General features: G+C 43.3%; 1 protein-coding gene and 1 pseudogene across 2 annotated transcripts; both read right to left on the reverse strand.

Annotated features, from left to right (window-relative positions):
* Window positions 1-35800: 35800 nt before the first annotated feature.
* Window positions 35801-37500, reverse strand: LOC147452469 (uncharacterized; annotated as a pseudogene).
* A 24811-nt stretch (window positions 37501-62311) lies between these two features.
* Window positions 62312-206756, reverse strand: LOC147452470 (spatacsin carboxy-terminus protein). 2 transcript variants are annotated; one of them, XM_086518150.1, is made up of 24 exons: window positions 204328-206755; window positions 184186-184261; window positions 183953-184075; window positions 141234-141459; window positions 140768-141160; window positions 140256-140441; window positions 139862-140164; window positions 139143-139760; window positions 138646-139045; window positions 138409-138551; window positions 138084-138230; window positions 137774-137989; window positions 124649-125194; window positions 87929-87988; window positions 87110-87429; window positions 66424-66883; window positions 65853-66317; window positions 65614-65730; window positions 65387-65508; window positions 64522-65311; window positions 64191-64445; window positions 63919-64104; window positions 63457-63795; window positions 62312-63373 (listed from the first exon to the last, which is right to left on the reverse strand). In XM_086518150.1, exons 1-24 carry the CDS (start codon window positions 206486-206488, stop codon window positions 62624-62626), a joined length of 9402 nt encoding a protein of 3133 aa, XP_086374276.1. In that variant the 5' UTR covers window positions 206489-206755; the 3' UTR covers window positions 62312-62623. The 2 variants fall into 2 exon arrangements, with proteins under 2 accessions (XP_086374276.1, XP_086374278.1); XM_086518152.1 differs by lacking the exon at window positions 87929-87988 and having other exon boundaries at window positions 204328-206756.
* Window positions 206757-288358: the final 81602 nt, after the last annotated feature.

Below are 288358 nucleotides of genomic sequence, written 5' to 3' on the forward strand. Positions count from 1 at the left end.
TGACAGCTTGCCAATGCTTAGACCCTGGGCTATGCATAAATCTGCTGACCTGTGAGACTGCAAACTGAATATCCGGCCTCGTGTTGCATACATAAATGAGGCAGCCAATAGGAGTTTGGTAAAGAGTGACATCAGCAGGATCACCAGCATCATGTAGGCTAGACACAATCAAAGCATAACAATCTGATGCATAAGATGCATGGCAAGAACCTGAACGAGTACGACTAGACAAAGGTGCATCCAACTTACTGTCACGCAATGTATGCACCAACCATTTTGCCATACCTCTAGCATCCTCATTTTCAGCCCTTTCCTCATCAAGTACATCATGTACATATACATCAGTAATAGGCTGATCTATAACATTTTTTGAAACCCCCAAAGGCTATACATTTGCCTCTCATTGGAATTTACATTCGTACTTCCACCACTAAAAAGTGGCAATAAAGTGTCATGAATGTCCTGTGAGTTTACATTACTGTCTCTAGTACATGACAACAAGGGCTGAAGAGAATCTTCCACAAATACAACATCCCGTAAAATTAGAATACACTTTTTTTTGTGGATGATACAACTTGTAACCTTTGCTTTCAGCACTATAACCAACAAAAATACATTTGATAGCCTTGTCATCCAATTTTCTACGTTGTGTTTGTGGCACCAAAGCATATGCCAAACAATGAAAAACAAGCATGTGCTCAATAGAAGGCTTTCTATCATGCCATGCTTCATATGGAGTAATAGACTGCAAAGCTTTTGTAGGACACCTGTTAAGGAAATAAGTGGCACACATGATGGCCTCAAGCCAAAACAAATGCGACAAAGCTTGACTTTTGACCATATATCGTGGCATTTCTGGAAGTGACCTAGTTTTTCTCTCAGCAACACCATTTTGTTGAGGCGTGTAAGGCACTATACATTGGTGTTTTATCCCACGACTAGCCAGAAATGCATTAAATTTATGAGACATATACTCCCTCCTCGATCTGAATGGAGGGTGCCCATAGTACATTTCCAGATATTTTCAGCCATAGCCAAAAATTGTTTGAAGCACATAAATACTTCGAACTTCTCTTTAAGTGGAAATACCTGTGAATGCCTGGAGTAATCATCAATGAAAGTCACAAAGTAAAGGTAATTGCCCAAGGACGGAGTTTGCATGGGCCCACAAACATCACTATGCACAAGTTGCAATCTGCATGTAGCACAAACTGACCCATCCTTTGGAAACTTAGCACGCTGCATTTTGCCCTAAATATAGCCTTCACAAACATGTTTGACAAGTGTTTCAAGCGGCGGCAAAGAAGCAACCATATCAGATTTCTGCAAAAACTGCAACAAACGGGAAAAATTTAGATGCCCAAAAAGTGCATGCCACAGTTTTGCATCTGATACAACCCTAGAATCTGCAACTACATTTGCAAAATTTTATCCACACTTGTCATACAAAGTGAGCTTATACAGCCCACGGCACAAAAGGCCAGATGCAACAATTTCATCACCAAAAGTGAGATCATGAACTGTACATCTCTCATCCACAAATTCAACTACAAGTCCAAGTCTAGCAAGTGCATATACAAACAAAAGATTCTTCTTGATCCCAGGTACATAAAGTGCATCAACAAGTGTGAATGAACTGCCATTTGTAGCGCTCAGCACAATCTTTCCAACTCCCTGAACCGGATTGTTAGGAAATAAGACGTAGCTAAATAGATAATTGAGTAGATTATTTAATGGAGAGAGACAAATTTACATACACGAGATTATAGAGTAGAGAGAGAGAGAGAGAGAGAGAGAGAGAGAGTACACACGATATACGTGGTTCACCCAATGTGGGCTACGTCCACGGGAAAGCAGCCACTCAATGGCTTTAGTACTTCAAAACAAGAATTAGTTTACAAAGGGATTATACCCTTAATGGAGCTCCCGCCGTGCTTCACTCTCACCACCTCACACTCACCTTGTTGCATCAACTTCACACTCTGAAATGTGTGTAGAAATGGCCTCCTTTTATAGGCCAAAAGGGCTGCCCTCTCTCATGAGAGGCAGCCATGTGTAGCCGCCCTTGTAGATAAGTCCAAATCGGACCCTCCAATCCGCCCATGTGTGGATGCCCTTGAGAAGACAAGTCCGCTTTTGAATTCGGCCATCGGCCACCAGCCATTGACCTCCGACCACCGGCCACCGGCCAACCGATGGTTGTTTTCTGACCACTTTCCGGCCGCCGGCCGGCCATAATATTTCGGCGAAAAGGAATATTCCAGCGAGGGAAAAAAAAAGTCTTGGGGGATTCCGCCCCCGAGGCCCCTAAAGTTGCCCCTGATTTTTGGCCGTGAAAACTTTGGTTTCCAGCGAGTGATTTTCCTTCACGCACGATGGCTTCTCCTCATAATGGGGGCCTTAAAAATGTGCGCTTTTACCACAGAAAATTACAAGGGTAAATCAGGCTCCATACTTAACAATCTCCCACTTGGAGACTGATCTCCAAACCAAACCTGTGACTGCTTTCCATTCTGGTTTCTTATCCTTGAATGCCGATTGAAGATGAGCAAAAGCTCAATTTCTCCTTGTTGACCACCTTTGTAAACATGTCTGCAGGATTTTCACTTGTATGCACCTTTCCTAGCTTTAGCTGTCCCTCTTCCAAAAGAGTGCGTATGAAGTGATATCTCACCTCAATGTGTTTTGTCCTTGAATGAAAGGCTGAGTTCTTTGCAAGATGGATAGCGCTTTGGCTATCACTGTACAAGACACAATTGTCTTGTTTGAATCCAAGCTCTTCTAAGAATTTGTGAAGCCACATAATTTCTTTGCTTGCCTCCGTCATTGCTACATACTCTGCTTCCGTGGTAGAAAGTGAAACCACTTTTTGTAGCTTTGAAGCCCAGCTTACTGATGTGCCTCCAACCGTGAACACATAGCCAGTAGTGCTCCTTCGAGTATCTTTGTCACCTGCCATATTTGCATCAGCATACCCTTCTAGAAAAATATCAGTTCCTCCAAAATACAAAGCATTTGTTGTTGTCTCTTTTAGATACCTAAGTATCCACTTCACATCTTGCCAATGCTCTTTACCTGGGTTGTCTATTAACCTACTCACAACTCCCATTGCATGTGCAATGTCTCGCCTTGTCCAAACCATAGCATACATTCGAGAACCTACCACTGCAGCATATGGAACTTTAGACATATAGGCTATCTCCTCTTGTGTCTTTGGACACATATCCTTCGTTAGTTTAAAATGACTAGCCAAAGGTGTAGAAATTGGTTTTGCATTTTGCATTGCAAACCTTTCTAGTACCTTCTTGATGTAATCTTCTTGAGATAGCTTTATTGTCTTGTTTGTCCTGTCCCTTGATATTTTCATACCAAGTATCCTCTTTGCAGCACCTAAATCTTTCATTGAAAAAGATTTAGACAGATCCTCTTTTAGGTCTTTGATGTCCTACATGTTAGCACTTGCAATCAACATGTCATCAACATACAACATTAGGATGATGAATTTCCCATCTCCCAAATTCTTCGTGTAGACGCAGTGATCTGAGTTGCATCTTGTGAATCCATGATCCAACATCCATCGATCAAACTTCAAGTACCATTGTCTTGATGCTTGCTTTAAACCATACAAGCTCTTCTTTAATATGCAAACCATTTTCTCCTTACCTTTTACTTCATACCCCTTTGGTTGAAGCATGTAGATTTCCTCCTCTAAGTCACCGTGAGGGAATGCCATATTTACATCCATTTGCTCGAGATTTAGATCATGAGCAACCACAAGGCTTAAGACAAGCCTACTTGAGTTCATTTTTACAACAGGAGAAAATATTTCATTGAAGTCAATACCTTTCTTTTGAGAAAAACCTTTTACCACAAGCCTAGACTTGTACCCTTTCTTCCCACCTTCTTCTTCCTTCACCTTGTACACCCATTTGTTTTGAAGTGCCCGCTTACCTTTAGGAAACTCGACCAATTCCCATGTTTGGTTGCGATATAGTGAGTCCATCTCCACTTGCATGCTCTTCGTCCATTCTTCTTTGGATTCATGTTGTATAGCTTCTTCGTATGATTCCGGCTCTCCAGAATCTGAGATCAAGAGATGGTTGAAGGAAGGAACAAACCTTTCTGGAGGTCTACTTGCTCTTGTAGATCTTCGGGGAATAGGTTGAGGCTCCTCATTTGGTTGACGTTGTTGCACATTGTCACCGTTTGCAGTCCTTGAGTCTTCACCGTCCTCAAGCTCCATGTACTCATCACCTGTTTCTTTTGTTTGATTTCTTTCCAAGTAATCTTTGTACATATTTTGTTCGTTAAAAATTACATCCCTACTCCTTAAGATTTTACCATCTTCAGGATTCCATAGGCGATACCCAAAGTTACCTTCTCCATAGCCAATGAAGAAACACTTTTTGGACTTTGCATCTAGCTTTGATCTTAGGCTTCTATCTATGTGCATGAAAGCCTCACACCCAAACACTTTGAGAAATGCATAATTCACCGGTTTACCTGTCCATGCCTCTTCTGGAACTCCCCCATCCAATGCCGTTGAGGGTGACCGGTTGATTAAGTACACAGGCGTACTTACAGCTTCCGCCCAAAGCTCAAGCGGTAGGCCTGCATGTAGCCGCATGCTTCGTGCTCGCTCCATGGTTGTCATGTTCATCCTTTCTGAAATACCATTTTGTTGAGGTGTCCTTGGGGTTGTCCTTTGCCTCCGAATGCCATTGCTAGCACAAAAGCTTTCAAAAGTTTGGCTGCAATATTCACCTCCATTGTCGGATATGAGGCATTTAACCTTGGTACCTGTTTCATTCTCCACAAAGGCTTTCCACCTTTGAAATATGGAAAATACATCGGATTTATTCTTCATGACATAAACCCATGTTTTTCTAGTCGCATCGTCTATGAATGTTACATAGTACAATGAGCCACCAAGTGATGGTGTACTTGCATGACCCCAAACATCATAATGAACCAACTCAAGTTTTTTATTTTTTCTTTCATTTCCTGAATTTTGAAATTTTACCCTCTTTTGTTTACCATAAAAACAATCTTCACAGAACTCTAAGTCCACTTCTTTCAAACCTGGTAGAAGCTTCTTTGTTTGAAGGATTTGCATTCCTTTGGCACTCATATGCCCAAGCCGGTAGTGCCACACCGCACTGTCAATTTTTGTAGTTGCTGCACAAGCTGAAGGTTGCGTGCTAATAGTACACAAGTAAAGTGTACCAACCTTTTCTCCTTTGGAAACCACCAAAGATCCCTTTGAGATCTTCCACCGTTTGTTTCCGAATGCAATGTTGTGACCTTCATCGTCCAATTGTCCTGTAGAGATCAAATTTTTGCGAAGAGAAGGAACATGCCTAACATCTTTAAGCTTCCATTCATTTCCGTTAGCAGTTTTGACAGAAACTGTACCTTTGCCGACAATCTCACAAGCTTCATCATCTCCCAAGTATACATACCCAAAATTACCTTTGGTGTAGTCTTGGAAATGTTGCTTGTGTGGTGTCGCATGGAATGAAGCCCCGGAATCTACTATCCAGGAATTAGACACATTGTCTAATGAGAGAATTAGAGCATCTTGCTCTACTTTACCTGCCACATTGGCCTCCGATGTTGGCTTGTTGTCTTGAGACTCTGTCTCCTTCTTCTTCTTGGACCAGCAATCCTTCTTGACATGGACCTTCTTGCCGCAGTTCCAACATTCAAGAACTGACTTTGTGCATGACTTGCTCCTCCTTGAGCGATCATGACCCTTTTGGTTTTTGAACCTTTCCTTAGGCCTTCCTCTTGTTTCCACTGATAGTGCAACACTTGATGATTCTCCTGTACTTCTCCTTTGAATTTCCTCACTTAGGAGAACACCCACAACATCATCAAACTTAAGAGTATTTGTACCAGAGATAGAATTACTTACAGCCATCACAAGCCTATCCCAACTATCTGGTAGAGATGATAGTATAAGGAGAGCTCGCACTTCATCATCAAAATTGATTTTCACCGATCGAAGTTGACTTATGTTTGTGTTAAATTTATTTAGGTGTTCTGCAACTGAACCATTCTCTGCCACCTTTAGAGTGAACGAGCGCTTCATAAGAAATACCTTATTGGATGCCGATGGTTTCTCGTAGAAGTCGTCAAGTGACTTCATTAAGTCCTCCGTGGTCTTCATCTCCAAAACATTGAAGGCCACCGTTGACGCCAAGCTTAACCGGATTGTTCCCAGTGCCTTTCGATCAAGGACAACAATCCATGCTTCATTTGCCATTGTTGCGGGCTTCTTCGCAAGACTGCCTAGTGGCAAATAGAGATCCTTCTGGTAGAGATAGTCTTCAATCTGCATCTTCCAATGTTGGTAGTTTTTTTCGTTGAACTTCTCAATCTTGAGCTTCCCTTCCTCCGCCATAACTCCCACTCAATTCAAGGAATCCTTTCCTTGAGATAATTTAGCTACGAGCAAACCTTGCTCTAATACCAGTTGTTAGGAAATAAGACGTAGCTAAATAGATAATTGAGTAGATTATTTAATGGAGAGAGACAGATTTACATACACGAGATTATAGAGTAGAGAGAGAGAGAGAGAGAGACAGAGAGAGAGAGAGTACACGCGATATACGTGGTTCACCCAATGTGGGCTACGTCCACGGGAAAGTAGCCACTCAATGCTTTAGTACTTCAAAACAAGAAGTAGTTTACAAAGGGATTATACCCTTAATGGAGCTCCCGCCTTGCTTCACTCTCACCACCTCACACTCACCTTGTTGCATCAACTTAACACTTTGAAATGTGTGTAGAAATGGCCTCCTTTTATAGGCCAAAAGGGCTGCCCTCTCTCATGAGAGACAGCCATGTGTAGCCGCCCTTGTAGATAAGTCCAAATCGGACCCTCCAATCCACCCATGTGTGGCCGCCCTTGAGAAGACAAGTCCGCTTTTGAATTCGGCCACCGGCCACCAACCATTGACTTCCGACCACCGGCCACCGGCCAACCGACCGTTGTTTTCCGACCACTTTTCGGCCGCCGTCCGGCCATAATATTTCGGCGAAAAGGAATATTCCAGCGAGGGAAAAAAAAAGTCTCGGGGGCTTCCGCCCCCGAGGCCCCTAAAGTTGCCCCTGATTTTTGGCCGTGAAAATTTTGGTTTCCGGCGAGTGATTTTCCTTCACGCACGATGTCTTCTCCTCATAATGGGGGCCTTACAAATGTGCGCTTTTACCACAAAAAATTACAAGGTTAAATCACGCTCCATACTTAACAAGGATAAGAGGCATTGTTGGCACAAGTGACTGAATTCCCGTGAGGGATAGACTTGAGAGAGGTGAACAAATCATGATGTGAAGTAATGTGCTTTGTAGCACCACTTTCAAAATACCACACATGTGAATCTGCAGCAACTGACATCCACAAAACAATGCAATGTTTGCCTCAGATTGCTGCTTGCATAAAGACCAGACACAATATCCGAAGCTTGCTTTGCAAATTTAGTTGAACAAATGTGAGGAGTAATGGTGCATTTCACAGACAACACAATCAATGCATGAGCTTGTGCATCCTTTACATCCCACAATGAGCTTCTTCTGTCGTAAGCAAAACAACTCTAACAACAGCAATCCTTGCAGCAAGACGTGCAACATCCTCAACATTGCCTACATCCTTAGAACCAGGATGTACATCAATGCCCTGCACAATATTCCAAACGCCCTTTGACACAAGAACATGTTGCATCATGTAAGCCCACATAGGATAATTGTCCCCATCCAATTTTTCCTTAGCAACAAACATCTTGAACACATCTGTGTTGTTGTCAGCCATGGTAAATGCTGCACCTAATGTGAAACTGCCTGAAAAGAAGAGAAACGAAGCAGGAACAACACGTGATATATAGCACAAATCGTAGAAGACTGTAAGGGACCTGTTATGCAAAAAAATGACACTGACAAAAATTTTGCACAAAATGACAAAATAGCTTGCGCAATACTACCTATAATGAAAACGGAGGCCGAAATGAGCTTGAATCAAAGATCCGAGAAGACTAAGCTCAACGAGCTTGCCCAAAATCTTTGTCGACTTGCGAATGCTTGCCAAAGCTCACAGAAATCGGAGAAAATGAGCACACATGTGCTGGAGCTTATGTGGCTACTAAGCCCGCGAGGACGTAACCTACTCTGATACCAATTGTTGAAATTAGGGTTGCAAGAAAACACACACAACTCGGAGAAAAACACCTCCTAAAGAGGGGAAAAATGCCCCGTGGTCCTAAGAGTGTTCACACACATCACTACCACATGTATATGGTAACATGGTTTACCATCCATTTTTAGTAAGTGTTTCTTGTTGTGATGAAGGCCATATATCAACGTGTTTCTTTGATGAAAAGAAAGTAGTGGGGCAAAAAGCTCAAAAAATTAGTTTCAATTGCAAAAGCATGAAAATAAAATCTCACAGATAAAATGCACTCCTTGACTGCCGGCATGCAAACCTGACTATTTACAATGTGTACATGTTGTATCATATTTGAAACCCAAAATCACATTGTGAAGCTTCCAAATGCATGTTTACTTTTTTATGGACGTACATAGTAGTGCATATATGTTCGTGCATATACGCACTACTATGTGTGTACATACAAAAAGATGTTTATTAGCATCAGTATATATGGTCTTGGTCTTGCCACCCAAAAATTTTGTACCTACAAGTGTCAATATACACATCAATATATATGGTAATGCAACATCAATATCATAGTCGATATAGGCGTTGATATCTATGTTGATATACGTACATAGTGATGCATATATCGATGCTTATATTTACGTTTTGTTTGCAATGTTGGTATTATGCCCATATCGACGTCTTGAAAGGAAAAAATTGGAAGAAAACCAAGTCCATCTACGTCAATACGGGCGTCACAAATGTGAAGAACACCTTGTAGTGGAAAACAAATTTAGAGACAAGTCACTAAACGACTTGAAAAAGGATGCAACCCTCTAGTTCCCCATTTGGAGCTATTGTCTACACTAGTCTTGTAAAAAAAATAGCCACTTTTGTGGCTTTTAGACAATTTTGTAAAATATTGTGCAACACTATGTAAGTTATCTAAATAGAAAATGCTTTCAAAGAATTATTCCCAACACTCAATATGACTTTGTAAAAAATAATACAAAGCTCAATGAAGGTCTAAAGTTGTAATTGTCTTTGGAAGTGGCCTTGTAAAAATTCATGTACAAAGGTGTGATTTTGTCAGGCTTGGGTGCTGATGTTTTGGATTGTTTGAGTCCCCAAAACATGGTTTATAATAAATGTCTTTATCCGTGCTTTATAGCTCAGAAATCGAACATGTACATCATGAGTTATGAGCATCCGAAGTGAGCGGTCTCAACTTAGAAAGTGATTGCAAGTGCATGCGACAAGGGCAACTGGGCTAACTTGATAATTGGAATTAGAAATGATGAGGTTTAAGAATTCTAGATGTAGCCGAGATGATGAGCTTTAAGCCATGTGTTACGGTGTGTCATTCGATGACCGGAGCAGCAAGTTATGCTTGATGAAAGTTTGTCCGAGAAGCTCTCTTGCTTGGGGGAGAAGCTGAAATTTTTTGGGCATGAGGGAGTTGGAAGGAGTGAGGAGGAAGTTGCCAAGTGTCATGGGGATTATCCCACATGATAAGGGAAAAGTGGGGAGTGGGGGGTATATAGCTTAAAGGGGGAGTACCCATTAGGTGTATCAATAGGAGAGAAGCTTGGCTTGATGGGCTTGTGGAGGCTAAGGGAGAGAGATGGTGCGGTCAAAGGGACACCGACACCTCATTTTTCACCCAAAAAAGGCAAAAAATGAGCCAAATGAAACAAGAGAGCCTTGTCCCCTACAGAGAGATAAAAATATTTGGGGAATAAAAGATAAGAGAGACACCATTTTAATAGCTGCACCACCTGTACAACTTCCAGAGAGCTCATTTTTTAGTAATAAAGAGGACACCTGCATGTTCAAGTGGCCATAACTTCATCATTTCTCATCTGTTTTTTGCCTATGGATACTCTATGGACATCTCCAAAAGACGAGCTTTGTCATGATGTACTCAGTTTATCCTAATTTTGAGTGTGTTCCATGATTGAAGGGTTTTTTCATAAATCTCTACAGATGTTTATCATAGGTGTTTTCAACGGTGCAATAGTTCTTCCTTCCAACGGTGTGACTTTGGAAGCACTCATTTTTCTTGTCTTTTGCACGCTAAGAATGATATCTTGGTTTTTAGTCAATCACAAAAAAAATAGAAGAAGCATCTGTATCTTAGTTTTAACGATTTGCGTGAAAAGCAAATGTATGCAAACAATTAGAAAAGTTCTTTTTTCCAATAAAAATTTGAATACCTTGGTCAGATTATTTTGCTGATGGCATTAAAGTTGGTCCCAAAAGGAAATTTAGAGATTGAGCTATATCTCATTTAAATTGTCATGAAGTTCTCATTTCATGACCATTAAATGGTCATTTCTATTGTTAGAGATTGAGCTGTTTCTCATTTAAATGGTCATGAAAATTCAATCTTTATTAGGTTTTGCTAATGTTTATGATAAATTCATTAAAAAACTCATCGATTGCACTTTCTCTCACGTTTCTTGTGGAAAAGAAAACTACTTTTTACTGGGGTGAATATCAATCAAAGGATTTTGACAAACTTAAACACATCCTCACAAAGCATGTGTTCTTTGATTGCATGATTTATCTAGACCCTTCTTTCTAGCTGTTCTTGATTCTATTGTGTTGTGGACTGGTTATGGTTTCATGCAAGGTTATCATTTTCCAATCTACACCCATACCTAATCACCCTCTTCAATAGGCTTTGGTCTAAGCCTATGAGTTTTATCAACTTTGTTCTTATTTTATCCTTCCATCAAACTTTCGCAAGCTCAATTTCTTCATGCCTTTTTTCCACTTTCCTTCTGCGAAATGCAAGAAGGTCTTCCAAATATATTCCATATTTCCATAGCAATACATTCCATGTAAAAACCACATCTTTGATTGGAATCATAGTTTTTGACCATAGATATATTCAACAGTTATTAAACTGATGGCTAATCTATGTGTCATATGATCAATCGATAATATGTAAGGCAAAAATCTCAATTGTTCACAAAAGTTTCCCCTACAAGCCTTAACAAAACCTTTAATGATTGGAAGATGCCCTCTTTCCATCTTTCCATTGCCCTCTAGATCGATGCCCATCCTAGAAAAGAAATCCCTTGCTTCTTCAACATCCAATTCTCCTTTATCTACATTTATCGTTCCCTCACATCCATAGCAAGAAATCACATCTTCAAGGAGGTATTGACATACTCCTTTGGTATTGTTTGTCCTCAATGCATCACCTTCAACTTGGATAGACAAACCTTCTCTTTCAACAAGCATCAATTACCTCATTTTCCAAAGTCCCAAAGGCATTGGATAAGTGGAATGAAACCCATATTGATGTCGTTGATGTAGCTAAAGTGGGTTTGTGCTAAAAGAAAAAGGAATCAGGGCCAACAACATCTACAAGTGCATGCCAGGGTGATGAAGTAGGTGTGAAGGTCAAGTGCAACCAAGGGTATCCAAAAACGTATGTCTTTGGTGGTTTTCTAGGCCAAAAATCTCTTAGTTGGGAATAATCAAGAGGGATGCTCAAGGTGTACAGATTGTAGAGATTTTGTAGCAAAAGGTGATTCCCAAGGTACTTTCTAGGTTGGTCTAGATGGCTCGTCAATCAAAGCTATAGGCTATGAGATATTGCAGTATAAAGGAAAGGGTGCTTTGCAGATCCTTACGAGATTGGACAGATGCAACATGATGATCAGAGTGAATGTGAGATGTTGGGACTGAAGTATTTGATTTTTGGTGCTTGATGATCTTTTCAGATCATCAATCAAAATTAGATATGAGCAAGTGAAGTTTTTTCGGGGGCCGATTTTGCACCCTTTTGACTGTCTCAGTAAATGTGCCATCGGATGTTTCCTCAAGCTTGTTAGGATTTACAAAGGTATTGAGGGGTATGTGGATCCACCCCAAAGAAACAGCTCATCAATCAAAGTTGTAGGCACCAAAATATTACAATTGGAAGTTGGCAGTTGATGGGAGCAGAATGGTCACAAATGGTTTTTCCCCATTTTGGGGCCTTCCGTTCATAGTCCTCACATTGCCAAAATGCGGTGGGGTTTTTAAAGCTCAAAGTTGACAAAGTGGACTTTCATTGGGGCTTTGGAAGGTGGTCATTTTGACACTGGAGCAAAAAGTTATGGTAGTTCAAAATGGCATGGGAAAGGAGTTTTTTTTAAAACATTTCATGGTTTTTGTGATCCTATGAGGGTGCTATGTTTGTGGATGTGCAAATCTCACTTGTGTAGTGGGGGCAATGAGACAAATGGTATATATAACGAGCTATGGCCCATTGTGGGTGAGAGAGAGAGAGAGAGAGAGAGAGAGAGAGAGAGAGAGAGAGAGAGAGAGAGAGAGAGAGAGAGAGAGAGAGAGAGAGAGAGAGAGAGAGAGAGAGAGAGAGAGAGAGAGAGAGAGAGCTAGATGGGAAGCCAGCAATGGCGTCGCCTCCTCCCTCCTCACACAAGTAGGCATGGTATTGTGCATGGAAAAGGTGCTGGTTTGAAGGTGCTCGAGGGGGCGATCAAGGTTGGTTCTCATGGTGCTTGGTTAGGGATTGTTCAAAAGGGGGGGCCCACGTGGCCCTCCTCTTTTGGTAGAGGAAAGGGAGTGTTCCCTCATCCCACTAGTGCTTGTACTAGTGTTAAGGGGGATGGGGGGTATCACCCAACTCTATAAAGACCCGAATAGGTCCCATTTTGGGAAGATTTTTGGCTAGATAACTGAAGGAGAAGTTATCAAGGTTGTAGCAGATTTTTGTATGGTGTTTCTTGGAGGCGATCAAGCTCCATATGCATTTAGAGTGTTGTCTTTCCCTCACCCCCCTTCTCTTTCCTTTCCTTCTCTTTTGTGTTTTGGTGTTGGTGTTTGTGGGTGTGTCCCCTAGGCCATTTGCGGTGTGTAGAGATAGATAAATAAATAGAGAGAGAGAGAGAGAGAGAGAGAGAGAGAGAGAGAGAGAGAGAGAGAGAGAGAGAGAGAGAGAGAGAGAGAGAGAGAGAGAGAGAGAGAGAGAGAGGTTGTGTGCAGCAATGATCTGAGAGATAAGTGCATTATGGATTGCGTATGGGTGTTGATCTCGATAGAGGTGTGTGTGTTTGACGTTGTGCAACCAAGTTGGTGTTAGTAGGGAAGTTTATTGTTTTGAAGGTGTTTTTGAGAGGATTGGAGTGTTGTGGATGCCTTGGGCTATAGGTGGCATTTTTTAGCATTCCTAGGTGTGTCTTGTTTCCCCTATCCATCTTTTGGTGCCCACTGAGGATCAATTTGGTTTCTCATTGGTCGAATAAAAAAGGTGTCTTTTTCTATAAGAAGAGATGGCAGCATGAAGTTGCGAGCGGATCTTTACCAGCAAGTAGAATCCAGAGGAGTTCATGGTATATTTTGAGTGCATACCAAACGAACATGGTAAGAAGTAGACAATTCCATGCGTGATACGTAGAAAATCAAAGGTATGGTTTTATGCATTAGAGGGTGAACCATGCAGGAATGGTCGGCATCGTGGACTTGCTTCTTGCAGGATTTCCACAAGGAGGTATCTTTTGTCAACACAAATGCAAAATTAAAGGCTCTAAGATAGGATGTAAGTGAAGATTTTGGAGTTTTCTGTAACCATTTTGAAGAGTGTTGGGTAGAGATAGCAGCCACTATGCAATTGGTCAGTGGGGAGTACTTCAAGTTGGAAAAATTCATGGTGTGTCCTAAGGTACAAGAAAAGGTGGATTTTGAGAGTTTGGAGAACTATAATGTGTGATCGCAATTGCACGTGCCAAGAGTAGGAAAATTAGGAAGAAGAAGTTTTTGTTGCTTCATCGCCTGCTTCCCTGCCAAGCTCCAATGGTGCTCTCCAATCCTCAAGCTCTTATACCAGTTGAAGTACACAAGTGAGAGCATGTGTATATGTGTGCAGTAATAGAGAAGAGAGAAGAAGAGGAGACTTGTGTTTGTAGGGGCTAAAACTCACTATGAATATGTGAGCCCCTTATTCTATTATGTACATAATGAGTACGTATAGTGGGTGGATGCCTAGCCTAATCAGCCACATGGGGCTTTACCTCAACACTTTGAGAAGTGCAAAACTTAGCGCATTTGCCTAAATGGTGAGAAATGTGTTTTCATGGTAAGACAAGGAAAAATTTTGGGACACATTGTGTCTAAAAATGGCATTTCCACATATCTTGAGAAGATACAAGTGATTGTTGCTCTTCCAAGACCCACCAAAGTTAGAGAGGTACAAGCCTGTAGGGGCCATTGCGGCTATTATCAAAGGTGTATCTATATGTATGTAGTTGTTGCAAAACCTCTCTATGCTCTCACCATGAAATTCAAGTGGAATGAAGAATGTGAGAAAGCGTTTCAATAGTTAAAGTAGGGATTAATTTTTGCTCCAATTTTGAAAGATCGTGATTAGAACAAGATCTTCCATGTCCACATAGATGTGTTCGCCTACGCAATTGGATGCATCTTAGCAAACCTGGAGTGAGAAAAATATGGTTTTTCTCATCAGTTACTCCAGTAGACAACTCAATAGTACGGAGCAAAATTACACGACCATGAAAAGAGAAGGATTGGGAATGATCTATGCAGACAATAAGTTTAAACATAAGCTTCACGCAAATAAATTTGTATCTTTAGTGGATCACCAGGCACTATTGTATTTAGTGAACAAACCATGAAATACTGGACGTATAGTTTGATGGTTCATAATATTGCTAGAGTTTGATTTCATGTTAGTCAAGAAAGGATCTATGCATCAGAGGGCAAACCATTTATTACAACTGATACATGGGAAGCACCTCTCAGAGTTGTCAAATGACCTATCAGATTTGTATCTCTTCAACATCCAAATGGTGCATAGGTGGAGCGAACATGTCATACCATTGCTCACCATTAGTTCTTTGTAAATTGATAGGTAGCCATCAGTCATTGAGCAAACATGCTCGCTTGTGCTTGTAGAAAGATGGCTATACAAGCAAGGAAAGGATGAAACATCGAGGCTATGTGTAGTGCCATTCAAGAGAGAATCGTACTTGAGACAAGATCACGTACAAATGACGGGGTTTTGAAACACAAAAACAAAAAGATATCAAAGATTTATGAGACTTGGGGTGTATTGGCCTCAAATGTAGAAAAGTGTTCATGACTACATTGGTTCATGTGAAACTTTTGCCATCTAGAAGCCAAGCGAACATGCTACACTATTCAAGAGGGGAAAATACATAGTGGATTACATAGAATAAGGAGTCTTGCCAATAAAACTGAGCAGATCTAGATGACGTTCAATCCAAAGAGAAGCGAAAAACTATGTAATCATTGAAAATAACCTTTACTGGAGAGGGATCGACAACAACTTGAGAATCTGTGCCATGGAGAATGAATACTTATTGATTCTTGAGCAAGCACATGCCAAAACAGTACAAGGTCACTTTTTGACCAACAAAAGTGCAAAAGCAATACTCCTTGCAGGAATTTGGTGGCCTAATCTATACATGGATGCAGAGCAATATGTCAAACGATGTGATGATTGCCAACGAACAAAAGTACCGATGTGGCACAATGAAATGATGATAAGACCAATGATGGATGCAAGGAATTTTGTCAAATGGGGGATAGATATTGTTGGACCTATCTTGCCACGTATCTTGCCATAGATTATTTGATCAAATGGATAGAAGCCAAAGCAAGACAAAATAATGATGCCAGAACAATAACACAGTTTTTGTATGAGCACATTTTCACTAGATATGGGCTTCCAATTGAGATAGTGAGTGATCAAGGGACTCATTTCATCAATGATATGGTTACCTACCTATTGCAAGAATTTATGGCGCTTCATTCAAAATGAGGGCCATATCACCCTCAAGCAAACAGGCAAGCCAAGAGCACACACAAACATTCTATGCATGGTGCTCACAAAAATTCTAAATGAATCAAGAGCTGATTGGGATTAAAAACTATGCTCAACTCTATGGGCAGATAGGGTAGCATAAAAAACGCCACTAGATACGACACCCTTTAATTTGGTGTTTGAGATAAATGCCATACTGTCCATGGAATTCTTGATTCCTGTGCTACGATTTGCACAAAAATAAGGATGGGCTTGACACAAGTTGTCTAGAAGGCTTGACACAAGTTGTCTAGAAGACTTGAAAAGATAACCAAGTTAGATGAAACATGACTCAATTCTGTTGCAGCCATTTATGTGCAAAAATGATAAATGAAAGAATTTCATGACCAACACGTGATCAATAAGGAGAAAAGGGAGACTATTTCTTAGTCTACACCTTGAAACAATACTCCAAGAAACTGAAAAATCATGGTAATGGCCCATGATTTGTGATCAATGACATATCATCGAGTGGCATCGTACAACTTGTGACATTAGAGGGAGAGGAGATGCCTAACTAGATCAATGGTTGTAGACTAAAGAAATACCATCAACCTCTCACCGCGAAAATGTTGGAGAAGATCCACAAAGAAGGTCAAGAAAATTTGGGTAAAGAAGTCCATCATGGGAACCCAACCGCAATGGATATGGATACCCAAAGCGATACTTTCCAATTTGATTTTTGATTCATCCAAGCCATGCTTCCAAGGAGCCAAAACCACTCCAAACAAGCCTCCTCGATCGATGAAATTCACAAAGCAAACCAATGCTTCAACAAGGTCCCCAAATATAAATGGATTCCTAAATCCCCGCAGAACAGTCCACCTCTGCCAAAGAACCATCCTGGCAATGGAGACCTATACAATCCAATCGCCAACAATCCTCATAGTCTCCAAAACCAATCTTCAAGTGGACACCAAAATCCAAGCCAAGTCACATCATCAATGTCTTTCTTGTGCCCAATGCAGATGAGGGACCTCCTAACGCTCGGATTGTATGCTTAGCCTTGTGCAAAAGGTCAAGTTAAGAATAGATCGGCGATAGTCTATCAATCATTCCTAGGGCTTTGTATGCTATTATTGTCAGTACCAACCCCGCGTTCATGTAGGTCTTGTTTTTGTCAATGCTCTTGAGATTGGATTTGAATAAATTATCCAAGATGTAGTTGCCCAAATCACAGGGGACAACCCTTTGTTTAGCAAGCCCCATAGCCATGACAACTACAATGTGCAGGTTGGGCTTGGTGTACCTTGGTGGCTTTTGTACTCTCAGGTGCTGTGAAATCAGTCACAATGGTAGCTCCGTCTCTGAGTAGACAAGATCTTTGTAAGTAAATTTGTGTTCTTGCTGCTTGATGAATGCTTTATCATTATCGATTGCTTTCGTCTTTAGAAATAGGTTGTGGTTGCCTAGAGGTAGATGGAAGGCCCAATTTATCAAGTCAATGGTGATTCTAACCTTGATTGTTTCTCCATCCTTATTAGTCAGGCTTGCTTCTTCGTTAACTGTATGGACACATGAGCTCATGAGCCCTCTAGAAATATCTGCCCCATGGAGGTAAACTGAAGAAAGTATCCATATAAAGGTACCTTGACCCCTCTATGACTTCCCTTTCTTGATGTAGGGTCCACAACTCTTTTGGAAAAATTGTTGTCTTGACTTGGTACCATTGGCCGCTTAGAACTTTCCAATAAAGATGTTGGCAAGTGATGGACCAAAAGACGTCGTGCACACACTCACACACCCAGAAACCTTGACACAAAACAAGATATTTCTCTAATTTTCTCACCTTACTCACCACCACTCAAAATCTCAATGCAAATACTACCCACAAGCTCAATTCATACTCCATAAACCCAGACCTAAAAGCCCTTGCCTGCCCGTAGACACTACAAGGTAAGTCGAGTTGATCAACACTTGAAATCACACTTGATGCTGACCAAAATATACAAGAAAACCATCAAAAACTCAAAGACTCAGCCACAAAAGACCTCTCTCAAGCCATTGCCAAGGCTTCACCAAACTTGACTCTATTGGACTCTTTGGAGTAGCCTCAACCCTAATGGCACCGATACGGTCCTACAGAAAGCGCACCTTCTTCCCTCAATTCCTCGCACACACACATCCATGGAAACTTTAAAAATTCTATAGACTCTCCCAAGTGAAAAATTAAAGAGAAAAAGCTCTCATTCACTCCTCCACACACTTGAAAATAGGATGCGAACACAACGGGACTGTAGTAGACCACCTGTAGGAACACTCAAGGCACCGTGAGTGATGTGGCAATTTACCCACTTTTACACCTTTTTTGACCATTTTTGGCCCAATTTTGTTCAATTTTGACCCCCGGCAGGCATGTTTCGCGCGACAAACCCCAAATGGACTCCAAAATTCACCAAATTTTTTAGGCTTGGTCTTTGATACCCAAATTCCTTTACCACACCCCCACATTTCATTTTTGACCACTTCTAGGGCTGTGCACACATCACCGCAGATCAAGCACCGTACATACATAGTTATCGCACTAGGCCGGTTGAGGGTGCCCACACCTCCCACTTGCATTATTTACATTCTAGAAATCGCAAACACATTCCCTAGAGCCAAGAGAATCCACCAAGAACCATATTAAAGGCCTCGATACCCTATCCAGGCATGTACATGTGCCTGACTATTGGCACGCGAACTTGACTGTTCACATTGTGTACACATTGCATCATCTTTAAAACTTGAAACCACTTTGCAAAGCTCTCAAATGCATCTATTTACATCTTTTTGTACATATGACCATGCATATACACACTACTTTGTACACCCTGTGAGTGGGATGGAAACACACACAACGCCTCTATAATGACCTGACACACACTCTTGGGATGATACACACACACACACACACACACACACACTATGGGACACCACTCGGCTTACACAACCCGCCTGGCCGAGATAGGAAAACACACAGATGGAGTAAGAAGAGAGAGATTTCCTACTTGCCCACTCAACACAGAGACACGCACACACACACACCCAAAAAACTCAGCTCAAAAGAGGATAATTTCTGATGTTTAGATACAATTGAGCTTGGGCCAACACTAATGGGACAAATAGAGTCACACAATATGGGTAAACTATGCCAGATACAATCACAAATTGGAGCAGAAGCTTCACTCATAAGAGAAACTTCCACATCAGAAAAATTGTGAGGGATTTGGCAAAATGGACAGCGCCATCGCGTCCAGAACGGCCCAAAACCTCAGTCTACAATGTCAAAGTGCTCAAATCCGACCTCGAATGAGCAGTTTATGACCAAAACAGGGTCCAAAAATAGCAAAAACACAGTTGTGGTTGTTCCTCCTCTTCTCTCCATGTTTTTTATGGTCTTCTCTTTGGTTTTTCAGTTCCCACACTTAGATTTATTACTTGGGTACCTTTGGCCTTTTAGTTGACCTCAAACGAACCCCGAACAGGCCAAAAAGTGGCCTCGCAGTGCATAGTTGTCACCCTGCTGCATCCATCCGCACACCTAGCACTCAACTTTTTCCAATAATGCATCCCGTAATCACGTGAAGTGGCCCCAAAAAATGGTCCTCATGATGACATTTTTGCATAATTAGCACAAGAAAACACCCACGTTGTGTCCGTACTTATCCACATGCAAGTCTTGACCCCATTCGACCTCCTGACGCCACTAGATGCCATCTGACGCACCTGCTTACCTCATGTCGTCGGCCCGCGAATAGCTTCCTCAAGAATTTTTATGCACTACCAACTCCTCATTATTATAGAAGAAACACACTGGTACTAGTGATAGTGAAAATCGATGCACTATGTACATGTTGTCCTATCTGTACACATGTGGGCCCCACGTAACCACCTGGCTCTGGAAAATGGGCAATTCTTTATTTGATGCACCATACATGTGTATGTACATATGCGCAATCACTTCTTCCGAAAAACTCCTTACATAATTTTCCCATCCCCTAGCCTGCTAGATCATTCATGATCAGCAGCAGCAAAAAGAGATATGAGACTCGCCGCGTCACAAGTTTCCTCATCCCTCATCAACATTACTTGTTCTATAGACAGCTCATCTTGCTCCACTATCACTAACCTAGCATGATATAATTTAAGACGCAATACATTTACCCTTGACTTATGTAAAATCCCATCCAGGTTAGCCAGCTGATATGTACCATTTGGAAAACACTCCACTACCTTGAAAGGGCATTCCCACTTAATTTGAAACTTCTTTTGGAAGGTGTTGTCCATCTTACTGTTGTAGCGCAAAACCAAGTCATGATTCTTGATACCCTTACTTTTGATCTTTTCATTTATCTTTGTCAAAGCCTTATCATGCATCTGCCCATAATGTTCCAACGCACTCATCCTATCCAGTTGAACCTCTTGTAACTGTAAGAGCCTCTCTTTGAATGCATCACTAGGTGGCCCAAGCAACTTTTCTAACATCTTTACTACAGGTAACTCTACTTCCAGAGGCAATAGTGCTTCGTTCCATATACCAAATGAAATGGAGTAAACCCTGAGCCTGTCTTCACCGAAGTACGATAAGCCCATAATGCACTAGGCAATTCCAAATCCCAATTCTTTCCTTGGTGCTCTGTCACTTTTGAAAGAATTTGTACCAACTCACCATTGAATCTTTCATTTAAGCCATTACACTGCGGATAATAAGGAGTGGTATGCTAGTGCCTAATCTTCATCTTCGTGCATAAGAAATCTAACAGTTTAGCTCTAAATCCTGGCCCCTTATCTGAAAGTAACTCTAGTGGCACCCCAAACTTGCAACATATTTCATCGTATACAAATTTTGCCACATCCTTTGCAGTGATTTGTTTTACTGCTATAGCCTCTGCCCATCTAGAGAGATAGTCCACTGCAGTCAAAATATAGCTTTTGCCCCTGCTTGTGATAGGTAACGGGCCTATTGCATCAATCCCCCACTTTTCAAACACATCAAATGCCATAATGGTTTTTCGTAGCTCTGGCTTCAACACTCTCTTCCCAAATGCTTGACACCTATTTTAAGACATACACCAATGGTGAACATCCTTTTGCAAACTAGGCCATACATACCCCTCTTGCAAGATCTTATGCAAGGTGATCTTTAGAGCAAAATGTCCGCCACATGCGCCTTTATGATTCTCTTCCAACACTCTATAAAGCTCCTCCCGCCAAGGTACACGTCTCAACACGAGATCAGCCCCTTTCATGTATAAGACATCACCAATCAATTTGTACATGTACGCTCTACGCACAAATCCATACTTCTTAGACTTCTGAATGTCCTTTGGAATGATTCCTGTTAGCAAAAACTCCTCTTCTTGAGACAAACTTTCTCGGCCATGATAAAGAGGTAAATTGGTCCTCAACACAAATAGCTCTCCAATCATGCTTTGAGCTGCTTCATGTGCCTCTCCATTTAGAGCACATTCAATGTGTTTGATGCTCCATTGTTTGAACTTTTTTAATAGGCCTTTAATTCTGAAACACATTTCCTTCAATGAGGTGTTCTTGCTCTTCCACACACCCAACACCTGCTTCACAACTAACAAGGAATCACTTTTTATGCTCAACCTTCTAATCCCATGCTTCAAACAAATGTGTAATCCGGCTTCCAAAGTAGCATATTCAGCCTCATTGTTACTATGAGCATCCAATTTGAACCCTCTCTTGCATACTAGCTTCCCCTCTGGATCATAAAGTGTTATACCCCCTGAAGCTGCATCATGGCTCTTTCTGTATGAGCCATCAAAGACGCAACACATGTGCATTGCTGATCTATGGCACTTCTTCAACTACCCTTCTCACCACCTCTTCCTTAACAAGAAGGGGATTCTCCTTGTAAGTCAACAAATCAGCTAGGGTAGCTCTTGTACTGTCTTCCACTAAAAACGAGAACTCAAACTCTTGCAGCTCAATTACCCATTTCTTGACCACATTTGACATGTTAGTGCCATTAATTAATTGTGGCAAAAAAGTGTAACTCATCAAGAAAACAAAAGTTCATGGTAGCAAGTAATGACGAAATCGTCGACAAGCAAATATTACACTAGCCATCACTAGCTCTACTTCTGAGAATTTTCTCTCTACTACCACCTTCACTCGGGTTGCACAATACATTGGCCTCATATAATGGCTGTCCTTCCCCTTTTGCACTAACATGGCTCCAATGGCATCATCCCCTACTGATGGATTTACATAAAACACTTGCTCCCAATCAGGAGCCTACATGGCTGACAACCCCCCCTAACACCTCTTTCACCTCTTGAAACACTTCTTCACACTTGTCATCCCATTGCAATGGATCATGCTTTGCCACTTGTTGTAATGGATAAAGGAGCTGTGAAGACAATGGAATAAACCACGCCATGTACTTTACTCTGTGTATAAAGGTTGCCAATTGCTTCGTACTCGTAGGTGATGGAAGAAGAATAATAGACTTGACCTTGTCTGGATCAGCCTCAATGCCATTTTCTGACACCATATGGCCCAATAACTTCACCCTTGGCTGTGCTAGATGACATTTCTTTGGATTTTGTTGTCCTCCACATTAATCATATTGAGCCAATACCATCTGCAACTTCTCATGGTGTTCAGCCCTACTGCTGTAGACACAGAAGTCATCCATAAAAGCTTTAATAGAAGTCATCCATAAAAGCTTTAAATCTACCACTTGCCTCATGTCTTGCCTTAGGCCATCATCTTGCACTGCTGTAGTGACCACTGCTGGCATAACCTAAGGAGTAACAGAAACCACTGGTTCATGATGAACCCTTGGCATGCGACCTTGCAAAGAATCCATAGGCTGAAATTCAGACCTCATGGGCAAAGACTCTACTCCTAGCTGGCTCATTTTCCTCAGCTTCCACTCTTTGTTCCTTGCCACCTCCAATGCATCTTCATATGTTCTAGGCTTCTTTAGCTCCACTCTCCAACCTATATTCTCCCAAAGACCAGACAAGAATCTATCCTTCTTCATCATGCCAGGTGGGGGTACCTGTGGTGCTAAGGCCTTGCACATCTGCTCCCATGCCAATGAGAACTTACGTATGTACACATCTACTGGCTCACCTTCCTCGTGGCCTCGCAGTGCATAGTTGTTACCCTGCTGCATCCATCCGCACACCTGGCACTCAACTTTTTCCAATAATACATCCCGTAATCACGTGAAGTGGCCCCAAAATATGGTCCTCATGATGATATTTTTGCATAATTAGCACAAGAAAACACCCACGTTGTGTCCGTACTTATCCACGTGCAAGTCTTGTCCGTACTTATCAACGTTGTGTCCGTACTTATCCACGTGCAAGTCTTGACCCCATTCGACCTCTTGATGCCACTAGATGCCATCTGATGCACCTGCTTACCTCATGTCGTCGGCCCGCGGATAGCTTCCTCAAGAATTTTTATGCACTATCAACTCCTCATTATTATAGAAAAAACACACGGGTACTGGTGATAGTGAAAATTGATGCACTATGTACATGCTGTCCTACTTGTACACATGGGGCCCCACGTAACCACCTGGATCTGGAAAATGGGCAATTCTTTATTTGATGCACCATGCATGTGTATGTACATATGCACAATCACTTCTTCCAAAAACTCTTGACAACGCCAAAAGAAGTCTATCATCATTGCCCACCCTCTAGGTAGAGCATTTATGCTCAACCAAGAGACTATTTGCATCTTGGAACCACATCCCTTGGAAAATATCTCTTCAATCTATAACCATTTATTCTATAGCACAAACGTTCACCAGACAATTTTTCCAACTCGTATATGCCATGAGAAAATACATGCTTCACTCTGTATGGACCCAACCATTTGTCCCTCAACTTCTTCTGAAAAGTGAAATCAAAGCAAGAGTCATACTTCATCACCAGATCTCCCTCTTTAATATCTTTCTCTAGCAGCCTCTTATTCATTTTCTCCATCCTTGTCTTTGCTTGTTGAAGATAATAATCACTCGTTTTCTCTCTATTCATTTGCAACAAGAGCAAGAATTCTTTCCTGCAACTTGTCATTATGTGCACCTTGCATTCTGCACAACAACTTTAAGGCAACCAACTGCACCTCTATGGGCATAAGAGCTTCCTTTCCATAAACAAGCTTGTATGGCGTGAACTGTATTGACACTCTGTACGCATTTCTATAAGCCCTCAAACACTTTCTCAAATTTGTCCAATTTCCCTAGTTATGGCCCAATTTGGTCCAAATTTGCCATATTTGGTTTTGGTTGGTATCTTTGATCCCTGTTGGTGATCAAAATGTTAAACATTTTGACTATCTGATGGTTTGGAGTTGAAGAAGTACCCAAATCCCACCTGTCTGTTGAATTTCATCCCAATTAGACTTTGTTTGGATCTTATAGGCCCTTTCGCACGTTTGATTCAATTCTTAGGCATTTTTTTGGCCTTCCTTGAGTTAGCACAAGTTCACAACCCTTTTCCATGCCAAAACTATGTCCAAAACCACAATTGTTGCACTTGACACTTTGAATCTGCCAAACTTGACAATTGACTGCACTTGACATGACCATATACTAAAATTTTTCCACATTTCACCTTCATTGACTTGTACACACAATCAACATCCACTTTCTCGCATTTTTGCTTGAGGGGGTCATGGATCGTTGGACCAAACTTTGGGGTTGGCTTCTAGGAATGTTCCCTAAGCTAATGGTACACTTTTTCCTTAATTTGGGTCAAATTTTCCAATTGTGGGTGAAACTGACCATTTGGTAAACTAAAATTCCAATTTTGCTTTATTTTTCATGACTTCAATGTCCATTTTATCCCAAATTTGCAGGGCATCTTCCCCAAAGTAAGATCAAACTGTTGGCACTGAATTTTCCATATATTGACAGGTTGAGGGTCATGGATCGCGATCCATGTCCAAAAACATTTTACATACGTGATTGCTACATTGTGCAGGGGCTTTCAAGAGAAATCTTTAAACAGTTCCACCCCATCTTTAAACTGTGGTAATATGGCCTGATTTTGCCCAGTGAGGGGCGTCTTTTGGTGAAAAAGTTATTGAATTTGGATTTCATTTGCCTTCCCAAAAGTCCTTTGACAATTTAGGGATTTCTCTCTTTTGATTTAATTGATTCAATTTCATATACACATGGTTTTTCCTCATCTTGCCTCTTAATATCTTGCAAACTGTTGCTTCAGCTATGGTTACTCCCCCCTTCCCATTCTAAGTACTCTGGGACAAAAAAATGTGCCTGGGCATGAACAACGTGTCTATGCAAGACCATGAAATGTGGCCCTATCATGATTATGGAAGAGATGTAAAAATGTAGACAAATTTTCCCAATGTAAAAAGAGATGCATTGGGGAACACTGTGTTGTGCAAGAGGGGGTAGTACTGAATGGACTGTTCAGTGGTTTTTGTGGGAGAGGTTTCATCTAAACTATGTTTTCCAAACAAAAGACTTTGAAGAAAAATCGCCCGTACTTTAACACTAGTCTGGTAACCTAACTGGACATAAAAGTGTCCTTTCAAGGTTTTGGCAAAAAATTCCAAAACCATAGTAGATCCACTCATTTTTAAAAATACTTTCATGAGCTTATAGTTCAAAGACTACTACATATGGAAAAAATGAGAAACTTGTCATCTCTTGGTCACTACAAGCCTCCAATGTTGATGGACCAGTGCATTTTGCCCAAAACAACCATTTCTTAAGGTTGATTGCATATAAATAAGAGTGGTTATTAATGAACTGGACGCTCGCTACTACTGAACCACCCCCGCTGCTGCACCATCGCTGCCCCCCGCCTTCCCTTGTGCGTGGCAACCCAGCCCACCTACCCCCTGTTGCGCCCAGCCCGCCAGTTGCCCCCCAGCCTTCTAGTTGCCCCCTCCCCCTCTCGCGCTGCCTTTCAATCCCCCACCCCGCCCGCCCGCTGGCTACCTCTTGAGGCCCCGCACTCCGCCCGCCTTATCCATTCTTCCCCCCCGCCTTCTTCTCGCCGAAGCATCCTGCACTTGGGTCTGGTAGCATTGTGTCCTTGGACAATGCTCGGCATGCTCGGCTGCAGAGTCGCTTCACCGCCCGCTTCTTTGACACAACAGTAGACACAGATGGAGGCTCCAGCTCTGCCACAGAGGGACTCGTCCAAAGCCCCCTCGCCCGACCCCACTGAGCCCACCATTCAATTTGCTCTTTCACCCCAGAGCAAGCGAGCCTAGCCGCAAAGGTAGAGCGCTTGCAGGCAACTTCTGTCATCTACAAGATTCTCTGCACCCAACCTAGCAAAGGAAAGCTGTGTGACCTTCTCCAGGCCCGCCTTCTCGCAGAGGTGGGCAAGGTCTTGGACGTGCAGATACTCGGACGAGGTTATTATCAGACGAGGTTATTATCAAATCGTGTTTGAGACCTCCAAGATGGCGTCCAAGGTCATCGCCATGAGTCCATTGACCATCCGAGCAGATACTCAGACAAGGTTATTATCAGATCGTGTTTGAGACCTCCAAGATGGCGTCCAAGGTCATCGCCATGAGTCCATTGACCATCCGAGCAGCATGAGTCCACTTTCAACAGTGGAGACATGGTTTCGACCCTACTTCAGATGTTCTGGTAGAGGAGGCAGACATCCCCATCTCCGTCTGCTTTCCGGGTTTGCGGAGGGAGTACTTACCACTTTTGTCCAAGATGGGATCAGCCATTGGGACTGTCCTGGAGACACCTCGCACGGCAGCCTCAGTAGCTACCAAGGCGGCTGGCATTCCCTCAGTTTGCATTTTGGTCAAAGACACTCACACGCTCCTGAATATTATTCTTCTGCCTCGGGTGAGTGGGGGTTGGTTTAGACAGAGTGTGGAGTATTCGGGCCTCCCAAACCAATGCTTCATTTGTCAACAGATGGGCCATCTAGCAAAGTCCTGTCCACGGAGGAGTCCTGGCTCTACACCATAGCCTCAGCCCCAGCTTGCAAGGGCTGGCCAGCAGACACAGATAGAGACACAACGCACACATGCAGAGCCACCCTCTGAGCTTGGGGCTCCAGCGGAGGAGGGATGGTAGTAGGTCCGTGGTCGACAACGCCAGGGGCCACAACGATAGCCTGGCACTCAGAGTGGTCCTCAGGGGCCTACTCGGTAGCATTGGGTTCCCACGGGGAACCGGTTTGGCCCTCTTGAGCAGGATGAGGTCCCTGCTCCAACCCCACCCTAGCTTCACCCTCGATAGCCCCTCCCCCTTCAGAGTCCCCCCCCCCCCCCCCCCCCTCTTCCTCATCCTCCCCCCGCCTCTTGCAAGGGCTGGCCAGCAGACACAGATAGAGACATAGCGCACACATGCAGAGCCACCCTCTGAGCTTGGGGCTCCAGCGGAGGAGGGATGGTAGTAGGTCCGTGGTCGACAACGCCAGGGGCCACAATGATAGCCTGGCACTTAGAGTGGTCCTCAGGCGCCTACTCGGTAGCACTGGGTTCCCACGGGGAACCGGTTTGGCCCTCTTGAGCAGGATGAGGTCCCTGCTCCAGCCCCACCCTAGCTTCACCCTCGATAGCGCCTCCCCCTTCAGAGTTCCCAAACCCCTCTTCCTCATCCCCCCCCCCCCCCCCCCCCTCCCTCTTCCTCATCCTCCCCCCCGCCTCTTGCTCCCGTCGCCTCTTATTCTCACCTGTCTACCTCTACCGCTCTCCCTCGCCCCTCTTCTCCACCGCTCCCCATTGCTCCTTCTTCCCCCCCTCCCACTTCAGTTCCACAGTCCTCCCAGGGGGCAGGGCCTTCTCCGGCTGCTAGGAGATCTCTTGGTAGCGCCTTTGCCACGAGTCGCTTGGCGAGAGAGGGACAACCTTTCTTGCGGCCCCCTCTACAGGTGCAGACGTCCCTCCTTGCAAATATCCCTCAAGGTCTGACGAGCATTGACATCTGACGCTAATGGGATTTCTTCGACTACAACTTCACTCGTTTTCTCAGCAACCCCTCAGTAGACCATGAGGCAGCCTGCTTTAGGGTCCATGTTCTATTCCTTGCAGCTAGGGGAATAGAGGCCTTGGACTCAGCAGTTGGCTTCCCCTTTCCCCTCTGTGTGTCTGGCAGGGACCAGACAAAGTGGACTCTCGACTCAGTGTTGGGATGGTTGCACACACAGGTCCTAGAGTTCTCACCACATGGGAGAACTAGGAGTTACAGACTTGCTTCAGACTCTGTGGCCATTGGCCAAGTTTGCGGTGACACCTCCAGATTCAGCAGGATGTAGACACATTGTGGTTTACTTCTTTACCGATACTCGGTCCTTGCCATGCTATGTATACATTCATGAGGACTCTTGGACAGAGGAAGTTGCTTTACATACGGCTTGCTCTGCTTGGGCTTGGGCCAGCAGGCACTCGTTGTAGTCACGCATATCTAGAGGACGCTCGGATGCAAATTACTCCCCATCTAAGCCAACCTCGAAGATAGCCCGTCTAGCTGCTGCAACAACATATGTTCTCTCTCACTCCCCATGAGGATCGTCTCATGGAACGTGCAGTGACTAGGTGGGCCCCAGTTTCAGCGTCAGCAGGGCCGACTGCGTCACGAGCTTCACTGTTGCCTTGTGGGAGGAGAGATTGATCTCCCTATGCTTCAGGAGCACCATCTGTGTGAGAGCCGCATTAGATGTTGTGGTCAGCTCTTGCGTGGATGATATGACACTTTTTGGTCAGCTGCTTTTTGGACCTAGAGGCATCCAGAGTGGATATGTATGACTATTGCGGACTCTTTGCAGCAGGCCATTGTGGGCAGAGGGATTATTGTGCCAGGCACGGCTCAGTGGATTACTATGCAGGTTCAGGGTTGCCTAGTGGGCTTCCTGAACATCTATGCGCCCAATGTGGCGAGTGCTCGAGCAGAGTTTTGGTCACAAATAGTCGAGTCTTTGCCGTAGGCAGAACACTGGTGAATAGGAGGGGACTTCAACATGTTGGAGGACCCTTCTTACAGGATTGGTGGTAGCCACGCTACTGTGCTTGGGAGAGGTTTTGTATGACTCTGAGGGTGTCGGATGTTTTGCAGCACCCTAGTTTTGTGAAGCCCCCAGACAGCCTTGCCTTCTCTCGTTCGGACCCCGCAGAGTGGGAGGAGTGAATCTATCGTAGATAGATCGCTTCTACACTAGTGACCATTTCAGTGACTTGGGAGGGACAGTGGGCATTGTGGTAGGGACTTCCTTCTCAGACCATGCACCAGTGATCCTCACAGTGGGAGACAAGCAGAGGAGTGGGAGCATGATGCTTCGCATCCCAGAGAGGGTCTTGTTGGACTCAGCACTCAGAGAGCGGGTAGAGGCTCTCTGGATAGAGAGCTTGGACAGGCAGGATTCTCTTGCTGACAGAGTGGCCTCAGGCCTAGCTCAGATTAGCCATTTTTTTCTCCAGGAGTCTCTGGCTCGCCGGGCTGCAACGAGAGAGGAGGAGCAGCATCTCAGACGGGGCATTGCTTCGCTACAGAGGATGCAAGAGCAACATCCAGACAGTCCTTGGTTGGAGGAGCAGCTACAGCAGGCTCGTCAGGAGCTTGTTAGCATAGAGGAGAGGGGACATGAGTTTGCTTTCCACCGAGAGGCAGCTCAGTGGACCCAGGTGGGCGATAGAGTGACAAGTGCTTTCTTTGAGGCAGTGAGACCTTGGCATTCGCATGCCAAGGTGAGTCGGTTGAGGAGGCCCGACGGGTCAGTTGCTTCTGAGCCCAAGGATATGCGTGCAGTTGCTACTGACTTTTACCATGAGTTACTGTCTACAGAGCCCCAGTCAAGAGCCCCAGTCAAAGCGTCAGGATGCATGCAAGGAGCAGGTTTGGGTACAGATGACTTGTCTTGTGACTGAGGAGATGCGTCAGGGGCTTGAGCTACCACTTCGGCTTGAGGAGTTGCACACGGCTCTTAGGCCCTCCCCCGTGGTAGTTTTCCAGGTGAGGATGGGCCGACTCCCAGTTTTTTCTTGGAGTACTAGGACCTGCTTGGCCCAGATCTCTGTAGTGCTTTTCAGTACATTTTGCACACAGGAGTGATGCCTGATAGCATGAATGAGGGCCTGATCTACCTCATTCCCAAGGAGGGTGGCTCCTTGGATGAGATTCGACAGTGGCGCCCCATCACCATCCTCAACTCAGCCTACAAAAGTCTTGCCAAGGCTTTGAGTTTGAGGATTCAGCCACTTCTAGAGAGCCTTATACATCGGACTCAGACAGGTTTTGTCAAGGAACGTAGTATCCTTGACAACATCTTCACTTTTTGGGAGGCTTCTGCCCTGACACAGCTCCGTGGTGAGGACCTGGTGATTCTTCTTCTCAATTTTGAGAAGGCATACGACAGAGTTGACTGGGACTTTCTAGAGGGCACTCTATGCAGGATGGGCTTCTTAGTTGCTTGGATCAGAGGGGTGTCAACTTTGTACAGACAGGCTCATAGTCAGGTACTTTTGGCAGGAGGTAGAGGTGATCGCTTCATGCTCACACGTTCGGTCAGACAAGGCTGTCCTCTTGCCCCCTTCCTCTTTCTGTTCTATGTGGAGGCGATGAGCAGGTTTTTGGTGTCGCAGTAGGTAGGTCTACGGGGCTTAGCACTCCCTATTCGGGGAGATAAGCTTTTGGAAACTGAGTTTTTCAATGACTCAGCCTTGTACTTAGATGGCTAGGAGGCCAGCCTTCACAGGTGTGAGCAGGCTTTGGAGAACTTCTGTTGTGCATCAAGCGCACTGATCAACTGGAGAAAGAAAGTGACTTTCTCGATTGGTAGTGCTCCTATTTCCCGATTGGATGTCAGGAGAGGGTTTTAGGTGGATTCCCCCCAAGGACTGCAGTTCGGTACTTGGGCTGTCAGGTTAGTTTGGACTTGTCTCCCGAGCAGCAGATTGCTCCCCTTCTCCTGTTGATCAGGAGAAAGTTGTTACATTGGAGCTCAGAACGACTTTCTTTGGCTGGCAGAGTAGTAGTGGCCAACGAGATGTTGTTGGCGACTATGTGGTACATCACTTATTGTTGGATCTGCTCGAGTTCTTGTATCAGTCAAGTAGAGAGACTAATCAGGAACTCCCTTTGGTCAGGACGTGACACTCAGATAGCCCGAGCTAAAGTGGCTTGGTAGGTCATCACTCTTTCTTGTTCACAGGGAGGGCTTGGGATCATTGACCCAAGATAGCATAGCAGAGCCCTTCTTGGGAAGTTCATCGTCAGAGGACTTCTTCCAGGTGAGGAGCCCTGGAAGGAGTCCTTGCTACAGCGGCTTCGTGCTAGGCTGCCTCAGGCAGGATGCCCCTGGCAACCTTCGACCAAATGGATCTTCACAGAGATGCGCAGAGTTGGTTTGAGCAGGAGATTGGAGGACCGCTTCGCTGTGAGTCTGCTTCGATCTTGAGAGCTCTTGCGGCGAGGCCTGGAGCAGAGAGCCTACTTGCACGGAGGAGCGCCTATGGCAGCCCCTTGTCTAGAACCCCATGGTTAGCACTCAGAGAGGCCACTTGGTTGGTAGTCGGCCTCATGTTTCTTGGGGTCCCATGGCAGCGGGTCTAGCGCGCTCTTTAGGTGACTGGTTAGAGTTCACAAGCTTGTCAGAGGAGGTGCAGGGTTTCCATCTATCTACAGGGCATGAGAGGGGTACAGAGCATGTGCCAGGACATCTCAGAGGCACTTCCGGCTGAGTGGCTCATGCCTCTCGAGCCATTAGCACCCAGGTGGGTGGGAGCCTTCAGCGACGACTGGAGGTTCTCATCTCCGTCAGGGATTGCTCAAAGATTGTTCCATCCCTATTCTTGGAGGTTCAAGGAGGGGGACGCCTACAACAAGTTTCAGTAGAGGCCCCAGAGGTGGCAGAGTGCTGTTTTCAGAGGATTTGAGTAGTGGACATCTGTGGGAAGACGTGTGTCATAGATCCCGACCCAGCAGCTCTTGAGACTGGACACTAGAGGCTGTGGGCTTGGGAGTGTTGTCCACTGGTACGAGTTCAGTGGGATCTTGGTGAATGGTTGTGGAGGGACACCCCTTCTCTTCTGCAGACCACCCAGGAGTCACTTTCTTTCACTACACTGTTCGTCTGGGACGTCATATACTCGCAGCACAGAGAGAGGCCCGCCCCACTTCTGCAACACATCATTGGCAGGAGGAGGGTCTCACAGCTGAGTTCTTGGCAGCCTTCTCGGAGAGGTTGTGGGACTCCAGAAATCCAAGGCGAGTCACCTTGTTTCAGTGGCTGGTCGCACACAGAGCTACAGTAGTTGGGAGCTGGCTAGTGCACAGTGGTCTCTCGACCGCATGTGTAGCTTGTGAACATCTTGTGGAGAGTCAGCATCACTGTCTTTGGGACTGTCCCTCGGCCTAGCAGGTGTGGCTATGAGTTCTTCGTCTAATGCCTGCTCTCTCCATGGCTTGATAGTACACTTGGGGAGCAGCGGCTTGGTCCACCCTCAGGGGCCCGTCACTTCAGTTTGAGCTATCATCCACCAGTAGGATGATAGTGATGCAGGAGGGGTGACCTACACTCTAGCCAGAGCTTACTCCACAAGAGTGGTGCAGTGAGAGAGAGGAGTGTTGGGAGCTCATCAGTGGCCTGACACTGTGGTTCATCTGGCGGGCCCGTTGCTTCCGCACCTTTGAGGCTCGCCCTGTGCCACCAGCAGAGATTGTTCGCGATTTTTGGCTAGAGCTAATCCATACTCTCAAAGGAAAGCTTGAGGGACTACAGGGCAGCTCTGACTGCATGCGGGAGTGCAGAGAGGCTTTCCTTCGACTCTGGCGTCCTGGGCCTTTTTACACCATGGTCCAGGGAGTACTCCGATGGCATTATTGACCACGTGTGTGGCTTTTCCCTCCTCCCATTTCTTAATTTAGCCCCATTGTACATATGCTGGTTTTTTCATTGGGAGAGTCTCCCATCATGGTTGTTTAGCCCTCTCTTGAAGAGGTGGTTGTAGCCCTATGGGCAGTTTCAGTAACTAATAGAATGATCTTTTTCTCGGAAAAAAATAAATAAGAGTGGGTATTTTTGTAGTACATGAGATAAAATGCCCCGTTAACTTCAATGGGTTGGTGATCAAAACATATGGTTGCTTTTACCTCACTAATTTTTTTTTGGGCAAAAAAATAGGTACAAAAAGTTGCATTTTTTCCATTCTATGGCGGACCTATCATCAAAGTTCTATAGTCACTCTCAATACAGATACTATATACATGTTTTCTTAGTTCCCTTTGGGCCTTTGGATTCAAAAGGAGCCATGAAGCATGTCAAAAGGATAATGGATCTCTTACTAAGTGGAACCTTGGGGACAATGATAAAGTGCTTAATACAACAAACATGAAAAAATTGGGTTTAGCATTATGACCTCTAGAAACCCATAGAAACTACTCAATATCTAGCCAAGTTTGTAGTTTATTATTAGATATGAATACTACCTACAAAATACACACAATTGACCTAAGAAACTAGCAATATTGATAAAGTTATACTTGCTACTCTAAAATGTCTCGTATTCTTCAGCAATCAAAAACCTCAACCATCATATACTATGCTATATAGCGTATTAGGTCCCCCAAAACTCAAGGAAGATTATCTTTATGTTATACATTCCACTTTCACAATCACAATTGAATTTGGATATCAAGAAAGCCACCAAAAAAATCATAAAAGTGCTAATTTTGGCCAAAAAACAGGATTATGCAATTCTTGTAAGTTGGTCATAACTTTCAATTTTAACACTTAGTTCTCCCTAGAAGCATCAAAACATGTTGATAACTATGAAGGCTTATCCTCTAGTGGTATAGTTGCAAAACTTTGAAAAAAAGTCAAAAAGAGGACCCGTTTTTTCACACTGTTTAGGTTCAAAAATGTTGTGCAAGAGTAAGGTTAATGGTGAGATCAATATTCCAAAAAAATGTCAATTTTTTTCAGCTCATAAGGCAACTTTGTGGATATATAGCACCTAGAAATTCATTTTCATACTCTTCAAATAATTCAAGAAAAATTTAAGAGGACACAAAAGTGTCCAAGGACATAAAAGTGTCATGTTACCATTCTAGTGTGTTAATGGTTGGTTTGGTGAGTACGATTGATAGAAAGCTTCAAGAAGAAGGTATCAGACATCGAAGCAACAGAGTCAGATGTGGAGCTCAATGGTGAAGTTAAGCAGAGAAACAGGGACACACCATCCAAATTCCAATCTATTGCGGAAGAAGAATAAGAGGAAGACGACCTCACCATTCCCTTGGTGAGACAAAGAAAAAAACCAGAAGATCAAATTTCTATCACACAGACATAGAGGTCAATGGAAGAAGCCCAATGACTAAGGGAAGAAAGAAGCAAGAAACTGGTAGAAGAAAAGAAGAAATTTGAGGAGAAAGGGGCTGATGAAGATGACAAGGAGAAGGATGATTTTGACAAGCCCCTTGAACAATGCAAAGCCAAACAGCTTGAGAAAATCAAGTAATACAATAGGAGAACAACGGTGGATGTAGTGGAGCTTGTCGTCACTATACAGAGCTTGTCGTCACTATGCAACAACATATCCATAATGTATTGGAGACAAAATTTGGACAAAGAGCTTAAGAGGATTCTAAGAAGCAGAAGCCAGATGATTTGGAATCATCTAAAGACTCCGCGACGGGCAAAGATAAAGATATTGAAGAACGGCCAAGGGAGGAGACATTTGCAGAACCTTTAGAGATCCACACAAGACAACACCACCTCTCTCTCCCAAGCCAACCACACCACCACCTAATGTAGAGACCACAAATTCTCTTGAAAAGACCGATAAACAGAGTTGGAACAGTAGAAGCAAGCTGATAAAGTGGATAAAAAGATTGAAGAGCCACCTGAAGATAAAGAGAAGGAGGTGTCTCGAGAAAAAGAGACCGATCAAGGGTGGATTCCTCTGAAACACAAAGAGTCTGACAAGCTACAAGAATATCAAGAGGACATAGAACCTGCAAAGACGGATCAGACTCCACCTAAAGAGAAAGAGCAAGTTGAAGAAAAGGAGTTACTAGAGAAGAAAGAGTCAGAAGCTGATACCTCTCAACATGCCATCAAAAAGAGGACCAGTATCACCCCGCTCTAGAGCTATGGTTGAAGATTGTGATAAGCTAATCCAAGAGTTCAACCTAAACAAACATCTAGAGCATATAAAGTTGTAGATCTAATGTCAAAGAGCCATATCCAACCTGTGGGAGTTGGATGTGAGAGATGCCAAAGCAGGAGTTCATGCACTCAAAGAAGCACATCAAAGGCTCCAGCAAACAAGTTGAATATCTACAAGAGAGCTAGATCAAGCTAAAAGAGGACCTACAAGAAGAAAGAAAGGAGACTGCAAGTATTCATCAGATCCTGCAAGAGCATATTGTGACAAATAGCCAAATGTAGTTAGAACAACAAAGGCTAGAAGAGGAGCTAGAGAAGGATCTGTATATTGGGGTTGGCAGACAGAGACCCTGATTTGTCTTTGTAGGGCCTTCGATATATCCCTGATAACCTCTAACCCCAATTATATGAAGGAAATACATGTGCTGACACTTAGCCTCGCTCCATCACAACATTCAACATCCATCTTGTATAATTACAATGAATACAGATAGGAACTCATCAAGAAGAACACACAAAACATTGTACACAAGTTGATAGATAATTTTCTCTTGTCTTAGTGAGTTTTGTCCATTCCTCATACAACACCTCTCAAGGCACCAAAAGATACATACGCTTTGCCAAAAAAACACACCCCTCAAAATATGTCCTCTCCTAACTTATGACTAACTATCACATGATAGCTCACTGACTGACTCCTGACTAACAACTTACTAATTGTTGACTAACTACTTCTTGATTACATACTAAAAATATAATATAGACCCTTTTTCCCTTGGCACATGTGATGGACCTAAAAAGGAACTTTTTGGAGACCTGGACCCACTTATTGCTTGATCAATACTCTTTAGTGTCATCAAGGATATCAAACCTGCATCATACTCTTTCTGCAAATCTTCCTAGTGGCCATCCTTAATAAATACTTCATGTGTCAGGTTGTCCAATGACTCCCCAACTTCATTATTTGAAATCACTTGAAGGTTTCATCCCTGATTATAGCCCATTTGTTGTTCATCGGGAACATCTCCAGCCATGTACTCTTCCTTTTCAGTGCCAAGCAGTCTCCCTTCACCAAAATCACCTCCAGCCACAAATTTAGCAATACCTTCAACCAGCAAAGCAAGAGTTGAACCTTTTGGAGTCTTGTCTAGATCTTCATCTTCATTAGGGAAATTGAAAAGATCCATAGAGCTCTTCTTTGCTTTCAAGAAGAAATCCTCATAGTCAAGAGAACCAAAAGACTCCTTATACTTTTTTGGACTACTTCTCAAGAAGAAATCCATACTTCTACTTCAATTCCTCATGCTGCATTTTTAATAATTCATACTCTTCCTTATTCTCCTCTTTTGCAAACACTTTATAGGGCTTAGAGAGAACAACTATCATTCTCTTAGCTAACTCTGCCCAATTCTGGTCCCCCTACTTTATGAGCTCCATCTTCATTTGCTCCACATCCTCAGTAGGAATATACCATCCATCAATTTCCAATTCATCATATGTGCATTGCCTAATCTTGTTCTCGACATCCTTGAATGCAATTACCCAATTAAGGAGAACACGATTATCCACTTCCAACCTAGCATTGGTGGATGCCAACAAATTGAGCTCTGTTTTTAACACATTAGTCCATTCTTATTGCCACTCCTTATACAATTTTGCATTACTCTCCCTTCTGCTCAGCTGACTACATTAAAACTGTTTTCTTTCTTCCTGCTATTGTAGCTTCTCTCCTGTTTTCTTAAGATTTTCCTGCAACTTCTCCAACTCAATACTACTGACAGTCTTGTTGCTTAACACATGCTTTAGTTCTTCAACTTCCACAGTTAACTTCTCATTTGCCTTCAGAAAAATTGGAGTATTAACATTGTGATGATCTATAAACTCCTTCAACACATTTGATGCTTCAAGCACTTTAGAGTACGAGATATCATTGAAAACTGGTTCCACTGCCACATTTTCTTCTACTTCAACATTTTCTACATGTGATTCTTTCACTAGCTTTGATACATCTTCCAATCTTCTCTTCTTAGTCCTTATTGATTTCTTGAGAGAACTTGGAGTAAATATAGCTACCTCTATTGAAGACACTAGATTTGCCTCCCAAAGATTTGGGAGACCCATATCCTTATCCAAGCCATGCTTTCCAAACATTCTTCATGAGAATAACCTACAAAAATCAAATCCTTATATGTCTTTAGAGTAGAACCCTTCCCAACATGTTCTTTAAGTTTCGTGGTACTTTTCCCCTTGTTGTCTGTTGCTTTCTCTGTTATAACCTGATCATCTCCTTCATGCCTCCCGCTTTCCTTTTGAATAGGTTGAGGCTTTTGAATAGTTTGAGGCATCAAACTTCTCAGTATGACTTTAACCATCCGAGGTTCCTTATCTGATCCCAGGTTCATATCTTCCAAATCATCTTGCTTCAATCTTGATGATTAGGTCAGGTACTCTTCAAAATCTTACTCTGCCTTGATTTCTTCCCATTTGTGTTCCTCCTCCACACCAAGTTCCTCCGGTAACAGCTTCTTCTTTCTCAACTTTTTGCTTAAAGTTGACCTGTTTTAGAGTATCTAACACATACCTATCTGCAATATGTTGTACAACTACCTCAAATAATTGGGATCACATAAGAATTTAATCGCAAAAAATTCTTCCTCTTCATCCTCCTCAAGCTCTGGAGCCATATTTATACTATCTGCATGCAAAGGCCTACAATTGGATGAAAGAACCTCACTGGGCACCATCCTCATATTGACTTTTTTGTTTCCCTGCCTCAACACCACACTGTCAGCTCCCCAATGTTGTTTAACCTTTGTTGCTCTAAGCCAAGGCCTTCCCAATATCATTGGATATGTTTGTGAAGACTTCTCCAGCTTCAAGACAACAAAATTCACTTTAAACTTAAGTCCCCCATTCTCAATCTGCTGGTTCCTGACAATCCCCAAGGGGTGAATTCCTCTCCAGTCATCCATCTTTACTTGGAAGGGGGCAGAATCCCATTGGGTGATATTCAGTTCCTTGCAAGTATCTTCTGGCAACACATTCACCCCAGATCCTCCATCAATTAATGCTCTTGGTATATATTGCTGCCCCATTTTCACACCGATAATAACAGGAACCTTGTAATCCGCATCAGCAGGTTCTAATTTTGCAACATCAGGTTCCTGACATGTGACTTCTCCTTGCTTTGGGCCCTTTGATGGCCTCCTGCATACTGTTAAGCAAAACTTTGAAGAAATTGATCAACAATTTTGGGACCAAATCCAATATCTATTTTAGGCTAATTTGAGTAGGAGCATCCATCTAAGCCTCAAAAAATGCTTTAGACATCTTATCCACTTCCTTACTGGGTACTATCAAAAGCTATTCAGGAGCCTTACAACTGACTTCTTAATGACCACATTTGGATACTCCAGGAACATACTTTGGTGTTAGCATTGGATTGGTGATTTGTACCCCTTGCTTCTTCTGCACCTTATTAATCTCCTTAACCACTCCTCTCTTAATTTGATCCTCACTTTCCCAATCAATAGGTGGTATTGTCCCACTCTTCAAAACTTTCTCCTTATCCATCTTATTACCTACCCTAGTCACGACCATGGCTCCAAGGATCTGCTCTTCCTCCAAGACTTCCTCAATCTGAATACATTTGGTACAATCACAATGGAAATGATTCACAAATATTTCTGTGCTGCAATAGTCCACAGCTTGTGTCAGGATTGCATCAAGTATGTTCCAAAGGTCTTCAAAGAGTCTTCAGGCTTCTCGTGAAAAATTTATTCCAAAATCACAACATTCAATTGTTTTGGGAGTTGTTGTTGAGATTTATCTAATTTGTTGTTATACCGGATTATAGGGATGCCTCTTTTCATGCATTGTTTACACCACAAGGAGCAGTCAGGACCCTGCCAATGTCCTACTATCCCACAATAAGTACACAATTGACTACTACTAGCTCCCTGTTAATTCCTTTTGTTATTCCAACCTCTCGGATTTTGAAATCTTTGATTAGGCACAGGGTTATCCCAAATCTAAAAATTCGGTGATCGGTCTTGATTTGCCCCTACAACCATTACATTAACTACATGTGTATTCATACTCTACTATACCCTTTCAGGGACCTCAAAAATTCGGATTATACCAACATTTATCAAAACGATGTCCAAACACTTGACATGTGTGGTAGTAGGGCCTTTCTGGCATTCCTAGCTTTGTAAGTCTCATTGTCTTCAAATGCTCAAAGATCATCTTACTGATCCCTTCCTGATCCTTGCTATCTTGGTTCCCTTTTCTTTTCTCTTTTGTCTTTAGCCTTCTCCTTCTTGGAAAACTTTTTCTTCTTCTTACTCTTGCTTGTCTTCTTCTTTTTCTCAGACCACCCACTGTTTTCATCATCAGATTCCATGTCAGATTCTGAGTCTTCCTTATTTGAGGTACTATCAGCCTCCTCATCCTCTGCATCACTTTTTGATTCTGAATCTTCCTTCTTGGAAGATCTTCTCCTTTTCTCAAGGCTTACATACCTCCTTTTAGCTCTCATGACAGACTCCACTAACTCTTTAAAGTGGTCTTCATTCACAATCACACCTCTTCCTTATTTAATCCTCGACAGAAATAATCCCCCAAATGTTCAAAGGATGGCCTTTGGTCTGCCAACAGCCTATTGTTGAGGTTCTTGAATTTCTCGCATAATCTTCCACCAATAATTTCTTTTGTTTCATACTCCTCATCTTGATCAAGATATCCTCAGGGATCTTCTCCTCCCTGAACCTTGCGAAGAATCTTATCTTGAAAACTTCATATGCTGGAAAAGTTGTAATACCATACTATGTAAACTATACCATAGCCTTCCCTTGCAACATGGCGAGAAAATGCTCCTTTTTGGTGCGTCCATTGTGGGTCATATTGTACCCACTTTCCATCCACCTAGTCTTGAACTACCCCACGTGGTTGTCAGCATCCTCCTTTGACTTTTTTTTTAACTTAGCTGCTACCAATCTAGAATTGGGTGCAGGTTGAGACATTGCAAAGGTTAACTGTGTAGGTGGCTATTGTATTGGTAAAGGTATTGGTACACAGTTGGTTTCCTTGAGAGGATCAAATCGTAAGGGTGCCGGTTGTTCTGCAAACTGAAGTCTTCTCCGTGGTCAAAATGTTTTGTTGAGTGCCCAAGCCCCAACAAATCAATGTAAATTTAGATTCAAGACCTCCTTTGTTGCTCAAAATTCTTTGTTTCTTTCGAAGGTGTGTTGACTAAACTTTTAGGAGTGAATTGGTTTCCTTGTTCATCTTCCTCTATTGCTACCGATGTCTCATTAAATTTTCTATTCCTCAAAGGAAACCTTGTCCAATATGGATGTCCTATAGGTGGTCGACTTTTATCATCTCCACTTATACATTAAAGCCTATCTTCATGACGCCAATCACCTGAGTGCGTGCCGCCTTTGGATTTCAAGATACCTCCACACCAATCTTGAATTCAAGAAGGCTTTCCTCGCATGAAGATTGGAGATACCAAATGGGACCATAGATCCAAAGAGAAGCTTCACTTTTTTCTTGATCACCGCCTGCACATCTCTAGGAAACCATGGATAATACTCTTGCAGGACAATATATTGTATTCCTCCCTTTCTTCTTCCTTTGAAACCCAATGTCGAAATTCGTAAAGTAACTCAATACTTTCACCCTCTAGCATCAAACTACCCCTTCAATCACGCAATAGGCAAGGACCTTCTTTGATACATTTGCAGGATCACCAAAGTGTAATGGGGTTGGTAGAAAGGGACCCTAATTTGTCTCTGTAGTGACTCTGATATATCCTTGATAACATCTAACCCCAATAGCATGAAGGAAATACATGGACAAATGCTTATCCTCTCTCCATCATAGCATTCAACATCCATTTCGTACAATTACAACAATGAAAACCAAGTTTAAATATAGATAGGAACTCATTATGAAGAACACAGGAAATAGAACATTGTACACAGGTTGCTAGATAACTGCCACCTCTCTTAGTTAGTTTTGTCCATTCCTCATACATCCCCTCTCAGGGCGCCAAAAGATACATACTCTTTGCCAAAAAGGCACACCCCTCACAATATGTCATTTCCTAACTTATGACTAACTATCGCTTGACATCTTACTGACTAACTCTTGCCTAACAACTTACTAATTGCTGACTAACTACTTCTTGATTACATACTAATAATATAAGATAGGCCCTTTTCTAGGAGCAGCAAAATAATTTGAAGCTCGTTGAGTCCTATGGTGTTGTCATCAAGAACACTTTGTCAAATCTACTAGAAATTCAAGACACACCAACTCCAGCTTCCACATGACAAGCTCTAGCTGCACTATCATCAAGAACACTTTGTCAAAGCTACTAGAAATTCAAGACACACCAACTCCAGCTTCCACATGACAAGCTCTAGCTGCACTGTTAGAAGAACTAAAGGTAGTAAAAGATGAGCTAGGCCAGGAAACATATGAATGATAGATCATGACTATAGGGCATTGGGCTATCCAAGATAAAAAAGATCAATAAACTTAGAAGCTCAAGGACCACCTAGCAAGAGCACAGGCATATCTAGCTGCCCAATCTGAAAAAAATTCTTTGGAGTTACAGCAGAAAGAGCTAGCATTCAGTGCCCTCCAACTCAAAGCTATTGCACCTGTACCACAAACACCAACAATAGAACCAGTAACCACAAGGGTACACCTACCCCCATTAGATTTTCCAAGTACATCTATTGAGGGAGGCCTCCATGATTTTGAAGCTACAAAGGAGACTCCTCATGCAAGAGAGGAGATCAAGAAATGGATCTTGGAAGTGTAGGATCCTTCGGAAACTATTGCTCACTCTTGAGCCAAACACAAAGGGGGCCAATAACGATGTTCCTGTGATAGCTGAGCAGGTGCTAACTATCTTACAGAATCAACCCCTATGGTGCAAGAAGTGGTTTGAAAAGGGACCATTAAATGAGACCATGTACAAGAGTGCAGTGCAACATATCAAGATCGACCCAACATATTTCCCGATTCCAAGACAACTATCCTAGGACAACTACTTAACTTGGCAAAGCAAAAGGTCGTCGGTTCTAAACTACCATGTTCTATTAAAGCCGACCAACAATTTCCAGCCCACAGAGAACTACATGGTTCATACCTTCAAGAAGTGATAAAACAGATGTGCAATGTCACGGATCTCACATGTCAAATGTTGGTAAAGATAGCAAAGATGATTATCACTTGCATCACCGCATTCGAGGACATCAAAGCAGCCGAGCATCCATGGCATGTTTTCCTTGAGGGGACCAAAGGCATAGAATGGAATCTAGAGACAAAAGTCCCCAACAGGAACATAATCGTCGGAATGCTCACCATAGACACTGTTCTTGCCCTTGCACCACATGCAAACACTTGAGGAGGCATTCATGACGGGATTCTTTGAGATGGATTCAACCATCTTTAATCCACTTACAAAGGATATGTCCGGTACGCCATATTGCCTGCCAGAGCACAATCATGAACAACCCTTTCAAGGAGTTGGCAATCCAAGCAGATATGGTGGTCCATGCACAAAGACTCTGGAGAAAATAACATTCGACTGCTAACCCGGGGGATTCACCATGGAAAACTTATCGCACCCCGTAAGTGCAGGGGAGGGGGGTTTTTCTGCAAGTTACATAAGCGTATAAGTTAGGGGTAGGTCCTCAATAATTTATCTCCTAAGCTTAAAAATAAGGGAGGGGGTATCATATTTAGGGGGCGGGAGGGGGGGGGGGGGGGGTGGAGTGAGAAAACAAAAAAATGAGAGGAAGTTTTTGTGTTTCAAAATCATTGCTTCCCAAAAGAGTCTTCCCTCAAACTTGTGAGTCAATAGCGACCAAGATACATGCAAGAACCAATAGTACTTTGTATCAATTACTTGTTTTGTTATTATAGTTCATTTGTTGAGGGATGAAAGCTATAAAGAGTTTGTATAGATGCAAATTTACACGGAGAACCTAGCACAACTTTATAACCATGTTTTTTTAGTAATTTAGATTGATCAAAATTGGACGAGTAGCTAGAGTGCAGGCTCGACGGGCACATAGTTTGAAAGTCAAACTAAGACACATTGAGGGTACATCTAGTTATCAACAAAAGTGGATCCTTAGTACATTGCCAGTCACTATGCTACACGCTCTTTGACTAGTTTTACTTAGTTAGATCATGTGAGACCTAAATTTTATATGTAAGATAGGGGTATGATAGTTTTTTGCATTGACTTTCGTATAAGCGTAGAAAGGGGGGTCATATTCCCTAATATGATTCGTATATAGGGGTTTTATCAAAGTTGTCTGCTCGCAGGTGGCATCGTGTTTTGTATATAGAGTGAATCCCCCGGGACTGCTAAAGACTCAAGCACATCTACATGAAGACCAGCTGCTGACAAAGACAAAGAAAAAGGTTGCACGAGGGTGTGCAACGACTAGGAAGGGGGGAATTGTAAGGTTTCCACCTTTCTAGAAGTAGAAAAATGCACACTAAGTTTTATTTAAGAGCACTAGATATCCAAAATACTAAACCATTATCTTGATCGTAGTCAAAATTGGTATTTTTAATTTCTTAAGCACAATTTTACTTCAGCTGGAAATTTTCAAAATCAAATTCGGATCAGAATTGACCCCTAAATCCTTGTCGAAAGTTTTCACAATCACTTTAACTAAATAAAATAATTGAAAATATTATAATTATTGAATCACATGGACTTTTCACATAGCATAGTAGATAATTTAAGCACATGGGCCAGATATTTCCAGTTAAATCATTAAAGTGAATTGCAGTTAGCAGTTTTGACCAACCAAGCTGGGCATGTTGTGGGGTGATATGATGAACCTGCCAAGGAAAGATTTAGCAGCAGGGGGTGCTAGGGGGAGATGAAAGGCTGCTTGAGAAGCTGGAAAACTGCTAATTTCAGCCCTGCATGTCAAAAAAATCTATAAATAGACCCTTACGCGAGCCCTAGGCTTCACGTTTTCAGACAAACTCGGAGACCTTGGCAAAATATCTCGTGCTTAGAGAGATTTTTCTCAAAGATCAGTAAGAGAGAAAACCACTAACTTATTAATCAAGGTAATTAATTAGATTAGTGAAAGGTATATTAATTTATATCTATTTTTTCTAATTATCTTATTAATTAGGAAATATTTAATCTCTCTACTATTAATTACACTCTTCTATGTTATTATACTTTTGAATACTTAATCTCTAATTATGATTAGTAATCTTATTAATTATTAACCTATATTAGGATTGAAATTGCTTAATTTTGGTCTTAAGTAAGGGGAAATATATCAATTAAACTTAGATATTTATGAGTTAATTTTCAAAGCTTGTACACACTATTAGGAAGCTATGAAAATTACATTAAAAATTCTAATTAATCTTAGTATTTAATGAGACAAAAATTCTATGTTTTTAGCCTAAAATTGATGGAAATTTTAGGAATATAATTAAATCATGAGTCAATTTTCAAGGATAGATAATAGTGTCAAAAAATTGTTATAATTATCTCATAATTTATTACCTAGTTTTACTAATTACTTTTGCTTAAATTCTCTATTTTTAGCTAAAACTTAAGCAAGATAATTAGTAAATGAGTTTAGAAGCAAGTGAGATACTTTTCAAAGGAAGATTAGAGTGTTAAAAACCCATGATAATTATCCCATAATTAGTAAATTAGTTTTACTTATTACTTTTACTTAATTTTTTTTATTCTTAGCTAAAAATTAAGCAAGATAGTTAGTAAAGAAGTATAAAAGATGGTGAGATAATTTTTAAAGAATTATTATAGTAATAGAAATCCATGATGATTATCTCATCATTAGTTAACTAGTTTTGTTTATTACTTTTGCTTAAATAATATATCTTCAATTAAAAATTAAGCATAATAATTAATAAATTTAAAATTTAGTGAGATAATTTTGAGAAAAATATTATAGTGTCAAAAACCCATGATAATTATCTCATAGCTATTTAATTAGTTTTGCTAATTACTTTTTCTTAAATTGTTTATTTTATCTAAAAGCTAGGATAATTTTGAGAGGTATATTATAGTGATAAAAAGTGGTAAAAATTATCCCATTATTATTAAATATGTTTTTTATATAATACTGAAATACTCTTTTTTAGCTAAAACAATAATGTGAATAATTAATAAACTTACTTAGAAATTTTCAAGATAATTTTTTGAGATATATTACTATGTTAGAAAGCTGAGATAAATATATCTTCATTAGATAATTATTTTAAATAATTATTAAGTAAAAAACAAACTATTTTTGACCTTGTTTAAACGGACAAAATTAGGATGATTACTCAAAAATTATAAGATAATTATTAGACCTTAGAAAGCTTATAAAAAATCTATAATAAAACATCTTATGCATATAAGTAGCTAGAAAATTAACAAATCAAAAAGTTACTAATTTTGACTGCAAACTAAAGGAAAAAGCTAGAAAATTAGTTTTTCAAAAAGTAGGCATGGATTCATATTGCTAAATTAAGATATATATAATTTTTGAGAATGAAATTACCCACAAGAATCTATTTATAATACTATAATCCAATGAATTGCCCTACGTTTTTAGTAAAAAGGAATAAAGATAATTGATAAAAGTACATTATAAAAATTCTAGGTAAGTTTGAGTTTTGATAAATTACCTAATGGTTAGACATCATTTTATAAGGATAAAGATCATGGCTCCCAAGAAGACCCGGGCAAATCAGCCAAATAAAGAGGATGATAGAAACACAAAGAGAGCCAGGGCCACACATGATCACGAAGCCGATCCAAGCAGAAGGCAAACGGACGAGAGTATTCTTGCCTTCAAGCCTCAGCAGATTACTAATCAGACACAGGTGGGTCTTGGTTATAAATTAATTTCATAAGTAGATCAAAATTCTTTTTTAAGTTATAACACTACATCCGTTAAAAGGTAGAAAGGTAAGTAGGAGCTATTAAACTGGCCAAAAATGGAAGGGTAACTTCTAAGAAACATCGTGTATTTGTTTATTAAACTAAGAAAGAAATGTTTTGGTTATTCTGGTTGAGCTAGGAAAGACATCCCCAACTCCTTGGTATATTTTAATAAATAAGGATGGCTATAAAGACACTTTTAAGTCAGCCACCTCCTTGAACCATGAGTCTCTACTCCGACATGTCTTGATGTTTCTACATAAGTTAGGTTACTGTTTTCTTATCCTATGGGAGCCGCCCGGTTGTATGGGCATCTAGTTTGGTGTATGGGTGCCCAAAAATTTTAGGTGATATTTTCACCCCAAATTATGAATAAGAAATGGGTGATCTTGAGTTGTCAATGTTTTGGTTGATCGTATCCTGTTTTAAGTTTACAGGTATTTGTTTGATAAAGAATGTTTTCAATATTGTTTTCAATACTTGTTTTAACGAATCACTGAGATGGGAAATTTAAAGGAACTATTAGTTTAAATATTCAAGGAATGTGCTAGTAATTAAAAAAATAAAGAATCGTGTGTGAGTGTGGGGTGGTATGTGGGGATTGACTAAGGTTGTGGATTATAGACAGGTGGACCCAATTAGTCGGATAACTATCCATTCCCGTGCACTAATGTTAGAAGACTTCTTCAGTGGAAGAGGAGTCCACCAACGGCTCTGCCTTCAGTCACATAGAGGGAAAAAGTGTTGTGCATGGATATCTTAACCCATTTGCAAAAGTTATAGGGCCAAAAAGTTTTTGGAGCTTTTAGATTTTGTTCCATTTCTGCTCGCGAGACAGGACTAGGTTTTTTTCTAGGGCTATAGTCCAAACCATTGCCAATGCAAAAGGTCTATTTCTTGAATTTTTCTTACTTAAGGACTTTTTTTTACTAGACCTAGAGACCTATCAAGGATCCCATCTTGACTTAGTGACGGCAGGTCGGGAACCTTAGAGCATGTGTTAAATGAGATTCTGAACCTAAGAAAAGTTTAAGGTATAGGGTTGAAATAGGTGGTTTTTGAAAATTTCAATTGTGAGATGTATTGAAAATAAAAGAAAAAGAAAGAGAGATAATTTCCCTATCAATGCAGGAAGACTTCCATCAAACAAAGCGCAGGTTCATGGTTCATGTGATGAAGTTACTAGACACAATGTTTTCTCCTCCCACTTGGGGGATCAGTTGGTCAGGGTCTTGTGGAATCTTCCTTAATTGTGTGGGAGAGCTATGAGGTTTTGCATTGGATATGAAGAGACTCAAGTGAGCTAAAGCACTTTGGGTTATTGAAGTCTACTTCTTCATTGGAACAAAGAGTCCATATGAAACCATTATAATAGATGGTGTTCAAGTATCACAAAATCATTGGGTGTTTGATCAAGTGTCTAAGGTAGTCTACCTAGGTAGGATTAGACCCCTGGGTATAGACCCTAGTTTTAGGGGGCCAAAAGATGTTGTATATTTTGATCATATATCTGAACTGCCCATAGTCCACATGATTCTAGTATAAGGTTGTTGTCACTCTTGTACATAGTAGGATCTTCATGGATTGTATTAGCTCTTGTACATACTATGGTTCTCATGGGTATCTTGTAAGCTATTTTAATTATGATTTGTCCATTATCTTCATCTAGTGTGCAAATTTTTTTAGTATGAGATAAGTTTGAAAGCATAAACAGGTAGATCTTCATTTAATATTAAACCTCACTATTCACTCCCAAGGGTAATACTCGCATGAATAGCCTTTACACAATTACACAAGAAAAGAAACTATTACTAAAGCAAGTCCAACTCCCCATCTTCAAGGGAGAAGAACCCAACCTCGAGTGTGATGTTGAAGCATGGCTTGACGCTACATGAGAATCAAGCGATGTTAGGTATGTTCTGCCTCAGTGGCAATGCCAAACTTTGGTGGAAATACCATTGCAGACACAATACCACCAGTAGTCCATCCATGGAGAAGATGAAGCAAGCAGTTAAAGAACTCTATCTCCCTCCTGTACATTAGGCTATTAAGATAAATGAGTTTTTTCAATCTACACCAACTAGGGATTTTGCTGGAGGAGTACTACACCAAATATGTGTATTTACGACGCTATGCTTCCCATATGACAATGGAGCAATAGATTGCCCGTCTTTGTCAAGGCCTTAATAAATCATTGAGCACGCATCTTGAATCTATGAGGCCTATATCAATTCACGATGCCCTTCTTAGAGCCAAACCTCTTGCATTCAAAGGAATCACCCCTACAAGGAACTATAATAGTTTTAATAACTTTAGGGGAAGAGCTAGGGGAACTTTCAACCAAGGATATCAACAATGTGGAGCAGTTGTGGTAGTAAACTTGGAGCAGACCTTCCCAAACGTTAGGTTGTTCTATAGTTGCAATCAAATGCGGCACTATGGAAATAATTATCCAAAAGAGTAAAATCCAGGATTTACCATCAAAACCGTTCCTCAACCTCCAATAAACCAAGGGGACAATCTAAGAGGAGGTAGAAATGGAGGACATGGCAGAGGAAGAGGAAGAGGAGTAAGAGCTTACACAACCCCAACCTTAATGAATGAGGAAGATGAAAGAGCCGCTCATTTGGCCACAATTAGCAATCCTAGAGCTCAGCAACATTAGGTAGTTATCTGAACCACTGTAAGATAATAAAATTTTGAGTTACTTGTTATCTGAACCATTGTAAGATAATAAAACTTTGAGTTACTTGTATATTGAAATAGTACATATTATTTTCATTTTCCAAAATGCTTAAAGAATCTAAAGTTGAGTTGGTATTCAATCATGAAATTAAGTGTAGAACTAGAAAATGGAAGAGAGGTTTTCTTTTAATTCTCAGCCAGGAAGGTAGAATTCAAACTCAAAAGAATCCTCGCCTCGTCCCTCTTCGCACCTTGCCAGTAGAAATTCATGGTGACACCTTAGGAATGAGCTAATTACCCAAAAATAACCTCACATTCGTTGTGCACAAGATAGCCTTCCTTGAAAAATAACCTAGATATGAAAGTATTAATGCACAAGACTAATAGGAACCAAAAAATTATTGGTATGATACCTCTTAAAACCCTTTTTTTTTTTTTTTTTGGTCAACCAGGTTAGGGCACGGAGGGGGTACCTCTAGTGCAAAGATTGTAGCTTATTTTGAATGTAGATTGCTCATAATGGCAAGAACATGCCAAGTGCATTCAATTTGACAAACTTGGGATATATAATACTTGTCAAACGCCTTTTGCTCTGAATGGTTAGTTAGACAGATCACGTTCATGTAAACAAGTTGGATATATAGATCTTTTTGTTTATATGGAAGAGTTTTGATCTAGGTTTTAAGTAGATACACTTGATTTGTAAAGGCTTTTATGATGGGCTCAACACTAAGACTTTTTTAGATAAATAGGATAGTGAATAGCTAGTACAATTAAAAGTAAGGAATTGTGGAGTTTCAAACCAGATGGTATTCTTGAAGAGAGGTAAAGAAATATTAGAAATTAAGCAATTAAGAAGCATCTAGTCAAATGGAAAGATGATCCCACTCAAGATGCTACATGAAAACCTAAAGTTTTTGTTGTAAAGAATTCCCTAACTTCGGTTGAGATGAGAACATCTCAGATTCTTAAGTTGGGGTCATTGTAATGTTTTCACCTTTTTGGCAGTACGAAAATGACACTAAGTTATTTTTGAGAGCTCTAGAATTCCAAACTAGTAAATCATTATCCTTATCATAATCAAAATTGGTATTGTTGGATTCTTAAGCACATCAAAAAACTTCAAAATCGAATTTGGATCAAAACTAACCCCCAAATCCTTGCATGAAGTTTTCACAATCACTTTAATGAAATAAAAGAATTGAAAATCTTATAATTATTGAATCACATGGGCTTTCAAATGGCCTAGTAGATAATTTAAGCACATGGACCATATATTTTTAGTTAAATCATGAAAGCAAATTGCAGTTAGCAGTTTTGACCAACCAAGCTGAGCAAGTGTTGTGGGGTGATATGATGAACCTACCAAGGAAAGATTTAACAGTATGGGGTGCTAGGGGGAGCTAAAAGGCTGCTTGAGGAGCTGAGAAACTGCTAATTTCAACCCTGCTTGGGAGAAAAATCTATAAATGTCTAGACCCCTAGGCTTCACATTTTTAGACAAACTTGGAGACCTTGGCAAAATCTCTCGTGCTTAGAGAGATTCTTCCCAAAGATCACTAAGAGAGAAAAACTCTAAGTAATTAATCCAGGTAATTAGTGCTAATTCTGATAAATTAATGAAAGTTATATTAATTTATGTCTACTTTTTCTAATTATCTTATTAATTAAGAAAGATTAAACCTCTCTGTACAATTAATTACACTCTTTTATGTTATTATACTGGTGAATACTTAATCTCTTATTATGATTAGTAATCTAATTAATTATTACTCTATATTAGGATTAAAATTGCTTAATTTTGGCCTTAATCAAAGAGAAATATATCAATTAAACTTAGACAATTGTGATTTAATTTTAAAGCTTGTATACATTAAGAAGTTGTGGAAATTATATCAAAATTTTCTAGTTAATTTTAGTATTTCATTAGTAAAAAAAAATTCAGTCTAAAATTGATGGAAAATTTAGGAATATAATTGTGAGATAGGTTAGAAAAGGAGACCACGGCTTCTTTGGTCTTTATGTTTGATTGATTGTGGTGAATTTATTGCTACAAAAGTGTTACACAAGTTAGGATCAGTTTTTTAGATATGGTCGGAGCTTAGTGCAAGACTTCATCTATTGGTAGAGTGGTAAAGCTTGCACTAGGCGAGAAAAACATAAGAAAATAGGAAGAACTTCTAGAGTTCAATTAGGGAATGTAGGTTAACCACTCCAAGTTCATTTTTGGTTGATTTATTTTGTTTTAGGAGTAGAGTAAGTAAGCAAGTCTGACAAGTAATCTCTGCATCTCACGGGATGTGCATGTCACTGAAGGGATCTTGTTGCCAAAGATAGGGAAATCTTGAAGAATGATAGTGCATCCAAGGAAGTGAAAGTTTTTGGGCATAATTTGTGTCAAAAATAGTGAGTGATTGCACAACGATTCTCAAAAAACTCTTAGTCAGCATATGTGGAAAAAAATCGTGATTTTCTCGTACAGGTGAGGCTAGAGGACAAGATTGTGCATGATGCTTCATTTGTGTCTAGTTTAAATATGTGAAAAAAAGATAAGATTTATATTTGATTTCAAAGGACCCAAAAGAAGGACGTCTTCAAAAAATAGAAGTTATGAACTAAGTTGTAAGTCAGGGTTGAACATAAATAAGAATTGAATTCCATCAATTGTTACTGAGACATTGTAGAAGCTTTACAACTCCACTACATACCTAAAAATGAATTTAGAGCCAACTTAAAAAATATATGACCTACATTTATGATTTAGTGAAAATTTCTACGATTTGACACTTTGTCCCCTTTTAGATGGACATGGAAATATGTTAAATATGGAGCGTGCTTTACCCTTGTAATTCTTATTCTACAAAAGGACGATTGTAAGACCCTTGTTATGAGGAAGAACCATTGTGCAAGAGAAAAATTACTCACCAGAAAACCAAAATCAATACTAAGTCTCAAACTTTGACAAATGGGAAGCTAAGAAAAAACCTAGGTCAGTAGGGCCTCTTCGGGATACATGGGTGAAAAATTGAACATAGAGACTCGATCCGTACACCAAATCGAACCAAAATTGGAAAGGGCCATAGCATAGACATATAGAGCACTTCCACAAGCTCATATGACCATTTGACTTAGGGTCCAAGGGGATCTATAGATAATAATCTCTTTTTTGGCAAAGTGTTAAAATTGAGTTTTGACCACTACACATGAAGCTTTTAGATTGGAGGTTATAGACAATGTACCTTATTTAGATCATTGAGAAACATCAACTGATGCCCATGGCATTAGAAAAGGGCATGGTGGTGTGCAAAGCATCAATTTTGACTTATGGCCATAAACTGACTTGAGATTGATCCAAAACTAACAAAACAAAGTCCGTACAACCCATGGGACAAGCTCATAAACTTTGAATTGGAAAACATGGTTGCCATCAAGAGTTCTTAAGCATGGAGCCTGATTTTTCCTTATAATTTTTATCCTAGAAACGCACATGTCCCCCATCACAAGGAGAAACCATCATGCATGAGAAAAATCACTCGTCGAAAAACCAAAAATTCATACCCGTTCTTGAGCTTTGCTTGAGAACGGGCTCGCCAGAATATTTACTTTCACCCGGAATATCTTGGCCGTATGGTTGTTGAAAAATGATTGGAAAGGGGAATTTTCCATGCGAGGCCATGTTTTAGGGGCACATTTGGCAAAATTGGATGAGAAGTGCGTCCAAAAACCATGCCACGGGGGGGGGGGGGGGGGGGGTGTACAGGTCTCGAGGACCCCAAAGCGTGGCATGTACACCATGGTGCAAATGTCATTTTTTTATTTTGCCAAATGTGCCCTGGAAACATGGCCTCACATGGAAAATTCCCTTTTTCGATCCCAAAAATACATCCAATAGGCCAAATGCGTGCCATGGTGCACTAACTACCCTAGGTTCTCCACAATACTTAACAAACTCGTCACACATGAATTTTTGGTACATATCCTGCCACCACCTATCTTTTTCTAATTGACCGTATTTTTCTAGATAAGTAGGCTTATTGTAGAGAGGGCATGCAAGACTAGATCATCGGTGAATAGGACAAGGAAAGAAGAAGAATATAGCTAAAAGCATAGAGGAATAGATAGCCCCAGAAGAGTAGAAAAAAGTACATGAGCTTGCATGGAAACGGAAAATCCTTCCTCCCCCACCACTAATGACTAAGAAGAATAGGAAATGGAAAGCCAAGAAAGTGTCCTTGCATGATATACAAAAATATTAAAAGAGCACGAGGTCCACAATTCCCTAAGCTCCATTCTCAATGAATTAGCACACATGAAGTAATTTAAATTTTTTCATTCTCTCGAAGTCCCACAATGTTTGAAATGTTGTTGAGGAAAAGAAATTGATCACCCTCTATCACCATTGCATGCAAAGTGAGTAGATGGAAATATCCTTCATCACCTGATCTCCATCTAGTACTCAATCTTTGTCGGCTAAGGCCAACAGAGTCCTATAGGATCACAAGTGCCATTGAGGCCACAAAATGCTCACTTATCTCTTCAACCCCCTATCTTTTTTGTCAACAAGGATTACGAGAGCTTCTTGCTTGTGTTTTACTCTTTTCTTAGCCGTCTTTGTGTCCTCAAGATCCAACAAAGCTAGAACCATGTCCCAATTAAGGAATTGGGTGCCCATACACCCCATGTCCAAGTCAAAGAGGTCATCCTCATCCTCTATCTTGTAGTCCCTCTTAGCAAGCCCTTACAGAAAACTCAATAGAAAATATCAAAAAAGCTAATCAGATTTGTACATATGCTTTAGACAATCAATCAAGAACCACATGGAGTGAGTCCCTTAAAACAATTTCATATTTGGACATGTGTGCCTCCATGTAGAAAAATATTTCAGGCATTAATACGAATGGCTGATGTTGCCTCCATGTCAATTGTGCCCTCAAACATGGGGGAACTAGTGTATCGATGTGATCACTAAAGGCCCATCAATGTCACTAAGATACATAAGGAGTGCCTCATGGGGTGTTGCCATGGAGGCAGATGGGAGAAACTAGCATAGAAAGCAGGAGAGCTAGTGTTTTATGACAAGGAGAAATGAAATTTAAAACTTCACAAATGACTTTCAAAATTGACACATTCACAACTCAAAAATTAATGAACTACCAAAAGCACCACCTACATTGAATCGAAAACTAAAAGAACTTAAATTAAACTTTACAATCCACAGTTATGCACAGAGATGGGATATAAAATAATTTTTTCATTAATTAGGGCTCTGTGGTTGAGCTAGTATAATGATACATCATGGGAATGAGATGCCCTTACAAGTCAAAACCTTCTCTTCTCCAAATGATACAACTGTGCTATTTACATAAAAGGAATAAAAAAAACCATGTGTAGAGAAATAGGGTAGCTTTGTGGTACACTTCATTGTTGTAGCATGCAGATCCACCTCCATCCTTCTTTTGGTTACTGGTCCCAATGCATTGTTTAGTCTCTGCCATTTCAAACTATCCAAGCTTATTAAGTTAATGGGAGACATATTACCGCATCCATTTTGCCTTGATGTGACATAAGGATGACTATAGAAGATTCCTTCTATGAGACAAGCTCTCAAGGTAAATACTTTGCAATAACAGCTTCCCAAGGTCCACATGTATAGCTTAAAAGTTTCTTGTAAAAGATTCCACCGACTCCCACTTGACAAAGTTAGATGGAAACATATATATAAAAAATACCCCACATCATGTACACATTTGAAATAGCCTAAGAGGTAAAAGCATAAATGGGACAATCCAAAACATGTAAGCAAAAGTAGGGCATTGTACAGCTTGCAAAAAACTCAGGTTGAGAGAAGGATGTGTCAAGCTGCAATTGAGAAGCTATATACAGAGGTTTTACCTTTGCTAGCAACTTTCCATCTTGAGTATTCTTGTTGAAATCCATGATTCTCCCCTTCCAATGGTGCACTTGAAAGCCATATGTCTCCTTGACGTCTTCAGTATACCTCTTGAGTTTGGTTGTATTGTGAAGGCCTGCATAAATCATTTGCAGTCGATAGCAATCCCCACTATCATCTTGCACATTGTTGCATCTTAATGACTCAATACGCTCTTGGGTTGACAAGCACCTAAAGAAGCCTTGAAAGAAATGCAGCACATCCTGCAAAAAGAAATCAAGATTCGTTTATATACACGGTTATTCTTAATGCAGCATAATGAACAATGCTAAGATGTATACAATGATAGACAATGAAACTGCTACAAATCTGTACCTGGAAGATGGAAATAGAAACTAATATAGTGCGCAAAGTTATGAGAACATTAGAAATACGTACCAAGCTCACTATTCTTATCAATATATTTGGTGAAAGAAGCCTACTGATCTTACCAAACAACTCTCATGTGCCTGATATTCAAAACAATGTTGATATATAAGGGTAGACCATTTTTTATCTAGATAATAATGAAGGACCAAGGAAGGTGTTTAGGAAGATACTCTAGAAGCATCCGGTGCTTCAGATCTAGAGATTTATGTAGAGATGTGAAGGTGAGGTTGGGTCATCTATGGGGAAGGGAGGTTGGGTCATCTATGGAGAAGGGAGGTTTCAAACATCTGCTACGACAATTATTTGGAGGAAAAAGTGGAATTGAAGAAGGAGATGCAGGTTTCATAGCTAGAGAGGAGAGAGGATAGAGGTAAAAAAGAGAGAGAGGATTGAAGAAGGAGATGCAGATCTCAGTTGGAGGAAAGAGAGGATAGAGATAGTAGCCTTGCAGAGAGTAAAGAAGAGAGAGAGGCTTCAAGAAGGAGATGCATATCTCATAGTTGGAGGGGAGAGAGGATAGAGATAGCATACTTGGAGAGAGTAAAGAGGAGAGAGAGAATGTTAGCATGTTTTTTGAAAGACCCTTTTTGGGAGGGAGGGGGGAGGAGTCAGTAGCCTCTAGGGAGAGAAAGAGTAGAGTTTTACCCCAACTTTTTGGAAAAAGGTTCAATTGTTTTTTATTTTCTCCTTTTATTATTAAAGAAAAGACCCCTTCACCTCTAGGCCTATAAGTTTGACCAATCACTTTTAGGACCTGCCACATCCACCATTTCAGTCTACATGGCAATTCCCCATTTGCTTATTCTTTAATCTCATTTTTAATCCCATGGCAAATAAAGAGGCCCTTCTACACCCCAGTCCCTTCCTAATGTAGAGATTGAATTATAGATAGGGTGGGAAGGTGAAGGAAATTGGCACCGAATCAGGGCTTGAGAAATTTTTTTGGAGCCAACCTTGGGATCATTTTCTCCCCTTTATGAGAACGCATAAACCTTATTTGAGAAGGCATTTTTAACACAAATTTGAGCATTTAAAAAAACACTTGTAGTTTGAGTCGATCTCAAATACTTCTCTCGCAAAAATTTAAGGCGACCATTCTTTGTTATTTGAACACATTTTGGATAAGGCAAACCTACCTTTTTTTTATTTTTTCTCCGAATGCACACGTGCAAGTAGAAAAGGCAAGCACATGCAAGCAAATATAGGCATGCTATTTTTGCTAGAGAGAGCCAAATTGTTAACCCATATCAAGGAGTAGGAGATCAGTATTAGATGCTTTCGTATCTTTGAAGACCTAGGGCTACCATATGTAAATGTAAATAGAGTTTAATCATTCATCTGCACTTTGGTGAGTGATGCTAAAAATGGCGAGAAAACAAGGTCAACCAAATGTCTTTCATCATCCTGCCAACATAAGAACTTATCATCCTCTATGATGGTCCCCAGACGTGACGGGTCACTGCATCTCTAATTTGCTCGCGTCAGTGGCATCACGCGGCTCACAGCTATGGCCCCTCAGTAGTGCCACACAATGGGGTGATTATGGCCATGGTGTTCACTCTGTTTGTAGCTCTAGCTCTCTCTCTGGCCCAGGTGGAGCGAGACTTGTATCAGTTGTTCTTGAGTAGAGACTCACGCGAGGCATGGCGACTCTTCCATGAGCACTCCCCTCCCCCAGTGATTACTTCTCCTGATGTGTGGGGCCAGTATGCGACATCGTTATATACGGTTCCTGGGCAGGATCCCCTTCCAGATCCTACAGAGCCATGTCCACCTACGAGCACCTTCTTTACCACTGAGATGGTAAAGAGAGCCATTGACAGGATGAGGACCAGGAGGGCTTACGATCATGACGGTCTAGTAGCGGAGCACTTTATACATGCTAGGGATATGCTGATGGAGGTTCTTGCAGTGTTGTTCAATCGTGCCATGTGTGAGGGATTACCTGAGACTTGGAGGTTGTCTACTATTGTACCTATATTCAAGGCAGGTGATCCTACAGAGCCTGGAAATTACCGCACTATTATGGTTGGACACACACTGGCACGATTGTATGCATCCATTATTGAGCAGCAGTTGAGTAACTGGGCAGAGGGTGAGGGTGTACGGGCAAAGGGACAGGCAGGTTTCAAGAGGGGTTTCTCCACTTTTGACCATATTCTGAACCTCAGAGCTATCATTGAGGAGGGCAGGTCACATGGGAGACGGATTTATTGAAGCTTTGTGGATTTCCGCAAAGCATTTGACATGGTACCGAGAGCTCGACTGATGCGCAGACTGCAGGAGATGGGGGTGCCCACAGTGTTGATTTGGGGGATTATGGCTTTATACAGATCAGTGATGGGACATGTACGCACCCCAGAGGGGATATCTGACTTAGTTCACTCCACTATCGGGGTGAAACAGGGTTGCCCATTGTCTCCTACTCTATTTGGTATGTATGTTGATGAGGTGTCTGATTACATTGACAGAGAGGGTGATAGAGGTGCCCAGCTGGCAGGGACGTGGATCCCATTGTTGTTATATGCTGATGATATTGTCTTGATCTCTGACTCACCAGAGGGTATGCAGCGACAGTTAGATGCATTACACAGTTTTGCAGAGGATAGTGGATTGTCTGTAAACCTTGGTAAAACCAAGGTCATGGTGTTTAACACCACACCGCAGTGGATCAGGAGATCGGCACCGACCTTCACGTATGGTCAAGAGATTGTGGAGTATACAGATGCATACACTTACCTTGGGATAGTCTTCACTGGGCCGAGGTTTTCTTTGGGGAGAGCAGTAGAGACTAGACTGACCAGAGCTTATGCGGCCTTGGGAGGCTTGGAGAGGATGTGTTCGCAGGTTCAGTTCCAGGAACCTCGGACAAAGTTATGGCTCTTTGATACTTTAGTAGCCTCAGCTATGATGTATGGGGTACAGGTATGGGGACCTTCTGTAGGCCAGGATGGTTGGAGACGTATGGAGAGGCCCTTGGTATCTATGATCTCCCGATTGATTAGAGCCAAGGCCTCCGTACCTCACGCGATCATTCGAGCAGAGCTAGCTGTCCCCCCCATGGAGATTGAGGCGCTTACCAGATCAGTGTCCTTTGTGCACAACCTATGGGATACTACTAGAGACAGATATGCTAGACTGGCCCTTGAGTCTTCCAGACAGTTAGCTCTACAGGGGGACACTTCATGCTGGTATGCACAGATGACTTCATGGTTTCAGACGCATGGCTTCACCATGGACAGGTTGCCCCCTTTCCAGTATTCTCTTCAGGCACCCTCGCTGTCTCTTACACGGGTGGAGATCACTAGACTCATTCGTCAGGACCTGATCCAGCTCGACACCAGGAGGACATGGATAGAGCCGCCTCAGGAGTTGAGCACGAAGATGGCTTTCTATAGAGAGCATCTTCTCCACCTCACAGGAGATGGGTTTGTGATTAGACCCAGCTACATGGACACACATATGTCTCATGGTTTGCGTTGTGCCATTGGTCAGATACGCACATCCTCACATCAGCTCGAGATTGAGACTGGTAGATTCAGAGGGATACCAGCAGACAGCAGGATATGCCGATTATGCCAGAGAGAGCCAGAGACAGAGTTGCACTACATATGTCATTGCACAGTGTTCTATGAGATACGGGGGCGTTTCCACTGCTTATTCAGAGAGGGTTTTGGTCCTCTATCTAGGGTCATGAGTTATGAGGATCAGAGATGTCTTGGACTATATCTACTTGAGTTACACAGGTATAGAGACACTTTACTGGGGAGAGCTAGAGAGAGGCAGTCCCAGAGACACATTACAGATTTCTTTTCACTAGATATGGGACAGCCAGAGGAGCAGCCACCACTGCAGAGCTCGTCCCACACTCATTCGACCACTACTGGCACTCTCATCGACCGAGCATTGGAGCTACAGAGATACAGACGACCGCGGCTGAGGAGAGGAGCTACACAGCATCGACGGAGACTACAACAGAAGATTCGAGCCATACTCTCTCGACATCCAGAGTGCAGATGAGGATGGATCCTCACCATTTCTTCCATCTTTGTTTCACACATTGTTACATCCAGTTTACCGGGTACCTATTGTATCAGCTGCTACACCCACGTAGTTTTAGATTGTAGTAGTAGTAGTAGTATTTTGTTCCACTTCTAGTTCTTTTCTAGTTCTTTTGTACCCAGACATGGTATTAGATTCACTATTTTGTAACTGATTGGTCTCATAGGTCATTTTGGCCTTTTGAAGACGTTAATATAACATTTCATTTCATTTCATCTCTCTCTCTCTCTCTCTCTCTCTCTCTCTCTCTCTTTAACTCGATGATTCGAGTTCTAGTTGGAGGATACTTTTTTTTTCAACATTAGAAGTTTGATGGTAGCAATACCTCTATGGAAAGAGATAATAACATATTCTAATTTAAACGAAGTAGCTAAAGTTGTTGTTTGGCTTGGTATTTAAGCCTAACCTTTTTTCATCTTCGAATCTTGAGCTTTTACATAAGGTAAAAGTTATTTTTAGTATCAATTATACACAAATTTTCCACAAGGCCTCATGGTCATCTCATTAATCATTTTGAAGTGAACAGATTTTGCCAATGCATCAAGTAATTACAGGCTCAAAAATTTGAAGTTGGATGTGAAGCTTAAAGCTATATATCTCTTATGCTCATCACCTTAATCTTGAGATACATATGCTACTATTGCTTGTAATATGTCACCCATTAATGATATTCCAAAGTTTGATGACACGGCCAACATATTTGAGGCGTCCACTTTTTTTTTAGTTCTAAAAAATTAACTGGCCGAGTTACGTGGCCAATGCTTGATCGCCATGTAACTCGTCGAGTTTCATGTCGCGATCATGCGAGCATCATGCTCGAGTAACTCGGCGAGTTACGTGAAGATCCACCTCTATCACCGTGGACTGGCCACGTAACTCGATGAGTTACATGGTGGTTTGACTAGGTGGTTATGATGTGCCATGTTATTCATGAAGGACCCTCCACGATGGTGTACACGTAACTCGATGAATTACGTGTACATCTCACATGGCGAACCACGTGGCACATTGCTACTGCCGAGTCATGCCTTACGTGGTTGGTCCATGATGGTTGGGACGTGGAATTCTCTGTCTACTATTTGATAGCTCGACAAGTTTGGTGCAGTGCCACACAACACATGTCGATGTTTCGAGAGCGAGGGTATCTTAACGAGTTAGATAGATGACGGATGTCACGAGACTACGAGAAGTGGGTAGGCTTCATCTTGCATGCATCTTGTAATGTCTTGAATATTCACAATAATGCACCCATTCACATCTTTATGAGTATAAAACTTTTTTTGTCTCTATATGACATAGTCTGAGATAAAGGTTATTTCTCTTGGAAAAACATCTTCAAAGGTTTATACTCCTAAATGTCTCAATATGAAAAGGCACCTATAGTGAATGGGCACACATTGACAAAACGTTGATCCATGAGAACTGTTAAAAATGCATGGTTTTCTATAGAACTTATGAGTATATGTTCCTTATACCCCAATCTCTTGGGATTGGGGTATAAGAACTTATGAGTATATGTTCTTAATCTCTTGGGATTGTGTGGCTAAAAGAGGTAGTGTGAACAATATATGAAATACACATTGTTCAAAGTCATTGTATTGCAACAACTACTTAGAATGACTTGAGTGATAACTGAGTTTGCATAACTCTATTTGTCGAATAGGTATGGATCCAACATTTGACTGTGTTTGGGGACTTAAGTTTAGAAAGGTTGATCCCCCATAATGATAGTAGGCTTGCCCCGAGATCATGTCTAAAATTTTAAGGGTGATAGGCTCCCAAGCAATTTGGCTGGAGTGGGTAGGCCACCAAAAGATAGCCCAACCATGGCCCAAAATGGATGCTCAAATTGAGCTTCCAAGAGGGGAAGTGGGCATGCACACAAGCCAAAAATTAGAGGATTTATTTTTATTAAATCTGTGTCGTTAAATATCGATCAAGAAATCCTCCCGAGGATCACCCCCCTCCGTAAAGGTCTTATTGACAATGGAAAGGGCCAATGGTAGAGATTTTGTCATCATTGACATTCCATCACTTCATGGTATTCTCCAATTTTCTCTACAATTGGGTTTTGAGTGCCAACTTCCCACCTCCTAAGCTCTATTGGAGTATGTCGTGATCACTAGCTGATGTAGGCAATCCCAATCTTCTTGTGACATTTTCCTCTTGCTTGCTTTTGCAGCTTGTGTATGACATTGGATCCTTTTTTGTTCATGTCAAATATGTTATATAGCAATCTACATTAAACACATCCTCATCAAAGCTTAGTGCCATGAATAAATTAAGGTACTGTACACAAGGTAGCCCATGATTGAGAAGCTCATCATAATATGTTTATAAACGTGGGATTGCACTTACATGGAATCTTGTTGTGATAATCATGAACCTTAAACTAAGAGATCACATTGATTGATAACAAAACCTCCACATCTACGGTGACGTTACATATCCATTTTAAGCAACGTGAAGCTTTAGTTGAAGCTTTTTAGACATCAATCTTGTCTGTGGTACTTGATATGTTAACACATTGCTCTTGATGCTCTTGATTTTTTTGGGGACTATTAGAAAACTTTTATTTCTGTGCAAAAAACTTTAATTTGCTGAACATATACAGCTTGGGTGTCCAATTGTTTTTAAGCCTGGATATGTAGCACAACTTCGGAACCACGGTGTGTTATCACCTCTCCATTATCCACAGATAAAACACGGATTCTTTACACACTCCAATGCGATCTCCAAGTGATTATCCTTGGGAAGAGGATTTCCTCAGTTAAAACATGAGACATGCGAGTAGGATGCCCTTTACCTTACTTCTCCACCCATTTGTGACATCATTAAGAGCTAATTCCACCTTCCATTAGCTCAACACGTCTCACACATATACTAAGCTTTGGGGATGCCTGGTGCTATTGAGTCCCTTTTCTCTAATGAAAGCTCTGCAGAGACACCTGATGGTGATATACCGATAAGTCAATCAACTACAGTGACATGTTTTGCGAAATGGGTTGACGGTGGTGTGTACCTTACACACCTCTATCACAGTGATAGTCGAGAGGATTTATGCTCTCTTCGTTGTGTACGTGCATGCTTGCAAGAGCTGTTGGAATTCCCACTTATGTTAAGTAGACATTATCATCATTTTGAGCAGCTTTCAGCTTCCGGACTCTTTTTGTAGAAACGATGTTCATGCTGAAAAAAAAACTTCATTACCAAATTGTGATATATTACACAAAAAATGTATTACATAAAGGGACTGGTGGAACAACCCACTTATTCAAATAATTTCTGCAGGAAATTTACACCAATACAGCAGAATGTATGTTACAATATACAAATAAATTTTCTGGGTAAACCTGTGGTTTTCTTGATATGGGACTGAAGAAAACGTCCTCTCTTTTATATCGCCTATGATACACTCATCTGAAGCTCAAAAATTGAAGCCACAAAACTCTTTACCTATAGCACACTCCATTATACAGACAGAATATCGCCTTTACATAAGAGGAAGGTAGCCTCCACCATGCCCCTTCCGAAGAATAAGCGGCCCAGCAGTCTCAGGGACCTTGTCAAGTATGCGCATGCATACGTCCAGCACATCCGGAAAACCCGTTGCTAGGGTGGCAAGCTGTACTCTTAACCTCATATCCCGGACATACTTAAGAAGACATCTGAATGATTTTCCTAGGTATTTTGCCCAATCAAGGGGCAATCCACCAGGAGAAAGCCATGAAGAAAAATCTATCTGGTCTCCTCTGGCCGTCACTTCAGCACGATAAAACCGTGCCAGTTCCATGAGCATGCTAGGAGGAAGCGGTAAGGCGGCAACAAACTCACTCAAAAACTGATCTACCCATCCAGGATTAGGCATTTGATTCCACAGAACTGGCACCCATTCACCTGGCTGGTTTAAGTTATAAGCCTCTGCAACAACAAGAGCCTCTTGGAATCGGGACTGCTCCACAAACAGCCTTCGAGCATTTGTCTCATTCAAGTTCAGCCACGTTAATTCAGGAATACGTAGCTGAAGAGAGATTAAAGATGCTTGTGCACAGTTCCACCTCGCCTTATTTCCCGCATCGACACTTGCCCAAACTTCTGCCGCCTCTACATTGTAACGCATCATCTCTAGAAGGTCATCACTTAGTTCAGGATCACGGTGACGTAACCATTGTTCTAGGCCTTTTCGAGCTCGTGATTCCACCAGAGCTGCCATTTCATGTTTCATGTCGAACTGGTCATACACCTGCAACAAAAATTCCCTTAGTCATACAAACTAGCACCCAGAAAAGGGAATGAAAAAAAGAAACAAAGTTAATGTTAACTAACCATAGCAAAAGCATCCAGATCTTGGGGATTGAAATGTTTTAATGTAGATAAAACTGCCATTCGAAACCCACGAACAGAGGCTGATGACTCCATGGCAGCTTCTACTCCTGCCCGTTTCTGGAGTAGCAGCTCTAGCTGCCCATTTTCTATCAAGATGTCGAGCATGAAATGTAAAGATTGGAAATTGTTGATGCCTGTGACCAGCCGTGCAAGAGATGTGAAATCCCCTTCCGCAATGTATGATTCCACACGTGTCGCTGCCAAGGCTAAAAGAACATCTATGCCATCAAGGCAGGCAGATGACATATAAAAATGATGGGCACGAACAAGGAGCTCAACCTGAAAAAATATTTTGAGTGCACTATTAATCAACCAGAGTTACGGATAACATCATATTTGCATCATTCATCCACTAAGTAATATAGTTTATAGTCCATACTAGAAGCTTGGTACTTGCTTTACCTCACAGGCATGAGGCACTTCATGGCCACTGATCACAATGCGCATTAGAGCATGTCCCATTTCGGGTTCCGACTGGCAAAGCTCTGCCCACTTCAGGAAATCTGAGGGTCTCCAAAGCAAAGGTGATGGTCCTTCTTCCCGAACAGAAGATTCCATGTACCCACCTCGATGAGCAGCTAACAATCCCTACACATAGATGGAAAACTTGGGAATGCTTATGGTTAAAGAAGAAAGAGAGACGCGATTAAAGCAGCTTCTGATGCTTCTTTTACCTTCAGGTATGACTCAGCAAGAATCTTAGCTATACTTGCAGCTGGCATTGCATGGGTCTCAACAAGTAGCCTAGCCTCTGAAAGGGAATCCTGTCCCTTTAGAGAGAGGAGCTGGAGGAGTTGGGTAGGTTCCTTTTCAAAGGCTTCTGAAAATGGTAAATCCAAGAAGTCTGAAACATGGGCAACTGCTGTAATCCTTTTACAGCTTCCACGGCCACAGCCTTCTCGACAAGCTTTGGTTAGTGCGTCCAAAACCTGAAATGTTATTGCTTATGTTTACAAGTTCAAATGAGAAAGTGACAAAATGACAGACAGGTAACAAACTAATCACCTCAAAAGGAGTAGCTGATGAAAAGTTATTTATCAACCTTGCCAATCCAAGATGCTCATGGACAGAGGGATGAAGATTTGAAGGATCGACACACCCTTCTACAGTAGGTGTTGACAAATTGGCAACATTTAGAGCAGTTTCCACGAGAAGTAGTTCAAGGGGTATGTGAACCGGTGCCAACTTCTGCTGTAATTGACGGGCAGCAGACACTTGCCCTACTTCCAAAAGAGAGAGGACAGCCCGTTCTAGCTCTTGTTCACCAACACGCTCCTCCCAGTAAACTTGATCTTCAGTTGCAACCGTCTCATCTTTCACTTCTTCCTGGAAATCGTTGTTTACTTTTGGATCAGGTTTCTTATTAGGACTTTTTACACTTAATTGAGCATTCCCTTCCAACTCTGCCTGAGGCTTGGGAGGCTTGTCAGCATGAGCTCTTCGGTGCTGTGCGTAATTCCTTGGCTTCCGCTTGATTTTTAAGTTGTTCTGGTCCTGCATGTTAGGCTGGCGTGCTTGTGTAGCACCTTCTCGCTCATTAGCACTAGCTTCAAGTATCTTTGCTCGAGTGGTCTTTATATGACTATCTACAACGGAAACTGACTTTGCTGTAAGGCTGATTGAGTCGAGGCTTACTGGACCGCTGCCAATGACCTCTTGGTTCAATTTTGGAGCTCCCACCACAAGTCTTGGACGTATTGTCTGGCCCTGGTCCTCTTGAAGCTCCACCTGTGACTCCACAGCCAGCAGCCATATCCTTGTCTCTAATTCTCGCAGCTGTTGAATGGGATAAGATCTACAAAAATAGGGATTAATTACATCAAATGGTTGGTAACTCAACCAAGAAAGCAGCTAGCAATCAAACCCATACGGAGGTGTGTTTGTGATTGAACCACTCAGCCATTGAAGTGCTAGTAAAAAGATCCCATGTAGCTCGGATGGAGACAATTCTTGCTCAAGTGATTCTGCATGCTTAAGAAAGAACATTCCAGCCTGCTCAACCAAAAAACCTTCTATATCAAAACAAAGTCATGGTTTTCTTAAACACAAGTGCAAAGCCTAAAAAACACCAAGTTCGACAACTTCTAAAAACTTTACCTGCTGTGAAGGAAGGGAATGCCTCAAAAAGAGTGATTGACAGTGATTCCATAAGGCAATACGCTCCTCTTTCAAGTCCCAGAGAAATTCTCTCCATTCCGCTACCATGGACTCAGCCTATAGGTATTGATGTATCAGACAGGCCACCTACTCTATTTCACAGGGCAGAAAAGCATGCACTTAAATGCACTAAAAATATAAAACATGCATGCTGAGGAAAACAAGATGACAATATCCACCTGAGTCTCAGTCACATGATTCACAGCCTTTTGGTTTTGCCCGCTAAGTTCCAGCTGGCGCGCCCAGGTGCGAGCTTCTTCCCATTTCCCCTGCGTCTCTAGAGCCAATAGCAATGCATCGTCCTCCAAATCCATGCCCACAACTGCTGTATCTGATTTCTGCTGAAAAGCAGGTTCAGCCAGTTTAACCTTCCAATAGAGGCGACGAAATCGTAGAGCAGCTACACCTCCGTCACCAAAATCTGCTCCTGCAAGAAGCTGCAGAAGGCAACGTCTTTCATATGCAGAAGGACAAGCTGTTAGCATGGTATCGGCTGCTGTCACTGCAGCTGCCGTAATCCAAGCTGCTGAAATCCTTCCACTTCTATTCTGTGAGTGTTGCGATTGTTGCAGTTCTTCTTTCAATCGATTAGAGAAAAGTGCTAGATGAGCAGAAGCTTCAGAGGTCCTCATTAGAGAAAATGCCTGGTTTGAGCAGTAATATCAGATGTCATAAGAACAGACATACAGGGGTACAACAAAGACTAACATGTTTTTCGTGTCATATAAAACTTTTGAGCAGAGACTTTACCTGAAGAAAGCGGATAAAAGGAAGGAGTGAAGATGAAAGCATGAAGAGCTCAAAGGCCTTCAACAGAGGAAAGAAACGTTGCTGTTCACAAAGTATAGCTATCATCTTAGACAAAGATTCCTGTTCCTCGGTGCCACCATATGATGAAGCTTCACCCAGAAGACTTTGCAGCTTCTGTTTGCTCTGAAAGCTGGCCCTCTCACCTAATGCTATATCTTTTGCACCACTTTGACTGCTGGACAGATTCTCTTTAAGTTCAGCTGGTGTGCTGAATATGCTACCTACCTCTGGCTCAGGCTTTTCAGGTAGCAATAGGCGCCTCCTTTTACAATTTTTCCTGTTGTACTGAAAATCTACAATATGACTGCTTTCTGGCAGTGCATTGGTCGCTTCAACTGCAGCCCCCACACAAGCAGCAATATGAGCAGCAGCATCATTTACTTTGATTGAAGATGTTTCCCTGTCCATGAAAAATTCAGTAAAGACAAGCTCTTTACCCTAGCATACACAAAATTTCCCTGGAAATTATAAACAAAATTATTTGAAAATACCACACGACACCCCAGGTTCTGATTTGCTGAACTCAGGATGCTCAACCTAATTAAAAGATCACAGATGACATCCCTTGTGACATACTCACAAATTGGAGGATCAGACAGGGAGGAAGGGGTTTAACTCTTGAACACACTGACTAGAGGAGTGGTGGAGGCCTCCCAAGCTCAATTTGTGACCTGAGGTGGCGCTATCTCCCTGACCCAATACACGCAATGATATCATGTTCCTGATTCCATCCCATCTTATTCGAGATTGTTGTTCCTGTTCCAAAGAACTACCCTGGTTCTATACAAACAAATCACTTGTTTACACGTACAATAAGAAACCACTCGAAGATAGGGGTAGAAGTTCACTCTAGACTTCAGAACGAGTCAGTCCCTCTTGTATTGACTATGGCCATTCCTATATTAAAAAGAAACGTCGTTCTCCTGGCATAATCTATGTGAAAGTAAAGGAAGAGAAGGAATCCTCTACCTTACATGATCTAGAAAAGGAGATATAAACTTTTCTACAGAAATATGCAGAATCTTTCTACCGTGGGAGTTGCCTCCTGGACACCCTCAGAACCAAGTACTCATCTTATTCCTGGAAGTTTGGCTCCTAGCAAGCCAGTTTATAGAGTCAGTACAGCACAACAGGACCAGATCATGCACAGGTGCTTGTCCGATAACTTAGCTTGAGATTGGAAATATCTTGATAGGGATACACGATCAAGAAGATCCTCACGTCATGCATGTTCTTCAAATGTGGCCGATTCAGAACAATACAAAATAACCTCAACCTTGGCTTGATCCATACACACACCTGGAGATATGACATGTCTTAAAGAGTGTATCTCTTAGAGATGTGATGTGTATTAAAGAGTGTATCTCCTGGAGATATGATGTGTCTCCTTGGCTTGATCCATATACACACATTGGAGATATGATGTGTCTCAAGGAGTGTACCTTTCCCGTTAATAGCTAGCTTGTGATGTCTCAATGCTCGGAATACCTGTGCTAAATGCTCTCGATGCTTGTCTTCAGACTTGGAGAAAACAATAATGTCGTCAAAGAGCGTACCCACCAACTTCCTATGCTCTCCAAAAATTCTGTCCAACATCCTATTCAGATTGCAGGAGCATTGGTAAGACCAAAAGGCACAATCATAAACTCATACAACTTGAAGGATGTCCCGAAAGCGGTCTTGTGACATCTCTAGGTGCAATCTTGATATGATGGTATCCAATCTTGAGATTGATTCTTCTGAAATAAGTACAGCGCTGCAACCTGTCAAGTGTAGCATTGATCCTAGGTATCATAACTGTTCTTGATGGTGTTCTTATTGAGAGCTCTAGAATCTATGCACATTCTCCAAAACCATTGTTCTTCTAGACAAGAAGCACTCAGTTGGATCAAACCCTTGGCCCAAAGCTCTTTCACTTGGCTCATTGTTCTTCTAGACGAAGAAGCACTCAGTTGGATCAAACCCTTGGCCCAAAGCTCTTTCACTTGGCTCATTATTTCTTCCTGCTTTCCTAGGTCAACTCTCTATGGGGGATTATAAACACGTGAAATCCTAAGTACAAGGCCTACAGTGGTCTTCAAGTCTTTCAAGTGAAAGCTGAGTTCTAATAACTTCTGAATACCTTTATGAGAAAGATCCTCCAAGTAAGACCTTCAGACATCCAATCGTGAGCTCAAAAGTTGGAGACTCTCCACTACTAAATAAATAGTGTTTGCCAGAATGAAGCCCCCTTGCAAAGACTTAGTTTGTGCTTGAAAAAAAGCACAAAATTCCATAGAGGTCAGCTGAAGAGGCAATGGCCATTTCCCATGATTGTGCTCAAGGGTTTTCCATATAACGCCCAATATGTACACAAGATTTCAGTTTAGCATTTTGTTTAACTTGCTAATCTCTCTATCATGGCATGCAATTATGTTCTTACCTAGTGAACTTTCAATCTCTCTATTATCTCTATCAAGATATGCAGTTATGTTCCTACTTAGCAGTCTTATTCTAATATGAAATTAAAGGTCGTCTCTCCAAGCTATGTGTCAAGCACCAAGAGGGACAACCAAAGAGATTCATCTTTTTTACCGATTTGAGTCTCAAAAACCAATGACTAGACTTTACCTTATTTATACTGTTCATGTTCTATTTGTTGACATTTGGCTGGCTCGAGCAGGGAGGCCTGGGGATTACTTCTACACACTCTTTGGGCATGCGAGAATGCCCAGCTAATAACCTGAAGAAGAGCTAGATCGTCCTCGACCACTTGCAGAGCCTTTTGCTGGTTTTTACAAGGACCAGGCATGCTCTACCCGAAGATGGATGTTTAGATGTAGGGCAGAACCTATTTGTTAAAGAAAGGTGGTAGAATTCTTATAGCAGCCTTATAAACAAAGAGTAATATCAAGGTCCTTAAACGGCCAATGTCTTTAACAGCTCCAATTTCCTGTCTGTACACCCTCCCATCTACTGGTCTCTATGCTTAACTGATCTGATGAGGTACCCATTCTGTCTAGTAGCTGGACATGATCCATATGATAGCTGGGTACAACCCCATATGTACATTTCACCGAGCTAGTAAAGTGCTTCAAACAAAACCAAAATTTCGGTAGGTAGGCAAGACCTATTAAAACATATGTGTGGTCTCAAAACTCCCAAACCAAAACATGGACAAAAAAACCACTTATTAACATCAGGCCTAACTTTAGCAAGTCAATTTCACGCCATTGGATCAAGCTTGTAGTAAGAATATGTACCTAATACTGCTGCTTTGTGGATTTCTGCAAGGCTTTTGGCATGATACCCCAAGCACGCATCAAGCAAAGATTGCAGGACATAGGAGTAATGGAGCGCCTGCTATGGGACATATATACTTTGTAAGAGACTGACAGGCCGTGTAAGGGAACCTGGGGGACTATCCTGCAGAATTGATAACACATAGGGGGTGAAACAGGGATGCCCCCTCTCCCTCACTCTGTTTGGGCTATACATAGATGAGATTTCTAAATAACCGCGGAGACCAGATCAAAGCTACTTTGGCCAAGGAAGGAAGGGGAAATTACTGAAGTTGACATACATATCAAAGAAGAATTGACTAGGGTCCCTTATTGCAAGCATCAAAGAGAAGATGGAAGCCAAGAAGGACAGATAGTTAGAGTGGTTTAAAAAAAAACCACCCCGCAAAGATGTACCAATGGAGTCACAAAAAGGAGAGGTGCAAATTGTTCACGCGACCTTGAAAGAAGAGAAGATGAGGCATGCATGTCTCCTCAACATATGTGTCAGTGGAATCCCCAAACGAGTAGATTCAAGCCCCAAAGCGGAACAGAAGGTGTTATGCAAGAAGCTTGGCTATAGGAAGCGCCCCCAACCCCCAAAAAAAGAAAAATCAGATTGGCTTATGTGCCAACACAAGGCAACCTTGCAGGTCTGTTCACAAAGGCATACCTTGGGCGTTGGTTAAAAATCGGCTTGCTTGCATTCGTGGCAACGCAAGGTGAGCCGGTTACCAGTCAAAATCAACCGCCTACCAAGGGTTGACCAAAATGGTAAACACGTTCATCACACGGAATGCTCGAACCCATGACCCACTGCCTCGCACTCGAGAGCTCTACCACTACGTAGTGCGCATGCGCTTGTGAGCACCACGCAGCCCATGCAAGATACCATATAAAAAACCGATGCCCCCCCAAAAAGTGCCGTGACCGGCTGTGCCTGTAACCGGCACAGCCGGTCATGCCCACCTACACATATGGAAGCAGGCTGATATTTATCCATTTCCCCTTGAGAAGTTTGAAGCTTTCCCCAAAGCTTTGGGCTTACTCCCCTTTGTGGATTGATCATGCACTCAAGGCATGACACTTCCCTATACACTATGTGCCAGCTCTCGTTCATCGCATCACTCCCATGAGGGATTTGTTACCATACATATGTGGTAGTGACCACCGGGGCATTTTTCCCTCACTAGGAGGTCTTTTCCCCTATGCATTGTATATACGCCCATCGCTCTAGGGCTAACTCATCTTTTCCATTGTGCAATAAGCAATACTACTCTCTGTTGTGTGCCTTAAGCTTCTCCAAGCTGTGTGTGTTTCCTTGCAACCTCACTTCCAACAAACTCAATCTTCCAATTGGCGAGTACAAGGACCGAGAATCATTTTTGATGGCACCCATCGAAGGATGTGACATCATCCTGGGTATGCGATGGCATTTCCACATCTAGCCGGCGGTCCTAGATTATATGGTCCCTCACCTTCAAATTTGAGGGCCAGAAAGTTAAAATTTTTGTTGATGTTGGGGATTGGATATTCCCTATTGTAAGCCATATCTCTATTAGGAAGGAAATAAAGAAGTGCGTTTCTGCTTGCTTAGTTTTCGCACGAGAAAAGGATCCGTGCGAAAAGGATAAGTCTAAAGAGAGTTTGCTCTCAAGTCTTGAAATTTAACGCTTTCAATTTATTGAAAGATACAAAGAATGTTTTACTGAAACTCTTCTTAATAAGCTACCTCCAGAACGTCCGAAAGCTCATTGCATTGATCTCATACCGGCTAGCTCTCTTCCTAACCAACCCCCCTACTGGGCAAGTCTTGCCAACGAGAAGCAAGTCGACGAGCTTCTAGAAAAAGGGTAGTACGGCCAAATATTTCACCTTATTGCTCCCAGTTCTACTTGTGCAGAAGAAAGATGGCCCGTTTTGAATGTGCATCGGTTACTGATCTCTAAACAAGATCACAATAAGAATCGCTATCCAATTCCTCGGATTGAGGATATTCTCGATAAGCTATAGGGTGCAAGCATCTTTAGTTGCATAGATTTAAAGAGTGGGTTATCATCAGATACGCATCGCCCCTGAAGATGTCCACAAGACTGCTTTTCAAACGACTTTGTTCACACCACTTTTGGACTTTATGAATTTTGGGTGAGCCTTTTGGCTTAACCAATGCTCATCACATTCAATCGAATGACTGTATCTTCAGTTCATACCGAGCCTTTATGGGAGTATTCTTTGAAGAGGAACGTCGGAAGCACTTGGATATAGTGTTTCTAGAATTGCAAAAGCATGAGTTGTATATCAATGCAGAGAAAAGTGAGTTATTTCTCAGGAAGATATCTATTTAGGCCATATAGTCTCTCACAATCGAGTATGGATCCAACAAAGATCCAGGTTGTACAAGATTGGTCAACTCCCACTATTTTACATGATGTAAATAGCTTTTTTAAATTGTGTTCATATTATCGGCCAAGGCTCTGCTCATGTAGCAGGACCACTCCATGACCTAACCAAAAAGAAGATCCCTTTTAAATGGGGTACGCGACAACAAGCTACCTTGACAGACTAAAGTACTTATTGAGTAAGGGGTTTATTTTGATAGTGTCAGACTTGAGGAAACCATTAGAGGTTCACTAAATGCTTCAAGAGATTGCATCGATGCAGTGCTTGCCTCCGTTCCAGTACTCCTTGGACACACCCTCCCTATCTCTCACACGGACAGAGATCACTAGAATAATATGTCAGGGTTCGATTCAGCTAGATACCAAAAGCACATGGATACTACAGACACACGAATTGAGTTGGGCACGAAGATGGCCTTCTATAGAGAGCATCTTCTCCAACTAACAGAAGTTGATGTGATAAGACCGGCCTATATGGACACTCATTTATCCTATGGGATACGATGTGCTATTGGGAAGATGCGCACATCATTGCACCGGCTAGAGATTTGAGACTCGCAGATTTAGGAGAGTACCAACAGAGGCCACGATATGCCAGTTGTGTCGTATAGAGCCAGAGACAGAGTTACATCACATTTGTCATCCTCCAGTATACTATGAGATACGAGGCCGCTTTCATTGTCTATTCAGAGAGGGCTTTGGACCATTGGCTAGAGTCATGAGATATCAGGATCACAGATGCCTGGGGTTGTTTTTGCTAGAGCTGCGCAAAGTTCAAACACAAGGAGAGTCTCTTGAGGAGATCAAGCAATGGGAGACATTTACAAAGGGAGATCACTGACTTCTTTAGAGTAAGGGCTTAGTAACCAGATGAGCATGCTCGACAGGAGCTTCAGAGCCCACTTATACTAGAGGTATATTAGTTGACAGAGCTATTGAGCTCGGGAGAGCTAGTGTAACAAACTTGGACACCCCAAGTCAAGATTCTACCGTGACACAGCAGAGATTCACGTTAAAACAGTTCACAAAAGCCGATTCGGTAGGGCGTAGTTCCGTGCCCAGAGGAATTGGCCCCAAAGACTGGCGCCCCTTTCGGTATTTATTTTTATATTAATCTTTGAGCAAAGTACAATGAGCCCGCGGGTGCGGGGTGCTCACTCTCAGACTCTACATCCAGATGACTTGAGAAGTGAGGCCCTTGGACGTATTTATTCTTACCAAGGATGCCCAAAAGCAGAACCCCAAAAGCTTTCAAACTCAAAAGCAATTGATCTCGAAAAGCATTAAACTTAAAAGCAAAAGTTCCAAAAGCAACTGGTTTCCAAAATCTGCCAAAAGCAGTCAGCGCACATTACGGAAGTTCCGTACAACTGCCACGTCAGCATGTCAGCACAAATTGCAGAAATCTGCCAGGTCAGCAGCCTAGCGCGTTTTTTGGAAATTTGCCATGTCAGCCTGTGGACATGTTTTTCGGGCATGCCAGCAATGTAAATGTGTCAGAGGGCCAACCATGTCATCAGTTTGTGACATACCCTCCTCTTGAAAGAATTGTAATCGCGCTCGATTACGCCTGCAAAACAAACAGAGGCCATAAACTGTCTTAGTAGACACAAACTATTAGTATCGACGCACTAGACTAGACACATCTAGCACTTGTACAAGACGACAGTCACATCACCGGACATCACATGACAAATCATATACAAATTCATTCCAAATCTCATACTATGATCAATCGGCAACGTATTTAGTAATCGCATCCAGATTCATTCCGAACCTCACGGATGCCCGATTAACTAATCCTTATTGCAATCATGTCTATAGAGATTTATGAGACCGAAATGCTGCAGTCATTTCGTCTTTCAATTCCTACACTCAAACAAGTCAAGTACAAATCAATCATTTTCATTTTCGGGAATCAAGTTCATAAAGTCGCACAGCAGAATACTGTCAGCCCATCAATATCCCCGAAACCCAAAGGGGGGCATTGGTGACTCTATTCCAAATCGGGGTAATCCGTTGACAAAGGAGCGGAGTGACTCCCCTCTTGTGCAAACCCGCTGCACTAGATTCGCCCATGCTGAAATCGGGGTTCTATAGGAGTAGACTATGCTAAACCGAATGCTCCAAGGTAAAGTTCCAAAATCTGAGAAGTATCTGTTAGGTCCTCCTCCATGCACTACGCATCCAATGCAGGATAGTTCTTGAACGTAACCAAGAACCGCCTAATCGCTTTACCTTTAATCTTTCTTTCCTTGTGTGCCAATATCTGTTCTAGAACGAGTATCTCCTCGCTTTCCTCCACTTCGGGTTGCTCATCTGGCTCCCCATCATCAGGCACATCGTCTTTAAAAGGCTTCAATAGACTCACATGAAAAGCATTGTGAATCTTCCAAGTATCGGGCAGCTTCAGTCTAAAGGAGACATCATTTATCTTTTCTTTTATCTAGAAAGGGTCATAATACCTCATGCCAAGCTTTGGAAAAAGTCACTCCTTTCCTTTTCGTGTTCTTAGGCGTGCCTTCTTAAAACGTAAGAGCACCCAATCGTCTTCCTTTAATTTCAAATAGCGACGATGTCAATCTGCTGCCTTCTTATGTCTTTCTTGAGATTTCTCTAAAGCCCCCCGAACCTTGGCAAAAGCAATGTCCAACTCCCTCGTGTACTAGTCGGCTTTAAAAATCTTATCCCTTTTTCCTTTCTTTCCTTGTGCCCTGGGACCTGCGAGTAGCGTCTTTCACTTCCCTGTCCATTGGCACGTCAGAGTCAATCATCAAAACCCTAAGACGCACTATTATCTCATTCCTCTTTCTCTAGAATCCTTTGATGAACTTGCATCTGGTTTCCTTCGTTCGTCGGAACCCTCTGACTCGCCAGAATCCTGTGATGAGCTATCATCTGGTTCCGTTGATTCATTCTCTTCACTGGCAAACTCTTGCCTTTTTGAGGTGGATACTATCCTGCCTGTCGCATAAGTCAATGAGCTGGCATGCATTCCAAAACGTTGCTTAGTCATGTCCCATAAGTCTCTGAATGGAGTCAGACTTCTGGTTTAAAGCATAGTCTTGAATCTCTTCAGCAAATCATAGCAAAACCGCTTAATCTAGTCTTTCAAAAGAATCTTGGACAAGTATCCCAAAACCTATGGGCAGTAGTCATTCAATGTATCTTTCTCAGTCATTTTCAAGTGATGCCAAGGGATGATGACATCTCTAGCATATTCATCATTCTTTTCAAGTAAGATGCCACCTTTCGCTCCCGCGAATGTTTTGAGAACCACGCTCCAAAGAAGGTAACTTCAAATTGTTGTTCAACTCAAGGGCTCAATGGGTGTCCTAGCCTGACTTCCTTCCTTGAACTCCTTAGTTTTCTTGTTGATCTGGTCATTTTCAAAAGAGGAAGACCTCTCCTCTTTTAAACGGCTAGATGGCCTTCCAAGCCTTCTAGACTTTGTTTCAAAAATTGTCTTCACAAGAATCTTGTCTTGCGTGTTTAGAAATTGAAGAAGCTTCTTAGCACCCTCGAACACTTCAAATGGTGTTTTTCCCGTGTGTCGTTGTAGGCAAACTCCACCAAGGGCAAATACTTTTCCCAAGTAAACTGTTGATCCAAAGAAGAAGACTTCAACAAATTCAAAACCATTGAATTGGCTATTTCCAAATTGCCCACCTGTCTGCAGGTGGAACGAGAACCTATTTGCGGATGGAATGAGGACGAGAACTGCAACCACGTGCCAATGTTCTCCCAGATTGCCGTCCAAAACAGCTAGTAGATCGGGGATCTTTCTCCAAAACAATGGAGTCAGACATGCCATATATTCGAACAGTTTTGCCAAAGAATCGGGCTTAACTGTCTTCTTTACTGCAGAGCAATGAGCCTGCTTACTAAATCTGTTGATGACCGTCGAAAGGCCATCATGCCCACTCTGTGTCTTCGGGAGATCGAAGATGACATCCATTGCAATACTTTCCGAGGATCGGGTGGGAATGGGTAAAGGCTGAAGTAATCCCTGTGCCTTATGCCTATGAAACTTGACCTTCTGGCATACTAAACAATTGCGAACAAAGTCGTTCACACCCTTCTTGAGTCTCGGCCAAAAGAAGTAACGCGCCACACCTTTCAAGGTGGTGTCGATGCCGCGGTGACCCGTAAAAAGTGGACAATGGCACTCAGTCAGAACCTTTTCCCTCAACGGTTGTGTAATGCACAACATCGTTTTCTTCATCAAGTAGCTATCCCGTATGGAATATCCCGCGACTACCTCCCCATTCTGTATTCGAGTGAATACATCCGAAAAATCAGGATCTGTGGCGTACTGATCAACCATGTCTTTGAAGCTTCTACGATGAATCGCGGAAATAGCCAAGACTAGGGGCTTTCAAGACAAAGCATCTGCCACCAAAGTTTTTTTGTCCCTGAACATGGACAATCTGAAAGTGAGGCCCACTGCATTTGCTTTTCCGAATGCTGCTTCTGGGACAAGAAGTAGCATAAACTCTGATGATCAGTGAAGATCGTGAAATCGGCCCCGAGTAGGTAATGTCGCCACTGAGTAAGAGCATGGATCACTGCCAATAGCTCTTTCTCATAAATCTATGCTGTCAATTCAGACCTTGAAAAAATCGGCTTTCATAGGCAATCACATGGCCTTCTTGAATTAAGGCCTTTCCCAGACTACAACCACAAGCATCAAATATACTTCGAATGGCTTTTACAAGTCAGGCAAAGCCAACATTGGTCCAGTAGTGAGTTTCTTTCTTTAAGTGTATGAAAGGCAGTCACCTCTCTGCATCCCCACGAGAAAGGGACTCCTTTTTGTGTCATAATTGCAAAGGGGAAGCTATCTCTGCAAGCTTTCCAATGAACCACCGGTAGTAAGAACAGAAGCCCAAGAAGCCCAAGAAGCTTCTAATTTCATGAAATTCTTCAAGTCAGGCCAATCGCGGACAGTGTCACTTTTGGTCAAATCCATTTGTACCCTTTCTGTTGAGACGATGTGTCCCAAGAAATGTATCTCATGCAAGAGAAACTCGCTCTTTTTCTATGTCACATGGAGCCTGAGACAAAGTTGCACTATACATGCCACTGCCCAGTTTAATATGAGATATGAGGCCGCTTTTACTGCCTATTTAGAGAGGGCTTTGAACCACTCTCTAGAGTCATGGGGTATGAGGACCATAGATGTCTGGGTCTATTTTTGCTCGAGCTGCACAGACACACAGAGAGCCTGATGAGAGGAGAGGATAGCCAGTCTCAGAGACGGATCACAGAGTTCTTTAGAGTGGACACTCGGCAGTCAGAGGTGCAGCTACCACAACAGAGCTCACATTCTCCTCACACGAGAGGCACGTTGATTGATCGAGCGACCGAGCTAGGGAGATCTATACGCCCACGACTACGGAGGACTACACAGCATTGACGGAGGCTGCATCATAGGATTTGGATCACTTTGGCCGGACATGCACCATGCCCGGTCAGATTATTGACCATGGAGGAGATTGATGAGATCCGCCAGTGACGACCGATGATGGATCTCCTATAATTTAGCTCTTTTGAGGATTGTACATCCTACTCATCTTGTATCAGCCTTTGTATCAGCTCACACCCATTATAGTCCCACACGGACACCCACATTGTGTTGTATTAGCCCCCAGTCACTACTTTCACCCCTCCCAACCCCCCCAACTCATATCCTACACAATTTCAGCTAGCTGCTTAGTTCACATCTAGCAATTAAGATTTTAGCTTTTCACTTTACTTCATTTTATTTGTGTACCTAGACATTGTATTAGATCCACCAAGATTGTATCAGTTTGGTCTCATAGGTCATTTTGGCCTTTTGAAGACGTTTAATATAACATTTCATCTCTCTCTCTCTCTCTCTCTCTCTCTCTCTCTCTCTCTCTCTCTCTCTCTCTCTCTCCCTCTCTCTCTCTCTCTCTCTCTCTCTCTCTCTCTCTCTCTCTCTCTCTCTCTCTCTCTCTCTCTCTCTCTCTCCTCTCTCTCTCTCTCTCTCTCTCTCTCTCTCTCTCTCTCTCTCTCTCGGTACACTCATACTAGAGGTACACTGCTTGACAGAGCCACTGAACTTGGCAGATCCAGACGTCCACGACCTCCGGGGGTCTCCCACTACCGACGAAGGTTGCAACAGAAGATACAGATCACTCTAGCTCGACATGCAAGACGCCCAACCAGAGTTCTGACCATGGAGGAGGTCGATAAGATTCGAAAGCGACCGATGAGAGATTTCATCTGAACCCACAACACCCCCCCCCCCCCCCCCCCCCCCCCCCCCCCCCCCCTCCTTCCCTCCCCCTTATTTCCTTTCTCCTTAGTGTTTTAGTGTCAATTCTTTGTAGCTTGGTAACTTTGTAACTTTGCAATTTCCGTACTCGGACATGGTATCAGATTCACCAATTGTAACTTTTTGGTCTCATAGGTCATTTTGGCCTTTTGAAGACGTTAATATAACATTTCATTTCTCTCTCTCTCTCTCTCTCTCTCTCTCTCTCTCTTTCTCTCTCTCTCTCTCTCTCTCTCTCTCTCTCTCTCTCTCTCTCTCTCTCTCTCTCTCTCTCTCTCTCTCCCCCCCAAAAGTCACTACTTTCCTCATATCCTACACAGTTTCAGCTACCTGCTTAGTTCACATCTAGCAATTAAAGTTTTGGTTTTTCACTTTACTTCATTTTATTTTTGTACCCAGACATTGTATCAGATCCACCAAGATTGTATCAGTTTGGTCTCATAGGTCATGTTGGCCTTTTGAAGACGTTTAATATAACTTTTCCTCTCTCTCTCTCTCTCTCTCTCTCTCTCTCTCTCTCTCTCTCTCTCTCTCTCTCTCTCTCGCAGGCATGGGGCCAGTACAGTGGATTATGTCATGACTTCACCAAGCTTTATTTCTAGTATAGAGGACTTTAAGGTGGGACCCAGACCAGTTGGGATTGCAGTGGATCATGCTCTCTTGACCTTATCAATCTCCTTCCAATACAATGCCTCTCAAGTACAAAGGAAGAAGACACACACAAGATACACTTTCACGCCAGAGACTGACTCAGTCTATGTGGAAAAGATCTATAATAGAATGTGGGCAGCTGAGCCAGTATATACTGTAGAGGAGATTACTTCTCAGCTAACAGAGATACTACATGGAGCAGCACAAGAGGCATACCCACATACTCAGACTGATCAGAAGAGAGGATATGGGAACATGCCTCAAAACAGTTGGTACGACGAGGAATGCAAAGAGACGAGAACCCAGGTCCAGAAAGAGCTTACACTTGGGATCATCACATATAAGCGGTCTCGCATTGCTCTTCGGCGTATAGTACGTCGCAAGAAAAGGGGATTTTTAGCCAAACTGGAGAAGGATTTATATCAGCTCTTCTTGAGTCAGGACTCACATGAGGCCTGGCGATTATTTCACGAGCACTCATCGCCTCCGACAATTACTTCTCCTGAGATTTGGGGTCAATATGTAACATCATTATATACGGTATCTGGACAGCCTCCATTACCAGATCCGCTAGAGCCATGCCCTACTACTAGTACTTTCTTTACTACGGAAATGGTGGAAAAAGCCATTGATAAGATGAAGACAAGAAGAGAATATGATCATGAGGGTTTAGTAGCAGAACATCTGATCCATGCAAGGGATCTACATTCATAAGTCCTTGCTCGTCTGTTTAATCGGGTCAAGTGTGAAGGATTACCTGAATCTTGGAAATTATCTACTATCGTACCTATTTTCAAGTCAGGGGATCCTATGATACCCGGGAACTACCGTACCATTATGGTGGGTCACACATTGACCCGACTGTATGCATCCATTCTGGAACAAAAATTGAGTAGATGGGCAGAGAATGAGGGCATAAGGGCAACAGGACAAGCTGGATTCAGGAGGGGTTATTCCACTTTGGATCATATTCTTACGCTCAGAGCCATTATTGAGGAAGGAAGAGCAAGCGGGAGAAGGATGTATTGTTGCTTTGTGGATTTGATACAGTACCAAGGGCCAGATTGATGCGCAGAATGCAAGAGTTAGGGGTCCCCAAAGAGGTTATCTGGGGGATCATGGCCTTATACGGGTCAGTAACTGGTTATGTACGTACTCCAGAAGGGGATTCCGACATTGTTCATTCCATTGTTGGAGTAAAGCACGGATGCCCACTGTCCCCTACTTTATTTGGTATGTATATAGATGAGGTATCAGATTACATTGATAGAGAGGGTGACAAAGGTGCTCAACTTGCAGGGTCATGGATCCCTTTGTTGTCGTAAGCAGATGATATTGTATTGATAGCAGAATCACCATATGGAATGCAAAGGCAGTTAGATGCATTACATAAATTCGCGGAAGACAGCGGACTGTCGGTAAACTTGGGTAAAACCAAAGTTATGGTGTTTAACACCACACCGCAGTGGGTTAGGAGATCAGCACCTACATTTGCATATGGCCAGGATACAATAGAGTACACAGATGCATACACATACCTTGGTGTGGTATTTACAGGACCGAAGTTTACTCTTAAGAAAGCAGCGGATGCTAGATTGTCCAGAGCCTCTGCGGCCTTGGGAGGGTTGGAGAGGATGTGTTCACAAGTGCAGTTTCAGGAACCACGAACAAAACTTTGGCTCTTTGATACTGTGGTGGCTTCGGCTATGCTTTATGGGGTCCAGATTTGGGGACCATCTGTGGATCAGGATAATTGGAAGTCAATGGAGAGACCTTTGGTATCTATGATTTCCCGAATGATTAGAGCCAAGGCCTCCGTACCACAAGCGATTACTCGAGCGGAACTAGCTGCCCCTCCGATAGAAATTGAAGCTCTTACCAGATCAGTGTCCTTTATACATGGTTTGTGGGATACAAATAATTGCCGATATACTAGATTGGCCCTCGAATCCGCTCGACAATTAGCAATGAAAGGAGATACATCATGCTGGTATGCGCAACTGTCCTCGTGGTTTCAGAGACACGGGTTCAGTATGGAAAGATTACCCCCTTCCAATACTCTCTTGAGGCTCCATCACTGGCAATCACACGAACGGAGATTAATAAAATCATCTGCTAGGATCTTATACAGTTGGACACCAAGAGGACATGGGTAGACCCTACACAAGAATTGGGCACGAAGATGGCCGACTACAAAGAAAACTTCCTACAGCTATCTGAAGATGGTTTTGTGATTCGCCCGAGCTACATGGATACCCACCTGTCTCATGGTTTGAGATGTGCTATTGGTCAGATTCGTACATCCTCACACCAGCTGGAAATTGAATTTGGCAGATTTAGGGGAATCCCACCTGAGAGCAGAATTTGCAAGTTATGTGGAATGGAGCCGGAGACAAAATTACACTACATATGTCATTGCACCGTATACTATGAAATATGTGGGCGTTTCCATTGCCTATTTAAAGAAGGCTTTGGACCTCTAGATAGAGTCATGCAATACCAAGATCAAAGGTGCTTAGGCCTGTACCTACTGGAACTACATCGGCACAGATTACCTCCGGAATGACAAGGAGAACATTTTCTTACTCTGCCGTGAAGTCAACTGGGCAACCGATTGGGAGATTTTTAGGCGACAACCCCGAAACAGGAAAATGCTTGTAAATGTGCCAAGTGGCACCTTCTGGTGCACTTTCCTCATGCAACAAGAAGTGGCGCTGAATTTAGGAGGAAGAAGGCTCAGTTTTCAGCTTCTGTCACAGGTTAAGAGCTATGGACTGCTTCCTTTCCCTCCTATGTACAGTGCGGTGCCAGGAGTGATGCCCTGCACGCTACGCACTACCCTCTCTCTCCCCTATGGCAGTATGTTATGCCCCTCTAGTGGGCTTTTCAATTGACCAATGTACAGTTGTGTGGGTTCATGCACGATTGCCGAGGCAAGAGCCTCTTGCACAGGTTCTGCATTAGCTGGCGGCTAATCCCCCGCAGGTACAGGTGAATTCGGAGAGGTTTCATGCCAGAAATCTCGTTCGATTCAAAGGGCAAGTAGCCCTACAGGTGCGGGCGAGGACTTGCTACGGATGCGACTGGCACGCGAAACGGAGCCCGAAACAATAAATTACAGCCTGATGTGTATTTTTGCAGGTTTAGGGTTTTGGCCCTAAACGGTCCCTAATACCCCCAGGAGGTTCGGGGACGCGAGGGAACCGCTGTACAGGTGATCTGGCACATTTTCGGGGCTGAAAACAGAGAATTCAGCGTGCTGCAGATTCTCGCCAGGTTTTGCAAAGTGCCCGTATGCGTCGGGAAAGTCATTCAATGCGTGGGAATACTGACTGTGAAGGGTCCTAGTGCAATTATGCTGCCGAAATCGGGCTAGAACAGTTGAAAGTCAGCCAAGCTTGTGCAGGGCAGCTTGTAGGGAACCACAGCGTTTATTCCCTCTTTTAAACAATAAAGAAACACCGAAAGGGGCGCACACAAGCACTTGTTGGCTGCCCTTAACCTCCGTATACGTTCCTTAGCCTCTACACATCCTTCGAGAGTGTAGGAGCATGAAATTGTGAAAAAGGAGAGAGAACTAAGAGAGAATCCTTCACTGTAATCTTATCCTATTTGAGAGCCCAGCAAAAGGCAGCGCTAGTAATCCTTATAGCAAAGCGTTGGATTTTCCTACCAGATGCGGCTACATGAAGGAAATCGTCGCCTCTTGTTATGTGTACAAAAATCTCATGCTAAGTTCTACTTATAAAATTTGACCCCTGAAACCAGCCCGTAGGGCGGTAGACTTTGGATTTCACCCAAAACTTTACTTTAGACTTCAGGACAGAGAGAAACTTCACAATTAAACCTATGATTGGAATTAACACTTCAAATAAACATGGCCTAGAAGCTAGAACGCTCCAAGCAGACGCCGACAACTTGTTGGCCCCAAAGACTGGAGCCCCTTTCTGTATTTCTTTATTCTTATCAAAAAGGGAATAAAACCTGCGATTTCATATGAGCTGTCTTGCATAATCCGGGCTGAAAAAGACCTTTCCTGACCCGATTTCAGCAATATAACCGTACTAGGAAACTTCACAAACAAAATCCCCACACATCGGACGACTTTCCCAACGCAAATGGGCACTTTCCGAAACCTGGCGAGAATCTGCAACACGCTGATTTCTCTGTTTTCTGCCCCGAAAATGCACCAAATCGCATGTACAGCGATTCCCTCACTTCCCCAGACCTCCTGGGGGTATTAAGGATCGATTACGTCCAAAACCCTAAACCTGCCAAAATACACAGTAGGCTGTAATTCACTGTTTAGGGCTCCATTTCACGTGCCGATTGCATCCGTAGCAAGCCCTCGAGCTCCTCACATGTACAGCTACTTGCCCTTTGAATCAAACGAGATTTCTCGTGTGAAACCTCTCCGAATTCGCATGTACTTGTGGGGGATAAGCAACTAGCTAATCCAATACCTGTGCAAGAGGCTCTTGCCTCAGCAATCGCGCATGAACCCACACAACTGTACATACAGATAAAAAGCCCTCGAGTGGGGCATCACGTTCTATATTCAAAGGGGGACTCGAGAGAGAGATGCACGAGAGCGGAATCATCGCGCTACATAAGACAAGGGAGAAGCCAAGCTTTCCATTAAAGATGTGAAACTTGCACCCACTACTCACCCACACTCTGTAGTCACTTATGGGCAAAAATCAGCCCCCTCTATCATTTGGGTGCCTTCTCTTCATGCAAACTTGGCAAAATCATATGTAGCCACCAAGTGTCCACTTTGACTCTTTTGAGTTAATTTCCTAATACCCACTGACTTATAAGTGTAGCGAGGGGGCCTAAATGACTTTGAATTGAGCCTAGACACCTTTTTACTGCTCGGATTGTAGTGCCGGTCGGCCTGATTACCTCGTGGCGACAAGGCCTTCCCATCTGCGGGTGAAACTCTCGGCCATGGACCGTTTCACACTGGCCACACAATGTCCGACCATTTGTGACTTCAAAAAGAGGATCCCAAAAATTAAATAAAAATCGTAGAAAAGAAACCAACAACTAAGGTTAGCAGTTGCCACATCCTCGTGACAGTAATTAGCAGTTTCCACGTCCTCATGACAACCCCTTTCAAATTGACTTGGCCACTTGTTTTTAAAAGGTTTTTTCAATTTTAGGCTTAAAAACAAGTAGTAAAGGGTGAGTTTCAGGCCAATTTGGAGCACGTTTGACCTTGTTGTTTCCACACCCTTTAGATTTAGTTTGCTTGCTTCCGTCGATACTATGTATACTTTGTCCAGCCAACCAGTTTCATAGGCGGCCATAATTAAAATATTAAATCACAACCTTTCTGAACAAAATTAGGGACACCATCTTATTCTTGCATGATGCATTCTGCATTGTATCCGGCTATTGTTCTACTTATCATACTACAGGCACATCGGTAGGTTTTCGAGATGATGAATCGGATCGGAAAAAAAAAATCATCTTTTATTTTATTAATATGTACCAATATATTCATAACAGTTCTTAGCGAAACTTGCTATATACCTCTGGGTTCTAAACAGTTGTCCTCAATTGTCAATTATTATCTTGATGCCCTACAGTTGTCCTCAAATGTAGGGCATCAAGATAATTATGGTAGATATGCCGATAATCTTTCATCAATTTTGATTTTGAGCATCTAAAGGGGAGTAATTCTTGAACTTCACTAACTGCATTAGATGAGTCTTTCCAAACTTTAGTTGTCGCTCTTGATGATGTATAGAAGAAGAATCTTTTCAAATTCATCTACTTCAAGCGGGTCTTCAATGACTCGTTCTATAGGAGGCTCACCAAGATAAGGCCGTTGAAGATATGTGAAAAACAAAAGCTTTATTAACAACCACTCAAATTTTCTTTTTCCGAGAGAAAGATCCTTCCACTAGTTAATAAAACTTCCCATAGGGCTAAAAACCACCTCTACAAAAGAGGGCTACATCAGAAACATGGGGACACTCTCCCAACAAGGAAACAAAGTATATACAATGAGGGCTAAATCGCGAGATGGGAGGAGGAAATAGCCACACTAGTGGCCGGTAGTGCCATCTAGGCACACCTTGGACCATGGTGAAGAAGGGCCATGGGCGCTAGAGTCGCAAGAAAGCCTCTTTGCGCTCGCGCACGCGGCTGGAGTCTCTCAAACTGACCCATGAGTGTATGGATCAACTCCAGTCAAAAGTCACGAATAATCTCTGCTGGTGGAACAGCACGAGCCTCAAAGATGCGGAAGCAATGGGCCCGCCGGATAAAACCAGTGTGTCAGGCCGCAGATGAGCTCCCAACACCACTCTCTATCACTGCGCCACTCTTGGGGGTAAGCTAGTTGGCAAGCTGGAGTGTAGGTCGAGCCCCCTCGATCACTATCATCCTGCTGGTGGAAGCCAACTCAAAATGGACCACAGGGCCCATGAGAGTGGACCAGGCTGCCATGTCCCAAGTGTATTGTCGGGCTATGGAAAGGGATGGCATCAACCGAAGAACCCGAAGCCAAACCTGCTGTGCCATGGGGCAGTCCCACAAACAATGACGTTGACTCTCCAGAGGATGGCCGCAAGTTGCACAAGCTGTCGAGAAGCCGTTGTGTACTAACCAACTCCCAACCACTGTAGCTCTGTTTGCAACTAGTCACTGAAACATAGTAACTCTCCTCGGCTGCCTGTTGTCCCACAACCGCTCCCAGTAACCTAACAAGAACTAGGCTGTGAGACCCTCCTCCTACCAGTGAAGTGCGGCAGTAGGACGAGCCTCTCGCGCCCCAAGCGAGCTGTGTACTGGAAAAAGGGAGTCCCTGGGTGATCAGCTGAAGAGAAAGAATTCCGCCAGAACCACTCTCCCGTCTCCCACTGCACTCTTGCCAGAGGGCGGCTCTCCCAAGCCCAAAGCCACTAGTGTCCTGTCTCAAGATCTGCTAGGTGAGGATCTATGACATAAGTACTCTCACAGATGCCCACAACTCTGATCCTTTGAAAACAGCACTGCAACCTACGGAGTCTCAACTGCAACTTTGTGAAGGTAACCCTCTCCCTGAACCTCAAAGAACATGTAAGGTACTGACTCGGAGCAAGCTCGCACTGCAATGAGGACCTCCAGTTGCGTGAAGGCCCCCATTTATCTAGGAGCTGCTGCCTTTTGAGAGGAAAGCCATGAAGCTGGTATAGCCTCTGTAATATCCTGACACATGCTCTACACCCCCTCATCCCTCGTAACTGTATGCTATGAACCTCCTCAGGCAAGCCTGGAAACTAAATACAATCGCCCCACGAAACGTGAGGCCTGCTACCAACCATGTGGCCTCTTTGTGCGCAGACCATGGGGTTCCAAACAAGAGAATGCCTCAAGCGCTCCTCCATGCAAGCGGGCCGATGCTCTTCCATGCCACTCCTTAGCCGCTCCCAGGACCTAAGCAAGCTCGCAGCAAAACGGTCCTCCAGACCAACTCTATGCATCTCTGTAAAAATCCATCTGGTGGACAGGCTCCAAGGGCCGCCCACATGAGCGAATCCGGTGAAGCAACATATCCTTCGAGGTCTCCTCCCCTAGAAGCAGTTCTCTGACCACAAGCTTCCCAAGGAGGGCTCATGGTCCATCCCCAGGGATTTACCTAGCCAACAGGGCCAACAACATTCATTCATAATTTATTACAAGTGTGGAACCTCCCATACATTGCCAAATGAGATTGGGTAACCTAGGAGAGAGGGTACGGCGCCAATAAATCCTTCTTACATCCCTGCTTTTCCACCCTAACAATTTCCACACTCCAAATAGATTTTAACCGAGTGCATCCCTTGTAAAGACTCAATTGACTTTGCCTTCGAGCCTGTTTTGCTCGGACGTGTTTAAGAATGATGAGTTCAAACAGAAAGTTTCTGACGAATAAGTATACCAGCAGATGGGCATACTGCTGCAGTCCACCTTGCCCATCTATGACTTCAAAACCAGATATTACCTACCTATGAGCTGAGAAGGTCTTGGAAAATGCATACCTTGCAGCTGTTATCTCCAACCATACTGTCAGGCAAGACAGTGGCGTAACATCTGCGAAACAGGATGACACCACAGCCAGAAGTGGCCATCGCAGGTCTTTTGCTTTTGTCAGAAGAGCAGTCCCAGGATTGCTTTGGTGTTCGCATTCAGCAAGAATTTCAAAAAGCTCAAATGATGGACCAGCATTGGGGACTTGGGAACTGCCAGATTGGATGACCGTAGGTGACAAAGTTGATGGCCTTTGCCAAGCGGACTGCAAACTTTTCAGAACTGTCAGGATATGACTTTGTAACCTTGGGTCTGTAAATTCTTTAGAAGCCTGATAACACAGAAACAAGTATTAACTAAAACTAAAAACACACAATTCTATCTTTGTATGTGCAGAAAAGCATGTGTAATCACTGCAATGTCTTAATATCCAAGTCATCCTAGTGTGAAGACTCATCGGAGAAACAACACTAGAAACAATGCAAAAACCTTCTTATATAGTTGCAATCTGTCATGCAACTTTGGAATACCAACTGGAAGACTTAAGAGGCCGACTCAAAACATGCAAACAGCTGTCATATTCATGTCAGGATACAGCAAGTAGCTAGCACACATGCACATACCAACACATACAAGTTGTCATGAGCGCCACAGAGGCACTTCCATCAAGTGTCAACAAATCAAGACTTTATGACTTCACTAATGTAGGACTGGTTGCAGGAAACAGAAAACTCTTTCGATGAACGTAACTTTCAGAGATGAACACTAATATATGAACACAAATGTACTTTGAGGACCATTATTTAGAGAGCTTGAAACTGGAGATTTACCACCGAAATTAAGACATCGAGAGGACATCCCTCTGATTGAGCCTCTGCCAAAAATCCAACCTGCAAGTTGTCAAACAACACTATTTTTGATAAAAAGGGTATCGAGAGCAACAAAAATTGTCGAAATCTTCTGGATGTGAGCTTCATCTACGAGTAAATGATTGACAAAGAAAGAGTCTTGAGAGTACAATCTAGATACCATTTGTGAAAAATATAGTGCGCCGTACAATGGAGGCACCATACAAAGCAAGAAGAGATCAGTGATGAATCATGAGATGAACTGCAATTTGGCATCTGCAAAATTCCTGTCCTAAGTGGAAACAATGCCATTCTCGAGTGTTAAAAGGCCCCCTTTCAGCATAGCACTCAATATTCAGCATTCAGCCATTGTATCAGCATTTGTGCAAGTATCAAAACACAGCAAGGGGGCCCATTGAGGGTGGTTGATACCCGAGATGCTGTTTACTCTGAGCTGGTGGATTATCCCCTTCTTAGCAACTTAAGTTTCTTGCATCCGTCATTATTTTGTACCTTTGTATTGACTAGAGAGTCTCTAGTCTTTCCCCCACTTTCACTTTCACTACAACATTTTGTTTAGGATGTTAAGTCTTTCTTTCAGCACACACACTTTGTATTAGATTCACCAGTTTGTAACTTGTTGGTCTCATAGGTCATTTTGGCCCTTTGTAGACGTTATTATATCATATCATTTCATTTCATCTCTCTCTCTCTCTCAAAGATGCTTGGGTTTGTTTCTACTCGAGCTGCGCCGACACAGAGAGAGAGCTTGATGAGAGGAGAGGCTAGCCAGTCTCAGAGACACATCACAGACTTCTTTAGAGCAGACACTGGACACCCGGAGGAGCCACTACCACAGCAGAGCTCGTCGCCTCACACCAGAGGCACACTGATCGACCGGGCGACCGAGCTGGGGAGATCCAGACGCCCACGACTGCGGAGGACTACAGAGTATCGACAAAGGCTGTATCAGAGGCTTCGAATCGCTTTGGCCCGACATGCACGACGCCCGGTCAGACTACTGACCATGGAGGAGATTGATGAGATCCGCCAGCGAGACATGCTGGATCTCTTGTGATTTACCTACCCCAGCTAGCTGCTCTGCCCCGTTCACACCTAGCAGTCCAGGATTCCATAGTATATTTGTTTTGTCATTTTGTCATTTTGTTACTCTGACTTTGTATCAGATCCACCACATTGTAACTTTTTGGTCTCATAGGTCACTTTGGCCTTTTGAAGACGTTAATATAACATTTCATTTCATTTCATCTCTCTCTCTCTCTCTCTCTCTCTCTCTCTCTCTCTCTCTCTCTCTCTCTCTCTCTCTCTCTCTCTCTCTCTCTCTTTGTAACTTTCTGACTCATAGGTCACTTTGGCCTTTTGAAGACGTTAATATAACATTTCATTTCATTTCTCTCTTGCGCCCGGTCAGACTACTGAGCATGGGGGAGATTGATGAGATCCGCCAACGACCGATGCTGGATCTTTTGTGATTTAGCTATCCCAACTGCTTAGTTCACACCTAGCAGTTTAGGATTCCATAGCATAGTAATTTTCTTTTGTCGTTTTGTTACTTTTGTTGTAACATTTAATGGCCTAGTAACTTGTGTGTAGCGGAAAATAACATAGACATAGTGAGCATTTCATTAGAATAAATTCCTAATGAGCATAGCAAGAGTGCTTGGATGGAGAGAGCAACAAAAAGCATAACACCTAGTTAGATAGGCATGAACAATACTTCAAAAGAGAGAGAAATTAAGCTATTGAGAACATTTGAGGACCAGATTTACATGGAGCCGGTCCCCCCTCCAAAGGGCTTTGTATTATAGGTTTCCCCCATCAAGGGAGACATTTTACAATACAATTCTTTGTGTTCCTTCAATAACTAGCTAGTGCAATGAAGATGGAAACTTCAAGCACTAAGCAAACACTTATAAAACACAACATCAATTCCCTCACGATCTCAGACCCAAGACCTCACACCTTCGAAGATGGTGAGAGCTAGCGGGGTATGAGAGTAGATTGAGAGGAAGGAGTAGTCTTACGAGAAAGAAGTATATCTCCTCACATAATCACTCATAAAAGCTTAGCATAGCTTAGTAATTAGCATGGTAGAGGAGATGAGCATGCATTGAAGCTTGGCTCTTGGTAGGATTTGCATCACAAAGCCAAGAGTAGTTGGTGTAGGCCTCCCTTCTCACAAGCTTGGAGTAGATGATCAACTTTCCAATAAAGTTGAGAAGGAGAGAGAGAGAGTCTTCTTGTAACAGACTTGGACACTCCCAAGTCAAGAATCAATCACGACAGCACCAAATAACCACTTCAAAACAATTCACAAATCACAAGAGATTTACACTGGCCCGAGAGCATTCGGGAAACCCTAGCCTTGACTGCTGCTGAAAATTCTAAATCTGCAAACCCTAACCCTAAAACCTGTAAACCCTAAATCTGCCAAAAAACCTAAAAACAGAAGAAACCCGAACCCTAAAACCCTAACCCTAAAAGTACAGCAGCGATGATTTTCCAACTGATGACGTGGGAAGAATTTCCGAAAATTGCGGCGCTAAAAATGGCAGTTGCTTTTGGGTCAGTTTTTGGCTAGGCAATTGAAGAAGAGAGAGAGAGAGAGAGAGAGAGAGAGAGAGAGAGAAATTGGTTTGCTTTAATTTAAAAACTAAACTGCGTTTGAGAGAGAAGGGAGTGTTTGCTTTTTCTTCAGCTTTGATTTGAAGCTTTTGGGGCTCTGCTTTTGGCAACCCTTGTAAACAAATAAATAAGCGGAGAGGGTTCTCACTCTGCAGAGCATCTGGACGCAGAGTCTAAGAGTGAAACCCTAACCACTCTCTTGTACTTTGATCATTGATGAATACATAAAGAAATACCGAAAGGGGCGCCAGTCTTTGGGGCCAATATCTCTAGGCACGGCACTCCGCCAGGCCAATGCAAATCTATTGTGATCTGTGCATTGTTTTGAAGTGGTTATTTGGTGTTGTCGTGATTGATTCTTGACTTGGAGTGTCCAAGTCTGTTACAGTGGTATCAAAGCACGGCCGATTTCTCTTCTACGGGAAACCCGATCCCATTTTATTTTTTTCCGTGGCACCTATGGCTTCAGGCAAAGATCAGTCGTCTCCCTCTGCATCCAGAGATGCGGGAAGGGATCACAACGAAGATTCAGGCAAGGAGTATGGCCCGCCTCGGCCTACTCAGGCAGAGGGTCGAGAGATGCAGCGTCAACTATTGATCGGCGACGCAACAAAGATGATGCGTGATTTTGCCAAGGACCCGAAAATGGCAAATAATATGAGCAAGACCTTTTTGGCGTAAGTGCACACGCAGTGGCAGAAAACCACAGAACCTCCCCGAAAACCCGCTCTCAAGAAACCTCCTGCTTCCAAGAAATATACAGAGAAAGAATTAGAAGAGGTGGTTGATGCACGAATTGCTCAGCTTTTTGACGCGCAAAACAAAGCTAAAAAGCATGGCAAAAAGCAGAACAAAGGCACTGACTTTCCGAGTTATTTGGATCCTCAGTCGACATTTGACAAGGCAAAGAAACAAAAGAAGCGTGTTCAATTTGAAAGAGTACCCAGTTCTTCTTCTTCTTCTTCTTCTTCTTCTTCTTCTTCTTCTTCTTCTTCTGACAGTTCTTCTAGCTCTTCAGATTTGAGCGAAAAAGACAGAAAAGGCAAAAAGCGAAGCAAGAAACAACGCTTTGGAAAGGGCAAGAACAAGGCAAAGAAGTCTAAATCTTGCCCATTGAGTGACAGTTCTACAGAGGACTCGTCTTGAGACAGTTCAGACTCCGATGACGGAAACTTTTATGCGAACAAGAAGAATTTTTATAAAGCCAACCAGTATGACTTTCTGAAAGATAAAAGCAAGAAAGTCCCAGAGTTTAAGGTGGACAGTCGATCAAATTTGATACTTTTTCAAGATACAAAGATGCTTCGAAGGCTTTGTCTTTTATACAGCACTTTGACATCGCTTCCGCGGGAGGACGCTACTCAGAGCACTCCAAGATTCGGAGATCTACCTCTTACTTTACGGGGAATGCTCGAACTTGGTGGTCCACGCTTCTTTTAAACAGGACTGCGCCACTTAAATGGTTGAAATTTAAGAAGCTTTTTATTTCTTCTTGGCTGATCACAAGAGTATGAACGCGATATACGAGCTGCTTGGAACCATCTTCGGATGACCAAGAGAGATACAGTGGATGCTTATTGCGAGAGATTCTAGAGCTCTTTTCTACCCGCCTCTTCATTCAAGAAAATCTCGTTCAGAGAACAAATTGAGTTGTTTACCTTGGGTCTACCTACAGAGATCCGAGATCACTCCTTGGAACAGAAGTCGGCTTCTATTCAGGAGTTGATCAGTCATGAGAAACGGAGCTTTGCCATTCACTCTGGCAGTCTGACCTACCCCACCGATGAGGCCATGACACAACGAGCCGAACAGACTTCAGCGAATGAAAGTAGAAAGAGAAAGAGCAACCCAGAAAAGAAGGATGCACGACCCAAGCTTACTCCTGAGGAGAGAGCTGGCTTCATCAGGGAGGGGAAGTGCTTTGGATGTGGGGGACATGGACATATCTCCGCGAAGTGCCCTAACAAGGCCAGAAAGTTGAAAAGCAGCTGAGAGACGTGGTAGAAAAGGCAGATAAAAAGCAGAACTGGTACCACATGGCGTGGGACCTGCACCGAATCAAATGAATGAAAGTACAAACTTTGCTGCTTTTAGGGCAAAGTGAAGGATCAAGAAGCTCTTTTGAAGGAGCCAAGGCAAACTTCTTTTCAATTGAAATTGGCGGCTCGATTTGGAATTACGCCCGACAGACTGATGCCACAGGTGGAGGTTGTTCGATTGGCACCCGGATACGGGATGTTGCCATTACACCGAGCATTAGCAAACTTCGTTTGCAATGATAGGGGTATTCAAGGCACGCGAGTGACGTTCTACTCGGAATCCCTTGGTACCACAAGAACTACGCCGTGGTTGACTACCAGGCCGAGAAAGTGACTTTGACAAATGAAGGGCTCAGAGATTGTACTTATGAACTTCAGTTTCTTTCCTCATCCTTTTGGGAGAGACCTGAACAAAGAAACGCCAAGATTTTTTTTTTTTCTCCACACTCATGCCGATTGCTTTTTAGAGGGCCTGAAGATCATACCATTGATTTGATACCTGGAAGCACACCACCAAATCGCCCACCTTACAGTGTGAGCCGAGCACAGAATGAAGAGATTATGAACCAAGTGAAAGACCTCTTGGAAAAGGGTCTTGTCCAGCCTAGTACTTCATCGTATTGCTCTCCAATGTTGTTGGTTTTCAAGAAAGACGGATCTTGGAGAATGTGCATCGATTATAGAGCTCTCAACAAAATCACCATCAAGAACAGACTTCCCATTTCTAGGATCGATGATATACTCGACAGATTACAAGGATCCTCGTGCTTTAGCAGGATTGATCTAAAGAGTGGATATCATCAGATCAGAATCGCGCCGGGAGACGTCTACTACAACTTTCCGGACGACTTTTGGGTTATTTCAAATTTTGGTGATGCCTTTTGGCTTAACCAATGTTCCTGCGACATTTAACCGGATGATGGACAAGTTTTTCAAGAGTACAGGCTATTTGTTGGCACTTTCTTTCATGATATCATTGTTTTCTCCAAGAATGAGGCAGATGTAACAGACTTGGACACTCCAAGTCAAGAATCAACCGCGACAGCACTAAATAACCACTTCAAAGCAAGTCGCAGATCACAATAGATGTACACTGGCCCGGCGGAGTTCCGTGCCTAGAGATATTGGCCCAAAGACTGACGCCCCTTTCGGTATTTCTTTTTATATTAATCGAATCAAAGTACAAGAGAGTGGCTAGGGTTTCACTCTCAGACTCTTCGTCCAAATGCTCTGAGAAGTGAAGCCCTCACCACTTATTTAAAGATAAAAGGGATGCCCAAAAGCAACGCCCCAAAAGCTTTTAAAATAAAAAGCATCAGTTCTCTCTCTCTCTTAGAGAATCTTTTCTCTTTTTTTATAAAAAAAAAAAGCAAAATTCGCGTCGCTCATCATTTTCCGGAAAAAAAAAATCAACCTCCCCGATTTCCAGAAATTAGGGTTTCTGTTGTCCGCCACGCCATCACTTTGTGACATACCCCCCTCTTGAAAGCATTGTAATCGACCGCGATTACGCCTGCAAAACCGACAAAAGCCATGAACCGTCTTAGCATACACTGATTGTTAGTACCTACGTACTAGGAACACACATCTAGCACATGTACAAAATCGACAGTCACATCACAGGACATCACATGACATTCAACATTCATTCGGATCTTAAACAATGATTTATCGAGCAATGTAGCTAGCAATCACATCTAGGTCCAATCGGGACCTCAACGATGTCCGATTGACTAACCCCTATTGCAACCATGTCTATTCGAGATCAATCAGACCAAAATGCTGCAGTCATTTCGTCTATCAGTTCCTGCACTCAAAAGAAGTCAAGAACAAATCAGTATCATTATCAGGAATTCCATTTCATAAAGTCATCCAGCAAAATACTGTCAGCTCTCAGTATCCCTGAAGCTCAAAGAGACATCAGTGACTTTAGTATCAAAATCGAGGCATCTGTTGACAAAGGAGCGGAGTGACTCCCCTCTTGTGCATCCCACTGCAGCAGATCTCCGCCCAAGCTGAATTCTAGGTTCCGTTTGGAGTAGACTATGCTAAACCAAAACATCGAGGTTAAGTTTCACAACCCGAGGAGTATCTGCTAGGTGATCCTCCTCCATCTACTTCGCATCAAATGCAAGAAAGTTCTTGAACTAAACCAAGAACCACCTTCGGACTTTACCTTTCTTTGTATCGGTATGTGTCAAAATCTGTTCAGGAACAAGGATCTCCTCGTTTTCTTCCACTTCGGGTTGCTCATCTGGCTCCCCATCATCAGGCACATCACCCTTAACAGGGTTCAAGAGACTCACATGCAATGCATTATGAATCCTCCAAGTATCTGGCAGTTTCAATCGGAAGGAGACATCATTTATCTTGTCAATGATCTCGAAAGGTCCGTATTATCGCATACTAAGCTTTGGAAAAATCCTCTACTTTCCCTTTTTCTTTCATATGCGTGCCTTCTCAAAAGTAAGAGCACCCAATCATCCTCCTTCAATTTCAAGTCGCAACGATGGTGATCCGCTGCCTTTTTCTGTCGTTCTTGAGACTCCTGCAAAGTCTCGCGAACCTTGGCAAAAGCCGTATCCAAATCTCGCGAATATTCATCCGCTTCAAATATCTAATCTTTCGTGCTCAGGAAGGATGGAACCTTCGCAGCAATTTCGACAATCTCACATGGCGTCTTCCCCGTCGAAGAGTGTATCGTGTTATTGTAGGCAAATTCGACCAAAGGTAAGTTCTTTTCCCATTGAGTCTTCTGATTCGAGATACAAGACTTCAATAAATCTAAAATCACTGAATTGGCAATCTCAAATTGCTCGTCAGTCTGCAAGTGGAACGATGACGAGAACTGCAATCGCGTGCCAATGTTCTCCCAAATCGCCTTCCAAAACAAACTCATAAATCTGGGGTCTCTGTCGGACACAATCGTCTCAGACGTGCCATGTAATCGGAAAATCATCGTGATCATTCTGTGTTCTTGGGAGATCAAAAATGAAATCCATTGCAATACTTTCCCAGGGGTGGGTGGGTATGGGTAAAGGCTGTAACAATCCATGTGCCTTATGCCTGTCAAACTTGACCTTCTGGCATACCAAGCAACTGCGCACAAACTCTTCCACATCCTTTTTGAGTCTCGGCCCAAAGAAGTATCTCTCTACCCCCTTCATGGTGATAGCAATGCCGCGGTGACCCATAAAAAGTGGACAGTGGCATTCAATCATAACCTTATCCCTCAACGGCTGTGTAACGCACAACATAGTCTTTTTCATTAAGTAGCCTTCCCGAAGGGAGTATCCAGCTACTGTCTCCCCATCCCGTATCCGTGTGAAAATATCTGCAAAATCTGTATCTGTGGCATACTGATCGACCATATCCTCGAAGCTCCTATGATGTATCACGGAAACAACCAGAACCAACGGTTTCCGAGACAAAGCAGCTGACACCACATTCTTTTGTCCCTGCACATGGACAATCTGGAAGTGGAACTGTGACAAGATGTTCGGCCACCGCATCTGCTTTTCGGAAAGCTGCTTCTGTGACAAGAAGTAGCTCAAACTCTGATGGTCTGTAAAGACAATAAAATCCACTCCGAGTAGGTAATGCCGCCACTGAGTAAGAGCATGGATAACCGCCAAAAGCTCTTTCTCATAGATCTGTGCTATCATCTCCGGCCTAGAGAACAAACGGCTCTCGTAAGCTATGACATGGCCTTCTTGCATCAAGACCGCACCCAGACTACGACCACAAGCATCACAACATACTTCAAATGACTTCTGCAAGTCCGGCAAAGTCAAAATAGGTCCCGTAGTCAATGTCTCTTTCAATGTCCGAAAGGCAGTCACCTCTGTGAGTCCCCACGAAAAAGGTACTCCTTTCTGTGTCAAGGTATGCAAAGGGGAAGCAACCTCTTCAAACTTTCGTATGAACCGCCTGTAGTACGAACACAATCCCAAGAAGCTTCTAACTTCTTGGACATTCCTCGACTCGGGCCAATCGCGGATAGTCTCTATCTTGGCCGGGTCCATTTGCACTCCTGCGCTTCTGACACAATGTGTCCCAAAAAGTGTATCGCTAGTACGAAAAATTCACTTTTCTTTGAATTAATCACTAACTTGTGATCTCGTAATGCCTGAAAGACTTGAAGCAGATGATCTCTGTGTTCTGCCTCATTCTTGGAGAAAACAATGATGTCGTCAAAGAAAGTGCCAACAAATAGCCTATACTCTCAAAAAAAATCATGTCCATCATCCGGTTAAATGTCGCAGGAGCATTGGTTAAGCCAAAAGGCATCACCAAAAACTCAAATAACCCAAAAGTCGTCCGAAAAGCTATCTTATAGACAGCTATCCTGATCTGATGATATCCACTCTTCAAGTCAATCCTGCTAAAGCACGAGGATCCCTGTAACCTGTCGAGTATATCATCGATCCTAGGAGTCGAAAATCTGTTCTTGATGGTGATTTTGTTGAGAGTGCTATAATCGATGCACATTCTCCAAGATCCGTCTTTCTTCAAAACCAACAACACTAGAGAGCAATACGGTGAAGTACTAGGCTGGACAAGACCCTTTTCCAAGAGGTCTTTCACTGGGTTCATAATCTTTTCATTCTGTACTCGGCTCACACGGTAAGGTGGCCGATTCGGTGGCGTGCTTCCGAGTATCAGCTCAACGGTCTGATCTTCAGGCCCTCTAAAAAGCAATCGGCATGAGTGTGGAGAAAAATCTTGGCGTTCTTTTGATCAGGTCAAAACATATTCAACCTTTATCCATCGTTCAGTTCTCTCCCAAAAGAATGAGTAAGAAACTGAAGTTCATCAAGTACAATCTCTAAGCCCTTCATTTATCAAAGTCGCTCTCTCGGCCCGGTAGTCAACCACGGCGTAGTTCTTGTGGTACCAAGGGATCCTGAGTAGAACGTACTCGTGTGCCCCGAACACCCCTGTCATTGCAAACGAAGTTTGCCAATGCTCGGTGTAATGGCAACATCCCATCCGGGTGCCAGTCGAACTACCTCCGCCTCTAGCGTCAGTCTGTCGGGCGTAATTCCAAATCGAGCCGCCAATTCCAAGTGAAAAGAAGTTGGCCTTGGCTCCTTCAAAAGAGCTTCATGATCCTTCACTTTGCCCCAAAAGCGGCAAAGTTTGTACTTTCATTCATTAGATTCGGTGCAGGTCCCATGCTATGTGGTACCAATTCTGCTTTTCTATCTGCCTTTTCTGCCACATTCCTCAGCTGCTCTCGAACTCTCAGGCCTGTCGTCTTCTTTATCATTCTGTTCTTTCTGTGCCTTTTTAGGGCACTTCGCGGAGATATGTCCATGTTCCCCGCATCCAAAGCACTTCCCCTCTCTGATGAAGTGAGCTCTCTCCTCAGGAGTAAGCTTGGGACGTGCATCCTTTTTCTCTGGGTTGCTCTTTTTCTTTCTACTTTCATTCCCAGAAGTCTGTTCGGCTCGTTGTCATGGCCTCATTTGTGGGCTAGGTCAGACTGCCAGAGTGAATGGCAAAGCCCCGCTTCGCATGACTCATCAACTGCTGAATAGAAGCTGACTTCTATTCCAAGCAGTGATCTCGGATCTCTGTCGGTAGACCCAAGGTAAACCGCTCAATCTGTTCTCTGAACGAGATGTTCTTGAATGAAGAGGCGGGTAGAAAAGAGCTCCAGAATCTTTCACAATAAGCATTGATTGTATCTTTCTTGTTCATCCGAAGATGGTTCCAAGCAGCTCGTACATCTCGTTCATATTCTTGCGTCAACCAAGAAGAAATAAAAAGCTTTTTAAATTTCAGCCATTTAACTGGCGCACTCTTGTTAAAAGAAGCGTGGACCACCAAGTACGAGCATTCCCCTTAAGGTAAGAGGTAGCTCTCCGAATCTTGGAGTGCTCTAAATAGCGTCCTCCCACGAAAGCGATGTCAAACCGCTGTATAAAAGACAAAGCCTTCGAAGCATCTGAGTATCCTGAAAAAGTATCAAACTTGATCGAGTGGCCACATTCCTTAAACTCTCGGACTTTCTTGCTTTTATCTTCGAGAAAATCACACTGGTTAGCTTTGTAAAAATTCTTCTTGTTCACTTAAAACTTTCCATCATCGGAATCTGAGCTGTGTGTAGATGAGTCCTCGGTAGAACTGTTAGTCTCTGGGCGAGATGTAGCCTTCTTTGCCTTTTTCTTGCCCTTTCCGAAGCTTTGTGTCTTGCTTGGGTTTTTGCTTTTTCTGTCTTCTTCGCTCGAGTTTGAAGAGCTAGAAGAACTATCAGAAGAAGAAGAAGAATTGAGTAAGCCTTCAAACTTGACACGCTTCTTCCATTTCATTGCCTTGTCAAAAGTTGACTGACGACCCAAATAACCTGGAAAGTCAGCGCTTTTCTTCTGCTTTTTGCCGTGCTTTTTGCGCGTCAAAAAGCTGAGCAATCTGTGCATCAACCACGTTCTCCAGTTCCTTCTCCGTATATTTTCTTGGAGGCAAAAGGTTTCTTGAGAGCGGGTTTCGGGAGTGGTGTTGTGGTTCTCTGCCACTATGTCTGTACCTCTTCCAAAGAGGTCTCGTTCATATATTTTGCCAACTTCGAGTCCTTGGCAAAATTGAGCATCATCTTTGTTGCATCGCCAATCAATTGACGACGCTCCATCTCTCTTTGCTCCGCCTCAGTAGGCCGAGGCAGGACATACTCTCTCTGAATCTTCGTTGTGATCCCATCCCGCATCGCCAGATGCAGAGGGAGTCGACTGATCATTGCCTGAAGCCATAGGTGCCGCGGGAAAAAAAATTCGAGGATCGGATTTCCCGTGAAAGAGAAATCGGCCGTGCTCTGATACCACTGTAACAGACTTGGACACTCCAAGTCAAGAATCAACCGCGACAACACCAAATAACCACTTCAAAAGTTGCAGATCACAATAGATGAACACTGGCCCGACAGAGTTCCGTGCCTAGAGATATTGGCCCCAAAGACTGGCGCCCCTTTCGGTATTTCTTTTTATATTAATCAAATCAAAGTACAAGAGAGTGGCTAGGGTTTCACTCTCAGACTCTGCGTCCAGATGCTCTGAGAAGTGAAGCCCTCACCACTTATTTAAAGATACAAGGGATGCCCAAAAGCATAGCCCCAAAAGCTTTTAAAATAAAAAGCATCAGTTCTCTCTCTCTTAGAGAGTCTTTTCTCTTTTTTTATAAAAAAAAAGCAAAATTCGCGTCACTCATCATTTTCCAAAAAAAAAAAAAATCAACCTCCGCAATTTCCGGAAATTAGGGTTTCTGGCAGAAATTAGGGTTTCTGTTTTCCGCCATGTCATCACTTTGTGACAGCAGAACACAGAGATCATCCGCTTCAGAGATACATTTTTTGGGACACATTGTCTCAGTAGCAGGAGTGCAAATGGATCCGGCCAAGATAGACACTATCCGTGATTGGCCCGATTTGAAGAATGTCCATGAAGTTGGAAGCTTCTTGGGACTGTGTTTGTACTACGGGCGGTTCATTCGAAAGTTTGCAGAGGTTGCTTCCCCTTTGTATATCTTGACATAGAAAGGAGTCCCTTTCTCGTGGGGATCCACAGAGGTGACTGCCTTTCAGACATTGAAAGAGAAATTGACTACGGGACCAGTTTTGACTTTGTCGGATTTGCAGAAGTCATTTGAAGTATATTGTGATGCTTGTGGTCCTAGTCTGGGTGGGTGCGGTCTTAACGCAAGAAGCCCATGTCATTGCTTACGAGAGCCGATTGTTCTCAAGGGCGGAGATGACAGCACAGATTCATGAGAAAGAGCTTTTGGCGGTTATCCATGCTCTTACTCAGTGGCGGCATTACCTACTCGGAGCGGATTTTGTTGTCTTTACAAACCATCAGAGTTTGCGCTACTTCTTGTCACAGAAGTAGCTTTCGGAAAAGCAGATGCTTTGTCTCGGAAGTCATTGGTTCTGGCTATTTCCGCGATACATCATAGGAGCTTCGAGGATATGGTCGATCAGTATACCACAGATACAGATTTTGCAGACGTTTTCACACGGATACGGGATAGGGAGACAATAGGCAGGATACTCCATTCGGGAAGGCTACGTGATGAGAAAAACCATGTTGTCCATTACACAACCGTTGAGGGAAAAGGTTATGACTGAATGCCACTGTCCACCTTTTACGGGTCAACGCGGCATTGCTACCACCATGAAAGGGGTAGAGAGATACTTCTGTTGGCCGAGACTAAAAAAAGGATGTGGAAGAGTTTGTCCGCAGTTGCTTAGTATGCCAGAAGGTCAAGTTTGACAGGCATAAAGCACACTGATTGTTACAGCCTTTACCCATACCCACCCGTCCCTAGGAAAGTATTGCAATGGATTTCATTTTTGATCTCCAGAGAACACAGAATGGTCACGATGATTTTCCGATTACATGGCATGCCTGAGACGATTGTCTCCGACAGAGACCCCAGATTTACGACTTTGTTTTGGAAGGCAATTTGGGAGAACATTGGCACGCGGTTGCAGCTCTCGTCATCGTTCCACCTGCAGACTAACGGGCAATCTGAGATTGCCAATTCAGTGGTTTTAGATTTATTGAAGTCTTGTATCTTGGATCAGAAGACTCAATGGGAAAAGTACTTACCTTTGGTGGAATTTGCCTACAATAACACGATACACTCCTCGACGGGGAAGGCGCCATCTGAGATTGTTCAAAGTGCTAAGAAGGTTCCACCCTTCCTAAGCACGAAAGATAAGATTTTTGAAGCGGATGAATATACGTGAGACTTAGATACGGCTTTTGCCAAGGTTCGCGAGACTTTGCAGAAGTCTCAAGAACGAGAGAAAAAGGCAGCGGATGGCCATCGTCGTGACTTGAAATTGAAGAAGGATAATTGGGTGCTCTTACGTTTTGAGAAGGCACGCCTGAGAAAGAAAAAGGGAAAGGAGAGGCTTTTTCCAAAGCTTAGTATGCGATACTACGGACCTTTCCAGATCGCTGAAAAGATAAATGATGTCTCCTTCCGACTGAAACTGCCTGATTCTTGGAGAATTCACAATGCATTTCATGTGAGTCTCTTGAAACCTTTTAAAGGTGATGTGCCTCATGATGGGGAGCCTGATGAGCAACCCGAAGTGGAAGAAAACGAGGAGATCCTTGTTCCTGAACAGATTTTGACACATAAGGATACGAAGAATAAAGGTAAAGTCCGAAGGCGATTCTTGGCTAAGTTCAAGAACTATCCTGCATTTGATGCGAAGTGAATGGAGGAGGAGGACCTAGCAGATACTCCTCGGATTGTGAAACTTTACCTCGATGCTTTTGGGTTAGCATAGTCTCCTCCAAATGGAACCCAGAATTCAGCTTGCCGGAGATCTGCTGTAGTGGGATGCACAAGAGGGGAGTTACTCCGCTCCTTTGTCAACAGATGCCTCGATCTTGATACTAAAGTCACTGATGTCTCTTTGAGCTTCAGGGATACTGAAAGCTAACAGTATTCTGCTGGATGACTTTATGAAATGAAATTCTTGATTATGATACTGATTTGTTCTTGACTTCTTTTGAGTGCAGGAACTGATAGACGAAATGACTGCAGCATTTTGGTCTGATTGATCTCGAATAGACATGGTTGCAATAGGGGTTAGTCAATCGGACATCGAAGAGGTCCCGTTTGGATCTACATGTGATTGCTAGCTACATTGCCGTAAATCATGGTCTAAGATCCGAATGAATGTTGAATGTCATGTGATGTCGTGTGATGTCCTGTGATGTGACTGTCGATCTGGTACATGTGCTAGATGTGTGTTCCTAGTACGTAGGTACTAACAATCAGTGTCTGCTAAGACGGTTTATGGCTTCTGTCTATTTTGAAGGCATAATCGAGGGCGATTACAATGCTTTCAAGAGGGGGGTATGTCACAAAGTGATGACGTGTTTGCCGGAGAGCATGCGGGAAACCCTAGCCTTGACTGCTGCTGAAAATTCTAAATTTGCAAACCCTAACCCTAAATCATGCAAACCCTAAAATCTGCCCCAAAAACCCTAAAACAGCATAAACCCTAACCCTAACCCTAACTCTAACCCTAAAAGTGCAACAGCGATGATTTTCCAGCTGACGACGTGGCAAGAATTTCCGGAAATTGCGGCGCTGAAAATGGCACTTGCTTTTGCGTCAGTTTTTGGCTACACAATTGAAGGGGGGAGAGAGAGAGAGAGAGAGAGAGAGAGAGAGAGAGAGAGAGAGAGAGAGAGAGAGAGAGAGATTGGTTTGCTTTAATTTAAACACTCAACTGAGTTTGAGAGAGAAGGGAGCATTTGCTTTTTCTTTAGGCTTTTGATTTGAAGCTTTTGAGGCTCTACTTTTGGCAACCCTTTAAAACAAATAAATAAACGGAGAGGGTTCTCTCTCTAGAGAGCATCTGGATGCAGAGTCTGAGAATGAAACCCTAACCGCTCTCTTGTACTTTGATCATTGATTAATATATAAATAAATACCGAGACAGGGGCGCCAATCTTTGGGGCCAATATCTCTAGGCACGGAACTCCGTCGGGCCAGTGCAAATCTATTGTGATCTGTGAATTGTTTTGAAGTGGTTATTTGGTGCTGACATGATTGATTCTTGACTTGGAGTGTCCAAGTCTGTTACACTTCTTGCTCCACACATGAGATTGTGTGAGTGTCTGTGATAATGCCTTGCCAAAATCAGCCCCCTCTCTCTCTTGGTCGACCCCTCATGGAATTTACTCTTGCTGGCACCCCATTGGACCCTGCAAAGCTTAGCCAATCATAAATGAGAAGCATAAGTGATAGCCTTGTGACATGTCACATGTGTCCCCCTTTCCCTTTTGTGAGAGCTTTAGGTATTAAATAATGCAACTAAACTCTCATTGGACTCCTTTGTCTTCTGGCCAATAGGAAGCAGGCAAGCCATTGGGCTGCTGAATGCTCATTGGACCCCTTGGGAGACTGGCCAATAATCTTCTAGAAAGCTTAATTCTTATTGGTTCTTTTATTAAGTGTTTTTAAATGAATAAAACTAGATTTACTCTAGCCTAATTCTCATTGGTCCACCTCCATGGCCATCCAATAGGATTTGAGTGCACCTTGTGGACAATTGGCCTAGGGAGCTGACATGTGTCCACTATGCCCTTTGTGTAAAGGGGCTAGCATGCGTGTGTGTGTGTGTGTGTGTGTGTGTGTGTGTGTGTGTGTGTGTGTGTGTTTCTCTCTCATCCCCTACTAAAAGGCTTGCCCCCTCCTATGTAGGAGCTTGCAAAGACTTTTTGGCACACTACAAAGCATCCAATTCCACTAAACTTGACCATTTGGACTTACCTTTGAATTTTGGAACCTTAGCATTCTAGAAGTCTTAATGGGCTGAACCTTAGGGTCTTTGAAGCCCATTGTTGCACATTGCTCCTTTGCAGATGGCCCCCCTTTTGGATCCCTATTTTCCCTCCTTTGGCTTCCTATTGTGGCCGGTCTGCCAGCTTAACCAATATTCTAGCTTTTTCTCCCCTGTTACTTCCCTATATTAAATGATCAGTTTAACATGAGAAAATCATTTAGGAGAATTAGATATTAGTTATTATGACATTTGTTATTCTGACTTTGTATCAGATCCACCACATTGTAACTTTCTGGTCTCATAGGTCACTTAGCAATGTAAAGATATATGCCTGTCTCTGCTCTCAATCTCACCCACATGTACCTAGCTTGCTCATCCATGCGGGCTATATGTATCAATGGCTGCAACTCCTCCCTGAATAACACTGCCACTCCTCCTGAGCCCCGCCCTCTGTGCTCTAATCGTGTCTCCTGTCTACAGGCTGTCTCCCATCTATATCCACTAATGTGAGGCATAGATTGCCCCGGGGCCTGATGTGTCTCAGAGTAGAAGACGATGTCTCTTCCCGTAAAACTATCCTCAAAAGCCCCCACATCAAGGCGCATAGATCCATTACAATTCTAGGTGGCAACTTTGACTGTGGTCCCATAGGTCTCGCACCGTCATGTGGAGCGCCGCTCTACAATCACCACCCGGCCATCTCTGTCGAAGGCCGTCTTTCCCTTCTCCCTTGCCGCTTGAATCTCTGGCATTACCTCCCTCATATGCGCAAGCTGTGTGAGAGTGAGGTCATCTCCAAGGAAAATGCTCGTTTTCTTTAGTGTAGGGCGCTTCTTCAAGAAATCCTTCTTTGCCTCCATGGATGGGAAACGGATGATTAGAGCTCTCCCTTTTGAAGTCTCCCCATTGCCTTGTGTCTTCTTCCCTACCCTCCATGCCTTTGTATGAGTAGTCTCACTACCCATCATGCGGAGAAGTTCTTTGACTTCCCCTTCCACATCATCTCGGTCTTTTAGACCGGTTAATCTTATATGCAAGGCTCTAGTTTTCGTTCGCTGCTCTTCTTCTAGAGTCATGTTGATGATTGTAGGAGTGGGTACGGATGTGGTTTCTTTTCCTTTCCCTTTCTTAGCGACTTCTATCCATTTTTCGGCCTCATCTGCCTTCTTCTGCGTCTTCGTGATCACATCCATCCACGAAGACGTCTATACCACCTTGTGTTTCTCCTCCTCTGTGATCATCCGTACCTGCTCCTTGATGACCTTGATCTCCTCTATCACCGAGGGCTGGAATTCCCTTCTTCCAATCCACTGCTTACTCTATCTGCAAGCTCTCGCTTGAGGGCTGTGACCTCTTCTCTAAGTGCTTGTGAATCCGTCTTAAGTGCTTGTAGCTCTACGTGCAAGTCCTCTTTCTCCTTCTTCCATTGCGCGCCTTCGTTGAGGAATATTTGAAGAAGGTTGGTCTTCTCTTTCCACCATCCCTCCGTCTCTGCTTTCCATTCTTTCATCTCCCTTTCCATTTGCGTTATCCACTTGTTTGTAAGCACAAAGGTTGCCTTCATATGGGGCTTACATACTCGCGAAACGTTCATGGCCTCCACTGGCGAAACACTCATGGCCTCCATTGGCGATGCGGGTATAGCTCGACGCTCTGGCTCGGCTAGGTCCAGCAGGCGGAGAAGTAATAACCACAGCCCGAATGCAGGTATATGCACTACCACAGCCCACTACGGGACACTCAGTCTGTTCTGCCAAATATCCACAGGCTCAGCCCCATTTTTGTTTATTCACGATACCTGCACCATGTGAATATAATTGTTGTCCTCAATTATGCATACATAATCTAGCTGAAAATCTGTTTGTCTGTTGAGAGAGGCAATTCTGGAAATTCTATGCCTTTGAGAAGATTGCAGAACCAGTAACCTTGTAGCTGACGGGCTGTGTAGAGTGCTTCGCGGCAACAACCAGCGAATGTAGAAAACAGGTGAAGTGCAGCCCCGGGTGAAAGAACAGGTCGCTGCAGCAAATTGCAGGTTCGCGCACTGAGGTGAGTTCACCCGCAGGTGACAGCAGCTCTCGCTGGTTGTCTTGCTGTTGTTGCTGCACCTGCGCGCCCCTCTGCTGTTGCACCTACACACCCCCCTGCTGCTGTGCCTGTCACAAAGTGATGACATGGCGGACAGCAAAAACCCTAATTTCTGCCAGAAACCCTAAAATTCCTGCAAACCCTAATTTCTGCCAGAAACCCTAATTTCAGGAAATTGCGGAGGCTGAAATTTAAAATTAAAAAAAAAAAAAAGGAAAATGATGAGCGACGCAAATTTCGCTTTTTCTCTACTTAAATGAGAAAGAGAGAGAGAATGCTTTTGCTTTCATGTTTTGACTCTCTGTGAGAGAGAGAGAGAGAGCAATTGCTTTTAATTTGAAGCTTTTGGGGCTTTGCTTTTGGGCATCCCTTGTAACCTTTAAATTAGTGGTGAGGGCCTCACTTCTCACAGCATCTGGACGCAGAGTCTACGAGTGAAACCCTAACCGCTCTCTTGTACTTTGATGATTGATTAATACAAATAGAAATACAGAAAGGGGCGCCAGTCTTTGGGGCTAATATCTCTAGGCACGGAACTCCGCCGGGCCAGTGCAAATCTATTGTGATCCGTGAATTGTTTTGAAGTGGTTATTTGGTGCTGTCGCGGTTGATTCTTGACTTGGAGTGTCCAAGTCTGTTACAGTGGTATCAGAGCTCTGATACCACTGTAACAGACTTGGACACTCCAAGTCAAGAATCAACCGCGACAGCACCAAATAACCACTTCAAAACAATTCACGGAACTCCGCCGGGCCAATGCAAATCTATTGTGATCTGTGAATTGTTTTGAAGTGGTTATTTGGTGCTGTCGCGGTTGATTCTTGACTTGGAGTGTCCAAGTCTGTTACAGTGCCTGCATGTTCTCCTGCAGTTGCACCTGCTGCTGCTACACATCCCCCTGCTGCTGCACCTGCACGTTTCCCTGCTGTTGCACCTGCGCGAGCCCGTCAGCTGAGAGAGAGCCCCTTGCAGTTGCACCTAACAAGGAGCGGATGTTATCAAGTTGGCCTCATCAGCGGGGGGGTTTACATGCTTTCCACACAGACATGGAGCCAGCACAGTGGATTATGTCACGGCACAGCCGAGACTCATCTCCAATATCAAGAATCTCACGGTTGGACCCAGACCTGTTGGTGTGGCACAGGACCATGCTCTTGTGTCGTTGACCATCTCTTTTCAGTTTAGTGTAGCACACAGGCTACGGGCAGCAGCCCCTACTCGCTACACCTTCACGCAGGAGGCAGACTCTGTATACATAGATGGGATCTACAGACCCTTGTGCACAGAGGAGCCAGGGCGGCCTCTGGAGGAGCTTACTACTATACTGACACAGACACTGCATGAGGCAGCAGCAGAGGCATACCCACATACACAACCTGAGCAGAGACGCCGTTCGGGGAGCATGCCCCAGAACAGCTGGTATGATGAGGAATGCCGGGACACTAGAGCTAGACTTCAGAGGGAGGTACTTTTGGGGGACATCACTCACAGACAGTCACAGATTGACTTCCGACGCCTAGTGCGGCGGAAGAAGAGGGCATTTTTGGCTCGCCTAGAACAGGATCTATACCAGCTATTCTTGAGTCAGGACTCACGTGAGGCATGGCGGCTCTTTAATGAGCACCCCCCCCCCCCCCCCCCCCCCCCCCCCCCCGCCATCACTTCTACAGAGGCCTGGGGCCAGTATGCATCATCTCTGTACACAGCACCTGAGCAGCCCCCCCTTCCCGACCCCCCCGATCCATGCCCACACACATGTGCTTTTTTCACCACTGAGATGGTGAGGAAGGCCATTGACAAGATGAGGATTGGGAGAGCATATGATCATGATGGCTTAGTGGCTGAGCATTTGACGCATGCCAGAGATTTACTAGCAGAGCTTCTAGCAGTTATGTTTAACTGTGCCATGTGTCAGGGCCTGCCTGGTACTTGGAGCCTATCTACCATTGTACCTATCTTCAAGGCGGGAGACCCTATGGAGCCTGGGAATTATCACACTATCATGATTGGACACACATTGGCACGGTTGTACGCATCTATTCTTGAGCAGCAGCTGAGTAGATGGGCAGAGAGGGAGGGGATACGCGCAGCCGGGCAGGCAGGTTTCAGGAGGGGTTTTTCTACTCTTGACCATATCTTGACACTTAGAGCCATCATTGAGGAGGGCAGATCGCGTGGGAGAAGATCTATTGTAGCTTTGAGGATTTCCGCAAAGCATTTGACACAGTGCCCAGAGCTAGATTGATGCGCAGATTACAGCAGATGGGAGTACCCACAGAGCGGTCATGGCATTATACAAGTCAGTAGTAGGGCATGTACGCACCCCATAGGGTCTATCCACACCGGTTTACTCCACTATTGGGGTGAAGCAAGGTTGTCCGCTCTCTCCTACTCTATTTGGTATGTATGTGGATGAGGTTTCTGACAACATTGAGAGAGATGGTGATAGAGGTGCACAGCTGGCAGGGACATGGATTCCACTATTGTTATATGCTGATGATATTGTGTTGATCTCTGACTCTCTGGAGGGGATGCAACGTCACTTGGATGCTTTGCATAGGTTTGCCCAAGAAAGGGGTTTGTCCGTCAACCTTGATAAAACCAAGGTCATGGTATTTAATACCACCCCACAGTGGATCAAGAGGTCAGCTCCAGCATTCACATACGGCCAGCAGAAGGTGGAGTATACAGATGCTTACACTTACCTTGGAGTGATATTTAGTGGGCCAGCATTTTCATTGAGGAGGGCAGCAGAGACTAGCTTGACCAGAGCCCATGTAGCATTAGGTAGATTGGAAAGGATGTGTTCCGAGGTTCAGTTTCAGGAGCCTCGGACGAAGCTCTGGCTCTTTGACACTTTGGTGGCTTCTGCATTGCTTTACTGAGCTGAGATTTGGGGACCTTCACTGGATCATCACGGGAGGACAGGCCATAGTGATGGATGGGAGGACATGGAGAAGACTCCGGTCTGTATGATCTCGAGGCTCATTAGAGCCAAGGATTGAGTACCACGTGCTATTGTACGAGCAGAGCTAGCTGCCCCCCCACTAGTGGTTGAGGTGCTCACCAGATCTGTCTCCTTCATACACCGCATGTGGGAACTTCCCAGAGACAGATGTGCACGCCTTGCACTTGAGTCCTCTCGACAGTTAGCCATGCAAGGAGACACAACATGTTGGTATGGGGAGATGACATCATGGTTTCAGGCACATGGGTTCAGCATAGACAGATTGCCTCCCTTCCAGTACTCACTGGATGCGCCCTTGACTCTTACACAGTCCGAGATCACCAGCCTCATTCGCCAGACTTGGCTCAGCTAGACACCAAGAGGACATGGATACAGCCAGTGCAGGAGCTGAGCACGAAGATGGCTTTCTACAAAGAGCATCTCCTCCAGCTTACGGAGGATGGTTTTGTGACGAGGCCCAGATACATGGACACCCACTTGTCTCATGGAATACGATGTGCTATTGGCCAGATACGCACATCCTCACACCAGCTGCGGATCGAGACTGGGAGATACAACGGAGTACCAGCAGAGGCCAGGACATGCCTCCTGTGTGACATCGAGCCTGAGACAGAGTTGCACTACACATGCCACTGCCCCGTCTACTATGAGATACGAGGATCAGAGATGCCTCGGTTTGTTTGCTCGAGCTGCGCAGACACAGAGAGAGCCTGATGAGAGGAGAGGCTAGCCAGTCTCAAAGACAGATCACAGAATTCTTTAGAGCTGCCACTGGACACCCGGAGGAGTTACTACCACAGCAGAGCTTGTCGCCTCACACCAGAGGCACACTGATCGACCGAGCGACTGAGCTGGGGAGATCCAGACGCCCACGACTGCGCTCACTTCATTTCCGTAAAGAAACAGTCAAGCTGAATCATTTAGCGAGACTGTTATTGCTCGGTTATTTCGGTTACATGGCATGTCTGAGACCGCATGCTCCGTTAGAGATCCCCGATTTACGAGTTTGTTTTGGAAGGCTATTTGGGAGAACATTGGCACGCGGTTGTAGTTCTCGTCATCTTTCCACCCACAGACAGATGAGCAATTTGAGATAGTCAATTCAAGGGTTTTGGATTTATTGAAGTCTTACATCTCTGATTAGAAGACTCAATGGGAAAAATATTTTCCTTTGGTGGAATTTGCTTACAATAACAGAGTTCACTCTTCGACGGGGAAGGCACCATTTGAGGTGATCGAAGGTGCTAAGAAGGTCCCTCCCTCTCTAAGCACTAAAGACAAGATTTTGAAGCCGATCAGTATACGAGGGACTTGGACACTCCTTTTGCCAAGGTTCGAGAGGCTCTAGAGAAATCTCAAGCACAACACAAGAGGGCAGCAGATCGACATCGACGCAACTTGAAGTTGAAAGGAGATGATTGGGTGATCTTACATTTTAAGAAGGCACGCCTAAAGAAACGAAAGAGAAAAGAGCGGCTTTTTCCAAAGCTTAGCATGAGATATTATGGCCCTTTCCAAATTAAAGAAAGCATAAATGATGTATCCTTCAAACTCAAATTGCGAGATACTTGGAAGATTAACAATGCATTTCACGTGAGTCTGTTAAAACCCTTTGAGGGTGAAGTGCCAGTTGATGGGAAGCCTGATGAGCAACCCGAAGTGGAAGAGAGCAAAGAGATACTTGTTCTGTTACCATATACATGTGGTAGTGATGTGTGTGAACACACTAGGACCGCCGGGGCATTTTTTCCCTCTTTAGGAGGTTTTTTCCCCCGTGCATTGTATATACGCCCATCACTCTAGGGCTATCTATCTTTCCATTGCACACTAAGTAACACACTCTCTATTGTGTGCCTTGAGCTTCCTTCGTCTTCTCCAAGCTGTGTGTGTTTCTCTGCAACCCTAATTCCAACAATTGGTATCAGAGCAGGTCACGTCCTCCCGGGCTTAGTCGCCAGCTGCTCCAGCACACGCCTGCTCACTTTCTCCGATTTCAGTGAGCTTTGGCAAGCGTTCGCAGGTCGACAAATATTTTGGGAAAGCTCGAAGAGCTTGGTCTGCTCAGAATTTTGATTTGGGCTCATTTCGGCCTCCGTTTCCACTACGGGCAGTACTGCACAGGCTATTTCGTCATTTTGTGCAGATTTTCTGTCAGTGCCGTTTTCTGCATAACAGGTGCCTTATAGTCTTCTACGGTTTGTGCTATATAGCACAAGTTGTTCCCGCTCCATTTCTCCTATTTTCGGGCAGTTTTCACATCAGGTGCAGCATTTACCATGGCTGACAACAACAACACAGATGTGTTCAAGATGTTTGCTGCTGAGGACAGGTTGGATGGGGACAACTACCCTATGTGGGCTTATATGATGCAACATGTTCTTGTGTCAAAAGGTGTCTGGAACATTGTGCAGGGCATTGATGTACGTCCTGGTTCTGAAGATGTAGGCGATGTTGAGGATGTTGCAGGTCTTGCTGCAAGGATTGCAGCTGTTAGAGTTGTTTTGCCTACAGCAGAACAAGCTCGTTGGGATGTTAAGGATGCGCAGGCTCATGCATTGATTGCGTTGTCTGTGAAGCGCACCATTATTCCTCACATCCGTTCAGCAAAATCTGCAAAACAGGCTTGGGATACTCTAGCAGGTCTTTATGCAAGCCGCAATGAGGCTAAAATTGCTTTGCTGCGTAAAGAGCTAGAGTCGAAGATTATGCATGAGGAAGATGATATGGACACTTTCCTTGCTAGTGTCAAGGATATCAATGAGCAACTCATTTCTGCAGGTGAAGTCATTTCTGACAGTTCCCTTGTGCAGACTGTTCTTGATGCCTTACCAGATTCCTACCAGACTTTTGCTAGTACTTGGAGACTGATGACCCAAGGAAATCCTGAAGTTGTCAAGTTTGATGCATTATGCACATTGCTGTTGCAAGAGTCACTTTCTAGAAAAAACAGGACTAGGCAGCGTGCAGTTGAACAGGCTTTTATTGCTTCTCAAAGAAAGGGTGGTAACAGTAATGCAGCCACTTCTTATGGTTCTGCTGCGAGTGGCAAAAATTCTGTTCCTAATGCTTCTGCTGGCAGCACTTCGTCTGGCAATTCTGGTGATAAGGGCAAAAAGAAGATGCGTTGCCATTATTGTAAAGCCAATGATCACTTGATCAAGTCGTGTCCTAAGTTGAAGGCCAAAGAGGCTAAGAAGAAAGAGGGTGGTTCCACTGCAAATGCTGGTTCCACTACAAATGCAGCCATTGTTGAGTCTTCTGTGAAAGGAGATTGTGATGCTGATGTTGATGCAGAATGGGCTTTTAGCGCAGAGTGCACTTACAATCCTGCTGTCCATGATGCATGCTTGTCAGTTGCTGCAGATTCACATGTGTGGTATTTCGACAGTGGTGCTACAAAGCACATTACCTCACATCGTGAATTGTTTACCTCTCTCGAGTCTGTCCCTCATGGGAATTCAGTCACTTGTGCCAACAACGCCTCTTATCCAGTTCAGGGAGTTGGAAAGATTGTGCTCACTGCTGCTAATGGCAGTTCCTTCACACTTGTTGATGCACTTTATGTACCTGGGATCAAGAAGAATCTATTGTCTGTATCCGCACTTGCTAGACTTGGACTTGTAGTCAAATTTGTGGATGATAGATGTACAGTTCATGATCTCAGTTTTGGTGATGAAATTGTTGCATCTGGGCTTTTGTGCCGTGGGCTGTATAAGCTCACTTTGTATGACAAGTGTGGACAAAATTTTGCAAATGCTGTTGCAGATTCAAGGGCTATTTCAGATGCAAAACTTTGGCATGCACGTTTTGGCCATCTGAATTTTGCCAGTTTGCTGCGTTTGCAGAAATCTGATATGGTTGCTTCTTTGCCGCCTCTTGAAGCACCTATCAAACATGTTTGTGAAGGCTGTATTCTGGGTAAAATGCAGCGTTCTAAGTTTCCAAAGGATGGTTCAGTTAGGGCCCACAAACGTCACTATGCACAAGCTGCAACCTTCTTTTTGGCTTGAGGCCATCATGTGTGCCACCTATGTACTTAACAGGTGTCCTACGAAAGCTTTGCAGTCTATTACTCCATATGAAGCATGGCATGATAGAAAACCTTCTATTGAGCACATGCGTGTTTTTGGCTGTTTGGCATATGCTTTGGTGCCACAAGTGCAGCGCAGAAAATTGGATGATAAGGCTGTCAAATGTATTTTTGTTGGTTATAGTGCTGAAAGCAAAGGTTACAGGTTGTATCACCCGCAAACAAAACGTATTTTGGTTTCACGGGATGTAGTGTTTGTGGAAGATTCTGTTCAACCCTTGCTGTCATGTACTAGAGACAGTAATGTAAGCTCACAGGACATTTATGACACTTTGTTGCCTCTTTTTAGTGGTGGAAATACGAATGTAAGTTCCAATGAGGCAAATGTACAGCCTATGGGGGTTTCTGAAAATGTTTTAGAACAGCCTATTACTGATGCAGATGTACATGATGTACTTGATGAGGAAAGGGCTGAAAATGAGCAGGCTAGAGGTATGCAAAAATGGCTGGTGCACACTTTGCGTGACAGTAAATTGGATGCACCTTTATCTAGTCGTACTCGTTCAGGCTCTCGCCATGCATCTTATGCATCAGATTGTTATGCTTTGGCTATGTCTAGTTTACATGATGTTGAGGAGCCTCTGTCTTTTGATGAAGCACAGAATTCAGAAAATTGGATTGCTGCCATGAAATCAGAATATGATGCACTTATAGAGAATGACACATGGACTTTATGTGATTTGCCTCCTGGCAAAAAGGCCATTGGTACGAAGTGGGTTTACAAGTTGAAACGCAAGCCGGATGGTGAGATCGATCGCCATAAGGCTCGACTTGTTGCAAAGGGTTATGCACAACAAAAAGGCATAGATTATGAAGAGACTTTTGCTCCCACTTGTCGTATGACTACTGTGCGTTTTCTATGTGCATTGGCAGCTCATTTTGGTTGGGATGTACATCAATCAGACATTGTTACTGCTTTCTTGAATGGTGACATATTTGAGGAAGTTTATGTAACGCAGCCTCGCGGTTTTGTCATAAAAGGACAAGAGGACAAAGTGTGCAAATGTAAGAAGGCTTTGTATGGGTTGAAGCAATCTCCTCGTGCTTGGTATGAGAAAGCTGACACTCATTTGGTTAAACGAGGCTTTCGTAACAGTCCAACAGAAAGCACATTGTATGTAAAGCGTGAGGATGATGTATTTCTCATTGTGGTTCTTTATGTTGATGATTTGCTGATCACTGGACCAAATGAGAGACATATTGCTGAATTTAAGGCTGATTTGAATGCTACTTTCAAGATGAAAGATTTGGGGCTGTTGCATCATTACTTGGGTATACAGTTTAAGCAGTGTGATGGTGGTATTGCCTTGTGTCAGAAAAGTTACATAGAGACATTGCTATGTAAGTTTGGACTTGAGGATTGCAAACCTATTGCCACTCCCATGGAAACAGGTTTGAAGTTGAGTCTACATGATGCTGGCGATCCTGCTGATGTCACTCTTTACCAAACTGCTGTTGGCTGCCTCATTTATGTATGCAACACGAGGCCAGATATTCAGTTTGCAGTCTCGCAGGTCAGCAGATTTATGCATAGCCCAGGGTCTAAGCATTGGCAGGCTGTCAAGAGGATTTTCCGCTACCTTAGTGGCACTTTACATCTTGGCTTGTTTTATCCCAAGGGGGGATCATTGCCGCCAGACTTACATGCTTTTTCGGACTCAGATTGGGCTGGTTGTTTTGACACGCGAGTGTCCACAAGTGGTTTTTGTTTCATGCTTGGCAGTTCATGTATATCATGGTTGAGCAAGAAGCAACCTACTGTGGCCACTTCGAGTTGTGAGGCTGAGTACAGGGCAGTCTTCACAGCTACGGTTGAGTGTGTATGGCTCAGACGCCTTATGGCTGACTTGGGTGTTGGACAGGACACTGCCAACACTATCTACACTGACAGTCAGAGCGCATTGGCAGTTGCGAGGAACCCAGTTTTTCATGCTCGCACAAAGCACATTGAGGTGCATTACCACTATGTCAGGGAGAGGCTCTCAGCAGGAGAGATCAGCTTGGCTTATGTGCCAACACAGGACAACCTTGCAGATCTTTTCACAAAGGCATTGTCTCGTGAGAAGCTTGAAGCTTTCCGCAAAGCTTTGGGCTTACTCCCCTTTGTGGACTGATCCTGTCCTCAGGGCATGGCACTTCCCTTTACTCATGTGCCAGCTCTCGTTCACCGCATCACTCCAGGGGGGATTTGTTACCATATACATGTGGTAGTGATGTGTGTGAACACACTAGGACCGCCGGGGCATTTTTTCCCTCTTTAGGAGGTTTTTTCCCCGTGCATTGTATATACGCCCATCACTCTAGGGCTATCTATCTTTCCATTGCACACTAAGTAACACACTCTCTATTGTGTGCCTTGAGCTTCCTTCGTCTTCTCCAAGCGGTGTGTGTTTCTCTGCAACCCTAATTCCAACATGTTCCAGAACAGATTTTGGGACATAAGGAAAGAAAAGTGAAAGGTAAAGTGATTCCGCGGTTCTTAGTGAAATTTAAGAACTATCCGGCATTAGACCCGAAGTGGATGGAGGAGGAGGACCTAGCAGATACTCCTCACATTCTGGAACTTTACCTTGAGGCTTTCGGTTTAGCACGTCTTCATCCCGTGGATCAAAAAGTTTGAATCCGGTGCAGACAGGACTGCACACGAGGGGAGTCACTCCGCTCCTTTGTCACAGATTACCTAGATGGAAGAGAGTCACTGATTTTCCTTTAGATTTCAGGGATACCTCTGTGCTGATAGTATTCTGTCGTATGACTTTATGGATGATGAAAATGGGAATTCCCGAAATTGAACCTGAATGATGTGTACTCTCTCATGTGATTTGTTTGAGTGCAGGAATTGAAAGACGAAATGACTGCAGCATTTCGGTCTTGAGAATCTCTATAGGCATAATCGCAATAAGGATTAGTTAATCTGACATCAATGAGGTCCGAGATGGATCTAGATGCGATTACTAAATACGTTGCTCACAGTCATGGTCTGAGATTTGGAATGAATTTTACTCTGATTGATTTGATTTGAATGTGATGTGAACATTCAATGACTGTAGTCTTTGTGCAAGTGTTGGATTTGTGTCGTCTAGTGCGTTGGTACTTAGAGTCAGTGTCTATTGAACTAGTTTATGGCCTCTGTCTGTTTTGCACGCGTAATCGGGGGCGATTACAATTCTTTCAAGAGGGGGGTATGTCACAAACTGATGATGTGGCATGATCTTTGGACAGATCTCGGACAGAGGACCCTAGGGAAAGTGGCAGAGAAAGTCTTGCCAACTTACAATACCTTTCCGACAAGACCTAAACTAAAGATTTTAAAGATTATAAGTTGTTCCAACTTATGGACACTTGGCCAAAGGGACACAAGGATTAAAAACTTGTCCAAAAATCACGTGGAGATGATGACGTGGTTGGCTGTACAGATGTCCGCAATATGCACTGCTGATGTGGCAGGTGTACGGAAATCCACGAATTGCACATGTTGTTTGGGCGGCAGCTTTTGGCACCAGATGCTTTTGGAACTCAAGCTTTTCATGTAAACTGCTTTTGCAAGGCCAAGGGCCTTTAAATAAAACCCTAAGCTCTCTCTCTGACTCATTTTTCGAAGCTGACAAGCCGGTGAGCACAGGAGAGCTAGGGCAATTGTACTTGCTCAATTGTTAATACAAAAGAAATACCCAAAGGGGCGCCAGTCTTTGGAGCCAATCTCTCTGGACGCGAAACTACGTCGAGCCGTGTCAACTCAATTAAACTATGCTTGAATTTTGGGAAGTGTTTTAAGTAAACCTCTCTATCGTATCGCGACAGATTCCAGACTAAGGGTGTCCAAGGTTTGTTACACTCAATACTTAGAGTCGGTGTCTATTGAACTCGTTTATTGCTTAGGTCTGATTTTGCACGCGTAATCGAGGGCGATTACAATCCTTTCAAGAGGGAGGTATGTCACAAATTGATGACGTGGCTTGACCACCCGGACACCTAGCAGATGAAAAATTGACCTTAGAAGTTGTTCCAACTTATTGGGGATGCCTGTTCGATGGGGCCCTTGGTGACACTTAAAGAAATAAAAGAGAGAGAGATCGCAAACCTGCTGACGTGGACAGTTGTACTGAACCCCTGCAAATTGTTGTGACATACTGACGTGGGAGCAGTATCGATTTCCGTGTTTTGCGCTGACAAGTGCTGAAGTGGCAGGGTTGTATGGATTTCCGTGATCCACATTGGCACCTTTTGGACCTGAAGATTTTGAGTTTGCAGCTTTTCATGTACTTGCTTTTGAGTTTGAAGGCCATGAGCCTTTAAAAATGGACCCAAGGCACTCTTTCTGCAAATTGTTGTGACATGCTAACGTGGCAACAGTATGGATTTCCGTGTTTTGCACTGACAGGTGCTGACGTGGCAGGTTGTATGGATTTCCGCGATCCACATTGGCACCTTTTGGACCTAAAGCTTTTGAGTTTGCAGCTTTTCATGTACTTGCTTTTGAGTTTGAAGGCCATGGGCCTTTAAAAATGAACCCAAGGCACTCTTTCCCTCAGTTTGGTGACAAGCAACTGAGCAGAGAGGGCTCGCACGAATTGTAACTTTGCTCAAGCATTAATATAAAAATAAATACCGAAAGGGGTGCCAGATTTTGGGGCCAATACTCTGGGCACGGAACTACGTCGGGCCATGTTGACTCTATTTAATTGTGATAAAGCTTGTGAAGTATTTTTTGTGATTATCTCATGTGTCGTATCAGATTTCCAACTTGGGGTGTCCAAGTCCATTTTACAGGGGCAGTACTTGAGGCGGAGCTTAGTTAATATGGAGAAACTGAGGGCCTACAGGAACCTAGCCAGGTAGAGTTCACGTGAATCTTCGGCACCATCGACCGCAACTTCGTTCTGTGCTACCTCATTGATGGGGCAAAGGTGCGGAAGAAGAAGCTTTATTGTTGCTTTGTGGACTTCCACAAAACATTTGACACAGTCCAACGTGGAAGGCTCTTTTGACGACTTCAGAGTCTGGGGGTACCATCGGAGATGATATGGGCCATCTATGCTCTCTATGAGAGAGTGACTGGGAGAGTTTGTTGTCCAGGCAACCTGCCAAAGTCCATTGCTAGCACCATTGGTGTTCAGCAAGGATGTCCCCTCTCCCCGACCCTCTTTGGATTCTACATTGATGAGATCTCCGACTACATCTTAGGAGTGGGAGGGGTTGGAGCTGACTAACAGGTACTCTAGTTCACATTATGCTATATGCCGATGACATTGTTTTGATTTCAAAGTCACCATAGGGTCTACATAGCCATTGTCAGTTCGCTTAGCAACCACATTTATGGTGGCAGGAGGTACAGTCGAGCTGGTCACCTCCTCTGTCTATCTAGGAATCCCCTTCACTAACAAACCGGGCCCCTTCTCCATGGCTCACGTTGCCACTGACAAACTCACATGTGGATATGTTAGGTGCAGCGGAATGATTGTTTACGCTTTGCTCAAGATGAGTGCTCCAAACTGTGCTCAAGGTTCCTTTTAGTTCTTATGGAAGGGAGAGCCTTCCGTTCTTAATGGAAAGTGCTATGATCACAAACAAAGTGAATGGACACTGTGTGTGCGAGTGTATGAGACTGAAAGATAGAGAGAGAAGAGAGATACGACACCAGAGACGTTGTAAAACCCTCCTCCAAAGGCCCCACTCTCGTCAGCGAGAGTGGTCTACTTATTGATTGTACAAAGTGGTACAATGGACTGATGCAACTGCGGACTATGCCAATGACAACGACGGGGATGACGACGACGACTTTAGGGCTGAAATCTGAGTCTTCTATCTGCTGAATTTCGAGGCTGTTTTCGGTGGCTAGAAATGACTGTTTTGGCTGCGTTTTTCGAGGCTGAAAATGAGGTTCTTCTGCAAGTCCTTATGGCTGAATCTGCTACTATTCTTGCATGCTGAAAACGCTGCCTATCTGCGGCCAATTGGGCTGAAAATAGAAAACGCTGGGGCTGATGGTAGCGTTAGTAAAAACGCTAGCAGGCTGGGATCATGGCGATGAAGCAAATATGCAAAACGCCAGGCTAGGGTGACTGTGGGCGATGCCAAATTGAAAACGCTAGGCTGAGTTGAGGTCTTGGCGATGAAGAAAACGCTAGGGTGAAGGAGATGCTAGCGGGAAGGTGCTTGAGGGGTTCTTGCTGAGAAGGTGCTTGTTGAGCGGGAAGCTCCTGCTGCCTCTTCTGCCATTTAGTGCTAACTTGGGTTTGCTTATATATTTTCTTAGCAAAATTGCCCTACCTACTTTTGTTGGAAAGTCACTTAAAAATAATAAGTGAAAAATGTCAAAAATAGGGAAAATAGGCTAAATGCACTGGAAAATTCCCCTAACTGATTCTAATGGATTCTGATGGGAATTCTAATGATCATGCTGTGTGCAACCAGAGGATATGCATCTATGCTAAGTGACTGGGCATGCACGGTCTACGAATAGACTCACAAAAGTGCCAGATCACTTCTAATCTAAACTGACTGGACTGACTGAACCCTGATCATGCTGTAGCTTGTCCACGGACACATAGGGCTGGATGTGTCACGTGACATCCCCTCTTTTTCAAAGTGAGGTACTGATACCGAACTATATGGCGTCGAGGGAGATCGCCAATAGCATCCGAAATCCGGGAAGGGACTCTTCGTCGGTCCACTCTGATGTGTGGGTCGTGCGGTACTTGAACTTCATAAAGGTCTGCAACGCTTGCTTCTTTGGGCCGCGCCGAAAGCGACACAAAGTCTCCTTTGGATCCTTCGATGCTTCAACTTTGTCGAGAGTCATGCTTCGTCCTTCTTCAAGAATCTCCATGGCTGAAAATTCCTGAAACCACTTCTAACACAAAACCATGAACATACCTATTCCATGTAAAGTGAGTGGAAAAAATCTTGTCTTCGCTAAAGACTGTGTATGCAATGTAGATGAACATAGAGACGGAGTGACAACCCGTTCATCAAACACATGCAAACAATGAGATCGAATCTTTCTCTTATGATCTAGAGCAATCAACTGTGGCAAAACACAACGGAAATGCCCATGGTTGGTGCTCATACTTTCATGTGCTCGTTCGGAAACTGTGTCATGCCAAGGAAGAGACATGGAATGTGACTTCCTGACATACATACTTTTCAGCTTTTCATGAAAAATCCGCATACATTCGTGCTCATCCATGAGAGAAACGTGCTCAACATACAATATGTCATGCCTAGGAAAAGGGATCACATAACGATGCTGACTAAAATACACGAAACGATCACGAATGAAGCATTCGAACAATGCGTGCGTATCAATCATGCGAACACATAATACTTCCTGTGAGGGTTCTTTGGACTTAGGCTCGAGAGCCAAGATCGGTTCTTCCTGAATGATCGAATCGTCCTGTGGGGATTCTTTGGACCTCGACTCGAAAGCCAAGATCGGTTCTTCGTGATTGATCGAATCTACAACGAGGTTAGCTTCGTTAGAAAAAGCATCCACTCACACATCATCCTTGTGAACAATCCCATCATCTTCATGCAACTCATCATGCTTGTGAGAAATCACATCGTGATCATGCAAATCATCATGCTTGTCTTTGTCATCCAAATCATCATGCAAATCCTGTGTATCATGCTTTGGAGAAGAAGAGACGGAGCGAGTCTCCTTTTCCTAATTCTCTTGCATCTGTGCCTGAACTTGAGAAAAGAGTCGCAACATCTCTTGCATTCTTGCTTTGTTCTCGCGATCAAATTCTACTTCTCTTGCTTTGGCTTCCAAGCGTGCTTGCTCGCTCTCACGTGCTATGGCTGCCATTCTTTCTTGGTACTTACGCTCGATGGCTGCGATTCTTTCTTCGCTTTCTAACTTCCTGTCCATCATCCTCTTGTCGAAAGCCTCCATAGGAGTTAGTGCAATCTTTGTCGTAGATCGGAAAGGGGGAGGGTCGGAAAAACCTCCTGGTGGGGAAAATTCTTCTTCGCCTCTCTCATGCTGATCACCTCCAAGCGAAGTAATCATTCCGCTTCGAGTGATGACCATTCTGAAGTCGTGGGTTCTTGTGGTCTTGGGTTTTTAAGTTCACGAAGAACTTGGGTTCTTGGGGGCTTGGTTCTTGGAGTTCTTGAGTTCTTGAGGTTCTTGAGGTTTTCTTTCGCTTACAAACCGTGTTTGAGAAGGATCTTCTCTTCACCCGAGTTCTACTCTTTTCCGCAGGCGCACCCCTTGGCGGCCTTGCGCTCACACCAAGGTTGCTTTTTTCCACCTCACGTCGATTGGCCAGCCGCTAAGTGCACGGTCCGCTCTCAATGAGTAAAAAGAGACACAAGGGGAGGCTGGACAAGCCCCTCTTTCCTCAGATTCCTGTCACTCTTCAAAAACACGATTAGGAATTGACACGCCCAAGCGAACTTGGATTCGTGCGACCTAAACAAGCAAAAAAATTTATGTGGTTCTTGTGGTTCTTTCCTTGAGTGATACAGAACACTGCCAATGCTCTCATACCAATGTTAGGTGCAGCGGAATGATTGTTTGCACTTTGCTCAAGATGAGTGCTCCGAACTGTGCTCAAGGTTTCTTTTAGTTCTTATGGAAGGGAGAGCCTTCCGTTCTTAATGGAAAGTGCTATGATCACAAACAAAGTGAATGGACACTGTGTGTGCGAGTGTATGAAACTGAAAGATAGAGAGAGAAGAGAGATACGACACCAGAGACGTCGTAAAACCCTCCTCCAAAGGCCCCACTCTCGTCGGCGAGAGTGGTCTACTTATTGATTGCACAAAGTGGTACAATGCGGATGCAATGGTCAGCAATCGAGGGTTGTGGTAGAAGAAGAGTATAAACCTTACAAGCTGACATAACCTTAAAGGGCTTGTCCCGGAAAATCCAATCAGACATGTGAACACCATCAAGGAAAGGTGGAATGAATAAATAGTCAACCAACATGTGTTGAAGCTCTCTCCAGAGCTGACACTAACATAGAGCGGCAAGGGGAACCTGAAAAGTGTAGGCCCCCTCATCAATCACATCACCAACTACTCGAAGGCCACAAGAATGCGTGGAGAGGAGAATGGTCGACCAAGTAAGAGAAAATGCCCGACTCCAATGAAGACTGTCCAATTGAAGCAAATTCTCTTCCCGCTGCTGTCAACCAATGCCATGATAAATTAATTGTAAAATCTTACAAGGCAAAAATCAAACTCGAAGTAGCAAGATATCCAAGAATGTGTCCTTCCAACATGACCTCCCAAAGAGATGGCTATCAATGACCAAAGGAGGAAGTAACAACATGTCGACACAAGCAGGCAACCATAAGAGCCCAAGACTAAGTTTGTTTCACAAGAGTAGGCAACAACATAGCTTTCCTAGCAAGAACATGCCGGCGCAAGTCTAAGATATTGAAACCGCCAAAGCGCTTGGAAGGGCAAAGTTTCCTCATCAACATCAAACGCATGCCTTTTTGTGAGCATGAGTTTGCCACAAATGAGACGAAATCGATGACATAAGAGAAGTGAGATAGTGGCCAGGCGAATGCAACAATGACAAATAAAACTGAACATAAGCCATCAAGATACTTTGAACGTTCGCAAGCAAACATGTAATGGCCATGCGGATACACTCCAGTGAATTTGATATTCAAGCACTGCATAATTCAATCCACTTTTAGAATGTGAGTGACATTCCATGCAATTGGATACCCCAAATGCATGGCAATCACATTCAGAGGAACGATCTCTCTGGCCACAACAGATCATGCCAATCACAAGGAATGAGCAGAAGAAGCTTCCATTTGCAGAAATTCAACTCTAAGACCAGCCGCAAGACCATACAACTCTAAAGCATCCACAATCACTTGAACATCAGCCCGCGGCAATTGTGAGGCATAAACAAAGAGTTGTCAGCATAAGCCTGCCCAATAAAACTGTGATCCGATGGTAACTGCAAGCCATGAAGACGGCCAACAAAAGTCAAATGATCGAAAACGCTTTTCAAGAGTCTCTCAAAAGGAGAGGAACAACTCCACAATAAGCCAATCCCAGCCAAGGGATCGCCAATGGCCCAATGCAAGCAACGCACAATGCAATTTAGAATCAGTGAAAGGTTTCTCGAGGCATTGTGCATCCTGAGAAGAAATGATTGGTTGTATATGAGAGAGCAACAACTGTCGTGCTTTACAAGCCGCTATAGATGACTGAGGAGGAGCAACAAACACCCGTCTATGATGTGAGGCCATGGCATCAACAAGTTCATCTTTGGATGATGTCCAAGCGCCTAAAAGAAGCTTTATACACTTCTACGTAACCGGATCCATGAGGTCCTGCAAAGGAATTGCACCTCGAGAACAAGTGCCAGACCATTCCAAGCTTTCCAAGCCTCCTCAAAATCCTCATACAAGCAGGTTTTGATTTCAAAATTAGCCTGTAAGGAAATTCCCATGGCTTTCCGACGCTTAAAAACACATTTACAAAGCCCACCCAAAGAGCAACTGCATCGAAAAAGTGCACTCCAAATTTTTGAGTTTTTTTAAAACCTCTAGCTTTGAACAGGCGCTACAGAAATATGTACATGTATCCATAGAGGATGTAGATCGGACTAACACAGCACCTTCCACAGATTTGTGCAATTTCCACACTGTCTCTTTAAGAGACCAAACTCTGCACTCAAATTTTAAGATGAAGCCAAAAAAGACCACACACACACACAAGGGATACCCTGCTGCTGTTGAAAACTGCTGCTTTGAGGAGGCACTATCCAAGGACACACACACACACACACACACACACACAGCTAAGCGAGCAACAGTGGCTGAAATCAGGTTGCAGGTCTGGCTGCGCAGAACTGGACAGCATGAAGGCATTGCAGTGTGCAGGGCAGAGCAGCGCGCAGGTGCTGCAGGGCATGGAACAGGGCAGCGTGCAGGGGGAGCAGAACGCATATGTGTGTGTGTGTGTGTGTGTGTGTGTGTGTGTGTGTGTGTGTGTGTGTGTGTGTGTGTGTGTGTGTGTGTGTGTGTGTGTGTGTGTGTGTGCGCGCGCGCGCGCGGAACAGGGCAGCGCACAGGGGGAGCAGAACGCATATGTGTGTGTGTGTGTGTGTGTGTGTGTGTGTGTGTGTGTGTGTGTGCGCGCGCGCGCGTGCGCATGCACACACACACACAGATATATCTACGAAGGCCGAGCTTAGCCTATGAGAAAAATCAATGTTTATGTATGATGTCCTCTGTCATCCAATTTAAAGTCTTCTAAAGGGGGAACTCAGCCTATGATACGAATCAATGTACATATGTGATATATCCTCTGTCGCGCGCGCACGCGCACACACACAGATATATCTACGAAGGCCAAGCTCAGCCTATGAGAAAAATCAATGTTTATGTATGATGTCCTCTGTCATCCAATTTTAAAGTCTTCTAAAGGGGGAACTCACCCTATGAGACGAATCAATATACATATGTGATATATCCTCTGTCATCCCAAAAGAGGAAAAGCTAAACTGAAAATAAAGACTATAGCTTAGTTACTGATAAACTGGTGAGAGAGAGAGAGAGAGAGAGAGAGAGAGAGTTACCCAGTCATTATCCCTCGCAAGGGCCGTAACATAAACAGTACTGACAGGCAGCTGATGTGTGTTACAAAAAGTGGTGACTAGACTCCATCTTTCACTTGCTTCTCTTTGCTGGTCCCGAAGCTGAAAACCATCACCTGCACCATTCATAAGCCAGGACCCAGGACTAGTATCTGACCTTGTCCATTCAGTGTGACTGGCCTTCTCTAATATATGCAGTACTTCAATCAGTACTCGGCTTGTTTTTCTGCTTGTTGGATGCTTTCCAGACGAATCAACCTTTTTGGGTGTTAAAATGGTCACTCCAGTTTCCATGTACTCATCTGCTAGTGCTCTTGCTAACGAGCTAGCAACATCATTTCCATACAGATTAGACCAGTCCCCCAGTAAGTCAGACTTCTCACTAGCCTTGCAAAAATCAGAAATTCGGCACAGAGCTGCAACATCAACCCGTAGCATGGTGGCAGACAATCCACAGAGTTCTAAAAAACTTGCGCAAGAAGCAACCACAACCGTATTTTCAAAGTTTGTTATGGCAAGTGGCAAAACCTGCACGCATCATCAAGGCAATATGTTAGATGCATGACAAAATTTGAGCTATTGAAAGCATGCATAATCATTAGATGCATATCTTCTTTGAACTTTCTTATAGCTGAAACAGTCTTTGAGAAGATATCTTGATATACTTCTCAGTTGCTACATGGTAGGAGAGCAGAGGTCTTGGAATACTATGATCACCTAATATCAGGGTTAGCTGCGGTGGCCTGCCTTCTATGACACCAGACACTTAGTCACAACTAGCACCAATAGGCTCTTGTGTAGTTAATAAACTGAAATTCGCTTCCATGACATGGTAAACAAGAGAACGGACAAAGAACTAGTCTAATGACTCTAATCTTACCCAGACTAACATTACCTTTTCCAAGAACCTATTTCAGAAAAATGAAAAACCAAAGATTTGCCTCACCATCACATCTCAAATGAAATGCACTGGTAGTTGCTGCACTCTTTCTCTTGTTTTATGAAAAAGGAGCTCTATGTTGAGTACAAGAGACCTCTAGGGATGCTCAATAGAGTCTATCTTCCAGGGAAGTACCAAAATGCAGTAGTGTAGTGTGGGTACCTTCTATGCATCAAAGTGGTGTATATGAGGGGAATATCCACCATTGAGGGGGTGCATAAATACATGACATGTGCCCCTGATCCATGTTGAAGAATAACAAAATGTGTGCCCATAGTCTGAGAAATGAGTGTCTACATAGCTCTCTGCCCTTGAGGAGCCTGCTGGGGTATCCCACTGGCTGCGAAGAGTATGCAGCAACTCCCCTTTTCGTTCTGTGCATCAGAGATGCCTGCTGGCTCTATTTGTTTTTCTTATTTTTTGCAGAGGTCATGTTCCTTGACTTGCGAGGCCGGGGCCGCCGTACTCCTTAGTTATGTGGTCTTTGTATGCCCTTGCAAGGGCCACCTAATTTACTAGATAAGGAGTATGCAGATTAAAGTTTTCTGTTTACTCAATATGCTCCACATATCCTGGACATTTTACAAGCAGCTCTCACTACCTTCTGCTTCGCCAGTTGTGCTATCATTGACAGGCACAAGTCCTTTTGTTTTTTCGTAGGAGCTGAAGAGAAATGCCGATGGGGTGCATGAGAGGGGTTGCCTCTATGTAGTATGCCGAAGTCTCACTCATGCACAATTCCATAGTGTACACACGGATGGCAAAGTAGATACATTGCAAGATAGTCACAGCACTTGTGATGTGTTTTAGGGTTAGGGTTTCTGCGTCGAGGTTATACACGCATCGGATCAATGCGTTCGTTTGGCTCGCCCCAGACTCACTTTCCCTAGAAAGGCGGTCCATGCCAATCTCTTGGTCAAAGCCGGAATCCTCTATGCCATGATCAACTTTCTCTATGTGAAATTTGAATCTAAGGACATCTACATGGTGCTAGGACCATCTATGTGACCTTCGAGTCTTGAACTAACTTGACTGAGTTGTGCAAGAACCGACCGAGAGGCCTAAAGACTAGAAGGAACACAGGAAACAAAAGAAATCCCAACTTAAAAGCTCCTGCCGAGTGGCCCAAAGTAGCTAAGGGGTCGGGAATTAATAACCATAACCCCGCCAAATATCAAAAGCTTGAACCCTGGAGCTGATTTCTGAAAAGCGCACTGACATGCAACATGGCATTGTTGTACGGATTTCCACGTTTTACGCTGGCAGATTTCAGCAGCTTTTGGCGCCATAGCAGATGCTTTTGGACTTGAGTTCTTTTAGAACTAATTCTTTTGGGCTCTGCTCTTGGGCATCCCTTGTTGAGTTTATAAGTGCCTAGAGGGCCACTTCTCAAGAAGCATCTGGATATAAAGTGTCAGAGAGAGTTGGACCCTCAAGAGTTGTACTTTGCAAAGCGTAATAATAAAGAAATACCGAGAGGAAACCAGTCTTTGGGGCGAATCCATCTTGGCTTAGAACTTCGTTGTGCCGTGTCAACCACTCTTTCGGCACGATCTTATTCAGCTTGATACTAGGACATGGATAGAGCCATCAAAGGAGTTGGGTACGAAGAGGGCTTTTGTAAGGACATGGGTCCTATGGGCAAGGCCACCAGCACGGCCGGACAATGTGTACGCTAGGGGGAGGCTATAAGGTTGGGTGGAGACTAGGTCACGCATTACCACCGCCCTTTCACTGGTATCCCAGCTATTTTTGGGAGGAGGCGAAAAGCAGGTTGCATGTGCGTGAGACGCTATGCTTCTCTCCCACGTTCCGCAGACAGCGACGGCTCCGCTGTGCAACAAAAAGAAGGCAGACACAATTTTCTGTGCGAGCAGCACATGGACAGACAGCGATAGCCGACCACGGCCGCCCCATCTACGCCCTCCACAGCGCACGACTAAGGCGGGTGACCAAGGCAAACTCGACGGCACCGAGGCTCCGAAGGCTTCCGTTGGCGCCGTTGGTTATGCGCGTAGGAAGGCCCGCTTAACCCTTGCATGGAGGAGGGTTGAATCCACCCCATGAGGGTAAGAGGCCAACACTTTACCATGAAGCTATTGGCCCTTGTTGTGTATAACAAGGAAAGATAGTCTATTTGTATTGAAAGGACTAGAAGGAAAGAGAAAGCTTCAAACTTCAAAGAAGTAGCTTCACCCTTCCTTTTCACTTCTTGGAGGAAGGCAAATTTTCCTCCAAAAATTCTTTTTTCCTCAAGGAGGTAGCTTCGAAGTGAAGAAAAGCCTTCACAAAATCGACAAGTTTTTGTGAAGAATCATCAAAGGTGTTCTTACAACGAACGACAAGTGAAGGCTCAAATTCTCGCAAGGCAAAAGACTTCAATTTCTCAAGGTAGAAGTTGTCGTTTTTTTTCTCTCTTTGCATTAGTGTGTGTTTACCATGGCCAGTGAGAATATCCCACCTACACACACGTTTGATTTAGAGCACGTAGATCAAAATCAAGGCACCACGGATGCTGCTGACACTAATATGCATGATGATGATGATCTAGGAGATCATGGGCTTGTAGATATGGCTTCTTTCAAGACTTTGGAATTTCGCCAAAGCGTACTTGAAAGCAACCTCTCTGCACTGAATGCAAATGTTACCAATCTTACGGAGTTACTTGTGAAATTTATGAATTCACAAACAACTCAAGGAGCCACAAGTGGCATGGTTCAAGGGAACCAAGCTCGCACGACTCAAGGAGTCCAAGAAACAAGTGTTGCAGAAGATGCACAAGGTAGAAATGCATTACTTAAGAATATTACCATTCCTGAGTTTCATGGGAAAGAGCGTGATTGCAACAAGGATGCGGTCAATACGTTCTTACACAAATGGAGTGATATTCATAGATTGAGACACACCCCGGATATAAAAACTGCTGTGGAAACAAGTCTCTCTTAAAGGCAAGGCCTATAAGTGGTGGATGACATTTCCAATAGATGCTCGTCCTCCGCCGTCTTGGGCTGCGTTTCAAGCTTCTTTCTCCAAAGAGTTTTTGGACTCCAATGAAGAAGATAAAAATTGGTGCCGCATGTCTGGCCTCTTTCTCACAGAGTACCTTTCGAAGTATCGAGAAATCATATTAAAACTAGAAGGTCTAGATGAATTTCAAAAGATACGGGGTTTTAATAAGGGTCTTGACAAAGACTATCATCTTCATGTCAAGACCCAACATCCAAAAACTTTGGAAGAAGCCATCAGTCATGCGCAAAGATATGATGATAACCAAGAGAGGAAAGGAAATGTTCTCTACTCTAAGAATACTTTTGCTAAGAGCAATGTGGCTAAGAGCCAATGGCGAGGTAGATCTCCCACACGTTCCAAGAGGAATAAGAGATCTACCTCTCCACGACCACAAGAGGCTAAGAAGCCTAAGCAATCACGAGATACTCCACGTGGGTCTCTCAGCACTGCTGATTTTGAGCGTGCAAAGAAACACAATTTGTGTTTTAGATGTCTTTCCGGTCAACATAACAAGAAAGATTATCCTCTTTTGCAAGGCAAAGAAAAGGCCATGCACATGGTGCAACGCCTCACATTAGATTCATCTCCTAAATATTGTGCTCTAGAGGTTCTTCATATGGAAGAAAAGCAAAAGTGTTGTGCGCCTGCTTCAATGTGGCAGCCCACCTTTGGCCCCCGTGATTTGATTCGCATACATGGCACTATTAACGGACAACGTGTTCGTATTTTAGTGGATGATGGTGCAACTCATAACTTCTTTAACTATAAGCTAGTCAAGAAATTGAAGCTTACACAGACTCCCTGCTCTCACAAGTATGTGGTGGAGCAGATGTCTGGGAATGATAAAGAAGTATGGGACACGGTAGTTCAAGATCATACGATGACCCTTGACTTCCGAGTTATGAACATGGACCGTGCTGATGTAGTTTTAGGACGGGAGTGGCTGCATGGTTTAGGAAACACATTGCACACTAGTTATGAACATAACTCCTTATCCTTTATGGCCAATGGTAAACATGTGCTTTTGCTTGGTGAGAAAAACATACCATCTGCACCTCTTATATGTACAGCCGAGCTTTCTATTCTGCAGAAAGCAGATTTAATAGATGAAGTCTTTTTGTGTTACTGTTTGTCACCAAGTCATGTGAATTCTCAAGAGCAAAGTGCGGTGAATTCTAGTAATGGTATGCAAAGTGCAATGAATTCTAATGGTATGCAAAGTGCAATGAATTCTACTGATAAACCAAGTGTTAACAAATCTAACGAGCAAAGTGCTCTTAATTTTAATTCTATAGAGCAACATGCAACTGTTGTAAAACAAACATTACAGGAATTACAAGATTCTCCATCCCAGCATAACTCTAGTTTACTTTCTCCTTTTGCACGGCAAAAGCTAACTCACTTACTCACAGAGTATAGTGATGTGTTCTCAAGTGATTTACCACCGGGTTTACCTCCTACACGTGATGTGCAGCATGGCATAGATGTCTTGCCAGGTACTAAACCGGTGAGTAAACCACCTTATCGTATCAGTGCTAAAGAAGCCAAGGAGGTTGAGAGTCAGTTGGCTGACTACCTCGCTCGTGGTTTCATTAGACCTAGCACTTCGCCTTGGGCATCACCAATTCTATTGGTAAAAAAGAAAGATGATACTATGCACATGTGCGTAGATTATCGCGGATTAAATGCGATAACCGTCAAGAACAAGTATCCTCTGCCTCGAGTGGATGAGTTGTTTGATCAACTCCACGGGGCAAGATACTATACAAAGATAGATCTTCGTTCAAGATACCACCAGGTACGTATCCTACTCCAAGATATCTCCAAAACTTCCTTTAGAACACGGTTCGGGCATTTTGAATTTTTGGTTATGCCTTTTGGTCATTCAATGCTCCGGCTACATTTATGACACTCATGGATAGTGTCTTACGTCCCTATCTTGGAAAATTTGTTGTGGTTTTCCTTGATGACATTCTCATTTACAGTAAGACTAAAGATGAACACATAGAACACTTACGATTAGTGTTTGAATAGCTACGAGCTCACGCGCTGTATGCTAAGCAAAGCAAGTGCGATTTCTTTAAAACAGAGATACATTACCTTCGTCATGTGATCTCTTATTCTGGCATCAAGATGGACACTAACAAGGTCGCTGCCATTCTTCGATGGCCACATCCCAACACGGGTGAGGAGCTTCAAATATTTTTAGGCGTGGCTGGATTTTATCGACAGTATATCCGTGACTATGCCGAGATCACTGTTCCTATGATGGATCAACTTAAAGCAAAAGGTAATACCTTTTCTTGGCAAGAAGCCCAAAAACACAATTTCGAACAGCTCAAGGTAGCTATAGCCACTACTCCCATCCTAGCGATCGTCGACCCACTTAAGCCCTTTGTGGTAGAGACTGATGCTAGTGATAAATCCATTGGTGCAGTACTTCTCCAGGAGCGAAGACCTATAGCCTTTGAAAGTAAAAAGTTAGATAGAGCTCAAAGAATTATTATGCTTATAAGAGAGAGCTCTATGCCATAATTCACGCTTTACGAAAGTGACGACACTATTTATATGGTGCCGAGTTTGAAGTAGTTTTTGACCATGAGAGTATCAAATGGTTTACTACTCAAACAGACTTGAAGGGCCGTAAAGCTAGATGGGCAGAAATCCTTCAAGATTATGATTGTAAGCTACGATATCACAAGGGGCGATATAATGTAGTAGCGGATGCACTAAGTCGGATGCCTCAGATTAATTCACTTGCTTTCATGGAACTAAAGAGTGGATTTTTGGAGTCATTACGTGGCAAGTGTGCACAAGATCAATCATATGCTGAAGTGTGGAGTGCAGTTTTAAAAAGGGATCCCTCACACTCACATGTCTCTGAACAGCCAGATCAACATGTCTCTGCACGCGCAGATAGAAACTCCAACACACAGATCTCAACCCCTACTCAGGAAGAGCTTAAGCGATGGAAGAATTTTTCCATTGATGATGGCTACTTACTCCACAAAGGTAGAGTATATGTGTCAAAAGACTCAGACACTGGGCGCCAAATCTTATTTGAGTGTCACGATAGTCCAAGTGCTGGTCATCCAGGTATTCGTAAGACGTATGCCTTGGTTCGACGGCAATTTTATTGGCCGGGCTTACATCATGATGTTCAAGAGTACGTACTAAACTGCCAACAGTGCCAAGTTAATAAAGCAGAGCACCTCAAGGTAGGTGGCCTTTTACATCCTTTAGAGATTCCACAAGGTAAGTGGGAGAGTATCTCTATGGATTTTGTAGTAGGACTACATACTACAAATCGTGGCCATAATGCCATTTGGGAAATTGTAAACCGTCTCACAAAGATGGGTCGATTCATTCCCACTAAGACTACAGTTAAGACACCGGAATTAGCACGGCTATTTGTAGAGCATATATATAAACTCTATGGTCTTCCAGCTAGTATCATTAGTGACAGAGATCGAAAGTTCGATAATCACTTCTAAAGAGCTGTGTTCCAAAAGTTGGAAACTAAACTTAATCTAAGTACGGCTGATCGTCCAGAAACGGATAATCAAACAGAAAGAGTTAATCAAGTGCTAGAGGATATGCTACGAGCGTACGTTAGCAAGAAGCAAACCAGTTGGGAAGACTACTTACCTATATTGGAATTTGCTTATAGTAGTTCAAAGCATGTGACTACAGGGTTTAGTCCATTTATGCTTCTGTATGGATTTCAACCTAGATCACCCGTTATGGTGGGGTTGGCTAAGGAGAAGATACAACAAGCACAGGATTTTCTCCAAGACCATTTTGACATGCTTCGAGTTGCTCGACAAAATGTTAAGCAAGCTCAAGGTCGATATAAGAAGTACGGAGATGCACATCGTCGTCTTGCTATTTTCGAAGAAGGAGACAAGGTTTTCCTTAAAGTTCCGGAGCATTCAGAAAGTCTGAAGACAGGAAAAGTTGCTAAACTTTCACCACGCTATTGTGGACCGTTTACCATTCTCAAACGTATAGGTCAAGTGGCCTATAAGTTAGCTCTCCCAGAGCACTCACGAGTTCATCCTGTTTTTCATGTTAGCCGTTTACGAAAACAACTAGGACAGAATGATAACGTCATTGACGCAGGTGTGTTAGTTGACCTTATCGAACCACCAAGCATTCCTCGTGAGCCTGAAAAAATTTTGGATTCTCATGAGCTTCGCACCAGACATCATGTCAGACGACGGGTATTGGTAAATGGCTAGATAGACTTGAAGAAGGTTCTACATGGGAGAATGTCTCCGCACTTAAGAAACGTTTTCCTACGTTTGTTTTTGAGGACGAAAACAATTCTCCAAAGGGGGGAGTAATGTAAGGACATGGGTCCTGTGGGCAAGGCCACCGGCACGGCCAGACAGTGTGTACGCTAGGGGGAGGCTATAAGATAGCACGGTTGGGTGGAGACTAGCACACGCATTACCACCGCCCTTTCAGCTTTCTATAGAGAGCATCTTCTCCAACTCATGACAGACGGATTTGTCACACGGCCCAACTACATGGACACACATCAATCTCATGGGTTATGATGTGCCATAGGCACCTCACAAAGATGACGGCTACACATGGGTTAGCCATACTTGATGGCTTACAGCGATTTCCTGGAGCAGCCGGCTTCACATGTTTTCCACACAAACATGGGGCTAGTACAGTGGACTATGTTATGACACAGTCGAGCTTTATCCCTTGCATTTAGGATTTCACAGTGGGAGCAAGGCCAGTGGGCGTAGCAATAGATCATGCTCTCTTGACACTATCTGTTTCATTCCAATATAGTACAGCCCAGACATCGGAAGGCAGGTCACACACTCGTTATACATTTACACCAAAGACTGATTTTGTTTATACAGAGGAGATCTGGGACCGTCTATGGAAAGGCACAGCTGGTACAGGCCTCTCAGGGAGGAGTGCACCACTTTACTGACTGAGACACTGCATGGTGCTGCATCAATGGCATACCCACACACCTAGCCGTGGGCAGGAGACCACATTCTAGGAGCATGCCCCAAAATAGTTGGTATGATGAGGAGTGCAGAGAGATGAGAGCCCAGCTTCAAAGGGATCTTCTTTTAGGAGTCATCACTTACAGACAGTCTCGGATTGCTTCCCGACGCCTTGTGCGACGGAAGAAGCGAGCTTACCTGGCTCAGATGGAACGAGAATTATATCAGATGTTCTTGAGTAGGGATTCAGGAAAGGCATGGCGACTCTTTCATGAGCACCACCCCCCCCCCCCCCCCCCCCCGAGTGATTACTTCATTTGATGTGTGGGGCCAGTATGCGACATCGTTATATACGGTTCTTGGACAAGAACCCCTTCCAAACCCTACAGAGCCATGCTCAGCTACGAGCACCTTCTTTACCACTGGGATGGTACAGAGGGCCATTGACAAGATGAGGACCGGGAGGGCATATGACCATGACGGTCTAGTAGCGGAGCATTTTATACATGCTAGGGATATGTTGATGGAGGTTCTTGCAGTGTTGTTCAATCGTGCCATGTGTTTGGAGTTACCTGAGACTTGGAGGTTGTCTACTATTGTGCCTATCTTCAAGGTAGGGTATCCTACAGAGCCTGGGAACTACCGCACTATTATGGTTGGACACACATTGGCACGGTTGTATGCATCCATTCTTGAGCAGCGCTTGAGTATTTGGGAAGAGGATGAGGGGGTACGGGCAAAGGGTCAAGCCGGTTTTAGGAGGGGTTTCTCCACTCTTGATCATATTTTGACACTCAGAGCCATCATTGAGGAGGGCAGGTTACATGGGAGATAGATTTATTGTATCTTTGTGGATTTCCGCAAAGGTACCAAGAGCTTGATTGATGTGCAGACTACAAGAGATGGGGGTGCCCATAGAGTTGATCTGGGGGGTTATGGCTTTGTACAGATCAATGATGGGACATGTACGCACTCCGGAAGGGGTATCTAATTTAGTTCACTCTACTATTGGAATGAAACAGGGCTGCCCATTGTCTCCTATTCTATTTGGTATGTATGTTGATGAGGTGTCTGATTACATTGACAGAGAGGGTGACAGGTGTGCCCAGCTGGCAGGGACGTGGATCCCATTGTTGTTATATTCTGATGATATTGTGTTGATATCTGACTCACCAAAGGGTATGCAGCGACATTTGGATGCACTACACAGGTTTTGAGAGGATAGTGGATTGTGTGTAAACCTTGGTAAAACCAAGGTTATGGTGTTTAACACCACACCACAGTGGATCAAGAAATCAGCACCTACTTTCACAGGAGATTGTGGAGTATACAGAGGCGTACACTTACCTGGGGGCAGTCTTCACTGGCTCTTTGAGAAGAGCAACAGAGACTAGACTAACTAGAGCTTATGCGGCTTTGGGAGGACTAGAGAGGTTGTGTTCGCAGGTTCAGTCTCAGGAACCTAGGACAAAGCTATGGCTCTTTGATACTTTGGTTGCATCTACTATGCTATATGGGGTGCAGGTTTGGGGACCTTCTGTACACCAGGATGGTTGGAAACGTATGGAGAGGCCCTTGGTATCTATGATCTCTCGGCTGATTAGAGCCAAGGCGTCCATACCACATGATATCATTCGAGCAGAGTTAGCTGCCCCCCCCTATGGAGATTGAGGCGCTTACCAAACCAGTCTCCTTTGTACACAGCCTATGGGATACTACCAGAGATAGATATCCAAGCTGGCCCTAGAGTCCTCCAAATAGCTAGCTCTACAGGGGGATACATCATGCTGGTATGCACAGATGACATCATGGTTTCAGACACATGACTTCACCATGGATAGGCTGCCTCCTTTTCAATACTCTCTACAGGCACCCTTGATGTCTCTGACACAGGTGGAGATTACTAGAGTCATTCGTCAGGATCTGATCCACTTGGACACGAGGAGGACATGAATAGAGCCGGTACAGGAGTTGGGCATGAAGATGGCTTTCTATAGAGAGCATCTTCTCCACCTCACAGGGGATGGGTTTGTGATTCAACCTAGCTATATGGACACACATCTTTCTCATGGCTTGCGTTGTGCCATTGGCCAGATACTCACATCCTCACATCAGCTCGAGATTGAGACTGGCAGATTCAGAGGGATACCAGCACATAGCAGGATATGCCACTTATGTCATCTAGAGCCAGAGACAGAGTTACATTACATATGTCATCGCACAATGTACTATGAGATACGAGGCCGCTTTCATTGTCTATTCAAAGAGGGTTTTGGGCCTCTATCTAGGGTCATGAGCTATGAGGATCAGAGATGTCTTAGACTGTATCTACTTGAGTTACACTCGCACAGAGACACTTTATTGAGGAGAGCTGGAGAGAGACGATCCCAGAGACAGATTACAAATTTCTTTACACTAGATATTGGACCCCCAGAGGAGCAACGAGAGGAGCAGACACCATTGCAAAGCTCTGCCCGCACTCATACTACCGCTACTGGCATTCTCATAGACCGAGCATTGGAGCTAGGGAGATCTAGACGCCCGCGATTGAGGAGAGGAGCTACACAACATTGACGGAGACTACAGCAGAGGATTCGAGCCATACTCTCTCGACGTCCAGAGTGCAGATGAGGATGGATCTCCACCATATCTTCCCCCCTTCTTTCATTGTACTACACATTGTATTTTGTTTCAGTTCTTTTTTATTCCGGACATGGTATCAGATTCACTACATTGTGACGGCTTGGTCTCATAGGTCATTTTGGCCTCTTGAAGACGTTAATATATGGCCAATATTGTTTATTTCTTGTATGCTTGCAACTCGTCTTCAGGGATTCTTGAAGGTGAACCGATGGAATCTTGTTCTCTTGGCTGTTCAGTTAGGCAAGACTGCCCCTTGAGTGCATTGTTGTATGCTATTGCCACAATGCATCTCGATCATTTGACTTCCGTTGGTCATCTTCATGGCTTGCAGTTACCATCGGATCACAGCTTCATTGGGCAGGCTTATGCTGACAGCTCTTTGTTTATGCCTCACAATTGCCACGCTGATGTTCAAGTCATTGTGGATGCTTTAGAGCTGTATGGTCTTGCGGTTGGTCTTAGAGTTAAATTTCTGCAAATGGAAGCTTCTGCCGCTCAATCCTCGTGATTGGCATGATCTATTGTGGCCAGGAGAGATCGTTCCTCTGAATGTGATTGCCATGCATTTGGGGTATCCAATTGGATGGATTGTCACTCACATTCAAAAAGTGGATTGAATTATGCAGCGATTGAATGTCAAATTTGCATAACTGGAGTGTATCCGCATGGCCATTACATGTTCGCTTGCGAAATGTTCAAAGTATCTTGATGGCTTATGTTCAGTTCGATTTGTCATTGTTGCATTGGCCTCGCCACTATCTCACTTCTCTTATGTCATCAATTTTGTCTCATTTGTGGCAAACTCATGCTCACAAAAAGGCCTGCGTTTAATGTTTATGAGGAAAATTTTCGTTTCCAAGTGCTTTGGCGGTCTCAATATCTTAGACTTGCGCCGCATGTTCTTGCTAGGAAAGCTATGTTGTTGCCTACTCTTGTGCAACAAACTCAGTCTTGGGCTCTTATGCTTGCCTGCTTGTGTCGGCATGTTGTTACATCCTCCTTTGTTCACTGACAGCCATGTCTTTGGGAGGTCATGTTTCGCATCCGGCGTGTCAGATGCACAAACCAGTATACGTAAGTATGCTTAAAATCCCAATGTAGCTCTGCTTAGCCAGGCAAGCTGAGGTATGCTACCAGCATTCTCAAAAATCCTATCCTTATATTTTGTCTATGAACCAAAAGAAAATGCCTATTGGCCTCCCTATGGATTGCTCAGTCAGATCATCATCAAAAAGACATGATGTATGCAGTTACTTTTACGTAACGGCACACATTTCATGAATCCACTAAGTTCATGGTAATTCAATCACAATCTTTCAAGAGAAGGTGCACACAGCCTTGCGAAATAAACTAGAAAGAAATGCAATAGACAACTTTTTTTTTTCCGAGAAAAAGATCCTTCTATTAGTTAATGAAACTGCCGATAGGGCTACAACCACCTCTACTAGAGAGGGCTACAACAAACATAAGGGGAGACTCTCCCAATGAAAAAACACCATATGTACAATGAGGGCTAAATCCATGCAATAGACAACTTACCAAAGCAAGGTATTTTTCTTCATGCAGTGCCAAAGGAGAGAGAAGCGCATGAAGCTCAGAAGACATATGCAGCTGTCCTTTTTGGAATTTTCCAACATGCTCACGAATGAGAGATCCTTGAGCATTGAGATTCTGCAGCCTAATGGCAAGGAACGCATTAAATGCTGCCATTGCACGGCCTCTTCGCAGATGGTGCTCCACCCCCACAGCTTTTTCCTAAGAATTTTCATTCAAAAGACAAAAAGTTAAAAAAAATCAATGAGGGGAATACTTTAGATACTTCACTGTACATGTCTGGCTTAGAATATACCTCAAATTTGGATGACGCATAAAGTTCATCCTCGATATTTTTTTGCAAAGCAGTTTCCCAAGCGACAGGATCCACTTCCCCCATTGGTAGTCCATGATATGGCAAGAGGCCACCCTGGACAACCTCCTGACCCCCACCAACAGGCCCCTGTCATGGATAAACTCTTATTTTTCCATCCCTCATCAGTTATAAAGCATACAAACACAATGTGGCACAGTTTTCATTTATAACCAAAGCCAAAAACTGTAGAAGCTCAGATACACTACCCAAGCCAAAACCAAATACCCTATTTCCACATGCAAACAAGTATTATTAATATAACTACCTGAACAGACAACTGAAGCAGCCGCTGGACACCTTTCGGAAGCCAGCGAGGCATCATTTGAAGTATGGAGGTATCACCACAGGCAGAAGAATATAACTGTTCACGCCATTGTAAATAACCAGCAAGTCCAGGCTTTCTCCTACCTGTGTCGCAGAATGCATGAGCATTATAAGCCCACCCTGTCATGCAAAAACATCCTACTTTTAATATGTCCAGCATATAGCGACCAGGACTTACCAGCCCTAGTGGGCGAGCTTGTTGCAAAACACCAAGTATCTGGATTAAAACAAGCTGCTACTAAAGCACGCCACAAAGTTGGATATTGTTGTAAACCAGGCCGGAGGTTTTCTAAAGTACATTGCCAAGAAGGTCCATCATATTTGTTGACACTACCAGTGCCTAGGCATTTTTCTAAGGCTATCGGTGCATACATGAGTGTACAAAGTGCCATCATCTCTCCACCAGCCATAGCCATATCATCAACTGTTGAAATAAACTCGTCATTGTCAGAAGTGACAGATAGCTGGCCCGGCCTAAAATTGTGAGCCAGAACAGTGCGAGCATTGGCAAACGAGGCATCAAACTCCCGCCCCTTTATCCGAGATAAGAGAATCCATAAAGCCCATTGGCAATCTCCCTATACAACAAAAACACTTCATTAGCGGTAGCATCATGATTTCAGAAAATAGCCCTTTGGGGCTTCAAGTTACATAAACGCAATCAATGGGCATTACCACAACAGCTTGCATAACCAGTGATGACATTGCATCAAGAGCTAAAGAGTGATAATCCAGGTAAAGTGCCATAAAATTGGGTAGAGAGAAGCGCACACAATGTCGCATGACCAATTCATGAATTGCCTGTTCAGTCTCTCTATGAAACTTGGTGTTCTTCCCCAACTCGCCAGATGACATGGACAAAAGGCCAGCCTTTGCCAGCAAAGAGATCAACTCCCTTGTGCCATACCAATAGCTGCGCATAAAAATGCCATTCTTGACCAGTTTTTCCTCCAGCATTCCTCCCATCCAACCTGTGCACATGCTCCCCAAAGATACCCCCAGAAATTTGACTTTTGGCACAATAACTTCCACAGCATCAACATCTAAATTGTCAAGTCCACTTTGGAATTTGGTTTCTTCCAACCTGAGTTCAGCTGTTACAGAAGAGTTCAGCTGTTCCAATATCTCTTGACAGTCCAAGCGCACCTGCAGTTCACCTTGTTGAAGTACTGTATCTGGAATGGAATCTAGCATCGATGAAGCCTCTTTCCAATCATGCCGGGTTATTGCAGCTTGTAAGCAGGCTTCCCACGAGGTTTTCTCAATTAGAAAGGCTTGTTGATCAGCAAATACCTTCAAAGAAACACAGAAGCCCTCTTGATACTTTCATGATTGTTTTTCTACGAAAATGTACCCAAAAACATCAACCACAGAATTGGAAAAGGCAGACTTACTCGGTTCAAAGTATATTTGTCCCATTCATTCAGCCAAACTGCTGCACCTGCCCAATACCCAGGAGAAAGTTCTTCAAGGAAGGTCTGACTTGTCGCTGAAATCTCTAAACTATTCCACTCGCCCAAAACAACTCCATCAATTTCCCCGCATGCAATCACAAGGTCTTGTGGTTTCTCTACAGAACAAAGTAGTTTCAAGTCAGGCTCAGAGGAGGGAACTTCCGTGCTACTTTCAGCTGGTTCAGGCAGGGATCTTTGTTGTGCTCCATAACTCCTCCAAAAACTGTTGTTTGGATAAGCTCTCTTTGCAAGAATCCAAAAAAAAAAACCCTCAATCATCAGAATTACTTTTTGCAAATGATGTTGAGAGGGATTTCAAGCCAAGAAATAAGACCTCAAGGATAGAGATCGTCTCAAATATGTGCAAATCTTGAGAGTTCAAGCATCCCAATCTTGCCAGCTCTTTGATAGCTTGAGACCTTAAAAATCGAGACACGCTACCAAAAGCTAGTTCGCGCAACACCATCTCCACATCTTCTCCCAATCTGCTGAGTGCAATCATAGCATTTACTGTTTCTCCCTGCAGACATTTTGAACAATAGTCAACTCTTTTCCCCAAAAATATGAGTGTAGAGACTTATTAATATGATTGCATTGGCCCTAGTGTATATTAAACAAAGGCGGTCTAGCTCTTTTGTAACTCGGGGATTTCCTAAACTGTCAATTTCATTTGATAATCCAGCACCCCAAGTTTTCTGCTGTTCCTGATTGACTATAACACAATAGAATTCTATCACATCACCACCAAAGATAATATATGAAGTGAAAGTGACCACTTTTTCCAGTCAAAGTAAAGTTTAGTAAGGCCAGTCAACGGGAATCAAATGCGCTGTAAAATGCATTTACCTTGCAAAGCAGCTCATAGACAAAAGCCCTCCCAATCCCTTGAACCTCCTTGAAGGTATTTTGAATCTGTGGCTGTTGATAAACCAAATCTTCAGACCGCAGTCGATGCAACTGAACAACAGCAAGAGGCAATCTTCCTGCTCGTAAAGCTTCCCGAACAATTACTGACAAATCTATGTTTCCTTTCTCCCACCGATTGAATATTTCACCAGAGCTCAGAAAACTCTTCTTTTCCCCACTTCTTACTAGCCACATAGATTCTTCACTACCAGAAAATCCAGCCACATTAATGAGCTGGTTTGCTTCATCTTCAACATTTGACATCTCAAAAGCCTGACCACTATGAACACTATCAGCTATTAGCTCTGCTGCATGCTCATCACCAATCTCTTTCTGCAAAAACATGATAATAATGACATCTCATTCTAGAATCAAAACCCCTAATACAGAAAGCTCTCAAAGATACCTTTCCTGGCTGCGGGCGGCTCCTCTTCTTACGTAACTGCAGTTGCAACTTTCTATTAACTTCTAGAAACCTTGACATATCCTTAAGCTCACTAACATGATTGTCGAACTTTTTCGGAGAGCAGCATGAATTTTCTGTAGCACGAACCCAGCACCTACTACGATGATGTTGCACGCCATATTTCCCTATCAACTTTGTCGCAAAGCGAGCAGCAAGAGTTAATAGCCTGAAAAAAATGTTGTTGACTATATATAGTGAGCTTGGTTAGATGGTCACAAAGATAGCCAAGGCAATCATCAGTTGCAATTAATCTTGTAGCTAGAAATAAACGAAAGAATCTGATATCACCAAAAAACAGATATGAATGCACTGTGCGGCCGTAAGACATTAGTTAACTGGGAATTGGAGGAATGTTATATAAAAGCCACCGAGATGGTGCATACTCTCACGATGGCTAAATATTCTGGTTCACCAATAAGTATTTGTGTTACCATTGACAGAGACCTGGAGTGGGGCACCTTCACACCTTGGCCACTCTGCCTATCTGGAAAATACGCATACCATCTCGATTACAAATCCTCAATTCAAAGCCTTGGCCACGAGTATTAACAGCCCATACCCACCCAAGCTCAACAAAGGGCAAAAGCATGGGATTACAAGACCCGCTAAGCATGCAACTGATGGGGTGACATCAGGACATGTCTGACACAAAGCATTGGGATGACAGCACCCCCCAAGAGACAAAACACACCCCTTCTATAAAGCTTCTCAAAAATACATTGTTCTCCCATCAGACATTCTCACCAACAGTCAGATCTTGCAGCCACTATTCAACCTAAATAATATATAAGCTTTTCTCCCTCAAACAGCACCCAATGGCTTCTCGTATCAGCCCCAAACTCCTCTCATCAAGCTAGAGCCCACATGTCACAACTCAATATAAAAGGAGCTTGTATCCTTTTTCTAGAAGTTCATATATGTCATCTGCAAATTTGTTTTCCTTTTCATAGCTAAAATAGTGTCTTTTAGAATGGCCACTAATGAGCAGTCACTGGTCATGCTGGACCAATGTAATGGGTTAGAACACAAATAATGCACACTCTCACCTAGGGCGCCGATGACTTGTAACCCTTGTATGTCCGTGTCGGACTTGCACATACTGGTAGGTAGGCCTCGTGAGTCTTCAAACCATGTACATCAAGTGGGAAAATCACATACAACTACAAGCTGCAAAAGAATTGAGAGCATCTGTAGCGGGCTAAGATGCCACAACTCGGTAAATCAGCCCCTTAAAAGTGCAAATCAGTCCCTGCCAGGAAGGGGCCCCCTTGCACAAACTTCTGCACAAGCAAAAATTACAGCAGTACAGAGACCAACGAACAGTTTAAAGGCAAATCTTTGCGAAAGATGAAATGTCTACGGAATTTTTTCTTCGTGATGTGAATCCAGAGTGACGATATTTAGTGCATCAAGACATCTGTGAGAGATCAGTGCACTCTGGATGTGATGGCTAAATAAGTAGATCTCAACGGGGTAAGGTTGTATCAAAATGTACGTCTGGATCCATAGTGTAATGTACGTCCGTACTGTATGGCAATCATTACCATATGGGCCAGGTTTTTTTCTTTTAAAATGGGCGTTTTTCAGCCGCACGCATCCGGAAGGGTTTGGGTGCTACCATATAACTTAGGCACCTTATAATATAGGCAATTTGTCCACAAAGCTTCACAGAGAGCAGTACATAAAGCAAGAGAGGGTCTCTGCAAGGAATCAAAATAGCTTCCAGGAGCGTGCAAAGGAAGTTAATGCACTTCCCTACCGTTTGGCACGCATTGCTCGCAATCCCTCACACGTACTCAAGTCTCTCGCGTAGATTTACGCATAGTCTCTCGCTGCCCAGGCGGTATGTCAGAGTCTATTGCTAGCACCATTGGTGTTAAGCAAGGATGCCCCCTCTCCCCAACCCTCTTCGGACTCTACATCGAAGAGATCTTCGACTACATCCTACGAGAGGGAGGGGCATGAGCGGACCTGGCAGGTACCACAGTCCACATTATGCTATGTGTTGGTGACATTGTACTGATTTCAGAGTCACCAGAGGGCCCACAAAGCCATCTGAGAGCTTTGGATGATTTTTGTACAAACAGGGGACTCACAATGAATCTTTGGAAAACCAATATCATGATCTTCCACACCTCCAAAGTAGCCAGACGAGCAGCCAATTTACAGCAGCAGGACCAGTAAAGGTGATCACCTCCTACATCTAACTGGGAGTCACATTCACCAACAAACAGGGACCCTTCTCCATGGCACAGGCCGCCACTAACAGACTAACCAAAGGATATGCAGCACTGGCCATGCTAGAGCGGAGATGCCATCAAGCACACTTTCAGGAGCCTCGCACGAAGGGGTGGCTATTCAACACATTAGTCACTCTAGCCCTGATGTCATAGTCACAAGGGATGCGTCAGGGGACGGGGCTCAAATGAATTTTTAGTGTAAAAAAGAGGGCGGGACGGCAAGTGGGGACAGGAAGCCCAAAAATGGGCGTCCCCTGTGACTATGCCTGATGTATGCAGCAACAGTGTGGGCACCCGGATTGATGATAGCCATTGGGCACGGATTGAGAGACCACAGATCTATATGATTTCTCGCATGTTTCGAGGCAAGCACACAGTGCCACTGGACATCATCAGGGCAGAGCTTGCCAATCCCCCATGGTAGTGGAGGCACTCTTCCAGACAGTCTGCTTCATCAAGAGAGTGAGAAAGCTCCTGACTGATAGACTCACACAGTGAGCATTTGAGTCAACTATACAGATATCAGAGGCTAGATACGACAGAGCGTGGTACACGCACTCTCATTAGAGCATGGTTTGGAGCACACGGCCTTGACTTGGAGAGTTTGCCACCTTTCCAGTGTAACGGGGACGGGCACCACGTGCCAACGGAAAAGAATAGACTAAACAACTTTAAGCACTTCAAATAACAACTAAACTGAAAGAAATGCACGACACGGGACCGGTGTCACGTGCACATCTAACCCTACGTGTACGTGGACAAGCTACTTCATGACATGGGTTTAGTTCAGTTTAGTCAGTCTAGCCTAGGAAGTGTTATGGCACTTTTGTGAGTCTGTTTGTAGACCGTGCATGTCCAGACACTTAGAGTAGATGCATATCCTCAGGTTGCACACAGCATGACCATCAGATAACAGTCATAACTCATCGGGAGCATTTTTATAGTGCATAGACCTATTTTCCCTATTTTAGCCATTTTTCACTTATTATTTTTAAGTGACTTTTGTTGGGAACTAGGTCGGGCAAACTTTTCAAGTGAGTATATAAGAAACACTAGCGCTAGCACTTTCTGGCAAAAGAGGCAGCAGGGACCAGATCTCCAACAGGCACCTTCTAAGCAAGAACCCCCCCCCCCCCCCCCCCCCCCCCCCCCCCCCCCCCCCCCCCCCCCGCATGTCAACCTAGCGTTTTCAGCCATCAACAAGAATCAGCCAGCGTCTTTTCAACAGTTGCAGATCAGCCAGCATTTTGCAACTTGCAGATCTACCTCGCGTTAGCAGAACACCTAGCGTTTTGGCATCGGATCGCAGATCAGCCCTAGCGTTAGCAGAATCAGCAAGACTCCTAGCATTTTGCAGATTCATCGCGATAGAAACCCCAGAAGCATTAGCGTTTTCAGTTTTCAGCATCAAGACACCACAATAGAAGTCCCGAACCTCGCAAATCTCACCTTCCCGCAACAAATCTCGCCGCACGGTCAAATCAGCGAGCGTTTGCAGTTTTAGCCCGAAAACACAGATTTCAGCATCTGCGTTTTCAGCGTGTCGTCGTTGCATCATCGTCATCACTGTCGTCACCGACATAGAGTCAGAATTCAGCAAATAAAGATTTGCAGATTTCAGCCCTTAGCGTTTTCAGATTTCAGCCCGTCTCATCATCATCCTCATCGTCGTCGACATCATCGGCAAGTCCAAAGCATTGTAGAGATTTGTGCAATCAATAGTACACCGCTCTCGCCATAGAGAGTGGGGCCTTCGGAGGAGGGTTTGACAACATTCTAGTGTCGTATTCTTCTCTCTCTATCTCAGTCTCATGCACCTTCAGTCACAGTGTTCACCACTTTGTTTGTGTCCATTGCACTCTCTCACTAAAGGAACGGAAGGCTCTCCCTTCTGTAAGTAAAAGGAACACTTGAGCACAGTTCAGAGCACTCATCTTGAGCAAAGTTCAACATTCACTTCCGCTGCACCTTACAATGGGAGTGGCGGAGTTCCACCCCCAAGAGAGCACTGGCCCCAAACGTTAGCACCCCTTTTTGTATCTCTTTATATTTCTTGAGCCGGTACTCCATCCTCTGCACCTTCACACTGGAACGTGCAAGAGAATGAGCCCATGGCACATGTTTAAAGGCCCTAGGCCATGAAAAGCAATTACATAAAAAGCATCAAGCTGAAAAGCATCTAGTCCCAAAAGCAGGTGCCCAAAAGCTGCCAGCGCAAATTGCGGAAATCCATACAGCTGCCACGTCATCAGTCAACGCAAAACACAGAACATCCGTACAGTTGCCACATCATCAATATATACGCAAGAAAGATTGTGAGCGTGTGTGTTCTGCTTTATTTAATGATTGTTGAGTCACTTGGGCCCGCATCGGATGGGATTCCATAAGTTGGTGGGAACTCGTCTTTAATAATAGGCCACTCGGCAAGACTTTACAAGTTGGTAAAACTTCTCTTGCTGCTGCTTCTTCACTTAGGGTTTAGGCCCCTTGGCCAGGCTCTGTGGGCTGGCTCCGTTCTTCAATGGCTTGATATGTCAGCAGTGTGTGACATCCCCCCTTCTTGAAAGAAAGTAATCGCTCGCGATTACTGTATATCTACAAAACAACTCAAGTTAGCTCAAAAATTTCTGAGGGTCATTCCGAGGACATTCCGAGGGACAATTCGAGGACAATCAGTTTTCTCATTCCAAATCGGAGCTCTTCATTTCCTAGGTCGTTACCTTCCCGGAAAATCTCATCCAATAAGGAGTCTCATTCCAGATTGGAGCTCTTGATTTCCTGGGTCGTTGGCTGCCCAGAAAAATCTCATCCAAAAAGGAGTTGCAACACGAATGCTCACGTATGCATGTTACAAGACATAGAAACATAAAACCATCGATGAACACTCCCCCCGCAAATAACCATCCAGGTCCGGCCCATGAGTTGTTCAACGACTCTCTCATCACTCCTTCCGCATAACCTGAAAAGATCCAGGCCGAGAGATATAGATGCGTTTTAATACCAAACGCCCCCTTGACCGCAGTCTGCATCGTTTGGAGGTTCAAGCATACAACGAAACGCTCCCTAGACATCTTGCCTGCGTCATTCCGAGGTTTTTAAGCATACAACAAAACGCTCCCCAAACATCTCATCTGCGTCGTTCCGAGGTTCAGACACTACCAAAATAGCATTTCTCACTACTCAATCACCAAGCATTGAAACCATAACTAAAACCAGAGTCAAACAATTCAAATCGGCACCAAGACAGGTTCCACAGATACCATCCATTTCAAACAAGGTCCAAACAGGATCACCGAACAAGTTCTCAAACAAAATTCAAAGCAAGCTCCACATCAGTCGAGCCTGAAAAGACGACTGGCTTTCCATCCTAAAACCTGCACCAAAATTAGGGTTAGATTTCTTCCATAAGGTTGTATGTTTGCAGATGCAAAGCTTATGCAAATATCAAAGGCCGATACGAGCCCCTATTCAGAGAGCAGCCTACTTCCTAAGATATCATGCACTCTCGAGATCAAAGACAGCTGGGGAGCTACTTGCTAGAGATACAGGAGCACAAGAACACACTTCTGCAGCCACCTACAAAGACCCGAGGGGGAGGGGGTGGAGACAATCACAGCTTACAGATTTCTTTCAAAGAGCTACACCCCTGCCACTCCTAGCCCACCGAGAGGAGTGACCCTTCAGCAGGCTAAGGCGAGCCGGGCCAGACGACGCCTGCGGGCTACCAGAGGCCAACCCCCATGAGTCTACCACAGGCACATCGAGGAGATCCGGACTCAAGCACATCGAGCTGCTAAGGAGAGACGAGCCCAGATGATGGCTCACCCAAAGGCCTTCATCAAGGCAGCCCTTGCTCCCCGCCCTCCCATGTACTACATTTTACACCCCCCCGCCCCCCATTAGCACAAGATGGCACTAGCTAGATTGATCCATTTGCATGGTTGTACTACCCTCAGCATATAGACATGCACATATCCCTAGTACTAGAGCTTCACCCATCCCCATAGATCTCATCACCCACCAGACGTCCTCTCTTTTATTTTGTACTAGTCTGAACTATTGGCTTTTCCGATAGACAGAGGACACACACACATGTATATCGGCCGACTTCGGCCTCACACAGACATCAAAAATCTCTCTCTCTCTAGTACCATGTGCTATTATCCGAGCAGAGCTAGCTGCCCCTCCACTAGTGGTTGAGGTGCTCACCAGATCGGTCTCCTTCATACACCGCATGTGGGAATTTCCCAAAAACACATGTGCCCGCCTTGCACTTGAGTCCTCTCAACAGTTAGCCATGCATGGAGATACAACATGCTGGTATGGGGAGATGACATCATGGTTTCAGGCGCATGGGTTCAGCATAGACATGCTGCCCCCCTTCCAGTACTCACTGGATGCACCCTCTCTGACTCTCACACAGTCCGCGATCACGAGGCTCATCCGCCAAGACCTGACTCAGCTAGACACTAGGAGGACATGGATACAACCAGCACAGAGGCTGGACACGAAGATGGCTTTCTACAGAGAGCATCTTCTACAGCTCACGGAGGATGGTTTTGTGACGAGACCCAGATACATGGACACCCACTTGTCTCATGGGATACGATGTGCTATTGGCCAGATAGGCACATCTTCACACCAGCTGTCTACGGATCGAGACTGGGAGATACAACGGAGTACCAGTAGAGGCCAGGACATGCCTCCTGTGTGACATCGAGCCTGAGATAGAGTTGCACTACACATGCCACTGCCCCGTCTAGTATGAGATACGCGGCCGCTTCCACTGCTTGTTCAGAGAGGGCTTCGGACCACTCTCCAGAGTCATGCAGTATGAGGATCAGAGATGCTTGGGTCTGTTCTTGCTCGAGCTGCGCAGACACAGAGAAAGCTTGATGAGAGGAGAGGCCAGCCAGTCTCAGAGACAAATCACAGACTTCTTTAGAGCTGCCACTAGACATCGGGAGGAGCTACTACCACAGCAGAGCTCGTCGCCTCACACCAGAGGCACACTGATCGACCGAGCGACCGAGCTAGGGAGATCCAGACGCCCACGACTGCGGAGGACTACACAGCATCGACGGAGGCTGCATCAGAGGATTCGGATCACTTTGGCCCGACATGCACGACGCCCGGTCAGACTACTAACCATGGAGGAGATTGATGAGATCCGCCAGCGACCGATGCGCTCTCTCTCTCTCTCTCTCTCTCTCTCTCTCTCTCTCTCTCTCTCTCTCTCTCTCTCTCTCTCTCTCTCTCTCTCTCTCTCTCTCTCTCTCTCTCTCTCTCTCTCTCTCTCTCACGCAGCCCCTCCTCGCTCCCCATCACGCAGCCATCTACGTGGGTCAGCCAGCAAACACCTGCATTATCCTACGCCCAGCACCTGGCAGCCTGCGTTAGGCTCAACTTGTACCAGCGTTTGCTGCTCCAGAGTTAGAGTTTTCAGCAGGGGCTTCGGCGTGTCAACAGACCAGACATCGCAGAGGTCTCCCTTCCCTCATCGCCATCTCCTGGAGTCAGCATCCTGCAGTACCCATTCAGTACTCAGCCATCCAGTAGTTTCAACACCAGTTCAGTAGCATCTGCCAGCAGCATCAGCATTCATTCAGTGCGTATTGAGCCCAGTTTAGCTTTCAGCGAGTATCTTACCTGCAGGGATTTATTTGCAAGGAATTTGGAAACTGCAGAGTTCACAGAAATTGCAAATTGACACATACAGAAAGCAAACATATGCCATGTAGGCTGAATGGGGAAACATATGTATGCATAATGCGGTGCGTATAGGTTGCTCTCTCCTCTCTCTCAGAAAGTGAAACAAATAAGGCAAGACAAATGGCGGCGCACTACATGGTCACAAGCAAGAGGATGACAGCCATTGAAAAGGATTTGAAAGAATGCAAAGCCCACATGGATGAGTGGAAGAAAGAGAAGAATTTAATTCTCGAATGGAAAAAGAGGGAGGAACAGGCGAGGGAACTAGAACGCAAGGAGTTCCGGGATGAAATTCAAGCTTTAAAAAGTAGCATCTCAGCCCTTCGGGAGGAACTCGACGAAACCAAAGAGGGAAGACACCTTGAAGATGGGGAAATTCAGCCATCAATGATTGACGAGCTGAATAGTATACGAGCACAAGTCAAAGAAATAAAGGAGGAAGGAGGAATGAAGACCTCATGGGTGGAGGTTCTCTCCAAAACACAAAAGAAAATGGACGAGGCTGAAAAATGGATTGAAGTTGTCAAGAAGGGAAAGGGCAAAGAAATTCCGACTACACCCGACATCATCAACAAAACACTAGAAGAGGAACAACGAAGAAGGGTACGCGCTCTACACATGAGAGTGACCGGCCTAAAAGATTCAGATAAGGTGGACCAAGAGGTGAAGAGCCTCATGTCCATGATGGGGGTGGAGAAGCCCTCGCACACACAAGCTTGGAGAGTGGGCAAGAAGAGTGAAGGTAATGGGGAGAGTTCAAAAGGACGGGCTCTCATTTTGCGCTTTCCCTCCATGGAAGAAAAGAAAGACTTTTTAAAGAAGAGGCCAACCCTCAAGAAAACAGGCATCTTTTTAGGAGATGATCTTACGCTCTCACAGCTTGCACATATGAGAGAGGTCATGCCAGAGATTATAGCAACAAGGGAGAAGGGGAAGTTAGCTTTCTACAGAAATGGACGAGTAGTGATTACAAAGCACCGCTCTACATGACGGTGCGAGACCTATGGGACCACTCTCAGGATGGCAGTTTGGAACTGTAATGGTTCGTATAGACTTGATGTGGGGGCCTTTGAGGATAGCTTCAGAGACAGAGACATTGTTTTCTACTCAGAGACTCATCAGGCTCCAGGACAGTTGATGCCGCACATATCAGGATACAGATGGGAGACAGCTTGTAGGACATGCACCAGAACTGCACATGGGACTAGAGGATCAGGAGGTGTAGCAGTTCTTTTCAGAGAGGAGCTCCAACCACTATTGCACATAGTTCGGAGAGATGATCAGGCCAGATACTTGTGGGTGAGGCTGAGGGCAGAGACTGGACGTTTCTTGTACATCGCCATATGCTATTTTCCTCCCAGCACTTCAGTATATGCTTCACCCAGAGGACAGTCTCCTTACTCTATACTTGATGATGATATCTGGGAGTTCTCCAGAGATGGAGACATCATACTCCTGGGGGATTTCAATGCCCGTACAGGCAGCTCACAGACAGTCTTCTATGACACATCAGAGGAGATGCTTAAAGAGCTAGGGCCAGAGGAGTTGGGACTTGAGAGATGCTCACACGACAGAGAGCATACAGAGTATGGGAGATACCTGAGAGAGATGACGACTACTCACAGTTTAGCCATACTGAATGGCTTAACGACTTTCCCATTGTCTACAGGTTTTACTTGTTTTCCACATAGACTATGTTCTGACACATCCGAGCTTTATCTCTCACATTCAGGATTTCACAGTGGGGCCCAGGCCAGTTGGGATAGCAGTAGATCATGCACTTTTAACATTATCAGTCTCCTTTGAGTACAATACATCTCAGGCCTCACGGGATGGTGGACATACACGCTATACTTTTACACCAGAGACTGACTCAGTCTATGTAGAGGAGATACGTAGGCTTTTATGCACATCAGAGCCAGTATACACAGTGGAGGAGATCACATCTATGCTGACAGTGACATTACATGGGGCAGCGACAGAGGCATATCCACACACTCAGCCTGGGCAGAGACGTCGTTCTGGGCACATGCCTCAGAACAACTGGTATGATGAGGAGTGTCGACAGAGGAGAGCTCAGATACAGCGGGACCTTACATTGGGAGTGATCACCTATAGACAGTCTCGACGACTAGTGCGGCGGAAGAAGCGAGCTTTCTTGGTCCAGATGGAGCAAGATTTATATCAACTCTTCCTTAGTAGAGATTCAGGAGAGGCTTGGCGTCTATTCCATGAGAAGTCTCCCCCACCAGTGATTACTTCTACAGAGATATGGGGGCAATATGCAACATCTTTATACACTGTACCTGGACAACCACCATTACCAGACCCACCACAACCATGTCCGGCTACGAGCACCTTCTTTACCACTGAGATGGTAAAGGAGGCCATTGACAGGATGAAGACCAGACGGGCACAGGATCATGAGGGTTTGGTAGCAGAGCACATTATACATGCTGGGGATTTGTTGGCAGAGATGCTTGCACGGATATTCAACCGTGTCATGTGTGAGGGTCTCCCTGAGTCTTGGAGATTATCTACTATTGTACCTATCTTCAAGACAGGTGACCCCACAGTGCCGGGGAATTACCGTACTATCATGGTAGGACACACATTGGCACGGTTATATGCATCCATCCTCGAGCATAGGCTGAGCAGTCGGGCAGAGATTATGGGCATACGAGCACCTGGGCAGGCTGGTTTCAGAAGGGGTTTCTCCACACTAGATCATGTCTTTACACTCAGAGCTATCATTGAGGAGGGTCGAGCACATGGTAGACGGATATACTGCAGCTTTGTGGATTTTCGCAAAGCCTTTGACACAGAGCCGAGGGCCAGATTGATGCACCGGCTTATGGAATTGGGGGTACCCACAGAGCTGATGTGGGGGATCATGGCATTGTACAGTTCAGTGATGGGTCATGTACGCACATCAGAGGGGATATCCGACATAGTTCACTCCACCATCGGAGTGAAACAGGGATGCCCACTGTCCTCTACTTTATTTGGTATGTATGTTGATGGGGTCTCTGATTATATTGACAGAGGAGGTGATAGAGGTGCTCAGCTTGCAGGGACATGGATCCCTCTTTTATTGTATGCTGACGATATCGTGTTGATATCAGAATCGCCAGAGGGTATGCAGAGACATTTGGACGCATTGCATAGTTTTGCAGAGGATAGTGGATTGTCTGTCAACCTTGGTAAAACCAAGGTCATGGTATTTAATACCACGCCACAGTGGGTTAGGAGATCAGCACCTACTTTCACATATGGACAGGACAGTATGGAGTACACTGATGCATACACATATCTTGGGGTGGTCTTTAGTGGACCGAGGTTCACACTGAAAGTAGCAGCAGACACTAGATTGACTCGTGCCTATGCAGCCCTAGGTGGTTTAGAGAGGATTTGCTCGCAAGTTCAGTTCCAGGAACCTCGAACAAAGCGCTGGCTTTTCGATACTTTGGTCGCTTCAGTTATGCACTACGCGGTTCAGGTTTGGGGACCGTCTATTGACAGTGCTGGATGGACTAATATGGAGAGACCCCTGATATCTATGATTTCTAGGCTGATTAGAGCCAAGGCCTCAGTCCCACATGACATCATTCGAGCGGAGCTGGCTGCCCCACCTATGGAGGTTGAGGCACTCACCAGATCAGTATCATTTGTACACAGCTTATGGGACACCACCAGGGACAGGTATGCCAGGCTTGCTCTCGAGTCATCCAGACAGCTGGCATTACAGGGAGATACATCATGTTGGTATGCACAGATGAACTCATGGTTTCAGAGGCATGGTTTCAGCATGGACAGGCTGCCCCCTTTCCAGTATTCTCTTGATGCACCATCCTTGGCTCTTACACGGATGGAGACTACTAGACTCATTCGGCAGGATCTTATCCAGCTTGATAGCAAGAGGACATGGATAGAACCATCACGGGAGTTGGGTACGAAGAGGGTTTTCTATAGAGAACATCTTCTTCAACTCACGACAGACGGATTTGTCACACGGCCCAGTTACATGGACACACATCTATCTCATAGGTTACGATGTGCTATTGGCCAGATTCCCACATCTTCACACCAGCTTGGGATTGAGACAGGTAGATTCAGAGGCATACCAGCAGACAGTAGGATATGTCAGTTATGCCATGCAGAGCCAGAGACAGAGTTTCACTACATATGTCGCTGCACAGTCTACTATGAGATACGGGGACGCTTTCATTGTCTATTCAGAGATGGTTTTGACTCGTTAGACAGAGTCATGAGATATCAGGATCAAAGATGTCTCGGATTATTCCTACTTGAGATTCAGAGACATAGAGACGCTCTATTGAATGGGCAAAGACAGAGACAGTCCCAGAGACGCATCTCAGATTTCTTCAGTCTGAGTACCACAGAATCAGAGGGGACACCACCACCAGAGAGCTCGGTTCCCACCCATACACACATCAGCGGTACTCTCATTGATCGAGCTATAGAGTTAGGGAGATCGAGACGACCGCGACTGAGGAGGGGAGCCACGCAGCACCGGCGGAGATTGCGGCAGAGGATCCACAGGATTCTAGCACGCCACCCAGAATGTCGATCGGGATAGGCTTCATGCTATTGCTATATTGTATTATGGTGACACTTATCCCCACTTTGTACCTTTATGGCATGATACCATTGCTCAGCCTACCAGCCACCCATAGGAGTCGGTAGCACTCCTATCAGTTCTTTGTTTGTAGTTTTCTTGTTTGTACCCAGACTTGGTACTAGACTCATCATTGTAATCAGTTGGTCTCATAGGTCATTTTGGCCTCTTGTAGACGTTAATATATCATTTCATTTCATTTTCATTTCTCTCTCTCTCTCTCTCTCTCTCTCTCTCTCTCTCTCTCTCTCTCTCTCTCTCTCTCTCTCTCTCTCTCTCTCTCTCTCTCTCTCTCTCTCTCTCTCTCTCTCTCTCTCTCTCTCTCTCTCTCTCTCTCTCTCTCTCTCTCTCTCTCTCTCTCTCTCTCTCTCTCTCTCTCTCTCTCTCTCTCTCTCTCCGAGATCACTAGGCTCGTTCGCCAAGACATGACTCAGCTGGATACCAGGACTTGGATTCAGCCGACATAGGAGTTGGGCACAAAGATGGCTTTCGATAGGGAGCATCTTCTCCAGCTCACTGAGGATGGTTTTGTGGTGAGGCCTAGATACATGGACACCCAATTATCTCACCGGACAAGGTGTGCTATTGGTCAGATACTCACATCTTCACACCAACTTCGGGTGGAGACCGGCAGATACATCGGATTGTCAGTAGAGGCCAGGACATGTCCCCTATGTCATACGGAGGTTGAGACAGAGTTGCACTATATATGCCATTGCCGAGTTTACTATGAGATACGAGATCACTTCCATTGCTTGTTCAGAGAGGGTTTTAGACCACTTTCTAGAGTCATGGGGCATGAGGACTAGAGATGTCTGGGATTGTTCTTGCTAGCACTACGAAGACACAGAGAGAGCTTGTTGAGAGGAGAGGCTAGCTAGTCTCAGAGACGGATCACAGACTTCTTCTGTAGAGCGGATATTGTGCAGCTAGAGGTGCAGTAACCAATGCAGAGCTCATACTCTCTTCACCCCAGAGGCACGTTGATCGACCGAGCGACTGAGCTCGAGAGATCCAGGCGCCCACGGCTGAGGAGTGCTACACAACATCGGCGGAGACTACATCCACGGATTCGGGTCACCCTGGCCCGATATGCACGACACTTGGTCAGACTACTGACCATGGAGGAGATTGATGAGATCCACCGACGACCGATGATGGGCTTCCTGTGATCCTCATGAGGATTGTATATCGTGCTCACTCTTGTATCTGCCCTTGTACCACTTTTGTATCAGCCTTTGTATCAAACATCGTATGAGCCCCCCGCCACTTACCGCACTTTTTATCTTTTTGTACCCAGACATTGTACTAGATTCCACCATGTTGTAACTTTGTGGTCTCGTAGGTCATTTAGGCCTTCTGAAGACGTTAATGTAGCATTTCATTCTCTCTCTCGCTCTCTCTCTCTCTCTCTCTCTCTCTCTCTCTCTCTCTCTCTCTCTCTCTCTCTCTCTCTCTCTCTCTCTCTCTCTCTCATGGTTTTTAGGGTTTCATCACTTCTTCTTTGCTGTTTTTAGGGTTTCGAAACTGTTTTTTGCTGTTTTTTAGGGTTTTGCTGTTTTTTAAGCTTTCAAATGTGCGTATTGCTGTTTTTTAAAGGTTTCACAAGCGTTTATTGTTGTTTTTTAGGATTTCTTGTGTTTTTTTGTTGTTTTAGTCTCTCTCTCTCTCTCTCTCTCTCTCTCTCTCTCTCTCTCTCTCTCTCTCTCTCCACCCCTACCCACTATTTTCTTTTTAGTTCTTTGTACTTTTTGTACCCAAACATGGTAATAGATTCACCACATGTAACCTTTTGGTCTCATAGGTCATTTTGGCCTTTTGAAGATGTTAATATTACATTTCATTTCATTTCTCACTCACTCACTCATGGGAAGCATCGAAGAAGTGCCAACAGCTTCCCCCATGTGTGAGAAGACACATCCTTCGCCGGCCGCCCACAAAGCCTCTTTCATGCGGACAAGGAAGAGGATGTTGGCAATAGAGAAAAAAATGAGAGAATGGAGAAACGAAGTGGAAGATTGGAGGAAGAAGAGGAGCACTATTCTTCAAAGATGGACGGAAGAAAGAGATGGCATGTGTAGGAGGATCGCTTCGCTCGAGGAGAAAGTGGTCATCCAAGATTCCATCATCCAAAATCTACAAGCAAAAAGGGGGCGGCTCGAAGAAGGCGATATTCAGCCGCCCATGATGGAAGAATTGACTACCATGAGAACAGGTTATCAAGGAAGGTGAGGAGAAGACGTCATGGGCCGCGGTCATCTCCGCAACACAAAAGAAAGTAGAGGAGGCCGAAAAATGGATTGAGGTTGCCAAGAAAGGGAAAGGTAAGGAAGCTCCTTGTACACCCACTCTTATTAGCATGACCCTCGAAGAGGAACAAAGGAGAAGGATGCGGGCTCTACATGTGAGGGTAACCGGCCTCAAGAACATAAACAATGTGGAAAAAGAGGTCACAAGCCTCACATCCATGATGGGGGTGGACAAGCCTTCACACACAAAGGCATGGAAAGTGGGCAAGAAGAGTGATGGCCCGGGAGAATCTTCAAAAGGAAGAGCTCTCATACTACGCTTCCCCTCCTTAGAAGAGAAGGAATTCTAGAGAAAGAGGCATACTCTCAAGAAGACAGGTATTTTCCTCGGTGATGATCTCACTCTCTCACAGCTTCCGCATATGAGAGAGGTAATGCCAGAGTTTACAATAGTAAGGGAGAAGGGAAAGATGGCCTTTTACAGAGATGGTCGGGTGGTGATTGTAGAGCGGAGCTCCACATGACGGTGTGAGACCTATGGGACCACACTGAAGATGGCCACTTGGAATTGTAATGGATCTATGAGGTTGGACGTTGGTGCCTTTGAGGACAGTTTCAGAGACAAGGACATTGTTTTCTTCTTAGAGACTCATGGACAGCTTAAGCCACATGTGGTGGGATACAGATGAGAGAGACAGCCCACAGGACAATCGCGAGATCTGAGCATGAGAGAAGAGGTTCAGGAGTAGGAGCAGTGCTATTTAGGGAGGAGTTACAACCACTACCACATATTGTACGGAGAGCTGATCATGCTAGATACATGTGGGTGAGGCCAAGAGCTAAAACAGGCCAATTTCTTTACATTGCCATATGTTACTTCTACCCCAATACGTCAATATATGTTGCATCCAGAGGACAGTCGCCTTTCTCTATACTAGATGATGATATATAAGAGTTTTCTAGGGATGGTGATATCATCCTCCTAGGGGACTTCAATGCCCGAACAGTCTTCTACGACACTTCAGATGAGATGCTTAGAGAGCTGGATGTGGGTGAGTTGGGACTTGATAGATGCTCACATGACAGAGAGCAAACGGAGTATGGGAGATACCTCACGGAGATGAAGACTACACATGGGTTAGCCATACTTAATGGCTTACAGCGATTTCCTAGAGCAGCCGGTTTCACATGCTTTCCACACAGACACGGGGCCTTCGTAGTGGGAGCCAGACCAGTGGGCATAGCAGTGGATCATGCACTTTTGACATTGTCTGTTTCATTTCAGTATAGTACAGCCCATACATCACGAGACAGGTCACATACCCATTATACATTTACCCCAGAGACTCACTCGGTTTATACAGAGGAGATCTATAGCCGTCTATGCACAGTTGGTCTTGGCCTCTCAGTGGAGGAGTGCACCACTTTACTGATTGAGACATTGCATGGTGCAACATCAGAGGCATACCCACACACTCTGCCGAGTTGGAGGCGATATTCTGGGAGCATGCCCCATAAAAGTTGGTATGATGAGGAGTGCAGAGAGATGAGAGCTCCGCTTCAGAGGGATCTTTCTCTTAGGAGTCATCACTTACAAACAATCTCGGATTGCTTCCCGCCACCTTGTGCGATGGAAGAAACGAGCTTACTTGGCCCAGATGGAGCGATACTTGCATCAACTGCTCTTGAGTAGAGACTCAGGAGAGGCATGGTGATTCTTTCATGAGCACTCCCCTCCCCCAGTGATTACTTCTCCTGATGTGTGGAGCCAATATGCCTCATCGTTATATACGGTTCCTGGACAGGACCCCCTTCCAAATCCTATAAAGCCATGCCCACCTACCAGCACCTTCTTTACCACTGAGATGGTAAAGAGAGCCATTGACACGATGAGGACCAGCATGGCATATGATCGTGATGGTCTAGTAGCAAAGCACTTTACACATGTTAGAGATATGCTGGTAGAGGTTCTTGCAGTGTTGTTCAATCGTGCCATGTGTGAGGGGTTACCTGAGACTTGGAGGTTGTCTACTATTGTGCCTATCTTCAAAGCAGGTGATCCTACACATTGGGAGACAGATTTATTGTAGCTTTGTGGATTTCCGCAAAGCATTTGACATGGTACCGAGAGCTCGATTGATGCGCAGACTGCACGAGATGGGGGAGCCCATAGTGTTGATTTGGGGGATTATGGCTCTATACAGATCAGTGATGGGACATGTACGCACTCCGGAGGGGATATCTGATTTAGTTCACTTCACCATTGGGGTGAAAGAAGGTTGCTCATTGTCTCCTACTCTATTTGGTATGTATGTTGATGAGGTGTCTAATTACATTGACAGACAGGGTGATAGAGGTGCCCAACTGGCAGGGACGTGGATCCTATTGTTGTTATATGCTGATGATATTGTGTTGATCTCTGACTCACCAAAGGGTATGCAGCGACAGTGTGGTTGCATTACATAGTTTTGCAGAGGATAGAGGATTGTTTGTAAACCTTAGTAAAACCAAGGTTATGGTGTTTAACACCACACCACAGTGGATTAGGAGATCAGCACTGACTTTCACATATGGTCAGGAGATTGTAGAGTATACGCATGCATACACTTATCTTGAGGTTGTCTTCACTGGGCCGTTGTTTTCTTTGGGGAGAGCAGCAGAGACTAGATTGACTAGAGCTTTTGCGGCCTTGGGTTGGCTTAGAGAGGATGTGTTCGCAGGTTCCGTTCTAGGAACTCAGACAAAGTTATGGCTCTTTGATACTTTAGTAGCCTCAGCTATGTTGTATGGGGTGCAAATATGGGGACCTTCTGTAGGCCAGGATGGTTGGAGACGTATGGAGAGGCCCTTGGTATCTATGATCTCTCGACTGCTCAGAGCCAAGGCCTCCATACCCCACGCTATCATTCGAGCAGAGCTAGCTGCCCCTCCTATGGAGATTGAGGCGCTTACCAGATCAGTCTCCTTTGTCCACAGCTTGTGAGATACTACTAGGGACAGATATACTACACTCGCCCTTGAGTCTTTGTCACAAACGGGAGCGCGTAGCAATATAAAATATATTCGGTTAAATAGGATTTATCACTTATTACTAAAGCCAGAGGATATATATATATATATATATATATATATATATATATATATATATATATATATATATATATATATATATATATATATATATATATATATATATATATATATATATATATATATATATATATATATATATATATATATATATAGAGAGAGAGAGAGAGAGAGAGAGAGAGAGAGTGAGAAGATCGACACGGTACTGGGGACCAAAAGAGCGGCTGGTCTCCCCCCCCGTGATAGTATCTTTATTACTAAGGAGAAGTCTATACAAGCACTTGAACCAAACGTATTACCACGCTCGTTCTAGAATAAGACTTGATGGTTCTCGAAAGCCTCAGCTTCCTATACCTAGGGCAAAACACTGTTCCAAGGAACCTCCGTTCCTTACTCCCAATCCTCGAGAATCAAGGCTCTCGCCTCTGGATCTCACCTTCCACACTCAGGGCATGGCATTCCTACAACCCTTTTCTGGCTCTATTTCAAGAGTCCTCTTCTCGCAGAACAACTCTACTTTCTCGGACGTGAAGTCCTTACTTGGAAATCTCAACTTCTGGATCACAACTCGAGAGACTACCTCTCTCCGATTCGTGGATCTACTTCCCAAACTTGGGTACGAAACCCTTGGGCTGATCTAGCTCTAGTTCCTCAGAGCGCTTTCTCTTGCAAAGGCTCATGCCTTCCTCTGCTCCTACTCCCTCACTAAGAGAATGTACATCAACAAACAAATACTTAGAGATCAAAACATGAAAATCGTTACCTTCAAAGTCTCGACGCTCGAAACACAACTCGGTTCTCAAAAAGCAATTTCTCGGAAGAGATCTCTACATAGAAAATCCTCTCTTCCAATCCTACACACAAAAGAGGTGTGTTCTCCGGTTCCTTCTCGTAAATCAGCCCCGTCTACGACGTTTATGAGCTGAAAACAGAGAAAACAGAAACTTGTCCCGATGGAAACACGCTCCGTAGGCACTTCTTCGCGAGGGAACTCGCACATTGGGTCTTGGCGACATCTGGTACGCTTGGGGCAGCCATGGGCATCACCGACAACGTCTTCTTTGCGGTTGAAATCTGCAGCAGTATCTCCTCCTTGTGAAAACTGGTCTTCTTCCTCTGAGTGAGGGCATGTGATGCTTTTATAGCTCTTGGCCACGGGCACGAATAGCTGAGTGCAAGCTGCTCGCGTAGAGATCGCGGCCGGATTTTTTTTTCTTTTTTCGCTGTTCCATCAGAGAGAGAGAGAGAGAGAGAGAGAGAGAGAGAGAGAGAGAGAACGATGGCTGATCTGTTGCCTTATTTATCAGATGGCTGCCCACTTATTAAGTGGGCGGCCGGCGTATTTTAAAATAGTCTGGATCTGCCCCAAAACTGAATAAAACCTTATAAGTTAAAAACAATGCTTTCACAACACTTCCTAGGCATCCCTGGATGCAATCACACGCACAGTTGCAATGCAGACATACACTTCCTCCGAACACTGTTCCTAGCGTGTAAAACTGATTTCCAGGTGCATGACCAGCCATGCTCTGGAATACCAATCCACCTCCAAAATAGCCAGGGTGTACTGAAGGTGGTGGGAAGACCTGTTGCATAGCCTGTAGGTTGCTTCCCTGCCCATTAGAACCAGCTATAGGCTGTTGAAAGATGGCGGGCTGAACTGGTACAGCTTGAAAGACTGGCATCTCAGCCACCTGTTCTTGCACCTTAGGCACAGGTTGTGGAGACTGCATGTTCTCCGTCAAGTGTACAGGTGTTTCCATTGACTGTGCAGTATGAATCACCCGTGCTTGAGCCTTAACAGGCTTCTGAATACGATCCAGTGACCCAACTTGCTGAGACGGAAGAGGATGTTGCAGAAAGGCTAAAAACCTCGGGTTCTGCATTACTTGTGTGAACATAGCCACAGCAGTAGCCAACTGGGTCCTGAATATATCATCGTCCGTTTGTGGTGGTCTTGAAGACTCACCCACTTCATATGTCTGTTGACCCTGTGAAGAGGAAACCTCTTCAGTCACATCATCTGGTCTGTCAGCCATAATTGCAATTCCCTGTGTGTCTGGTCTATGATCCCCTGTGTCTTCAAGCCCAAACTGACCAAGGCTCACTTCTATGGGAAAAAGTGATTTGATCCCGGAGATGGAACCATGTAACCGGCCTGTACTTTCAAAAAGGGCGGTAGACTCTAGACTTAAACCTTATTTGCTTTCACCCATTTAATTTGTCGCCCACTTTACCTGTACTTTCAAGACACAACAAAGAGAAGAGGGATATAGGCTGCTAGATTGCACCTGTATGAGTAGACCGACACCAAATTGGCCCCTAACTTAGGCGCCCCTTTCGGTATTTCTTTATTGTTTAAAAGAGGGAATAAACTCTGTGGTTCCCTACAAGCTGCCCCGCACAAACTTGGCTGAATTCCAACTGTTCCGGCCTGATTTCGGCAGCATAACTGCACTAGGACCCTTCACAGTCAGTATTCCCACGCATTGAATGACTTTCCCGACGCATACGGGACCTGGCGAGAATCTGCAGCACGCTGAATTCTCTGTTTTCAGCCCCGAAAATGCACCAGATCACCTGCACAGCGGTCCCCTCGCGTCCCTGAACCTCCTGGGGGTATTAGGGACCGTTTAGGGCCAAAACCCTAAACCTGCAAAAATACACAACAGGCTGTAATTTACTGTTTCGGGCTCCGTTTCGCGTGCCGGTCACATCCGTAGCAAGTCCTCGAGCTCCCGCACCTGTAGGGCTACTTGCCCTTTGAATCAGATGAGATTTCTGGCATGAAACCTCTCCGAATTCACCTGTACCTGCGGGGGATTAGCCGCTAGCTCATCCAGTACCTGTGCAAGAGGCTCTTGCCTCGACAATCACGCATGAACCCACACAACTGTACATTGGTCAATTGAAAAGCCCACTAGTGGGGCATAACATACTGCCATAGGGGAGAGAGAGAGCAGTGCGTAGCGTGCAGGGCATCACTTCCGGCACCGCATTGTACATTGGAGGGAAAGCAAGGTACCAGCAGACAGCAGGATATGCCGCTTATGCCAACTAGAGCCAGAGACAGAGCTACATTACATATGTCATTGCACAATGTGCTATGAGATACGAGGCCGTTTCCACTGCTTATTCAGAGAGGGTTTCGGTCCTTTCTCTAGGCTATATCTACGTGAGTTAGACAGATATATATACGCTTTACTAGGGAGAGATAGAGAGAGACAGTCCTAGAGACAAATTACAGATTTCTTTTCACTAGATATGGACAGCCAGAGGAGCAGCCATCACTGCAGAGCTCAGCCCACACTCATTCGACCACTACCGGCGCTCTCATTGACCGAGCAATGGAGCTACGGAGATCCAGATGGCCACGATTGAGGAGAGGGGCTACACAGCATCGACGGAGACTACAGCAGAGGATTCGAGCCATACTCTCTCGACATCCAGAGTGCAAATGAGAATGGAGTCTAGTAGTAGTACCTTTGTTCTAGTTCTTTTGTACCCGGAGATGGTATTAGATTCACCATTTTGTAGCAAATTAGTCTCATAGGTCATTTTGGCCTTTTGAAGACGTTAATATAACATTTCATTCTCTCTCTCTCTCTCTCTCTCTCTCTCTCTCTCTCTCTCTCTCTCTCTCTCTCTCTCTCTCTCTCTCTCTCTCTCTCTCTCCCCCCTGATCAACATGTTTGCGTTGTTTCTTACATCCTCACGCAAGTTCATTATGCCTCGTCCATGCAACCCATATTGGAACTTGCACTCCAACGTCATTCGCATTGTCCATCAGCTTTCTTTTGGGCTTGTGCTCTCGTAACCACTTGAACTGGTACGACATTTTCATTTTCTGAGCTACTAGGGAGATGAACAATCCTTGATACATTTGTCGTGATTTTCCTGATTTGGTTTGGTTTTTTCGGGCAATCGGGGATCAAGTGAGTGATGCCACACTCAAGACAATAGGCATTTACTTCAGTGATCTCCGTATGAGGACATTGTTTGACCAAGTGGTTATCACGACTTTTGTGACAATCTGTCTCTGGTTGAGGAGATTCTTTTAGCATTTCCTCTTGGCTATAAGCAAGCTTTGACCTAGATAAGCCGCTATTTGCTATGAATTGCAATGTCCTTTCGTCCATTTCATACCTATCATCAGTCGTGAGAGACGAGCGCCAGACACAGCTTACAGATTTCTTCCAGAGGGGCACAGTAGTACCACCATCCCAGACTACTCAGAGAGGAGTGACTCTACAGCAGGCTGAGGAGGTCCGAGCTCGCAAACGTCCACGTCCCCATGGGCGTAGGGCACCCCGACTTCACCAGAAAGAGATCTAGGAGATCCAGGAGTGCTACTACAGATCTCTAGAGGAGAGACGCATCCGGCTTTTGCAGATCCAGCCGCCATCCTACAGAGATTGTTCACACCTCACCCACCCATGCATCATGTCTTACACCCTGATTACGGGACTGAATGGAGCTAGAGATATGATAGCATTTCTTTCATGATTGTTATACCCCAGCATATAGGATTGCATCTCTCCCCTGTTTTTAGAACCCCACCCCCCACCCTTGTACCACCTCCCTCCTCCCTCAGTCCTTACACAGGATAGCTATTTTTGCTTTGTACCTTTCCATCCTTCACAGGATATCCAAAGGACACCCACCCCATGTACTTTGATTTGTCTCATAGGCCGATTTCGGCCTCCTATGGACGTTAAAAAGTCTTTCTTTCTTTCTCTCTCAGAGGATCATGACTATTCTAGCACGATATGGGAGACGCCAAGTACGACTGAGGCGGACATTGACGACGCTCTTCAACAACCAATGCAATACTTTCTTAGACAACCCCCGATGCCAGGCATCCTTGGGCATTGATGATCTCTCTCTCTCTCTCTCTCTCTCTCTCTCTCTCTCTATATATATATTTATTTATTTATTTATTTATTTATTTATTTATTTATTTATTTATTTATTTATTTATTTTAAGTTTAGTTCAGTATTTGCAAATTTTGTTCGTGTGGTCAAGCGAGCTCGCTTGGAGTGTCCAAGATTGTAGCAAGTACGGTCAGTACTTCGCCTTGTGTAAAAGAAAGATGGCACGTTTAGAATGTGCATAAATTACTAATCTCTAAACAAGATCACAATCAAGAATCGCTTTTTGATTCCTCCGATTGATGATATTCTAAATAAGTTACAAGGTGCAAGCATCTTTGGTTGTATAGACTTAAAAAGTGGGTATCATAAAATACGCTTAGCCCCTGAAGATGTCCATCAGACTGCTTTCTACACCACTTTTGGATTTCATGAATTTTTGGTCATGCATTTCGACTTACCAATGCTCTTGCCACATTCCATCGAATGAAGGATCATATCTTCGATCCATACCGAGCCTTTTGGGGAGTATTCTTCAGTGACATACTAATCTTCTCTCGCTCAAAAGAGGAACATCAGAATCACTTGGATGTAGTGTTTCTAGAACCGCGTAAGCATGAGTTGCATAGCAATGCAAAATAAATCGAGTTCTTTCTCATGGAGGTTCACTACTTAGGCCATATAGTCTCTCACAATACGGTGAGTATGGATCCAACAAAGATCCAGGTTGTACAAGACTGGCCAATTCCCACTATTATACATGATGCAAGTAGCTTTTTGGGATTGTGTCCATATTATCGGCCGGAGATTCATCGGAGGCTTTGCTCATGTAGCATGACCAGTCCATGACTTAACAAGGAAGAAGATCCCTTTTAAATGGGGAACAAAACAACAAGCTGCCTTTCACAGGCTGAAGTACAAATTGAGCCATGATCTTATTCTGATAGTGCCACACTTACAGAAACCGTTTGAGGTTCACTGCCATGCTTCACGTGACTGCATCAGTGCGATGCTTAACCAAGAAGCCCATGCAAGGCTTATGAGAGTCGACGGATCAAGGATGCAAAATTGCATGCCTTGATCTACGAGAAGGAACTTATGGCTGTGATTCACGCCTTGTCTACCTGGAAGCATTATCTTCTAGGTGTAGATTTTGTGATAAAAACCGATCATCAAAGTCTGTGGTATTTCCTTACACAACGGAAATCATCTTATAAGAAGATAAGATAGGCAAACTTCTTGTCCATGTTTCATTTCCACGTCCTTCATAAGGCTGGAAGTAATAATGTGGCTGCACACGCACTATCTAGGCAGTCGAGGGTGAATGCAACCTCTATATCACCAAGAACTGGAATCATTTTCCGACCTATATAAAGCGACCCAGACTTCTCCATTTGGAGAAACTTACAAAACGGAGACAATGATTATCCCTATTCAATTCGAGGTGGTCATCTCTACCACCACCAAACAATTTGCGTGGCAGCTCCATTGAGGAAGAGAATCCTGGATGAAGCACATGCTTCGCCATATGCAAGTCACCAAGGTATTCTCCCTACGACCTTAACGTTGGAACGCAATTTTTTTTGGCCAAGCCTAAAAGAAGACATCGACCAGTATGTTAGGTAATGCTTAGTTTGCCAAAAAATCAAGCACGATCAACAAAAGACGCCTAGGTTACTCCAACCTTTGCTCATGCCTGATTATGGATCTCCCTAAGACTCGGACTCGAAATGATGCAAGCTTGACCATTGTGGACAGATTTAGTAAGCAAGCTCACTTTATTCCAGTCAAGAAAACAATCAAAGCAAATTATACGGCTAGGGTTTTTCTAGCACACGTTTTCAAGCATCATGAGATGCCCAAGTCTATTGTGAGTGATCTGATCTTCGTATGACAGGAAACTTTTGGCATGCCTTGTTTGATAACCTTGGTACGAAATTGAATTTTTCTTCTGCATATCATCCCCAAATTGATGGGCACAGTGAGATTGTCAATTTCATAGTGTGGGATATGTTGAAATCCTGTGTGTTGGATAGACAGTTTGACTTGGAAAAGTATTGGCTTCTTTTGACATTCTTTATGGTAAGCCTTTGCTTCCACCAATCCTTTTAACTACGGATAAGATATTTGTAGCAGATGAGTTTGTCCGATGGGCATTGCCTATGGGCAAGTCAACAGAGTAATAATACACTCTCAGGAAAAACATAGAAAGTTGTGGACAAGCACAGAAGGAATTTGGATTTGACAGTCGATGAATTGGTCTTACTCAAGTTCGAGAAGGCGAGACTAAAGAAACGAGCGACTCATGAGGGGAAGGTGGCAAAACTTTCCAACCGTTACTATGGGCGGTTTAAGATAATTGACCAAGCGAACGATGTTACATTCCAATTAGAGCTACCGCCTAATTGGAGGATCAATAATTATTTCCATATTAGTTTACTTCAACCATATGTGGGACCGCCTCCAAGTCAGCCTATTGTTGAGGAACCCCTTGAGGTTCAGAAACACAAGAGATGCTCCAACCGGAGCAGATCATTCATCATCAAAAGCGGGCACTAAAGTCCGACAAGATTACACGGAAGTACTTGTGGTAAAGAACTATTCTACTTTGGATGCTCAATGGATGACCGAGCAAGATTTAGCTCCTTATCCCGAGATTCTCGAAGGTTATCCACCAGCACTACACTTAAGGACAACCGTTTGACGACAACTGAGGACCATTGTTTAGAAGCCAAAGGGATGTTGCTAAATTTACTATTTTCTTATTTTCTGACTAATTTCTATTTAATGAAATTAGAAATTTAAATGTGTACACTTGAATTGTTAAGTTGTGCACTGTAGATCTACAAGAACTCATAAAATTCAGATGTGTCATATGATGGGTGACATTAAGCATCACGAAGCAGTTGTTGTGTAAGTTCAATAGGAGAGACCAGGTAACAGGTATTCTCAATGTGTCACAGGATGGGTGACGGGAGTATCAAATAGGCCATTTCTGTTGGTATGAGGAGAAAATCCAAAGTGGGTAAGAATTACGCGTAAAGATGCAAGTACATGAATAAAGATGGGTTCTAAGAAGCTTTGAAGAAAAGCAATATACCTAGATCAGTCCAGGATAAGCCCAGATTCACCCTTGAAGGAAAGTGCAAGGTATAGACCCATGGTAGTCACCCACAAGACAATATAACCATCAGCTTCATCATGCATAGTATCGACTAAATACCACGACATACCCACTAACGTCGTCAGTGCCTAATAGTAGGTGTAGAGCTAGGTACTAACATATGCTCCCCAACACAACACACCACACACACACACACATCAACACAAAGTTCAGCATATTGAGTTTCTATCATGACTCCGGAGATTAAGGCGAGACTCGGCCATAATGAAGCCTAGCACTAAAAGAAAAATTAAATCGAAAAAATTAGCACAAAAAAGAGGTAGTTGATAGGGCATACGCACCACAAAAGATAGAAAGAATTAGCACAATATCAATTGGTCGTAACACGGACGAAAACTTCACAATGTGAAGTCTGCATGTCCGCAATACGACTAAAAAATATACCTAGATGAATCCAAGATAAGCCCAGATTCACCCTTGAAGGAAAGTGCGTAGACCCATGGTAGTCACCCACAAGACAATATAACCATCAGCTTCATCATGCATAGTATCGACTAAATACCACGACATCCTCACTAACGTCGTCAGTGCCCAATAGTGGGTGAAGAAAAGCAAGATGTTTTTGAGTGCTTTCCCGCGAGGGAGACTACGTCCGCATTGCATCTGTGCACAAGGTTTCATCCAAAACGACTGCGGAGTGCTATGTAAGCATTGATTTTTAGCTCAAGTTTTAAGAAGAGTTTTAAACAAGTTCACACCATTTTTAAAGATGTCTAGCTGCCCACTTAGTAAAAAAGCATAAAATAGAGCTCCTCTTGTCTAGCTAAAACAACAAAGAAAACAGCGATCTCGCGAGCCCTCTCTCTGTCTTCTCCCTATTTTGGCTGCCGCGCTATTGTTGGGAGGAAAAGCACCAATCCCCCTGCTCTTCTTGCCAACCTCTTGGGCCTATAAAAGCAACATGGGTGCCCCCACTCCCCACAGAACTGCCAGCGCTAAGAGAAGAGAAGGCTCTACCCCAACGCAATTGCAAGTGCTCGCAACAAGTTTGCGTACGGAGGTTGTTTTCCGTGCCAAGAGCAACAAACAGGTGATGGTTGTACATAGGATCTACAATTCTTTGCTACTTTGTTTGTAGGTACTCCATCTCGGAGAAAGGATAAAGGAGGCTTCGGCCTACGCTTGAGGATTCCAAAAACGGAAACGGGACGGTTTGCAAAGCTTCTATGCATTGATAACAAACCAGAAGGTAAACAAATTAAGAGCTAGCCTCTCAGGTTCCTGAACGGGAAGGAATGAAGGAAACGACCATCGAGTCCGAGATTTAGAACGGATAGATTACCTTCGGTTCTTGTGCTTGTAAAAAGATTCTCTCAGCTTATTAATTGCTCATGTGGGCTCCCGTTTGTAACACCCTCTAGAACTCCAATACTATTTGGGAAAAGTACTTGTGGGCAGAAGTAAGGAATAGTAAGGCTCAACCACTCAAGACCATCTGCATGAAGCTGATTCGAGTAATGGTTTCACCAGAATATGTGTAGAACAAAGAACCTATAGTCTCTCCATTTCACCACATCCTAAGGAATCAACAATTGTGAATAAAAGAAACTATGCATGTATCCAAACATGCTATTTGTGCAAAAGGTACAAACCCCCATAAGCTATAAAGCATGCGTCATGAGGTAGTAGCGACAACACGACACCACGTGCCAACTAAAAAGAAGAGACTTTTCTCTCTCTACTATTGCAATGATTCACATCATAATCTTGTCCACATCATAGGCATTAACATCTGGTTGGCATTGGATCCTTATCGGCCTATCATCAAAAATCTAATCGTCGCAGGCCAACTGGGAAGGATCGGTGATCTCTGGACTGCTAGTAGTCAGACATCTGGGACGCAAGCCATATGGAATTTGGTGGACACGATTGGGTAGACATCATTTGATTGTCTTTGATTTCTCCTTGTTGATGCAAACAGAGCAGTTGGGCATGGTTATCATCTCAAAAGCGATGCTACTGGTTCACCTCGAGTGTTGGATGTATACTAGTAGGGTACAACCATGCTATTCACTTTGCGACTACTCATACAACTTCAAAACAACTGAATTGAGAGAGAGAGAGAGAGAGAGAGAGAGAGAGAGAGAGAGAGACATGGAGTGGCCAAATTGCACTCCAAGAGTGCACTGGCCACAAAGCCCTGGCACCCCTTTCGGTATTTCTTTATATTGCCTCAACAAGGTACACTTGTGCAGTGCTCTGCTCTGCTCTGCTTCCTGCAATTGGGAATGAGAGAGAGAGAGAGAGAGTCCCTTAATACTATTTGAAGGCCTATGGCCTCCAAAAGCATTGTAATCAAAAGCTAATGGTCCAAAAGCAACAGTACCCAAAAGCTAGTGCCCTATGGCCTGCTGACGCGAATCATGGGTGGCATATAGTTTGACACATCAACAATACTTTCCAAAAAGCGCAAGCTAGCCCGTACAATCTTGCCACGTCATCATCTCCACGAATTTTAATGTTTTGCTCCTTTTAGGGTTTATGCACCGCGGCCACATCCTTCAAAGTTGGTCAGGGTTAGGATTTTAAAGTCCTAACCCCCCCTTTAGTTTTCAATGAGGTTTTAGGCCCCTCAGCTTGTAACAAATAAAACCGGCGCGTGGGGTGATAGGCTTTGGCTTTCACCCGAAATTCTTTACTTTAGACACGCACAGAGAGAACGTGCGAAGGAAACCTGTGACAAAAACCAAAATGAGGCCTCGCTCAGCTAGAAATTCAGCGCGCAGTTTTCTGAATGGGGCAAGTGCATGAAAATCTACCACTTGGCACGATTACAAGCTTTTGCCCGTTTCGGGGTTGCCGCTTAAAAATCTCACGACTGGTTGCCCTGTTGACTTCGCACCAGAGTTGTCAAGTGTTCACCTGGTCATACCGAAGGTAATGATGCAAACACATTTCTCGGCCCAAAACAACAGTTCCCTAATTTTTAGGAGATGCTTCCGTTGGGCTCCCACTGGTCATCTGACCATCTATCCTCATTGGGACCGCATCCAAAAGTGCAACGTGGCCCAACTGTCGGATACTTTCTGTTGGTAGTCCTACCTTGACTTTATGCCTTTATTGAGTTCACTTCCTAGTATCCACCAACTTGCTAAGTGCGACGGGGGGACCTACATGATCTTGCTTTGAGCCTAGACATCCTCTTACTATACGAATTCTAGCGCCGACCACTTCCCGTCAGCGGGTAAAACTATCGTTCACATTGGCCATACAATGTCCGACCGTTTGCTACTTCAAAAAGAGGGTCTCAAAAATAAAGCAAAAATCATTGGAAAGAAACCAACAACTAACGTTAGCAGTTGCCACGTCCTCGTGACATAGTTAACAGCTGCCACGTCCCCGTGACATACCCCCCTCTTGAAATCGCAAACGTCCTCGATTGCATACCATAAATACACGGCACTGATGATCTTGTGGTATTAACACTCTTTTATCATCGCATGTATCCGCAAGAAAGGTCGTAACATATAGATACAAATGACTTAATGGGACCTTCATACTTTTGTCATTTCCATCTATTACACTGAATTCATATGTACATTTGATGTGCTAGCTCTATCATTACCCCTCCTTTGCACACGTTGGGTTGGGGCATAGGTAGGTTGTAACCCAAAGGCTTCAAGGTAAAGCTGCAATACATTTGGTGACTCTGACAATTCATGCTCTTCCATCCACTTTGCATCCATAAGCGGATAGTTCTTGAACTTCACCAAATAACGTCTTGCAACTTGTCCTTTAACTTTTCTATCCTTATGTGCCAAAACTTGCTCAGGTACCAGGATCTCATCAAGTTCCTCAACTTCTGGCTGATCCTCATCTAGCATATCTTCTGGCTCATCACCCACGAAGGGTCTTAGAAGACTCACGTGAAACACATTATGAATCTTCCACGCATCAGGAAATATCAGCCTATAAGCCACATCGCTGATCTTGCCAAGCTTGAAAAGGCCCATAGTAACGCATACTGAGCTTAGGAAACACTCGTTCCTTGCCCTTCATCTTCTTTAACCTTGCCTTTTCAAACCTTAACAGAACCCAATCACCAGGTGATAACAACAATTCACGACGGTGACGATCAACAGCCTTTTTCTGCTTTTTCTGAGTCTTCTTCAAGGCAACTTTAATTTTCTTATACATTTCATCCATGTTCTCAACATATCGATCTGCCTCAAAGATCTTGTCCTTTGTATGCAAAATGGGAGAAACCTTTTTGCCGCCTTCAACAATCTCAAAAGGTGCTTTGCCAGTAGACGAATGCACCGTATTATTGTACGTATATTCAAGCATAGACAAATACTGTTCCCACTTGCCCTTATTATCTGACACATAGCATTTCACCAGATCTAAGACAGTAGAATTAGCCTCTTCTGACTATCCATCAGTTTGTGGATGAAATGAAGACGAAAACTTGAGCGTAGAGCCCATGTTCTCAAACAATCCTCTCCAGAACAAACTGGTCATACGAGGATCACGAACACTGATAATCGATTGTGGCATACCATGGTACTTAAACACATTGTATTGCCATCTGATCAGATTTTATCTTCTTCCTGACAGGGATAAAATGGGCCTGCTTGCTGAACCTGCAGATAATGGTTCATATACCATCATTCCCTGTTGGCGTTCTTGGAAGATCAAAGATAAAGTCCATAGCAATGCTTTTCCATGGCTTATCCGGAATCAGCAATGGTTGTAACAACCCTGGTGCCTTTTGCCTGTCAAACTTGACCTTTTGACAAACTATGCATGCTCGCACAAAGGCATCCACATCTCTCCTCAAGGTAGGCCAATAGAAGAATGTCTCCGCTTTAACTGTTGCATCAATACCACGATGCCCTGCATACGGTGGGACATGACTGTCTTTCATGACCTTATGTCGCAATGGCCTAGTGACACAAAGTCTACCATGCATCATCATAAAACCATCTCTGAGGAGGTAGAGCTCATGATGTTGCCCCTCTTGCAACTGTTCAAAGATCCTTGCAAACTCTTCATCAGTAGCATATTGTTCCTTCATGTCATCTAACTCATGATGATAAGGAATTGACACAGCTGAAATTTGTTGCTTCCTTGATAACGCATCAGCCACAACATTCTTCTTGCCTTCCACATGCATAATCTGGAAGTGGAACATAGAAAGAATGTTTTCCCATCGCATATGCTTTTCGGATAACTTTGACTGTGTCAAGAAGTATCGCAAGGTCTGATGATCTGTTTGGACAACAAAATCAGCACCTAGGAGGTAGTGCTTCCAGCTAGAAAGCACATGAATCACGGCCAAGAGCTCTTTCTCATAGACTTGCATAGTCCTCTCTGGCCCTTGCAAAATCCTGCTTTCATAAACTACTACCCGTCCATCTTGCATTAGCACTACTCCGATCATACTGCCACATGCGTCACACTGGACCACAAATGACTTCCTGAGATCTGGCAAAACAATTACTAGATCTGAAGTCAACTTTTCCTTTAAGAGACTAAAAGCTGAAATCTCTTTTTGGGTCCATCTGAAAGTGACCTCTTTCTTTTGCAAAATCTTCTATAGTAGAAACACAATCCCAAGAAGCTTCTGACATCGTGCACAGTCTTCAAGTCTGGCCATGTCTTAATAGCTTCGACCTTTGAGGGATCCATTTTGACACCATCCTTTGAGACTATGTGGCCAAGAAAGTGGATCTCTTCGAGGAAGAATTCACTTTTCTTAGGATTGATAAGTAGCTTGTGACTGTGCAGCCCTTCGAACACAATGGTCAAGTGACGCCTATGCTCCTCTTCATTCTTCGAATAGACTATCATGTCATCGAAGAAAACCCCAACAAACTGTTGATGCGAGCGGAAAATCCGGTCCATCATTCTGTTGAACGTGGAAGGAGCATTTGTTAGCCCAAACGGCATCACTAGAAACTCATAAAGACCAAATGTCGTTCTAAACGTAGTCTTGTGCACATCCTCTGGCCTTATACGAATCTGATGGTACCCACTCTTAAGGTCTATCCTGCTGAAAATTGCAGCACCCTCTAAACAATCGAGAATATCATCAATTCGCGGAATAGGAAACCTATTCTTGATGGTATTCTTATTTAACGCACGGTAATCAATACACATGCACCATGAGCCATCCTTCTTCTGCACTAGGAGCACTAGGGAGCAAAAGGGTGAAGAACTAGGCTGAATCAGCCCCTTCTCTAAGAACTCCTCAACCTGGCCCATAATCTCTTGCTGCTGCGCCGCGCTAACCCTGTAGGGAGGTCTATTTGGTGGGCTACACCCTGCTGGCATCAAATCTATTCGATGGTCCTCACGTCTCTCTGGCGGCAATTACGAGGGTAATGAATCAGAAAAACAGTCACTAAGCTTTTGCAAAAATGCTGACCTTTCTTTATCTAGCACAGATAAATTTGACTGATCATTATCTAAGACATCACGTGCAAAAATCAAGTACACAGAAAGATGATTCTTTATTACAGAAGTGATAGCAGAAGCAGATACAATAGGGACAGACTCCCCTTTGAGCTTTACATCCAAAACATGAGTTTTGCCCCTATGCTGAAGGGTGATCGTCTTGCCGAAGACATACTCTGAACATCCAGGGAATCCCAAGTAGCACATTGCACCCTTCCAATGGCATGATATAGAACCCTTCTGTGTCCACATATGACTGAATATGTGGACGCAGCTTTCCAATAATGGGAGTAACACACTCTGAGTGGCCAGGACATGCCAACCTTGCCTCTGCTGTGTACCCCATCTCTTCAGCTCTGATGCCCAGCTTCATAGCTAACTCTGGTGAGATAAAGTTGGCTTTGGCACCTGGATCAAAGAAGATGAGTGCCGTCTGATCCCTAACTTCACCCCATGCCCTGTATAACTCACTAGCATCTGTACTGGGCCTATCACCCACCATGTCTGGCACCAAACCTGCCGTGGGTTTAGGCTTCTTGCCTTTCTGGTCTTCTTTATCATCTGAGTCAGCTGGTCTTTTCCTTTGTGGACAATTGGTAGCAGATCTGGGCCACAAACAATCTTGCTAGGTGATCCGGCTTGACTGTTTTCTTCACTGGAATGAAATGAGCTTGGCTTGCTAAATCTGTCAATAACAGTCCAGATACCATCGTGCCCACTCTGTGTTCTCGGGAGATCAAAAATGAAATCCATTGCAATACTTTCCCAGGGGCAGGTGGATATGGGTAAAGGCTGTAACAATCCCTGTGCTTTATGCCTGTCAAACTTAACCTTCTGGCATACCAAGCAACTACGTACAAAATCGTCCACATCCTTCTTGAATCTCGGCCGAAAGAAGTATCTCTCCACACCTTTCAAGGTGGTAGCAATGCCGCGGTGACCCATAAATGGTGGACAGTGGCATTCGGTTAGAACCTTTTCCCTTAACGGCTGTATAACGCACAACATAGTTTTCTTCATCAAGTAGCCATCCCGAATGGAATATCCCGCTACTACCTCCCCATTTAATATCCGAGTGAAAATATCTGCAAAATTTGTATCTGTAGCATACTGATTAACCATATCCATGAAGCTCCTATGATGTATCGCAGAAATAGCCAGTACCAACGGCTTCCGAGACAAAGCATCTGCCACCAAGTTCTTCTGTCCCTGCACATGGACAATCTGGAAGTGAAACTGTGACAAGATGTTCACCCATCGCATCTACTTTTCCGATAGCTGCTTCTGTGACAAGAAGTAGCGTAAACTCTGGTGATCTGTAAAGACCGTAAAATCCGCTCCGAGTAGGTAATGTCGCCACTGAGTAAGAGCATGGATAACCGCCAAAAGCTCTTTCTCATACATCTGTGCTGTCAATTCCGGCCTTGAGAACAATCAGCTCTCGTAGGCAATGACATGGCCTTCTTGTATTAAGACCACACCCAGACTATGACCACAAGCATCACAATATCCTTCACATGACTTCTGCAAACTGGTCCTGTAGTCAATTTCTCTTTCAATGTCTGAAAGGCAGTCACCTCTGTGGGTCCCCACGAGAAAGGGACTCCTTTCTGTGTCAAGATATGCAAAGGGGAAGCAACCTCTGCAAACTTTCTAACGAACCGCCGGTAGTGCGAACATAAACCCAAGAAGCCATCTGCACTCCTGCTGCTGAGACAATGTGTCCCAAAAAGTGTAGGAAAAATTCACTTTTCCTTGCATTAATCACCAACTTGTGATCTCGTAATGCCTGAAAGACCTGTAGCAGATTTTCTCTATGTTCTGCCTCATCCTTGGAGAAAACAATGATGTCGTCAAAGAAAGTGCCAACAAATAGTCTGTACTCTCGAAAAATCCTGTCCATCATTCGATTAAATGTCGCCGGAGCATTGGTTAGGCCAAAAGGCATCACCAAAAACTCAATAGACCAAAAGCCGTCCAAAAATCTGTCTTGTAAACATCTCCCGGCGCGATTCGGATCTGATGATATCCGCTCTTCAAATCGATCCTCCTGAAACAAGAGGATCCCTATAGTCGGTCTAGAATATTATCGATGCTAGGAATCGAAAATCTGTTCTTGATGGTGATTTTGTTGAGAGCTCTATAGTCAATGCACATTCTCCAAGGTCCGTCTTCCTTCAAAACCAACAACGCTGGAGAGCAGTAAGGTGAAGTACTCGGCTGAATAAGACCCTTTTCCAAGAGGTCTTTCGCTTGGTTCATAATTTCTTCATTCTGAGCTCAGCTCACACGGTAAGGTGGCCGGTTCGGTGGTGTGCTTCCAGGTATCAAATCAATGGTATGATCCTCAGGACGAGCTGGTGGCAACTCGCCTGGCAGGCCCTCAGAAAAGCAATCGACATGAGTGTGGAGAAAATCTTGGCGTTCTTTTTCTAGATCAGACATATCTGTCCTATGATCATCATTCAACTCTTTCAAAAAGATCGAGTAACAAACAGACTGGATTTCATTAATTTTGAAACGGCCGAAGCCAATACAATAGGGATAGACTCGCCCTTAATTTTTACATCAAGTACAATGGTTCGGCCCTTTTTTGTAGTCAAAGTCGCTTTTCTCGCTCGATAGCCGACCACGGCGTTGTTCTTATGGTACCGTGGAATGCCCAGGAGGACATCACAACCTTCCAAAGGCATTATGTAGAAGTCCTCGTGCACCAAATACCCCTGACAATGCAACCGAAGTTTGCCAATGACATGCGTAATGGCTACGTCCTTGCCGAGTGCCGCTAGAACTGCCTCTGCTAGTGGTCCCATCCGATCGGGTGTAATCTCGAGCCGCGCCGCCAATTAAGGTGAAATGAAGTTAGCCTTGGCTCCTCCATAAAAGAAAATCAAGGCTTCTTGATCTTTCACTTTGCCCCAAGCTCGGCAAAGTTCTGTACTCTCATCAATCATGCTAGGGTCAGTACCCATGCAATCTGGAACCAGTCCTACTTTCATCTTGCCTTTTCGTCCACGTTCCTCAGTTGCTTTTGGACTTGATCTTTCTCTTTCTTTTTGAGGCACTTCGCGGAGATGTAGTTGGCTCTCTCCCGCAAAGTGAGCCGGGGTCGTGCATCCTTATCTTTCTGATCTTGGGGGCTCTTCTTCTTTCTATTTTCATTTTTAGAAGTCTATTCTGTTTTCTACGTCATGATCTCATCTGTGGGGTAGGTCAAACTGCCTGAGTCAATGGCAAAGCCCCGTTTGGCATGACTCATCAGTTCTTGAATAGAATCTGACTTTTGATCTAAGCAGTGATCTCCGATCACCGTAGGAAGTCCCAGGGTAAACCGCTCAATCTGTTCTTTAAACGAGATCTTCTTAAATGAAGAAGCGGGTAGAAAAGAGCTCCAAAATCTCTCGCAATATGCGTCCAAGGTATATTTCTTGGTCATCCGAAGATGGTTCCAAGCAGTTCGTATGTCGCGTTCGTACTCTCGAGTCAACCAAGAAGAAATAAAAAGCCTTTCAAATTTCAGCCATTTAACTCGTGTTTTCTTGTTCAATAGAAGAGTGGACCACCATGTTCGAGCATTTCCCTTGAAGTAAGAGGTAGCCCTCCGAAGCTTGGAGTGCTCTGAGTAATGCCCTCCAGAGAAGCTATGTCAAACAGCTATATGCAAATTTAATTGACTGTCCACCTTCTTTAAATTCTCGAACTTTCTTGCTTTTATCCTCCAGAAAGTCATACAGGTTGGCTTTATAAAAATTCTTCTTCTTTGCATAAAATCTGTGATCATCGGAGTCCAAACTATCTGAAGACAAGTCCTTTTTAGAATTGTCAGAAACCGGGTAAAACTTAGGCTTCTTTGACTTTTTTCTTGCCCTTTCCGAAGCTTTGCTTTTTGCTTCGCTTTTTCCCTTTCCTGCTTTCTTTGCTAGAGTCAAAAGAGCTAGAAGAACTGTTAGAAGAAGAAGAAGAAGAAAAATTGGATACTCCTTCAAATCTGACATGCTTTTTCTGCTTGCTTGCTGAGGCAAAAGCAGATTGACGACCCAAATAACCCGAGAAGTCAGTTCCTTTCTTCTGCTGTTTGTCATGCTTTTTGCAAAGCTTTGTTGGTTGCATCAAAAAGCTGTGTAATCCGTGTATCAACCACCTCTTCTAATTCTTGCTCTGTAAACATCCTTGGAGTAGGAGGTTTCTTGATTGCCGGTTTGAGGGGTGGTTCTGTGACCTTCAACTGAGAGTGCACTTCGTCGAAGGATGCCTGCGTCAAAAATTTTGCAAATTTGGGATCCTTCGCAATGTTGATCATCATCTTTGTCGCATCGTCAACCAATTGTCGACGCTTCATCTCTTCCATCTCCGCCTGAGTAGGCAGAGGCGGGCCGTACTCCTCATGAGAATCTTCTTCGTGATCTCTTCCCGCATCCCCAGATGCAGAGGAAGTCGACTGATCTCTGTTTGAATCCATAAGTATCGTGAGAAAAACGATTGGATTTCCCGGTAGAAGAGAAATCGAAAGCGCTCTGATACCACTGTAACAAACTTGGACACTCCAAGTCAAGATTCTACCACGACACCGCAAAGATTCACTTCAAAACAGTTCACAGTTCACAATTGATTCGACACAGCCCGACGGAGTTCCGTGCCTTGAGATATTGGCCCCAAAGACTAGCGCCCCTTTCGATATTTCTTTTTGTATTAAATCTGTGCTCAAAGTACAAGGGAGTGGGAGGGTCTCACTCTCAAACTCTGCGTCCAGATGCTCTGCAGAGTGGGAGCCCTGCCCACACTTATAAAGGTTTACAAGGGATGCTAAAAGTAGAGCCCCAAAGCTGAAAATCAAAAGCTTCTCTCTTTAAAAATCCACTTAAAATAAAGCAACTTATTCCAAAGCCTCTCCCAAAAGCTTGCATAGAAATTCAGCATTGCTTTATTCCGTACAAATCAGCCAGCTTTTGCGTAGAGAAAAAGCATCCGTTCAGCTATCGCAAAACGCACCGCGATTTCCGGAAATGCCACGTCAGCAGCTTGCGGGATTCTCGAAATTCTGCAGCCACAGCCAGCCGGGGTGTGCGTGTGTTTCTCCTGCCCAAATGGCTATGCCACGTCACCGGTTTGTGACACAAGCGTCTTCAGTAAGTTGGTTATGGTTAGGATTCTGGAGTCCTAACCCTGTTGATCTTCAACTAGCACCACGCCACCAACCTTGTGACAGAACACCTCCCAGCCAGTATCCTTAAGCATAGGTAACACGATGATCCCCCCTTCTAAACAAGAATCTAAGACCATCACCAAGGGACATAGCAAATTGGGACTAGATAAAAAGTTCCTGTTGGATCCATAGCCTACCATCCCTTGCCAAGAGATGCACCACCTCAAGCATATACGCCGTACAAGGCTTGATAGAATAGCTCTTATCATCTCCCAAAGAGAATAGGTATAGCAAACTAGACTGCATCCAACCATCTCCAACTATAGATCCTCTTGTATAAACCTTGAACTCCAAGGCAATCTACAACCATCATGTCTCCATCGGTGTACCAACCCATAAACTCTCAGCTGTCCTCCTCCAACATATCAAGTCCGTGTAGAGACAAAGAGAATATCCACCTATCACGTGCACATCTAACCCTGTGTGTACGTGGACAAGCTACTTCATGACATGGGCTCAGTTCAATTAGATTAGGAATTGATCTGGCACTTTTGTGAGTCTGTTCGCAGACCGTGCATGTCCAGGCACTTAGAGTAGATGCATATCCTCTGGTTGCACACAGCATGATCATCAGATTTCCATCAGAACCCATCAAGAGCATTTTTACAGCGCATAGACCTATTTTCCCTATTTTTGACATTTTTCACTTATCATTTTTAAGTGACTTCTGTTGGGAAACTGGGTAGGGCAATTTTACCAAGCAAGTACATAAGAAACCCTAGCGTTGGCACTTTTGGGCAGAAGAGGCAGCAGGAACTCCACGTTCAACAGGCAACTTCTCAACGGGACCCCCGTCAACAAACCTAGCGTTTTTTGCTACAGCAAAGACCTAGCGTTTTTCAGCAAGACCCGCCCCTGGCGTTTTCAATTGCAAATCAGCCCTAGCGCTTTGCATTGCAGCAGCCTGGCGACAGCAACACAGCAGTTTCCCTAGCTTTAGCAGTTTTTCACCACAGCAAACAGTTTTCAGCCCTAGCATTTTTGCATCAACATAACACTTCAGCGTTTTGCAGATTCACCGCGATGGAACACCAAGAAGCATTGGCGGTTTTAGTTTTCAGCAGTCAGACATCACAGAAGAAGTCCTGAACCTCACAGATCTCACCTTCCCGCAGCAGATCCTCGCCGCACGGTCAGATCCCACGAAGTTTGCAGTTTCAGCCCGGAAAACGTAGATTTCAGCATCTGCGTTTTCAGCGCGTCGTCGTTGCATCGTCGTCATCGACATCGTCACCGACATAGAGTCAGAATTCAGCAGATAAAGATTTGCAGATTTCAGCTCTTAGCATTTTCAGATTTCAGCCCGTCTCGTCCTCGCCCTCATCGTCGGCAAGTCCAAAGCATTATAGAGATTTGTGCAATCGATAGTAGACCGCTCTCGCCATAGAGAGTGGGGCCTTTGGAGGAGGGTTTTTGACAACCTTCTGGTGTCGTATTCTTCTCTCTTTATCTCTCAGTCTCAGCACCTTCATTCACAGTGTTTATCCACTTGTTTGCGATCACTTGCACTCTCTCACTAAAGGATCGGAAGGCTCTCCCTTCCGTAAGTAAAAGGAACCCTTGAGCACAGTTCGGAGCACTCATCTTGAGCAAAGTTCAACATTCACTTCCGCTGCACCTTACACCACCATAGACAGTTGTGGGACGAGAACAATGCTAAAAGCTCATCAAACAAACCTCCCAAGAAGAGATCTATGCAAAGATTATCTAGTAAGAATGCAACTACAACAATGGCTGATCTTCTCCCTCTAACTACTAATTTTTGGCTAATCTTTCTAAAGTGTCGAGACTCAAGGACGACTGCTGAATTTGTACTTTCTCTACCAGCTTTTTTTTCAGGCTGCCTTGGGCCACAAAAGCGAGACTCAGAGGCCTCTTTTGCATAGATCACATGTGTGCCATCTTAGAAGAAGGTGAGGCTGATTCATCTCCCATTGTAATCACCATCACTTTTGTATCTAGTTGTGCCATCTTAGAAGAAGGTAAGGCTCAGTCATCTCCCATTGTAACCATCATCAATGCTTGTAAGCGGCTGCTACGTTATAGAGAAATTTACGTTCGTGGTCATCCCAATCCAAAAACCAAGGCTCAGAGGCCTCATTGCATAGATCACATGTGTGCCATCATAAAAGAAGGTGACGCTAATTCATCTACCATTGTAAATTAAAGTAATCACCATCAACTATTGTATCTCGTTGTGCCATTTTAGAAGAAGGTAAGGCTCAGTCATCTCCCATTGTAACCATCATCAACACTTGTAAATGGCTGCTACGTTATAGAGAAATTTAGGTTTTTGGTCATCCCAATCCAGCTCCCATGCGTCAAACTCCTATCCCTCTCTTTCTTTTTTGTTGTGTCAATGTCACATGCTTGGACACTCCAAGCGACAAATCAATAGCAACACACAAGCAAATACTGCAAAATCACCGAACTTTAAGAGAGAGAGAGAGAGAGAGAGAGAGAGAGAGAGAGAGAGAGAGAGTCGACACGGCACGGCACGGCGGAGTTCTGTGCCCAGAAGCACTAGCCCCAAAGACTGGCACCCCTTTGGGTATTTCTTTATTATTATGTCGCAACAGTACAACTCCCGAGGTCCTCTGTTCTCACAAATATGCTCTACATAGTGAGGCCCTTGGGTTCCTTATAAACAGTACACGGGATGCCCAAAAGCAAAGATCCAAAAAAAACTTTCCTCAAAAGCATTGAACCCCAAAAGCACATGCTCCCAAAAGCTAGCTCTGAAATCTGCCCAAAACAGCAAGCCCTTTTGGCGGAAATCCGTACAGTACTACCACGTCATCGTCCGTATTGCTTGCCATGTCAGTATGTTAGCGCGTTTTACGAAAATCAGTCTCAAACTTCAAGATTCTAGTTTTTAGGGTATTAGGCCCCTGGGCTCGTGCTCCATAAGTTCTTTCAATTGGTTGGCTCAATTTCTCTTGTCCACTCGGCCATTTCTCTTCCAGTTGGGCATGCCACGTCATACCATCCTTATATAACCATATGATAAAACACACCGTATGACATCAAATAATCCTTAAGAGTTTTTTTAAAACACACCATACTCATCTAAATCATATGATATAAATTGTAATACATCGTACTTTACCGTATGACTATACGATGGCAACCTTGTCGTTCAAATTCTTAGCATGCCTCTTATGTACCGAATCGCTATGTTTTGTTATGTTTTGGTTGTGGCTAGTATGTATGATGAGGAAGAAGTGTTGTCATTTTATGAAGCACAAACTTCAAAAAATTAGTTGTTTGCAATGCAATCGCATTGTGAGAAATGGCACACGGTCTTGTGAAATTTCTCTCCTGGCAAAGAGGTCATTGGTATTAAGTGGGTCTTCAAGTTACAACATAAGCCTGATGGTATTGTTGATCGCTACGAGGCTAGACTTCTAGCAAAAGGGTAAGCTCAAGAGAGGGGCATGGATTTTGACAGGACTTTTACTCCCACTCGTCGCGTGACTAACACTCTAGCATTTGTGCATTTGCAACTCACAATGGTTGGAATCTACATCAGTTGGACATAAAGACTGCATTTGTGAACGGAGATTTGCATGAGGAAGTGTACACAGCACAACCTCGTGGTTTTGTTCCAAAAGGGAAAAATAACACGGTGTCTCCATTTATATAGGCTTTGTATGGTTTAAAGCAAGCTCTACGTGCTTGGTATGAAAGATTAATGCTTACTTGGTTGCACACGGTTTTAAAAATAGTCTAGCTAAGAGCTATTGTATGTCAAGCCTGTGCATGATGTATTTATGATGATTGAGCTCTATGTTCATTATATGTTGCTCACTGGACCAAATGAGAAACATATTGCTGATTTTAAGGCTAATTTGAAGGGCTCTTCCGAGATATCAAATTTGGGGCTTTTGCATCATTATTGGGGCATATAGTTTCAACAGGTTGATGGAAATGTTGTTCTGTGTTAGAAATAGTACCTTAAAACATTGTTGCGTAAATTCGGCCTTGAAGATTGCAAGTTTATTGCTACTCCGATGGAAACAGATTCGAAGCTTAGTCTTCATGACGTTGGAGACTACTTTGATATCACTCTTTATCAACAGGGTTGCTGTTGTTTGATTCATGTATGCATTACAAGGCCAGATATTCAGTATACAATCTCGCAGGTGAGCACATTTATGTATAGCCCAGGGTCTACGCATTGGAAGGCAGTTAAGCAGACCTTTCGCTACTTGAGTGGCACTATACATCTTGGGTTGTTTTATCCTAGGGGGGGGGATCATGACCACCAGATTTACATGCTTTTTAAGAGTCGGACTGGGCTAGTTGCTATGACACGCAACCTGTCCACTAGTAGCTTTTGTTTCATGCTTGGCAGCTCATGCATAGCTTGGTTGAGCAAGAAGCAGCCTATAGTGACCATTTCTAGTTGTGAGGCTAAGTAAAGGGCAGCTTTCAAAGCTACTGTTGAGTGTGTTTGGCTCATACACCTTTCCACTAACTTGGGTTTTGAACAGCAGTCTACCACCGCGATCTTCAGTAACAATCAGAATGCTTTGGCTGTTGCAAGGAGCCCACTATTCCATGCTCGCACAAAGCACATGGAAGTGCATTTGCAGAAGAGATCAACTTGGCTTATGTGCCTACGCAGGACAACGCTGCTGATCTTTTCACAAGGCTTTGCCTCATGAGAAATTTGAAACTTTTTGCAAAGCTTTGAGTTTACCCCCCTTTGTGGACTCGCACATAGGGTCTGTCGCTTCACTATACATGAGTGACAGCTCATGTTCAAGCAATGATATCGAAGATTGTTCAACAACATCCTCAACACCTTAAGATTCTTCATAAATGGAAGCCTCCCTCCATGTTCAGCATTGGTACATAAACGTGAAACTTGTGCCAAAGAAATATGGGCATATATGTCAAAACCAAAATGCATGGCGTAAGTTTCCTTTAATTTTCAGTTTTGAATGGCTGTCAAAAGAGACCATGTAAAGCAAGAACTTCGGACACACCAAAACGCTCCACCAATCCATCAAAACAAGTTTCTGGGGCAGGCATAAAGTACAAGGCAATCAATAAGTATCATCACCTGGATGCTTGTGCTAATTCATTGTCCCCACTTGAGCAATCCAACATAAGCTGAACAGCAGTGAAGAGCACTCTTGCTACTCCGAATTCAGCGCCCTTCACAGCAACTAATCCATCTAAAGCCCTGTTCCATTGTGACCAACTAAATGAGAATACTTAAACAAAAGATTCTCATTGCAGCATAGCTGTAACAAGATGTCAATATACATGCAAGCCTAAAACCCAAAAGCGTACTGGTCTATTTGATCAAGTTGAACATATTCAAGAGCCAACTGCAATCTCCGTAACCTCACCACATGCTGAGACCAACCTGAAAAACGAGATAAACCTTGTAAACCAGTATTTCCTTTCGCTACCAGCATCCAAATACAAGACACTGGACTAACCAAGGCCATTTGCCCCACACAGCTTAATTCCTAGGCATCTTTCTTAGACCCTTGTCTGTTTAAACAATTCTTTTGCCTTGGGTTTGTTCCTTTTGAAATTTGTAACCCCAGAAGTTGCCAAGTGAAATTCCAAATAGACACCTTATTTACACCATTATAGTTACTCTCACAGCAGCATTAAGCCTCATAGGCCTGCATTTAAGAGACAGCCAACAACAATCAATAGAGATAGGTTAAAGTCACTGTCCAGTGTTGTTGTACAGGTAGCTGAAATCCTTTCAACACAAGGAGTCATAAGCCCCTACCCTCACAACATGGAGACTCTTTCTGTTATCTCAACCGCAAAAGAATGGACAAGGTTTGAGATAAGGATTCTCTCATAAAGATACTCAGAGAACAGCCTAGGGACAAATTACGATAATGCTTTCAAGACCATCGATCTTTTGTCAGAAAAGATAGCCTGTCTCATGATACGTTTGAAAGAGATTTCACCTTAATTTTTCATATCCAAAGTACATGTGTGTGCAAAGGCACTCATACGTGAAAAGAATCTCGACCAACAGAGCCTACCCAATCCACCATCTGCAACTGCACAGCCTGTGAACAGATTCTATGGCACACTACTATGAGCACTTCTCAGCAGGGATGAGGTCAGATATGTGTAGGTGACGATACGGCTATCTGACACCCAGATGAGCCACATTGCTCAAGCGCTACTTCCGACCTAGAGGATCTACCCATGCCATGCCTAATCCTGGGTGTAGCTGCTACTACCCATGTATCTTCTGGAGGGGATTGAGGGCTATTTTGTGACTGTGCCCAACCTATGTAAGGTAGTTTTTCTCCATTGGTCACTTCTGGCATGTTTTGCCCGGCCTTGTACTAGTGGCTTGGTGTACCTATACCTTATGTTTCCCAAATTTTGTCCTACTAATGTCCTGGACCAAACATGGTGTCAGAGTGAGCAGCGGAAGGTGGAGAGAGAGAGAGAGAGAAATGAAATGAAATGAAATGTTATATTAACGTCTTCAGAAGGCCAGAATGACCTATGAGACCAGAAAGTTACAATGTGGTGGATCTGATACAAAGTCAGAGTAACAAAAATGACAATGACAAAATAAAATGACAGAATAAAATGCTATGGAATCTGAAACAACTAGGTGTGATCTAAGCAAATAGGTGGGATAGCTAAATCACAGATCACAAAAGATCCAGCTAGGTGGGATAGCTAAATCACAGATCACAAAAGATCCAGCTAGGTGGGATAGCTAAATCACATATCACAAAAGATCCAGCATCGATGTCCCTGGCGGATCTCATCAATCTCCTCCATGGTCAATAGCCTGACCGGGCGTCGTGCATGTTGGGCCAAAGTGATTCGAATCCTCTGATGCAACCTCCGTCGATGTTGTGTAGTCCTCCACAGTCGTGGGCGTCTGGATCTCCCTAGCTCGGTCGCTCGGTCGATCAGTATGCCTCCGGTGTGAGGTGGCGAGCTCTCCTGTGGTAGTAGCTCCTCCGGGTGTCCAGTGTCTGCTCTAAAGAAGTCTGTGATCCGTCTCTGAGACTGAGACTGGCTGGCCTCTCCTCTCATCAGGCTCTCTCTGTGTTTGTGCAGCTCGAGCAAAAACAAACCCAAGCATCTCTGATCCTCGTACCGCATGACTCTGGAGAGTGGTTTGAAGCCCTCTCTCAACAAGCAGTGGAAGCGGCCGCATATCTCGTAGTAGACGGGGCAGTGGTATGTGTAGTGCAACTCTGTCTCAGGCTCCAGGTCACATAGGAGGCATGTGCTGACCTCTGTTGTATCTCCCAGTCTCGATCCGCAGCTGGTGTGAAGATGTGCATATCTGGCCAATAGCACACCGTATCCCATGAGACAAGTGGGTGTCCATGTATCTAGGTCTCCTCACAAAACCATCCTCCGTAAGCTGGAGAAGATGCTCTCTGTAGAAAGCCATCTTCGTGCCCAGCTCCTGTGCTGGCTGTATCCATGTCCTCCTGATGTCTAGCTGAGTCAGGTCCTGGCGGATGAGCCTGGTGATCTCGAACTGTGTGAGAGTCAGAGAGGGTGCATCTGGTGAGTACTCGAAGGGGGGCAGTGTGTCTATGCTGAACCCATGCGCATGAAACCACGATGTCATCTCCCCATACCAGCATGCTGTATCTCCCTGCATGGCTAACTGTCGAGAGGACTCAAGTGCAAGGCGGGCATATCTGTTTCTGGGAAGTTCCCAAATGCGGTGTATGAGGAAGATAGATCTGGTGAGCGCCTCAACCACTAGCGGGGGGGCAGCTAGCTCTGCTCGTATAATGGCACGTGGTACTGAAGCCTTGGCTCTAATGAGCCGTGAGATCATAGAGACTAGTGGCTTCTCCATGTCCCCCCATCCATCAGTGCGACCTGTCCTCCCATGATGGTCCAATGAAGGTCCCCAAATCTCAGCTCCATAGAGCAATACAAAAGCCACCAGGGTGTCAAAGAGCCAGAGCTTTGTCCGAGGCTCTTGAAACTGAACATGTGAACACATCCTCTCCAATCTACCCAATGCTGCATGGGCTCTAGTCAATCTAGTCTCTACTGCTCTTCTCAATGAAAATGCTGGTCCACTAAAAACCACTCCAAGGTAGGTGTAAGCATCTGTATACTCCACTGTCTCCTGGCCGTATGTGAATGCGGGCGCTGACCTCCTGATCCACTGTGCGGTCATATTAAATACCATGACCTTGGTTTTACCAAGGTTGACAGACAAGCCACTTTCATGGGCAAAGCTATGCAAAGCATCCAAGTGACGTTGCATCCCCTCTGGAGAGTCGGAGATCAACACAATATCATCAGCATATAACAATAGTGGGATCCATGTTCCTGCCGGTTGTGCACCTCTATCACCATCTCTCTCAATGTAGTCAGAAACCTCATCATACATACCAAACAGAGTAGGAGAGAGCGGGCAACCCTGCTTCACCCCAATAGTGGAATGAACCGTTGTAGATAGGCCCTGTGAGGTGTGCACATGCCCCATTACTAACCTGTACAGTGCCATGACCCCCCAAATGAGCTCTGTGGGTACTCCCATCTCCTGTAATCTGTGCATCAATCTAGCTCTGGGTGCGGTGTCAAATGCTTTGCAAAGTCCACAAAGCTGCAATAGATCCGTCTCCCATGTGATCTGCCCTCCTCAATGATGGCTCTGAGTGTCAAGATATGGTCAAGAGTAGAAAAACCTCTCCTGAATCCTACCTGCCCGGCTGCGCGTATCCCTTCCTTCTCTGCCCATCTACTCAGCTGCTGCTGCTGCTCAAGAATGGATGCATACAACCGTGCCAATGTGTGTCCGATCATGATAGTGCGATAATTCCCAAGCTCCATAGGGTCTCCTGACTTGAAGATAGGTACAATAGTAGATAGGCTCCAAGTATCAGGCAAGCCCTCACACATGGCACGGTTAAACATAACTGCTAGGAGCTCTGTTAGTAGATCTCTGGCATGCATGAAGTGCTCAGCCACTAAGCCATCATGATCATATGCTCCTCCAGTCCTCATCTTGTCAATGGCCTTCCTCACCATCTCAGCGGTGAAAAAAGCACATGTATGGGGGCATGGATGGGGGGATCGGGAAGGGGCGGCTGTCCAAGAACTTTGTACAGAGATGACGCGTACTGGCCCCAAGCCTGTGGAGGTAATGGCAGGGGGAGGGGAGTGCTCATGAAAGAGCCGCCATGCCTCACGTGAGTCCTGACTCAAGAATAGCTGGTATAGATCCTACTCTAGGCGAGCCAAAAATGCCCTCTTCTTCCGCCACACTAGGCGTCGGAAGTCAATCTGTGACTGTCTGTGAGTGATGTCCCCCAAAAGCACCTCTCTCTAAAGTCTAGCTCTGGTCTCTCGGCATTCCTCGTCATACCAGCTGTTTTGGGGCATGCTCCCAGAACGACGTCTCTGCTCATGTTGTGTGTGTGGGTATGCCTCTACTGCTGCATCATGTAACGTCTGCATCAATATAGTAGTAAGCTCCTCCAAAGGTCGCCCTGGCTCTTCTGTACACAAGCGTCTGTAGATCCAATCTATGTATACACAGTCCGTCTCCCGCGTGAAGGTGTAGCAAGTAGGAGCTGCTGCCTGTGGCCTGTGTGCTACACTAAACTCGAAAGAGATGGTCAACGACACAAGAGCATGGTCCGCTGCCACACCAATAGGTCTGGGTCCAACTGTGAGGTCCTGGATACTAGAGATGAGACTCGGTTGTGCCATGACATAAACCACTGTGCTAGCTCCATATCTGTGTTGGAAAGCATGTAAAACCCCCCGCAGCGGGAAATCTCTGTAGGCCATTCAAAATGACCAATCCATGTGCAGTCCCCATGTCTATCAAGTGTCGTCCATACTCAGTATGCTTCCCATCTTGTGATAGTTTGGATAGGCCTGTCTCTGCAACATCCAGCTCTCTCAACATCTCTTCTGAAGTATCATTAAAAACTGTCTGATGATGAGCAGTCCTAGCATTGAAATCCCCTAGAATGATGATGTCACCATCTCTAGAGAACTCCCAGATGTCATCATCCAAAATAGAAAAGGGGGCCTGTCCTCTGGGTGGTGCATACACTGACGTACTCGGGGGAAAGTAGCAAATAGCAATGTAAAGATATCTGCCTGTCTCTGCTCTCAATCTCACCCACATGTACCTAGCTTGCTCATCCCTGCGAGCTATGTGTATCAATGGCTGCAACTCCTCCCTGAATAACACTGCCACTCCACCTCTGCCCCGCCCTCTGTGCTCTGATCATGTCTCCTGTCTACATGCGGTCTCCCATCTGTATCCATTAATGTGAGGCATAGACTGCCCAGGGGCCTAATGTGTCTCAGAGTAGAGGATGATATCCCTCCCACTAAAACTTTCCTCAAAAGCACCCACATCTACACGCATAGATCCATTACAATTCCAGGTAGAAACTTTGAGTGTGGTCCCATAGGTCTCACACCGTCATGTGGAGCGTGGCTCCAACATCACCACTCTTCCATCTCGGTAAAAAGCAATCTTATCTTTTTCCCTTGCCGCTCTAATCTCTGGCATTACCTCCTACATATGAGCTATCTGTGATAGGGTAAGGTCATCCCTGAGGAAGATACCCGTTTTCTTAAGAGTTGGTCTCTTCTTCAAAAAGTCCTTCGCTTCCATAGAGGGAAAACGAAGGATGAGTGCTCTTTCTTTCGAGGTTTCCCCCTTGCTCCCATTTTTCTTGTTGCCCACTCTCCAAGCTCTTGAGTGCATCGGCTCATGAATCCCCATCAAAGCCATGAATTCTTTTACCTCTTCATCCACATTATCTTTGTCTTTAAGGCCGCAAATTCTCACGTGTAGAGAGCGCACACAGCTTCTTTGCTCCTCTTCTAGTGTCAGGTTAATTATGGTGGGTGTGGATGTAGTTGTTTCCTTGCTTTTCCCCTTCTTCGCAACCTCAATCCATTTCTCGGCCTCATCTGCCTTCTGTTTAGTCTTTGTGATAACGTCCACCCAAGAGGTCGTCATTTCTTTGTGTTGCTCTTCCCCCTCTTTGATGGCTCGCACTTGTTCTTTGATCTTTGATCGTGTTGAGCTCTTCTATTACTAAAGGTTGCAATTCTCCTCCTTCAAGCGTCTTGTGAGCGTGCCTCAGCAAGCTCCTTCTTGAGTGATGCGATCTCTCCGTATTGGGCCGTCATCCAATCTCCCATTGCCGCGATCTTGCTTTCTTGGGCCAAAACGCGATCCTCGAGCATTCTTATTGTCCCTAAAAGTTGGCGGTTGATATTGTTTATGGTTTCGACCATTTCTTCTTTGCATTTTGAAACTACGTCTTCTAAGGGGTCGGCCTTATCACTTTGCTTCCTCATGCTTGATCGGTGTCCGAAACGAGGAAAAATTAGCCTACACGCACAGGTGCTTCCACATTGTGCGTACATGTTCCACATTAAGCATACATGGCGCATTTCTTGCAATTTCTGTAAAATACGACCAAGCGGCAAAAAACCTCCGTTTTTGGTGTAACTTCTGCAAATTCCTGTCAATTCTGCAGATTTTGAATTTCCTGTAATTCTCAGAATTCTGCAATTGTCTTAAGGCTTGCGATTTCTGATTTTTTATTTTTTATTTTCTGCTGCTGCTGCACCTTTTGTCAAGTTTCAACACTTTCGAATTGCACAATGTGCACACCTTGGAATGGGTGCCACTTACATGGAAGAAGAGGCTCAAGCTTGTATGCAACTGCCAGCCCACAGCCCTAAAATGTATGTGCAGGCTCTTCAAGACTCCACACGTGAGCGCAAGCAGCAAGAAGGGGTGGGCACTCGAATCCCTCTTTATCGTGCGCGCGACTTATTGCCCAGCCGTACGACCCCACTGCATCCTGCGCGACCTGCTGCACCTGAGAACCCTACGAACCCACTGTAGAGGTCTTCTGCCTTGCGTGCGCAGCTGCACCTCAGAGAGAGAGAGAGAGAGTGCTACCACTGCCCTGCTGCACCTGAGCACGAGCTTACCACAGCAGCAAGAGGGGGGTGAGGGGGTGGAGCTGCAGGGGAGAGCGCGAGGGGGGCTGGACTGTGTGCTCGCTGTTGAGAGAGAGAGAGAGAGAGAGAGAATGGCGATGGACACACAAGAGACAGATGGAAAAGGCTGGCAAGCCCCAATAACTCCAGATGGCAAAAAACTGTTGTGTACAACATGGCAAGATATGAATGGGAGAGTGCATCCCCCCCCCCCCCCCCCCCCTCCTATATATAGAAGAATAGGGAGTAGGTAGGGCAGACCAGAAGCCCCAACGACAATGCACAAAAAACCCATAAATGAGGAAAAATGGAAAAGGACCAGAATAGGTTCGGCGAGGCAAAGTGCTGAGCAAAACCCTAAATGTGCCTGAAGATCCCTGTCCAGCAGGTGCACGGGTGGCCAACACACAACCAAGGGCCAGTGCATGTGATGTGTATGAAGCATGTAGGCAAGGTGCGAATCTCTCTCTCTCTCTCTCTCTCTCTCTCTCTCTGCTTCGCACAAAGGAAGAGTACAGAGAATGTTTACTGCATACTGAATTTTAATCTAAAATCAGCAATTCAATAAGAAATTCACTAATTTTTGTCAAAAATCAGTAAATTCAATGAAAAGCTTGCAGTTCTCAGCTTTTCTGCCCGCTAAATTGCTTAAGTTTATAAAAAATCAGTAAAATACACATTAAATTTCACCTGCACCACACTAATGAGAAGAAAAACGATTAATTAAAGAACCATTTCATCAAAAATTGCATGAAACAAGTATTATCCCGACTCGAGCCAGTCTATAGAAGTGCACACGGTCCATTCCATAGCCAAGCCGGCTCTGATACCATGAAACGAACACAGGGAGTGGACCTCCCGGCTACACAGACCGCCTACAGACACGCGTCGAACGAACCACCCGACCATAGCCACCATCCGACAGCTCCCCCGTGCTGGGGCCAACGTCCGAGGACGTAGGCGTGCATGCATCTAAGTGGGGGCACATTTGACACACGCTATGCCTTCTCTCTCTACACGCGTCCTGCTCAGATGTTCTTTTTTTGCTGCCTCTTTCCAACGTTGGGCGTTTTTCTTTTTAACGCTACAAGAGGGCTTGTCTTTTTAATTTATTAAAAGACAAGGTCCTTTTAAGGGTGGACACCTTGATCTTTTTTTAAGAGGGTGAATGTGAAACCTGTGTTTTATTAAAAGTCACTTACAGAGAGTGAGTTTCCCTGCAGAGAAACTCATTTTCCAGCCCTCTACTTCTCTCTACTGCTCCTCCCTCTCACCCGCTCGCGCTACCGCCACCACCTGCTCGCCTTCGGACGCGCACGTCGACGCGTAGAGCTCCTTGAAGGTCAACTTTTCGCGACCGAAAAGTGCTGAAAAGGCCGGAGTTTTGCGTGAAACCTTCAGTTTTTCACGGATTTCGCCATGGATTCCTCCAACTCGGATGCGCAGCGTGACGACGCACCAGGTAATGTTCAAATTCCGTTCACGCATGCTCTATACACATGGATTACAAGTACTTTCCAGAGTTTCAACCAACGTGTTACCGCTCTAGAAAACGCGAACGTTCATACGAACATTCGCTTGGCCTCTCTCGAAGGGGCCATGCAGGGCTTTAATTCCCGGCTTACTGCTATGGAAAATACGGCTTAGTCGACGACTACGCGTATTTTCGAGGGCGAAACCCATCTCCAGCAACTGCGGACGCAGGTCGTTGCTTTTGGGCGTTCACAAGGTGGTCCAACTGTCACAATTCCGTACAAAACTACAAATTTCTCAAGGGAGGAGAAGGAATGTACGGAACTGGTCGTAAATAACTGGTTGCACCAGTGGACCACGTACTTTGATCTCCATGGGGAGCATGATGAATGGAAGATTCAAACGATTCCTCTTTATCAAAGGCCTTACCTGGAGGCATGATATGACAGAGAAGCCTACGACATGGGCTGACTTTTGTGTGAAATTCAAGAAGGATTTCACCAAAATGAATCCTTTAAAAGCTTATGCCAAACTGCAGAGTCTTTCGATGAAAGCTCTGTCTTTTGATAAGTATACAACGGCTTTCAAAGAAGCGCTCACCTTCTGCAAGGTGGATGCCACGCATGTTGTGCACATGTGCCTGCTGGGATTACATGAAGATTACCGTTGGGCCTTAATCAAGGACAAAGCCCCAACTGACGTGGAGGATGCAGTGAAAAAGGCCAGGACGTTCCATTTGATAAATGGAGTGAACTATGAGAAGAAAAGAACTTCAGACCATCAATCCGGTGAGGGCACTTCGAGGAAGCGACCCCGATTCCAGCACAAGTCCAAATCACCGCCGAGATCTTCTCAGGAGAAGAAGAAAGCCAAAAATGCTTCAATTGTTGATGCAATGAAGAAGGGGGCTTGCTTCGGATGTGGCCAGATGGGTCACCAAATCAAGGATTGTCCCAAGAAGAAAACAAAGAAACCGCAAGGTCTTCCTTCGGTTCAGATTCACGAGATCTCAGGTAACTCTGATGTCATTCAAGTTGAAATCCATCATTTAGCGCACAGCTCATGCATTAATTGTACTTTTAGCACGAAAGTGTTTGATAAGCACGATCTTCTATGTTTCCTCGGGAAGATCAATGGTCGCGACGTGACCGTACTCCTTGATAATGGAAGCTCACACAATTTTGTGGATGCAAAATTGGTGCAGAAACTGAGCCTGGACGCGGGACAGTGACCATGAGTATCACGTGAAGATGGCTCGTGGCAAGGATACGGATGTATGGAATCATATGGTTCCATATTTATCGCTCGAGCTGGCTGATTACAAAGAGAACCTTGATTTCCACATCATGCGCCTGGATAGAGCAGATGGTATTTTAGAAATTCCATTGTTTTATGATAAACAAGACTCATTGTATATAGACTATGTATATCACTCTCTTGTTTTTGTTAAGCAGGATATGCCTCATGTATCTGTGTCGCTTTGTAATCAGATTTCTGTAAATAATGGTTTTGCAATACCAGTTGTTACTGCTTTGGAAATGTATAAAGATACAAAGTCTTCTGATGTTGACTTTTATCAATGTGTAGCATCTGCTTGGTTTGATTCATTAGTGCTTGGTACTTCTGTCACTGAATTTCGTAAAAATGTTTCATGTTCTTGTGTTGAACTTGGGGATTTCGACGAATCCAACCTTATTCGAGAAATCATGACTGATTTCGAGGATGTTTTTCCTAATGATCTACCTCTTGGCTTTCCGTCCTCGAGAGGAGTAGATCATGGCATTGAGTTGGTGGCTGATGGTCAGCCCTTCTCAAAGCAGCCCTATAGCAAAACCGAGGAGGACGAGATTCAGGCGGCAGTTGAAATATTATCTCGACAGAGGTTTTGTTCGGCCAAGTAAATTCCCGTGGGGAGCGCCAGTGTTACTTTCTCGAAAGAAGGATAACACTATGCGCTTCTGCGTGGATTACAAGGGATTGAATAAGCTCACTGTCAAGAACAAGTATCCGCTCCCACGCATGGACGATCTGATAGATCGACTCCATGGAGCGTTGTATTTTACAAAGATAGACCCGGACCAAACTGGAAGATATTCCCAAGACAGGTTTCCATACGCGTTATGGTCACTATGAGTTTTTGGTCTTGCCTTTTGGTTTGACCAATGCTCCATCTAAATTTCAGCACATGATGAATGATCTGCTGAGACCATTTTGAGGCAGCTTCGTTGTTGTATTTCTCGATGATATCTTGATCTACAGCCGAAGTTTGTCTGAGCACCTAGCGCATATACGCGCTGTTCTCAAAGTACTGAGAACCGAGAAGCTTTATGCTAAGGCCTCTAAGTGTGAATTCTTCAAGAAAGAGCTTCTATATTTGGGTCACATCATTACTTCTGATGGAATTCGCGTTGACCCTGAAAAGTTAGATAAAGTGCGAAATTGGCCCATTCTAAAGAATGTGCGCCAAGTAAAGTCCCTTTTAGGCTTTACTGGATTCTTACGCAAGTTTATCAAGGATTACTCTAAAGTTGCTTCTCCGCTTACGCAACTTTTAAAAGGAGGGGTGAAAGGGCCGAAGACTTCGGGTCTTCACCATAAAGGTAACCCCCCTCTTGTCTGGAATAAGCGTCTCGACGAGAGCTTTCGGACACTAAAGCACTTGGTGACTACTCCACCAATATTTCACATTGTGGATCCTAGCAAACCGTTTGTGGTTGAAATGGATGCTAGTGACTATGCCATTGGTGCGGCATTATACCAGGATGGACGTCCTGTTGCGTTTGAAAGTAAGAAACTTTCTGACGCTGAGATGCATTATCCAACGTATGAGAAGGAGCTTTACGCCGTAGTCCACGCCTTGAGGAAATGGCGACACTACTTGTATGGCTCTACGTTTGTTGCATGGACAGATCATCACTCCTTGCGCTATGTCTGTAATCAGGGTGATCTCAGAGGCCGGAAGGCTAGATGGGTTGAGCTTATGCTTGACTTTGAGCTCCGTTACAGAAAAGGATCCAGCAATCAAGTTGTTGATGCACTCAGCAGGATTCCCGAGGTTAATGCCGTGTCTATGGCTGAAATTTCAACGGATTTCTATCTCTCTTTCTGAGGGCTATGTCGTTCCGATAGCTATTTTGGCAAGATGTGGAACGAGGTCGAAGCGGGGCATGCCTTGCATACAAGCTTGGGTGGTCCGGAGACCCAAGTGAATTGTGCCGGAGAGACGAGACAGCGACAATATTCCATTAGAGATGGACTATTGTTCAGAAATGGAAAAGTCTGCGTGCCGGAAATCGATGAGGTTCGACAAAGGATTTTGTGCTAATGCCGCGATGTTCCTAGCGCTGGGCACCCAGGCATCCAGAGAACTTTGGCTTTGGTCAAGCGATATTTCTATTGGCCAAGGATGCACTCTTACATAGAGAGCTATGTGAAGAGATGCGATCAGTGTCAAGTCAATAAGGCAGAGCGCCTTAAGAAAGCTGGCCTGTTACATCCATTGGAAATCCCAGATGCCAAGTGGCAAAGTATTTCCATGGACTTCATCGTTGGTTTGCCAAATACTAGTCGTGGCAATGACGCCATTTGGATTGTGGTCGGCAGACTTCCAAAAATGGCAAAATTTATACCAACGAATTCGACAGTAAAAAGCCATGAGTTGGCGGTTTTATTTGTCGATCAGCTTTATAAGATGTATGGTCTGCCAGAGGATACCGTCAGTGATCGAGATACTAAGTTCACTGGCCGATTTTGGCGAGACGTGTTTACTTATCTTCAGACGAAGTTGAGTATGTCATCTTCTGACCATCCTGAGTTCGACGGCAAACTAAAAGGATGAATCAGACGTTAGAGGACATGTTGAGAGCCTATGCCTCTCACAGGCAATCTGATTGGGAAAGGTATCTTCCACAATTAGAGTTTGCCTATGATAGTGTAAATCCAGTGTTTCATGCCAGCCGCCTTAGAAGTAAAATTGGGCGAAGGCAACGTTGTGCCTATCGAGGAAAACATATGGCAAGATATGCAAACTGAGTATATTCCTCGAGAACCAAAGGCAGTTTTAGATCATCGTACATGTCACGTGACACATCCAACCCTATGTGTCCGTGGACAAGCTACAGCATGATCAGAGTTCAGTTCAGTCAAGTCAGTCTAGAATAGGAAGTGATCTAGCACTTTTGTGAGTCTGTTCGCAGACCGTGCATGTCCAGACACTTAGATTAGATGCATATCCTGTGGATGCACACAGCATGACCATCAGATTCCAGTCAGATCCCATCAGTAGCATTTTTACAATGCATAGACCTATTTTCCCTATTTTTGACATTTTTCACTTATTATTTTTAAGTTACTTTTGTTGGAAAGTACGTAGGGCAATTTTGCTAAGTTTGTACATAAGCAAACTAGAGCTAGCACTTTCTGGCAGAAAAGGCTACAGGAACTCAGTTCAACAAGCACCTTCTCAGCATGACCCCCAGCAATCTAGCGTTTTCTCTCAATAGAAGGCCTAGCGTTTTTGCACCAGATCAGCCTTGGCATTTTTGCATTGCAGAGCAGCCTGGGCGACCCCAAGACAGCAGATCCCCTAGCGTTAGCAGTTGCACCAGCATACCATAGCAGATTTCACAAGACAGTAGAATTCAGCCCTAGCGTTTTTGGTTTGCAGCACAACCTCAGCATTTTTGCAGATCATCGCGACAGAATCAGCCATAGGACCAGCGTTTTCAGTTTTCAGCCTTTAGCACTCGCAAAACAAGTCCCGAACCTCGCAGATCTCACCTTCCCGCAACAGTTCCTCGCCGCATGGTGGGATCCATCAAAGTTTGGAGTTTCAGCCCGGAAAACGCAGATTTCAGCATCTGTGTTTTCAGCGCATCGTCGTCATCGACATCGTCACCGACATAGAGTCAGAATTCAGCAGATAGAAGATTTGCACATTTCAGCCCTTAGAGTTTTCAGATTTCAACCCGTCTCGTCGTCGTCCTCATCGTCGACAAGTCCAAGCATTATAGAGATTTGTGCAATCATAAGTAGACCGCTCTCGCCATAGAGAGTTTGGCCTTGGGAGGAGGGTTTTACGTCTCTGGTGTCGTATTCTCTTCTCTCTCTATCTCTCAGTCTCATGCACTTCCATTCACTTTGTTTGTCCATTGCACTCTCTCACTAAAGGAACGGAAGCCTCTCCCTTCCGTAAGTAAAAGAACCCTTGAGCACAGTTCGGAGCACTCATCTTGAGCAAAGTTAAACATTCATTCCGCTGCACTTTACATTGGTATCAGAGCTTTGGCAGTGTTCTGTATCACTCAAGGAAAGATCCAATAGAACCACGGAAATTTTTTTTGCTTGTTGCGGTCGCACGTAACCCAAGTCCTCTTGGGCGTGTCAATTCCTAATCGCGTTTTTGAAGAGTGACATGAAACCCAAGAAAGAAGGGCTTGTCCAGCCTCCCCTTGTGCCTCTTTTCGCTCATTGAGAGCGGACCGTGCACTTAGCGGCCGGCCAATCGACGTGAGGTGGGAAAAAGCAACATTGGTGTGAGCGCAAGGCCGCCAAGGGGTGCGCCCGCGGAAAAGAGTACAACTCGGGTGAAGAGAAGATCCTTCTCTAACACAGATTGCAAGCGAAGAAGAACCTCAAGAACCCCAAGAACCCAAGTTCCTCGTGAACTTAAGAACCCAAGAACCCAAGTTCCTCGTGAACTTAAGAACCCAAGGCCACAAGAACCCACAACTTCAGTGGATGGTCATCACTCGAAGCGGAATGGATACTTCGCTTGGAGTGATGAGCATGAGAGAGGCGAAGAAGAATTTTCCCCACCAGGAGATTTTTCTGACCCTCCCCCTTCCCCATCTACGCCAAGGATTGCACTAACTCCTATGAAGGAGTTGATGCAGTTGTTTATGGACAACAAGTTGGAACGCGAAGAAAGAACAGCAGAAAGAAAGGCAGCAATTGATCGTAAGTACCAAGAAAGAATGGCAGCCATAGCACGTGAAAGCGAAGAAAGAAGGGCAGCCATAGAGCGTGAGCGCGAGCAAGCACGCTTGGAAGCCAAAGCAAGAAGAGCCGAAATGGAGCGTGAGCACAACCAAAGGAAAGCCGCATTGGTCCTATTTTTTTCTAATACACAAGCGGCGCAGCTTAAAGAGATTCAGGAAAAGGAGACTCTCTCAGTCTCGTCTTCTTTTCCAAAGTATGACACAGGATTTAAATGATAATGACAAGCATGATGAATTGCATGATAATGATAAGCATGATGATTTGAAAGATGATCAAGATGTGATTTCTCACAAGCATGATGATTTGCATGAAGATGATGTGATTGTTCACAAGGATGATGGTTTAGGTGATGCTTTTTCTAGCGAAGCTAACCTCGTTGCAGATTCCATCAATCACGAAGAACCGATCTTGGCTCTTGAGTCGAGATCCACAGAACCCCCACACGAAGATTCGATCAAACAGGAAGAACCGATCTTGGCTCTCAAGCCTAGGTCCAAAGAACCCTTACAGGAAGTACTATGTGTTCGAATGATTCGTCAACACGCATTGTACGAGTGTTTCATTCGTGATCGTTTCCTGTATTTTCGTCAGCGTCTTTATGTGATCCCTTTTCCTAGGCATGACATATTGTACGTTGAGCACGTTTCACTCATGAATGAGCACAAATGTATGCGGATTTTTCATGAAACGCTAAAAAGTATGCATTCAAGGAAGTCACATTTCATCTTCCTTGGCACGACACAGTTGTAGAAAGAGCACAAGAAAGAATGAGCACCAAGCATGGGCATTTCCGTTGCGAATTGCCACAGTTGATTGATTTAGATCAGAAGAGAAAGATTCAATCTCATTGTTTGCGTGTGTGTGGTGAACGGTTTGGCACTCCGTCTATTTGTTCATCTACATTGCATGCACAGTCTTTTAGGAAGACAATATTTTTTCCAGTCACTTTACATGGAAATAGGTATATTCATGTTTTTGTGTCGGAAGTTGTTTCAAGAATTTTCAGGCGTGGAGATTCTTGAAGACGGAAGAAACATGACCCTTGACGAAGTTGAAGCATCGAAGGAGCTACAGGAACTGTGTCGCTTTCAGCACGGCCCAAAGAAGCAAGCGTTGCAGACCTTTATGAAGTTCAAGTACCGCACGACCCACACATCAGAGTGGGCCGGCAAAGAGTCCCTTCCAGGATTCAAGATGCTATTGGCGATCTCCCTCGACGCCATACAATTCGGTACCAGTATTTCGCTTTGAAAGGAGGGGATGTCACGTGACTCATCCAACCCTATGTGTCCGTGGACAAAGCTACAACATGATCAGGGTTTAATTCAGTCAAGTCAGTCTAGAATAGGAAGTGATCTAGCACTTTTGTGAGTCTGTTCGCAAACCATGCATATCCACACACTTAGATTAGATGCATATCCTCTGGTTGCACACAGCATGACCATCAGATTCCAGACAGATCCCATCAGTAGCATTTTTACAGTGCATAGACCTATTTTCCCTATTTTTGATATTTTTCACTTATTATTTTTAAGTGACTTTTGTTGGAAAGTAGGTAGGGCAATTTTGCTAAGTTTGTATATAAGCAAATCAGAGCTAGCACTTTCTGGCAGAAGAGACAGCAGGAACTTAGTTCAACAGGCACCTTCTCAGCAGACCTCCAACAGTCTAGCGTTTTCTCTCAACAGAAGGCCTAGCATTTTTGCACCAGATCAGCCTTGGCGTTTTTGCATTGCAGAGCAGCCTCGGCGACCCCAAGACAGCAGATCCCCTAGCGTTAGCAGTTGCACCAGCATACCATAGCAGATTTCACAAGACAGCAGAATTCAGCCCTAGCGTTCTTGGTTTGCAGCACAACCTCAGCGTTTTTGCAGATCATCGCGACAAAATCAGCCATATGACCAGCGTTTCCAGTTTTCAGCCTTTAGCACTCGCAGAACAAATCCCGAACTTCGCAGATCTCACCTTCCCGCAGCAGTCCCTCGCCGCACGGTGGGATCCATCGAAGTTTGCAGTTTCAGCCCGGAAAACGCAGATTTCAGCATCTGCGTTTTCAGCGCGTCATCGTCGCATCGACATCGTCACCGACATAGAGTCAGAATTCAGCAGATAGAAGATTTGCAGATTTCAACCCTTAGAGTTTTCAGATTTCAGCCCGTCTTGTCATCGTCCTCATCGTCGTCGACATCGTCGGCAAGTCCAAGCATTGTAGAGATTTGTGCAATCATAAGTAGACCGCTCTCGCCATAGAGAGTGGGGCCTTCGGAGGAGGATTTTACGTCTCTGGTGTCGTATTCTCTTCTCTCTCTATCTCTCAGTCTCATGCACTTCCATTCACTGTGTCCATTCACTTTGTTTGTGTCCATTGCACTCTCTCACTAAAGGAACGGAAGGCTCTCCCTTCCGTAAGTAAAAGGAACCCTTGAGCATAGTTCGGAGCACTCATCTTGAGCAAAGTTCAACATTCATTCTGCTCCACCTTACAGTACCTGTCATTCGCGCCAAAAGGCTTATGACAAGTACTTAATTAAATGGAGGGGTCAATCTGAAAGGTTTGCTACTTGGGAACCAGTTAGAGCTTTAAAAGCTCAATATCCCCACTTCATTGATGAGGACATCAACGGTTCTTAAGGGAAAAGTATGTTATGTCCCGCTCGTAGGAGAGGGGATCTTGCACAGACGCCGTCGGGATGAGCGTCCAGTGTTCGGGCGGATGTAGTGGGAACACGGCCAATGTGGCCGGCCATTATTATAAAAGGGAGGCCAAGGCCTCATTTGCAGTTATCGACCCCCACTGGCAGAGTGCCAGTGCTTAGCCCACGAGGCTAGGAGTACGCGAGGTCACCTCGAGGAGGTGAGGCCAGGTGGTATGGGACGCCCGGTCTTACATATGCACGCCTACATCCTCGGACGCTGGCCCAGCACGGGGGAGCTGCCGGATGGTGGCTATGGTCAGGTGGTTCGTTCGACGCGTATCTATAGGCGGTCCGTGTAGCCGGGAGGTCCACTCCCTGTGTTCGTTTCAATGCCAAAGTTACTGGGGAGTTCTTTGAGATAATGGGTCCCTGCCATGCGCACACAGTGTCAACCAATCGAGGAGACTCGACGGGCCAGTTGCTTCAGAGCCTAAGGATATGCGTCCAATTGCTACTCACTTTTACCGAGATTTACTGTCAGCTGAGCCTCAGCAGAGTGTCAAGATGCATGCACAGAGCACGTTTGGGCATAGATGCCCTGCCTTGTTATTGAGGAGATGGGTCAGAGACTAGAGCTTCCCCTCCAGCTAGAGGAGCTCTATGTGGCCCTCAGAGCGCTCCCTCGAGGTAGCTGTCCAGGGGAGGATGGTTTGACTCCTAGTTTCTTCTTAGAATATTGGGACTTGCTTGGTTCAAATCTTTGCAGTGCATTTTAGTACGTCTTGCACACTAGAGAGATGCCTGACAGCATGAGTGAGTGCTTGATTTACCTTATTCCCAAGGAGGGAGGCTCCTTGGATGAGATTCGATTGTGACTACCCATCACCATCCTCAACTCAACTTACAAAATTCTAGCAAAGGCTCTGAGCTTGAGGATTCAGCCACTACTAGAGAGCATTATACATGGGACCCAGACAGGTTTTGTCAAGGAGCGTACTATCCTTGACAACATCTTCACTTTTTGGGAGGCGTCTTCCCTCGCACGTCTCTGAGGCCTCAACTTTGAGAAGACTTACAACAAAGTTGATTGGGACATCTTGGAGGGCTCTCTACGCAGGATTGGTTTCTCATATGCTTTTGGCAGGGGGAAGAGGGGAACGCTTCACACACATGTTCGGTCAGATAGGGTTTCCCTCTAGCCCCCTTCCTCTTTTCTGTTCTATGCTAAGGCGATGAGCAGAATTTTGATTTCACAACAGGTTGGCTTGCGTGGTTTAGAGCTCCTTATTAGGGGAGAGACGAGCTACTGGACGTTGACTTCGCTGACGACTAAGCCTTGTACTTGGAGGACCAGGAGGCCAATCTGCACAGTATGAGCAGGCTCTTGAGGTGTTTTGTTGTGCATCAGGTGCACTGATCAAATGGAGGAAGACAGTAGCTTTCAGCATTTCTGCATTGGCACTGCTCCTACGCCTAATTTGTCGCCAAGTAGGCTTCAAGTGGATTCCCCCAGAGACTTCAATTCGCTATTTGGGATGTTGTCAGGTTGGCCCGGACTTGTCCCCTGAGCAACAGATGTCACAGGCACAGGAACCACGTGCCAACGGAAAAGAACAGACTGAACAACCTTACGCACTTCAAATAACAACTGAACTAAAAGAGATAGACGACACTCGAGACGGGGAGTGGCGGAGTTCCACCCTGAGCGAGCACTCGCCCCAAACCTTAGCGCCCCTTTCGGTACTTCTTTATATTGCTTGAACTCTATACAACTCCCATGGCTCTATTCTGCATCTCATGCGGGTAGACTGCGGGAGTGAGAGCCTATATAAAGTCCCTTAGCCTCTAAAAGCAGTCAAACTCAAAAGCTTCTGGTCCAAAAAGCAACCAACGCGTTTTGCGAAAATCCGTACAGCTGCCACGTGGCACTGTCAATGAAAATTATGGGATTGTCCGTATAGGCTGCCACGTCAGCATGTCAATGGAAATTGCGGGATTCCGTATATCTATTGCCACATCATCGTTCTCCACGTTGTGGGTGTGTGTGTTGGGGGGGGGGGGGGGGGGGGGGGGGGGGGGGGGGGGGCTTTATTTAATCTCTTTAGGTCACTTGGGCCCCATCGGACAGGGTCCCATAAGTTGGTGGGAACTTCTTCTGCTGCTTCTTCACTTAGGGTTTAGGCCCCTCTGCCGAGATCTGCAGGTTGGCTCCATTCAATAACTTGACACGTCAACAGTTTGTGACATCCCCCCTTCTTGAAAGAAAGTAATCGTCCGTGATTACAGCATATCTACAAAACAATTCAAGTTAGCCAAAAAAAATTCCAAGGGACATTCCGAGGGACAATCAATTTTCTCATTCCAAATCGCAGCTCTTGATTTCCTGGGTTGTTGGCTTCCCAGAAAAATCTCATCCAATAAGGAGTCTCATTCCAAATTGGAGCTCACAAGACAATGTTCTTGCCATCAGACGTGGACAACTCCACGGGTGAGAAATGCAAATGCTTGCACACGTCATGCTCCACAATTCTAGCCAGTACATGACGACGACCACGCGAACTTCTACTAGTTTAGACTACTAATGCCATGGTTTGCCTGCATGCACTTTGTGCAATCGGTTATCCAAAGAGATTTATGCAAAGGTCCTCTCACAAAACTAATGAAATTGTCCAAAACAAGCTCACTTTGGTGCTGGTACGGAATCTGCTAGGCTTTTCTAGTCAGCACGTCTGCTCCTGCTCGTAGTGGTGTGTCCATGTGGCACATCAAGCCCGTGTGCACGTGACACGAACTAAATCTTGTTAATGTTTCTTCATATCTAGTGTAGAAATATGCTGTTTTTAAACATATATCTACGATGGGAGTACGTTATCTTTTCCGAAAACCAATCCAAACAAAGCAAAGCAGGTAGAAAATTCACATGAAAACCTATACGCCCACCAGAATTTTTATAGATCTTGTGCACTTCTAAAGAGTAACTGATACAGACTATTGGCAGTCTAGAATAGCCATTGCATTCGAGGTAATAGGGTTTAAAAAAACACATTTTGGATTCCTAATTTTTCAATGAGAGAAAGCAACCATCTTGATCAGACCTGCATCAGAGAAGAGTACCAGAAGCACCCCGAACTTGCAACAAATGAACTTATTAGCTACACATATTAGCACGCATAGTGGTGTGTTTATGTGTGCATGTGCAAGCCACTCTTACATGCAAATTGGACACTGAACACGGGTTGAAAGGTACAGCCTAGACAATTCCAATGCTGTTTTAAGCAATAAAATATCGATCCTAAAAGAAAATGTGCTGCTGCAGAACCCAGGCACAGCACTTGCACAAAAATAAAACACTCACCATTCAATGCTGCCAGGTGTTCAGCTTCAAACGAGCCATCATATATCAAAGCTTTGTCCAAAACTTCGAACTGCCAGTCCTCTAGCTTTGGTTCAGCCTTGTTAGCACCTGAGGATGTCTCAAGACCACAAAATGCACGCTTGGAATTCTTGCCAGTAGACCACCACTGCCCTTCAAAGTCAGACTTGGATGCAGAAAGGGACAATGGAGGAAGGATAACATAGAGGCCATCTTTTGCAACATAATGTAGATAGCCTTGAGAGCAGAAAGGCAAATTCATTTCCTCTGAAACACAGTTTAGCTGCATTTTGTGTAGAACTTCTGAGCTGCAATCATCCGAAACCTCTCCAGAAAAACATGCGACTGCTACAGATGTCTGACATCCTCGAGGACTCTTTTCTGCAGAAACCATCTGCATGATCCCAAACGAATTGATGCAAAGAGAGACAATCTTGCTATGTTGCTCGACAGGCATAAATATTCTTCTCAGTGGATGGCTGTGGTGATTTGTAGCATAAACTTTGTGAATTCCAGACCTCACCAAGCATGATTTGCTGGAAAAACCACTTGAGAAACTTGCCAAGGGCTCATCTCCAGCTCCACATTTGGCACTTGAAACAAATGGTTTTCTGCATGGGAAGCTGGAACCTATGTGGTTAGATCCAACAGCACAACTAGGGCAAGTTTTGCATCTGACAAAGGAACCATTTGTTGACAAAAGATAAACGAATGCCCATGAATCTGTAACAACAACATACGAAGAATCTGTGGTCAAAACCATGTGTGTGAATTTCCTCCTCTGTTGGGACTCAGGCACCAATGCACCTTTTGGGCTTTCTTTGGCGCTATGTTGTCCAAGCCCCTCACTGTATTTTGCTTCTTCTAACCTACTCGTTGTATGCAATCCACAATCATGTAAGACATCAATATGAGCCAGGATACTTGTATCTCTCAAGGACCAAACATAAATGTGACCGTTCTCACGTAGCCCATACAAATTACCTCCAGCAAATGAAAAATTTGGCCACTCATTTGCTGCAGATACCTCAGACACCGCTCCAGGTTCAATAACAGAAAACCATTCTAAACCTGAAAGCAATATTTTGCAAACTAATATAAAACACCTAACGCTGGAGGTTCCCTCAGTCAGATCTTTTTGAGAAAACAAAAATCCAACCAAGTCACAAGATGGCCCTGAGAATACTCTTTCTACTGACATTTGATTAGCCGACTCTTGCCGTGAAATGGAACAATGTTCTTTGACATATCCCACCAAGTTTGAAAATGCACTAGAATTAAATGGAATGCTATATGAGAGTATTTTGCCAGTTGATGGTTGGACACTGCCTTCTGCAAAATTCAAATAAGCGGTACTTGCATGCTTCATAATGTGTGCATCCACTAAGAATGTGACAAAACCCATCTCTTCTTCCTCGGTCAAAGGTTGGCTTGGTTCACTTTTGTTCACATCAAAACCAAAATCTGATCCCCAATTAATCCATCTTCCAGGTAAAGTCGTCATATTCCCACCAGGAGGTTGGCTTACATTAAATGACTGATTCTCAACTTTGCTTGCTCTTCTAGGAAATCCATGGATTACTAGACCATGCTTCGCCACCACTATAAGCAATTCCTTGAATGTGCCGACTTGTTTGTATACACTATATCCTTCTGTGCTGCAACCCCAGCAATACGAAGCACAATCTGCAATGAATGGTGAATGACTGAAATCTGAGTACGAGGAGCTCTGCCATGACACATCACTCTCCAAGGGTGGGCTTTCACCAGAGGGTCCAGTTCGAGAGGATGTAGAATCTTGAAGGATTTCAGAATGTAGTGCTGTGTTCAAGCTCGAGTTGGATGCCCGGTCTGATGTAGAATGTACATAGCGTTCTGGATATGAAGGCTTCGCATTGTCCGTAAGAGGAGGAGGAGGAGGAGGAGGACCAGAAGCTGAGACTGCATTCTCTGAAGCTTTAGCTGATCGCACTGAAACAAGCATAGCCCCATGTTTCTTGGACTGAAGTAAGAGAGTGTCACGAGACGGAGACAATGAGGCCTCATCGAAATTGGACAGAGGCAGAGACTCGTCCTTCCAACAATGGAGCCGCAAGACTTTGATAGAAAAGGCCCGGTCTTTGTTATTGTTCAGTTGATCCATTATGGCTAGCTAGAAACCGCTGCTTTGGAAGGTTTCACAGGCCGTTCTGAGATAGAAAAGCTCTACTTGATGGGCGACAAGGACGAGATATCCTGAAAGTACAAAGACAGAGGTGGGGAGGAGACTTGAGAAGGATGGTGCGATTTCTTGTCGAAGATAGCCATGGCGATACCAAGCAGATCGCAAAGAGCGCTTATATTGAATATGGGTTTGTGTGAGAGAGAGTGTATGCGTGTGTGCAGTCAGCGCTTCGTCTTCGTAATTGTTTTACGACAACAAGAGAGCACAGACAAAATACAAAATTGAATTGTTTTTGCCTTCCCGGAGGTTGTAACACGTCATCCAGTTCCAACTCACCAACAAGTTGTGACACCGTGACAGTGTCTTGATCATGCACTTAAGAAGGCTCTCAAGTACGATTCTGATATTTGTTTTTATTAGGGGTATCTATGGAGATACCCTCTCGGCAAAAGAGAAAAGGAAGCAAAGGAAAAGCAGAGCTTCTTGGGGGGATGCATGTGCGGGCTATCAACGGACGCATGGGCACCTAGGTCACTAGGAAGGCTGAGAGCTCTCGCGCCATCTTGAGATCACCCTCTACAAGGACGCAGACTTTGGATCTTTTGTGAAAGGCATGGCAATGGAGGCGGCAAATTCCTTGGGGTGTGATGGTAAATGTCAACGACTTCACTTCGGGTGCGTGCGACAAGGTTCGAACATCATTCATGACAGTTGGCAATTTTGCTTGCCATCAGAAGGTGGAGTGAGGGAATCTTATCTTCGTGAAGGTATCCACGAAGATTCGCTCGAATTGAATTAGGAACTATGAAGTATTTACACCCAGCGCTTGTGGAGGACCTCCGATAAATCTTGGAGGTGTCCCATATTGTGCTCAATCCTGAAGGCTTCCCTATGCATAAAGAGCCGGAGGTAACCATTGTTATTTAGCTAGGTGGTGCTTCAACTACCACCTGCATCAAATTTGTGCCTTTTCGAACTAGTTGTACCCCGTCATAATGTCCATTCAATATAGAAAAGAGAGAGAGTGAAGCAAGCGTGGACATCTTGCACGTGTAAGACCGACGTTTCAGTGGTGTATAGGGACACCTTGTGGTGGGGCAAGGGGGCCCTTGAAGCTTATGGGGCCTTCAAGGTGAAGGATCTATGGGGGAGCCCTCTTAGCCTATAAATTGTAACAAGTCATCTAGTCCCTAGTTCTAGCATCTTAAAGGTAGAAAACAAAGGAATTAGGTGAGAAGTCCTAAAGCGTGGGGGTTAATGCTATGGCAAGAAAAGTAACAGAGGGTGTGTTTTCCTTCCCAAGGTAAATTTCAAGATGCGCCTCAATTGCATGCTTTGCAAGACAAGGCTTGTGGCAAGGAAAAAGGTTTATAGCAATCATTAAAAATCTTAGAAGCTAGATTTAGAACTTTAGTCAAAATTGTACAAGTGTAGACCAAAGCCATAGGTATGGTCAATGTGAACCCTAAACATACTTGCTAGCAATCAGCTACGTAGACCATGATCTTGAGGTGTCATTGCTAAAAGACGAGGCTGAGAAGAATAATATTAGCATGGGCGACCATTATATTGGCCCCATGAAAGTGGTAAGCAAGAGAAGTCCTATATGTGCACAATAAGAGCCCTCCCCAAAGACCCTCTAAAGGCATAATTAGAGGCCCCTACAATTAGGTCGGTAATGCCACACATCGTCCACTAAACCATGTGCGGCTACACTTGCCAGTGTAAGGGAGATAGTTGCCAGTCATACGAAATTAAGAGCAAGCACCTACAATTGCCATCATAGGAGGTGATAATCGCAGTTGCAACTAGTAATAATAGACGACTATGATGCGCAGCAGGTGATAATTACTTGTTGCAGTCACAACAAGTAATAACAGAGAACTATGATGCATAGCACCTGCGTTATGACTGTGCGGCACTATTGCAAATGCCAATGGAAACAACTATATTGCTATATGTGAATATGGCACAGTTTAGTAGATGCCATGCAACATTGTGTGTGTGTGTGTGTGTGTGTGTGTGTGTGTATTTGTTTTATCATAAATGATACGATATAATTAAACTTTTTACATTCAAAAGATAGCTGGCTTTAGAAGAATGGGAAATGATAAGTACAAAAACAACTCAGTTTTAGAATTATCTTTGTAAAATGATTGTAAGAATGAAGCCCCATTCCAGTATTCAATTAACAGAAGAACTTCCCAAGCAGTAGAGGTGAATGTGTATTCCAGTGTTCGACAGCTTGCTATAGCCAAAAAAAACTTTCCAAGATAAGATAGAGTCCTTACCTCCATCCATCCAAACAAGATAACAAATATGTTAGCCTTGGATGTGTTTTACAAGTATCAATGGACTACACCAGTTGTTATCCATGTCTACCTTACAAACTTTTTTTAACTTACAAGCTTAGTCCATAGTATTTATGTAAAGATGTTATCTCTTTCTTATAAAAATCCCAAAGTTTCAAGTAAAAGAATATCATTTTGATTAGAAAGGCCATCACCCCTTCTAATCCAAGTGTTTGAATCCCCCCCCCCCCCTTTTTTTTTTTAAATTTTCATCAGTTATAAAAAGCTCCACCAAATGAAGTTTGTACAAGAAGTTTTTTCTTTTTAAAAATTCAATTTACAGTTCTCATAAAGTATCAAGCTTTGTTTAAGTTTGTTTTTAGGTTAGACGCCCATTATAGTAAATGGACTCTAAATCATCTAACTATCACTAACCATCTATCCTCTTTAGCAAACCAAGTAACAAGGAGCCCTAATAAAAGCCCGGCCTTGAGCCGAACCATGAAGTTTAAGGAAAAATATATCATGCTTTAAAGTGCTAGTACCACCTCAATACTCAAGGCTACAAAAGGAGCAACATCCGCCCAAGTGAATGTAATATATATCCTAACCGAATAAAGTAAAGACCAAGTACTGCAACAGTGTGCAACAGGGCCCAACACCCCTAAAAAACCATTCTATATCATTGCGCAGTAGGACAAAAAACACCACCACCAGCTTACCAATATGCATGGCCTGTACACGGCTTCTTATGATAGTGCTGAAAACAAGTAAATTACAAGGCTTTTTGATGCTCAATAAGCCCCCATATTATGTCCGGTCATAGTACTGTCATGCTAAGCAAAGCGGCAGAAAAACCCTAAAGAAAAAACAAAGTTGTCGTAGAGCAGCCCCCAAAAACAACCAATTTTTTACAGAGATTTTAAACGGCAACAGTTGGTATATTATGCTACAAAACCACCACGAATTAGTAACTACGCAGTGTTAACAGCCACCTGACACCCAGTGGAAGGATGAAAGCCATGCTAAACCACCATCATGTAGAACAGTTCTTTTGAGTTTAAAAAGTTCAATTACTTACCCCGAAACCACCTTGAATCAGTAACTATACTCAGTGTTAACAGCAACCCGAAAACCAGTGGAAGGGTCAAAGCTGTGCCAAAAAATACCAACACCATATATACCCACCGACCAACAAGGACCTCAACCAGGTTCTGTTAATACAGAGCGAAATTCATAAAAAGAACCACATAATCAAAACTAGGTACAACATCATTCTCATTGCCCCGTAAAAAAGTAGGTCCGCAAAGAAATAAGCATGGGCAGAGTGGACTCACTGTAAAAGAGACACGCAGTTCTACTTACGGCAAGCAAAACAACAACCAAAGCTAAGTGAGGGGCAGAGTTGCGCCCTCACCTCTTTAAATAGAGGAAGGAGGAGGGCCGCATGTCCTGTGTAATGAGCAGAGCGCCATGAGTGGAGAGTGAGGCCACCTATGAAGCGGTAGGAGAGAATTACCTAGCACCATCACGGCAAGTATTACCCAAGGTAGTAAAACGCCCCTCTTTTTAATCAAAACGTGCTAGTATCTCAGAAGGACCAAGTCCCATGGTGGAGACCCAACCTAGTGAGACTTAGGAAGTATGTGCCCAATAAGCTAGGGGATTTAAGTAATACTGTGTGTGTGTGTGTGTGTGTGTGTGTGTGTGTGTGTGTGTGTGTGTGTGTGAGAGAGAAGAGAGAGAGAGAGAGAGAGAGTGTACAAGCAGCAAATTAATACATTAATCACTAAAAATTCAAAGTACAAGAGAAATAAGTTTTGAAAAGATCTTCATCTCATTTTAGAGAAGCTTTTGATACATGGGTAAGCAAGGTGTTTTGTGTGTGGGTGTGGGTGTGGGTGTATATGTGTGTAAAATCATATATAAAACCCAAGGCAAGTTTTGAAGATCAACCTGCATCTATCATGCACAAGAAAAATGGCTACTATCTTCATGCATAGATTACAGGTGTCATCTCTTCAAAACACTTGTTATCAATGTCTATCTGGATTTTGAAACAAAAGACCAATAAAATCACACACAAGAATTCACACCTGTGTAGTTGCAATGTTTATGCATTTGGTGTTGGAGAAATATGGCCCTATTAGGAAATCTTTTGATTGTCAATCCTCTTGGTATACAACCATAACTTTTTAAGAAGAATTGCCATGGCAAGTCCATTGTGTTCAAGTGAGAGTAGTGAGAGTCCATTTTCAAGAAATTTTTCCATGGAAAATCGATTGTGTTCAAGTGAGAGTAGTGGGGGGAGATAGAGAGACAAGGGAGAAGGGGTTATCCTCTCTATAAAGAAAATAGTGGGAACATCCCATGCATCCAAGTGATAATAGTGAGAGGTTGGCGCATGCATAGAAGTAAAAGGCGACAACTCCCTTGTTGTTGACTGGATATTATATGTTGAGTCTGATAGTGATGTTGGTCCATATTTAGTAGATATTGTTGAGTTAGATTTAGCAAATATGTTGAGTCTGATAATTGTTGAGTCTGATTTGCTGAGTTAGATACTGTTGAGCCAGATGTTGTCTAATATTTGCTAAGTCAGAATATTTTTGGGTCGGAATATTTGTTGAGTCGGGGAATCGGATTTTGCTAAGTCTATGGTGTTTTATGCCAAGAACATTGTTGGGCAGTTACAACTACTTCGGTCTCGTTACCTCAAGAGGGTAGAATGCGCCTTGTGAGGCATTGTCTATGTGATGTAGTCGTGTTCTGAGATGATGTATCTTCTTTATGAATCAAGGTCAACCATGATTATGCTTTGTCTGATCTACTTTTGTGTGGTATTGTGCTGAATTTGAAGCAGCCTGTGTGAGTTCTACTATGCATGAAGTGTTTCTTGAGTTGATTCTCTCTGAGCAAAAGGTGTTTCTGAGTTAATCTTTCATGTGTTGATGAACCACAACACATTTTACGATCCTGCTATGTTTGCAACTTTGTTAGGCTGCAATATTTGTGATTGAATTGGAGAGAACCTAGAAATGATGAAGTTTGAGCAGTCAAGAAATCTTGTTGTGCCTGATGTACTTCTATGTCAACATTGTGTGAGTTGATTTGTGTGTTCCATTGGGAGATGATGTCTGTCAGGGAGACCACGAGGAGTATCCCGAGTTTCTTATACGAGGGCTCTGTTGTGTCTGTTTGTGCATCAACTTGACATAGAAGTTGACGTGTAGAATTAGATTTCAAAAGTTTGTCACATTTCCAAATTCAGGTTGTGCAAATTCAGATTATGCAAATTCGGGCGGTTTTTTGTCCCTGATAGATTCAAGTGATTTTTCATTTTGGACAATCTACAATCAGTCAAGTAACCTGATTCTTGGAGGTTTGAAGAGAATTTCAAAGTTGTGATGTTCCAAGTAAACAGTTCTTTAGATTTTGCATCCAAACTACTTAATTTTTTTATTTTTGAAATTCTAGAGCGTGTTTTAGCAGCTATGTGTCAAGTTGTTGTGGACCTTGGCAATGATTTCAAGCTCTCCATTTTGAATTGATATGTAGTCTCCGTTTGGTGTGGTGCACTGAATGTGAGGGCTGATTTGCTGTTTGATTTCTAAATTTTGAAATGAGTAAGAAGAAGAAGAAGTGTGACATTTGTCTAAAAGATAATCATGTTATGGATAATTGTCCATTGGTGTTTGAAACTTGCTATATGGGAGATGTTTGCAAATACTTTTGTAGGACTGATTATGCACACAATTTTTGAAAGTTAAGAAGCGTTGTCATAAAGCATCATCCAGGGAGAAGCTGCATGTAGCAAAGGAGAAGTAAGATGATTTGGAATGTTTGCTTGACGATGCATCAGATTATCTTTCTAAGCATGAGGGTAGAAGGTAGAAGTCTTGTTCTACTAAGAAGTGAATCATGCGTTTGCAAAAAGCATGTGTGTATTTGGAAGAGAAATGTGAAGATAGTTTTGATTGGGATGAGAGTAGTAGTGGTGATGACGTGGAATGTAGTTACCAAATGGGAATGCCGGTGATTGCAAAGAAAGGAGTAGAGGAGGATGAGCCAAGGAAGCCACCAAAATCCCATCCAAACCACTAAACCAACATCAAGCTTTAACCCTAATGAGGTAGATCTTCAACCCCATAATCTCAACGAGATGTGTGATCCATTCAATGTATATTTCAACCATGAATATGCTTCATAAAAGAAATTTTTTGAATTTTTAGTCACAAACAAAAATCGGGCTGAATTTTCAAGTGGCGTTTTTGATTAGTCTGATTTCGAAAGTCATTTCTTTTTGAAAGTTTTGTCCATCTTGCACTGAAGAGAAAGAAGAAAGAAGCTAAATGGGGAAGAAATAGTTGAGTCAGGAGTTGATTTGTTTCAAATTGAAGATTGGGCTGCTTTGTCTGAATATCCAAAAGTTAATTTTGAAGGGATAGAAGCTATTTTAGAGTTTTCTAAAGCTTTGCTAACAATCTGAGTTTTGGAAAATTAGTTTTTTGTGTTTTTTATATTTTTGCAATGGAGCGAGCTGATATATTTTTGCCCAAGGATTGTGAAGCGGAGTATAATTTTTTGCTTTGTGGACCTAGATTCGATCAGAATGTAAGGAAGCCAAATCAAATTTTTAGTTTTCTACTTGAAGCTCCACAAAGTCAAGAAAATCAAATTTTTGAAGAAGCTGATTTTACAATTGGTTCTGAAGTTGTCAATCCATGTTCACAAGTGTTGAACATGCTGAAGAAGTAGTGTTTGAAAGTGGCAAGGTTTATTTTCAACATCGAACCTCTTTTACTTCACTTTGAAGTAAAATCTGATTTGTTTGAAGTTATGATTGCTGCAAATTGGTGGCTAAAGCTGATTATGAAGATGTATTTGGAGTAGATGAACTTGTTCTCAAAAGCTTCTTTTGCAGATATTTTTTATTGTGGAGTTCCCAAAAATCAAACTACTATGTCTGAAGTGGATAATTCAAAGTATCTGATTGCAAAAGTTGAAGATTTGATTTTGCAGATGCAAGAAGATGAGTTTTTGGTAACTCGGTGATTCATATTTCTTATTGTTTTGGATCTTATTGTTTGGATCAGATTTTGGAAGAGTTTTTGGTAGCTCGGTGATTCATATTTCTTATTGTTTTGGATCTTATTGTTTGGATCAGATTTTGGAAGAGCAAGCAAAGAGGGTTTTCCAACTCTGATTTTGCAAAACTCAAGTGGATGTAAGAAGATGCTATGATTTGGATGTTTCTAACGATGAATTTGCAGAATTTGATGACCAAGATGATTGAATCTCAAAAGAGGAGCTATGTTGATTGTGATTTGGCTCTAATGTCTGATTTTGAGGAGAAAGAGTTTGTTTGTCATTTGGAGTGATTCTAGTTGATTGTTGGGAGAATTTTGTCTATTTAGAAAGCTTTTGGGAAGCTGACTTTATAGATTTGCAGAGATATGCAGAGTTTCAAAATTGTCAAAAAAGTCAAAAATCTAACATTTTGATTGTTACCATATACATGTGGTAGTGATGTGTGTGAACACACTAGGACCGTTGGGGCATTTTTTCCCTCTTTAGGAGGTTTTTTCCCTGGAGCATTGTATATACGCCCATCACTCTAGGGATATCTATCTTTCCATTGCACACTAAGTAACACACTCTTTATTGTGTGCCTTGAGCTTCCTTCGTCTTCTCCAAGCTATGTGCGTTTCTCTGCAATCCTAATTCCAACAATTAGTATGAGAGCATGTTACGTCCTCCTGGGCTTAGTCGCCAGCTGCTCCAACACACGCAAGCTCACTTTCTCCGATTACACTGAGGTTTGACGAGCGTTCGCAGGATGACAAATATTTGTTCGAGCGTTCGCATGTCTGCTCAGATTTCTGATTCGGGATCATTTCGGCCTCCGTTTCCACTACAGGCAGGTCTGCACAGGCAATTTCGTCATTTTGTGCAAAATTTCTGTCAGTGTCATTTTCTGCATAACAGGTGCCTTATAGTCTTCTACGGTTTGCGCTATATAGCACGTGTTGTTCCTACTCCGTTTTCCCTATTTTCGGGCAGTTTTCACATCAGGTGCAACATTTACCATGGCTGACAACAACACAGATGTCTTCAAGATGTTTGCTGCTGAGGATAGGTTGGATGGGGACAATTACCCTGTGTGGGCTTATATGATGCAACACGTTCTTGTGTCAAAGCGCGTCTGGAATATTGTGCAGGGCATTGATGTACATCCTGGTTCTAAGGATGTAGGCGATGTTGAGGATGTTTGCAGGTCTTGCTACAAGGATTGCAGCTATTAGAGTTGTTTTGCCTACGGCAGAACAAGCTCATTGGGATGTAAAGGATGCACGGGCTCATGCATTGATTACATTGTCTGTGAAGTGCACCATTGTTCCTCACATCCGTTCAGCAAAATCTACAAAACAGGCTTGGGATATTTTGGATGGTCTTTATGCAAGTCGTAATGAGGCTAAAATTGCTTTGCTTCATAAAGAGCTGGAGTCGAAGATTATGCATGAGGAAGATGATATGGACACTTTCCTTGCTAGTGTCAAGGATATCAATGAGCAACTTATTTCTGCAGGTGAAGTCATTTCAGATAGTTCCCTTGTGCAGACCGTTCTTGATGCCTTACCAGATTCTTACCAAACTTTTGCTAGTACTTGGAGATTGATGACCCAAAGAAATCCTGAAGTTGTCAAGTTTGATGCATTATGCACATTGCTATTGCAAGAGTCACTTTCCAGAAAAAACAAGACTAGGCAACGTGCATTTGAACAGGCTTTTATTGCTTCTCAAAGAAAGGGTGGTAACAGTAATGTAGCCACTTCTTATGGTTCTGCTGCGAGTGGCAAAACTTCTGTTCCTAATGCTTCTGCTGGCAACACTTCGTCTGGCAATTCTGGTGATAAGGGCAAAAAGAAGATGCGTTGCCATTATTGTAAAGCTAATGATCACTTGATCAAGCAGTGTCCTAAGTTGAAGGCAAAAGAGGCTAAGAAGAAAGAGGGTGGCTCCACTGCAAATGCTGGTTCCACTACAAATGCAGCCATTGTTGAGTCTTCTGTAAAAGGAGACTGTAATGCTGATGTTGATGTAGAATGGGCTTTTAGCGCAGAGTGCACTTCCAATCCTACTGTCCATGATGCATGCTTGTTAGTTGTGTTGCAGATTCACATGTGTGGTATTTCGATAGTGGTTCTACAAAGCACATTACCTCACATTGTGAATTGTTCACCTCTCTCGAGTCTGTCCCTCATGAAATTTTAGTCACTTGTGCCAACAATGCCTCTTATCCGGTTCAGGGAGTTGGAAAGATTGTGCTTACTGTCTGTATCTGCACTTGCTAGACTTGGACTTGTAGTCAAATTTGTGGATGACAGATGTACAGTTCACGATCTCAGTTTTGGTGATGAAATTGTTGCATCTGGCCTTTTGTGCCGTGGGCCGTATAAGCTCACTTTGTATGACAAGTGTGGACAAAATTTTGCAAATGCAGTTGCAGATTCAAGGGCTATTTCAGATACAAAACTTTGGCATGCACGTTTTGGTCATCTGAATTTTGCCAGTTTGCTGCGTTTGCAAAAATCTGATATGGTTGCTTCTTTGCCGCCTCTTGAAGCACCTGTCAAACATGTTTGTGAAGGCTGTATTCTGGGTAAAATGCAGCGTTCTAAGTTTCCAAAGGATGGTTCAGTTAGGGCCACATGCAGGTTACAGGTTGTGCATAGTGATGTTTGTGGGCCCATGCAAACTTCATCCTTGGGAAATTACCTGTACTTCGTGACTTTCATTGATGATTACTCTAGGCATGCATGGGTATTTCCGCTTAAAGCGAAGTCCGAAGTTTTTATGTGATTCAAACAATTTCTGGCTATGGCTGAAAATGTCTTGAAATGTACTATGGGCACCCTCCGTTCCGATTGAGTGGGGGAGTATATGTCTCATGAAATCAATGCATTTTTTGGCTAGTCGTGGGATAAAACACCAATGTACAGTGCCTTATACACCTCAGCAAAATGGTGTTGCTGAGAGGAAAAACAAGTCACTTACGGAAATGGCACGATGTATGGTCAAAAGTCAAGCTTTGCCGCATTCTTTTTGGCTTGAGGCCATCATGTGTGCCACTTATGTACTAGACAGGTGTCCTACGAAAGCTTTGCAGTCTATTACTCCATATGAAGCATGGCATGATAGAAAGCCTTCTATTGAGCACATACGTGTTTTTGATTGTGTGGCATATGCTTTGGTGCCACAAACACAGCGCAGAAAATTGGATGATAAGGCTGTCAACTTTATTTTTGTTGGTTATAGTGCTAAAAGCAAAGGTTACAGGTTGTATCATCCGCAAACAAAACATATTTTGGTTTCACAGGATGTAGTGTTTGTGGAAGATTCTGTTCAGCCCTTGCTGTCATGTACTAGAGATAGTAATGTAAGCTCATAGGACATTTATGACACTTTGTTGCCTCTTTTCAGTGGTGGAAATACGAATGTAAGTTCTAATGAGGCAAATGTACAGCCTATGGGGGTTTCTGAAAATGTTACAGATCAGCCTATTACTGATGCAGATATACATGATGTACTTGATGAGGAAAGGGCTGAAAATGAGTAGGCTAGAGATATGCCAAAATGGTTGGTGCACACTTTTCGTGACAGTAAATTGGATGCACCTTTGCCTAGTCGAACTCGTTCAGGCTCTTGCCCTGCATCTTATGCATCAGATTGTTATGCTTTGGCTGTGTCTAGCTTACATGATGTTGAGGAGCCTCTATCTTTTGATGAAGCACAGAATTATGAAAATTGGATGGTTGCCATGCAATCAGAATATGATGCACTTATAGAAAATGACACATGGACTTTATGTGATTTGCCTCATGGCAAAAAGGCCATTGGTATGAAGTGGGTTTACAAGTTGAAACACAAGCCGAATGGTGAGATCGATCGCCATAAGGCTCGACTTGTTGCAAAGGGTTATGCACAACAAAAAGGCATAGATTATGGAGAGACTTTTGCTCCCACTTGTCGTATGACTACTGTGTGTTTTCTATGTGCATTGACAGCTCATTTTGGTTGGGATGTACATCAATCAGAAATTGTTACTGCTTTCTTGAATGGTGACATATTTGAGGAAGTTTATGTAACGCAGCCTCGCGGTTTTTTCATAAAAGGACAAGAGGACAAAGTGTGCATATGTAAGAAGGATTTGTATGGGTTGAAGCTATCTCCCCGTGCTTGGTATGAGAAAGCTGACACTCATTTGGTCAAACAAGGCTTTCGTAACAGTCCAACAGAAAGCACATTGTATGTAAAGCGTGAGGGTGATGTACTTCTCATTGTGGTTCTTTATGTCGATGATTTGCTAATCACTCGACCAAATGAGAGACATATTGCTGAATTTAAGGTTGAGTTTGAATGCTACTTTCAAGATGAAAGATTTGGGGCTATTGCATAATTACTTGGGTATATAGTTTAAGCAGTGTGATGGTGGTATTGCCTTGTGTCAAAAAAATTACATAGAGACATTGCTATGTAAGTTTGGACTTGAGGATTGCAAACCTATTGCCACTCCCATGGAAACGGGTTTGAAGTTGAGTTTACATGATGCTGGCGATCTTGATGATGTCACTCTTTATCAAACTGTTGTTGGCTGCCTCATTTATGTATGCAACACGAGACCGAATATTCAGTTTGCAGTCTCACAGGTCAGCAAATTTATGCATAGCCCAGGGTCTAATCATTGGTAGGCTATCAAGAGGATTTTCCGCTACCTTATTGGCACTTTACATCTTGGCTTGTTTTATCCCAAGGGGGGATCATTGCCGCCAGACTTACATGCTTTTTCGGACTCAGATTGGGCTGGTTGATTTGACACGCGAGTGTCCACAAGTGTTTTTTGTTTCATGCTAGGCAGTTCATGTATATCATGGTTGAGCAAGAAGCAACCTACTGTGGCCACTTCAAGTTGTGAGGCTGAGTACAAGGCAATCTTCACAGCTACGGTTGAGTGTGTATGGCTCAGACGCCTTATGGCTGATTTGGGTGTTGGACAGGACACTGCCAACACTATCTACACTGACAGTGAGAGCGCATTGGCAGTTGCGAGGAACCCAGTTTTTCATGCTCGCACAAAGCACATTGAGGTGCATTACCACTATGTCAGGGAGAGGCTCTCAGCAGGAGAGATCAGCTTGGTTTATGTGCCAACAGAGGACAACCTTGCAGATCTTTTCACAAAGGCATTGTCTCGTGAGAAGCTTGAAGCTTTCCGCAAAGATTTGGGCTTACTCCCCTTTGTGGACTGATCATGTCCTCAAGGCATGGCACTTCCCTTTACTCATGTGCCAGCTCTCGTTCACCGCATCACTCCAGGGGGGATTTGTTACCATATACATGTGGTAGTGATGTGTGTGAACACACCAGGACTGCCGGGGCATTTTTTCCCTCTTTAGGAGGTTTTTTTCCCCGAGCGTTGTATATACACCCATCACTCTAGGGCTATCTATCTTTCCATTGCACACTAAGTAACACACTCTCTATTGTGTGCCTTGAGCTTCCTTCGTCTTCTCCAAGCTGTGTGCGTTTCTCTGCAACCCTAATTCCAACATTGATGCAGATTTCAAAATTTGCAGAGTTGATGTTTCTAAAGTTGAGTTTGATCTCAAGAAGATTTAGTATGCTTATCCATTGTTGGTTCTACAAGTGTATCTTGTATGAGGTGGATTGGATGTGTTTGTATATGATGATTTCCAAATATTGGCATGTAACCATAGAGGTTTGCACTTGTAATTCACTCTTGATTGTGAGAAGATGCAGAAAAGGGGATTTCTTTGTAATCTTTTGAAAAAATTGGGCGGTCTTTAGTGGCTAGTAGTTTGTACTTGCATATCTTGGATTAAGTTTCAGGCACTTTGCTTTGCACTATATCTGGTGGCTAGCACTAAGATGTTCTTGATTAAGGGGAAAAGCTTGGTAATGTAATTGATACTGGGTTAGATATTTGGTTGAGTCAAATAGTAGGTTAGAGATATCAAGTTTTAGAGCTAATGAGTTGGTCAATTGGATTAGGGTGTGTCAAATGTTACATGCAAGAAACATGGAAAGCCATGAGCAAAAGATTGTCTATTGTGATCAAGTATCCCTATAAAATGGTTAAAATAGGTTTTGTGAGTGCTTATGAAGCTGATTTGTTGCAAGAAGTTGAGCAATTGAAGAAGGAAATGGAATTTTAATTGAACAGGTACATGAGTATAGAGCCAAAGAATTGGGAAAACAAGTTTTAGATCAGAAGCAGCAAAAAATTGAGTAGGACAAGAAGGTTCCCAAGCAAGGAGAAGGATCAAAATCACCTTTGGTCAATCAGACATAGCCAAAAACTGCAAAGGATTAGAGTGAAGAAGTAATTATGGAGGTACTTGAGAAGCTAGTTGCCGAGTCTAAAATATCAATGACTGATTCAGACAGTGTCGCAAAGATGCAAACAAAACCTAGGAATGTTTTTTGATCAAGGGATGTGTGGATTCGAGTCGGATTCCTACAAAATCCACCACTAGGACATACCATGTGTTGATTGGATATTATATGTTGAGTCTGTTGAGTCATATTTAGCAGATATTGTTGAGTCTGATAATTGTTGAGTAGTGATATTGCTGAGTCAGATTTGCTAAGTCAAATACTGTTGAGCCAGATGTTGAGTCTAATATTTGCTGAGTCAGAATATTGCTAGGTCAGAATATTTGATGAGTGGGGGGGTTGGATTTTGCTGAGTCTGATGTTTTATGCCAAGAACATTGTTGGGCAGTTACAACTACTTTGGTCTCATTACCTCAAGAGGGTAGAATGCGCCTTGTGAGGCATTGTCTATGTGATATAGTCGTGTTCTGAGATGATGTATCTTCTTTATAAATCACGATCAACCTACTTCTGTCCAGTATTGTGCTCAAATTTGAAGTAGCCTCTGTAAGTTCTACTATGCAAGAAGTGTTTCTTGAGTTGATTCTCTTTGAGCAAACGGTGTTTCTGAGTTAATCTTCCATGTGTTGATGAACCCCAACACTTGTGTGTACATCTACTACGTTTACATCTTCCAATGACCATTTGATTTTATTAATAAACATTTTTTTCATTTCATAGAGTAGTGTTTCGTGCCTCTTCCTTTTTAGATGATGGTGTGTGTAGAACCCACCTTTTAAATTCACAATATATTGTTTTCCTACTGGGGTACTTGGCCCCTGTTTTAGCGGGTTGCCCACGACGGACGTTTGTTGCAGCATAGCTTTTTGGTACTAACATAATGTCAATACTCAGGGAAGTGACTCGAATGGGGCACGGAGACTCTTTGAGATCGTCAATCTCAAAAAGTGAACCTTAACAAGCAAACACAACAACTCTACAAGTAAACCAACACTCAATGATTAGGAAAATCTACCTATGACCTTTCTCACAACTCTAGGTCATCACGCCATTTCGGCACTCGAACGAACTCGAAATGCTATGAAACTTTAGGAGGAGGTCTAAGACACCTAGGGACACTATCCTACCAAGCCTGGTTGCAATCCAACAAGATACCAAAATCACGATCCATCATGAAAAAGGTCTTGAAACTGCCAACAGATCAGTTCAGAAAGGTTGCCCTATGGTCTAGGAACACTCTCCTATGGTCAAAATGACTAAAAACAATGATTTAAGCACTTAAATAAGATGACTAGGCTCACTAACGCGTAGTCGCGAACCTCAACAAAACTGACAATGCTTACACTTGAATGAAAGAGCAAAGAGAGAGGAACACAATACACATTTTGGAATTGAAAATAGATTACCCAATCATTAGTTGCGATGATTACAGCTGCTTCGTAACTTTAGCGTACGTTTTCAGAGCTCTTTCTTCTCTTCTCAAGATAAGCCTCCTTTTCACATTAAATTTATTGACCTTTATACCTTGGGCTTTCTAAATGGCTAGTGGCCACTTCACATGGACCTTTACAAATATCATGACAACATTACAACTCAGGGAATTGATCCACTACTCTGGAATTTGGATTACACAGAGTATAACTTCACTAGCTCAAAAAACTAATAAACTACCAATGTGGTGTCCGGCTACGTGTTCGATGCAGGTGGACGCCCGTTCGATCTGTCTCTAACATTACCCCCTTCCTAAATCGTGTCGTCCCTTGACACGACCTTGTGCAGTCTTGTCATAGGGTGGTCTTCAACTTTGTCTTTACCTTGGGAAGTGCTTTGGCATCGATGACACTCCCTCTTCCTTGAATGATTCATATCTGCTATGTTATTGCTACATGATTGATCTTTGATTTTTGAGGCAACCTTTCTTCTTGTTGTGCATTCGCCTATTTGTTGCCAATCTTAGCCGATGTAAAGATAGAAGTTGATGTGTCAGAGCTTGTAGAACTGACCCTCTTTGTGTCTTGGACTTTATGATGGATTTGCTTTCACGGTCCACTACCATTTGAGTTTTCTGCAATAGGTAGCCAATGTTGAAGCACCGTGTGAGCTACGTATGGTTGTTGTGGATAGCTCGCTTGCTGAATTTTCATTGCTTGTCATTTTAGGCCATTCTTTGACTTGCCATTGTTTGATGGAGCTTTGTTGTCGACCTTGGAGATAAAAGATTCTCTTTATAAGCATATGGAGACCTGCAATTTTTGCTCCAAGTCGTTGTCGATTGATTTGGGTAGCCATTTCTTTATTGCTAATCTAGAAGGAATATATATAAGAAGTCGATGATGAGGGTTTCTAGATTAGGGTCTCAAAACCTGGATGACCAAAGGAAAAAAATCCGATGGTAAAAAAGGGACTTTGGTATACGCTCTTATTGGAGTTGAGCAGTTCCACTTGAAGTACCTATCATGCAAGGTGAGTGCTTGGGAGAAACAAAGGAAGAGTGCCTAATGCAAGTGCTAATTATGGGACACTCTATATGCATAAGAGAAATTTGTCAAACAAAAGCATATAGTGTAAGAGATGGAGTTGATGTGTGCTTCAAGGAACAAATATAGCACATGTGACATCAAAGGACGTCACAATAGCTTCCATGTTTCCAAGAAGGGTTTTCGATGTAGAAGCTTCTCCACTCATACCTCACTGTGTTGAGTTTGTGAGTGTCTTTTGGACTTCGTCCTTCACTTACCACTATACTACAATGACTTTGACTCTTATGCTCACCTGTACCAGCATGAGCGACACAATGTAATTATGCTCATCTCTTTTTCGGCTTGAGCAGTACCTAGAATAGCTAAGACGCTTAGACTACAGAGAATATTACATGAAGCTTTGGGACTAGTGCCTCGCTCATTTAGTGGCTTAACTATCCGACTCTGACTTTTATGCCATGTATTTTTAATGGCAACTTGGACTTACATGTTCAAAGCCAGAAACTTAATTCCATAAGTTCTAGAAATTTAGGCCTCCTCCATTGTTTTGGTCTTTGGATGTCACCATTTTGTCGAGTAGGTTGGTGTTAACCCTCACGGCTCACGGACACCATATCACCTACGAAGGATGTTGTATTATTTACTTGGTAGAGTCAGGTACCGGGCTTGTCGGTCCAATAGGAAAAGGGTAAGAGTGATCGCCGATGAGAGGCGCACTCTAACTAGAACATTCAAGGGATTAGTTGGCTAAGCATGGGCGCCCAAGTGTGAATGGGGCGAGCTCATATAAAAGTCAACTAAACCTAAAATTCACTCATTCTCTCATTTGTGCAATTGAAGAGTGCTCATGCTCCATCTCCATCTTCTTCTTCTTCATCTCTTTGTGTGTGTGTGTGTATGCGTGAGAGAGAGAGAGAGAGAGAGAGAGAGAGAGAGAGAGAGAGAGAGTACGATCGAGCATTGCGGCGGCGAGGCGGTTGAGCGCGGTGTAGCGGCGTCTCCCTCTTCTTCGTAGCGAGGAATCCTCCACGAAGCAAGCGTAGAGCGGTGAGTGACACACCATCGTCATCTTTGAGCATACTGTATATATTTTTTTGTTAATGGAGTTTTCAAAGGTACTGTGTTTATTCTCTGTGTATTAAAGTTGTTAGTTTTCTTTGTTAATGGAGTTTTCAAAGGTACTGTGTTTATTCTCTGTGTATTAAAGTTGTTAGTTTTCTTTGCTAATGGAGTTTTCAAAGGTACTGTGTTTATTCTTTGTGTATTAAGGTTGCTATTTTTCTGTGTAAAGTAATGTACAGTAAGTAGGAAGTAGATCTGTGAGAGCTAATAGAGTGTGTTAGTGTGTAACAGTAGGTGTATTAGTTAGAAGTAGGTAGATAGAGTATGTGTGTGCTCTCGTGCAGGCCGCGGCGACCTTATCCTTTAAAAAAATAAATAAAAATAAATAAAAATTCTTAAAGGTAGGACCGAGATCGGGACTATCTCCCAGACCCAAGCCCAAGCTCACGCTCAGGCCTAGGCCTCAGTCGCCTTTTAAAATTATGAATTTTAGCTTCACACATAGCTAAAAATCAATTTTTTGAGGACCAACGAAACTTCAGATGCCCGAGAATTGTACTGTAAAGCACACAACGACCTTCTAAGTGATACGCTCGTTTCGAGCTATCACACACTTTAATCAAAAAAATCAAACATTAAAAAACATTAAAAAATATTAAAAACGTAAAAAACACGAGTGAAAATGGACGCTTAAAAAAGGTAAGCGGTTAACCTTCGAGGTTATTCACCGACGCTTGTAAGGTGCCAAAGGCACATGCATCTGCGCTCTGGTCGTGTGCTAGAGACACAGTAACTAGAGAGAATTTCGACTTACGCGAGTTCTCAATATCCACCTACTTTAGGTTCCGGGCCCTCGGCGGGGACCCAAGGTAGTACAAACCAAGACCCGAACATAGCGGCTAGTGACTCTTCCTCTGTCTACGACGTCATGGAGGGTTTCCCAATGCCTAATCCCGATAGCTCAAGCCAAGACATGCATGCCATGGGCCCGCGGTCTGGGCCGAGCGTGCTTAGCCGCCTGAAGGAAACCTTTACTAGAGCCACTCGCTCCCAACATGGAGCTAATGATGTAAATGAGGGGGGTGGGGAAGTAAATTCTCCATTCGTGACCAACGTAGACCCTATAGTGTTAGAGAATGTGCACGTGAATACTTCATTCACTGCACATCCTGACTCTTCAGAGTTATTTCCCTCCGAGGTCATATTACATGATGGTAGAAGCCTTGCCAAAGTGCAAGAGGTTGAGCGATATATCCTTGCAGCGAGGGAAAACAAAGTCGAGAGCTTACGTAAGGCGGAGCAACGAAGAGAGTTAAAAGAGAAAGCCCCTATGTCAATATCCTCGCTAAGAGAGCAATCGAGTGCTCCTGACTTAGCAACCGCTAAGGGCCAACCCCTAGAAAGCAACATTGCATCTAGCTCAAAGGACACCCCTAGCACCTCAATCCTAGATGGAGTGTCCTAAATGAGAACTGGGAGTACGAACTACAAATGGAAACTCTGACCGACCTATACGCAGGTCACACCTATCACGGGTTGGTTAGATGTCCTACAATCCACAATGTGCACTACTAGTGTGGAGGATCAACAACAAAGAGTTTGTGAGGTCATCCATAGGGTCATCGAGTTAGAGAGATAGAACAAGGGGATCAACATGCCTTCAACAGGTCTCATGAGATTCTTGGATACAGGAAAGGCTAAACAACCGACCTTATCGCAAATGGAGACTCCCTCGGTAAGTTCGATGGATTCTCCATATGTTGTTTCTCCAGGGGTCTCGGTGCAATCTGAGTCCACAAGTGATAGCTTTACCTTTCCAAGTCTAGCTCATCTTTCCCTTGATGACACCATGGCTACCATGCCTACCCCAATGATGGGCATGCCGAGAAACACGCCATGGACCTCATTTGTTAGTAAAGCACCGCTAGATGGTAGCTCAATGCCTGTAACAGTACCTACAAGTGTATACCAATCGTATACACCCATGGGTCCTCGTACTCATGTAGTCCCTACCCCGCCCATTGTTTCAACTACCTATGCTCCACAACCACAACACCCAAGTTCTTATTTCCATGGGACTATACCGGCTAGCATTAGCATGTCACATCCGACGTCTGCTATGCCTAGGGCCACACATATGAACTTTGGACCACCACATGGCACAACATCGTACCCAACGTGGAACCCAAGGGCTTCCTATGTGCCAAGCCCGATGCCAATACCTACTCCACCTGTAGTCTCTGGAGCACCTCCACCCACGGTGTCTGCTCACTTAGGTGACTTAGCAACATTTGCTCAAGCTATCGGTCGATCTATTGCTGAGAATATGCGTAACGCGCCTGATAGAGAGCCTAGAAGTAAGGCAGTACAAATAGCCAAGCGCACACAAAAATTTAGTGGAGACGGGGATGTGAGAAAGCATATCGAAGTGTTTGAACAAATATGCGATTCTCTAGGAGAACACAATGACCTACATAAGAGCAACGCTTTAAGCCTAACCTTAAGTGGAAAGGCTGGGGATTGGTATAGAACCCTAAGGGTGGAAGAAAAAATGATTTACCCTACTCTTAGGAGACTGTTCTTAAAAGAATACATACGAGAGGGAGTACTTTGGGGTGTAGCCTCTTAGCTCCAGAAAGCCCAACGAGAGGAAGGAGAGTCGGTGAGAGACTTCATTAGTCGCTTGAAGCATTTGAATTCTCATTGTAATCCAAATGAGCGCTTCAATAATAACCAATTGCTTGATAGATTCATTAGAGGATTACGACATGAGGATATCTACAATGGCCTAGTCATTAGAGGTATCACCACTTGGGAAGCAGTCACCACCAATGCGATCCAATTGGAGGATAATTTAATGATTCAAGGAGAAAGAGTGTCTGTTGAGCCTAAATCTATTAGCTCGCAAGCATCAGGGCATCAGCCAATGACCCTAAGCCTATTGCTAAGGAGCCAAAGATATCTGAGATGACTTTAGCAGATCTCACCAAGGCTATTCAAGAGAGTCTTAGAGATAATCGTGCTCCGCAAAACAATCATATGTATCCAAGAAGGGAGCAACAATGGTGCTCAGTATGCTATGGATCGCATAGTACCAGTGAATGCCCTACTTTTAGAGTAAAATTCAATGGGAATTGCAATGCCTGTGGGAGGTATGGTCATCAAGCTAAGGATTGCATAGTATTTAAGCGCGCGATGGCCAATAGACCAACCTTATCATGGACAGAAACACCTCGAGTGCCTGCATTGATACCGGCCCCACCTCTTGAACAAACAACACAACACATGGTCCCTAGGGCCCAAAATGTTGTTCAAACAACACCCTTACCACCTCCAGTGCTAGGATTGCAACCACCACATCCGAGAATCACTTCTGTGAATCAAGTGGGTTGTGAGTCATCTATTTCTTATTTGGAAGGCTGTGAGGAAGATATAGATCCTAATATTGCATATGGGCTGGATGTACTTGAAGAAAGTCCACAATACTACATGGAGGACTATTGGGGACAAGTCAAACCTGTATATCAAGTAGCTGCTCTTCCGGCAAGAGGCCAAAATATCAATTACATTGCTAAGAGACCACCTCTTCAATGCTATGAGTGTGGAGGTCCACATTGTGTAGCCGAGTGTCCTATTAGGCTACAAAAGAACGCCACACTAATGCAAACCAGTCAAGCGAGCACGTCTACAATGCCAATACTCATGTGTAATCGATGTGGCATAGATCATTTGATTGCCCAATGTCCAAATAATCCAAATGCACCAAAGATCACGCCATTAAACTTGATTGAAGTACCCAGGAGCCATCACAAAGTACACCTGCGGTACCAATAAACGTACTCACACGATCGATGCTCCAAAAACAAAATTATATTCTTGAGGAAAGAGACACGGCATCAATTGCCCAATCTCAGAAAAAGAAGAAAACACGAAGGAAGAAATCGCAAAAAGCAGCGAAGTCAGATCCCAGTTCAAAGACCAACATAGGGACTGGTGACAACCCCGTATATATGAACGACGCTGAAGAAGATTCTGATTCGGGTGAAACCATGGAGACTAAAACGACCACTAAGATAGAAACCAACAAGGAAGATCTTCATGAGCCACAATGGCCAGGATCCAAAAAGAAGATAGGAACTTACCCAAACCCTACAGAGGAGATTGAGCAAGTCAAGCAATTAAGGAGTTTGGTAGAAGATACCCAAAGGGATCTAGAACCAGCACCTAGGAAGATGCAGATTACAGACATCGTGTTCCCTACACAACAACAACCTCACCAAGACCATAGACCCTTAGCCATACCTAGTGTCATCCAAGAAGAAAGTGACTTAAAGTCATGGGAAAGTGGACGTACTCACTTCTTGATGGAAAGAATGTTTACAGAGGGACTACCTGATCCTATCAAAGAAATGGAGATCCCATCTTCCCCATGTCAAGGGATTGAAGTCCAAAAGGTGCCGTTAAACATTGCCAAATTAATGGATTTCATGTCTTCAGAAGTCAGAACCGCCATCATGTCCAAACTATATAAAGACCCTGAGCTAGTCTCAGCTCTTCGAGCCTTCCTCAATGGAGAACTGAAGTTTGGGCTACCACAACTTGCACACATGGATGGAGCTGGGGAGATGCCAATAGAGGAGGAACACTTAGATCCACAACCCAACCTAGATGAGAACCTTGTTATACAAATACCTGTTAACAAGTTGGGACAATACTTTGAGGGTGATGAATCCAATGCGACCATACCAATCACTACTAAGGGATTAACTGTGAAGGGAATCCTTGATGGTGGCACTGGGGTTAGCATTGTGACTAAAAATTGTTGAGAAACTATGGGAAGACCTCACCTTGCGACCACAACCATAGTGGTGAAGATGGCAAATGGGTCTATTGTTAAACCTATTGGGATGCTAGAAAATCTCAAGATCAAGGTCTTTGGACATAAAATAAGGATTACCTTCATTGTTATGGATTTCTCCAAACACACTATGGCATCGGAGATGATCTTAGGACGTCCTTTCATGAGGGAAGCAAAAATGGTGCATGACTGGTCTAAAAACCATGTCTACTTGCAGTTCCAAGATTTTGTCATTCGAGTGGATCTTGTAACTGGTCGAGCACATCCTCTAGGAAACATGTTTATAATTGATCATAGATCTGACACCATAATTCACTCGGCCCCATTGCAGTATTGTTATACGTGTAAAGCGGACACTGATGTTGGGGAAGATTCTCCTTATATGGATGTACTACCTGGGATGACTGAGTCGGACAATGTGGATTGGGTCCACCTAGCGGCAACCATAGACACTTGGGGAAATAGGGGGATTACCTGGGTAACACCTGAGGGGGATGAAATACCACCACTTGTACCCTTAAATATGCTAGAAGCAATGCATATAGCTTCTAATGATCTACAAAATGAAAGTTTGACTGGCATTGGAACCAATAGCGCCTCACAAGACTATAGCCCACAAGATTTGGGGTCAGAATCATCAATTGAAATTGACTATGAGGATGAAGAATTTGAGTTAAATCTTAGTGCAAATGTGGGGACAAACCATTCAGGGCCCTGTGGGTGGTAACCTAGATGACAATCTATCCAAGGGAGCAGAAGACACAAGTAGTGATTCATCTAGTGACTCTTCACTAGAGATCGGCCGTAATCGAAAATTAAACAAGAAGAGTAAGAGCTATAAGAGGCGACGATATCGGGCAAATGTGCATGCTAGAATAAATGAAAAGAAATCTATTGCAGAATGGCTTAATTATATAGGGGCATGTGATGCTCATCGAAAGTTGGTAGATAACTGGGGTGAATACCTTCAAAGCGTTATGTGTAGTCCATAACCCATTGACATCGCACAACTAGAGGCTACATAGAAGACAAAGTTGAGCCGTACTGTAAGGAGACGACAAAATCGAGAGTTAGCTCAACAACAAAAGGAATCAGAAGTGAAATCACAGTCCATAGAACAACAGGACCCCACAAACTTACACCCTGCGCACCTGAACATTTCAAATCCTATACCACAGAGGAACGTAAGGTTGTGTATACAAAGGCTTAAAGAAAACCTATCGATGGGAGCAATGGAGTCTATTACGGTCCAACGATAGTTAGTGAAATAGAGTTAACAAACCCAGGAGAAGAGTCTAAAGCTGTTTTCATTGCCCAAGATCTGACAGAGACTGAGGAGTGTGTACTTAAAGAACTTCTCAAGGAATTCAGGGATATATTTGCCTGGACTTATCATGATATGAAAGGTGTTCCACCTTCTGTGGTGCAACACACAATCCCCATGAATAGCATGGCTAAAACCAGTTCAGCAACGACCCTACCCAATGAATCCTAAATATGCAAAAATCGTTCAAGAAGAGATTGAAAAGCTTGTGGAATGCGGATTCATATACCCTATTGAGCACTCAGAATGGGTGTCTCCAATAGTGATTGTGCCAAAAAAGAATGGAAACTCAGAGTGTGTGTGGATCTCAAGAAGGTCAATGTCGCCACTAGGAGGGACCATTACCCCTTGCCATATTCAGAACATGTTCTTGAAAGAGTTACAGGGAAGGAAGCTTTTAGCTTTTTAGATGTGTACTCTAGATACTATCAAATCACAATTGCGTTGGAGGACCAAGCTAAAACAGCCTTATAACCAAATTTGGAGTGTTCGCATTTCGTGTTATGGCTTTTGGTTTAACCAATGCCCCTGCTACCTTTCAAAGATTAATAAACATTGCTTTTAGAGAATATTTGAGGGAGTTTTGTGAAGCTTTCTTAGATGATCTTTGTGTTTATTCCTCTGGAAAGAACATCTATCATGCTTACGAAAAGTGTAGATTGTATCGCATCTCCTTAAACCCTTTCAAATGCCAATTTTGGGTTAAACATGGAGTCATTTTAGGGCATATAGTGTCCAAAAATGGGATTTCCACAGATGAGAGAAAAATTAAAGCCATTGCTGAATTACCACCACCTACAAACTATAAAGGAGTTCAAAGGTTCATGGGCCATGTTGGTTATTACCGACGGTTTATTTTAAACTTTGTCGAGATAGCTCGTCCTTTGTACAAGCTTCTTATTGAGTTCCAATGGACTGCGGAGTGTGACCATGCTTATGCGTCATTGAAAAAGACCTTGACTAGTGCTCCTATTCTACGAGTGCCCGATTGAAATGTAAATTTTCATGTGCATATTGATGCATCGAACTTTGCTATTGGGTGTGTTCTAGCTCAACCAGGAGAACATAAACTGGACTACCCCATTAGCTTTGCAACTCGTCAGTTGAATGATGCTGAGAGAAACTACACCACTACAGAGCGAGAAGGTTTAGGTATGATTTATGCAGTGAAGAAATTTTGCTACTACCTTCTGGCCAACAAGTTTGTGTTCTATGTTGATCATCAAGCCTTGTTGTATCTAGTAAATAAACCTTGTTCCACGGGAGACCTGGCAAAAGACATGTCATGGCGGATCATTTATCTCGCATACCCAATGGTGAAGCCCCTACTGGAGTCGATGATGAGTTGCCCGATACTTCTCTATTCTTAGTCGAAATCATACTTGAATGGAGTGAGAAGATTGTGAACTTTCTAGTTAATGGTTTTCCCCCCAAAGAGCTTCATAAAGACATAGCTCGAAAATTGTTAAAAGAATGTGAACCTTACTCTCTCATTGCAAGAACTCTCTACAGGCTAGGGAAGGATGATATTCTTAGACGTTGTGCCCGTGAGGATGAGTATTTATACATACTGCAAGAAGCCCACATGGGTATAGCCGGCGGACATTTCTCAGGGGAACTAACAGCTAGAAAGGTGTTGTAATCAGGCTATTGGTGGCCTACCTTATTCAAGGATGCATCCCTTTTTGCAAAAGGATGTGATGAATGCCAACGTTACAAGATCATAGAACGAAAGGATAGGATGCCCTTACATCCTGTTAAAGTGACTCAACCATTTGAAAAATGGGGTTTGGACTTTGTAGGCCCAATTAGTCCGGCAGCTCGTAGCACTCAATCTCGATATATTATCGTTGCCACTGACTATGTGACAAAGTGGACGGAAGCCAGGGCGACACGTAAGGTCGATGCGAGGTCAATTGCCAAGTTTCTCTTTGAGAAAATTATTACAAGATTTGGTTGTCCCTTTGAGATTGTGAGTGACAATGGTACTCATTTTATAAATGGAGTAATAAAAGAACTCACTACCAGCTTTATGATAGCTCACCATAAGTCCACACCTTATTATCCACAAGCAAATGGCCAGGCTGAGAGCACTAACAAGATCTTAATCTCTATCTTGACCAAAACGGTGGAAGCTCATCGCACAGATTGGGATTTAAAGCTTACATCAGCTCTATGGGCTTATCGTACTGCGTACAAAGTTGCCATTAACTACACACCGTTTAAGATGGTGTATGGCCAAGAAGCGGTTGTGCCATGGGAATTTGTCGTTCCTAGTCTTCGAGTAGCTTCTCAAGAAGGTTGGGATGGTAACCCTTTAGTTGAGCGATTATATATCCTTGAAAGGCTAGATGAAGAGAGGCAATTAGCTGTGCAAAATGCACTTGTGGAGAAAGATAGGAGGAAGAAATGGTTTGACCGTCATCTAAAGAACAAAGATATCAATGTTGGTGATAAAGTCCTTATGTATGGAGTGCGTAACGAAAAGAAAAAGTTGAAGTATGCGGGAAAAGGACCATATAGAGTATGTGAGATCACCCCACAAGGAACCATTCGTGTGGAGACTTTTGATGGAGTTGAAACCATTGGATTCCTCAATGGGAGCAATTTTAAAAGATACTATGATCCTTTAAGCCAAGAGGATCTACGTGCCATCCATACGAAAAAGGTAGCCAAGGCACAAACAGAATTGAAGAAGATACAAGCTCAAGCTGAGGCTACGGAGCGACAACAATGCATAAGAGGAAAACGAGAGGCTAACCTTGGAGTCACACATGCATTCCACGTTGAAACCGACGAGGATTGGTTGGACTCTAACACACCTCTATGATACACTATTGAGCTAAATAGCACTTATGGAAAAGTGCTATATAACGCCTTATTGGGCACGGGTGCTAAATATAATTTGCTATCATATGGGGTGTGGTGTCAGTTAGGGAAGCCACCTCTATTTGAGAGTATTATCCAAGTCAAGGGTGTTAACAAGAAAAAAACTTCGGTTTCTGGAATCTGACACACTTCTGTCAATTATGACAATGGGGTTGTAGCTCAAGACTTTTTGGTCATGCCTGTTGGAACTATGGAGGGTAATATAAATCTAGGACGCACGTGGATGATAGCCACCAAATGCACTATTGATTGGGGGACATGGGGTGTCACAACACAGAAACCAACTCTTAGCCCTGCCACTCAAGCCATACTCCCTAAGATATTGCCTCTTAAGGAAATAAAACCCAAAACATTGCACGTCCAAGAGGTTGAACCATATGTCCCATAGCCCAAGTCTCTAGAGCTTCAACTGATGTAGCTAAAATAAAGCTTGAGACACACAAGACCCATCCCAATATAACAAAGAAAACATACAAGTGGGTCCCTAAAGCTTCTTTAGCAACCATAGCTCGTGGTAAAAGACAGGAGCTCGGTAAGAGATGTCCATTCGCCCCAAGAAATGTAAAGTAACGTTGCGTTGGATTCCTTAAAAACTATTGGAAGCCCAAGGCTACTATGAAGGAAATGATCAAATCTGGGTGCGAAAATGTAAATTGTGCTCTTACTTATCACCGGGCCCATGTGAGCTCAATCCTCTAGCTCCAAAACGAATTGAAGATCGCGGAAAGAAAAATATCACGGAATGTTACACACCTGCTCCAGAGCTAGTTTGGGTACCAAAGAAAGAACGATTGTTCCACCTAGCTCAGGAACAGGGAAATCAAATGAAGCTTCTTGCTCTTCAATTAGTTCCTATACAGAAATAGAAGCTTCGACACAACCTCCACCTACCATTGTACATATCCATACAAGCAAGAAAGAGTTTGCACCTTTCATTGTAAGTTCACCACCTACAACAATGTTTCAAATAAAATCATGGGAGAGTACCTTACCACCCTTGCAACTAGATGAAACGCATAGGGTGGTCAAAAACTATTGGTTAAAGCCTTCACCTATAAAAACTTGGAACAATTGGTTTCAAAGGGTGACGACATCATTTCAAACGGGATGATCTACCCAAGGAAGGGGGGATTGTTTGCTCACAGTCATCATTCACTCACTCCCCTCTCAACCTTTCTCCCTGAATTCTTAATCTCCAATCTTAGGGAATGTATATATAAAGCTTTATACTCACAAAAACAAGATAAAAAAGTAAAAGAGCAAGAGCCATAACACAAAATCATAAAAACACATTATGCACAAGAACACGACCCTTGTAATATTTGCACTCTAACCATCATCTATTTGCATGTACAGATATGGCTAGTATGCTAGAGTCATCCACTCCTGCCTTGGGTGAGAGGTACCCTCGTTACTTTTCACAAATGTTTTACATGGTCTTTCCGGTGCTTGCCTGTGAATGGGATTTGGTAGGTACGCTAGCATGTGAGAGGAATTTCGAGGAGTTAGAATGGCTGATACGTCTCTTGACCACGACTGATCCATACTTAGTAGAGAGTGTATCTCCCATTGCACGAGCCTACCCTTTTGACCAAGATGACTATAGGCGTCTAGTGACCTTCTTAGTAAACATGGGTACCTATGTGATAGCGGGAAAAAGAGCAGTGCAATCGGGTGGCCTCTGTACTCGTGCACACTCCACAAACCACGCCTCATGCAAACAAGCAAAGAACAAAACAAAGGGGGCACCACCCTAAATTAAGAGGTTTAGGGACCTCACACATAGTGCACATAGGAAAGTGAGACTTGTGGCATTATGATGGCATCAAAACATATGGCAAAACACATAGAAACGAAGCTTAGGGACCTTATGTAGCATATATATACACAAGACATCAGCTTAACAATACAACGGCATCTGATCATACATAACAAGGATATAGAGAAGCAAGCCAAGGATGGCATAATCCCTTGTCAAAAACAATCAACCCAGCAAGTAGGTATGATCCTACTAGCAACACATCAATACCTTAGAGAATGATGGCGAGGATGGTGGCCATGGAGCATGAGAGAAGACTCCTTATTTAGGTTTTAGGGCTAGTAATGTAGCATACTAGAGGGAGAGAGAGAGATGGAGAGAGAGTAGAGCTCCATCCATAGCTCCTCGTTGTGAGCAATGTCGTCATAGCTTCGTTGCTTGGTGAAGTGGGTGAAGTGTTGGTTTTGAGTGAGAGAAGGCCTCCTTATATAGGTTTCTGAGAGGGTTTAGGATTAGGGATAAACATGCTTAAATCCGTTGATTGGGGTTACTTTTTGCTTAGGGTGGTCAACAGATTGAGGTCACCTGATATGTCACCATCAAGATATTCTCTAGAGTGATGTGAGAGGGGAGGGTAAATGCTGATTTTTCTGATTGTGACACATGGGGATAAGGCCTTGACCAGCATTTAAGAGCAGGTAAGGTGGCTGTTGAAACTGGAGGTTCTGCACATGTCAGGGGGGGACCTGCGGGGGGGAGGTGGCAGCTGGGTCCTCCTGAATATCAAATTCTCAAAAAATCCTCAACCATGGCTTCTTTTGACATGTGTTCTTTGAAAAAATCAGCATGTCTCTTTTCAACTCAAAAGTCTTTATCCCTGTTGACTCACCTTTACCATAAGATTTTCCCCTTTTCTCCTCCTGTAACTGCATTGTTGATGCCCAATCACTGCTTCTAGTAACAGTGAACTGTTACCTACCAAATACTTATGGTGCAGTAAAAAATATTTACCATGGGTAAAAAAAGTTATTGTAGGTAAAAAGCGATTTGTATTTACCATGTAGGTGAAAAATATTTACTGTAGGTAAAAAATATTTACTGTGGTAAAAAATATTTACTGTCGGTAAAAAAGTGAAAACGGAGTATGCTGTGTTGTGAGTCCACACGAACATCCTCGTGTAAATTTCACTAGAAATTCACACCTAGAATGGGCTATTCTGTAAGATATAGGTTGTAGGCATGCACAAGAGCTCGTTCCCACGTATCTTCTGTCCATGGCACTTTTTACTCTTTGGTGCTTGTGAAGTAGATTTTTCTTCTCTTTCGAGATCCCTTGGACTAGAGTATCCTCATCTCCCCAACAACTGACTGTGCCTTTATTGCATCTTCAGAAGGGGTCCTAAAAACCATGCATCACTATGATGAAGAAGAAGATTTACATGACTACACAGATGGCACATATGTCCTCATGGATGATGACTTTGTTTATCTCGATGACGAGAATAGGGGTTTAGCCTTAGGGTTTCCCCCCAATCTCTACAATATCCTATTCCCTTGACTCTCTATGGGGAGTGCAAATAATTAGGTTAGGGTTCCTTATGTTTTTTTGTTGTGTTCAATAAGTGTTGGTACCTTTTCTCACTGATGTGCCTCCTAGAGGTATTCCTTGTGTTTCCTAGTGTGTACAGGAGCGTGCTGCTGTTGTTAGGATTTGGACCTTCATAGAATCTTTATCTCGACTCACTCTTCAAATCAAGCGCGACCATCAACACAAACAAATGTTTCTTGTCCATTAGCATTGCCCCTTATCTTTTTTGCATCTATGTTTGTCTACTTTGATTGTGATTGGTACCATAATATTCAGCACATTTGTTTAGCACCAAACATTAAATTCAATGTAATTTTTTGTCATAATCACTTGTGTAGGTTTAAAAATCAAACAATCCGACTAAGCTAGTTTGACCAAGCTAGGTGTTAGAGATCTTCTCTTAATACCATGGGAAATGCCTTCCTAATTATCAATGGTTCCTTAGGTTCTTAATTTGATTTAGGCAGCATTGTGTGAAATGTACTAGGGCTTTCTAGTGGGCTTAGTCCCTATTGACCTTTAGCTTAAGTATCATAAAGGGAGTTTACTAGTGTGATGAGCCTGGGGAGGATAACGGTGTTATATGACCCCCAAAGTGACAAAATTAAAATGCTGAATATTTTTTATTAAAAAAATCAAAGTGCCACAATGTAAAATCTTAAGCTGGAAGAGAAACCTCAGCTTGATTTGGTACTTCACTCACATGTATCGCCTATGGTATTAGAACCCTAGAGGTTCCCAGTGTGGGCGCTTTTCTTTGAAAAGCAAAAAACCCAAGGCATACAAAATAAGCACACACATCAAAATTGAATCACTGTGAAAAGACTTTGGGGGGTCAAAGAAAAGGTAATTAGTCAGGCGATGATTTCATGAGAAATTCCTTTTATCGTAGCTTAACTACAAGGTCTTCTAGGTATAGCTTCTAGTCAGCCCTCGAACATGAAATACTTGGCTCTCGCGATTAAACAACTTAATTGACCAGAGAAAATTAAGAAGCTTATCTAGTGCCTTTCGACCGTTAAATTAGCGACCCCAGACTTGTTTAGTTTTTTATCTTTACATCTGTTTATGCATTTGATTATATTGCAATTTAATGTTTATTGCTGACAAATGGTTTAAAATTCTGTTACCAATCACATTGTTTGCCTACAACTGCATATGCTTTTTAATTCTATATGAGAATGCAATTAGTGTGCCAATGTTGTTTAATTTTGCAGTGACTGAAGAAGTCTAAGGACATTCATCTCAAATTCTCTTCCACCTCGACGAACGAACTTCAACTCAATAGCTTCCGAGGACGGAATCTACATCAGGAAGGGGGGCATGTTAACCCTCACAGCTCATGGACACCATATCACCTACGAAGGACGTTGTATTATTTACTTGGTAGGGTCAGGTACCGGGCTTGTCGGTCCAATAGGAAAAGGGTAAGAGTGATCGCCGATGAGAGGCGCACTCTAACTGGAACATTCAAGGGATTAGTTGGCTAAGCATGGGCGCCCACATGTGAATGGGGCGAGCTCATATAAAAGTCAACTAAACCTAAAATTCACTTATTCTCTCATTTTTGCAATTGAAGAGTGCTCTTGCTCCATCTCCATCTTCTTCTTCTTCATCTCTTTGTGTGTGTGTGTGTATGTGTGTGTGTGAGAGAGAGAGAGAGAGAGAGAGAGAGAGAGAGAGAGAGAGAGAGAGAGAGAGAGAGAGAGAGAGTGCGATCGAGCATTTGCGGCGGCACAACGACGGCGAGGCGGTTGAGCGCGGCGTAGCGGCGTCTCCCTCTTCTTCGCGGCGAGGAATCCTCCACGAAGCAATCGTAGAGCGGTGAGTGACACACCATCGTCATCTTTGAGCTTACTAGTTTAAGCTTGTTGTGTGCTTGGAGCCATTTGTGGCTTGTACGCGGTGTATCGGCAAGTTCCTTGCATTGACACGTGCGACATATGCGCACAGTTGGCATATTTTGGCTCCTCTTGACTTGCTTGTCAAGTGACTGATGTTGAATTTGTTTTATCTTGTATGAGAAGCAGTTGAATCTGTGTGTGGGTTCTTTGTGTTTGAGTTTCCATGAGCAATTTTGGAACCCATCTTGTTTTTGGTCCTCGTGTGATCGTCTTTGGCATTTTACCTTCTTCTGTAATTTGATGGACACTAGGCTTTGGTAGCCATAACTAATTATTTTCTTTGTAGAAGCCTTGATTTTGGAGTTGATGACGAGGTATCCATCTAGAGATTGTAGCATCCTTGGTTGCAATTGGCTTCTGTTGGATTTTGGTTGTCATTGCTTGCCTTTGGATAGAAGCTTGTGCTGCCTTATTTCTCTTGGTTGTTCCAAGTTGAGCTACAAATTTTGGCAACCATATTTGAGTGTTACCTTTGTAAAATCTATGTGCTTCAAGTAGCTTGGCTGGAATCAACCTTTGCTTCACTTGTCTTTGTTGGGTAGCTTCGTTGAATTCTAGCTTCCGCACCCAAACTTGTGGCGTTACTTGCTTGGAAGGTCTTGTCTTTTGTCTTTTGTCTTTTGATATTTTTCTTTCTCCTGGTTGAGTTGTTTGTCTTCCTTCGATAGCGCGTCTTGTTCTTTGCAGAGCTCTTTGGTTGAGGTCAGTAGGTCCAAGCTGTTACTTTAGGCTTTTTGGCCCAAACATTAGCGTTTCCTTGGAAGTAGCCTTGAGCAGTGATTGACTCATTTGATGCTACCCACCCTGTCACTTTTAGTTGTTTAGGTTGAACTTGTGCTTCATGTATCCAGATTGGGTCTGTGACTTAGATGTGTTTTTTGGATACTAACACTTGGTTATTTGCCTTCGGCTTCTTCTTGAGGTTTTTTTTGTGATGGAAACTTTGGTTGATAGACTTTTTGTTTCTGTTTCCATTGCATTGTCGATGGTTTGGATCTTGATGTAGAGGCTTCACGGAAAGTTTGATAGAAGTTCATTGAGGGTAAAGTCTTCTTGCGAGTTTGATATACTTCAATGTTTACCTTTGCTTTACCTTTTTCTGTTATGCTTGGTTGCTCCTTTTTTGCAATGACTTGAGGTGCTTTTCGGGCTTTTGATGGTGTTGTTATTGAAAATTTTCCTTGTGGTTGAAAGAAGATGTTCCTCCAGCTTTTTGTCAGGATCAGACTCTCTTTGATATGATGGAGTCAATTCTATGGAAAGTATCTTTATATTCCCTAGTACTCAATTTGAGTACAGCTTCTGCCATGCCAAAGCTAGGAATCACCGTTTTAGAACTTGTATACACTATCTCCTCTAGCTCAATGATTGGCGGCTTCCCCATCATTATCTATGTTCCATAAGACATTAGATTCTTTGTCGCTTCAGGATCTATCACAGCTGAACATGTGATTTTAAGTTTTGTTTCTCCGCCTATGCTAAATTTGATTATTGTAGGATACAGTCGATCTTCTTCCTTATTCCTATTTGTCTCTCGATCTTGAGTTTGTTGAACATTTGGTGTTGAACTTGGAAACTTTTCTCCTTCATTTGCTTTCATTTGCATTTTTTCTGTAGTCGGCTTCTTTGAAACAGACTTTGTCGATTCTTCAGATATGTCAATGATGACATATTTGCATGGTTGCTCTGCTTCCTTCATTTGCACTTTGGCTTTATGTTCCTAGACGTAGCCATCTGTTTGACATTTTTTGCTTTCACACTTGCAAACCTCGTTAGCTTTCTTCAACACCTTTATCGTAAATAAGGGGGTTATATCATAGCCATCTTCATCGCAAAATTTGGTGTTGGTCACTTCATTTAGGCAGACTTCAAGAGTCTCCAGTATTTGATCCCATCCAAAGGGTTCAAACAAATCCTCTGGAAATGGTTCCTTAATATAATCTTCATCTTCTACTGAACGCTGTAGGATGCAATCTTCCTTTCTAAGACTTCCACACCTCGAAGCTCCGCACATCCAAACATGCGCTTTGCTTTGAAACCAAGCAGGTACCTCCTTTTCCTCTTCAATTGTGGAGTGTAATTCTTCCCCTCAGGTTCACTCTACATCTCTATAACTATGATCTTTGACACTAATTTTCATAGTGACCTCTTTGTGCCTCAAGTAGATATATAGTCATAGCCCCAGTCTTGTACCATTTTGAGCTGGCGCATGAATGGTCTGCCCAATATGATGTCAAAGTTGCTGCTCTTGTCAAAATTCATTATGGCAAAGGTGTGCTCATACTCTATGCCACACGAGGATACAATGATTTGTTCTAATATTCCTATCAGTCTCTCCATGTATCCATCCGCTTAATTACAATTTCGTTTGAGTTTTTGTAAGAGCAAGCTTTCCCCATTTTTTCCATATATCTTTGGTTGCAATGGGAATTCCTGCCCCACTATCTAATATAGCAACGGTCTTTACTCCTTGTACTCAAGTGGTAAGGTGGTGTTTCCTTCTTCTCTTTCACAGTAGTCACCCACCTTATTTACTGGTACTGGCTTTGTCTGTGGCTTCTTAGGCAAGGTGTCATCCATGTTTTGTCCGCAAGTTGGTCATGTGAAGGGATTTTCAACCCCATGTTTTCCAGGTTTTTGCCCATTTGGCCCCATAGATGCGGTCTAATTTGTAGTAGCTCTAAGGGATAAAGTGTGCATTGTATAGGAGAAGACATCAATTCATGCAAGCTCTTGGTATCCATCATTTTTGGTGTGGCTTTCCATTGAGAAGGTACCATTTTAACCTCCAATTTTGTTTCATGTTCTCCTATGAAAGATGGAAAAGTCTTTAGAGAGTGTGGTTTACTCTTCCGATGCAACAGACTCGGCATCCCCATATAGAGATCTTATATCCCTTGGAAAAAATTCGTGACCCATGTTTATCTCAGGGATAGGTGCTGATTGTAAGGTGGCACTACCATCTTTTTGGTTTCTAATTGACTTCCATAAGGATTGTGGCCACGGTTCTTCTACCTCCGGAACATGCATCATTGCTTGTGAGCCCACCCCATCTGTGGTATTGGCTACTTCCCTTGCATCTAAAGGTGCATCAACTTCTGTCTCTTCGTGGTCTCTGTTTACAATACCATGGCTTTCCAATTCCTGGATTTTTTTGCGGATTAGCACCTCCGTTTTTGGAGCATCTGGAACATGTGGTCCCATAAGAACTTGCGCCGTCCAGATGAACTCCTTGGACATTTGCAACCTCTCTTTTTCATACCCTGGATGAGGAGATATTAGCCATCTATCCTCATAGGTTTGATTGGGTTTTAGCTTAGCTTCATAGGCCTTCAAAATTGCATCTAAAGGTTCAAAGACTTTGTCGACCGAGACTAAACCTCTCGAGTTAGTCTTTGACTCTTCAGGTCCTTTTGTGTTTTTTTTACTTTCTTGCTCGTGTTTAAGCTGTTCTTTGATTTGGTTCAGTTCAATTTCCAAAGCAGCTTTCTCCTGCACCCTTTTTGCTTTCATTTTGTCTCATTTGGCTTTCCATGATTTTATGCCTGCTCTCACCAATAAGTTTTCGATTTCTGTTTGAACAGGCAATGTGGCTTCCTCAACTGGTTTGTTTTTGGCAGCTTCTTGAGCTTGATCTTGAGTCATCACCTTTAAAGGAATTGCAAACTCTACCTCATATCCACTTGAAGAAGGCATCACACCTACAACATTCATTGTTGCTTTCCCTTTGTACTCTGGATTCTTAGCATAGTGTTGGCGTAGATGGTCTCTCCCACAACTTTCACAGAATAAAAACAATTCTATTTGTGAACCCTTGTTTGGACAACTTTGTGCCCAATGGTCACCTCCACATTCATAGCATGGACCTTCTTGTTTCATAGTTGGTGATCTAGCCAATGGTTGCTCTTGCCTGGTAAGAATGTTCTTCGAACTATACTCTTGATTCGATATGAGCATGAGCGTATTCGCATCCATGGAGTACTGGTTTTTCACGGGTTGTGACACATACGTTGACTGAGTGTAGTTGACTACTACTCGACCATCATTCAAAAGAGGTGGTTGCTGCCCTAGCACACATTGTGGCTTTGGCTGAGTGCTACACCATGGAGTGGGGTGATCCCCTCCACAAGTATTACATCTCTTCAATTGAGGTTGTCATACGTTTAGGTTTTGTTTGTAGTCTTGGTTTATTCTTCTAATCACCCCCTTGACTACTTGGTCAAAGCTCGGCATCGTAGGATTTTGAACATCTTGCTTTGTGGTGGGTTCGCTCTTCGGAGAAGAGGCACTACTAGTTGTGTTATCTATATCTTCACTCACCTCTCAGTAGGCCTTGCAATTGTCAACTAGATATAGAGCTTCTCTAGTGACTTGCTCAAATGTCGTGCATCCCTTCAAATGTAGGTCTTTTTTGAGATTTTCATTCCTCAAGTCCTCTATGAAGAGAATTGATAGCCTCTCATCTTGCGGTAGCTCTCTCACATGACATCTCTCTATGTATTGTTTGAAGCAAAACAAAGCTTCCTTCACTTTTTCGTTTGCTTTTTGTTTGAATGCGTAGATTTGGGACACTATTTTGTGTTTGATCCCCCTTTTTGAGAACTCCTCTACAAACTCTTGTAAGAGTTGTGCTATGTTGGGAAAATCATCTTTGTTTGGTGGTTGGAACTAACTCAAGGCCGTTCCTTCTAATGTCAATCCAAATCCCTCATACTAAGTATGGAAATCTGCAATCTGTTCAGCTCTCAAAACTTGTTTGAAGAGGCGAGACATGAGCATATGGATCCCTTGACCCACTGTACTTTGTTTTGACACATTGAGCCACTTGATATGGTCTTAATCATTGTGGTTCAGTCACTAATCTAACCAATTCGTGGTCTCTTGGAAAGACGTCTCTCATGCTCTCCTCTCGTCTTGGAGAAAATCTCGGTGGAATCTTCTCCGATATGTTCTCTGGCATTAGTTTTGACTCAAAGTACATAGAGATTGGAGTACCCTTGTATGTATATCTCTCTAGTTCAATCGGATCAACAAATATATACTCACGTCCATACTTATCTACCATCAAAACTTGCACTCCATGGGCATCTATATACGTGAATGCATAGAGGTTCTTATGGAATACCAACTCTCCAGCATTGGGTTCTACACAATTGTAGAAGATATATGGCTCTCCTTTGTGAACCTGTACAAGCCCTCATGAGCATAATCCATTAGAACTCTCATGGCTTCGTTGGTTTTGATGAATCTCACGTTCGGTTTGTTGATCAGAGGATGCCTCTCCTCTATGTATTCTTCGATTGTCACCCTCAAAGGCATCACAATGTTTCTTACATTTTTCATGTCTCTGAGTGGAGTAGAGAACTTTGGTGGTGGATGATTTGTCATGATTAAGGCTCACTCAAGATTCTCAAGATAGTCTCTTACAAGCCCACTTTGGCTTAGTGCAACTTATCCCTTTTGCCCTTGATCAAGTCTCTCATAAGACAGGATTTTGTAGCTTTTTTGCTCTTTGAAAATTAAACTTGGGGTACCCAAAAAATTTGGATCTAGGAAATCCGCAAGCTGTCTTCCCGGCTTTACCGGACTCAATTTGGAGTTGTCTATCAAAAGTTAGAGCAATTTTAGTGAACTGCACTTGAAACAGCACTCAAAACAGTTCTAGGACCAGAACACAAGAATTTTGGCTTGTATCTTGGTCTCCAAAAGGTATTTTTAGCTTAAACTTGAGATTTGGAATGTTCTCAAGTATGCCTACAAGATCTTCAAGTCAGATACCCCCACTATGCTGAGGTACATGGACCGCAATCCATGTTCCCGTGTCAAATTTTTTCCTCCAAATTTTCCCAAATTTTGACTGTATGTAGACAAGGTCATATGTAGGCTATGTACCAATTTTCATCAAATTTTGAGGTTGAGATACATCGACCGCGATCCCTGTTCAACCACATCTACACTTGATCTCTTGACAGCTTGTTGCACTCTATGTCCACAAGCTAAATCTCAAATCTTTTTGGATTTGGACTTGGTTTGATAGGTCAAATAGCCAACACTAGGTTTGCACTGTGGTTTTCAGTTTGTCACCTGTTTTGCTCCCTTTTGACCCAATTTTGCTCAAATTTTTTCACAACTAGGCTTGGGGATATGTTTCCTTGTGTGTGCACTACTAATCTGGAAATTTTCAGGTCAAGCTGTCACTATGGGTACATGGATCGCGATCCATGTTTGGAGCCCAAATTGACTTCTCTTGGTACCATCAAATTTAGCATGATGATTAGGAGCTCCTATGGTATCAATTTTTTGAAAATGGACCTCTCGATTGAAAGTTAGGTCAATTCTGGCACTTTGTCAGAGTACTTGGTAGTTTAGGGCTTTTGGTTTGGTTTTTGATATCCAAATTCACTTTTGAAAAGACCACTAGACTCCTTGTGATGTGCTCTAGCTATGGTTCAAATTTAGTATCACTATGTAACAGAGGAACATGGATCGTGATCCATGTACCTATGTGTCAAATGGTAATGAAACTTGACTCACAGCTTGCCCTTGGTCCACTGATCCCTGCTGTATGATTTTTGTATGATTTGGACTTGTTTAGGTCAGGTAAAAGTCAATCCCTAGGTATGTTTTAGGGTTTTCCTCTTTGAACAGGTTTTTGCTCTTTTGACCCACTTTTTGAACTTTTTTGACAAAACTTCTTTGGGGGCTTTTGTTCACAATGGTCTTTGCTATAGACTGGAAAAGTTATGTCCAAAAATTTCTCTGGGGTACATGGATCGCGATCCATGTTCCACCACTTTTGGATCTCAACTTTGGTGTGCTGATAGCTTGTGGTGTTTGTAGCTTGCTCCAAAAAAAAATTCTGGCTTTGGATGAGTTTTGCCCAACAAAAACTGACTTCTACAGTCTATTGTGGTGATTTTGACAATGTTTTGTTTTTGGCTCTTTTGACCACTTTTTGCAACTTTTTTGCATATAGTTCTTTTGAAAAAGTTGTTTCAAATGGTATTAGTTACCTACTGCTCAAATCTCAACCAAATTTTTTTCATGAGAGGTACATGGTTCGCGATCCATGTTTTGAAGCCAAATTGACTTTTCTTGGTACCATTAGGATCAGCATGTTTACTAGATGCTATGGTATCAAAAGTTTTGGATTGAACTACTTTTTGTTACTCAAAAGTTAGTTTTTTTGTATGTCTTACGGTTTTTGACTAGTTTCTGTATTTGGCTATCTTGACCAACTTTTTTCAATTTTTTGACACACTCTCTTTTGGCAAAGTTGTTCCACTAGTTATCAGGGATGTACTTGTCAAATATTAGCCCCAAATGTCAAAAGGTACATGGATCGCGATCCATAGCCAAATTTCACCTTTTTTTGAATTTGGATCCCAAAAAGTTGAGAAATTCCAAATTTTGTGTCTACAATGGCCGTTTTGTTGTTTTTGCCGTAACAGCCAATTTTGATGTGATTTTTGAGTTTTTCTTTCAAGCAAACTTGATGAGAAAAATGTCCCACTGATGCTCACTGTAATAACTGGTCACTTTTCTGCAAAATTGGTCTCTGGGATACATGGATTGTGATCCATGTTCATCCACAAAATCTGGTCAAACTTTCCAGATTGCTTCTAGAGAGTATGTTGATGCCCTTGATCCACAAATTTTTGAATTTGAATCACTTTTGAGGTCTCTACCATCAAATTTTCAGAATTTTAGAGTTATGATCATTTCGGCCAAATTATGGTTTTCACTCTTTTTTCCTTCAATCTTTTAGAACAAATTTGATGGTGGTAGCTTCTACTTACCCTACTTCTAAGTACTGAAATGAAACATGAAACAAAAACAAACAGAATGGTACAAAATAAAGTCACAATGGACAACGATACAACACTCTGAAAGCATAGAGAAAATTGGAGAATAAAATGCTTTTGGCTATCTCACTCACAACCCTCTTTACCTCTTGAGAATAGATCTAGCAAGTCCTCGACTTCTAGACTCTACCAAGCACTAAACCTCGTGTCTAGCTGCTTCACTCCTAAGGTGTAATGGAATGGAGAGACAAATCTTCAAAAAAGAGCGCTCTAAATATGCACTACATCACTCACCATCTAAGGATCATATCCCCGACAATGGCGCCAAAGTTAGCGGGTCACCACGACGGACGTCTGCAACATAGCTTTTTGGTACTAACATAATGTCAATATTCAGGGAAGTGACTTGGATGGGGCACGGAGACTCTTTGAGATCGTTAATCTCAAGAAGTGAACCTTAACAAGCAAACACAATAACTCTACAAGTAAACCAACACTCGACGATCAGGGAAATCTGCCTATATCCTTTCTCACAGATCTAGGTCATGCCATTTCAGCACTCGAACGGACTCGAAATGCAACAAAAATTTAGGAGGAGGTCTAAGACACCTAGGGGCACTATCCTACCAAATCCGATTTCAATTTAACAAGGTACCAAAATCACGATCCATCATGAAAAAAGTCCTGAAAACTGCAATAGATCAGTCTAAAAAAGGTCGCCCTATGATCTAGGAACACTCTCCTATGGTCAAAATGACTGAAAACAATGATTTAAGCACTGAAATCTGATGATTAGGCTCACTAACGCGTAGTCGCGAACCTCAACAAAACTGACAATGTTTACACTTGAATGAAAGAGCAAAGAGATAGGAACACAATGCACATTTTGGAATTGGAAATCGATTACCCAATCATTAGTTGCGATAATTACAAGTTGGAGCTTCTTCGTAGCTTGAGCGTACGTTTTTAGAGCTCTTTCTTCTCTTCTCAAGATAAGCCTCCTTTTCACATTAAAACTATTGACCTTTATACCTAGGGCTTTCTAAATGGCCAGTGGCCAGTTCACATGGACCTTTACAAATATCATGAGACAGCATTACAACTCAGGGAATTGATCCACTACTCTAGAATCTGGATTACACAGAGTATTACTACACTAGCTCGAAAAACTAATAAACTACAAATGTGGTGTCCGGCTACGTGTTCGGTCAGGTGGGTGTTATTTTGGGTAATTTGTAGGCACATCGTGCTTTTGTTTGTAGCAGTGGGATCAAAGCTATGGAGATCTTCAAAGAAATTATAATAAAATACTTTGTATTGTGAATGAATCTTCATGGATAGCTTGTGTTGTTGGAAGCTTAGAGAAAAGAGACTTTGATTGTAGTTTTTTGTGTAGATTGAATAGAACCACTTTCTTCTCATGATTGTATGGAGATTGATTTCTATATGATGTATATTATAAGGATAATAATTATATGGTAGAATTCGGAGATGGATAACCATAATAAATTGGACATGAGACAAGCATAGAAGGCATATCCAAACTTCAAAGATTAGGAAATAGAATAAGCTAATTATGTGGAGACTTTTTAGGGAAAAAAAGAAAGAGACAAGGATGTGATCGATTGGATTTTGAAGGAGAAGAAGTAACGGTAAATCTTCCTTCTTCTTCATCTCTTCCTTTTTGTTGTCCATTAATTGGAGGAGAACTATCATAGGAAATTATCCAAAGAAATCTTACAAATCTACTCGACGATCCTTCAAACTCCACATGGGGTGTTCAAAAGGATGGAATCGATCTCTGCAAGGTCACCTCCCCATCCCATGGGAACAACCCGCTAACTTGTGATTAGAATGACGACAATAACATGTCAAATGTAGCCGACTCCAACGGTATCCATATGACACATTCGAGGGTCGCAAAACGACCACGTTGTCCAAGAGGGCCATGCATGACCGGCCACGCCGCTGCCATGCTCACGTTTTCTCTCTCTCTTTTAAAGAACAAAGAGCCACCAATTGGACCCACTCTCTCTCTTTTCTTTTTCCTATCCATAGTCCAACTCTCTCTCTCTCTCTCTCTCTCTCTCTCTCTCTCTCTCTCTCTCTCTCTCACTCACTCACTAGAGCCGCCCAACACCTAGAGTGACACCTACGACTGTCTGTCATCAAACCACAATGTTGGAAGATTTCAATGACGATGCAAAAACCAAGTGTGTGCCAAGATCAATTTCATCATCTTGTAATCCCGATTGATTTTTGTAATATTTTTTTCAAAACCCGTATTTGCTATTATGTTGTAATTCTGAAGTCTTTGATGTAATTTCTGTTATTATGCGTCAAAATTTAGCATTTGTACCATAAAACCCGAAGCCACGGTATAAAAGACAACTTTGTAAAGTTTTTGGACGTGATAATTAATATGAAAAAACAAATAAGGGTCTTCTGTACATTGACCATCTTCTTTCTATAGTGAATTCATCTCTTGCATTACATGCACGGTTGTCGCATCGGAATTTTGAGGGCACCATTGTGTCCATCTCCTCAAGCTCTACGTGTAAATGCCTACATTGCAAGCACTTTGCGAGAATCGAGCAACAAATTCCACAACCTTTAGGAAACATATCTCACTATCTAAGTGTCATAGGGTGATTTTGTCAATCATAGAAGGTTTTCAGCACTTATGATAACTTAGTAGGCAAGTCCGAAATGTGAAATGACGACCTTCATCTATCCTGTTTGAGAAAATTGTATTTTTTCCGCGAGGTCACTTTGCAAGTCTGATTAGATAGTTTTATTTTGTACAATCTAGCTAAGTTGTCTATTGACTTTGGAGTCATTTGAAGTTGATTTGCTTGTCACGTGGAGTGTATTGTGTTTAGACGAGAGATTGACAACCTCTTGGCATGTCTCTGTGCCCTAGTCGAGTCACTTGCTTCCAAGGATTGACATTTTAATCTTGGTTTCATCTCTTTTTGAGATGTGATAGGAGTTAGCCATTTTGGTCCCAAGACATTGGTGCCATTGCCAAGGAATGAGTACCTAAACTATGTGAACACTATCGAGTCCGACACATTTGCCTTAGTAAACTAGTGTATAAGATAGGTTATAAAAAGAGATTAGGGTTTTTATGGTCTTTGTTTTGTGTGATTGTGGTGAGTTTCTCGCCACAAGAGAGTTAATTAGTTAGGATAAATGTTGTAGATAGGTTCAGATCTTACTGCAAGATTTCATTGAATGATAGAGTGTAAAGCTTGCACTAGGCGAGAAAAACGCAAGAAAATGGAAAAAAAATTGAGTTTAGTTAGGGAATTGTTTGTTAAGCATCTTGAAACTATTCTCAATTGATTTCTTTTGTTTTAGGAGTAGGGTAAGTAGGCAAGTTTGACAAGTGCTCTCATCATTCTAGATCTTCATGTCATGTAAATAATCTTTTGTCAAAGGTAGTGAAAGCTCAAAGAAGGATAGTACATCTATGAAAGTTGTTGATTGAGGGCATGAAATGCATGAAGAAGAGTGTGTGAATGCACACCCACAATCCAAATTCCCAAAAAGGTAGTAATCAACATTTGTGAGAGAAAATTGTTATTTTCTCCCTTTTTCCAATTCTAGAGCTTAGAAGTCTAGAAGGATGAGATCATGCCATCACCTTGACTCAAGAAGGTCATCCATCAAGTCCAAAGTGAATTTGGGCATCAAAAGTGATTATAGAGCCAAAAGTTGGTCTTTAGACCAAAGAAGTTGTATGAGAGAAGGATCGAGAGCTACACAGAGAATGTCAGCATCTCCGTGAGAGGAAGATTTTGCAGGAGCTCTGGGAATGGTGAGATATGTCACTGAGCCAAGGCCCATGTGCCCATGACAAGTGGCTAAATGCATGGCTTTGAAGTACAATGGATCAGATGATCCCATGCACATTCATGATCATTTAAACAAGTATTGAGAGCTAAATATGTCACAAGTTTCCACATCCAGTTTGAAGGCTTTGGGTTAACCCTAGAAGGCACGACCCTTACATGTTCCAACCTTTTAAAAAGGAATACTATGGGAATATAGAAGCATTGCTATAGGATTTTGTAGAGGAGTTTTCATGAGAGGAATCAAGCAGAGGTTGCCTTGCGATTCAAGCAATACATTGAGAGATGTCCACCTCGTGAGAAAATGTAGGAGGATCACCAAGTATTGTTTTTCATTGAGGGGCTCAAGAACGAGCACCTCAAGAAGTATTTGCAATTGAAAAAGTATGTGACATTGGGTGAGGTCACAAAAGAAGCCGTCTACTTAGTGGACAACTACCAAATTTATGAGAAGTGTCATAAGATGCGAATGTGATTTCAACAGATTCTTGATATGCAGCTAATGGATTAAGTATGACTTGCCACAACAACAGACGCCCATAAATACTGAGCAACTTGCAAAAAAACTTGTGAGGAGAATGGGGCAGAAGCTGGGAATTCAGAACCAGAGAGTACCACCATTGAGGTGATGCTTGACTTGTGGAGGGGATCATGTGATGCGACAGTGCGCTATGTTGCCACAACCATATCCTAAGCAGAAGTGGTGTGCCATTGAGAACAAGTGGACAAACCATGTCACTGAGGAATGCTACTATAATCGAGGGTGTCACAAATTGATAATGTGGCAATGCTCGAATGCGAACACACACATGCTGACTGCTGACATGGCAAAACGTACAGACTGTACGGATGCCCGCTTTATGCGCTGACAGGCTAACGTGGCAGGCTGTACGAACATGCTCGCTTTTTACGTTGGCAGCTGTACGAAAATTTTGTAAATTACGCTGGCTGTTTTTAGCAGCTTTTGAAGTCCAAAAGCTTTTGGAACTTTTTCTTTTTGAGTTTAATTGATTTTTGGGGCTTTGATTTTGGGCATCCCTTGCAAGAATAAATAAGCTTTAGGGGCTCACTTCTCAGGGCATTTGGATGCAGAGACTGAGAGTGAGCACCCGCGGGCTCTTTATACTTTTGCACACAGATTAATATAAAAATAAATACCGAAAGGGGTGCCAGTCTTTGGGGCCAATACCTCTTGGCACGGAACTACGCCGGGTTGTGTCGTCTCTTGTGAATTGTTTTGAAGTAAATCTTTGCTGTGTCACGGTAGAATCTTAACTAGGGTGTCCAAGTTTGTTATAGAGGGCAAGTTAGGGAAAGGCCTTATCAGCCTAACCCTCAGTACCAGCAGAACATACAAGTAAATCCTCAGTATCAACCCAACAAACCAGCCCCACCACCATCGAGGTACACCTCAGGACCAATAAATCCACAACCAGGAGCAGAGAGGCCAAGATCGGTGTTAAGCCATCAACCGCCATCACCCAGAGAAGATCTTGCAGTAGTGAGGTATGTGTATCCAGATCGGTACCAAGAAGAGAATGCTCTAGTACTAGTACATACATATTACGAAGACGAAAATCATGGACACTGTAAGATTTAATGGCCTAGTAACTTGTGTGTAGCGGAAAATAACATGAACATAGTGAGCATTTCATTAGAATAGATTCCTAATGAGATTAACAAGAGTGCTTGGGTGGAGAAAGCAACAAAAAGCATAACACCTACTTAGATAGCATGAACAATACTTCAAAAGAGAGAGAAATTAAGCAATTGACAACAGTTGAGGATCGGATTTTAATGGAGCCGGTCCCCCCTCTAAAAGGCTTTGTATTATGGTTTCTCCCATCAAGAGAGACATTTTACAATACAATTTCTTGTGTTCCTTCAATACTAGCTAGTGCAATGAAGATGGAAACTTCATGCACTAAGCAAAACACTTATTAAACACAACATCAATTCCCTCATGGTCTCAGACCCAAGACCTCACACACCTTCAAAGATGGTGAGAGATAGCGGGGTATGAGAGTAGATTGAGAGGAAGAAGGAGTATTCTTACGAGAAAGATGTACATCTCCTCACATAATCACTCATATTAGCATAGCTTAGCTTAGTAATTAGCATGGTAGAGGAGATGAGCATGCAATGAAGCTTGGCTGTTGGTTGGATTTGCATCACAAAGCCAAGAGCTGTTGGTGTAGGCCTTCCTTCTCACAAGCTTGGAGTAGGTTATAAGCTTTCCATTAAAGCTTGAGAAGGAGAGAGAGTCTTATTTACTTCACACATGAGCTAGTGTGAGTGTGTAGGTGATAATGCCTTTGAAAAATCAGCCCCCCCCCCCCCTCTCTCTCTCGGTCGACCCCTCTTGCTATTTGCTCTTGCTAGCATCGTATTGGACCTCCCCAGGCTTAGCCAATGGTAATTAAGCAGCATAAGTGATAGCCTTCTGACATGTCTCCCCCTTTCCCCTTTTGTGAGAGCTTTAGGTAATTATTTAATTGAACTAAATCTCATTGGACCCCTTTGCCTCCTGGCCAATAGGAATTAGGCAAGCATTGGGCTGCTGAATGCTCATTGGTCCCCTTGGGAGACTGTCCAATAGTCTTCTAGAGAGCTTAATTCTTATTGGTTCTTTTATTAAGTGTTTTTAAATTAATTAAACTAGATTTACTCTAGCCTAATTCTCATTGGTCCACCTCCAAGGCCATCCAATAGGAATTGGGTACACCTTGTGGGCATCTGGGCTAGGGAGTTGACACGTGTCCCTCATTCCCTTTGTGTAAAGGGAGCTTGTGTGTGTGTGTGTGTGTGTGTGTGTGTGTGTGTGTGTGTGAGTTTCTCTCTCATCCCGTACTTGCAAGGCTTGCCCCCTCCTATGTAGGGATTGACAAAGACTTTTTGTGACACACACTAAGCATCCAATTTCCCCAGTGTTTGGCCTTTGGACACAACCTTTGAATTTTGGAACCTTAGCATTTTGGAAGTCTTAATGGGCTGAACCTAAGGGTCTTTTAAGCCCATTGTTGCACATTGCTCTTTTGCAGATGGTCCCCCCTTTGGATCCCTATTTTCCCTCCTTTGGATCCCTACTGTGGTCGGTCTACTAGCTTAACCAATATTCTAGCTTTTTCTCCCCTGGCACTTCCCCATATTAAATGATCAATTTAACATGAGAAAATCATTTAGGAGAATTAGATATTGATTATTATGACATTACCTCTCTCTTGAAATCATAGTCGTCCTCGACTATGGGGTAGAGAAGATAAAGCATATTCATTAGTCCTTTTTCCTAGCAGGTAGAGGATCCCTATGTTACCCTACGACATCGTTCCACAATGGATTATGACTAGTCCATTTGGTGCTTGAGAGCCCGAGGCTGCCGCAAGCATATCTACACATTAGTCCTATCATCTTCCATAGTAGAGTGACAAGCTCTACTTGGTGTTCGGGAGACGTCGTCTCCGCAAACTTGATCTAAGCATGCATACTACTTTATTTTTGTGCACAATAAAGAAAAAGAGAGTCTTATAAGACAAAAATTTTGTTCATTTTAACATTTGTACATTTGCTTACTCTTAGGAAGCATTGTAGCATTGACAAGGTTTAGGTTATCCTTTAATTGTATGCCTTGCATCCATCTAGAATCTTCAAAAGGATAATTCTTAAACTTAATAAGATATCATCGGATAGTCTTACCGCCACTTAGTATGTTGTCTTCATGTCGGAGAATGGACTTGGGTCCTCGATCTCCGGTGGGTCTTCAATAGTTGGTTCTTGAGGTGGCTCTCCTTTGTAAGGCTTTAGTAGGCTCACATGGAAAGCATTGCGTATGAGCCAATGGTTGGGCAACCTGAGTTGATAGGCCATCTCATTGATTGGCCTAAGAATTTGGAAGGGACCATAGTACCTTTTTGCTAACTTAGCATAGTACTTTTGGTGTCCCGTAGGATTCTTGCCCGTCGTGTGCCTTAATCGAGCCTTGGGAAGATTGAGGAAGACCCAATCATTTTCTATAAAGGCTTGGGCTCTTCTGTGCTTGTCAGCAAACAACAGCCTTTTGCCTTTGCTGTGAGATAGAGATAGCATCCTTAATCTTTTGGAAAGATTCTTGTAGGTGTCGGCTATACTCATCTACAACGAAGATCTTCCCGTGTACCTTAAGTAGCAAGGGACTTTTTGATCTTCCCTCAATTACCTCAAAAGGTGCTTTTCCCGTGGAAGTATGTGTTGGGGTATAAAGCCCAATGTGGTCGCCCAGGTAAGTGGGCGGGCCACCAGGTATGTACACATATTCTTTTGTTAAAACCTAATAAGAACTCACTATGCTCTACACATTACAACAGAGCGAGTTCACCATATCGTCGTGCTCTTCTTCTCGCACTCTCTCTCGCGTCGTACTTTCGCTCGTACTCCTTCAACTGGCTCCGTGTTCTCAAAATTTCATCTGAGGTCATCTCGGCCATCGTTCGGCTTCGACAAAGTTCTGTGCATGCCATTTTCGACTACGTGGTCTCAGCGTGTGCAGATCCAACTTTGCAAATTTGGGGTTTCGCCTACGACTGTAGGTGTTGAGGATATCGACACTCCCAGAGTGCTGATTTGTGGCTGTCTACACATCGAAGGACGGCTCACAGTTCTTGGAGGCATGTCACGTACGACACAGACACATCTACACATAGACTGTAGGCGACATCCACTAGTTCATCAGGTAACTTGTGTTTGCTGCTTGATATTCCAGATTTCATCCTGACATTGCAGGTACTTCCACATGGGATGTATTGTCAGAGATGATGTATGTCTGTTGAGGGTTTGCTGGCTGTGAGTCACGCAGCAAACAAACGCCGCAGCGGTTACAGCATACAATGGGAAATTTATTGATGTATGACTTTGTGGGAAGTCTATGTACTGTCAGATTTACTGCAGCCTTTGTTGAGGGTCGAGTGAGGTTTTATTGAGCTGGGGGATTCTCGAATGTTGAGATCGTTTCGGTGATACATGTCTTGGAGCGATCCCTCGAGCACCCTTAGATAGGCAGCTAGGATGTATTGACTGTGAGTTAGACAGTTGGGATTGCATCTTTGCTTTACTTCCGTTGAGGCATTGTCACAGTCTATGCTTACAGGACAGTGACAGGATAGTGAGAGACAGTACAGGTGCAGGACAGGTTTACCCACAGCTTACAATGTTAGAGAGACAGTGGTTTTTGAGCTGTTTTTGGTCTGTTGTTTGAGTACACCAGAGCCATTTTACAAAGGAGACTCTGCCGAAATTTCTACAGAATCTGAAGCTTTCTTGGTTTATTTGACAGGTTGATATTGGTTCAGAGGTCAGTTTACAGGGGAAACTCTGCCAAATTTTTCCCAAGAAAGTAAACTACTATGAAGCGTAGCTGTGGTTGGATAACAAGACACTGCTCAAGAAGCTAGATGGAACCAATTTCCCATTGTGCAAGAAGCAGATTTGGCACGTGTTGGTACGAAAGAAGCAGATAAAACCTATAAAGCTCAAGGGGATAAAACCAGAAGATATGGACGAAGATGAATGGAGCGAAATGGATGAATTGGCACTTTCTACCATTATGTTGACTTTGGTAGAAAGCGTTTACTTCAATGTAGTAGACGAGATGTCGGCTTATGAAGCATGGACAAAGCTGAGTGATCTTTATGAGAAGCAGAGTGCAGCTTCACAGGTATACTGGCTTAAGAAGCTTGTTGACTTGAAGATGAAAGAAGGGACACCTATGTCCAATCATCTGAATGAATTCAACACCATCTACAGTCAATTGTCAGCTCAAGGTGTCAAGTTTGATGAACCTGTTAGAGCTATGTTCCTATTGATCACATTGCCGGAAAGTTGGGACACTTTTCGCACAGCTTCGAGTAATTTTGCACCTCCATATGGTTTGACCATAGCAGGTGTAGAAGGCGGTCTGCTTACTGAAGAAACCAACAGAAAGACAATGGACAAAGGCAAAGGAACATGTTGAAGATGATGAAACAGGAAATAGAAGGAAGATAGCAACTCAGGGTAGGAAGAAGATGGAGAAGGAGAAGACACAGAGCTTGCGTACGAGATCTCTGTAGTCTATCTCTCTGTATTAGAATAATAGAGTATATACAAACTCAGAGCTACAAAGCTTATATGAAACCCTAAGAGATAAGGTGTCCTTTCACACCAGATGTCCAGGGGGGAAAACCCAGTGGGAGAAAAGTGCCCCTGGTGAAGCGCGTATACACACTAACACTACTACATGTCTACAAATCCCCCCTGTAGTGATAGTGTGAATCCGTACAAGGTAGCAGATCATCATGTGTATGAGAGTAAGCCCAAAGCTTTTCGGAAAGCTTCAAACTTTTCTCGTGATAACGCCTTTGTAAATAGATCTGCAATGTTATCCTGTGTAGGACAATAAGTTAGTGTGATCTCCCCTGCATGTAGCCTTTCCCTGACATGGTGGTAGTGAACCTCTATGTGCTTTGTTCTTGCATGAAATACTGGATTCCTTGCAATTGCCATAGCACTCTGACTGTCAGTGAAAATGGTAGTGGGTGCCTGTTGACACTCACAAAGATCTGCCAATAACCTGCGTATCCATACACAATCAACTGTTGCCGTGAAAGCTGCCCTGTACTCAGCTTCACAAGCTGATGTAGCCACTGTGGGTTGCTTCTTGCTTAGCCAAGATATACATGCATTTCCCAAGAAAAAACAATTCCCACTTGTGGAATGTCGTGTGTCAAAATCACCAGCCCAATCTGAATCGCTGTAACGAAGAAGCTGCATAGAACTGTGCTTTCCATACATATCCCCCCTTGGAAAGAACATGGAAAGATTAGGGGTACCTGAAAGGTAACGAAGTATGTGCTTCACAGCCTGCCAATGATGCATACCTGGGCTGTGCATAAATCTGCTTGCTTATGAAACCCCAAATTGAATGTCTGGACGAGTGTTGCCTGCCAAATATATCAAGCAACCAACCGCTGCTGCATAAGTATGTACATCAAAAGGTTCTCCAGCATCGTGCATGCTCAACTTTGATCCAGTTTCTACGGGTGTAGAGATTGGTTTACAATTTTGCATACCAAACTTGTCCAAAATTTTATGCAAATATTTTTCCTGCAACATGTATATGCCATCCTCTGACTGCACAAACTGAATACCCAAGTAATAATGTAGCAAACCAAGATCAGACATCTCAAAGGTTTTTCTCAAAGCATCTTTAAACGCTTCAATTTCATCTGCAATATTGCCTGTAAGAAGCATATCATCCACATAAAGTGTTAGCATAATGAGAACTCCATCTCTCTTTTTGACATACAAAGTACTTTCTGTTGGACTATTCTGAAATCCCTGGCCAATCAAATAAGTATGTATCTTCTTATACCATGCTCTTGGAGCCTGTTTGAGACCATACAAAGCTTTACGCAATCTACATACCTTTTGCTCTTGACCTTTTACAACAAAACCACTTGGTTGACTTACATAAACTTCTTCCTGCAAATCACCATTCAAAAAAGCAGTTTTGATATCCAACTGATTCACTTTCCAACCATGATGAGCAGCAATTGCAACTAGTGATCTAACTGTGGACGCACGAGAAGTAGGAGCAAAGGTTTCATCATAATCTATGCCTTTCTGTTGCGCATAGCCTTTTGCCACAAGCCTTGCTTTGTACCTGTCAACAGTACCATCTTGTTTCCCTTTTACCTTAAAAACCCACTTTGTACCAATAGGATTTTTACCTGTAGGCAAGTCCACTAGATCCCATGTATGATTCTTATGAATAGAATCAATTTATTGCTGCATAGCATCTTTCCACTGAACACACTCTAAAGCTTTTTCAAATGAATCAGGCTCATCTGTATCACAAAGAGTGCTAAAGCAAGCTAAATCTACTTGCTCTCTACCAAAAGTAGTACCAACACGTGTTTTTCGTGGCAAGGGTGCATCCAACTTGCTATCCTACAAAGTTCTTTCTTCCCTGAGAACTTCTTGCTCTTCACGCACAATTTCCTCTACATCATGAGGTGTCACATGCTGATCAAAAGATTGATCAAGATTATCAACCTGTTGTGATTCTTGATTCTCCACAAAAGAAGGAAGCAAACCTTCAAATACATCATGTGTCTGCATATGAGGTACATCAAAAGCAACCATAGGTTGAGAAGTAGTTTCTGCAAAAATTACATCACGACTTTCAAAAATCTTGTTTGTAGCAGGATTGTAAAGTCTATAACCTTTACTTCCACTACTGTACCCCACAAATATACATTTGATTGCCTTATCATCAAGCTTCCCACGTAACTGCTGAGGGATATGAGCATAAGCAAGACAACCAAAAACACGAAGATAACTGACTGAAGGTTTTCTGTCATACCAAGCTTCATATGGAGTAATGGTCTTCAAGGCACGAGTAGGACACCTGTTCAAAACATGTGCTGCACAAGCAACTGCCTCCATACATAGCTTATGAGGCAAACTCTTAGCCTTGAGGATACATCTAGCCGTCTCCATTAAAGACCTGTTCTTCCTTTCTGCAACACCATTCTGTTGTGGTGTGTATGGCATAGTGCATTGGTGTTTAATGCCTTTCTTTCCCAAAAAATCCTTAAATGCACCTGACATGTATTCACCTCCTCGATCGGTACGAAGAGTATGTACTTTGCAACCTGTTTCATTTTCAACCATGGCGACATAATGTTGAAAAACTCCAAACACATCTGACTTTGCTTTGAGTGGATACACCCAACAAAACCTGGAAAAGTCATCAATGAAGGTAAAAAAATAAAGGCTGTTTCCTATAGATGGCGTCCTCATAGGACCACATACATCACTATGTACAAGCTGTAACTTTCGTGTCCCTCTAACTGAACCATCCTGCGAAAATGCAAATCTGTGCATCTTTCCAAGAACGCAACCTTCACATACATGTCTTGGTGGCATCTCCAATAAAGACAAATCATGCACCATATTATGACGTTGTAAAGTCATCAAACTGCCATAACTAACATGCCCAAATCTAGCATGCCACAACTCAACATCCTACATGGCCTGAGTCTTTGTTTCTGCAATACATACCTGAATCTGCTTTTCATAACGATCTAGCACAAATAGTCCATTTTCCAGTGTACCTATAGTGATAAGAGAATAACCATTCTCTTGATCTCGTACAACACATCTGTCATCCTCAAAAATGACCCGAAGACCATTTTTTGCAAGAGAGGATACAGACAACAAATTCTTCTTGATCCATGGAACATATAAGACATCTGGCAAGCATAAATCTGAACCATCTGAAATGGTAATCAAAATCTTACCAACGCCTTTGATTGGATAAGAAAAATTATTTGCACATGTCACCTTCTTTCCTGCTGGAGCTGCATCCAATGAACAAAACAAATCCTTCCTTGTAGTAATATGCCTGGATGCACCACTATCAAAGTACCAAATCATTTGTGTCTCGTCAACACTGTAAGCATAAAAATCTGAACATACTACAAAAGCATAAGAATCGTGCACAAAGTTTGCAGACTCTTCTTTAGCTGTAGAAGAATCACCAGAAGCTGAAACAACCAAACTTGACTCTTTCTTCTTTTCTTTAGCAATTCGATTTTTACACTCACTAATGTAGTGACCAGGTTTCTTGCAGTAGTGACATTTACCTTTCTTCTTGGACTTGTCGAAATCACCTTTAGACTTCTCTGAAGATTGTCCTGCACTAGACTTGGAGTAATGAGCACTCTCTTTACCCTTGTTTTTGGTTCTGTACAACAAGAGCATGATCCATACCATCCACCTGTAAAGACTTGTTCTTACGTGATTGATCCTCCTGCAATAGCAAAGCCACTAACTCTTCAAAATGAAGAGGCTCAGGATTAGCTCGCAAAGACAGAGTCAAAGAAGTCTGAAAAGTCAAATAAGATGGTGGTAGTGAATTGAGTGTTTTGGAAACCAAGTCCTTCTCTGGAATCACTTCATCAATGCTAAGCAATTGCTCTTTAAGATGCCTGATTTTTGTAAGATGCTCGACGATATCGTCACCTTCGTCCATTTGTATTTTGTCAAGTTGTTTCTTCAAAAACTCTATTCTGGCAGCGTTTCTTCCTCCAAACATAGCTTGCAGAGTGTTCCAAGCATCCTCAGAAGTTCTGCAAGATCTGATATGTGGTGTGATTGTCCTCTTTATGGTTAAGGCAATCACAGCCATAGCTTGTGCATCTTTAGTATCCCATCTCTTTTGCTCTGGAGTGACTTGTGAGGGTCCTACACCAACAGCTGCACCACGACCAAGCGTGGTAGGTGCAATGCTACCTGGACGAACTTCATCTCCAGATACATAATCCCACAATCCTTTACCAACCAAAACATTTTTGGCCATAAAAGACCAAAGAGAATAGTTGGTACCATCCAATTTGTCTTCGGATGTAAACGCACCAAAAATCTCTTTCTCCGTAGATTGAGCCATACTGTGGATGCACACAAGAGAGCAAAAGAACCTCCAAGAGATTCACAAATCTCCTCTCCAATCCAAGCAAAACTCTACACAAAATCTCAGCACAAAGCTAAGACAAGCTGCTTCCCAAAAGAACTGTTTACTTGAAGAAAATCTATCAAAAAGCACACCCTCTTTATCTAAACGCCTCCGAAAAGTAACTTCTGCTATGCTGCTCAGAACAAAATTCTGAGGGCTCGAACGGCTTCAAAAGGGGGGTAAAACCGTAGGTCACCTGATCAGAATACTCCCGGAACGTCGAGGATGCTCCCACCAGCAAATTTTCCAAAAACTGCCTGAAAACTGCGATTGCGCGCGCGGACGCGAAAACGCAAGTAGAGGCTCTGGAAATCACCTTGCTCTGATACCAATTGTTGAAGATGATGAAACAGGAAACAGAAGGAAGATAGCAACTCAGGGTAGGAAGAAGATGGAGAAGGAGAAGACACAGAGCTTGCGTACGAGATCTCTGTAGTCTATCTCTCTGTATTAGAATAATAGAGTATATACAAACTCAGAGCTACAAAGCTTATATGAAACCCTAAGAGATAAGGTGTCCTTTCACACCAGATGTCCAGGGGGAAAAACCCAGTGGGAGAAAAGTGCCCCTGGTGAAGCGCGTATACACACTAACACTACTACATGTGTACAGAACAGCCTTAGTTGTCAGAGGAAGGACCAAAGAAAAGGACAAAGGTGGAAAGAGGAATCAGTCTCGTAGCAAGTCCCGCAGTGCTAAAGGCAAGAGTGACATAGAATGCTACCATTGTGGCAAGAAGGGTCACATGAAAAGAGACTGCAGAGAATGGAAAGCAGAAAAAGGCAAAGAGAAAGCTGAAGACCATGGTGAGAAGAACAAGTCCTTAGTGAAGATTCAAGAAATAAATGTGACAAACACTGTTGCAGAGGATGAGAGTCTAGTGTCAGGAGACATCTACTTCTTGAAGAATACAATGGACTCAGCTCTTCTTACAGCATCTGATGGACATGTATTGAGTGACTGGATTATAGACTCAGGGGAATCACTTCATGTGTCTCCAAACAAGGAGTGGTTTACCTCTTATGTAACCACTAAAGATCATGTTCGGCTAGGCAATGGGCAGGCATGTGAGATCTTAGGTGTTGGAGATGTTCAATTGAAGTTTCGTAATGGCTCTTCTTTCACGCTGAAGAATGTGAGACATGTTCCCGCAATTACAAAGAGCTTGATCAGCACAGGTTTACTTGATGATGTTGGCTACGTCACCACTTTTGGACAGAACATGTGGAAGATATACAAGGGTTCTATGACAGTAGCACATGGAGTAAAGTCTGGAGGACTTTACATGATTTATGTATCAAATGTCTCTAAAAATGTAATCAATGTAACCAAGCAGCCGAACGTTTCTTTGTGGCATAGCCAGTTAGGACATATGTCCAAGAAGGGAATGGAAATCTTGTCTCGTTCTGGTTAATTGCTTGGATTTTCATTTAATGATTTTGAATACTGTGAACATTGTCTGTATGGTAAGCAAACACAACAGCCACATAAGCATAGAAGCAGTAGAAGAGATACACAGTTGGCACTTGTTCATAGTGATTTGTGTGGACCTATGTCTAACCTATCTCTAGGGGGAGCTTCTTACTTTATGACATTTATAGATGATTACTCGAGGAAAGTATGGGTTTACTTTCTCAAGCACAAGGATGAAGCGTTTAGTGTTTTCAAAACATTTGTGACACTTGTGGAGAATCAGAGTGGCAAGAAGCTTAAATGCTTACGCACTGACAATGGTGGAGAGTATGTTTCAAAGGCCTTTCAAGACTTTTGTGAGTCAAAAGGTATAAAACGTGAACTTATTGCTCCTTACAATCCTCCTCAAAATGGTGTTGCTGAGAGGATGAATAGGACCATACAAGAGAAGGTCAGAAGTATGTTGTCTAATGCACAACTGCCAAATGGGTTTTGGGCTGAAGCTGTATCAACAGCTGTTCATCTTATAAATAGATCTACTAGCAAGGTTTTGCAGAAGGATTCAGTGGCAGAGATGGTATGGTCAGGCAAGGTGCCCTCATACAAGCATCTCAGAGTCTTTGGCTGTGAAGCATATACTCACGTTCCAAAGGAATTTAGGAACAAACTTGAGCCAAAGAGTAGAAAGTACATCTTTCTAGGCTATGGTAATTCTGGTGAGATGGGGTACAGACTTTGGGATCCCGAATCCAGAAAGGTTATCCGCAGCAATGATGTTCACTTTAATGAAGCCAAATATCATTCTAAACCAGAGAGGGTTGAGGAGATTAGAAGAGTTGTCTTCCAAGAAGATAGACCTGCACGTGCAAGACAAAATTTCAAGGCTCAAGAGGAGCAAGGACATGATAGAGTGGAACCACAGGTTGTGGCTGAGTCTGAGCCACCTATTTTGCGTAAATCTAGACGTATCTCGCGACCTCCTGATCGGTTTGTACCATCTATGAACTATGTCATGTTGACTGATTGCAATGAGCCTTCATGTTACAAGGAAGCAGTGCAAATGAAGGACTCCGGGAATTGGCAATTGGCCATGTAGTCAGAGATGACAGCTCTGCATAAAAACTAGACATGGAAGCTAGTTAAATTACCACAGGGCAAAAAGGCTCTACCTTGTAAATGGGTTTACAGGTATAAGATCACCGCTCATGATAGTCAGCCAAAGTACAAAGCAAGGCTTGTTGCCAAGGGCTTTAAGCAAGAACAAGGCATTGACTTTGATGAAGTCTTCTCTCCGGTGGTCAAGATGACTACATTGAGATGCTTTCTTGCATTGGTTGCCATATTAGATTTGGTGTTGCACCAAATGGATGTCAAGACAACGTTCTTGCATGGTGATTTAGATATGGAAATTTACATGCAGCAGCCAAAAGGGTTTGTTGATAAAGGCAAGGGAGATTTGGTATGTCAGTTGTTAAAGAGTCTTTATGGCTTAAAACAATCACCGAGGGCATGGTACCATAAGTTCCACAAGTTTATGCTTTCTCAAGGCTACAAATGTAGTGAGTTCGATCACTGTCTATATACAAAGAAGGCTAAGGATGGCAATTGGCTGATCCTTATTTTGTATGTGGATGACATGTTGATTGCTGGCAAGCACTTGGAAGAAATTTCAGCTTTGAAGTCAAAGATGGAAAAATCGTTTGACATGAAAGACATGGGTGAGGCAAGTCATATACTTGGTATGCACATTGAGAGAGACAGATCAAAGAAGTTGATTTGGTTATCTCAAACAGAGTATATTGACAAGGTTTTGCAACGTTTCAATATGGAGAAGGGAAAGACATTGAGTGTTCCATTGCCACCATATGTGAAACTTAGCAAACAAGATTGTCCTGTGTCTGAGGAAGAACAGGCTGAAATGGATAAGATTCGATATGCGTCTGCAGTGGGTAGTTTGATGTATGCAATGATTGCTACTCACCCAGACATTGCATTTGCTGTGGGAGTAGTAAGTCGATACATGTCGAACCCAGGCAAGAAACATTGGGAGGCAGTGAAAGGAATATTGAGATACCTAAAAGCTACAAAGAGTATGCGTATATGCTATGTGAGTTAGAAGCTAAGTGTAAAAGTTTTTACAGACTCAGATTATGCAGGTGACTTAGACAACCGAAGGTCTACGTCAGGGTATGTTTTTACATTGGCTGGTGGAGCAGTATCATGGCGTTCTAGATTACAAGATTGTGTTACTTAATCTACTACAGAGGCTGAATATGTTGCAGCATCATAGGCATGCAAAGAATCAATTTGGCTGAATCGACTAGTAACAGATTTGGGAATCAAAGAAGAGATGCCTGTGTTATATTGTGATAGTCAGAGTGCTATACAATTGGCTCGCAATCCAGTTTATCACTCAAAGACAAAGCATGTGGATGTGAAGTATCATTTCATCAGGGAAATGCTCAAGGATAAACAAATTCAGCTTGTCAAAGTTCACACCACAGAAAATCCTGCTGATCTAATTACTAAAGGACTTCCCTCAGAGAGATTTGCGCATTTTCGCAAGCAGTTAGGTGTAGGGTAGTACATCACTTCTCTACATCTCTTGTATATTAGCTTGTATAGTAGCTTCTCTCACACTTAAAGTACCACATTGGACTTTAAGTGGGAGGTTGTTGGGGTATAAAGCCCAATGTGGTCGCCCAGGTAAGTGGGCGGGCCGCCAGGTATGTACACATATTCTTTTGTTAAAACCTAATAAGAACTCACTATGCTCTACACATTACAACAGAGCGAGTTCACCATATCATCGTGCTCTTCTTCTCGCACTCTCTCTCGCATCGTACTTCCGCTCGTACTCCTTCAGTATGTACAGTGTTATTGTAGGCATACTCCACTAAGGGTAAGTACTTCTCCCATTGGGATCTTCGATCTACTTCCGTTACATAGGCTTTTAGTAGATTGAGAATTGTTAGGTTAGCTATTTCACTTTGGCCATCCGTTTGTGGGTGATAGGCCAAAGAGAAGTTTAGCCTTGTTCCTAAATTCTCAAAGAGACCCTTCCAGAAATTACTGGTCATTCTAGGATCTCTATCCGACACTATGGACATTGGCAAGCCGTGGTACTTGAAGATTTGTTGAAATGAAGAGGGTTGCCATTTGATGGGCTTTGATAGTCTTTTTGACATGTATAAAATGAGCTTGTTTACTGAACCTATCTACTATCGTCCATATTCCTGTATTCCCATGGATAGACTTAGGCAATCCAAAGATTAAATCCATGGATATGCTCTCCCATGGTGAATTAGGGATTGGCAAAGGTCGAAGAAATCATCTTTTGGAATACCACACATTTAGAAACATACTCTTGTATGTTTGCTTTCATGGTAGGCCAATAAAATTATGTTTCAATCCGAATCCCTCTATGCCCTGCATAAGGAGGAGCATGAGATTCATACATTGCTTTCTCACGTAGTGAGCTAGTAACGCATAGTCTATTGCCATAGAGAAGATAACCATCTTGTAAAGTAAATGGTTCCTCTTTCTTCCCTAGTGCAAGGGCTGAAATCACATCTCTAAAATCGGGATCAATAGCATACTCATCTATCATAGAAGATAGATCATTGTGAGTTGCTATGGAAACCACATTCACTCTCGGCCGTCTTGAGAGTGCATCGGCTACTTGATTATGCTTGCCAACAATGTGATCAATATGAAAATGAAATTGCAAAAGAAAATTTACCCACCTCATTTGTTTGTCGGAGAGCTTGGTCTGTGTCATGAAGTACTTAAGACTTTGGTGATCCATTTGCAGAATGAAAGGAGTCCCCAATAAATAGTGCTTCCATGAGTCTAAGGCATGTAGAACTGCAAGGAGTTCCTTTTCATATATGCCTAGAGCTTGCTCAACAGGGTCGAGCCTTCAATTTTCATAGCCTATGGCATGCCCTTCTTGAAGCAAAACAACTCCAAGGCAATCACCACAAGCATCACATTGGACCTGAAATGGCTTTGAGAGATCCGATAATGTAAGCACAGGTTGAGAGATAAGCTTTTCTTTAAGCTTTTTGAAAGCATTGTTCTCCTTGGTAGACCATGTGTACCTAACGTTTTTCTTTGTTAGGTCATGTAATGGTCCTGGTATTAGTGAGAACTTTTCTATGAAGTGTCTATAGTATGCGCACATACCTATAAAGCTTCTTAACTCATGAAGATTCCTTGGTTGAGGCCATCCTTTTATTACCTCTAACTTTGATGGATCCATTTGTATGCCATCTTGAGAGATAATGTTACCTAAATACTGAATCTCTTGTAAGAAAAATTCACTTTTCTTCCGATTAACATAAAGTTTATTCTGTCTTAGAACTTTAAATATTACCTGGAGGTGTTGCTTGTGTTCATCTAATGAATTAGAGTAGATGATGATATCATCAAAGAACACTCTAGTAAAGGTTTGGTGAGGCCTGAATGGCTTCTCCATCAAGCGGTTGAATGTGGCTGGTGCATTGGTCAAGCCAAAAGGCATGACAATGTATTCGTAAAGACCAAACGTAGTGCGAAATGTGGTCTTTACAATGTCTTGATCAACTATCCTTATTTGGTGATAGCCACTTTTTAGGTCAATCCTACTGAAGTAGGTGGACCCTTGTAGCTTATCAAATAGGTCTTCTACCCGTGGAACGGGAAACCTATTCTTGATAGTGATCCTATTTAGTGCTCTATAGTCGACACACATACGATATGTGCCGTCTTTCTTTTGCACTAATAGCACAGGAAAACAAAATGGAGATGAGCTAGGCCTAACCATGCCCTTCTCAACTAACTCCTGCACTTGCCGCATAATCTCCTCTTGTTGAGCTTGAGAAACTCTATAAGGAGGTTTGTTAGGCGGTGAACTTCCTGGAAGAAGTTCAATTGCATGGTCATCATTGCCTCATTTAGGAGGTAGCTCGCAAGGGATGTCGTCAATAAAGACATCTTGAAACGCCTTGAGAAAATTGGATAACTCTAATTCCTTTTGGTTGTGTATATTTTCTTTTGCTAAAACATTAGGTTCATTTTGAGAATTTTTAACAAAAATCATGTACACGGAAATAGAGCTCTTTATTGACTTGTTGAAAGTTTGTGTATGTACAATGGGTATAGTGTTACCCATTTCCTTAGCATCTATATACATATCTTTTTCCCTGAACTTAAAGGAGATTCTCCTTTCAGGGAATTAACATTGGTAGCCATGCGATCAAACCATGGTGCCCCTAGGATTACATCCTCATGCTTGAGAGGAGAGATAAAGAAGTCCTCTTTGTCCACATAGCTTTGGACATGGAGCCTCAATTTCCCGATTAAGGTAGTAAGACTGAAGCTTCTTGCCCCTTGAAAGCACCGTCTGGGGGTAGGATATCTCCCATCTCGTAGGTTTGTATGCCTAGCTTGGTGGACAACTTTATAGATATAAAATTATGAGTAGAACCGGGGTGAAAGAGAATAAAAGCATCATGTTCTCTTACCTTTCCCCAAGCATGGCATAGAGGAGATCCTTTGTGGTGAGTTTCCACCTCTTGGATTTCGACCAAGGTAGCTCTAGGAGGATCATGGCGGTTGTTCTTTTGGGGACAAGCGTGGTACACATGCCCTTGTTCGCCGCACTTGAAACACCGGTTATCCTTGTGATAACGCTCAAGCTCTTCGGGAGAGAGTTTGTTTTTGCCTTTGTAAACTCCCTTCTCCTTAGCTTTGTTGGAGTTGCCCTTATGAGACTTTTGGACATTGTCCTTCCCCTTAGGCTCATTAGAACCCTTGTTTTTCGTGGGCTTAGAATTTCTTTTACCCCCATTTGGAAATTGATTCGAGAGGCCACCATAGTATGATGTATTACCGTCGATATGGTGCGTGGCCTTTGGGAGTTGACATACTCCGCCATTTCTTCCATTAAGCCCGCACAAAATTGCTGCTTTTGCTCTCCAAAATCCAACTTTTTGAAGACAATGGCTTTGAATTGTAGGTCCCAAAACTTGTCTACATATTTGTGGATGATGGATTCATAGGGAGAGAGCTTCAAGCTTCGCCATTCGGTGAGTACTTTGTCTTTGGCATCGGTGGCCAAAAACTGCTTCATAATGGAAGCTCTTAAAGCTTTCCATGTTCGTGGAGCTTCACCGTTGACATTTTGGGATTAACCAAAGTTCAAAAAATAGGTCAAAAGTGGGACTACAAGAAAAAATCACAATTTTTTCTTTGATTTCTATTAGAGATGAATTTTTTGGCTACGGGTTGCACCAAAAGCTTATCATAGGGTGAGAATCACATGCATTGTGTTGAGAGTGAAATTGGGCATTTTTCCATTCAGAGCAAGCAAAAATTGAGACCTTCTCCTGGACTTTAGCTATCTCGATTATTTTGAATCAACACTTGTACCAAAGGAAGACCTCAAGGTAAGAAACACGCCCATAGAGTCAAATTTGTAAATAAGTCCCTATGCATGAAATTAAGCCAATTTCCCTTTGAGAAGTAGGCCAAAAGTGGGATTAAGTGACCCCTGTGACCATCAAAAGATTATAAACCTGAGGATTGTTGCAAGAATGAGTTGTTGGGAGTGTGTGGTATGCCTCTGAGAGAGTTGACGTGAAAAATATCTCAAAATGCCTAGTAGGAGAAAATCGTATTTTTCTCCCACAGATTGCAAGGAGAAAGGTTTTTTGGCAAACTTTGGTTCCACCACCTGCAAAAGGGAGATCTGTAGAGCATTAGTGGGTCTTGAGATTATTAAACTTGTGCATGAAGTCTTGTAATTTGCTAAAGTTTTCTATACATCAATAGCCAGCTTGTCATAACTCCTTCAATGCTTTAGTTTTTTGTGAGTCTTGTACAAGCAAGAAGATTGGTGCATGAGAAGAGTTGAAATACAAAAAAATTTCCAAGGGATCCAAAGAATTCCAGGTGACAGGTCAGGTTTGAAATTTCTAGATTGTTCATGTTCTTGAGATCAGGAGCTTGGTATTGATTGGGTGTCACACTGCTGAGAGATCAAGTGAATTGAGTGTCTTCTGAAGAGAGTGTCAATCAAGCTAACCTAGAACACGTAGCAAGTGTGCAATAAGAAGTGGTGTCTGACGCTTCTTCCGAACAACGTTCATTGTCCTTATGAGGTCCTTATAGCTGAAAAAGCATCGAAAATGAGCTATCATAGTGAGGAATATGGAGAGGGCACATCACAAAAACCAAAAATTCTATCAACCATGTAGCTATACTATCATTATACTAATAGAAGGGAGCAAGAATCTATGTAGACATCCATCATAAGTGATATGATCGTGAAGACTTGGGAACCTTGAGTTTTGAGACAAGTTGAGGCTGTCGACAATGGTGATTGATATATTGACGAGAGAGGGGTTGCCTATCTTAGGACTCATAATCCTAATCTTGTAGATGCCGTGTGAATGAATGGAACCAAAGATAAAGTCTACGATGGAATCGAGAGACTTCCACTAGAGAATGACCCAAGAGCTAGATTAATGGCCATTAAAGAATTAAAAGGAGTGCTTGTAGATGATCCTATAGCGGGATTGTACAAGTTAAGAGGAGTGCTTGTAGATGATCCTATAGCGGGATTGTACAAGTTAATGACCAAAGAGGGGGGCAACTACTACATCATGGAAGATGTGAGTCCAATAGAGCTTACCGGCATCAAGCAGATGCACATGTATGTCTACCAGTTTGAAACTAGAAAACAACCTATTTTGGTAGATAGCAAGCGGCATGAGTATAGGTATGCGTATATGGTAGACATGGAAAAGATTTCCTGTTGGAGAGAATTGTTTTTTGTCATCTACTTAAATCAAATGGCCCGTAAAAAGCCGATTGAAAAAGAGGTAAGTTTTATGGACAACATCACTGAAATTCCACCCCATGTAGAGAGTATCCGTAGGACAAGATCGGGAATACCAAAAGTTCCAGATCTTTGGCTGAGAAGGAGTCACTTGTCAAAACAAAAACTTATCAGAAGTGGTTATATGACCATTACAGGTCATCCATGCCACACCATACTGAACGGGTAATCCGCTCCCTTCAGTACAACTCATGGAAGACCAACCAACTATTTTGGAAGCACAACCACATATCATCAAGCGGGTCTCAAAAACTACCTAGCCATTTCAAAATAAAAAAATGAAGCAAGTGTGGTTACCAAAACAGATAGGTGCACAAGTCAAGCCACAACAATCCAAACCACCCTTTACACAATAGATTTGAATACCTAAAGGAACCTCCCGAATCAGCAGAAGAAACTTCACGTGGATTCCCAAAGGTCGACTACAAGGCTTATCTCCAAAGAAGCGACAATAATTTTTCTTCATAACTACTGCAACTATGAATGTCACGTTGGCTACTCAAATTCCCAAACCACAGACACATAAATACACAAAAATGTGGATATCGAAGCCCAAGGCCATGCCACAATTGACAAAACATTAGTGGATTCCACATCAATGAGATTTGTCGAAAGCCATAACCCACCAACATTTTTGGCAGCCACCACAACATGTTTTGCATCCACCATAATACTCTTCCAAGTTAATGTTCACTACAATGGTATGGTGGCCTAAACCTCAACAACAAATCCAACCAGCTAAAGGATGCAATTTTTTGACAATTCTTCAACAAGCTTTCAAGCTACAACGCTTACTACATGGTAAATGCTCATTAACAATAGAGCAGGCGAACCTTGTCGTTGAATACCCTTAAGAAAATTGCTTAAGACCAGCCTCTCACACAACAATACTTCTTTCATGTATTGACCGATTATGCATTTGTAGGGCCCCTTACACAGCCTTGCATAAGGCAGCGCTTTAATGCCCATGCACAACATAATCCTGATGACACACTATTGTCTAGAAGTACTTCGACTAGAAGGGGGGGAGGCATTCTAAATACAAACCTAGAAATCAGAGAGAAAAGGGCGTTGTTTTATTGAATTTTGTGTTATAATTCATGTTTGATTTCTCATTTTTAACACAATTTTTGATTTTGTTTCCCTAGAAGATGAGGAGATTCAAGAATAAAGGACAAATGCCAAACATGAGCCCTTAGGTGTGTCTAAATATGTATATACTAATGCTTTCTACTAAAACTAATAATAAAAAGTGGAGCAATCCACCAAAAACTTGCTAATAAATACTTTTCTTTAAAAGTTGACTTTCTCTAATTATCTAGCTATTTTTTAGATTTATGAGTCAATTTTGCTATATTTTTGAGTCAATTGTGCTATATTTTTCTCTAATTTTTTGTTGTTTTTCAATTTTCTAAGCAACAAATGCCAAAAAAAGCAAGAAAATCAATGAAAAAACTAGATACAGGTACATGGACTCTAGGAAGAGATAGGAGCTTTTAGAAGTCAATTTGGGGCAGGAATGACCAAGTTATGGGGGCCGAATTCAAATAAGTTGCAAAAACTACCTTTTAACCTAAAAAGGCTTGATGTGACAAAATGGATGGATTGGGGTCATACGGTGTCCAATTTTGAAATTTTTTGACAGGGTGGTCATCGAACACATGAGATAGGACTAATTGTGAGGTTTACACAGAAACTGGCTTGGAAGCCCAAGGTATGTATAGCTTAGCCCCATTAGAAGTCTCATTTCTGCTTGAGTGTGTGTGTGTGTGTGTGTGTGTGTGTGAGAGAGAGAGAGAGAGAGAGAGAGAGAGAGAGAGAGAGAGAGAGAGAGAGAGAGAGAGAGAGAGAGAGAGAGAGAGAGCTACTTTAAAGCAAATTTTCTCACGAGCCCCACACCCTACATGATCCGAGCTTTGACACCAGGCATGAGAGGTATGTTCCCTACCCGGTACACTATCATTTGACACCCATGCATGTCAAAATCAGTAGATAGAAAACTCGAGAAGACCTAGGTCAACTAACACGCAAAAATGATGCTTACATTGGGTTGAAGCACCCAATAATGATACAACTTCATGGGTAGGTCACCCTTGAGTCTGCTAACATGCCCCTAACCTCCAGGTTTATTTTGGCAACACTAAAAAGTTTCTGCACCCAAAAATTGCAATTTCCCGACTATCAAAATGATGCCAAACTTGACTAGCGGCTTCAAAACACTAGCGCAATGCACTTTGTGAAGAAGCTTCAATGGTGGTAGTGTTTAAAAGGTTTTTGACAATGAAAATCTCCTGTAGCTCAAGAAATGATCATTTCTACGTGAATCAATAATGGGATGTTAGATTGAGGAAAGATTTGGCATAAAGCTTCTAAAGGCCACTCCAACCAAGTAGGCAATGGTACATTGTGCCACACAATGGCCAATGACCAGATATCAGAGTCAAAGAGTTCTCTTAAATGGCACAATGGTCCTATACTTGATGCAACTACAAGATTAATGAAGTGACACCTTAGAAATGCTTGAAAGGGATGTATTACCGTGTTTGAATCAATGCATGTTTAAAAAGTTTTTTTAAAAATGCTAAATGGGAAAAATATCGTGTTTTTTTTCTCCTATCTCTGCATCTTTGAGTAACATGAGCTATTAAAGTGTTACCCATATCCAATCTAGGGTAAAAACCAAATGTAAGAAGAAACTCCATGAAAAAGGAGTCTACATATCCCTGAAGACTGAATATTCACGAGGATCATAGTGTGAAACTAGTCCCAAGCTAGTGTGGATAGTCCAAACTAAAGGGTGAAATGATCCACAACCTTAAATCATCAAGTAAGAGAGGCTAACCAAGAATCACTTCATTTAGAGCTCAGATGTGAAAATCAGGGAGAAAATCACAATTTTCCCTTTTGAAGTGCCAATGTGATATAAAAAGTGAGTTTTGAAGCTACACATGTGATACCCAATGTCATCATACCCTAGCCAAAAGTTTTGACACCCTTTGGATGTATACATCTCATCCCCTTCAATTTTCTACTTAGTCAAGAAACTGAAATTGACTTATATATTGCCCAACAGATCAACTTCAGGCTACAGGTGGGTAAGTAATCTCTAAACACCAAAAGAAATGAGCCTACCAAGTTTCAAAATGTTGAGGTTGTGCATGGTTTATACAAGTGTTTTAGACAAGCTTACCCACTAACAAGCTCATTAGATGCCTGGAAATGGGAAAATACCACTTCTGGCTCTAACCAATCATTAAATGTGACAATTGTTCACAGGAGCTATAAAGTCTAACACCAAGGGCAGCAAGAAGAAATGGAGTCACAAAAAGAGGTTGGAACAAATCCCAAAGTTCACCATCGTCAAGGACACTCTGAAGGAAGCATCCACATACATTGAAAAAGAAGGATTGGAACTTGAATGTGCCACAATTTACGAAGCTATCTATAGAGATGCTGAGAACAACATGGTCATGTTGCCCATGATACCTTGTGAGGCCTATAATCTGGCAAGGAAGTTACCCATAGAAGAAACACTAGAGGACCTTTTGAATTACTTCCAGCTACCCCCTAATAGGATTGACATTCAGAGAGCTCGTGAGCTCTACACTAGCATTACAGATGAGGGTACGACTCAAAATTTCAACACTCGACAATGACAAGCTTCAAGTGAAAATCACTACAAAATTGAATTTTGAGGCCTTACATCAGACAGGGTGCCACAATGAAAGGGAAGAAATTGAGAGTAATATAAGTCTTCTCAAAGAAGGGGGCATTGGCACCATTCATTGACATGACATCTCAAGAAGCAATGTTTCCCACACATATGCTCATGCAGCTCTTCCACATCGATGACAAAAGACCTGGTCGCTACACCATGCAAAACCACATGGTTGCTATAGCTTACACATGGGCCTACCAACAAAGAACACTAGTGATAATTGATCATGCCCAATACAGCCTCAAGCTACTCACCAAGAATAAAAAGCATACCAAGCTAACATATATATCAGCTCCGGAGGTACTAATATGGATAGCTTATCAGGCTATTGGTCTTCCCCAAGATCTGCCTGAGGCTCCCTCTCAAAACCATTGGTGTTATGAATAAGGGATATGTATATTTATTACTCAAGTGCTCATTACAAGCTATGGTCATTTGTGCCGGTCGGCCAATGTGTATTCATTTTGAGCATTGAAGAATCTATAAATAAAATAGGTGCAAGAAGGAAATGCTCACTCTTGCACGGGGGGAGATTGCACCTAGTGTCAGCTTTATTCTTCTCTCCTCTCCTCTCTTCTCTCTCGACGTGCCGGCGTACCACTTAGATCTAGGGGTGCGCCTGCACATGCTCTATCTCGCTCTCTATCTCTCTGTTCGTGTATCACGTGATTATGCCCTTATGGGATTGCCAGGTATGTCAATTAGTCTGTTTTATGATTTGCAGTACATTATTCTTGGTATTTGCAGGGCCTTTCGCGCCTCCGTTTGCAATAGTGGTATCAAAGCATAGGCTACACTCCAAGATTAAGGATTTCAACAAGCATCAGCTAAGTATTTTGTCCTCTCATGCACTACAAGAGGTTGTGTGCTCTTGTGACGCTTTTAGCGATGGAAATACACTGGGTTTTTATAACCCCCCGGCGTCGCTACCAGCGTTGATATGGGAACGTCGCTATAAGCGTCGCTATGAAAGTCGCTATATGCGTCGCTATAAACGTCGCTATATAGCGACGATTATAGCGACGCTACAGAGCCATCTATAGCGACGCTGCAGAGCCTTATATAGCAGCGTTCATAGAGACTCTCAAGAGGAAATTTTTTTGGTGGCAGCATTAATTGATTCCCCTTTGAAAAAAAGTGCAAAGGTAGATATAGACCCAAAATAGTCACCCACAAGACAATATAACCATTAACTCCATCATCCATAGTATGTATTGTTTACAAAATAAAGATAAAAAACTGACAAGCGTGAATTGATGAAAGTAAATCAATGACAATTGTACACATAGGCAAAATCACTTGATTGTTAAACTTTGCAAATGTAATAGTTACAAACCATTGTCATTATTTAAAAAATATACATGGTTTTCAAAGAGACGTATAAAAGTTGTCTCATGATACATAAGCTATGACAAAAAGAAACTAATGCTATCTAGCTATGTCTAAACTGACGTCGTCTAATCAGACGTCTCATCGCGTCCAAGCGACGTATCTGTCGGATTCTGCAAAAAAAAACAATAAGATAGCTTTTTGTAAGTATAAACATATAGCTACCTTTATAAAACAATACAACAAATAGAAAATAATAAACCCTAATACTAACCATACCGCCGAGAGAACTCAGAATGTCCATAAGGGCGTTTAAGCCCTTCCTGCCTGGTACTCACGCTCGTACGGTGTGGGATCACGTCCTGTCATCGACCACTATCAAAACATACAAAGAATCCATTATGTTAGAATTTTAAAACCCATAAACCCTAAACTATCAACATAGAGAGCAATGTGAAAACACTTACAAAATCGGCCTCAAATGATGCCCACACGCCGCTCCCCAAGTGGTGCAAGCTCCTTGCCTCTACTCGCGCTCTAGCTGCCTCCTTTTGTTGCTTCCACTTGTCAGGATTCTCGCGTGTTGCTTTCTTCGCATTCTTCCAATCTTCTTTGGCCAGCCAATCTGGTCTGTTCCACCCATGCTTGATTGCTTTTTGCACTTCGGAATGCTTGTGCTTGCAGTATTCGCGCATTCGAACCTTCATCACGTCTTCATTGAAGCGGTCATCCCATGTTGGAACAAGAAACTCGTCATGAAGCATGCTGATGAATCTGTCTTTTAAATCATTCGGTACTTCACTCCGGGTGTTTAGTATGTAGTGTCTAAACACCTGAGAGCAAAGACCGCGCATGCACGAAATCACCTTCTTGCCTTCATCATCCAAGATGATGCCGCCGCTGAAGTGGACGGAGTAAGGCAAGCCCTCTCGCCACTGACGCGTGAACCTGGCCGTGGCTGGTGTCGGGACGGACAAAGAAGGGGAGGGTAAAGAGACTTGTCGAACACGAGGCGGTGTCGAAGCATCGGTGGTGGCATCCCCACAACAACCGCCACCACCACCACTAGAGCACCGACGCCTAGACGAGTGTGAAGATCGTCTCGTCGACACCGAAGCTTCGAAGAGCACTGAATACTCCGAAACAGAGGGAGATGCAGATGGAGTAGGAACGCACGATGGTGTGCCAGAGCGATGACGCTCCACGTACCACTGTCTCTGCTGGGGTGACAAAGAAGAAAGAAACTCCTCATCATCCATACCTGCATTAAACATGCGAACATTTAAACTTAATAGTGAATGAATGGAGTAGAAAACATGGACAAGTAGATAGATAGATAGATAGATAGATAGATAGATAGAGAGAGAGAGAGAGAGAGAGAGAGAGAGAGAGAGAGAGAGAGAGAGAGAGAGAGGAGGGTCTCGTCGTCCTTGCTTGTGAGAACATACCTAGAGCATACGTACCTAGAGTGGGTGCAAAGACCATTAATTACAATGACGCAATGATGCAATGATGCGTTCTTCTTCTATTACTTGAGTGATGGAAGGGACAAGTCGATAACTCAGAATTTTCAATCGAAAGAGAGAGAGAGAGAGAGAGAGAGAGAGAGAGAGAGAGAGAGAGAGAGAGAGAGCGCACACAATCAAATCTTGCAGTCAAAAAACTAGGTGGTGGAGCTGCATGTGGCCATGGATTTCCCAGGATGTGAGCGCAAAATCAAAAGAGCGTTATACAACATGGAAGGTACTTAGAGAGCCAGAGTTTTTACAAAACATAGCAAAATTGTTCAAATAAAATATTTATGGCTTTAAGAGATCTCTCTCATTCTCGCATAGCGCAGCATAACTTCCTATATCTATATAGAGCTCTCCGTTTAAACAGACGTCCTCCGTTTCATTTTGTAGATCCTTTGCATGCACCCCATAGAGAGTAGCAGGTTGATGTTCGTCTGGCACCACCTCAACGGCTTTTGACTAAGCATCTTCTTCGATCTCCTCCATTGATGCCGCTGTGATTGGCACATGGTAGCAGACTTTGTAGGATGAAATATCACCTGTCAGAGCCACATAACTTACATGAGAGCTTCCAAGCACATAAATTCTAAAATGGGATGTTAACTATTTACATACTTACTTGTTCACAATGCTTGGGTAGTACGAAAGTGTCTTTTAGGTCAGTCCATTTCTTAGTTGAATCCACCTCAAGAAAACCAGACTCCCCTCTATGCATAGTAGCGTTGTGACCCTCCATGATTATCTTGAACCATTGCACATCGAACAAGTCGACAAAAAATCCTCTACAATCGATCCTCAAAATCTCTTGTAGCGTGCCGAAGTAAGTGAGTTCCACCACCACAGGATCTGCATCAGAGGACCGTCGTCGACTAGACTGTTCAAATTTTGCTATGATTCCACAATCTTGAGTAAAACACTTTTTGTCGATCCGTTCCACCCTAAAATGTCGACCTTTACACCATGCTGCTATGTATGACTTATACTACAACCAACAAAGACTATGAGTGGCCGTTCAAACATCTAGAAAGTCACTAGTCGTACATTGCAAAGTTACCTTGGTCGCGCAACCCCGAGAGTACTCCCACTCTTCCTCAATCACTTCTTCACCGCACTGTTGTGCGCTTTTCAATTGGTTGTGCAACCATCTTAAGCTCATGAATGTTGGTAGGCTCTCCAGACCCGTCGGATAGTGCATCGGTGGTCGTCTTCCCCATCTCCACTCGATTCGTGCCCTTTGTCGCTCTTGCTTTGCATGCTCATATTGTGAAATCCACTTTTGCATCACTGGATTGTGAAGAATGCAAAATTGATTGATTTTAGCCTCTAGATGTTCCGTCATCTTCTTCTCAACACCGAGATTGCACATGACAATCCCAGATATGCGCTCATCATCTATGGTTCGCCATAGTGTATCCCGGGCTTTATCAAATCCTTCTAGCCACTCTCCAATGTACACTAGGGACTCTGATACCAGCCAACCTTCTGTCATGCTACCCTCTAGACGTGCCTTCTGACGCACATATCCCTTGAGCATTTTCATGAAACGTTCTAAAAAGAACATCCATCTGGAATGTACTATGCCAGCTATTTCCACCTCATCAACTATGTGAACAAGAAGATGCACCTGAATGGTTAGCATGGGGGCTCCCTACGTGAGGGCGCCCCCATGCTATGTGAACAAGAAGATGCACGTGAATGGTTAGCATGGGGGCGCCCTACATGAGGGCACCTGAATGGTGAGCATGGGGGCTCCCTACGTGAGGGCGCCCTACGTGCATTCAGTCTAGGTCCACATGTGACACATGCTCTGTATCTGCTTGTTTGAAGCCCTGCATGTATACACATGATAAATAGATCAGCTTGAGAAAAACCAAGATTTACAGTATCTGAGTGAGGAGTGTAAATAGATCACCTGAGCATTCTGTTAGTCCGGGATAGTCATGCATGGTCCACATTAGAATGCCTCTGATCAAAGCATTCCATCGATCTGTGTGTCGGCTCATATCCACCACTTCTATGCCAATCCACAATTGTTGTAGCTCTTCCAATAGTGGACAAAGATACACATCCATATTCTTCACTTTATATCACCCTGGCACAATCAAGCTTAGCAAAAGTGCCCCTTCTTCGTAGTCAACCACGAGGGAATGTTGTAGTTGACGATGACAACAGGCCATACACTGTAAGATGTTGATCTTTGACCGAATGGATTTACGCCATCCATAGCCAGGCTTAAGCGCAAATTTCAAGCTTCCCTGGCAAAATGCGACCATGTTCCATGTATATGTTTCTAGGCTGCGCAATCTGTAGGAATCCGTATCACACCATCCGAAGATTTATTCTCCTCATGCCATGATGCTAGGGCGGCCATGGACTTACATTCGAAGAAATGCTTGATGCGAGGAAGCAGAGAAAAATGTCACAAAACCTTTTGCGAAATTTTTGTTCCGTGGAGATCTACTCGATATCTCTCGGAATCACATTTCGGACACTTCTCCATGTCTATGTATTCCCCTCTGAAAAGAATGCAGTCAATAGGACAAGTGTGGATTGAATTGTAATCCATCCCCAAGTTTCGCAAAATATTTCTTGCTTCCTCTCGGGAATCTGGCATCACATTATCAGCTGGTAATAGGTGCTCTTTGAGCAATCTACACAACATAAAAATACGGTAAAATTGTGTAAAAATCTATCAGATCATTATAAATTTAGAGTTTTATTAAAGTAAACTAATTGTAATAGATCACCTGAAAAGCGCTGTGACGCTAGTGTCACTCCATCCAAACTTTGCCTGCATGTTGAGAAGAACCAGGAGCGCTTTCAATCTAGACACACGTGCTCCATTATATAATGGCGTATCGGCTTCACTTTTCATATCATCATAGATAAGCCTTTCTGAATCCATGATCGTCTCGATCATTTCATCAATCTCGGGCTCAAACATTGCCTCGTTGGGAATGTGGTCTGCATGATCATCCCCCGAGCTTTCAGAGGCTACATCTTCTGGCCTCACATATGCTGCTTGACCAAAGCGCCTGCGAACACATCTATTGGGTTGCAAGATTGCTGCCTGTTGGCCAGCGTTAGAGTCCGACGAGTTATAATTGGCAACAACTCGATCTATAATAGATGGATCAAACTCGCCAAATTTGCGAACGTGCTGCAAAGAAACGCGTCTTGTCCGTCGCACAACATGCTTGCATTGATTACAAGGACATAAGATCCTCGTGACGGCCCCACATCCTCGTTTCGGTTGGACGGACCCACATCCTCGTCACTACTCATAATGAGGGCAAAAATCTTATAACCTGGACAACAAATTTAATCTTCTATTTGCATTATTCGTCTTTTATCTCTCTCTCTCTCTCTCTCTCTCTCTCTGTTTGTTCACACTGTAAACTACCTCACATTCTCTAGTCATGTCCAATCCCCGCACACCTCGGTCTAGAGGTGCACGGAGATCAGAACCACTGGGTTATAATCTCGTCTTTATTGGTCAATGCCTATATTTGTGGGTACAAGAAATCTACACACCCACGTGTACATGATAGTGCATGTAGTGGACAAAACCCCTTTGCCTCTTCTCTAGCTGTAGCATTTCACAGCATCTTAGCATCTTTTCATAGTAGATCTTTTCACCGTTCGTCTAACTCTAATTTTTTTTAACGTAATCTTGAAGTTAGACTCTAATGTAAAAACTCAATCCAAAATCTTATCTTAAATCCAACCTAATTGAGCATGTGGTGATTCTCTCCATTGAAGGGTAAAAGACATACCAATGGGGCTACTAGCTGTGTAGATGTGAAAATGAGAGCATGTATTTTGAATGATTTCATCTTCCCCCACACACAATTTAGAGAGGGAGAGAGAGAGAAAAGAGATTGTGTGCATTGTGTACATCATTTCAAAGGGCATCAGCCTTCAAGTGTCATTTCCCCTCTCTCTCTCTCTCTCTCTCTCTCTATCTCTATCTCCCTCTCTCTCTCTCTCTCTCTCTCTCTCTCTCTCTCTCTCTATGTCTAATATATATATATGTATGCAATAACAGAAAAGCCACATTTTTCTCCCCTTCAAACCTTCTCCACAAAAAGTGGCCTTTCTCTAAAGAATCTTCCTATAAAAATTCTTGTAAGAGTGTCTTTTGTCCATTAATTAAAAAGCTTTCTTCTGTGTCCTTGCAAAGCTAGAAAGCCCCCCCTCCTCCCAAAAATAAAAAATAAACAGAACAGTGTTGCTCCTTTTTGCCTATAATTATCCTCCTTAAAACATTTCATAGGACCACTCCTGGAAGATAAGACATTTATGTAGGCAAGAACCTACGTTGAAAATAAGTCTTGTGCTGACCTCTTGTGATTCTCTACAGGTAGAGTGAGATTTCCCTTATGGGATTTCCAAAGCTACCCATCAAAGCTAAGTATTAAACTCTTGCATTGAAGTATTTGTATATGTGAGGCCCATTCACATCTACACAATTGTTGTATGCGGCCCATCACTTGCTTCCCCTCAGGGGTCATAATGGTCTCATCGGACATACGATTGATGAGGTAGACGTTGAGGCAAGCTTTTCCATGCATGGGAACCCCCCATATATTTTTTCCCTTTTACCAAAATATTTCCTATTATATAAGTTACTTTTGATTTTTTCTTCTTTTTTCACAAACGTTTTAGCCTTTATTAAATAAATAAGACTTATGCTAATCAATCATGATGTAGCATAAATAAGTAAGCTTTCTTTGTTGATCTCTCTTTTGACCTTAAATATTAAATATATATATTCTAAATTACATTATATAGTTTAGTATTTTCTAATATATTTTTCATGTATATATATTATTCCACCCTACCAAATATTTTATTCACTAGTTTTCATTTTCAAACCTCAACCCCACTTTCAAATTTCAATAATACCTCCATCTAAATGATTGCCAATCTTTTCAAAACTCTAAGTCATGTTTTCATACACAGGAAGGAGCTTACACTTGAAGGCAAGAGAGAAGTCCACTCAAAGGGGACCACCAAAAGACCTTTGCAGCCACAGATAATACATTATTTGGCTGAATTTTTTAAGTAGAGAAGAACCCCGAATCTGAAGGAGCGTTCAACATGAAAGATGTAGCTCGTAATCTCAACTTTTAGCTCAATTTTTTTTCAGAATTTTTGGAGTTATGAAAACGGAGATATTATTTTTTTAGTGGACCCCAGTTTTCTCGTGTAATGGTGACACAGGCCATCCCTAATTTTCTTCCTTCTAAAATGGCTATGGTTCTACAAGTCTTCAAGCATGATTACAAGAGACAAGGATCTTTTAATGAGGTCTTGGCAAGTCTAGAGTGATTCTATCACCATTTTTGGAGGATCCATCCTCATCAACAACTATCCACCTTTGACAATCTCTCTTGTAAATTTCTTACCTCTCTCTTCTCTCCCTAATAAGCTTATGTCTAGCCAAAGCTAGACTATTGTAAATATCTCCTATCCTCTACATCCTACCCACATTCTCTCATCTTCTCTCTCTATTGACTCTGGTATTTTAAATAATGAGGAGACAAGATGGGAGCCACAGTCACATGCACCCCATTTTCCTAGTCACAAAAGTGGGACACTCACCTCAAATAGAAATATTGCTGAATCCTCCCCTCCTTCCCTATATAAGGAGGCCATGAGAGCTAAAAAAAAAAAAAAAAACACACACACACACACACACACACCTATCCATATACACTCTTGTGCTACATGCTTGTAGCATGAACCCTAATCACATAATCACAACACCATCATCATCACCATCACCATGCACAAAAGATGAGCACCACACCTCCACACCACTTGTAATTAAGGGTTGAAGGCACAATTTCAAGAAGAAGAAGGGTGGACACACTCATGATATTCCTCGCCATCAACTCCCATCTCTCCATTATGATTTCCCTGCCATACGCTACCTATTGTATTCATCTTTTGCAAGCAATCAACACACTCCATCTTGGTGCCATACTTTGTGTCGCTTTGGATACATCTCATTGTGAGTATGGTATATGCTTGTTCCTTGTCTTTTTTTTTTCTGCTTATGTAAAGGTGTGTGGATTCGCCACCATACACACACACACACTCTCTCTCTCCCTCTCATATTCCTATCATCTTGCTACTTCCATCTTGAGGTGTGCGGGTTCGCCACCTCCTGTATGATAAGTGAGCATACTCGCAAGTTTCCCCTACCTCATTATCTTCCTTACTAACATGCACGAGTAGCAAGCCCATTCTCACTCGTTCACCACTCCTCTCACCTTATTCTCCGACCACCCCATTCCACATTTTGGGCGTGGATCTTGAAATTGTTTTCCATGGCATGCTTCATTGTGTATATGTATGCGTCCTAGCCGCATATCTTGCTAGGTGGTGCCCCTATTGTGTATCCCCCATGATGAGGCCATTGTGCATAGTCTTGGTGTAGAGGCCACCGGGTCTATTTTTCACTTCCGCCTCTCATTTGGTGCCCCGACGGAGGAGGGCTCTTGAAACCTTCAGTTTACAAGGCTGACATGTTTACTTCTCTTCATGGACGAGTGGCTTCTTGAATTCTCTAATTGGACCACTGAAGAGGAGGAGCTTCAAGTAGGTTTGACACAAGTCATCAAGACACTCTTGCCAGGGTGTTGTATTGTTAGCATAGAAGAAGTGGTAAGACCCTCTTTCCCTACTCAGATTGTTTACATTTCTCATCATCCCCGCAAGCGTAAAAGCAAGGAACAAGTCGTATCATGCTCACATTGTAGCCAAAAACCGCACCTTCAACATGAGTGCAACCCAAAGTGAAGAAAAGGCCATCATTTTCTCCCTCGACATCCGCACAGGCGTTCTCACAACGGTAGGCTTTCAAGTAGCACCAGGCTTCTCTACATCTACGTCCCCATCTTTTCCACCTATTCCACCTACATCCACAACAAGCCTTCACAACTTGAGGAAGCTACTACGAACGCGCGGTCCCTCCCTCTCCCTTGCACCAAAAGATTCAAGGGTTTTCCAGCGCCGACAATCACCCCGTCTCCAAAACAAAAGGGTAAATCCTCCAAAGTCTTTCTATACCTCACTCTCATCTCATAAGCCAGGAACTAGAAACAGCAGCATGGATTCTACGTCGTCTACCGAGTGAAGTGGCGGAGCTTGTCATCGACAAGGTCTTTGACACTGGTTTTGCTTGGCGGAAAGACAAGACCCTCCACCTTCAAGGGGTGTTGCTTGTGAATCAAGGCTACGATGACGACTTTACAGCTTGCTATGTATCCATCCAACTTGGATTAATACAAGTGGTAAGACTCACCACCTACCTCATCACACCTGTGTATACACTAGATGGCACTCTATCTTGCAGGAAAGTGAAGTTGCTCAAAGAGAGAGAGTTCAAGATTTTCCAAGAGCTTGCTAGAGGGGCAGTCCTAGAGCTAGAAGACGAAGACAACCTTGTCCTGTGGTACTATAAATTTGACCTCGACTACCAAGAGCTCTACACCTTCGACTATAACCTTCCACCACGAAGGAGAGAGTCTTTCCGAATTATCATGTGATGGACCCAGCGCATCAGCCTTTTGCAAGGAACCAAACTTATGCACCACAACGAATTAAATCAATCAAAGTAATCTTGGACCGCAAGATGTTTTATCAGCAGATCATTACAACCATGTTTGGTAGAGAACGACTGCAAGAGATAAACACCTCTTCTCTACCCTTTATCCTCCCTATGATTAATCATGAAGTGTCTTTTGATGTAGTTATTTTCATCCTTGTATAGTATGTTTTCCATCCACCGAGCACCCATGTATTGAATCTCTATAAAAAAATAAAATAAAAAAATCTAAGTCGAGTTAATTTTCTCACTCTCACAATGGCAAGTGTAGCATTTCCAACCTTTACTGGTAAGGTGGGTGAGGATGCTGCAGACTTTCTAGACAACTTGGAAATAGCATGTGTCATCTCTGCGAGAGATGATGATGCTTCGCGCTTGCACATCTTCCCACTTCTAATGAAGGTGGAGGCAAGATCATGGTACAATGCCTTGGCACAAGCAACCAAGGAACGGTGGGACTTATTAAGAGCAGCCTTTGTCAAGTGTTTTGGAGAGGGCACAACATCAGAGAAGCTATGGCAATTGTTGACAGAGTTGAAGCAGGGCAGTATGCTGGAATACGCATCATATGAGTCAAAGTTTGTAGATTTATGGGGGCGATGGGTTGCATCTCTAAGAGAGGATGAGGGGGCACCTGATTTCCTAAAGAAGGATCGGTTTGTGACTGGGTTATGGCCAACTCTTAAAGAGAAGGTGAAGGGAAGGTTTCCTGCTACGTATGAGCTAGCAATTGAAGTGGACCGCCTTAAAGACAAGAAGTTGCGCCTACAAGCCAGGAATATCGATGAAGAGGAAGCCGTTAGGACCTGACCACCTCTTGCACCACCTACAACAGCTGCCCAGAGGATTTAACCACAAGAACCAATTGAAGATCAGCAAGACCTGCTCAATCGAATCACCAATCAACTTGAGAATCTCTCAGTCCATTTGATACAACAAGGGCATGCACACAATCGCAACCAAGAGCAAGGAAGAGGACAACGAAGGCAAAACCAAGAATAAAACTGCTACAATTGTGGGGAGGATGGTCATGGCATGTACTACTGTCCACACCCAAGGAGGCAGAATTTCAATAGAGGAGCCAGACAAAACCAGGTTTCACCACCGAGAGCAAGACCACCACCACCGAGGGCACCACAACAAGCACCACCCATGCAAATCCTACAACCACCCATTCAACCACAACCACCACCACCACCACAACCTCTCATTCCACCCTTACCCCCACCACCAGTTGGCAATCAAACAGTAAGCGTCATCAGTCTTGAAGGTAAAGGAAAGGAGAAAGTGGAGGAGGATAAGACCAAGGTTAAAGGAGTAGATGCCATAGGGGTAAAACGCGCTAGGCGTGGTGAATCTTCCCAAAAGGAAGAAAAGATAAAAACTAAAGGGGAATCTAGCAAAAAGCCGTCCAAGTCACGACGTAAAATTGACATTGTAGATTTATCTTTGGGTGAATGTTCTAAACCATATGATTTGGTTCAAGATGTTTTTGTGCAGGGCCCAAAAATCACCTGGCCCCAATTACTCCACCTAGCACCTAGGGTGAGGAGACAATGGACAAAGATGGTTAGCACGAGATGACCAAAGCCAAAGATAGCTGGGGCTATCTCTGGGAGGAATCTAGATGAAATACTACCAATGATGGATGCTTACATCAAAGGGCAACACATCTCCAATATCTACATCGATGGTGGCGCACAAATATGCGTCATGAGTGAAACAATGATGCACCGTTTGGGTTTAGAGGTGAGTCGGCCGGCACCATGCCGAGCCAAAATGGCAAATAATTTAAAAGTTCAATGTGTTGGTGTCATAAATGCAGTTAGGATAAAGGCATTCAACACCGAGGTAGATGTGGACATCTTTGTCATGCCACAAAAAGGGGAGGGCTATCCTATCATTCTAGGGAGGCCTTGGCTTATGGCTATGAGAGCTAAGCAAAACTGGGACACCGGCATAATCCAGATGAAGGATGCAAAAGGGAGGCCAATACTTTACGACATGAAGAAAGGTCAGCAATGAGGCATGGATCTAGAAACCTCTATGGATGAGTTTTCTAGTGGTGACTCTTCAACCACTTCAGAGGAGGAGTCAACAGTGAGTGAAGAAAGTGACAGTAGCATTGAGGTGATGGGGATCATTCTCAAGGACCCTAAGAAGATGGAGCAACCTGATGCCTCATCATCAAACCAAGGGGAGACACCAGGTATACAACCTCTGGTAGAAGCACGTAAGCTACATCAAATGCTCTCTAGTGAGTTGTGTGGGAAGGAGCGTGAAGATTATATTTTGATGCTAAGTAATTTTACCACATTGTTCATTGATGAATATGATAAAATCACTGGCATCACAGTAGTTCAACATCACATTAAGCTCAAGGAGGGAAGTAAACCTATAGTGCAGAAGCTCAGGCGGCTAGAGAGAGAGAGAGAGAGAGAGAGAGCGAGAGAGAGAGAGAGAGAGAGAGAGAGAGAGAGAGAGAGAGAGAGAGAGAGAGAGAGAGAGAGAGAGAGAGAGAGAGACGTTGCAACAACTGTGGAAAGAGATCTCAAAAGGGATAGGGAGCTAGAATAGAAAAGTTGGTGGTGCAGGCAATGGAACTTGAAAGAGAGATCCAAGCTTGGGAAGAGAGTGAAAGTGGACTAGGGAACCTTGATGATTGAAGGAGATATTGGATCTATGGAGAAAGAGATGGCACATCTAAAAGGAGATGTTGGAGCTATGGAGGAAGGGGTTGCATATCTCAAAGGAGATGTTGGAGCTATGGAGAAAGAAGTTGCATATCTAGAGGGAGATGTTGGAGATATGGAGAAAGAGGTTGAATGTCATAATAATCAATATCTAATTCTCCTAAATGATTTTATCATATTAAACTGATCATTTAATGTGGGGAAGTGCCAAGGGAGAAAAAGCTAGAATATTGGTTAAGCCAGCAGACCGGCCACAATAGGGATCCAAAGGAGGGAAAATAGGGATCCAAAGGGGGGGCCATCTGCAAAAGAGCCATGTGCAACAATGGGCTAAAAAGACCCCAAGGTTCAGCCCATTAAGACTTCCAAAATGCTAAGGTTCCAAAATTCAAAGGTTGTGTCCAAAGGTCAACCCTAGGGAAAATTGGATGCTTTGTGTGTGCCCTAAAAGTCTTTGCACATCCCTACATGGGAGGGGGCGAGCCCCAAAGGTAGGGGATGAGAGAGAAAGCCACACACACACACACACACACACAGGCTCCCTTTACACAAAGGGAATGAGGGACACATGTCAGCTCCCTAGGCCAGATGCCCACAAGGTGTGCCCAATTCCTATTGGAAGACCCTTGAAGTGGACCAATGAGAATTAAGCTAGAGTAAATGTAGTTTAATTAATTTAAAAACATTTAATAAAAGAAACCAATGAGAATTAAGTCTCCTAGAAGACTATTGGGCAGTCTCCCAAAGGGTCCAATGAGCATTCAGAAGCCCCATGGCTTGCCTGATTTCTATTGGCCAGGAGACAAAGGGGTCCAATGAGAGTTTAGTTTAATTATTTAATTACCTAAAGCTCTCACAAAAGGGGAAAGGGGGACACATGTCAGAAGGCTATCACTTATGCTGCTTAATTCCTATTGGCTTGACTTGGGGAGGTCCAATGAGGCAAAAGCCAGACCAAATTAGCAGCTAGGGCTCGCCCAAGAGAGAGAGGGGGCTGATTTTTGCTTGGCATTGACACACACACACACACACACACACACACTCACACTTGACCATGTGTGAAGGAAGAATACTCTATCTCCTCCCAAGCTTTAATGGAGAGCTCATCACCTACTCCAAGCTTGTGAGATAGAAGCCTACATCAACACTCTCTTGGCATGTGGATGCAAATCTAACCAAGAGCCAAGCTTCAATGCATGCTCATCTCCTCTACCAAGCTAATTACTAAGCTAAGCTATGCTAATATGAGTGATTATGTGAGGAGATGTACATCTTTCTCGTAAGATACTCCTTCTTCCTCTCAATCTACTCTCATACCCTGCTAGCTCTCACCATCTTCGAAGGTGTGTGAGGTCTTGGGTCTGAGAACGGGGATAATTCAAGTTGTGTTTGATTAAGTGTTTTGCTTGGTGTATGAAGCTTCCATCTTCATTGCACTAGCTAGTATTGAAGGAACACAAAGAATTGTATTGTACAATGTCTCTCTTGATGGGAGAAACCATAATACAAAGCCTTTTGGAGGGGGGACCGGCTCCATGCAAATCCGGTCCTCAACTGTTGTCAATAGCTTAATTTCTCTCCCTTTTGAAAGTATTGTCGATGCTATCTAACTAGGTGTTATGCTTTTTGTTGCTCTCTCCACCCAAGCACTCTTGTAATTCTCATTAGGAATCTATTCTAATGAAATGCCCACTATGTTCATGCTAATTTCTGCTACACATAAGTTATTAGGCCATTAAATGTTACATTGGTATCAGAGCTCAAGGTTTCTCTTTTCTTGCTCAAGAAGGGAGGTCCTCAAGCTAGCTACAAATGGTTGGTATTATTAATTGCTTGTGAGTAAGTAGAATAGGGATTTTTCAGCCTTGCAGTGCGCCTTCCTTTGTGCAGTTAACGGGGCATCACCGTCGAGAGC

This window comes from Adiantum capillus-veneris, chromosome 8, assembly GCF_014529385.1.
Source record: "Adiantum capillus-veneris isolate H3 chromosome 8, ASM1452938v2, whole genome shotgun sequence".
Taxonomy (NCBI): domain Eukaryota; kingdom Viridiplantae; phylum Streptophyta; class Polypodiopsida; order Polypodiales; family Pteridaceae; genus Adiantum; species Adiantum capillus-veneris.

Coding starts and splice junctions, on each gene's coding strand:
- LOC147452470 (XM_086518150.1), bottom strand. CDS start 206,488: ATGGATCAACTGAACAATAACAAAGACCGGGCCTTTTCTATCAAAGTC. Junction 184,262..204,327: donor ACACCTGGCAGCATTGAATG/GTGAGTGTTTTA, acceptor CTCGTTTTTCAG/GTTGGTCTCAGCATGTGGTG. Junction 66,884..87,109: donor TTGGAGATAACAGCTGCAAG/GTATGCATTTTC, acceptor TTTCATGGACAG/GGAAACATCTTCAATCAAAG.